General features: G+C 39.4%; 2 long non-coding RNA genes and 1 pseudogene across 2 annotated transcripts; 1 reads left to right on the forward strand and 2 right to left on the reverse strand.

The window, feature by feature from the left end:
- Positions 1 to 53,381: 53,381 nt before the first annotated feature.
- On the reverse strand, positions 53,382 to 75,104 carry LOC118152198 (uncharacterized). Its single transcript, XR_004740640.3, has 5 exons — positions 74,848 to 75,104; positions 73,371 to 73,610; positions 60,474 to 60,547; positions 55,014 to 55,165; positions 53,382 to 53,623 (listed from the first exon to the last, which is right to left on the reverse strand). It is a non-coding gene; the product is annotated as an uncharacterized LOC118152198 (long non-coding RNA).
- An 89-nt stretch (positions 75,105 to 75,193) lies between these two features.
- On the forward strand, positions 75,194 to 204,459 carry LOC118152199 (uncharacterized). The gene is made up of 5 exons (XR_013533375.1): positions 75,194 to 75,271; positions 77,540 to 77,610; positions 78,945 to 79,092; positions 202,538 to 202,636; positions 204,150 to 204,459. It is a non-coding gene; the product is annotated as an uncharacterized LOC118152199 (long non-coding RNA).
- A 20,566-nt stretch (positions 204,460 to 225,025) lies between these two features.
- LOC100393970 (keratin, type II cytoskeletal 8 pseudogene) lies at positions 225,026 to 226,758 on the reverse strand (annotated as a pseudogene).
- Between the last annotated feature and the right edge of the window lie 61,600 nt (positions 226,759 to 288,358).

Below are 288,358 nucleotides of genomic sequence, written 5' to 3' on the forward strand. Positions count from 1 at the left end.
GGAGGGTGAAGGATTACCTTGTAAAGACAAGCTCAGTTCCTATGGAAGCTCACAGGAGATACTCAGCTACTGTGATTGATGCTGTTAATACTGAAAGAAATGAAATAATGCCAAGTTGTAGTAGTAGTAGCATAGCAAAGAATCTTGTCAAATGAGCTGTAATTTGAGCAGGCACACATTTTACACTCATTAAGAAAAGTAAGGAACAACTAATTGGCTTATTATGTACACTCTAATTGGTTCAGCTAACTTTCAGTTACGGCATAAGGGAATAAATGAGGGAATCCTGTTTTGGGATTTGCCTAGGCCAGAGAGACCTCACAAAAACTTCCCTACATGATAAAAATGATTAGATGCACCACCATTTAGCAAACATAATAAGGAAATAACCCGTAATCTATTAAGAGCTGCCTAACCATCCTGGCTGTGTGGTCAATGAGCCGGCATGAACGTAAAAATCCCTGGGAATAGAGTGATCTGATGTGTAGGAGGGAATGACCTCCTTTAGGGCACCTAGTGGCCTGGAGAGTGATTTACCCTCTTGTCCTACAATAAGCCATTTACCTCACAGGGGTGACATCTTTCTTACCCATGAGTTTTCCCCTCAGCTGGTACTGTTATCTGCATATATACAGGGATGAGGAAATTTGAGAGAATTACCTAGGCCACATAAACGCCTAAAACATGTTTTCTTCAATTATCTGAATACTTCAGTCAAATGGTTTTTGGGCCTAAGTGATAATTTCCTTAATTTGCATTTCACTTTGGATGTGTGGCCTATACTATGTCACAGGAGAAAAAAGTATTAAAGTTGCCAAAGGAAAAGACTTCAAAAATGTTTTAGAGACAACCCATAATGCTATGTTAAAAGAAAACTTGCTTGTGATATGCAGCCCAGTGATACTTAATCTATTTTTATCCTTTAACATTTGTTATTTAAGCTCAGGCTTTAATATTTAAATCCATAACACACCTTATTATCTGAATGCTAAAAAAAAAGGCATTATTTTTAACATCAGAACCTGACTCCTTCTCACCAGCTTCATTACTAATACTTTGTCCAATGTACCATCATCTTACATCTGATTTATTGCAAGAGTCTCCATACTCATCTCCCACTTTCACCCTGTATCTGGATGCTGTGCTCCTATTTTCTGTGTAGTGGCCAGAGTTGTCCTGTCAAAACATAAGTTAATGTTACAATTTTCCTCCTAAAAACTCTTCAATGGCTTCCCATCTCACTCAGAGCAAAGTCCATGGTCCTCGCCATGGCTAAAGGTGCTGCAAGCTTGGCCCCCAGCAAGATCTCTGCCCTTTTCTTGAACCTTTGTCATTGCTGTAACCACATTGGCTTCCTGGTTCAGTTCCTCACCACATGGAGCACTCTCTCCCCTCCTGAGCTTGGTATTTGCTGTTTCTCCTGCCTGGAATGCTCTTGCCCTATTATCTGCATAGCTTGATTGATCAGTTCCTCCAGAATCTCTGCTCACATGGCCACTTATCAGAGAAGGCTTCTATGAGTACTCTGAAATAGATGGTACATTCAGCACCATCTGTATCCCTCCCCTTCCTTTCTCTAATTCTTCTTCATAGAAGTTATCATACCTGGTATTCCTCTCTTGGTTTATTTATTGCCAGGCTCTCCCAGCCACTAAACATATGTATGAGGGCAGATACTTGGTATAATATTTATATTTCTCATGGCAGATTGACATTTCTAAGATGAGCATGAGAAGATCTCCCATCCCACATTGTCTTATTAGAATGTGATAATGACACACTTCCCAGTGAGACACGTGAGGGGTCTATGCTTCTTTCCCTTGAATCTTAGCAGATCTATGACTGTTGGCAGTAGTGATGCTATGGGATTTCCAATGGTAAATCATAAAAGCAATGTAGTTTCCTCATGGTTCTCTTGGGATTCTCAGTCTGGGAACCCAGTCACCATGCTGTGAGGAAACCCAGGCTACACAAAGAGGCTATGTTTAATTGCCCCAGATGAGGTCCTAGTTGACAGGCAGCATCAATGGCTAAACATGTGATTGTAGAAAACTTTGCAAGGACTCCAGGCCCCTGTCATCCTCTGACTGCAACTACTTCAGACATCCTGACAGACGATTGCATAGATAAGCTTAGGCAGACAAAATATGAGTCACAATAATAAAATGATTGCTATCTTTTAAGCCACTATACTTTGGAATATTCATTTGGCAACAATCAATATTCAGAACGTGGCTATATTCTCTAGAGCCTAGAAGTGTGCCTGACACATACTGTGTTAGCCCATTTTTGCACTGCTATAAAGAAATACCCAAATAGCTTTGGAGAGGGATCCAAGATGGCCAAATAGGAACAGCTCTGGACTGCAGTTACCAGTGAAAACAATGCAGAGGGTGAGTGACCACTGCATTTCCAAATGAGTTATTACTGTCCACAGACCAGGAGATTCCTAGGCTGAAAAGCACCATGAGTTTCCAGCATGGCTGTTTCAGCTGGCACAGCAGTTCTCCGCACAAAAACTCACACAAATCTGGGTGGTCGTTTCAACTGGTGCCTGGAACTCCTGGGAGACAGAGCAACCCATTCAACTGAAAACAATGGGCTGAAACAGGGATCCAAATGAACTGGCTTGGCGGTTCTGCCCCACAAAGATCAGCAATCAGAAATGCTCTGGATTGAGAGTTTTGCAGCAAGCGCAGCTGGACCTGGGATGGTCCAGCTCTGTGGGAGGAAGAGTGTCCACCATTACCGAGGCAATCTGCCACTACTGAGGCAGTCCACCATTACCAAGGCAGTCCGCCATTACCGAGGCAGTCTGCCATTACTGAGTCAATCTGCTATTACTGAGGCAGTCTGCCATCACAGAAGCAGTCCGCCATTACTGAGGCAGTTCTAATTATACCTCTATAAACAAAACTGCAAGGAAGTTCTCACAGCAGCTTGGCTGAGCCCACAGCAGCTCAGCAATGCTTCTGCTGGCAGACTGTGACTGGGCTAACTCCTGGCTGGGTAGGGCATCTCTGAAAAAAGGCAGCAGCATGTCAGGAACTTCTAAATAAAGCTCCACCTTTCCAGGACAGAGCACCTGGGAAAAAAGGCAGTTATGAGTTCCACTGCAGCAGACTTAAATGTACCTGCCCAGCAGTTCTGAATGGAACAATGGAGCTCACAGATCAGCACTTGAGCTCCTATAAGGGACAGACAGTCTCCTCAAGCAGCTCGCTGACCCCTGTATATCCAAGGAGACACCTCATAAAGGAGAGCTCAGGCTAACATCTGGCAGGTATCCTTCTGGGACAAAGATAACAGAACAAGAAACTGGAAGCAACCCTTACTGTTCTGAAGCCTCTGCAGGTGATCCCCAGACAAGCAGGGTGTGGAGTGGACCTCCAGCAGTCCTACAGCAGAGGGGCCTGACTGTTAGAAGGAAAACTAAAACAGATAGAAATAACGTCACCCTCAGCAAAATGGAGATCCACTCAGAGACACCATCCTAAAGTTACCAACTACAAAGACCACAGGCAGATAAATCCACAAAGATGGGAAGAAACCAGCACAAAAAGGATGAAAATACCCAAAACCAGAATTCCTCTCCTCCTCCAAGGGAACAAAGATGGATGGAGAATGAATCTGATGAACTGACAGAAGCAGGCTTCAGAAGGTGGGTAATAATAAACTTCTCTGAGCTAAAGGAACATGTTATAACCCAGTACAAAGAAAGTAAGAACCTTGAAAAAAGGTTTGATGAAATGCTAATGAGAATAAACAGCTTAGAGAAGAATATAAATGACTTGATGGTGCTGAAAAACACAGCATGAAAACTTTGTGAAGCATAAACAAGTTTCAGCAGCTGAAGTGACCAAACAGAAGAATGGATATCAGAGATTGAAGATTAACTCAATGAAATGAAGTGAGAAGGCAAGATTAGAGAAAAAAGAGTGAAAAGAAATGAACAGAGCCTCCAGGAAATATTGGATTATGTGAAAAGACCTAATCTACATTTGATAGGTGTACCTGAATGTGATGGAGAGAATGAATCCAAGCTTGAAAACACTCTTCAGGACTATCCCAGAGAACTTCCCCAACCTAGCAAGGCAGGCCAACATTCAAGTCCAGGAAATACAGAGAACACCACAAAGATATTCCGCAAGAAGAGCAACCCCAAGGCACATAATTGTCAGATTCACCAGGGTTGAAATGAAGGAAAAAATGCTAAGGGCAGCCAGAGAGAAAGGTCGGGTTACCCACAAAGGGAAGCCCATCAGACTCACAGCAGATCTCTTGGCAGAAGATCCTACAAGCCAGAAAAGAGTGGGGGCCAATATTCAAGATCCTTAAAGAAAAGAACTTTCAACCTAGAATTTCATATCAAGCCAAACTAGGCTTCATAAGTGAAGAAGAAATAAAATCCTTTGCAAACAAGCAATTGCTGAGAGATTTCCTCACCACCAGGCCTGCCTTACAAGAGCTCCTGAAAGAAGCACGAAACATAGAAAGGAACAACCAGCACCAGCAACTCCAAAAATGTACCAAATGGTAAAAAGCATTGGCAAAATGAAGAAACTGCATCAACTAATGGGCAAAACAACCAGCTAGCCTCACAATGGCACAGTCAAATTCACACATAACAATATTAACCCTAAATGTAAATGGGCTAAATGTCCCAATCCAAAGACACAGACTGGCAAATTGGATAAAAAGTCAAAACCCATTGGTGTACTGTATCCAGGAAACCCATCTCATGTGCAAGGACACACATAGGCTCAAAATAAAGGGATGGAGGAAGATGTACCAAGCAAATGGAGAGCAAAAGAAGGAGGAGTTGCAATCCTAGTCTCTGATAAAATAGACTTTAAACCAACAAAGATCAAAAGAGACAAAGAAGGGCATTATATAATGGTAAAAGGATCAATGCAACAAGAAGAGCTAATGATCCTAAATATATATGCACCAAATACAGGAGCACCCAGATACATAGAGTAAGTTCTTAATGACCTACAAAGAGACTTAGATTCCCATGCAATAATAGTGGAAGACTTTAACACTCCACTGTCAAAATTAGACAAATCAAGGAGACAGAAAATTAATAAGGATATCCAGGACTTGAACTCAGATCTGAACCAAGCAGACCTAATAGACATCTACAAAACTCTCCACCCCCAAACCACAGAATATATATTATTCTCAGCATCACATCACACCTACTCTAAAACTGACACCTACTCTAAAATTGACCACATAATTGGAAGTAAATCACTCCTCAGCAAATGCAAAAGAACGGAAATCATAACGAACAGTCTCTCAGACCACAGTGCAATCAAATTAGAACCCAGGATTAAGAAACTAACTCAGAACCACACAACTTCATGGAAACTGAACAACTGGCTCTTGAATATTGACTGGATAAACAATGAAATGCAGGCAGAAATAAAGATGTTCTTTAAAACCAACGAGAACAAAGACACAATGTACCGGAATCTCTGACACACATTTAAAGCAGTGTCTAGGGGGAAATTCATACCAATAAGTGCCCACATGAGAAGCAAGGAAAGTTATAAAATCAACACCCTATCATCAAAATTGAAAGAGCTAGAGGAGCAAGATCAAAAAAACTCAAAACCTAGCAGAAGACAAGAAATAATTAAGATCAGAGCAGAACTGAACGAGATAGAGACACAAAAACCCTTCAAAAAATCAATAAGTCCAGGAGCTGGTTTTTTGAAAAGATCAACAAAATAGACCACCAGCCAGATTAATAAAAAAGAAAAGAGAGAAAAATAAAATAGATGCAATAAAGAAAAATAAAGGGGATATCACCACCAATTCCACAGAAATACAAACTGCCATCAGAGATTACTACAAACAACTCCATGCGCATAAACCAGTAAACCTGGAAGAAATGGATACATTCCTGGATGCTTGCACCCTCCCAAGCCTAGACCAGGAAGATATAGGAACCCTGAATAGACCAATAACAAGGGCTGAAGTTGAGGAAGCAATTAATAGCCTACCAACCAAAAAAAGTCCAGGTCCAGATGGGGGTTCACAGCTGAATTCTACCAGACATACAAAGATGACCTGGCACCATTCCTTCTGAAACTATTCAAAAAATCTAAAAAGAGGGAATCCTTCCCAAATCATTTTATGAGACCAACATCATCCTGATACCAAAACCCAGCAGAGACTCAACAAAAAAAGAAAACTTCAGGTCAGTATCCATTATGAACATAGATGCAAAAATCTTCAAACTGATTGCAACAGCACATCAAAAATCCATCACGATCAAGTAGGCTTCATCCTGGGGATGCAAGGCTGATTTAACATATGTGAGTCTATAAACATGATCCAGCACATAAACAGAACCAAGGGCAACAACCACATGATTATCTCAACAGATGCAGAGAAGGCCTTCAACAACATTCCACAGCACTTTAAGCTAAAAACTCTCAATAAACTAGGTATTGAAGGAACGTAACTCAAAATAATAAAAGCTATTTATGACAAACCCACAGCCAATATCATACTGAATGGGCAAGAACTGGAAGCATTCCCTTTGAAATCTGGCACTAAACAAGGATGTCCTCTCTCACCACTCCTATTCAATATAGTATTGGAAGTTCTAGCCAAAGTAATAAGGCAGGAAAAAGAAATAAAGAGTATTTGATTAGGAAAGGAGGAAGTCAAATTGTCTCTATTTGCAGATGACATGATTGTATATTTAGAAGACCCCATCATCTCAGCCCAAAATCTCCTGAAACTGATAAGCAACTTCAGCAAAGTCTCAGGTTACAAAATCAATGTGCAGAAATCACAAGCATTCCTATACACCAATAACAGACTTAAAGAGAGCCAAATCAAGAATGAACGAACTCCCATTCACAACTGCTACAAAGAGAATAAAATACCTAGGAATACAACTAACAAAGGATGTAAAGGACCTCTTCAAGAAGAACTACAGACCACTGCTCAAGGAAATAAGAGAGGACATAAACACATGGAAAGACATTCCATTCTCATGGTTAGAAAGAATCAATATTGTGAAAATGGCCACACTGCCCAAAGTAATTTATAGATTCAATGCTATCCCCATCAAGCTACCTATGACCCTCTTCATAGAACTGGAAAAAACCACCTTAAACTTCATGTGGAACCAAAAGAGAGCCTGCATAGCCAAAACAATCCTAAGCAGAAAGAACAAAGCTGGAGGCATCACACTACCTGACTTCAAACTATACCATAGGGCTACAGTAATCAAACCAGCATGGTACTGGTACCAAAACAGAGATATAGACTGATGGAACAGAACAGAGGCCTCAGAGGTGATGCCACACATCTACAACCATCTGATCTTTGGCAAACCTGAAAAAACAAGCAATGGGGAGCGGATTCCCTGTTTAGTAAATGGTGTTGGGAAAAGTAGTTAGCCACGTGGAGAAAGCAGAAACTGGACCCCTTTCTGACACTTTACACTAAAATCAACTTCAGATGGATTAAAGATTTAAATATAAGAACTAACACCATAAAATCCCCAGAAGAAAACTTAGGCAAAACCATTCAGGACATAGGCATAGGCAAGGACTTCATGACTAAAGCACCAAAAACATTGGCAATAAAAGCTGAAATAGACAAATGGGATCTAATTAAACTCCAGAGCTTCATGAACTGGCAACCAACAGAATAGGAAAAAATTTTTGCAGTCTACCCATCTGACAAAGGGTTAATATCCAGAATCTACAAAGAACTAAAACAGATTTACAAGAAAAAATAACCCCATCAAAAAGTAGGCAAAGGATATGAACAGACATTTTTCGAAAAGAAGAGAGATATATGAGGCCAACAAACATATGAAAAAATGCTCATCATCACTGGTCATTAGAGAAATGCAAATCAAAACCATATTGAGATACCATCTCAAACCAGTTAGAATTGTGATCATTAAAAAATCTGGAGACAACGGATGCTGGAGAGGATGTGGAGAAATAGGAACACTTTTAACGCTGTTGATGGGAGTGTAAGTTAGTCAACCATTGTGGAAGACAGTGTGGTGATTCCTCAAAGACCTAGAAATAGAAATTCCATTGGACTTAGCAATCTCATTACTGGGTATATACCCTAAGGATTATAAATCGTTCTATTATAAAGACACATGAACACGTATGTTCATTGTGGCACTGTTTACAATAGCAAAGACCTGGAACCAACTTGAATGCCCATATATGATAGACTGGACAAGGAAAATGTGGCAATTATACACCATGGAATACTATGCAGCCTTAAAAAATGGTAAGTTCATGTCCTTTGTAGGGACATGGATGAACCTGGAAACCATCATTCTCAGCAAACTGAAACAAGAACAGAAAATCAAACATTGCATGTTCTCACTCACAGGCAGAAGTTGAACAATGAGAACACATGGACACAGGGAGGGGAGCATCACACACTGGGGTCTGTTGGCGGGGAATAGGAGAGGGATGGCTGGGTAGGGAGGGATAACATGGGTAGAAATGCTAGATATAGGTGATAGGGGGATGGAGACAGCAAACCACCTTGCCATGTATGTACCCATGCAACAATCCTGCATGTTCTGCATAAGTACCCCAGAACCTAAAGTGCAATAATATATATATATATAATAATATATATATAATAATTATATATATAAATGCCCGAGGCTGGATAGTTTACAAAGAAAAGAGGTTTAATTAGCTGTGGTTCTGCAGTCTGTACAGAAAGCATGGTGTTGGCACCTGCTTCTGGTGAGTGCCTCAGGAAGCTTCCAGTCATGGCAGAAGGTGAAAGGGAGCAGGTGTATCACATGGGAGAGGGAGCAAGAGGGAAAATGAAGAGATCTCAGATTCTTTTGAACAACCAGATCTTGCATAAACTAACAGAGTGAGAGCTCACTTACCACTGAAGGGTTGGGATCCACTCCCATGACTCAGACACATCTTACCAGGCCTCACCTCCACCACTGGAGGTCACATTTCAACATGAGGTTTGGAGGGGACAGACATCCAATCACTATCACATACTTCCTCAATAAATGTTTTCTGAACAGTCAAATGATGCAATACCATGGAGGTAAAAAATATATTGGTTTCTGGATGGAAAAACATCTTCCTTTATTAAAAGGCAACACTTAATTTATGTACATATTATATGACACCTTGTGTATTTAAAATGTTCAAGTTAGCAATTCCCTTTGAATTTTTAAATACATATATGGATTACTCACAAGACATGAGTAAAGGAAGGTAAACTTAAGGCCTAAAACTTTTGTTTTTATTTTATATCATTCCATTATATATAACCATCTTCAACAGAGCAAATAATTTTAAGTCTAGAAAAAGGCTTTGATGTGGAAGCAGTTGAGTTTCTAGTATTAACTGTTGATTGCCTTTGTCCTTGCTGTATTTCTTCCCAGTAGTAATTGCTAATCAATCATGAATCACAGAGAATAGAAACGTTTTAGCCTTGTTTACATTTTACACTATTACTATAGCAGCATTTTAGACAAAGGCAAAAAGCAAAGCAAAGCAAAACAAAACAAAATCAACAACTAAAATCCAATTTTCAGTGTCACCATAAGTCATGTGAAGTAAAATTGTTTTAAAATGGGCTTTTTTTCTCTATAAGGAAGACCGATTACACCTGGAGCTGTACCGTTTTCCTCTTCACTACCTCATGTCAAAGCAGTGGGCTGTTCTAGGACCCAATCCGTAAAAATGTCATCTGTCTCCAACCTTAAAAGTCAACCAACCCAATTCAGTGACTTGGCTTTAGATACAGAGAAGCTGAATTTCCATCTTGGGCCAGTTTCCGAGAGGACTGAGGATGGGATTTTTTCTTCCTTTTTTGATTTAGAGCTGTTTGTCTCTTGGCAGGTCTCTGTATTGTGACAGGCAGCTTTGCTGTTGCCCATCCGGCTGTTCGAGCATGTAACTTAAGTCTTGTGGAGATGTTCAGGAGCAGGCCAGGCCTGGCTGACATCCTTTTTCTTTGAAAACATGCAGGAACAACATAGGAAATGCTGGCTCATTTAAGATGTCATCCTGAAATGTACACATTGTAGCTCCAAAAGAAAACCTGAGCATTGAAGGATACTCAGGGTAGGGAAACCATCTAAAAATGAATGCTTTTCAAATCCTCTGCCACTCTCTAGACTTCAGCCCTGGGGAGAGTGGAGTCCTTTCATGATAGGGCTCTATACCTGTTCGGTGGCCTCTGGTCTCTCTTTAATTTTGATGATTTTCTGTTATTTTTAGGGGCTGACAGCTAGTTTGCGAAACAGCATGCATGACTAAAGTCACATTAGAAATTTAGTGTGGGCTTGAGGCAGAACATAAGGAGCAGTCATTTGAGACCTGGCACGCAGAGACTGTGGTGCTATGGCACTGGACACTTCAAGCCCATGTCCATCTGGGCTGCGTATCATGTGAGCTCCAGTGGAGTTATCCTGGCTGTCTCTGTGTGGAGCAGGGACAAACTTTTCTCACCAAGCCCTGCATTGTTTTTGTTTGAAGTCTTGATTTTTTTTGTTTAAAATGACTGTATTAGTCAGGGTGCTGCAGAGGGTTAGAACCAAGAGGATATATGTATATTTAAAAGGGACTTTATGTGGTACAAAGCTGGCTGAATAAGAACAGCTCCGGTCTGCAGCTCCCAGCGAGATCAATGCAGAAGGTGGGTGATTTCTGCATTTCCAACTGAGGTACCTGGTTCGTCTCATTGGGACTGGTTTGACAGTGGGTGCAGCCCATGGAGGGCGAGCAGAAGCAGAGTGGGTTGTCACCTCACCCGGGAAGTGCAACAGGTTAGGGAACTCCCTCCTCTAGCCAAGGGAAGCCTTGAGGGACTGTGCTGTGAGGAACAGTGCATTCCAGCCCAGATACTGTGCTTTTACCATGGTCTTTGCAACCCACAAACCAGGAGATTCCCTTGGATGCCTACACTACCAGGGCCCTGGGTTTCAAGCACAAAACTGGTCAGCCATTTGGGAAGACACTGGACTAGCTGCAGAAGTTTTTTTTTGAGACAGAGTCTTGCCCTGTCTCCCAGGCTGGAGTGCATTGGTGTGATCTCAGCTCACTAGGAGTTTTTTTTTTTTAATGCCCCAGTGGTGCCTGGAACATCAGTGAGACAGAGCCGTTCACTCCCCTTGAAAGGGGCTGAAGCCAGGGAGCCAAATGGTCTAGCTCAGCGGATCCCACCTCCACAAAGCCCAGCAAGTTAAGATCTAATGGCTCGAAATTCTCACTGCCAGCACAGCAGTCTGAAGTTGACCTGGGATGCTGGAGCTTGGTGTGGGGAGAGGCATCCACCATTACTGAGGCTTGAGCAGGTGGTTTACCCCTCACAGTGTAAACAAAGCCTCTGGGAACTTCAAACTGGGCGGAGTCCACTGCATCTTGGCAAAGCCACTGTAGCCAGATTGCCTCTCTAGAGTCCTCCTCGCTGGCAGGACATCGCTGAAAGAAAGGTGGCAGCCCAGTCAGGGGTTTATATATATCAAATTGCCATTTCCATGGGACAGAGCACCTGGGGGAAGGGATGGCTGTGTGTGCAACTTCAGCAGACTTAAATGTTCCTGCCTGCTGGCTATGAAGAGAGTAGTGGATTTCTTAGCACAGTGCTCGAGCTGTGCTACGGGACAGACTGCCTCAAGTGGGTCCCTGACCCCTGTGCCTCCTGACTGTGAGACACCTCCCAGCAGGGATCAATAGACACCTCATATCCAAGAGCTCTGGCTGGCATCTGGTAGGTGCTCCTCTGGGACAGATCTTCCAGAGGAAGGAGCAGGCAGCAATCTTTGCTGTTTTCCAGCCTCCGCTGGTGATACCCAGGAAAACAGGGTCTGGAGTGGACCTCTAGCCTACTCTGGCAGACCTGAAGCAGAGGGGTCTGACTGTTAGAAAACTCACAAATGGAAAGGAATAGCATCAACATCAACAACAAGGACATCCATACAGAAGCCTCATCTGAAGTTCACCGACATCAAAGACCAAAGGTAGATAAATCCATGAAGATGAGAAAGAAACCAGCACTAAAAGGCTGAACGTTTCAAAAACCAGAATGCCTCTTTCCTCCAAAGGATCACAACTCCTAGGCAGCAAGAGAGCAAAACTGAACAGAGAATGAGTTTGACAAACTGACAGAAGTAGGCTTCAGAAGGTGGGTGATAACAAACTCCTCCGGGCGAAAGGAACATGTTCTAACCCATTGCAAGGAAGCTAAGAACCTTGAAAACAGGTTAGAGGAATTGCTAGCAAGAACAACTAGTTTAGAGAAGAACATAAATGATGTGATGGAGCTGAAAAACACAGCACAAGAACTTTGTGAAGCATACACAAATATCAATAGCAGAATCAATCAAGTGAAAGAAAGAATATCAGAGATTGTAGATCAACTTAATGAAATAATCTGGAAGATGAGATTAGAGAAAAACGTATGAAAAGGAACAAACAAACCTTCCAAGAAATATGGGACTATGTGAAAAGACCAAATCTATGTTTGATTGGTGTACCTGACAGTGATGGGGAGAATGGGACCAAGTTGGAAAACACTCTTCAGGATATCATCCTGGAGAACTTCTGCAACCTAACAAGACAGGCCAACATTCAAATTCAGGAAATACAGAGAACACCACAAAGATACTTCTTGAGAAGAGCAACCCCAAGACACATAATCATTAGATTCACCAAGGTTGAAATGAAGGACAAAATGTTAAGAGCAGCCAGAGAGAAAGATTGGGTTACCCACAAAGGGAGCGCATAGGACTAACAGTGGATCTCTCAGCAGAAACCCTACAAGCCAGAAGAGAGTGGGGGCCCATATTCAACATTCTTAAAGAAAAGAATTTTTAACTCAGAATTTGTATTCTGCCAAACTAAGCTTTATAAGTGAAGGAGAAATAAAATTCTTTACAGACAAGCATATGCTGAGAGATTTTGTCACCACCAGACCTGTCTTACAAGAGCTCTTGAAGGAAGCACTGATTATGGAAAGGAAAAACTGGTACCAGCCACTGCAAAAACATACCAAATTGTAAAGACCATCGACACTGTAAAGAAACTACATCAACTAATGACAAAATAACCAGCTAGCATCATAATGACAGGACCAAATTCACACATAACATTATTAACCTTAAATACAAATAGGCTACATGCCCCAATTAAAAGACACAGACTAGCAAATTGGATAGAGTCAAGAGCCATTGGTCTGCTGTGTTCAGGAGACCCATCTGCCATGTTGTCCCAAGTAATTTATAGATTCAATGCTATCCCCATCAAGCTACCATTAACTTTCTTCACAGAATTAGAAAAAAATACTTTAAATTTCATATGGAACAAAAAAAGAGCCTGTCTACTAAGACAATCATAAGCAAAAAGAACAAAGTTGGAGGCATCATGATACCTGAGTCCAAACTATACTACAAGGCTATAGTAAACAAAACAGCATGGTACTGGTACCAAAACAGATATATAGACTAATGGAACAGAACAGTGGCCTCAGAAATAACTCTACACATCTACATCCATCTGATCTTTGACAAGCCTAACAAAAACAAGTTTGGGGAAAGGATTGTCTATTTAATAAATGATGTTGGAAAAACTTGCTAGCCATGTGCAGAAAACTGAAACTGGATCCTTTCTTTTCACCTTATACAAAAATTAACCAAAGATGAATCAAAGACTTAAACGTAAGACCTAAAACCATAAAAACCCTAGAAGAAAACCTAGGCAATACCATTCAGGACATAGGCATGGGCAAAGACTTAATGACTAAAACACCAAAAGCAATGGCAACAAAAGCCAAAATAGACAAATAGGATCTAATTAAACTAAAGAGCTTCTGCACATAGAAAGAAACTATCATCAGAGTGAACAGGCAACCTACAGAATGGGAAGAAATTTTTGTAATTTATCAATCTGACAAAGGGCTAATATTCAGAATCTACAGGGAACTGAAACAAATTTACAAGAAAAAAACAACCCCATCAAAAAGCGGGTGAAGGATATGTACAGACACTTCTCAAAAGAAGACATTTATGTGGCCAACAAATATATGAAAAAAAGCTCATCATAACTGATAGTTAGAGAAATGCAAATCAAAACCACAATGAGATACCATCTCACACCAGTTAAAATGGAGATCATTCAAAAGTCAGGAAACAACAGATGCTGGGGAGGATGTGGAGAAATAGAAATGCCTTTACACTGTTGGTGGGAGGAAAAATTAGTTCAACCATGTGGAAGACAGTGTGGTGATTCCTCAAGGATCTAGAACCAGAAATACGATTTGACCCAGCAATCCCATTACTGGGTATATACCCAAGGGATTATAAATCATTCTACTATAAAGACAGATGCACACATATGTTTATTGCAGCACTTCTCAGTATAGCAAAGACTTGGAACCAACCCAAATGGCCACTGATGATAGAAAGGATAAAAAAAAATGTGGCCCATATACACCATGGAATTCTATGCAGCCATAAAAAGGATGAGCTCATGTCCTTTGCAGGGACATGGATGAAGCTAGAATCTGTTATTCTCAGCAAACTAATACAGGAACAGAAAACCAAACACTGCATGTTCTCACTCATAAGTGGGAGTTGAATAATGAGAACACAGGGAGGGGAACATCACACACCTGGGCCTTTTGCAGGGTAGGGGTGAGAGGAGGGATAGCAGTAGGAGAAATACCTAATGTAGATGATGGGTTAATGGGTGCAGCAAACCACCATGGCATGTGTATAACTATGTAACAAACCTGCATGTTCTGCACATGGAGTGGGGAGTTTATTAGGGAGAATTGACTCGCACAATTACAAGGTGAAGTCCCCCAATAGGCTGTCTGCAAGATGAGGAAAGAGAGAAGCCAGTGCCTCAGTCCAAGTCTGAAAGCCTCAAAACCAGAGAAGGTGACGGTGCAGCCTCAGTCTGTGGCCAAAGGCCTGAGAATCCCTGGGAAGCCGCTGGTGCAAGTCCCAGGGTCCAAAGACAGAAGAACCTGGAGTCTGATGCCCAAGGGCAGGAGGAGCGGAAGCAAGCATCTGGCATGGGAAGAAGAAAGAGTCAGAAGATTCAGGAAGCAAACTTATCTCACCTTCTTCTACCTGCTTTGTTCTAGCTGCACTGGCTGCTGATTGGATGGTGCCCACTCACATTAAGAGTGGGTCTTCCTCTCCCTGAGGCATTGATGGATACTTCAGGGTAGGGAAACCATCTCACAACTAATGCGTTTCCAGCAACTCAAATGTCAGTCTCCTCTGGCAACAATCTCACAGACACACTCAGAAACAATGCTTTACCAGCCATCCAGGCATCTTTCAATCCAATCAAGTTGATGTCTAATATTAACCATCACAGCTACTATGTTTGGGGACGGTTTGTATTGCAGCAATAAATATCACCATTCCCAGTGTTGCCTTTCAGAGGAAACCATATTTAACTATTTGTATTTTTGGTATCTTCTGATAAATACTGACAAATGTGAAGACATTTTCTATTTTGTGATTAATTGTAGACATTGACTATTGATTTGTGTCCCATGACAAGTAAATGCTGTTAAAAATTTATTTTAGGGGGCGCAGTGGCTCAAGCCTGTAATCCCAGCCCTTTGGGAGGACGAGGCGGGTGGATCACGAGGTCAAGAGATTGAGACCATTCTGGTCAACATAGTGAAACCCCGTCTCTACTAAAAATACAAAAATTAGCTGGGCGTGGTGGCGTGCACCTGTAGTCCCAGCTACTTGAGAGGCTGAGGCAGGAGAATTGCCTGAACCCAGGAGGTGGAGGTTGCGGTGAGCCGAGATTGTGCCATTGCACTCCAGCCTGGGTAACAAGAGCGAAACTCCGTCTCAAAAAAAAAAATTTATTTTAGGGTATGGGGTGGCTTATGCCTATAATCCCAGCACTTTGGGAGGCAAAGGCAGGCAGATCACCTGAGTCAGCCTGGCCAACGGGGAAACCCTGTCTCTAATAAAAACACAAAAACTAGCTGGACGTGGTGGTGTGCATCTGTAATACCAGCTACTTGGGAGGCTGAGGCAGGAGACCCACTTGAACTCAGGAGGTGGAAGTTACAGTGAGCCAAGATGGAACCACTGCACTCCAGCCTGGGCAACAGAGTGAGACTTCATTGCAAGAAAATGATAATAATAAAATTTTATTTGGATAAAAAATTTTTTGAGACAAGCAGAACAATACAGCTTATGGCAGAGCACTGCATGATGCCATTACTTCCTACCCTCAATTTCTGCTCCCCAGCATCGATTTCTTTCCATTCTTTTAGCTGTTATTCTGGAATTTACCTTTGCATTTGTCAATAATATACTTAGATTACAGGGTTTTGATCTTCATGTTTCAGACATTATCTACTGACTTCTCACTATAGAAGATAAATTTTAGCTTTCTTAAATTAACACACTCAACCCCCCACCCCGCCCTGCTACACATGCTTTAATTTCTTCAGCCTCAGTCGCATTATCACAATCTGGGGCTATATCACTGTCTGGTATCTCCATTACTATGATGATATAAATATTATTCACATATGGGCTAGATATGTTCTGTAGTTACCTTTCCTTTCTTGAACAACCTTTTTTTATTCTAGAGTTAATAATTGTTAGAACTTTTCTTTTGCTTAGCTTTTTGTGTAACCATTAACAAACACTTAAGTCTGAAACTGAAGTGTTGGTGAATGTAACTAAATGTATATTCACATTGAAGTAAGTGAATACAACTTCTCTCTACCATAAAATACACAAGATAATTTATCAGTTCTATTTTTTTTTTTTGAGACATCTTTCCTAGAGACATCTGTCTTTCTGCTCAAATCTAGACAGGATACTGACTGCTTCATGGCTGTTGCCCTGGGGCTTTCTTGTCTTGGAAATGTCTTTCTCTTCTCTTCTGTGTTAGATCCACTGTGTATTACTTGTCTATTGCTTTGCAACATATCACTTCAAAACGTAGCAGCTTCAACTGACAAACATTTGTTTTTTCACAGTTTCTGTGGGTCATATCCAGGAACAGCTTAGCTGGACGGTTCTGGTTCAGGTTTCTCACAAGTCTGAAATGATTTGAAGCTGGAGTGGCACTGGAGAATCGGTTTCTAAGCTCAGATTAGAAGCTCTAGGCAGGAGGATTCCATCCTCACCAAATGGACATCTCTGTAGCACTGCTCACATCATGGCCACTGGCTTTCCCTGGAGTGAGTGACTGGAGAGAGAGAAAGAGTGGAAGAGAGCAAGATGGAACCCAGTACCAGAAGGAATTGCCTGTTACTTCTGCTACCCTCTATTGTCCACACAGACCCTGTCCAATACTGGAGGGGACTGTACAAGGCTGTGAATCCCAGGAGGAGGGGTCATTTAGGGCCATCCTGAAGACTGACCACCACACCTTCTGTCTTGGATTCCATGTTTTCCCTCCTTGGTTTATTCTTTTCTTTCAATGGATTACGACTTCTAGGAGCATCTTGAAAAGGCTTTCCTGGGAAGTAATCTTTTTTAGATGCTGCCTTTGTGCATGTGTCTTTAATCAATCTTCATCCTTGAATGATGGCTTGAGTTTAGAATTCTAAGTGGAGAGCATTTTTCTTCAGCATTTTGAAAGCATTTCATTTCTCCATTATCATGTAATTCTCAGAGTTATTATTCTCAAATCTGATGCCATTCTCCATCTCCATCGTTTCTGTCTTCTTGAAGCTTTTAGGATCTTCCCTTTATCCCTTGTTTGCTGAAGTTTCATATCTATGTGTTTTTTTGCTTTTTATGTATTTATTTATTTTCCTGGGAACATGATAGGCTCTTTCAACTTGGAAACTCAGGCTCTTCAAGTCTGTGAAGATTAAATTTTTATTTATTCAATAACGTTCCTAGTTAACTCTTTCTGCGGTTGTATTTGTTACAAGTTTAACCAATATCAATTCTCTGATCTTCTAAGTATTATTTTTCTATTTTCTATTCATTTTTCTTTGATCTACTTTCTGAAAGACTTCCTCAGCTTTATCTTACAAAACTTTAATTAATTTTTAAATTTCTGCTTTTGCGTTTTTAATTTCCAAGAAGCCCTTTGTTGTTGATGAATGTTCTTTTTTTTTTTTTAAACACATTGTCCTTTCATTTGGTTTTTTATAATTTTGTCTGTTTTTTTCCCCATTGGATGCTTTCTGAGAATGTCTGCTTTAGTCATTCTGGACTGTCTGTTAGCGCACAAGAGTGCAATATCTGCAGCTATTGGAACTGTGTATGCAGAGACAGGGCTTGCCAAGATGTGGGCTTTAATTTTGGGTAATTGGTTTGGGCTGTTTCATTGACGGATCTCCCGACTCTCAGTATTTATAGTCCCTCCCCCCACCTGGCTTGGCTTCTTCTGTTTTCTCAGAGAATTACCCAGCCTCTGGCCTAGAGTATGTGTGTTGGGTCATGGGCAACAAACTAAGAGGCCAGAATCTAGGAGCTGAGTGGGGCAAGAGGGATGAGGGATCTCACTGAACCTTGTGCTAAATTCCACCCAGTTTCTTGTTTCAGTAGGGTGTTCCTCAGCTCTGCCAGCCTCCCTGAGTCTGGAGATTGTCAGGGTTCAGCCTCTTAGTAAGTTACCAGCACAGAGAAAGAGACAGTCACCTGACAGTGCCACTTGAAAGAGGACCTGGGGGAAGGGTTTCACTGCTTCATAGACAGGTTTTCTTCAAAGCTTCTCTGTCTCAGGGGCACCCTTCTTCTAGCCTTCATCACTGTCTTTGACAGTCTTTGTGCTGTCTTCTGTTGGCGAACATCGACCTTGTCTGTTCTGCATATAGAGAGACATTTATCAGAACAGCAGTTCTCAAAGTGTGGTCCAGGGATCTCAGAGGGATGGAAGGCCAAAATATTTCTATAAGAATACTAAGCTATTATTTGCTCTTTTCACTCTCATTCTCCTGTAAGTGTGCAGGGGAATTTTCCAGAGGCAACATGACATGTGATATCACAACAGATTGAACGCAGAAGCAGCTATGATAATCGAGCTGTCTTCCGTTCAGGCAGGCATTACAGAGATTTGTAAAAATGATCAACAAGGACACTCTTCTCATTATACTTTCTGGTTTTGGGAAAACATTATTTTTCATAAAATGTGTTATTCGTGTTAACATCTACTGGGTTTAGTAATAATAGTATTGAAATAAATAAATATTAAAAATGATCAGTTTTATAGTAGATATTTAAATACACAACCAACATGAACAAAAGCTCTCTGAGGTCTCCAATTATTTTTAATAGTGTAAAAGGGCCTTGAGACTAAGAAGTCTGAGAGCACTGTGTTGAAAACAATGCTCCTGGATTCTTTCTTCTCCGTCTTGACTCCTCCCCAGGTGACAGGGAGTGACTTACTTAATTGGGGAAAGCAGGGAAGGAACTGGACAGGCATAGCTTAGCCATTTCTGCTCACTTTTCTTTGAAGAGATGCTAAGATCTTAAACTGAAGATTTGCCTGTCTGAAGGAGAGCGTGTGCTCGCTTTAGCTCTCGGCCCTGCATCAGCTTAGAGCCTGGTGATTCTATTCTGTGGTAAGACTTGAAGTGGCCCAGTATTGCTTACAGTTATGATTAGGTAAATCTGCCCAATTCAGGTGTGAAGTGAGCAGATTTATCCAATTCAAGCAGAATAAGCTATGCTTTCTAACATTGGCTTTATCAGCAATCAAGGAGACATTTAACTTAAAAAATGTTTAATTTTGAAATAATTTTAGACCTACAATTTGCACGAATAGTACAGAGAATTTCTGTATATTCTTCACCCAGCTTTCTTTAATGTTAACTTTTTATGCAACCACAGGACAAAGATAGAAAGCAGGTGATTCATAATACAATTAGCTAATCCATGGAACCGTATCTGAATTTCATTACTTTTTCCACAATCTTTTTCTAGTCCAGTATCCAATGTAGGATTCCCGATTAAAGGTGACATTTGATCTCCTGTTGTCTGGTGTCTACGTCTATGGCTTAACTATTTGTGTACTCCTGAGGAAAAAGGAGGGCGTTATTTATCAGTCTCACTTGGCTCCCAGTACCTCCAAATCTTCAATCTTTCTGGGAGTCTCTGATGTGAAAGGGCTGGTTCCTATTGTCTTCTTGCCTCTCTCCTCCACTGTGATAGTTTCCAGCCTTCTCCCTTTGACTAACTCAGTTACCTCCTTTCCATCTTCCGGAAGTTTGCGGATTCTTCTCTTCTGTTGCTGTCTGCTGTCTTGTTTGCTGTGATTTGCTTTCTGAGAGACCTTTTTTTTTTTTTTGAGAGAGAGGATTACCCACGCTGGAGTGTAGTGGCATGATCTTGGCTCGGCTCACTGCAACCTCCACCTCCCAGGCTTGAGCTAGTCTCATGTCTCAGCCTCCTGAGTTGCTGGGATTGCAGGTGTGTATCAGCACACCTGGCTAAATTTTGTATTTTTAGTAGACGGGGGGTTTTATCATGTTGGCCAGGCTGGTCTGGAACTCCTGACCTCAGTGAGCTGCCTGCCTTGGCCCCAAAGTGCTGGGATTACAGGCATGAGCTACTGCACCCCGCTGAGACTTCCATTTTCTATCTCCAATCTAGGGTAAGTGATCAATCCCCATTCATACTCTGAGAACTCGAGAGTGAATGTGTTTTGTGTATTTTTTATTCCTTTAATATGAATATTGGATAAATTTCAGAAAGGAGCAGAGATAAATGAATAGCTTTAATCTCCTTTTTAATTGGAAATCTGGCTCCTGACGTATAATCCCCAATTTGTACATTATTTTTGCTTTTCAATTGGAAACCTTATTGAAATAGATTTAATGATTACTGTACTTAAATGAAGCTTTCTAATTACTCTTAAATCAAATAAAGGCTCTGAAAACATTGGGTAGCCATTTCACGAATTTTACAGATATGTTGATTTATTGTAATCAAACACATCTAGGCCTTGATTCGAATGCTTTTTATAGCTTACCTTGCACTTCTTAGCTTGGACTCAAAAGCCATGTCCAGGGATTTGCTTTATCCTTTGCTTGGCTGGTATCCGGGTGCCTCCAGCTACTCACTTCTCAGAGATCAACTGTGAGTCTCTCCTCCTCTCCTCTTCTTTCAGTTTCTAAAGGAAGAATTGCTGGAAGGAAGAAACACTATCTTATCTCTGGTTCCCAGCTCCCAACTTTCTTCTATCATTTTCTTACACTCAGCTGAAAAGGAAGAGTGTGGTTATAGCTGTGCAATACTTTTCTTAAAGTATTTGATTATCCTTGATTACTTTTCCTGGAATTAAATATGAATTAAAAAGGGTCTTAACAGTTTACAGTATTTAGAAGAGGAATAAAATGTTCTCTTTCCATCTCTTATTTTAAAAAATTACCTTAGTGTATATCTTTTCCTTGTCTTTATACTTTTGCTTTGTAGTAGTTTTACATCCATAAATAATGTGTTACATTATTTGTTGTGGATTTAAAAATGGCATCCATAATTTGCTCTTGGTTGGAGGGGAGGAGTGGGGATGGGAGTGGAGAAGGGACTCTAGGGGACAGAATCTTTGAGTTTAATCCTTTACTTCTTGTAAGATAAAGATCTGAAGCATATATAACAAGATGTTAATGTTTGTTCATTTTGGGTGGCAGGGAAGAATGTTTATGATATGATTTGTACTCTCTATTTTAAAAATAATTTTTCAAAATTGGAAGTTAGCATCTTTCAAAACTGGATATACGTTTCTTTTAGTGGGAATAACAGTGATTACTTGGTCTTTTGTCACCCAAGAAGAAATCATTTTTCATAAGCATAATGATTCTGTCCACCTGAAACTTAACTGTCAGGTATGTGAACTATATTTCCCAGGCCATGCCTTTGTTGGTATGGAAGAATATAATAACAGTTACAAAGCAACATTTCTGTATATCCATTCTCATTTGGTCTGAACAAGGTCCAGGACTCTCAAATTTGCCAAAATAGTCTGAAAGTCTCTAGTAAATGGATGTGTTATGTGAACTTTGAAAACATCTCTCCTGGATAGCTATAATAATAACCCTGGTTCCCACAGATGCCAGGTGCAGCTGCATTGCCAGTGTTCACTCATAAAACCACAACGGCAAATGTCCATGATGAGATAATTGATGTAAGTTACTTGATGACTGGCAATGAGGGCATGACTTCTGTGCCCTTGACACCTGGAATTGAAGCTATTACTACCCATGGTGACAATGTGCACAAAGCTGCTGCCACCATCACCCACCCACTGCTGGTACCAAAGTTGCTGATGTCTGAAGTCTAAAGTTTCCATGCAGGCTTCAGAGAAGAAAGCGTTTTGGCTCCCCTGGCTCAACCTGTCATGAGTGTGGGCTGGAGGAGAGTCTGAATGACAGTCCCCATGCTATGCTCTTGTTTACTTCTGTCTTCCAGTCTTCAAGAGGGCATTGACTCTTTTGTTTGGATGAGTTCTTTCCTAGGAAGAGCCTTGATCATAATTAAAAAGATTCCTGGTAAGCTTGCCCCACCAGTCCTTTTGCAATGTTCAAATACATTAAATTTGAGGTGAATACATGGTAGATTCAAGCTGGGTCTCTGCTACAGGTTCTAAAGAACTTACATTAAAAATATTATTTAGAAAGGAAATTTTCCTAATATGGATTATTTACTTTCCTTACTTCAGAAATTATTTTTATAATTACAGTGTAGACAACAGTGAAAACAAGGCACTCCTGGATTTCTGGTAATTATTTGTAAAATAAAAACATAATAATGAGTTGAGACAGATGCAAAAACATGACAAATATAAATGTTGCTAAGGTCCAGAAACAGGAAGTATAATATGCAACTGGCAATATTAGCATGTCAAAAAGCTATTATGAAGTGTGTTGAATTAATATTTAGTAAGAAAAATCATGTCAATGAAAAAAGGAAGTAGATGATTAGTGATGGAAGTTAGCAAGGTCATAGAGGCAGACTTGGCATTACGTCTCTGCTCTGATCAGGAGGAGCTCTCCTGTCCAGCAAACTTCATCTGTTTGGGGATAGGAATAACCTTTTTGTGGCGATGCAGCCATCAGGCCCCATACAGTTCAAACAATCCTATTTAAACATCAGCACCTTAAAGCCAAATGCTGTTGATCTGATTCCATGATCACTAAATCAACAGTTTACGACTGAGCTCCCAAAAAATATCTTTTCCCCTGGGCAGTTAATTTTTTTATTTTAAAGACATAATTTGCGCTTTGGTTTATATAGTGGTCTTTTGTAAGCAAGGTTAATGTGAGTGTATCTATAGAGAATGATCTACTCTCAGGTTGTCAAACAACATCAACTACAAGAGCTTGCAGTATTGAGAAAAAGATTTTAGAGCATTGTGAATTCACCCAAGTGTCAACAGGAGAATTCTTATTGGCCAAGCAATAGCTTACCTAGCTACAGAGACCACAACAAAATGAATGTAGCTACATCAGAACATTTGGAACACAGAAAAAGCCAGCCCTAATTCTACCCATGTTATAGTTTCTGTGTTACTCTTAACTTTTGGTGTATTTACATGTAATCATTTTCACATGTTGTATGTGTTTATGTGTGTGTGCATATATGTGTGTGTGTCTCAGTCCATTTGGCCACAACAAAATACCACAATATGTTGAGTAATTTATGAAGAACAGAAGTTTCTATCTCCTCACCGTTTTTGAGGCCAGGAAGTCCAAGGTCAGGGCACCAGCAGGTCAGTCTCTGGTGAGGGTTTGCTCTACTTCCTTCCTCACATGGTGAAAGGCTGAAGACAAGGGGCACTGAACTTTGTGTCCTCACATGGCAGAAGTACAGAAGAGAGAAAACCCACTCACTGTGGTTTTTAAAATAAGGGCCCTAACCCCATCCATGAGGCAACTTAATCACCTCTTAAAGGATCCACCTCTTAATACAACAGATAGTCCCAGACTTACAATAGTTCAACTTAGAATTTTTTGACTTTACAATGGGTTTATTAGGGTATTGAATGATTATTTATGATACTTTTTGACATGATATTTTTTACTCACAATGGGGTTGTGGGGATGTAACAGCATTGTAAATCGAGGAGCATCTGCATCACATTGGTGATTAAGTTTTAACATGAATTTTGGAGGGGACACCATCATTCAAACGATAGCTGTGTGTGTATGTGTATATGTGCACACACACATATATGTATTTACATGTATACACGCATTTTCTCATGTTGCTTATAGAATTTAGCTATTTATTTTTAAATGTAACTTTATTTTATGTGCATAGTCATTTAACGTATGTTGGTGGGTTTTTTTTTTTTTTGAGAGAGCGTCTCACTGTCACCCAGACTGGAGTGTAGTGGTGTGATCTTGGCTCACTGCAGCCTCTGCCTTCTGGGCTCAAGTAGTCTACTCGTCTCAGCCTCCTGAGTAGTTAGGACCACAAGTGCATGCCACCATGCCTGGCTAATTTTTTTTTTTTTGGAGAGACAAGTTCTCGCTATGTTGACCAGGTTGGTCTTGAACTGGGCTCAAGAGATTCTCCCATCTTTGCTTTCCAAAGTGCTGAGATTACAGGTGTGAGCCACCATGCCTGGCCTGATTTAATAAATATTTATTGAATTGCTACTATATTCTTGATGCTGCTCTAGGCTTAGAGTGAAAAAAAGCTTTTGTCCTCAAGGAGTGCACATTCTAAAATGAGGGACAGGAAATGAAAGCCTGAATGATGGCATGTCAGGTGACAGTCAGTGGCATGAAGAGTAAGTCAAGCAGCATTAAGGAAAGAGACATTGGTGTGTGTGCTCTGGGACAGGCTGGGGCAAGTCTTCTAGGAGGAAGTGACATTGAATACCAACTCAACCTTTTAGGATATGGTATTAAATAAAAAAGGGGAAAATCTAGATCAAATAAGATTTGAGATTTATTGATATCTATTACTGAAAATCAATTTCTTTAAAATGTAAGAATAGTATGTCCATGAAATCTTTACTAGCTCTGGCATTTTAGAATATTAGATATTTGTTTTCTTGGAATATAGATGTGTATATTTGCATGTACATTCATTGGAACAGAAATCAAAGAGTGATGTGTACGTGTGAATCCTTCTGTGTGGGAAAGAGTCCCCTGTCCTCCTGGAGGACTCTCTCTCTCCAAGAACCCCACTTTCTTTCTGCACATTAAATACTAAAATAACACAACCCACTTTAATGCCCTTAAGCGCTAGGTATATTCACATTTCACCTAAGGTTTTCCTATTATTTCTAAGATTTTTATTTTGTTTTTCCCAAATTACCATGTAAGTTTATGTCCTTTATAAGGTTCCCACAATCAGCTGATAAACATCTGAACCAAATTTACTATAAGGTGGTTTCTGACTACCCTATTTCTAGCTAGTCTATTTTTACTCAGTCAACACTTATCAAGCTCATATTATGTGCCAGGAATTGGGGAATTGAGCCCAGAGATGGAAGACAAAGTCACTCTCCTGACAGAGCCCTGGTTGGGGAAACAATCAAGGGAACAACGTGATGGGAACAACGTGGTGTCATGATGGAGGCAAGGGCAGGATGCAGAGAGCCCGGCCAGGTAAGGTTGCTGTAGGCAGTAGGGAGGTCTCCAGAGTCCTCATTTCCAAAGGAGACAGGAGATCAAGTGTTTGTATGTAATTCAATCACCAGTTCTCTGATTTGTTGTACATGATGGTTGCTTTTAATATTTCATCGACATAAAATAAATCAAAGCAATTCCACTTCTGGAAATATACTCCAAAGAATGGGAAGCAGGGACTCAGAACAGGTATTTGTGTGCTCCAGTTCACAGCAGCAGTATTCTCAATAGCCAGAAGGTGGAAATAACCCAGCCATCCATGGATGAATGAAATGTGTGAATGAGAAACAAAATGTTAAGTATAGTGGAATATTAGACTTAAAAAAGAAGGAAATTCTGAGGCATGCTATAACATGGATGAACCTTGAGGATGTATGCTAAGGGAAATGGACTAGCCACAAAGAATGCAAATACTGTATGATTCCACTTATAGGAGCTACCTGGAGCAGTGGAATTTATAGAAATGGAAAGTAGAATTGTAGTTACTGGAGGTGGGTCTGAGGGAGATAAGAATGGGGAGATTTGTTTAATGGGTACAGAGCTTTTGTTAAAGATGATTAAAAACTTTTGGACATGTATAGTGGTGATGGCCACATAATAATGTCAATACACTTAATGGCACTGAACTGCGTACACTTACATGTGGTTAAATGGTATATTTTATATGTGTATATTTTACAATAATTTTTTTTTTTGAGATGGAGTGTCGCTTTGTTGTCCAGGCTAGAGTGCAGTGGTGTGATCTCAAGTCACTGCAATCTCCACCTCCTGGGTTCAAGCAATTCTCATGCCTCAACCTCTTGGGTTGCTGGGATTATAGGTGCCTGCCACCACGCCTGGCTTATTTTTGTATTTTTAGTAGAGACGGGGTTTCACCATCTTGGCCAGACTGGTCTTGAACTCCTGATCTCATGATCCAGCTGCCTCGGCCTCCCAAAGTGCTGGGATTACAGGCGTGAGCCACCATGCCTGGCCAATAATTTTTAAAAAGATGGACTAAGATGACTTTCTAATGCAGTTAGACAACGAGACAATGTCCTGATGCATAAATCAGATTTCCCAGAATTTGGTTATTTCCTTGTTCTAGAAACTAGAAGAGATTTTACTGGATCAAAGTTCATCGTGTTTTCTGTTCTTCAATAAGTGTCACCAAATTATTTTGTGGAAACAATTGTGCAGTTTTACGGTTCTCCTAGGTACACCCAGAATACTAATCTCATTGTCCATATCTTGATCCTCATCCTTGAGTAATGGAAAGAAAATAATTTTAATAATTACAATGTTAGTGAAAAACTAAGCACTGAGCCTAGGACCCAATTAAATGATAAGAAAAAATGGTGATTTGTTTTAATATTCATTTTTATCATTACTAGTGAGGTTTATCCTCTTTTGCTATCTTTTTTTTTTTTAACTAGATGTATTTTCTACTGTGTGGATTCTCTGGTTTCTTAGAGTATTTTATTTTCCTTTTTTTATTTATTCTTTAGAGACAGGGTAGGGTCTTGCTCTGTCACCCAGGCTGGAGTGCAGTGGTGTGATCTTGGCTCGCTGCAGACTTGAACTCCTGGGCTCAAGTGATCTTCCTGTCTCAGTTTCTGGAGTAGCTGGGACTGCAGGTGTGTTTCACCACACCTGGCTAATTCTTGGAACATTTTAAAATTCATATCTCATTTTCTTTGCCACTGGTAGGATACATACACAGCAACAGGGTATTTTAAAAGTGAGGAAAATTGAAGCCAGGGGAAAATAATCATAGGAAAATAAAATGGAGACAGGGTACGTTATAGCATATGAAATTTTACAGGGGATCTGGCTAGAGGAAGGCAGCACATTTGTCTATGAGTCTTCTGGAAGCCAATAGAAAAGAGGAAAATAAGATTCACAGTTTCATGAGCTAAATTAACATTTTCTTAGTTGTAGCACATTAATTCCTGGTATAGAATCTGAGGCATATTCTTCCTGTGAGTTCATAGGGTAGACTCCACCAAAAATGGCAGGAGCAATATTTTCTATCTTATGTGACTTTCTAGAACATTGTCACACCCCCAACAAAATGTGGAGTTTGTTTTCCCCTCCCGTTGAACCTGTCCCGGTCTTATAAGTCCCGGGTCACCCACCCCTGGGCCTCGGCCTGTTAGAAACTAGGCTGTACAGCAGGAGGTGAGTGGTGGGTGAGCGAGCATTACCGCCTGAACTCAGCTTCCTGGCAGATCAGCAATGGCATTAGATTTTTATAGGAGCAGGAGGCCTATTGTGAACTGCACATACGAGGGATCTAGGATTTGTGTTTCATCCTAAAACCAACTCCCTCCAGAATTACCCTCTCCCTCACCCAGCCCCATGGAGAAGTTGTCTTCCGTGAAACCTGGCCTGGTACCACAGAGGTTGTTGGAGACCAGTGTTGAAACTGACTGCCTTGATTAATAGAATATGGCAGAAGTAAGGCTGTGTGATGTTTGAGACTAGGTCATTAAATGTAATACAGCTTCCCACATGCTCTTTCCTGGGACATGTGCCTTGGAAGCCCTGAACTGACATGTAAAAATCTGGCCACCTTGAAGCTGCCATACTGGAGAGGCCACGTGGTGGAGATACAGAGAAGTATCCAGCCTGACAAAGCCGAGTTGAGCGGAAATGACCTGTTCTTGTGGAGCACTGCCCACATTGCATATTTATGGGCCAAAATAAATTCTGTTTGTTGCTTTAAGTTCCTGTGTTTTAGGGTGATTTGTTAGGTAATGATAAATGCCTGGAAATGTTGATTTAAAGAGAACTTAAAAACTGCAGCAAACACTTCCCTATCCTATCCATGTGCTCACCACTTGGAGTTCAAGGGCTGTTTCATCCAGGGCTCTCAGGACAGGCTAAAGCCAGAAGGCACAGTGCCTATCAGTAAAGCAACTAGATAGGGCTCTTCAGCAAAGTACTGTGAATGTCACTGAACTTTCCTGTACTTTTTCAGAAATATATGTGTCGCTCTTAGCAGTACCTATGGAGTGTGTTCAGCTCATAAATTATCCTTAAGACAGACACATTTTCAGAGTTTCTTCTTAAAGGTCATTTAACTTTCACAGAGAACACTTTAAACAAAACTTAAATAGTTTCTGAGTGGAGGTTTACATTTCTTTAATGGTAAGCAATAGGATGTCCTAGGCTTTAAAAAAATTATTATTCTAATGAAAGATTTCAGTTAAACCAGAAATAAATTCCAGATATCTGCTAAGGACTCTAACTATATGTGCATTATTCAAATCTATTATTAGAAGAGTGGAGGAGTATTTGGGAAGTCTGATTTTTTTTCTCTTCCCCCTAATTAATGCCATTGTTAAATTCCCATAATTGGTAAGCTCTCCAGGGATGGGATTCAAACGAGGGCATGAAAATCTGGGCCAACCCAGGAAAATTGTGATTAACTGAAACTTGTCATGGGTCCCTCTCCTCCACATTTCTATTTACTGCTATTCCACAACTTCCCCTGGGTGACAAATTCCTTTAGGAACAGAAGCCAGGCCTTCCTACCTCTGTGGCAGCTGGCAGAGAGCAAGAACGTGGTAGGTTATTATCATAGTGAAGGATGTAAGCAGACTCTGGATCCAGAAAGACTGGGTCAAATGCTGTTCATGCATTCATAAGCTGAATGATTGCCAGAAAAATCTTTAGCTTCTCTGTGGCCCAGTTTCCTCATCTACAAGATAGGGATAATAGGAATAACTGACTCACAGGGCAGTAAGGGTTAAAAGATTTAAAAGTCCTTAGAACAATGTGTGGCATAGGATACGTGCTATGTAAGTGTTAGCTGCTGTTCCTGCTATTACTATATATATCATTAATGAAGACTCAGTGAAGTTTGTTGAATGAATAAATGAGTGAATAAATGCCACTCTACTATGCCCTAGATTTTTCCTTTTGTGCGTGTTCCTATAATTTTTCTACTTCTCAACTCCATTTACCTTGGTTTTTGAAGACTCCATCCTTTCCAGGGCTACTGAACTCTTTCATAGCACGAGGCAAAAGATTTATACATATAAATATTTCATTTGTTCACTATTTGGCCTTCCAGAGCTCCAGGGCTTATGTCTTCCTGTCCCTTCTGACCTTGGTTCTTTAAATGAAACTAGTTCATTCACAGTAAGAGTACAGTGTATTTAGAAGCACAACACACACACTTTTTTCTGCTGCTTATTCAGACTCTCCTCTGGCTTACATGCTGTTCCTTTTTCTCACATGGATCTCTGATAATTTGCTCCACGAGTGGGTCATTGGTACACATTTCTCCAGTTTACAGGCTTTGCTCTGCTTCGTGCAACTTTCAACTTGTATCTCTTGGGCCTTTTCTGCTCATCTCTACCTGCAAGATGTGGCTATTGTGGTTTCCTGCCCCACCCTTGGCAGCCCATGTCAGCCAGTATGCTCTGACAGATTCACCACAAAAAGACGTCAGGGCCACCCTCCCAACTCCTAGGCCCACCAGGTCTGAAGCTTCACCCCACCCCATCTTGAGAGCATTTATCTGAATCCTCCATTAGTTCGTAGATACAAAGGGAAAAACAAAGTTGTCTGGTCTTTCTATTATGACTTCTATTAACACTTCACTGTGTTTATTTAGCTATACATCTGTTTCACTTTTATATTGAAAGCATTTGGGATGGAAACAATTGCGCGGCATTGTGTTGCCTGTGATGGAAACTGGGCTGTCTGTCTAAGACTTATGTTCTAGGTTCTTGACATAACCTCTCCCATCTGTGTACTGAGGATCTGTTAATGGAAATGAGAAGAGAGTAGAGTTTGACCTCTGCGGTTGAGTTTTTGTCATGTCTTGGCCAGCTTTATATCAATCAATCTGCTCAGCACTTATTTGGGAGTTTCTTTGCTCTTAGGTTTCTGGTGTGTACTAGGCAATGCAATGGCTAGGCGTGAGAAGACCTTGACTCACGCTTCAATTTCTTGGAGAATTCACTTCAGTTATTTGAATCTTGACTTTTTAATTTGTAAGAGTGGAGCAATAATACCTTTGAGAATTGTCTGAGGATTTAATGCAATAAGTCTGAGCAGACTCAGTCCACAGGAAGGCTTTGTGTAAATTAGAAAAAGATGCTCCTACCTCTGGGCAGAAACAGCCCTGTGCCAGGACATGCTTCTTGTGAGTGGAGTGCAGGCTGGATTTCCCTGCTCATCGTCTTGGCTGGAGGGATGCCCTGGCTCAGGCCACACATGGTATGACTGTACACAGAGACTCCATGACATTTTTCTTCCATTTATAAATTGTATTTAAATACACATAACATAGAATTTTCCATCGGAACCATTTTTAAGTGTATAGTTCAGTGGTATTAACCACACTCAGTGTTGCATGATCATCACCACCATTCATCTCTATAACTCTGTTTCCTTGTACGACAAAAACTACCTGTTACACAAGAACTTACCAGTTCTGCCTCTTCCCCAGTGCCTAGCAACCACCATTCCACCATCTGTCTGGAGACCCCTAGTGACTTTTAAAGTTAAGTTTGTAATAATAAAACATTATATATGTATTAGAAATTCTTATTAATATATTCTGTTTATCATCTCTCTCTCTCCCCCCACATCTCTCCTTTAATCATTGATCATCTTCCGTTCAGTCATTCCACCTCCTTCCACAGACAGTAGGAGGTGGCATTGACTGGATTACAGAATCGCAGCTAGCATTTGCACAGTGCTCTTCCATTGATCTAAATTACTTAATTTAATCCTTATAATGGTCCAATGTGGTGAGTATTCTCTCTCTCATTTTACAGATGAGCTGAGTGAGTCTCGGACACACACTCTGAAGTGGTGAAACCAGGATGAAAACCCAGATTTTCTGACTTAAACCTCTGTTCTTTTACTAATATCATGCCATCCTATCAGCTTGTCACTATAATTAAATACAATGTGATAGAATTATTTTTTGTTTTATGTATTATATTTCAGAAATTGGAACCACTCTTCAGTGACAAACTAAACAAAATCAACACGGATTATTGTAAGCACAATGGAGAAATGCAGAGTTAGTCCTCTATCGGTTTTAACTGTTAAAATTTTTATTTAATTTGTCTGTGAGAGAAGTAGCACATTCAACCAAAAGAGTGTGTGTTCCATAGAAATGAGCTATGTTCAAAAGGGATGCAAATAGCTAGAAGAGAGACATGAGGACGACATTAATACCGAAGCTGAAGTAGTCACTCGTGATCATTTATTGTGCTGACTGCATATTGCCTCATCAATATCTACGTCTGATCTTACACAAAGGGGATTTCCATAGGCAGTGTTTTTGCCAAATACAGTTGCATTTTAGATAAATCTCATACATTCATTTCATATCAACTTTTGTTACAGGATTTCAAAATGTCTGTGAAACAGTGAAAAAAATGAAATGATATCTAGCTCTTATCAAAAGATCAAGAGTCTTGCATTGATGGTTATGAGAAATATGAGTGAAGAGGTATTTTAAAATTGCATGTGTGCCATTCAGAACCATGATCCTGGGCTTTGGCAATCACCCGTCCTTAGACATTTGTCTAGAAAAGATCCATTTCCACGATCCCTTTTATTGTCATTGTTTATGTACTTCCAATGTAATTGTTATTGTTCAGTGTAAGCTTTGCACTTTTTACTTCAGTGGTATCAGACTTAGGAAAGCTTTATAAAGTAGACTGGATGGATGTTCTTAATTCCAGGCCTTGAGGCATTTCTCTAGAAATATAAGGTCACAATGCCAGTCTTACCTGAAAAAGTGTCAAGGTCATGTGACCTTTAAAACAAAGGGGTCCCGGGCTTGTTGGGACTTATGTTGAACTATAAGAAAATGATTGACCCCTCCTTGTGGCTCTTGTCAGAGAACAGGACAAACTCCCACACTCTAGTCTAAATTTGTCAGCTGTGTCTTAGGAGACATAATTTGATTTATGGCATCACTGAGTCCAGATTACAGAGAGCAAGAGAGCCCATATGGTGCTTGGCATTTTGGCAAGAAATATGATTTATACAAGAACTTACTGGTTTTAAATTCGGAGTCATGGAATTATTTTAAGAATTGGAGGGAGCTTTAGGTTTGGCCCAACATAGTTTAGTCTAACATCTTTGTTTCCTGTGAAGAAATTTATCTCAGGGTGGAGTTAGATGACTTGTCCTGTGCTAACACCAAAACCAGGGCCTTCTGGATACCATGTCCTTCCTCACCACACCATTCTACCACTTCCTTTTTTTTTTTTCAAGATGAAGACAAACTGATTTATTTTTTTAAGTGGTAGATTTAGGTTGGGAACAGTGGCTCATGCCTATAATCCTGGAACTCTGGAAGGCTGAGTTGGGAGGATGACTTGAGGCAGAGTGTTAATGACCAGGCTGGGGAACACTGAGAGACCCTGTCCCTATAAAACTTAAAATTAACTGGGCATGGTAGCAAGTGCCTGTCATCTCTGCAACTTAGGAAGCTGAGGTGAGAGGAATGCTTGAACCCAGGAGTTCAAGGCTGCAATGAGTTATGATTGTGCCACTGTACTCCATACTGGGAAACAGAGTGAGACCCTGTCTCTAAAAATAAAAATAAAAGGCAGATTTATTTGGAACTTGTTCTGAATGTCACACTGTACTGTCTTCATTATTTAATCTTCTTGAAACCCTGTGGATCTAAGTATTATACGATTGTTACCCCATCTTAAGATGAGGTGCTGGGCTTCACAGATCTGAATCACAGGAGCCATGAGCCAAGAGTGTAAGAGCTGTGATTCTAACCCACTCTTATCTCAGAGACCATACTCTCAACCACCACCTGAAACTAACCCCCTCTGCTGCAGGCTCTTTGCTTTGGGTCCCTTTGTGGAGTCTCTGTTGAGCATTAACCCAAGTGATGGAGTAGAAGGAGAGACAACACTTCAATTTCTAACTCATCACCATCTCCTTTCTCTTTTTAAAATACTCTCTTTTTTTGTTCTGCTTTCTGAAGCAGCCTTTCCTTTTACATTCTTGAAATCTGAGACAGCCCACATACTGACTGAAACGTTCCACCTCCGAATCCCAAATCTACTCAGGGCTTCATCTGCAGTTTTCCTTCTTTTATTTATACTTTTGATTGTAAAGGTCCTTAGGGCAGAGACTTTACTGTTTGTTGGGCATAGCTTTATTTATTTTACAGGCTGTGCATACTTTTGACACACATATAAATATTAAAATAACAATATTACTCATTTTGACAGAAGGAGATTTATTTGTAGTCATTCTTTACACAGAGCAGGTAGTTAGTTCCATTGTTATTGTGAGAGGGGCTGTAAGTGGGTCCCTTAGCTTTTTTTTTTAAAAAATATATGTATGCACATTCTTTTTATTGAGGGTGAAGGAAGTATATTTTCCCTCTGATTTTATTGGAGTTTGGCAGCATGGAGAATACTTGTTGCATTAAGAGCATTTCCCTATTAAGTTGAATGGTTTGCTGCCTTTGGCTCTGTATTTAAGAAAACACACTGTTAGTGAAGAACAGAACAATGAGGTACTTTGTACCTGAAAGCATTTCTACAAAGTGCTAGAGCTTGATTTATAGTGTGAATATTGTTGGGGGGGATGATAAATATGCACTGTGGATTTGATTTTGATCCCAGCAATCCAAACCATACAATTTCTTTGCATGCAGGTTCACTCAGTAAGTGATGTTTGTATAAGCCCATGGCTGGGATACTGGTTTGCTTCTAAGCGTGGTTCAGCCATGTCAAACATAGCTAAAAAACCCAGGGACTGGACAAATTGTATTTTCGTGGGAGCTCAGTAGCTTCTTAGTAAGGAACACAACTACCAAAAAGTAGGACACAAACCCTGCTTCTTAGGGGCCTCTAAGGGAGTGTCCACAGAGGAAGCTGTCCATTCCCCTTCCGTCCTCACAGTAGACCACTGTCCAGCTTGGTTCTACTAAGCTGCTTGATTCTGTCATTCCTGAGGATTCAGGTAATTGATATCACATCTGTCTTTCCTGCTATGAGAGCTCTGCAAGAGCTGTGACAGTTTCTGTCTTGCTCCCTACAGTAGCACCAGAACTTAGCATAGTGCTTGCCTGACAGAGGAGCTCAATCATTGTGTTGTTCAATGAATGCAGACTGGCTGGAAGAAGGAAGTAATGCTCAAGGCCGAACTGGGCTGAGTTGAATTGTCGTGCCTAACTAGCCCTTCCCAGTCAGAAAGGAGAAGGTAAACTGATATGTGTTTGTGTGAGCAAGCGTACGTGTGTGTGTGTGTGCGTGTGCATATGTGTGTATTTCACATTTGGATTTAGTCTTCTTAGTTTCTGTCATGTAACTTCAAGTTTATGGCAGGCTCTGGGTATACAACAGCAGGGCCTTCCACCAGCTGGTGAAGTCAGTGCCACGTCATAGGCTCTGATGACCGAAATTGCTTATGCACCTGCCATTTGCTGCTCCTCCACATCCCAAGTTTCAGGCCCATCTCCAACTGTCTGTGCTGCCCATCTTCTAGCCTAGGGATCGGAAGGTACCCTTTTACCAGCCATTCCCATGTTCCTGTGTGTCATTTTGGTGCCCCTGGCTAAGTCCTGCCCTGCCCTTGTTTATTTTCTTTTTACTCTGCTCCTTTTTATCCACGGAGCACATGTCTCAGTGCTCCTGAAAACTTTGTAGCCAAGTCTAGTTTTAACACCTGCAGTAAGAACCAGTCATGGTTATAGATGAATCCTGTGACACTTGCCAATGAGAACTGGCCATGCACACATGGAAGGCTCATATTCACAGTGAGAGCATTGAGTCTCATTTCCATCAGACACTTGAAAACCCAGAGGGATCAGAAGTTACTGGTGATTTGTATGACAGAAAGGAATTGTTCTGGCCTTGGGGACATTGTTCTGGAGATTGGCAGACAGTTGAAAACCTGAACACTTGAGATGGCTTTTATGGATATTGCTAGAACAGTGAGGTCAGGGTTTGCTTGAAGCAGCACTCAGTGTCTTGCTGTTTTCCCAGACCCTCCTTGGCTCTGCCTTGATTCTGGGCCTTTATACATTCATGTCCCCATTTCCATCTGCAAACTCCTATCCATCCTTTAAGACTCAGCTCCTTAGTGAAGCTTTCACAAGTTCTCAGGCAGGGTGAGGCAGCCTCCACCCACTTGTGCTTCTCTAGCACCCTTCAGTACACATCTGTATTGTGATATTTACCAAGACAGATAGTAAACATTTTAGGTTTTTGTGACCATACGTTCTCTGTTGCAACTATTCAGCTTGGCTTTTGTAGGGTTTAAACAGTCACAGACAATATGTAAATGAATGAGCATGGCTGTGCTCCAGTACAATGTAATTATGGACCCTGAAATTTGGATTTCATGTACTCTTTGTGTATCATGAAATACTCTCTTTTATTTAATTTTTTCCCAAACATTTAAAAATGGTAAAACCATTTTTAGCTCATGGGCCATATAAAAATAGGCATGGATTTGGCATGTGGGTTTATTTCGCCCACCCCAATATAGAGCATGTATTTGACTACATGTCTGCCTATTCCATTTGATGACAAGCAAGTTGAACTCAGGGAGTGGAAGCCCCCAGGGCATAACATAGTTCCTGGCACCTAGTAAAACTCGAGAAATACTTGTTAAATAAATGCTTGTGTGGGAGTATCAAGCAACAATACTTCACACTTAGCAATTATTATGATGTCAGGCATTGTGATGAACATGTTATATGCATTTGCCCATTTAATTCTCATTTAATTGTGTTATCTAGGGACGTTAAAAGCAACAATTATCATTAGATACTGTGCTAAACACTGCCTACGTAGTCTCATTTAATCCTCTCAACAACCCCATGGTGGGTAGGTACTACTAACATCCACTTTTATGGCCCAGGGCAATTAAGCTTAGAGAGATAACCTGTCCAAGGTTACCCCACAAGAGAGTGGGGTGGGGTCAGGAAGGAGCTCAGGTTACTAGACTCAGTGGCCCTAACTCTTACCTCCCATCCTCTGGAGACATGTTCATGAGTATGAGGCAGGTCCTGGGACTATGGTGATGCTGAAACAGGCACTGGAGATGTTTCTCTTTTCAGCCATTTTGCTTGCAGCCATTTGGTATGTTTTTCTCTTTCCAGCCATTTGGGTATGTTTAAGAATGACCACAACTTTTTTTACTATCTGTGTAACGTTGGAATGTTGCTTAACTTTTCTGGGTCTAAGTCTTCTATTACTATAGCAAAGAGTTTGAATGACATGCTCTCAAAAGTCTCCTCGTGTGATAAGTTTCTGTAATTTTGTTCTCTGCTGTTTTCTACTTGTATGTTGCTATTACCTGTCTCTATTCTTCCCCCGACCCTTGGCTTCAGAAACTTCAGGCCTCATGGGGTTGCTTGAACTTGGAAGGGAGGAAAGGAGAAGGGAATCATAGAAAAGAAAAGTCCATCTAGCCACAAATGCATTTTTAAGTCCTTCAAATGGCTGATTTAAGTATATTTGCTTTTCTGCCTTTTTTTTTTTTGGATGCAAAGTTAGCTTTTCCAAGAAAAACAAGTAACACTATTGTCTATAACAAAATGACAATAGCAATAGCATCTTCTATTTCCATAGCGCCATTTAAAAGTAGCTTTGAAGGCATTATTTAATTCATCCTTCCCATATTCCTTTGAGACAGGTAAGAAGCTCTTTTATTAGGACATCCTTTTATATAGCTGCAGAATGAGCCTTTCTTTGTTGTAAACCAAAGACACCAAGTGGCCCAGAGAGATTTCAACAGCAGGCCACTGGGTGAGCAGTCATTTCCCAGACTGATGGTCACAATTCTTTAAAAAAAAAGCCAGGCTTCTGCCAGGGCTTTTATAAACTTAAAGATATATTTTCTACTTCATATAGATGTGGCCTTTGATGTTTAAAGATCCAACATTCTTATTTAGCTGGTGTATATTCGTTAGTTGAATTGGATGGGGTGGAGAGATCAAACTCATTCCAAATAAATGTTTGCTGAAAGAGTGAAGGAATGATTGAGACAATCCTCAGAACAGCAGAATGCTGTGTATGAGGAGTTTCCATGCAGTGTGGCCATGTCACCAGGCCCAGATGAACTGTACAAACAGGACCTTTGGTTTGTTTTAGATTTGTTTGTGCTTAAGCAACATCTCCTTGTTTCTCTATAGATATTAAACTATCACTAGAGGGATAGACCCATGAAAGCAAAATAAAACAATTTTTTTCCAGAATTCCCTACAAATAAACATGTCAGATGATCTACAACTTTTTTTTTTAATAAAATAATACCTCTAAGATGTCTTTGTAGTGAAGGCATTGGCTTTTAGCTTTGTTAGCCAGCTATTATCACAAATATACCCTGACTGCCGTAAAAGACCATTGATAACATGATGAAAAAACCAGAATTTGTTTAGAGGTCCATCCAACTTCCCTGTTGCTATACAGGTCTCCAGCTTCTTCACACTGCCCTTGACAGCTCCAAACTTGTTCCACCTATGTCAACTGCTGTAACCTTAATGTGTCTCCTCACATTAATGTGTTGGAAGTTTAATCCTCAATGCAACAGTGTTGGAAGGTAAAGACCTAATGGGAGGCAGTTAGGCCATGATGGCTGTGTCCTCATGAATGGATAAATGCTGCTTTATATAAAAAGGACTTGTAAGAGTGGTTTCTGTCTCTTGCTCTTCCAGCTTCTACCATGTAAGGATACAGAAGGCCCACACCAGATATCAGTGCCGTAATCTTGGACTTCCCAGTCTGCAAAACTTTGAGAAATAAATGTTGTTCTTCGTAAATTACCAGTCTCAGGTGTTTTGTTAAAGCAGAACAATAACTAAGATCAAAGTTTCTCAAATGTTAGAACATCTCTACTTCTCTCTGTTGCCTTCACTCTTTCTTCATTAGAGCATCTAGACTTCTGTAAGTAGGAAATCAAGTTGATAAACAAATTCACATCATAGTATAAACCAGTGCTAGGCTTTTAGATTTTATGAACAAGGACAATTTTTAAAATTTTGGATTATCATTTTTAATTCTTCTATCACCATAATTTTTTAAGATAAAGGACAGCTTAATACCTAAAAATTAGAATACATACAATCTTACAATAAAAGGTAGTTGAGTCTACTAGGAGACAGTTGGCAAATTTATACTGACATATTTTAAAAAAAGGAATACATTTTCAGAAGATTGATTTTAATAAAATGACAACATTCAGTTTTATTTTACAATTTTACGTGTAAAATTGTCAACTGAACAATCTACATCAAGAAGTCAAGATTGTCTAATGTGATCTGAAAACTTTTTTTTAGCATAGTCATTGTCAAATATCAAATTTCATATGTGGGTAACTTGACAAAAATATAAGTTATACTTTTTAACTTTTTCACTCAACCTGAAATGTTCTAGGTGAACTTAGAAGCCTATTTAAGTTATCTATTGCACACAATTGCTCTTTGTCAGACTGGTAAGAAACGTAAGAAATTAAGCTGTGAGCAAGGTATCTGGTTAGCAAATTTGCTGAACGAAGACTACAGAACGAGTGCCATGCAGCATCTGCAGACACATAAATCTGTGCAACCTGAGGGCCCTAATCACCTAACCTGGAGTTCATCAGAAAGATACCTAAGAGAAAGGCTTCAGGTTTTTTTTTTTTTAATGTACTTTAGATTCTGGGGTACACGTGTAGATCATGCAAGATTGCTGCATAGATACATTCATGGCAAGGTGGTTTGTTGCCACCATCCCCCCATCACCTATATCTGACATTTCTCCCCGTTATCCCTCCCCCACACTCCTCCCATTGACCCTCCCATAGCCCCCACCAACAGACCCCACTGTGTTATGCTCCCCTCTTTGTGTCCAAGTGTTCTCATTGTTCAACATTTGCCTGTGAGTGAGAACATGTGGTGTTTGATTTTCTGTTCTTGTGTCAGTTTGCTGAGAATGATGGTTTCCAGGTTTATCCATGTCCATATAAAGGACACAAACACATCATTTTTTATGGCTGCATAGTATTCCATGGTGTATATGTGCCACATTTTCTTTGTCCAGTCTATCATTGTTGGGCATTGGGTTGGTTCCAGGTCTTTGCTATTGTAAATAGTGCTGCAATGAACATGTGTGTGCATGTGGCTTTATAATAGAATGATTCGTAGTCCTTTGGGTATATACCCAGTAATGGGATTGCTGGGTCAAATGGAATTTCTATTTCTAGATCCTAAAGAATTGCCACACTGTCTTCCCCAATGGTTGAACTAATTTACACTCCCACCAATAGTGTAAACGTGTTCCTTTATCTCCACATCCTCTCCAGCATCTGTTGTCTCCAGATATTTTCATGATCGCCATTCTGACTGGCGTGAGATGGTATCTCAATGTGGTTTTGATTTGCATTTCTCTAATGACCAGTGATGTTGAGCATTTTTTCATATGTTTGTTGGCTTCATATGTGTCTTTTGAAAAGTGTCTGTTCATATCCTTCGTCCACTTTTTCATGGGTTTGTTTTTTCTTGGAAATCTGTTTTAGTTTTTTGTAGATTCTGGATATTAAACCTTTGTCGGATTGCAAAATTTTTTTCCCATTCTGTTGGTTGCCTGTTCACTCTAATGATTGTTTCTTTTGCTGTGCAGAAGCTCTAAAGTTTAATTAGATCCTATTTGTCTATTTTGGCTTTTGTTGCCATTGCTTCTGGTGTTTTAGTCATGAAGTCCTTGCCTATCCCTATGTCCTGAATGGTTTTGCCTAGGTTTTCTTCTAGGGTTTTTTATGGTGTTAGTTCTTATGTTTAAGTCTTTAATCTATCTGGAGTTAATTTTAGTGTAAGGTGTCAGAAAGGGGACCAGTTTCTGGTTTCGGCACATGGCTAGCCAGATTTCCCAACACCATTTATTAAACAGGGAATCCGTTCCCCATTGCTTGTTTTTGTTCAGTTTGTCAAAGATCAGATGGTTGTAGATGTGTGGTATTGCTCTGGAGGCCTCTGTTCTGTTCCATTGGTCTATGTCTCTGTTTTGATACCAGTACTATGCTGTTTTGATTACTGTTGCCTTGTAGTATAGCTTGAAGTCCAGCAGCGTGAAGCTGCCAGCTTTGTTCTTTTTGCTTAGGATCGTCTTGGCTATGTGGGCTCTTTTTTGGTTCCATATGAAGTTTAAAGTGGTTTTTTTCAGCTCTGAGAAGAAGGTCATTGGTAGCTTGATGGGGATGGAGTTAAATTTATAAATTACTTTGGGCAGTATGGCCATTTTCACAATATCGATTCTTCATAACCATGAGCATGGAATGTTTTTCCATCTGTTTGTGTCCTCTCTTATTTCCTTGAACAGTGGTGTGTAGTTCTCCTTGAAGAGGTCCTTTACCTCTTTGATAGTTGTATTCCTAGGTATTTTATTCTCTTTGTAGCAATTGTGAATGGGAGTTCACTCTTGATTTGGCTCTCTGTTTGTCTGTTATTTGTATATAGGAATGCTTGTGATTTCTGCACAATGATTTTTTATCCTGAGACTTTGCTGAATTTACTTATCAGTTTAAGGAGATTTTGGGCTGAAACAATGGGGTCTTCTAAATATACAATTATGTCATCTGCAAATAGAGACAATTTGACTCCCTCCTTTCCTAATTGAATACCCTTTATTTCCTTTTCTTGCCTGATTGCTCTGACTAGAACTTCCAATACTATATTGAATAAGAGTGGAGAGAGAGGCCATCCTTGTATAATGCCAGATTTCAAAGGGAATGCTTCCCTTTGCCCATTCAGTATGATATTGACAGTGGATTTGCCATAAATAGCTTTTATTATTTTGTGATACTTCCATCAATACCTCATTTATTGAGGATTTTTAGCATAAAGTGCTGTTGAATTTTGTTGAAGGCCTTCTCTGCATCTATTGAGATAATCATGTGGTTTTTGTCTTTGTTTCTGTTTATGTGGCGGATTACATTTATGGACTTGCATAAGTTAAACCAGTCTTGCATCCCTGAGATAAGGCCTACTTGATCATGATGTATAAGCTTTTTGATGTGCTGTTGCAGTTGGTTTGCCAGTATTTTATTGAAGATTTTTGCATCAATGTGCATCATGGAGATTGGCCTGAAGTTTTCTTTTTTTGTTGAGTCTCTGCTGGGTTTTTGTAAAAGGATGATGTTGGTCTCATAAAATGAGTTGGGGAGGATTCCTTCTTTTTGTATTGTTTGGAATAGTTTCAGAATGATTGGTACCAGCTCCTCTTTATATGTCTGGTAGGATTTGGCTGTGAACCCATCTGAACCTGGGCTTTTTTTGGTTGATAGGTTATTAATTGCTGCCTCGACTTCAGACCTTGCTATTGGTCTATTCAGGGTTTCAACTTCTTCCTTGTTTAGTTTTGGTGGGGCACAAGTGTTCACAAATTTATCCATTTCTTCCAGGTTTACTGGTTTATGTGCATAGAGTTGTTTGTAGTAATCTCTAATGGTAGCTTGTATTTCTGTGAAATCGGTGGTGATATCCCCTTATTGTTTTTTATTGCATCTGTTTGATTCTTCTCTCTTTTCTTTTTTATTAATCTAGCAAGTGGTCTGTCTATTTTGTTGATCTTTTCAAAAAACCAGCTCCTGGATTTATTGATTTTTTTGAATGGTTGTTTGTGTCTCTATCTCCTTCAGTTCTGCTCTGATCTTTGTTATTTCTTATCTTCTGCTTGCTTTTGAGTTTTCTTGATCTTGCTCCTTTAGCTCATTCAATTTTGATGATAGGGTGTTGATTTTAGATCTTTCCTCGCTTCTCATTTGGGCATTTATTGCTATAAATTTCTCTCTAGACACTGCTTTAAATGTGTCCCAGAGATTCTGGTATGTTGTGTCTTCATTCTCGTTGGTTTCAAAGAACATCTTTATTTCTGCTTTTATTTTTTTATCCAGTCAACATTCAGGCACCAGTTGTTCAGTTTCTATGAAGTTGTGTTGTTTTGAGTTAGTCTCTTAATGCTGAGATCTAATTTGATTGCAATGTGGTCTGACAGACTGTTATAATTTCTGTTTTTTTTTTTTTTGCATTTGCTGAGGAGTGATTTACTTCCAATTATGTGGTCAATTTTAGAGTACGTGTGATGTGGTGCCTAGAAGAATGTATATTCTGTGGCTGTGGGGTGGAGAGTTCTGTAGATGTCTATTAGGTCTGCTTGTTCCAGTTCTCTGTTCAAGTCCTGGATATCCTTGTTGATTTTCTGTCTACTTGATCTGTCTAATGTTGACAGTGGAGTGTTAAAGTCTCCCACTATTTGGAAGTCTAAGTCTCTTTGTCGATCATTAAGAACTTGCTTTATGTATCTGGGTACTCCTGTATTGGATGTATATATATTTAGGATCATTAGCTCTTCTTGTTGTATTGATCCTTTCACCATTATATAGTGTCCTTCTTTGTCTGTTTTGATCTTTGTTGGTTTAAAGTCAATTTTATCAGAGACTAAAATTGCAACCCCTGCTTTTTTTTGCTCTCCATTTGCTTGGTAGATCTTCTTCCATCCCTTTATTTTGAGTCTATGTGTTTCTTTGCATGTGAGATGGGTCTCCTGAATACAGCACACTGATGGGTTTTGACTTTTTACCCAGTTTACCAGTCTGTGTCTTTTGATTGGGGCATTTAGACCATTTACATTTAATGTTAATATTGTTATGTGTGAATTTAATACTGCCATTTTGTTACTGGTTGTTTGTTTTGCCCATTGGTCAACTCAGTTTCCTCATTGCGTTGTTGGTCTTTACCATTTGGTTCATTTTTGCAGTGGCTGGTACTGGATTTTTTTCTGTGTTTAGTGCTTCCTTCAGGAGCTCTTGTAGGGTAGATCTGGTCGCAATGAAATCTCTCAGTATTTGCTTCTCTGTAAAGGATTTTATTTCTCCTTCACTTATGCAGCTTAGTTTGGGTGGATATGAGATTCTGGTTGAAAGTTCTTTTCTTTAAGGATGTTGAATATTGGTTCCCACTCTCTTCTGGCTTGTAGGGTTTCTGCCAAAAGATCTGCTGTGAGTCTGATGGGCTTTCCTTTGTGGGTGACCCAAACTTTCTCTCTGCCTGCCCTTAGCATTTTTTCCTTCATTTCAACCCTGGATCTGACAATTATGTGCCTTGGGATTGCTCTTCTTGAGGAGTATCTCTATAGTGTTCTTTGTATTTCCTATATTTGAATGTTGGCCTGCTTTGCTAGGTTGGAGAAGTTATCCTGCATTGTATTTTGAAGAGTATTTTCCAACTTGGATTCATTCTCCCCATCCTCTTTCGGTATACCAATCAAGCGTAGATTAGGTCTTTTCACATAATCCCATATTTCTTGGAGGCTTTGTTCATTTCTTTTCATTCTTTTTTCTCTTTTTATTTCGTTGAGTTGATCCTTGATCTCTGATATTCTTTTTTCTGCTTGATTGTTTTGGCTATTGAAACTTGTGTATGCTTCACGAAGTTCTCGTGCTGTGTTTTTCAGCTCCATCAAGTCATTTATGTTCTTCTCTAGGCTGGTTATTCTAGTTAGCATTTCATCTAATCTTTTTTCAAGGTTCTTAATTTCTTTGCATTGGTTTAAAAACATTCTTTTAGCTCAGAGAAGTTTGTTATTACGCATCTTCTGAAGCCTGCTTCTGTCAGTTTGTCAAAATTATTTTGTGACCTGTTTTGTTGCCATGCTGGTGGGTCACTGTGATCTCTCTGGGGAAGAGAGGCATTCTGGACTTTGATACTTTTGTCCTTTTTGTGCTGGTTTCTTCCCATCTTCTCTGAATGGACCTGCTTTCTGTTAAAGTTGGGGTTATTTCTCCTGTATGAGGCTTTTTGTTTTTAAACACAGGGGTCAGTGTGCCATTTGAGACAGTCTGCCCATTGTCTGCCTGTGGAGGCACTGCTGGGCTGCCTCAGTCCTAGCCAGGCTACCGTTTATTCTTTACCTGGTTTCCATACTGGTGGGGTTAGCCCCGCCTTCCCAATGGTGGTCTCTTTCCCTCTGCTGAGCCCTCTGTTCCCAGGTGGATGATGCGTTAACTGCCAAACTCTCCCAGAAGAGGGACTCCGGTTGCTGGATCTTGTGGGAGAGGGGCCTATCTGGTGATATCCTCCTCCCCGCTTTCAACTCTCCCTTCTGTGGGATGGGCAGTTCTTTTTTGCAAGCTTTCTCGGTATTAGTCCAAATCTCTGCCCTGGTCTACACTAATAAGGCACCTATCTGGCCAGGGCTGCCGGCCTGGGCCGTCGCGCAGGTCTGCGACTTTGGGTTGTTCTCAGCAAGGTGGCGTTTTCCTGGTCTGTATGCTGCTGAAGTTTTGGAGTGAATTGCTGTATCCAATTCACAGAACCAAGGAGGTCATGCCCCTCCCATCCTCCATGCCTGATACACTTTCCAGGTGGGGCAGTGCCCTGCCTTGCCTTGGCTGAATGCCTTTCGGCTGCTTTTGCTGCCTCTTTTGGGGGTTATTCTCGCTGCTCAACCACTCCCTTTAAAACAAAACTGGTACCTTGCTTGGGGACGTGGATATTGCTCTGGTTCTGTCTCACTCAGTGGTAGCTGCACTCTGGAGAAGCTTCCTTTCGGCCATCTTTGAAATATATCTTTTTTAATTCTTTCAATAAATCAAAGAATTGCTGAGTTATAGCAAAATAGTGTCATTTTATGCTTTTCACAGAAAAATGTAGAAGGAATTATTGCCTTTTGCTCTTTGAACCATCTTGGAGTTTAACCATTCAAACTAAGGCATCCTACTTTGATATTCATGAAGAATTTATGCTCCAATATAATGCAGGAATGCTGCTGGCATTATAGAATCTGCTAAATTCTTCTATCTTATAACTGTGTTGTTAGGGAAGTACAGTTGGAAATCGTAGCCACAACAATCAGGGAAGAGATAGAAATAAAAGGTATCTAAATAGGAAAAGATGAAGTCAAACTATCTCCCTTGCTGACAATATGATTCTATATTTAGAAAACCCCAAAGACACCACCAAAAGGCTACTAGAACTCATAAATGATTTTAGTAAGTTTTAGGATACAAAATTGATGTATAAAAGTCAGTAGAATTTCTATACACCAATAATGTCCAGGCTTAGAGTCTAATCAAGAGCATTATCTATTTACAATAGCCACAAAGAAAATAAAATATCTAGGAATACAGCTATCTAAGAAGAAAAAATATCTCTGTAAGGAGAACTACAAAACACTGCTGAAAGAAATCAGAGATGACAAAAATAAATGGAAAAATATTCCACACTCATGAATTGGAAAAATTAATATTATTAAAATGGTAATACCACCCAAAGCAATTTATAGATTCAACACTATTCCTATCAAACTACCACCATCATTCTTCATAAAATTATAAAAAGCTATCTTAAAATATATATGGAACAAAAAAAAAAAGCCCAAATAGCCGAAGCTATCCCAAACAAAAGGAACAAATCCAGAGGCATCACACTATTGAACTTCGAACTATACTATAAAGCTACAGTAACTAAAACAGTATGGCACTGGTACAAATACAGACACATAGAGCAATGGAATAGAACAGAAAACTCAGAAATAAAGCCATACACTTACAACTATCTTATTTTTGAGAAGGCTGACAAAAACAAGCAATCGGAAAAGGACTCCCTATTTAATAAATGGTGCTGGGACAACTGGTTAGCCATATGCAGAGGAATGAAATTGGATCCTTACCTTTCACCATGTACAAAAGTTAACTCAAGATAGATTAAAGACTTAAATGTAAGACCTGAAAGTATAAAAGTATTAGAAGAAAACATAGGAAATACCCTTCTCAACACTGGCCTTGGTTTATACACTGCTTATAGGAATGTAAATTAGTTTGGCCCCTGTGGAAATCAGTTTGGAGATTTGTCAAAGAACTTAAAACAGAGATACCATTTGACTCAGCAATCCCATTACTGCATATATATCCAAAGGAAAATAAATCATTATACCAAAAAGACACATGCACTTGTGTTCATCACCATACTATTCACAATAGCAAATACATGAAATCAACCTAGATGCCCATCAGTGGTAGATTGAATAAAGAAAATGTAGTACATATACACCATAGAATACTTTACAACAATAAAAAGAATGAGATTATATTCATTCTTTTGCAGCAACATGGATGGAACTGGAGGCCATAATCCTAAGCTAACTAACACAGGAACTAGAAAACCAAATACCACATGTTGTCACTTACAAGTGGGAGTTAAAGATTGAGCACACATGGACATAAACATAGGAATAATAGTCACTATAGGCTACTGGGGTAGAGGAGGAAGGAAGGGGGATATTGACTGAAAAACTACCTCTTGGGTATTATGCTCACTACCTGGGTGCAATGTACCCAGGTAACAAACCTGTACATGTAACGTTTGTGTATTTGTCGGTCCTCACTGCTATAAAGAACTAGCTGAGACTGGGTAATTTATGAAGAAAAGTTTAATTGGCTCACAGTTCCACAGGCTATACAGGAAGAATGGCTGAGAGACCTCAGGAAACTTACAATCACTGTGGAAGGCAAAAAGGAAGCAGGCACATCTTACCATGGAGGAGCAGGAGAGAGAGAGAGTGAAGAGGGAAGTGTTACACATTTTTAAACAACCAGATCTTGGCTGGGTGGTGGCACACACCTGTAATTTCAGCACTTAGGGAAGCTGGGGAAGATGGAGGGTTGAGCCCAGGGGGTTGAGACCAGCCTGGGCAACATAGAGAGACCCTATCTCAACACACACACACACACACACACACACACACACACACACACATATACACACGCCCCACTTGTAAGAACTCACCCACTATCACAAGAACTGTGAGGGAGAAATCTGCCCCCATGATCTAGTCGCCTCCCACCAGGTCTCTCCCATGACACTGGGGATTATAATTCAACATCAGATTTGGGTGGGGACACAGAGCCAAACCATGTTACCCTATATCTAAAATAAAAGTTGATTTTTTTTTAAAGAAGAAGACAGTGCAGGCACAGTTAATACTTTCATATACCCTTGACCTCAAATTCTCCATATGGAGCAAAATATGTGCTTCTTAAGTCTTAAGAGTTTTGTCTCTGATATTTCTCTTGGTGGAAGAGAATGTTAACAATTAGAGAGAGATGCATTGCTCAATACTGCATTCATTATTCATGATGCAGGAGCATGATTCCCTTTCCCTTGCTGTGCTAGTGTAGACCAGCCATAAGGTGGAGTGGTTATATATAGGCCCTTCTTTTTTATACCAATCTGTTCAGTATTATCAGACAGGACACACACACACACCCCAGACCCATCATTACTTTTTTTGCTTTGAATGTTTCTATTGTAAGCATATAAAAAGACATAGCATGATACTTTCACACTTTTCCCCCCCACTCACTAATATGAAAATTCTAGATGTTTTGAATCTCTTGAAAGCATCTGGACTGAAATGACAACCCATCAGCTAACAAAGCAGTTTAATTTGGATTAGTCATCTAATTATTCTTCTGCTGGTAGCCTTCCCTCACCCTGCATCCTTTTACCCTCCTCCACCCTACTTCCAGATCTACAGGAGTCTCTGCTACAGACAAGAGAAACTTTGGACCCAGAATACAAATAGTGTTTACCTTTCTTATAAATAGAGGTCAATTTTTATTTTGGCTTTGCTAAACATTTTTGGACACTATAAGCATAAAAGTTTTGCTTCAGTGGTAGGCTTCTAATACAACTCCACCTCATCAAGCCTGAATGAAGAAATACTGAATCAAACTGACTTCAGCTTCCTAAGATGACAGCATGCTTATCTTTATCTAAAGATGGTGATGCTGGTTAGGCCTAATTGTAACTAGCTGAAGGTAGTGCATTGAGAACTTGATGTAACTTAATTCAAGCTACTAACTTGATCCTTTAGAAAACTAGTATTTGTAAATCATTGTCAAACTACTGACTTGAGAGCTGGTATTACCTGTATTTTAGTTTCTGTTAGAAACTTATTCATCGTGTAATCTTTATTTAAGAAAGTTCTTCATCTACAAGGAGAGCAACTAGAATGATAGCATTCTTCTGTCAGAGACTGGCTAGATATTTATCAGTCCTATTTCCTTTCCCTGGACATAGAAAGACCTTATTTCCCAGCCGTTGCTTTCAGTTAGGTTGTGGTCATTTGACTAGTTTGTGGTCAATGAGCCATGATGGGAAGTGATGAATGCCATTTTTGCTTCTGAACATAAAACCCCTTTACAATTGTCCATATACCTTCTTTCTTCTTCTTCTGAGGTAAGTTGGAGATGACAGTTTGTACTGTTTGAATGAGAGTTATATAGGAAATCTGCTCTATACTTACACAAGAGTGTCGCAAGAGTGAAAAACAAACATTTATCACATGAAGCCATTGAGATTTCGAGTTTGTTAGTTACAGTAGCTAGGGTTACATATTAAAATTATAAATTCACATTACTTTTGACATGATATTATTAGCTTATGAGTGAGCAGTGTAAAATGGTTCTTTAAAATATGCCCTTTATGCAATTTTTTATTTTGAAAAACTATCGAAACATATAGAAAAGTTGAAAGAATTGAGTCATTAGCGTCCACATATCCTTCATCTAGATTAACTCATTGTTAGTATCTTGCCACAATGTCTGTATCTTATTTTTTTAATCCATGTTTTTTCTCCCATGATAATAAGTCATGGACATTGAGAACCTTAACATTTTGATCCAGATTTTATGGTTGAGATGATTTTGGTAGAATGCCAAGATCTTTTTTCCCTCCAAAATCATTTAAAAAAAATTCTGGCGCTTATTTTGAAAATGTGTTTCTGAACACAGAGTTTGTATAATTTCTGTTATTACATATCCTTAAAGTTTATAGAACTGATCATATAACTAAAGATATTTGAGGAAAATGTCACATTTCTTTTTTATGTTTATAAATAAACCCTTACTGAATGCATACCATGTAAGCAAGGCGTTTGTGAGAGGCAGCTTCTGACATCAGGGCTCAGTGATCTGGACTCCTGGTATTCATGCTCTTGTGTAATAACAGCCTCCCCTTGAGTGTGGGCTTGACCTGGTGACTCACTTCTAACAAATAGAATATGGCAAAAGTGTTGAGTTGTCACTACCAGGACGAAAGACTGCAACTTCAGCTGGCACTCTTTCTCTTGCTGGCATTTCATTTCCTTCTCACTTGCTTGCTCTGATGAAAATAGCTACCCTGTTGTGAGCTGCCCTGTGGAGATGCTTATATGGGAAGGAATGAGGGAGATAATAGTTTGTGGGGAGCTGGATCCGGCTGACAACTTCAAGAGGGAGCTTGGAAGCAGGTCAACTCCCAGTTGAGCTTTCAGATGAGAATACAACCTCTGCCAACACCTTGGCTATACCCTTGAAAGATCAAGAGCTGGAAGACCTAGACCTAGCTAAACCATGCCTGTATTCCTGACTCACAGAAACTGTGAAAGAATCAATGATGCTTTAAGCCACGAAGTTTTGGGATAATTTGCTTTGTAGCAATAGATAACTACTACAGTGCTCGTTTAAATAATCAGGGTAGAATGATGGCTAAAGAGTGATTGCTGTCTTTAAAGAGCACTTGATTTTGTGGTGATTGATAAAGTAGCTATATAAACAAAGTCTTTGGGGATGGGTGTGTGCTGTTCATTCTGCTAGGTGTTGTTCAAGGAAATCGTGTTGAATAACTGGTACTGGGTCTAATTAGGGTTTTACTACATTATGGAGTGGGAAGGGGATGCTTTGGGTGTGGAGAACAGTATATGGGAATATCTGAGAGTCTGGCATGTTTCGAAAACATCAAGTGGTCTAGTAAGGCCATGTCACAGGTGACTTAGGAGGGATTTGTAAGGGTATATGTGGGACATGAGGCTGCAGACATTAGATAATAGGATTTATTCTCTAACCAATGAAAAAATGTGGACCATGGGTTGAGAATTTGTCTGTTGAAATTGGTATCAACCAAGGAGCAAAGAGCACAGAGCCAAACTTTTGGGTAAGAAAAAAACATTCCTTTGACATTATATCATCCACCCAGTCTGTGCCTAGATAATACCGGTCTGACTCTTTAAAAAGCCATCATATTATTTGGTTTGGTATTAAAAATTGTTTCCTCTTATTTTTTGCTGAGTTTTTTTTTAAGTGGGACAAATATAATCAAAACCTGTTTCAAGGCATTTTATCCCTTTTTCAAGGGGCCTCAGGGGCCTTTTGACAAAAAGCACAGTTCTTCCCTAGGAACAATGATGGAGATATCCTTCTTTCACTGAGCCTCCAACTCTGGTTGGTTTGCTATTGCTATGTTTTTGAACATGGAGGTGGTGATAGGGATTGGGCTCTGTATTTATACTTAAGCTCACCTATGGAAAGAATCAGACTGCCAGAAATTATTACAACACTAAATTTCTAAAAACTATAGTAAACAACAGAATCTGATATTTCACAAGTTGATAACTATATAGCATCAAAAAGCCCCATATCTCACAATTACAGGTATGATTAAAGAGAGGACAGTAATTCAGCCTGAAGCTAACACAGTGTTTTGTTTTTCTTTTCCTTTCTTTTTTTTTGTATTCTGTATATTTAACCAAAAAGGTTAAAATTCTGTGCTGCTACTCATTTTGTTGGGAAAAAAATGAACCTTTTGAATCATAAGTATACCACTTTTCAAATTTTATGAATCTTGCATTCAATGCTTTCCTAGTTAAATGATCATATGGTCTAACATTACCCGCTCCACTCATGTTTCTTCTTAAGTGTTACATTTGTCTTTCCCTGGATTTCTTTGCTTTGCTCTTGGCCCTTTCCCCTACTAGCAGCCAAGAATAATGGCCTTCTTCGATAACTGATAGTTACTTTATTAGCTGCCCAGCCAGCATTAATATTAGAGAGCCTATTTTCATAAGAATCAGCGGGGCTTTGGCAGGGAAACCTCCATTTGTTGCTGCACAGAGTGGGACTGATGAAGTCCTGGGCCCCACAGGGCCAGCCTGGCTTGGTTCAGTCACTAGAGCGCAGGGATGTTGAATCTGATGATAACTCTAGCTTGTTAGAATCACTTTTTGCACTTCTTTCTCAGTTGGGGACATTTATTCAAGAATCACAGCTATGGCAGCCTGAGTGAATGGGGTCACCTTGGTGTATATGAAATAGCAGCACACATCTATCAATCCTAGATCTGGGCATGTTTAAGCCTGCTGCTTGAGAAGGGACAGACTCATTCCCTTGGTTGAGATTTATCTGATGGCTGATATCAATTGCACTTAAATCTCACTCCCCCACCTGGAGTTCCTGCTGATATCTAAGTCCTCTTTTGCACACTTCAAGTATGGTGGTTGCAGTTCCAGAAGGAAGAAAGGTTGAGTGGAGGTCAGGTTTATAAAAATATCGGGGGAAAGCTTTGGAAGGTCTAAGAATCACTGTAAATTTTTACCAGCTTCCTCTATGTCCTGCTGTCTTACAAAAATCACATTTCTCAAAACTAGCTCTAAATACAAATAAAAAATAAAACAAAACTATTTCTTTTATTCCGAGTCACATTCTGCATAATGTCTATGTATTTGATTGTACCAGTCTTACACACTATAAAAGAATTACAGAACAGCTGGGTTTTTTGGAGTTATGTTTTCTCCAGTGTTGTCACTTACAACAAAGATATCCCAGTGCACAGGGCTTAAGGGTATTAAAAGGAAAGAAAATCCCAAACAAACTCTTTCCCACTCTTTTACTGGGCTTTTCCCTATTTGCTGCCCTGTGTTCCACAGGCTATGTGTGATTTTGCTCAAGAAAGTCAGGAGGTTTTGAAGGTTTGGCTGCTGTTTTCATTTCCCAGCATCCCAGAACCAAAAGCTTTGCGTTTGGTTTAATATTCCTTATGTTCACTTTGTTGGTGAACATTTCTCCTTAGGCTGCAGTAAAGCAGTGAGTTGGTATCTCCTCCCCTTTGGTACAGACAGACACTATTTTAATGTTAGTCATGGCTCATGGATTGCATTATCAGGACATGCTTTGATAATGATCAACTGCAAACATTTCAGTGTCTTAAAATTGGGGTGTTTCTTACTCATGCTATGTCCCTCATTAGGTGGCTATGGGATTGCTTCACATGCACTTTCCTCTTCCTTAGAGGTACATATCCATTAGGCACATTTTCTGCCTTCTGAGTTTTCACAGGTAATCATTTTACCACATATTGTATCACTATGTAATAGATATTGTCATCGTTGTAGCTTCTGATTGTGGTTTCCTTTCTGTCCACTGCCTGACCTCACATTTTATTTTTCTTCTGGTAGAGCAGAATTCCACTTGTTAGTATCAATTTCTGAATCAGTAAGGAATGGCTAGGTTATGGCTAGGTTACCACAGTAGAAAACAACTTCAAAATCTCAGTGGCTTAAATGACCTAGGGTTCTTCCTTCCTTTTTTTTTTTTTTTTTTTTTTTTTTGAGATGGAGTCTTGCTCTGATGGTCTGTCACACAGGTTGGAGTGCAGTGGCATGATCTCAGCTCACTGGAACCTCTGCCTCCAGGGTTCAAGCAATTCTCTTGCCTCAATCTCCTAAGTAGCTGGGATTACAGGCACCCAGCTACTTATTTTGTATTTTTAGTAGAGATGGGTTTCGTGATCCCCCCACCTCAACCTTCCAAAGTGCTAGGACTACAGGCATGAGCCAGTGTGCCTGGATGACACAGGATTCTTTCTTACTCTTACTACACAATCATAATGGACTGAAGGACTCTGGTGTGTCATCCTCACTTGAAAATTCAGGTTGCTGAAGCTCCATTTACAGTTCCCTGGGCTGATATCTGTTACCTGTTGTTATGTAACAAATAACTCTAAAACTTAGTGATTTACAAAAACAACCATTTATTTGCTTACTATTTTGCAGCTTGGGTTGGTCTTTGCTGGGCAGTTCTGCCATTCTTTCCTGGAGCTCATGCAGCTACAGTCAGTTGGTGAATTGGCTGGAGACTGGCTGGTGCTGGCTGGCTTCACTCATGTGTCTGGGCTCAGCTGAGATTGCTGGGACAGCTGGGATGGCTGGATCTCTCAAACCATCTGGTCTGTCATCGTCAAGGAGATTAGCCTGGGCTTGTGTACATGGAGTACGAAGAAAGAGTAAGAGGTGAAGTTTTGAGACTTCTTGAGGAAAAAGCAAGTCAGAATGCCAACTCAGAGGCAAAAGGAGGGGAAACAGAGTCTACTTCTTGACTCTGAAGTGATAGAGAATTTAAAGCCATATTTAATCCACCAGAGCAGGAAAATGGGCTTGTGGCAAATTGTTTACTTGCTCTTAAAGATTTTGCCTGGACATGACAATTGTCATTTCCAGTCACACTTTCTAAACCAGAGCAAGTCACATGGCTATGTCAAACTTCAAAGAGATGGGAGAAATGAACTCCCTGTGTGAAGAAGGTAGATAGTGGAAAGTACTTGGTAAATGGAAATATGACATAAATAAGTTTTTCCAATTGTTGAGCATAAAATGGCTTTTATTATTAGGGATTGATGGGTTTCCCAGATTGGTCTCCCATAGTGTGTTGTTCAAGTAGCAGAATTAATCATTCAGTTAGATTCATCCATCATATTTAGGATGTTTGCCAGACATCGATGGCACTAGTGTGTACTGGCCCAAGCTTTTCCTAATGTTTAATCATTTTGTAGGCCTGCATTGATTAGAATAATCTTTACGATGTCTGTCATCAGTTTTTTTTTTCAGTGTAGCATCAACCCATTGGACTGTGAACACTGTTCTTAAAGGATTCTCATAACATTTATCACTTATTGATAAGATGGGTCATCCATATCTTTTTATTTGCTTAGTTCAAGGCAAAAAATCCAATTAATATGTGCATGAAGATGACTAAACAGAAATCATACAAATAATTGGAGTGTCATGTGTCACAAATTTACATTTAGTATAGTAGCAGTATTTGATATGAGCTCTGAAGAGAGTAATACGGAATCTCTTTGGAGGTTGTACTGTTTCAGTCAGAGATGGTCCCTGTGCATAAGTCAAAGGCTGGTGAGAGATGGAGGTGGGTCAGTACAAGTTATACGGTGTTCTTAACTATTTTCTAGATGAGATACAATAAGCCATGTCAAGAAAATAGTTATATACAACTAGGTATATATAAAACTTGTTTTTTAAATTTCACAAGTACAACTTTAGATAGAGTGAGTTCACCTTACAATCTGTTGAGAAGTCAGATGGCAGAGCAATGCAGGGAAATCTGAAAGGCTAATGCAGATATGAATAGTGTGGTGGGTACCAGGAAGGGCTTTGGAGCCTGGTGGATCTGGTTCAGGTCTTGGCTCTGCTGTTTTCTAGTAGTATAGCTTGGAGACTGCACATATGAACACCTAGGAGGACCACGATTCCACATCTGCCTTGCAGTTTGGGTCATGTGATTACATTCTGGCTACTAAAACGAGCAAAGGAACAGTGTATGCCACCATCGGGCCTGGGCCAGAAAAATACCTTTGCATATGTAATCCTCACTCAGCTGGCTGAAGGGAGAAGACTGGAGTGAACTTGAAAATGGACCCAGAAGACAGAAGGAGTCTGCGTCCTTGAATGACTTCAGGTAGCACAGCTCACTCACCCTCCCGCTCTTACTGTCCTGCATCAGGCTGGGACAGGAGCAAGAAAGTTTTACTTTGATAAGCCACTGAGATTTGGGGTTTGCTGTTATAGTAGCTGGTGTTACTCTATTACATGTGTGAAATTAGTCAGGATAGTAGTCCTTATCAGTTTCACTTTCCTCATCTATAAACAGGGGCAACTAACACCCACTTCATAAGATTTTTCTAAGGATTAAGAGAGAAAGTTTCTAAGTGCTTAACATAATGCCTAGCATACAGTAAATACTCAATAAAGGTTTGGTATCCTTATTATGAAGAACAGGATTACACATTGGAAGGTTAGAATTTTCCTTGTTGAAAGTAGAACAAACTATCTTTAAAAATCATTTGTCCTATTGGACCCTAAAGTTAATTATGGTAAACAGCTTGGAAAGACTGAGGCACAATGAACAGTTTATTGTGTCCTTGGTTGTATACCTTAGGCTAAATGGAAAAATAATAAATAGAAGAATGCTCTACTCAATTTATTTCTTTGGAGATGTGGATCAAGTAGAACAGGCCGGATAAGGGATATGAAACGATAAGTTGCTAATTCACCCTATTTATTAGTGGACACCAGCCCGTGCCAGGGAAGACATAGCTGATACTTATCAAGGCCAGTGTACACCAGGCACTGTTGAGGTGCATCTCCTGTGTTAACTCCTTAATCCGCATAGGATTTATAAGAAGTGGGTGCTACTGTTATCTCAGTTTTATAAGTGAGGAGATTGATGGACAGGATTTTTAATTATTCATTTGTCCAAGTCCAAGGCTAACTCAGCCGGCAAATGGCAGAGTCAGGGTTTGAATCAGGCAGCCTGATTCCAGGGCCCACACTTTTGGCCACTGAACCACACACTCTCACATATATATGCAGAGTAGGTGCTCCATAAATACTTATTCAATAAATGAAACATGCAACCTGACATGTTTCCAGAGGCCTATATCACACACATGGGAATTGGAACCTCCTTGAGAGCAATCAAATCCCTGACCCTTTTAAGATATTAAAATACGATGAAAGTGGTGAGGGAGAAGGACTGAAGAGCCATGTTGACGCTGTGTAAAACTAAAATTAACCCAGCATTCAAGTCGAGTTCCTGAGATGGCCACAGCCTCTGCTTGTTTGGCAGCTGCTTTCTGGCCTATGGCTACTTGGCCTCCACACATATCACAGGCAAGCCTAACAAGGGGTGAATTGGCAAATATGCGCAAATGCCCAACTTCAGCTATTTGAGAAGCTTCTGGCCTGGGCTTCCACAGAGGAACTGACTGCCATTGCACCTTCTCTAGCACTGGTCTGTGGTTGTGAGGAAGAGAAATGTCACTGAAAATGGAAGCACAATTTATACTTAACATTCACCAAATCACTCTTCAAAGCTTATCTGCTTTCCCAGCAATTTTGTGATAGATATCACTGCTTATGCTGTGTTACGAGCTACCCACAACTGATAATTTTTTTTACAAGGGATCATAAGGTGAGTGACAGTATACCCACCGCTAGCTGTCTCCAAAGGTGATCGCACATGAATATCTATATATAGATCTATACGAGGAAAGGAAATAGGCCAAGTTGACCTATGATTCCTTTCTTCCTAAAATTTCCCTGTGTCTGTGTCATAACTGTGATCTTAAATCTTATTTGGCGAGTCACAGAATGTGCTAGTTTATCAAAGACATAAAAAATGGACGTTTTTTGCCTTCTGAATTTCAATGAAAGAAGAGTGTTTGTCTTCACTATTGATCTATTCCATTGAGTAGTTCTTGTGATGATTACCCCTTTTCTATATTTATAGAGAATCAGCACTTCATAAATGTCAAAAGCCACTTTGCTTTACATAAGTGTCAGTGTTCTAACATTTCACAAAGTCAGCAATTATCATGAGAACCACATGTGGAAACGGGAAAATAAATAATTACTAAGGGAAGTAATTTTTTTCTTGATAAAATTGGGAAACGAGGAAGAGTTCTTTATCATCCGTCTTATTATTTGCACTGCTTGTCCTTGACCATGGAATATGTGTTACATGCCACTGTGGTATGTAAGCTTTCTGATCTCATTTTTCCACTTGGTTCTCTGTATCAAACATCCTCTCTCATGGGGCTTGAATATCAAGTGGGTTATAAAAGTCTCTTGCAATGTGGGACACTTGCACTGGGACAAAGAAAAATTACATTTTGATCATAGGAATCAGAAGGGGCAACCTTTCGGGGCCCTATGTAATTATCATATTAGGTTTATAAAGAAACTTTTATATACTTTCATGACAATGTAAGTGAAGATTTCAGACAATTTTTTAAATTGGGGGTGGAAGGTTTCTAAATAATGTTTAAGAGCTGTCTTGACCATTTACCCTCCACCGCATTGACCATCTCTTTCATGTCCTGTAGACATAATCTGTGCCTGTAGCGTTTTTTACTCTGGTCCCCAATAAGGCTACTTTGAAAAGTTGTCATAGCAACACCAGCGGCAGATAATATAACAGGGTGAGGAGGTGGCCTCCACTGGACTCCAGGCTTTGTTAGTTCATGCTGTTGTGTGCTAGAATGGCTTGTTCCAAGATAACATTTCATTGCAGCAAAAATACTCTGTGTTGGAGGCTCCTAAGAAAGCCATATCTTGTTCTCAAAATGGACTGATCATGTAAACCTCTCCCAGTGCCTTCTGGACCCCACTGCCTCTACTATTTAGTGGAGCCTATGTTCAATCTCTTGGCACATAGATTGTCATTCTCCACTGAATCATTCCTGATCATGTGGTTATTGAATGATGCTAAGTTGGGGCTTATAGTCTCTTCTGAATAGCTTTAGATAGAAAGGCAGCTTTTCACAGTATGTGGGAGCCTTGTACAGTTTTCTTTGTTGAGTCTGCTCGTAAAGTTTGAGATGTCCTGAGTATTTTTCAGCAGACTGCTGTCACCTTCACATGGTTGTTATACATGTCATGGCTCTCACATTTAATGACTGTGTTAAATGATGTTACTCCCATAGTTCAGAGGGATCGTTTGTAAAGCCCTGTATTTCAGGATATTGCAATGGAGTGATGAATTCCATCTGTCTTCCTGGCATAGGTTTTTGCTTCAGGTTTTTTGTGTTAAGGGTCCCAGGGTGTCACATTTTGTTGATTGAGTTGTTGTATCTTCTCAATGGATGAAAAAATTCTGCTTTCATTTTTTTGTACCTGTTTGATTTCTGTGGTTTGATTTTTGGTATTTAAAAAAAAATACCAGATTTTTAAGATTTCTTTCAGAGTTGCATTTTCTCTAGTCTATCTGCCCTTCTTACTTGCCTCTGTCTCTTTCATACTTTTTCTGGCCTCTCACTCTGACCTTATTGGAGCATGATGGACATCCAATAAATTTTGATTGTATTGACTTTTAGGAGGGACAGAAAGAAAGCATGATTTAAATCAATGCTATTTTAGTAGACCATCTTTATACTGAAGTCTTTCAAAGGGTTATGGCCTTATGTCAGGAAGTGGAATAGAGCTGAACTTCTCCTGCTGATAACCGACCATTCCCTGTTTGAAATAAAGAGCAGATTTGTTGGCTGAAGGCAGAGTGTGTGGACTGACACAATTTTCCAAGCCAATCTGATGACTGAGAATATTCATATATTGGAAAGACGTCTGTAACTGTCATGGGAAGCTAGCAAAAGAAGAAAGTAATTTTTGCTCCAGAATAAGCCACTTCTATGTTTGCGTATTTCCATCAGATTTATTGCCATGATTATTTTAAATACTCTTATGTAGAGTGAACAAAGAATGTATTTTGCCTTTCATCCCAATAACTCTGGTGATTTGCGATCCCTGATTTTGATCAGCTGAGGTAGTGCCATGTGAGGAAGCAGTGTGATAATAAATGAGAAGGCAGCAAAGATAAACTGCCCTGTCCTGCCTACTCACCTCCATCCTTTAAACACAGATTGACTCCAGGACATGAACGGACTGCCAAGTAGTTAACCTGCACAACAGCAGTAGAGCTGCAGCGGATAAACTGTTCTTTGATGAAAGCATCCCAGTGCCTCCTTAATTACATCCCTGAGGATTCACGTGTCTTAACTACCAGAATGCCACATTGTTGGGGTCACATGGAAAAGGAGTTAGAAGAATCAGACATGGGCAGATTAAATCACTCAGGGACTGTGGTTCTCAGAACTCTAACACAAGTGCAGAGGAAGTCCGATCATGATAGGGAGTAAATCACAGAGCATCTTGATATTGTTTCAGATTCCCCACTCTTCCTCCAAGCCTGCAATGCCCCACATAACTGAAGAATTAAATTTTCGTAATTGAAAAGATTCTAGGATAAAATGTTCATATTTCCAGTTTCCCAATGGGGGAAAAAGTAATACAGAAGGTAGACTTGTCTACAATACTGACTTGTAGCTCTAAATAGCAAAGTTAAAAAAATATTAAATACCATTCTATCTCATGTTATGAGGGTCCATAGTAAAATGACAAACAATGAGTTCTTGTTTTCTATTTTAAAAATGTCGGAGGAAAAGCAAATAGCATGGATTGTACTAGGAAATACAGCATCACCTGGCACACAGTGCTCAATAGTTATTTAAATAAAAAATAGTGCTACCTGGTCTCATAATTCAAGTTAATTCAATTCAGTTCAATATATTTCAGTTTGATTCAGCAATCATATACTACCCGTTATATGCAAGGCACTGTGTTAGTGGCTGCAGAGAATAACAAGACACAATCTGTTGTTGTTGGTGGTGGTGGCGGTGTTGGAGATAATTCAACACCAGACCAGTCAACAAATGTAGAATCTACAAAACAGGCAATGTTAGCTTCACAGGAGAGCTATCTAAAAAGTACTCACAAAGGTCATGACAGATGTATGAATATTACTTTCAGAGTACAGATTACAGAAGCAACCAAGCTGTAATCACTGGCAGCATTTATTCACTTAGGCATAACAAGTCATCTCAAACAGTGCATATTTGTAGCCCAGAATAAATGCATGGTGGTTTTATCGAACCTTTCTCTTATAAAGAATGTTGCATGGTCTAGTGGTGGGGGTAAGCACAGCAATTTTTAGCTCAATGGACCTGTGTTCAGATCCTACTTGTGCACACTGTTAGCTTTGTGAAAACTGGTAAATCTCTCTGATTCTCAATTCTTTTATCTCTCAAATAGAAATAATATTTCTATTAATACTAATTTCCAAGGTCGTGGTAGGATTTAAAGAGGATTCAAAATATCCTTAGTATAGCATTTGGCACATGGAAGACCTGTACCAAAGATTCCTTCCCTGTCCTCTCTTCTCTCACAAAGCAAACTTACACAAGTTAATCTACTCACCTGATACGTTTACCTTCCGGGTGCCGTGGAGAAGGGCAGTAATTTTTTTCTGGGCTGTTTACTTTTTAGTAGCACTAAGGAAACAAAGGGGAAAAATTTAAGAACATGCAACCAATGAAATGAACATTTCCCAAGATAAAGGGAACTCAGTGTGCTAAGTGGTGTATTGTCTGTGTTTTCAAAAACTAGCATTGATATTCAGAGTATTATTCCAAGCCTCTTTTACATACATGATCTAAAATTCATCTGAGTTGTGTTATATTTGAAAAGTAGTCAGCTTATTATGAATGTTTGACTGATAAATAGTTTATTAATATTATAGTTCAGCTCTATTTTCATTTCCTTCAATATTTGCATTTTTTGTTGCTAAAATTGAATAACACTGTACATATGACTGAAAGTAGTGGTGGATTACATTGCTGTGAATATTTTCCTCCCTTGAATTCAAGGTTATTTTCAGGTGTTAAATTCATTACGATTCATTGTTTCTCCCTCTTACCCTGTTTCTCTTTCTTTCTGGAAGGTTTTCTTGAAACACAGATTCCTCTTTATTTCCATAGTTTTCCTTTTTTCCTCCTAAGATTGTTATTGAAGATACCAGATTGGAAGTCCTCTGGAGTCTTTATGTCTTAAATCTCTTCCTCAATAAATATTTACTCATATGCCAAAAAAATCCCAGAAAAGTCTCTATTCAATAAAATTCCCCATTTGTAACATTCAAATCTTTATTTTAGTGACTAAAGCATTACTCATCATGGAACATTGTTTCTAATTTTCCTGATGAGTCAGAAAGACACAAAACACTATATATGGAAAAGTCACAGCAAATGGATATTTTAATTTATTTCATACAGGGTATATTAATTTGTAGAAAATCTTAAAAATCTGATAGTCAACTCAATTGATAATACTTAGATATAACATTTTCTTATGTTCTTCTTTTTCTTTTTCCCTCGCATACTTTCTCCCTTTCTTCTGTTCCTTATTTTTTCTCACCTAGATCATTTCATAAGCAGGGGCAATATACGGTGGCGGTGGCAGATTTTCCAAGGCTTACTGTGTTGCTTGCTCCGAATATTGTCCCTCCAAATCATTCACTTCTTTAGCTATATCTCATATTTAAGTGGAATCACAAACAAGTAGAAAATATATGGCAATCTGTCTTATTTTTAAACCATCCTCTCTTTTTAGAGATATGCTCTTAGTGGATCTACTTCACTTCATTATATAACACATATTTAGTGAGCATTTTTTCCCCAGACACTATATTCGTTGCTAGAAACACAGTGGTGAATAAGTGAGACCTATGAATGAGAGTCAGTGGCTATAAAGCCAAGGTTTCTTATGTCCAGTGCAGTTCACATTCCGTCAGGGTGTTTGATAAAGTACATCCAGCTTCTCAGAAGACTAGAGGTTATGAGTTCTGCTGGTTAAATAAATCCCAGGCACAGAGAAAACCTTCAATAAGAAGTCAATATCAATCAATAAAATATCAATATCAAGAAGAAAATATCAGCAATGAAGAGAAAACCTTGTTTCTTGAAGTTCCAGCCTGAACTAGAGAAATCATTTTACTCATTTAAGCTTAAAACGTTTTTAAGCATTTCAACTCCTGTCATTCAGACAAGCTTTCCTCATTTGTTAGAAAAAATGACCAAGCTGACTGACAGTTACTCAATACAACCTGGAGAGGTGCATTAAGAACTATACTAGACTCTGTTCAGAGGCTGGGAAGGTGGTGGTAATAGTTCTCTAACAGCCATTTTTAATAGATGATAAAAATAACCTTTTTGATACTTAAATCATTTTGCTTCGAAGGGCATTTAATCAGGCCCATTGCCAAATGCTAATTAATGATACAAGCAGAGAATTTTATTTAAATTTGTTAAACTAATATGTTGAAATATAAATAGAAACTGCCAGTTGAGAGGAACTTGTCAAAGGGTGGAATGTGTGAGGTGAAGGAACAAACACCAAACTTTAAAACAATAGAACTGCTGTGTTACAGAAGGTAATTGAAATAGAAACCTTGTAAAGAAGATAAGTTATTTGTAAAAATCTCTTCATGAGATTTAAAAACACTCAAACTACTTAAAACTATATACAATCATGAGAATTATTTTAGGCTAACACATTAAATGGGATGAATTTAACTCAGGTGTGAGAGAAATTATTACGAGATGTGTAGTATAAAGTATCTCTTTTTTGGAGCATATTTGCTTATTCCAAAGTTTATGTCTTCTCTTGGTGTTAGTCCTGAGTTTATTTCCCAACTCCAGATGCTGGTGATGTCAGACTTTGGGTTTTGATTTGCAAAGGAAGTTTGTTGCAGGGATATGATACCACCTATGGCTAATGGCTAACAAGATTAATAACATGCTCAGTGGAGCAATGATATACTGTTAAATCCAGATATGTCTGGGGTATTATGAAGCATGTCTTCCACTGGGAAGTCCAATGATTTGGCTCTTTGCCACTCATGTTTCTGACTGTCCCAGTGGCTTTACTGTGGATTAAAACTACTGGGTTAGCCAAAGGCATAAGACATACCGAACGCTAAGAGAGGAGTGGGAGGCCCACACTCTTCCATTCTCATTAGATGTAAGCATAAATGGGAAGGCCTATTTTGTTTTTCCATGTTAGTAGAAAGACTGGATCTATAGACCTCTAAACTGTGGTCCAGCAGCTCACCACTGAATATAATGAACTGAGTAATTCTGGTTAAAGAAACAAGCACTTTGGGTTAAGGAGCTGTCTATAAGAATAGGTTTGATGGGATCCGCTTCATAAGGTATAGAACTACTGTGTAGGGACCTGCAGGTTATTGACACATTAAGCAACGGTATAAGATATCATCTGCTCTATTCTAATTGCTCTGAGATTTCTCAACTTAGTGCCTTTGTTTGTGCTAATTTTCCTCCCTAGAGTAAACCCCCTCCAGTTCGTTCCTTCCTATATATTCATCCATTATATGCCAATCAAATTCCACTTTCACTGGAAAAACCTTGGAGAACCCCATCTAGAATTAGTATCTTACCCTGCTGAAAAAAGACCTTGAATAAATTTAAAATCCACAGGATTAATGGCACTTAGTGCCTCAAGTTATGTGATACGTCATATAATATCTTGTTTTGCAATTGCTTGGATACTTATCTTTTCAAATTAGATTTCACATTCAGAGAAGGCAGGAATGACACCTTGGAATTTCCTAAGTCTTTGTGCAGTCTCCGGCTTGGGAAAGTTGCACAGTAAATATTTGTTGATGATCAAATAAATGAACACAGTGGGCTGAACTCAAATGATCAATGTCATCAACAAGCTGGTGACAACAGTGTGTTGTTCACTCTGTCAAGACAAGCTGTCCTGTTTCTCTACTCTTCACTGTGGCTCTAATGACTGAAAGGGACCTCACTGCATCTCATTAAGTGAAACATTAAACATGGTATAAACATCTGGGTATGCTCAAGATAGACACATTCAAATCTGTGTTACCAAATGACTACAAAATGCCTGACAAGGCTTTTCAGTGTTTCTTTTTGCTTACAGAAGATCTCAGTCAACATTTGGATTCTCGTAAGTACCGGGTGATGTAACTCCCTTGGCATCACAAGGGGATCATATTTTTAGTTGCTCTTCTCAAGACCTGATGTCTTCTACCTGAAACCTTAGGAATGAAATAGACTTTACCCACTTCTTCCCTTTACAGAGGAAGAAAGAGAGAGACTCATAGAGTTTAAAGGACTTACTCAAGGTCATTCAGCTTGTTATTGACAGAGCAACCCAGGTTTCTGTACTCTTACTGCCATCCGTCTGAATACAATATAATTCACAGATGGTTGCACTATTTGACCCTAAGAAACAGACCAAACTCTTAATTTCTTGACTGTTTTGTATCATCTTTCTATATCATCTGGAGCTATTTTGATCTTCATGTATCAAACCTTGAAAGCCTCTGTCAACTAGGCTATTTCACAGATGAGGAGACTGTATCATATATAAGTTAAAATAGTTCACTTGAGGTCAGCGACAACTGAGCCCATGTAGAAATGATAGTTACCACCATTTGAGCTTCTATTGTGAGATGCCATTCTGGCAAAGAAAAAGCATTTATTTTTCTTTGTTCTTGCTTGGTTGGTTTTTCCTGGGACCAATAACAGGCATTTATAATGAAAATTGTTACTATGAATACTCGTCCACTGGTGGATGCAAAGCAAGGCATGGTGAAATTGAGAACTGAGACCCTGCCCCGTTCCTGATCTGCTCCTGCAAGGTATTGAGCTTTCCTGCAAAGACCTCTGCAGGTGTGAGGGTTCCCAATGACGCCTGGCATGTACTGACAACTCAATTTTCAGCTTTAAAGATTAAGTAGCATTAGACTACGTTCCTTCCTTTCTGTGGTGACCTCCTTTTCTCCCAGCCCCCAATGCGACTTGAGTGTCTTTCCATTGCCATTTATAATGGTGGTACCGTGAGGCCACTGGTATTTATTTGAAATTCCATCTTTTGATTCTTCCAGTGATGCCCATTTTTAGATTTCTCATTGATGATAGGTTCCACACAGAAACAGAGAGTGGCTCTCTCCCCATTTCTTTGCCTCACTTTCTTACTTGGGCCCTAAAACCACTACTGGGGTATATAGTCTCAAGCAGTCTCTTTAGAAAACAGATCCTGCAGACTCTGGCCCTAATTCCTCCCTGTTTTTGGGATACAATATGAGTTCAAGTGGCAGGGAAGAGATGGGTCCCATTATATCCTCTTGTCTTAGTCATCTGGGGCTTGATATGATTTGGGTGTATCCCCACCCAAAATCTCATCTTGAATTATAATCTCCATAATCCCCACGTGTCAAGGGAAAGACCAGGGGGAGGTAATTGAATCATGGGGGCAGTTTTCCCCTGCTGTTCTCATGATAGGGAGTGACTTCTCATGAGATCTGATGGTTTTCTAAGTGTCTGGCAGTTCCTCCTGTGTTCATTCTCCTTCCTACTGCCTTGTGAAAAAAGTACCTTGCTTCCCCTTCACCTTCTGCCATGATTGTAAGTTTCCTGAGGCCTCCCCAGCCATGCAGAACTGTGAGTTGATTAAGCCTCTTTCCTTTATAAATTACCCAGTCTCAGGCAGTTCTTCAAAGCAGTGTGAAAATGGACTAATACAGGACTGCTATGACAAATTATCGCAGTCTGGGTAGCTTAAACAACAAACATTTCTCTCTCACAGTTCTGCGGGTTGGAAGTCCAAGATTGGTGTGGCAGCATGGCAGGGTTCTGGTGAGGGCCTTCTTCCAGGCTGCAGACAGCCGACTTATGAGATGCTCACATGACAGAAAGGGTGTGCATTTTTCTCTGAGTTCTTCTTATAAGGGCACTCGTACCATTTGTGAGGGCTCCTCTCATGACTTAATTACTTTCCAGGCCCCACCTCCAAAAACCATTACTGAGGGTTAGGATTTCATCACAGGAATTTGGGAGGACACAAACATTCAGTCCATAACACCTATTTTCTTAAGTTTTCCCTCCTCTTTCCTAAACCTCTCTCATAGTTTTCTAAAGCAAAAACATGAATATTCCTTATTCTCCTTCTGCAAAAATCCAAAAGAGCATTGCATATCAACTGATGTAAAGAGTTGGTGGAAGAGGTCACAGTCTCTGTTCCTTGGACAGTGGGCAAAACACAAACAGGAAGCCCCTCACTCCTATTGTTTTCACATCCGTACTCCAAGCAACATATTTTGACATATATTGTCATATTTAATTCTTACAACTTTTTTATGTTAAGTGTTCTTTTTAATTTTAGTTTTTAAGTTGGCAAATAATAATTGTACATATTCATGGGATACATAGTTATGTTTCAGTACATACAATATATCATGATAGATTAGGATGATTAGCATACCCATCATCTCATTTATCATTTCTTTATGTTGGGAATATTTAATATCCTCCTTTGAGCTATTTGAAACTATATTTTTGGTTAACTCAAGTCAGTGCTCAGTGATGTAGAACACTGAAAATTATTCCTCCCATCCAGCTGTAATTTTGTATCCTTTAACAAATCTCTCCCTGTGGACTTCTTCCTTTTACTTTCCCCAAGTTTTCCTCTCTTCTACTTTTTACTTCGATGAAATCAACTTTTTGAAGGTTCAACGTGAGTGAGAACATGTGGTGTCTAACTTTCTGTGCCTGACTTATTTCACTTAACATGATGTCCTCTAGTTCCATCCATGTTGTCACAAATGACAGGATTATGTTTCTTTTATGGCTAAATAGTATTCCATGGTGAATATGTACCACATTTTTTAATCTATTCATCTGTTGTAGGACACTATATGTTGACTATTGTAAATAATGCTGAAATAAACCTGGGGGTACAGATATCTCTCTGAAAATACTTATTTTCTTTCCTTTAGATAAATGCCCAGTAGTAAGATTGCTGGATCATATGGTAGTTCTATTTGTAGTTTTCTGAGAGACCCCTATACTGTTTCACATAGGGACTGTACTAGTTTGAATTCCTATCAACAGTGTATAAGGGTTTCCTTTTCTCCATATCCTTACTTGTATTTATTGTTTTTCATTTCGATAATAGTCATCCTGATTAGAGTGGAATGACACCTTATTGTGGTTTTGATTTGAAGTTCTCTGATGATTAGTGATGTTGAACCTTTTTTTCATATATTTGTTGGCCATTTGTATATCTTCCTTTTAAAAATTTCCATTCAGATCATTTTCCCATTTTTAAATCAGATGTTTAAACATTTTGCTGTTGAGATGTTTCAGTTCCTTGTATATTCTAGATATTAATTCCTGTTGAAGAGTAGTTTGCAAATGTCATCTTCCATTCTGTTAGGCTGTCTTTTCATCATGTTAATTGTTTCTTTTGCTGTGCAGAAGGTTTTTAGTTTAAATATAATACCATTTGTTTATTTTTGCTTTTGTTGACTATGCTTTTGAGGTCTTGGTCATATAATCTTTTCTCAGATCAATGTTCTGAAGCATTTCCCCTTTTTCTTCTTCTGGTGCTTTCATCATTTCAGGTCTTACATTTAGGTCATTGATCCATTTTGAGTTGATTTTTGTATAAGGTGAGAGAGAGAGCAGTCTATTTTCATTCATCTGCAGATGGAGTATTCTCAGCATCATTTATTGAAGAGAGATGGTTCTTTCCCAAATGAATATTCCTGGCACCTTTGTCAAAAATCAATTGTCTATAGATATTTGGATTAATTTCTGGGTTCCCTATTGAGTTCCATTGGTTTATATGTCTGTTTTTATGCCAGTAAGGTGCTGTTTTGGTTACTACAGCTTTGTTACACAATTTGAGATCTGGTGGTATGATACCTCCAGCTCTGTTCTTTGTTCTCAGGATTGCTCTGGTTATCTGAGGCCTTTCATGGTTCTATGCAATTTTTTGAATTTTAAAACATATTTCTGTGAAGAATGCCATTGGTATTTTGATAGGGGTTACATTGAATCTGTAGATTGCTTTCGGTAGTATTATTATTTTAGCAATGTTAATTTTTCCAACCAATGGATTTTTTTTGTTTGTTTGTATCCTCTTTAATTTCTTCTATCAGTGTTTTATAATTTTGCTTGTAGAGGTCTTTCACCTCTTTGGTTAAATTTATTCAGCAGTAACTTTTTTCTGTATCTATTGTAAACATAATTGATTTCTTTTTGGCTATTTTATAGCAGTGTGTAAAAATACCTTCTTGATTTCTTTTTGGCTATTTTATAGCAGTGTGTAAAAATGTTACTGGTTTTTGTATATTAATTTTGTATCCTGCAACTTTACAAAATTGGTTGATCAGTTCTAAGCATTTTTTTGTACAGTTTTTCTATGTATACCATTATGTCATCTGTAAACAGAGATAATTTGACTTTCTTCTTTCCAATTTGATGCTCTTTATTTCTTCCTTTTTCTAATTGCTCTGGCTAGGACTTCCAGTATTATGTTGAATAAGAAAGTCACGAGAAAGTGGAAATCCTTGTCTTGTTCCAGTTCTTAGAGGAAAAGTTATCAACCTTTCCCTGTTCAGTAAGATGTTAGTTGTGGACATCTCACAATATTTTGAAGGGTAATACTATTACTCCAAATTTAAAGTTGAGAGAAATAAAGCTCAGAGAGATTAAGAGACTTCGTCGTCCTTTGTAGGGACTTGGATGAATCTGGAAACCATCATTCTCAGCAAGCTGACACAAGAACAGAAAATCAAACACCCAATGTTCTCACTCATAGGTGGGTGTTGAACAATAAGAACACGTGGACTCAGGGAGAGGAGGATCACACACTGGGGACAGTTGGTGGGAGGTAGGGGAGAGACAGCGGGGGGAGGAGGGGAGGGAGGGGAAGGTGGGGAGGGATAACATGGGGGGAAATGCCAGCTATAGCTTGCATGAAAAGTAAAATAAATAAATTAATTAATTAAAAAAAAGGAGACTTCCTTAAGGTTAAGAAACTTAGTCAAATCAGACAATTACAGATGAAAAAATTTGGATTCCAGCCCAGGTCTGGCTGACTCTCCAGCTGATATTCTTTCACTGGGTATATACCTGCTTTGGTGGTACCTAACAGCTTATCAAACTGCTATTTCAATTATATCAAATTATATTTGTTAGCTGAGCTGTGCCTACCTGTTCAAATCAATGCTACAGGTAGGGAAGCAATATAATACTATGAGAAATATACAAAGTCAGCACATTTTAAATTATTTTTTTCCCCTAGGTAAATGCATAAGAGTCACCTGGGGTTCTTGTTAAACAAGCAAATCCCTGGGCCCTGTCCCAGTGATTGTCATCACCCCAGGCTATGTAAACTTCAGGTGACCATGGAAACCCTGGTGTGAAAGATATCTGTCTGGCTGGGGAGCAGAGCAGTGTTTATTAATATAAATGAAATGAGGTCTTTACACCATACTTGACCTACAGGACCATTTCTGCTCGAGCTATCTCATCTTGGGCAAAGGTTATTCAGATTGTTAACATCTGTGCTAAAGAGCATGCATGCATTTCCTGAGGTCCTTGGACTATCTGCTTAAGAAGAAGGTGTTTATTAAAAAACTGAGATATACCAATACCTTCCCAGATCTACTAATCTGTAGGCTTTGAGCCCAGAAACCTGCATTTTTAACATGCTCCTAGCTGAGCATTATGCACAATCAACACTAGATCCAAACACAAACACACACACAAACAAAAACAGGAATGAATTCAGAAATAGCTCTTTCCATCCTGCGTCCAAAATTAGTCTGTGTTGGAATGGTAAACAAATGAAAAAATATGACCAAAAGGCATCTCTAGGCATTGTTTCAATTATATTTGTCAGCTGGACTGTGCCTATCTGTTCAAATCAATAAAATAAAGAGGACAGCAATGATAATGATAAAATAAATAAACAAAATTAGAGCATACTAGAGTAATTCTTTTCTCCCCCTAGGTTAGTGAAGTATATACCTCCTAGTTGCTTTTCCCCATAGACTTTCAAAGGAGATAGTGGGGACTGAGGTCCTGTGAGATTGCAAGTGATTGAAACCACAAGAACGTTGGAGCATAAGGGTTAGAATTAATTAGCATCCTTAAAACAGCAGCACTAGGCCCTTGAATTTCTGGAACATATGAATGGTAACTGTTGATTTCTCAACCCAAAGCAGAACATCTGTTCTTTTGCAGAGAGTTAGCAAAGATTGAAATGCAGAGTCAGGTGGGGGTAGAGTTGTAAGGAAATGCAGTTTGTATCATAGCTGTCCATTTGGTTTATTATTAGATAGCACTCAGTGTAATTGCTTTCTCAAGAATTTTTAGATGTCTGACACATACACTGTACATCGTGTGGGATTTTATTGGACCTTAATCCTCTGTAAAGTTATTCCAATCAGAAGTGCATATAAGAAGTATCTATAAAATGTGAACAATCTGTATTCAGAATCAATTTTGAATTAAACACAATTCATTAATTCCCATTAAATCATAGTCTTTGTCATCTTATCTGCCTGAATCTTTGGGAGATATAAATCTGATAGTGAAGGAAGGAAAGGATGAAGACGAAGCAAGGGGAAGGAATTGTTTCTGAAGTAAATGACTATATCTTAGATAACCATAAGATAATGGCAAAGAGAAGTTGAAACAAAAATAAACAGAATTATTAAAACTAGCAAGGATAGACCCTCATATAATCTTTAATTATCATAAAGTGTCATAATTTTTATCATTTATTCATTTTCACTTTAACATAAGGAGTCATAGAGACATTGGATTCCATCCCAGCGTTGCTACATACTTGTTCTGTGATCTTTGGGAAGTCATTTAAATTTTCTATGTAAAGAGAGTTTATGTAAAATAGAAATAATAATTCCATCCTTGTGAGGGTCTTGTAAGGATGAAAGTAAAAGAGTGGGTGCCTAGCAAAATGCCTGCCATAGAAGGTATTTAGAGATGCTAGTTACTTCTCTTCCTCCTCCTCTGATTTCTACTAAGTGTTATGCAGCTGACATTTTCATGTTCTGACTTGATAGAATTGGATTATTCGGTTGCTGCTTCACTAAATTAATTGGAAAGTGAATGGCTGACTACATTAATTTTCTGTCTGTTGCTCTACAAACAAATATGGTTGCTTGTTATAAGTGGAAATGGGTGGAGAGTGGTTCAGTTGGGAGTGAAGAGATAGGTGATGTTTGAAAAGCAGATTCGTTTTTATTTCTACAGAATTGTTAGTTACATCTATTCTTCCACTGGGATAGAAACAAATCAAAATATTGTGGCACTCACTTTTGTTTCATTTTCCGCCATACTTCTGGATATCTGAAGCATCCTTGAAAGCCCGCTGCATGAGGAGAGGGTTTGGGAATAGAAGGCGACCTGGGGGAGCAGGCACTGAGACAGATGGAGCTTTCTGCTCCCTTTTTCTTGGGAATGACTCAGTTTTTCCTTCAAGGGCTGATATTTTGGTAGGCTTTAAAAATATTAAAAATGCTGCTCCATTAGCATTTTCTAGTATAGAGTTTATTATAAGGTACAAAGGGGCTTATTGAGTGGGAAATGAAAGAAGCAAGATCAACAACCAGATTTAGATCATTAGTGTCATTAGGAACTTGGCTCTTTCCAATTTATACTTTAATGCTTTGATTTCTAGAGTTACATTTAGTTGGCTTGATGGTGAGTGATTAACTCTGTGTGGGTATAGCTAGCATCTCCGACTTCTCTAATGAGCTTCCGAATTATGCCTTTTATTAATTAAATTAATTCAGCCAGATGATTTGATTTCTATGGCCTCCTTAGTGGTGAGTACCATCTCTGTGGTAAGGAAAGCTCATAAGAGTTCAGATTTTACCTGGCAATTGGTAGCTGTATTGCCCTTCACCATTTTGCCCTTATGGCTAGGGATCAGAATTCCTATGTCAGGAAGAGAGAAGATGAAATCTAAAAGTAAAAGATTACATTTTATGTTTTCAGCTTTCACAGAAGATTCTCAAAACAGTTTTCAAGCATTCCTCATGCCTTATTTAATCTAAGTAAAAGTAATCTAGGTAAAAGAGGGAAATCTTTTTTATAAGACAAACAATAAGCTGTAGACTTTTTTTTTTTTTTTTTGAAATGGAGTTTTGCTCTTGTTACCCAGGCTGGAGTGCAATGGCGCGATCTCGGCTCACCGCAATCTCCGCCTCCTAGGTTCAGGCAATTCTCCTGCCTCAGCCTCCTTAAGTTGTAGACTTTTAACAGTCACTTTTGGCCTTATTTCCCATCTATAAGGGTAAAATGTCCTTCTATAAGGACACTGTAAGCAATGGCCCTTTGGGACTAAGAAATAGAAATGAAATTGACAGTAGGATTAGGAACTGACACACTTGTTTCTTACAGAAAATAGACTAAGTTTACTTCCATAAGGATATGGAAATGATCAAATCTGGGGTTTCCTATAGCGGTTCTTATTTAGTAATTTTTCAGAAATCCAAGATTTTGGTTAAGCCTATGATGATTGTTAGTGAAGTCATAACAAATACAGGACTAATATTGGACATAGAAGAAATAGAATAATAACCTAAATTTAAAAAGGAAGCATGTAATAAATCCACTGGCCCACATTACCTAGCAATAAAAACAAATTCATTCTCTTGGTTCCTTTTATTTTACACCTTGCATAAGGTATATCATCCTTTTTTGGATTTCTTTCTTTTTTTTTTTTTGAGTCAGTGCCAGAAGGAAGACACACAGGTGTCACAAGTGTATTTTTTTCTGGAGCCTTAAAAGGAAATTTCAGGCAGATTTCGTTAGGAAATAGTATTCATTGCTGAACTGCAAATTAGATTGCAAGTGCTTTGGGCATTCTTAGTAAATTATATAGCTAAAACCTGAAGCTATACTAAACCCTTTGAATTTAATTTGACTGCTGGCAGCCATCAATGGTTAAAAGATTTTAGAAATCCTGAACGCTAATGCTTGAATGTGCTGGTAGGGGATGTTGTAGAAAAGACAGGTGGCTCAGAGAGCTAAATAAAACACCGGGCTTTTACAGACTATTAAAAAACTAATACAATAAAAATGAATATACTGTTTAATATCGCAAGTAGTGCTAACGTAATCAAGGCACACACAGCCTTATGAGGTGCAAGTTCATTTTTCTACCTTCTGAATTATTACTAGTACAATTTACCTCTCTACTCTGCAGTCTTCATTCTGGGAAAACTTGTCTTTCCCTGTATTGCTGGCCTGTGTCCTTTTGCATGCTAATGCAATATTCTGTTCTAACCTGATGGTAACAGATCAGCAAGTATCTCTGGCTCCCTTTCTTACCTAATTCAATTCCGGTTGAGCGGGAACACAACGTTTGTCTTAAACAGTCCTAAGATATTTCATATGAGATTCAATTAAACTATTTCCTAGTCTAAGTATCCATTCAGTTTCTTACCTTTCGGCAGGAATGGAATTTTTTCTTCCTGTGAAAAAAACAGTACTTAAAAGCAAGCAATTGAAAGAATAGGGATGAGAGGGAGAGGTGTGGGCCGGAGGAGGCGAACCATGCTGTTTGGCACAGTCAGCTAATTGTTTCAGCCTTTGTTTTGCTGTTCCCTCTGAAGATGAGCTGTATTTTAATTACCACATGAAAGATTTGTCTTGATTAGATGGCTAGGAGGAGGTGTCGGTGCTTCTGAAAGAGAAGAAAATGCACAGAGAAGGGGAAAGAGGCAGGAAACATGGATTTATTTCAGAATTTTTTTAAGTTTCTGCCACCCTCCATCTCCCCTTGCTACCACACACCCTACTTCTGCTCAGATTCCATTTAAGGTACAAAAGAAGCGTTGGGATGTTTGATGACAAAAGACACAGTGTTTTGAAATAGAATCCTTTTTGCTTGGGATGAGGAATGCATGCAGGAAAACTTTGCTGAAGTGTGCCTCGAAAGAAATTAGGCAAAACTCTGTCTTAATGCCATGAAGAATAACTACTATGCAGTGCTGCCAGGGTTTTCTGTATTACTTTCTGAAATTGAAAAAATGGCATCATTTGCCAGCCAGGTCTAGACACTGGTTAGACAATGTGGGTAGAAAGATAAATAAGATTAAAACTCTCTGCACTTGGATTGCTCACAGGGAGGGAGACAAACAAATGGGTACCTTTCTGCATAGTAAGTGCTCTCATAGAACATGTAAAGGTGCTCCTGGAGAATGGTGGATGAGATGCCTAAGATCACCCACCAGCTGGGATGTGGGTTGGTAAGGCTTCATGGGAGAGGTCATCCTTCTGTATCTTGAGGGATGAGTGATAGGGAAAAGGGTCTGCATATGGAAGTAGGATGAGGACTGAAAGGTCTTCACAAGGTTTAGCAATTAGGTGGCCCCTGGTAACATTAATGAGGGGAGTTGAAGAGAGTGGTAGGGGTGGAAGCCAGGTTGTCAAGCACGTAAGATTGAAAGGGCAGCAGAGAAAATTCTTTGGATTTTTCTTTTGAGAAGATTACTTGTGGAGGAAAGAAGAAAGATAAATTCTTAAGGTGTTTCAGTCAGTCTTGCATGTAAAGCAAAGCAGAATGTCGTTATTTAGATAGCTCAGGCTTCAAAGTTTGGCTGTTAAAGGAAAACCAGATTCTACTTGGTTTGCATTTTCCAAATGGTGAATGCAAACGAAGTTAGCAGACCATTTCTCTGCCTCTATGACACAGCCTTTAAAGGGAAATATTTCTTATAGTCTATGAAATTCTCTTTACTCTGGACATTTTTTGATTTTTTAAAAACAGCAGATAAAGAACAGTTTAGTTTAATGCTTTGGTTTTAAATAAGACTATGCAATATAAATGAGTTTAGCTTTACATAACAGCTAGAGAAGCAGTAGATGTTTAACCTAAGGTAATGTTTAGTTGCATAAATAGACTTTTTAGAAAAACTCACAAAACGCATTTGATTCATTCATTCTTTAAAATGATAATTCTTAACTTCTTCATAAAAATCAGTATGAGACGCACAAATACCAGATTTTCAGTTTGTTTTCTTTTTTTTTTTTTTTTTTTTTTGAGACGGAGTTTCGCTCTTGTTACCCAGGCTGGAGTGCAATGGCGCGATCTCGGCTCACCGCAATCTCCGCCTCCTGGGTTCAGGCAATTCTCCTGCCTCAGCCTCCCGAGTAGCTGGGATTACAGGCTCGAGCCACCGCGCCCGGCCTTCTTTTTGTTTTTAAACTGCCTAACATTGCGGTGCCCTCATTGTTAATGACTTCACAAATGTTGGTTGTTAGGCGAATCAACATAGTTCTCCATCCTGGCCCCTCTTTCACATGATGGAGAAAAAGCAATCGGAAGTTAATTTTTGGAACAAGGTAAAAAAGGAATGCCTGTGTGTGAGACAGAGAATCAATCCTTAGCTTAGCACTAAGTTCAGGTTGATTCTGGCGTAGGTATATGTGTTCCCTTTGGAGTTAAACCTTTCACTGTCCAAGACTACTGCCAACAAGTTGAAATGAGGTAGAAGAGTAAGGGAAGTGTTAAAAAATAAAAGTGAAAAAAGAACATTGCCAATTCTGGAAAAATTTGCGTCATAAAATGGCATCATATTTTTATCATAGAAGGCATAATTTTCCCTATCATTACCACTAGAATTTGTTTTACTTAAAGTAAGCGATTATTGAATGCCTGATGAATATGTGGTCTATATATAGCACCTTCGTTCATATTTAGGTGGATGGTATTTTTTTTTTTACTCCACTTCTTGAAATGTTTAGTTTTGAAAAATAACAGGAACATTTTGAGGTCTTGAAAGATCAAGAAATGTTTAAACTGAATTTATGGCAAATGGCAGTAAGTCTAATTGGATTGTTTCTAGGTAGGAATTTGACATTTTTTATAAATGTAATAAAATGTGGGGAAAAATTACCTTCAGATCTGGAAGTGAATGTTAGAAATCTTACGTAATGTTTTAGTGTGTGGGTTCTCCTATCTTGTGCCTTCTGAGGGAAGACACTGAAGATGTGAATATGAGGTTGAATTTGAAACAATCATATACACAGAAGAAAGCCACTATCCCTTCAGACTCTGGGGAAAACGCCCAATTATTTAAAGCAAAAAAACCTGTGTCAGAGAGCAAACATATAGGCCAAAAAAGATTTACTTTTGCAAACTTGTTAATTCCTTCTCCTGCTATGAATTTGAGAAGTTTTCCTGAACTTAAAACAATAGAGTCACTAAGGATGATAACTTGGGTTTGTCTTTTAACTCAGTGACAGTGACTTGCAAAATTCACAATAAAGAGATAGTTATATTGTTGAAAGCTAGCAAATCATGAATCAGCTTCTTTTCAGAAAATAGCTAATATTTTCTTAGGTTGTGGTGAAAATGGAAAGTTTTCTCAGAGGAAAACATGAATCGTATACAAAGTAGGCAGAGAAAGTCTTATCACTTTGCAAAAGGAAAGACCAAAAAGTTCTTGTCGAAAAGTCTAGAAGAGGCAATTTGAATCTCCTAGTAAAGGGACCGATTTTAATCTGCTATCCAGTGCAATAGAAGATATTTAAAGCTATGCCATGCATCTGATATTAGAGTCTGCTGTCTGAGCTTGTCTTATTACTGGCTGTTATTCAATAAAGCATAAAAGAGTTTTACTACGATTTATCTTATTCATATTTGTTGTGAGGGGAAAAGCCATTTGAACCACCAACCTAAATTTATAGTTATTTCACAAAAGACAGAGGCTTGAAAGAATCTTAAAAAGTTAATGCAGTTAACATCCCTCTTGGTCAATTTATGATACTTCACTGAAGAAAAGCAGTTTTAGAGAAACGATATTTCTCATAAGGTCCGAAAAGCCCTATCTTCACTTTCTTAGTTTCAAATTTCAAATGAGATATGTGGACATATGGAGTGGCAAAGGCATCTGTTAAATTAGATTATGGGCATTGCTAGGGTTTATGTATGTGTGTAAATATGTGGGAGTGTAGCATTTTTGTAGGTTTTACTGATGAAAGAAAGGTTACAGAAGGATGCATTTTCCTTCCAAGTTTCAGAACCGTCATAATTTTAGGCTATGGAATTTTAGGTTAATCACATATTGCCAAAATAGATTGATCTGATATATGGAATTGCCATTTTCATAAATAACACATATTTAGAAATTTAAATTTGATATCTTGGTAGGATAGTATGACAAAGAGAAATGGGTTCACCATTCATTCTGTGTATGAACAGTTCAGGTAGGGCAGAAATGGGGTGTGACAGTGTTTGTGCTTCATAGGCAAAATAAACTCTGGTAAACATGTTGTTAAAGTAAGGGAAATTTTTTAGACAATGAATATTTAAAGAATGTTTAGGCTATTTATTGGGAGACAGTTGTATGTCCGTGCTTCAACATAGCCAAATCTTGATTAATCAGAAACCAATTCTCCTGACTAGGAATTACCCAGGGGTGCCTCTGCTGCTGGTCATTTAACTTATTAGCATAATCCTCAAGCATATGGAAGGGAGTTAGGAGATAAAACTCAAATCAGCTTTGTTCCTTGCTAACAACTCTGGCAAACTGTTGACACTTCTGGCTAAAATGAAGTTTGGGCATTCTCTATGGATTTTTATTATTTATACTGTCCTTGTCTCCACAGATAATCAACAGTTCACTGCATAATATATAGCAGATGCAACCTGGCTCACTCTTTTGAATGAGTAATCAGAGGTAATGCAAATTAACACCTTCACCTTGAAAAAAAATAACTTTAGAATTCATTCAGTTTGGTAAACAGAAGCAGCAATCTTAATCATAGGGTTTTAACGATAAAGAATTCAGAGAAAAAGCAAGGCATCTCCCCGTGTTTTTTCAGTAAAAAATATACATTCTAATATCTTCTATATCTACCAAAAGGGAACAATTTAAGTTGATCCTACATTTAAACAAAATTGAATAAAAAATGATATGCAAAAACAATTCATGTTAATTCTTTTCTCCCTTCCTTCTTTTTTCCCCCAATAGTTCTGCTGATAATTAATACTGAGGAATATTTAATTGCTTGAAATTTAAAAGTAGTAATTTAAAACTTTGTTTTCTTATTTTAGATAGCACATATTCACTGTACAAACTTTAGACGCCACATCAAAACGTTAACAGGGTGACAAAGATCTTGATTTTCATAATGTTGCTTATTTACATTTTTATGATACCTTCCCCAAAGGGAATATACTGTAACATACTGTTCAGATTGTTTTATAATCTTTCTTTTTAGTTAACATATAATGTCATTATTATTATTATTACTATTATTATTGTTTTTTGAGACAGTGTCCAGCTCTGTCACTTAGGCTGGGGTGCAGTGGCACCATCTAGGCTCACTGCAACCTCCACATCCCGTGTTCAAGCTATTTTCATATCTCAGCCTCTTGAGTAGCTGGGATTACAAGTGCATGCCAACACACTCAGCTAATTTTTGTATTTTTTAGTAGAATTGGGGGTTTTACCATGTTAGCCAGGCTGGTCTTGAACTCCTGGCCTCGAGTGATCTGCGTGCCTCGGTCTCCCAAAGTGCTGGGATTACAGGCATGAGCCAGTGTCATTAAATAAACTTCCATAGTACTAGTTTTCGATGGTGCATAGCATTTCATACCAATATACTGGAATTTATTTATTCAGTCCCCTGGTGCTGGACATCTGGTTGTTCCCAGTTTTACTTACTATAAACAAATATAGAATGAACATCTTTGTAGCTAAATCTTTATATAAATTAATGATTTTAATTTTTAGGAGTAATTCCTAGTTGGGAACTTGCTGAGTCCAAGAATATATACCCATACTTCAAAGGCTTATGAAAGGTATTACTACATTGTCCTCCAGAAAGGTAATACCGATTGATGTTTATATTCATGATAATTTAAAGACCGACCTAAGCCCTGGGGCAAGGTTTCCAGAATATGCTATATTGGCTATGTTTGAACTCAACAAGTAAAAAACAAAGCTGTCTGTGTGTGTACACAACTCTGATGGTTGCGGTACTGAGTGACATTAGCCTTGTCTCCTAGAATCTTGCATAACATTTTGACACCTTGAAAATATGGCTGTTTTTTTCCTGGAGCTTGGATGAATCTGGTCTTCAGGAAGTATCGTAGTCTCCCTTTGGAAATGGGCTACTCTAGGTCTGCAATCTGTTCTTTATTTCCTCACCCTAAGGTGAGTAGTGTATTTTCATTTCTTTGAAATTATGAGATCATTGATTGTATGTGGGTTAAGTGTGCAAGACTCTGCACCTGCTATGGTTTGAATGTATGTGTTCTCTCATAATTCCTGTGTTGGACTCTAAGACCCAATGTGATAGTATTAAGTGGTGAACACTTTAGGACAGCTCCAGCTCATGAATGGGATTAGTACCCTTATAAAAAGACTTGAAGAAACTAGCTGAAGCCTTTTGCCCTTCCATGTCTTCTGCAATATGAGGATGTAGCAAGAAGGTAGCATCTTGGAGGCAGAGAGCAACCCTCCACAGACATGGGATCTGTCAGTGCCTCGATCCTGGACTTTCCAACCTCCAGAAATGTCAGAAATAATTTACTGTCCTTATAAATGACCCAGTCCCAGGAATTTTGAGATAGCAGCCAGAACAGACTAAGATTGTGGCAGGCCAGGTCTCACTAGCAGCTGTTTCAGTACTGACTGAATGATTAAATATTAAAAGCCAGTGCCCTTATACAAAGGCTGGGATGTAACAGAAGTCCATCAAGAGTTTTGCCTAGCTCTTTTCTGAGCCTTAAAGCATGACAAAATAACAAAGTAATTCTTAACAGGACTCATTTAGGATCAAACAGGTTTTACTGTGGGACGGAAGAAACTCCCCAGGCCTCCACAAACAAGTTTATTGGGGGTCTGAAGGAACTCCTCCAACCTCTGTGATTTAGCAAGAGACAAGATAAGGGTCATCACCCCAGCATCTGGACCCAGTTAGAGTAAGTAAATTTACTGAGGCCCCAGAGGAAGGTCGTCAGGACTCAGACCTTAGTTACAGATTAAAAGAAGTTAATCATTTACGTCTTTAGGTGAATGTACACTTACACGTAGACATATAACTTAGAAGGTATATAAGCTCTGGAAAACCGTCATTTTGAGTTGGTCTGGTGATAATTTCTAGGCCTTCTCCCTGTAACCGGTTGCAGAAAGTAAAACTCTTCCTCCCCAGTTCATCTGCGTCTCATTATTGGGCCGTGAGAAAATAGCAGCTCAACCCTCAGTTTGGTCCAGGAACAAGATGGTACCCAAACACTGACCATGGAATTCTAGATGTCCACCAGGGCTGTGGATGTGGGAGCCCTGCTGCTGGGTTTACCCTCTCCTTAGGAAAAGCCCATCACCCCTGAGGGTAGCATTCAGAAAGAAACATGTTAAAGGTCATGCAGGTATGGTTTTTACCTACCGCAAAAGCCTGTTACAGTGGTTCAGGAATCCCCTTTTGGCTGCCCAGAAAGAGAGCCTTTTCCACATCATGGTTGCCCTTTAAGTGAGAAAAAATTTCTGCTACATATGAGGGAGCCATAAGGTACAGAAAATCTTTATTTAAAAGAAAAACTTTTAAGCATAAATTGTACTTTGGAGACATAAAAGCATCATGGTTTGATCAATAACATTAGTAGATACCAGAAACTTCATCTCATATTCAGAAACACGAGCGGAAAAGTTGTGTTCAGAACTCTGTTTGCTTCTAGCTTCACAGCTTGCCCCATTAACTGTAATGGCTTCTAGGCATTCATTCTAAGGGTGAAACAGACCACTGTCAAGACCACAAGACTATAAAACTGCTATTTTAGGGGCTTTGTTTTTAGCGTCTCTCTATAACAATCTACTCCTATTCCTCCCTGTCACAAGGTGAGAAAATGTATACTCTAGACACTGTCCACAACTCCCAAAAGGCTTTACATTCAATACTTATTTTAGGGTGCAGTTTAAAAGTCTATTAGAGAGCTATGTTATGGACCAAAAATTCCTCTTCTAGACCACATACCATATTTACAAAAACAGATAGTTGGTGGTTTGCCAACTTAATTAAGATGAAATATACATTCTGATATTACCTCTTTTGCCCTTATTCCTTCTATATTTAATAACTTAGGACTTTAAAACATCCTTTTATCAAATTTAAAATAGACTGTTCTCTATGTGACTCTATAGCTATAGAGACCAATATCTTGGATTTTTCAGTCCTACTTTCAAAGATATTTTTCTCCTGGCCTCCATTTTATTGACTATTAAAATGTTCTTCAGACCATAAATCACATTTTTTTTTGTTTCAGAAAATGTGTTCACCATGTTCATGCTTAAATACTGCTCATATCACTTTTTCACAATCCTTCTGTCTTCACTCTGAGAATATACTGACTACTTCCCGACTTTCTGGAACATAGGCTTGAGCAAGCTCCCCAAAAGAACAATAAATACTTGGATTCATCAAGATGAACACTCTAACATAAAACTTATTCTCAGGTTTCAAGTTTTGTTTTTCTGAGTTTTGGTGGCACATTATAAACCCAGGTGAACAACATGAAGAGAAGACAACACATACATGTCCCAAATGGGAGAATTCATCAATAAACGGGGTGAGTTGGTTTTCAACTTATGCCCATCGGCCTCCGGACTCAGTGGGAAGTCATGTGTGAAGGATGCTCTCCAGCCCCATAGCTGCCCATGGGAATCATCGTAAAGCAGTCTGCCAGAAGGAATGTGTGAGCAAATGACAAACGGTACCTGACTCCAGGGGAAAATAGACTTGGGGAAGCTTTTAATGCCAAGCTTTATAATGTTTAGGATGAAATACTGCATCAGATTTCTCATGAGGATGGAAATGACCTCAGATCAGTTTAACAAAGCATTCTCCAGCAGAAGAGAACATGCTTGAATAGAAAAAGAAAATAACGTAGTACTTAAAGCGTAAAGAGGGCTTCCTTTTCTACCTATTGCCTGACTCTCCCCACTCTTTCATCCTGACTCCCATTCTATAACTCCCAGTCATGCTCACTTTTAAAAAGTCCCTCTAAGTGGATTTTCTGAGTTGGTCCTGAGGGCAAGTATCCTGCCCCATTGAACTCAGAAGTACCTTCATGATTGTCAGGCCATGTATCCCACTTGGTTTTGGTTCAGAAAACATGGGCATCATGTTTACATCTAGTCAGTCATCAGTTCCTGCCTTTCCTATTTTTTAGGCATAGCTCATCTCTACCCATCCTCTTTGTTCTCTTTGCCACCATCTTAGCCGAGCTCATTTTCAGACTCAATTAATGCCGTGATTTTCTTACTATTTCTATCTGGATTGATGGAAATAGAAAGGGTGAGACGAATGCAAGAGGTATTTTCCAGGCAAAATTTAGATGACCCTGGAATATGATACAGAGATGAGTGAAGGCATCAGTGATTATTCTTAAGGGGGTGGCCTGCCTAGAAGAACCTGAGCATTTAGCCCCATGTGACATTTCCCACCCTATGTCCAGTTCCCAAATAAAAACAAATACACAAACAAAGAACCTGAGTGACTGCATCAGGCTGGCCGCCTTCCATCAGGATGTAGAAAGGAATCCTACTTTCGATGACTAAAGGCACAATACTGGCATTTTAGTTGCTTAATTTAATTTAATCCCTTAATTTGATCCAAGACTCTGATTCTAAGGATCTCCCCACTATTGCAGCTTGCCTTGACATCCACATACGGTGTCCTCTATAGCATTCCTCTTTATTTTGACATGAAAGCCTATACAAAATAAAGTAGGACTAGTTAAATTTAAAGTAACTTCCAGTTCCTAAAGTCTGTGAATTTTTGTCTTAAATTTTTAGGAAATAATGATTCTCTATCTAATCTATCTTTTTGTATTTCCTCTTTATTTGATTGATTTCAGAATTGAGATCTTTTGATGTCTTTTGTTTTTTCTTATGTTTCATGAATTGGTATGATAAGGGAACAGAGGAATACTCAATAAATATTATCGATGAGACTTTTAATAATGAGGAAAGACAGATGCTGAATATTCATTACTTATTGATTTTTAAAGTTACCTAGGTAAATGAGTGGACTTGATGTTACTTCTCCCTGTTTGTGATTTTCTTTTGCTATGTAGAGAAGATGCTGTTTCATATATTCAGTTAAAAAATGTGCATAGGGAAAGGAGAAAAATCATGTCTTAAGGCTTAAGTGTATTCCAGAATCCATCTTCCCCTGGTTGTTTATGTGGCTGAGGTTGATGACCCTGAAATTAGAACAGATTAGGTTTCCTTGGCTTCAATCATCTTTTATATGAGGAGAGTGTTTTCAAAATAGCTCAATCAGGAGAAAACATGACTGAGAAGCCAGCTCATTTTACTGCCTCACTATACAGCGATGCACTTTAAGAAAAGTGAATCATTTTTCTATGGAGTTTACTTTTTCCATTGTAGAAGTAATACACACTCATTACAAAAAGTTCAGAAATATAAAATAGAAGGAGTGAAAATTTTTCCCATATTACAGATACTCAAAGGTAACTAAGGTCACCCTTTCAGTTGGTAACTATCCAGCCCCCTTTAATATACGATTTTGAGTACCTGTTTTTTAGCAACTTTTTAATGGCTTCATAATACTACATTTAATTGCTACAATGTAACCTCTGCAACATAAATTATTTATTGGGCATCCAGGTGATATTCAATTTTTCATTTTCTTAGAATATGCTATAATGAGCATCTTTGAGCTTTTCCAGTAATTAGGATTAATTTCTTAGAATAGATTATGCAAAGTGAATGTTTTTAAGGCTCATAATTTTGCCAAATTAATTTAAAAAACTTTTATCAGTGTATGAGTGTCTTTTTCATCTCCCATTTATCAGTGCAGAATCTCCTTAATTAAAAAGAGACTAATTTTATAGGCAAAAATTGGGTTTAATTTAGTTTTCTTTGATTTCTAGTGAGGCTAACAATTTTCTAATGCTCATTATTGTTCACTTGTTGAGTGTTCTCTTTGTGAATTATTTGTGTGTGTCTTTGGTCACTTATCTATTGCAATTTCAGTGTTTTTATTTTTTTTTAACAGAATTAATTTGGTAGATTCTTCACATCTTGAACATTAATCTTTGTTACATGTATTTTGAATTTTTCCTCTTATTTCCTTTTTTATTGGGGCTATTTTTAATTAACATGAAATATTTTAAACTTTCATAGAGCAAAATCACAATTCCCCAACTTTCTTGGTAATTAAAAATTCTAGGCTCTACTTAAAAATTTGCATTTCTATGTAAACACTGCCCTCCATACCTCTGCTCTGATTCCCTGGAGAGTTAAAAAAGAGTATGATTAACACTGTTATGGGAAATACAAACCTTGAGGAAACTTTTAGAAAAATATTTATCCATATTTTGTTATATAATTAAAGTTAAATCATCTAGAAAATAATTTGTGATTTAACTTTTTATTTCTCCCACTGAGTCTTGGTTTCACAATGTTTTATATATAGAAATTATGTTTAGAGCAGTGGTCTTTAATCTGGGGGATTTGCCTCCAATGGATGTTTGGCAGTGTCTTGAGACATTTGTGATGGCTACAGCTGAGTGGGCAGTGGTGGCGGGGGATGCTACCGGTGTCCGGCAGGTAGAAAACAGGATGCTGCTAAACATCCTACAGGGCATAGGAGCATCCGCAACAAGTCATTAACCAGCCAAACATGTCAACAGTGCTGCTGTGGGGGAAGTCCCGCTACAGTGTTAGTGCCAGCCAGAAGGATGATTTCTACTATATAAATGGAAGAGAAACTTAATGTCAAATAAAGTTCCTTTTTATTTCTCTCTCTTTTTTTTTTTTTCTGAGAGTCCATTATTTTTCACTGTATTTTCTTCAAGTATTTTAATGGTTTACTTTTACTCTTCCCCAGGAAATTGTCCAGACTATGGGAAGTGTGAGCATACATAGTAAGGGTGGCTGACCCTCCCTCCTATGTTAATGTTCCTGCCATGGGGACCCAACCCTGGATCAGCTCCAGCGTTTGCATGGTCATTATGGTCCCATTTTCTATCCCACTCCTCTTTGGAGTTGATAACCTGGATGTCATTGTATTAAAAACTGTGAATATGACATATTTGCATAAAACTTAAAGACATGGCATTGCATTTGGGCTGAATTAGTTCATTCAGGCTGCCCTAAATCAGGATGCATGAAAGGAAAGGGGTAAAAAAGGTTTGTCTTTGTCAAGTTCCTCAAGGGAAACCTATAATCAAGTGTAGTGAGTCAGTGCCAATACAAAATCCAGAGATAGAAATGAAATAAACAGTAAACTGTAAATAGAATCAGAAATGAGGAGCTAAATGGAAGCAGAATACAGGAGTTGCCACGCAAACTAAATTGGAACATCTAGGCTAGTTCTTCACTCAGAAAACAGGGCAACAGGCTTTATTTAAGTACATTCCTACTATGCAGGATTCTCATTCATAGTATGTAAAAACCAACCACCCAGTCACCAAACAAGCAAATCAACAAAACAAGTTCTCTTTGCAGGCAATTACATTTGGAGCACAGATTTAAGTACATCTAAACAAATATAAATAAAATTACATTTGACTTTTTTGCTGTAGGACTTCCAGTCTTTACTGTGACCATTTCTACTGTGAATCAAAAAGAGGGGTTAAAGACCAGCACCTTCTAAAATTCTTCTGCTTGAGAACCCTTGGTTTTTCATGGGGTATCTTGCAGAGCTGGTGTTGCACCAGTGGCTGTCATTTATGGCTGCAGATTTGCATTAAAACGATGGTGTGGGTGGGCATTGGCTTATGTAAGAAGCTTCCTAAATTACTCCACTGTACAGCCAGGGTAAGAACCCCTACCTTAATGAAACACGCTTTGAGAAGAGCCAACTGAGATAATGTGGGTCAGTGTTTTCAAACTTGTAAGATGATAAGTATCATCCAAGTGCTCATTAAAAATTTATTCCCTGATTGCTTGAGCTCAAGGGTTCAAGACCAGCCTGGGCAACATGGCAAAACCCTGTCTCTACCAAAAATTAGCTGGGCATGGTGGCATGTGCTTGCAGTCCTAGGTACCTGGGAGACTGAGGTGGGAGGATCACTTGAGCCCAGGAGATTGAGGTTGCAATGAGCTGAGACCACATCACTGCACTCCAGCTTTTCCTCACTCTTGGAGATTCTGTTTCAGTCCGTGAGGTAAGCTCCAGAAATATGCATATTCATCAAGTTCTTTGGGTGATGCTGATGCCAGTCTGAGGAATAATCTGATATTCTGCAGGCTTCAATGGCTGGGGCTGAAGGACAAAGGGAATGTGGCTGGTTGGTGAGAGCTGCCCAACACTGGAGCACTACAGTCTCACTTTCAGTGCCTGTGAAGTCTACTTGTGGTTTTTTTCAGGTTAATAGACCTCTAAGTATTATTATTATTATTTACAAATGAGCATATCCATTCATAAAGGCATTCTTCTTTAGTTGAAGATAAGTTTTGGAAATAAAATAGATGGCTGGTCTTAAATATTGAAAGACAAATACTGGGAAGAGAGAGAGGGAGGGAAAGAGAGAGAGCATTCTCAAATCAAAATAAGTAGAGAAAACCCTGATTGTACTAAAAAGATCTGACTTAAGATAGAGCTTTTCATGCCTGCCCTAAGTCAGAAACTATGCTTGGTGCCCTGTGGACTCTGTGGCTTATGGTTCTGCTGAGTCTAGAGGTGAACTGCAAATTGGGCAGGATCTTGAGGCACTTCTTATTACACTGATGTAAAATATTGCATTAATCCTCTTTATACTTTTAATCTGATTTCCTTCTAGACTTTTAAAGCCCAATTCAGCAATTATTTTAAGCAGAGGTCAAATAAGCAGGCTGAAGCTACAAAAGATTATTGCTGTTTTGGTTAAAGCATCTAGAAGCTGTTATCAGTTAAGTGATAGGTTCGACTCTAAGTGAAGAGTCAGAAAACATTTATTATCCAGGCAACTCCCTTTAAGAAAAAACAGCTATTTTCTTGTTAAATGGGGATCAAGAACTTGCTTACCCTGCCTGGTTTGATGGAAAAATAAGATCTCTAAATGGGTCTTCTAGAATAGAGAGTTCTGAAAATGTTGGTTCAGCCATTGCTCAGCACATTTCCTTGTGCCTGACCTTTTGCTAGGCAATAAGTACATAACAATAAAAGGCTTGGTCACCTGTTAGAGGACATAATGTAGCAGTGTCTCCCGGTGTCTCTAAGGCTCCTGTTATTTATGACTCTACCCCAAAGCTCTGCTAAGGGTGTGTATTAGTCTGTTTTCACATACTATAAAGAACTACCTGAGGCTGGGTAATTTATAACAAAAAGAGGTTTAATTGACTTACAGTTCTGCATGGCTGGGGAGGCCTCAGAAAACTTACAATCATGGTGGAAGAGGAAACCAGCACATCTTAATGGTGGAAGAGGAAACCAGCACATCTTAATGGTAGCAGGTGGCAGGTGGAGAGGGAATAGGAGAGGGAAACCGCCACTTATAAAATCACCAACTCTCCTGATAACTCACTATCACAAGAACCAAGAACAGCATGGAGGAAACCGCCCCCGTGATCCAATCACCTCCCACCAGGTCCCTCCCCTGATACGTGGGGATTACAATTCAGATTACAAATTCGAGATGAATTTGGATGGGGACACAGCCAAACCATATTAGTGAGCACAGCTGTGTTCTATACCATAACCCCCACCTTTCTCGTGTAAAGCTGATTAGACCCGAGTCAAAGCAGACCTCTTTAGACTGGCCAGGAAACAAGACACAAGTGGTGGAACACCATGAGATGAGAGGGACCAATCAAACTCATCCTTCAGGAACTTGGAATCCGGAAGCTGAGACATTATACCTGTTGGCACCAGAGGCAGAAGATAAAAGGTGACCTTGAGAACTGGGTAATATAATGCAGGCTGGGATAGCCTCGTGGACTAAGCGGAAGTAGGGAAATCTGGCAGAGAGAGAGAAAGGATGGAGTGATGTACAGACAGGCGCAATGATGCTGTGACCTTAGGTCTCTGAGGTGGGAGATGGAAAGAAGGGCCTCCATTTCTGATGGCTTTTATGTTCCTGCTCCTGTGAAGCTCATTTTCTCAGGTGCTTGTGAGGCCCTCTGCATCCTTACAATAAATCTCTCTCTGCTTGGTCTGGCTTGCAGGCATCTCTACTCTTTGCAGAAAAGTAGAATACCAAGCAGAAAACAGGCAGTTACTAAGTTGTGTTAAGTGCTGTGATGGGGGAGGTACCATAGGAGGATGAGCGGGACATGTAGTCGGAATTGGGGCAGGCAGAGAAGGATTCCTGGCAAGTGAAGGACAGGGAAGAGTTAGCTGGGCTAAGAAAGCTGGACAAGAATTAGGGAAGAGCATAGGCAAGGTCTGGTGGTAAGAAGAAGCAGGACGCTCTAGAGGAAATCTGTGAAGTTCAGAATGCTGGCAGAGATAATTAATGGGTCTGGAGAGAGAGACGATGAAGGGCCTAGTGAATCTTGTTAAGGAATGGATATTTATCTCAGGAGAGAGGCGAAAATATGGAAAGATATTAAAAGGAGGACTTTAATCTGATTTGCTTTTAAGAAGGATCACCCCGGCTGCAGTAAAGGGAGACTAGGTTGGAAGCAGGAAGACCAGTTGGGAAGCATTGCAGGTAGCTGGGTGAGAAGTGTTGGAGTTCTGAATTGGCGCATGGCATTGTGGGTGGAGAGAAGTGGATAGCCTCCGGCTGTGTGGAACATAGCACTGCCACAGTCCGATCATTCCTTAGAGATGAGGGTAAGCGTTCCAGTTTGGGGTATTTTCATGAAGATAGATTTAAAGTGTGCCCTGGGAATTAGAGAGATTGGCTGTACTGGAGTAATGGGGTAAAGATGGTAGAACATAGAGGGTTGAGGAATGAAGGGAGGGGAAGAAGTGAGAACCCAGAAGGGAAGTTTGGCTGTGAAGGAAAAGGGAAGATGCTAGGGTAGGGTTGGGGGATGGTGACACCTGAAGAGAGGAGCAGCAAGGAGTTGGTAAAAATTACAGGAGCCCAGCCCTCAGGATACTCACAGCTTTGGGACTGTGACACTGGGGGACAAAGACAAGAGTTCCACGGAAGCATGCAGGAAGAACTAGGGGAGCTCAAGCAGTTTCCAGGAGGAGGGGACATGGAGTTGGGGCTAAGAATTAGTGAAAGTGTTAGATGGAGAAAGAGAAGAAAAGGGGAAGATGCATCACAGAGAGAAAATGGAACATGAAAGGATTTTGAGGAGGGCAGGGTGTGGGCTCCTGGAATGGAAACTGGGAGTACCTGGAGTGCAGGGTGCAAGGAACCAGGGTGGACGAGTCATTGCAAATACCTTTATTCACTACGTTCCATCTGTAAGGATCTTAGGAAATGTAAAAACAGCCAACATACTGGAAAATGGCCTAAAAGGGCTTGCAATGATGCAGGCTTTCATGAACCACTCTGCGAGAGTAGTTTTCCTTAATATTTGATCTGTTCTGGGCCTTGAAGAAAGTGATGTGTATATACAATGTGATTTCCCCTCTCACCTACTCTCACCCGGCCCCACTGCTTCCTCTGTGCTTTAGCCTGTGGGTGGAAACTGAGTGCACAGGCTTGTATATCTCTTCTTGGGCTGATGCTACAGTGATTTATTATTTAGTTTAGGTACCTAATGCTTTGCGTACATCCTTGCCCTCTTACCGTTGTCAGTGAGTCAGTTTTTTTTTTGAGGCTGCAGACAATTTACAGTAATTAATGTGCTAAGGACAGCAGCTGTAGCAGTCATTAATTCCTTAATCTTGGAGTAGAGAGAGAAATGGATTAGAGATAAATATAGCTTATGGCATTTTCTCCTGAGAACAAACCCTTTAAAAACAGCACATTTCTGCTGCAGTGTGGGGGTGGAAGGAAGATGAGAGCCTTTTTCCTTTTCCTCGGGGAATTATTCTTGCAAGAAGGAAGGAGTGGGGGTGAGGTGAAATGGAGGTTCACAGTTAAAGATGAGAGAAAAAGGCTGACCCTGCACACCAGCAGAGGCTTCTGCCTTCACTCCCAGGACCTTGCGACCTCTGGGTGAAGATTCGCCATTTGAGCTTCTACTAGGACGAGTGTTTCGTGTTTTGTGCACACATCAAATCTCTGCTTAGGAAGCCAAGCGGGGGGAGGAGGACACACAACAAACAAACCAGATTCTCTTCTGTTGAGTGAGCCATTTGTTTCAAAATGAGATGAGAGTTTGCTCAAAGATGTTAATGGAAATCTTTGCAAACACAGGCTTAAAGTTTCTTCAATCCAAAGAGTCACTCAGCCATAAATATGTGTGGGTTATTTAGATGCTTCCAAAGGTTACTTGAAAATTGCCTATTTTTCTCCAAAGAAGTGTTTATTGCTTCAAAAATGTGCCTCACAGAAGGGAAAAATACCGAAATTGATGTAATGCTGGGAAAAAAAGTTTGCCTGGAGAGCAGGGAGGTGTCTGGAGCTAGGAGTTGTGGATGGTTGCAGAAAGTATGCTTCCTCTACACCTTTGAAATAGCAAAAAGCTGGGTGCGGTGGCTCATGCCTATAATCCCAGCACTTCGGGAGGCTGAGACGGGTGGATCACGAGGTCAAGAGATCGAGATCATCCTGGTCAACATGGTGAAACCCCGTCTCTACTAAAAATATAAAAATTAGCTGGGCATGGTGGTGCACGCCTGTAGTCCCAGCTACTGGGGAGGCTGAAGCAGGGGAATTGCTTGAACCCAGGAGGATGGAGGTTGCAGTGAGCTGAGATGGCGCCATTGCACTCCAGCCTGGGTAACAAGAGCGGAACTCCGCCTCAAAAAAAAAAAAGAAAAAAAAGAAATAGCAGAAAAAGCAGGCAATATTGTCTTCATGCGGCATGAACAAGTGTTGGTATCTTGGTGTATCAGATAAAAGGCTACAGCGAGGTGGGCTGAGGAATGGAGCAGGGGATTTCTGTGGGGAGTTGGCTTTAACAGGAAACCTTTGGAACCTGAAGAATAATGCCTCTTTGAGCACTTCCTAACTGCTACTTGACAGAAAGGAGAGCTTCGCAAGATTCTTGATGGAATCTCATTAATTCACAGCTGGCTCTAATGCATGATCATTAAGTAATAGGGCCCAGTTTTTATTCTTTGGGAGCTCCTATATTAGAGAATATTTTCCAGTCACTTAGTTACTGAGTCCCCAGTAACATGGATGCTGATGTAATGCTGGGAAAAACGTTTGACTAAAGAGCAGGGAGTGTAGTTCAGATACATCTATTTGTGGACTATTCGTATAGCCCTAATAGGGATTGAATTTATGTCAGAATCAGGGTTGGGCCCAGGGCCTATTAAGTGCAATTGTAATTTTTGTACTTGTAATGGGGGGAGTGTGGGAAATCACCTTTCCATGACGTCCTTTTCATGGGGAAATTAAGGGAGATTGGGCGATGACATTTGCTGAGGACCAACTATTGCAGTGCTGTGCTAGGCATTTTTCCTATGGTATTTTAATTAAACCTCAAAATAATCCTGAAAGGTATTTCCTCATTTTTACATATGGGTGAAGAGATTTGCCCAAGGTTAAAAAGAGAAAGAGAGATTCAGATATACAGGAGTGTTGCACCTCTTCACACTGGCCCTCAGAGCCACACAGGTGAACGCAACTGAGTAGCCCAGTTCCTGCAGTAGCCCTGACATGTGGAAAGTCAACTGGAGTTATCTGGCTAAATGCTATCTGCTGCTTTGGTGATGCAGCTAAGGATTTCTAACTGTGCACATCGCCCTTCCTCTACCCTCTTCCAGGACTTCCCAGCAGGCTGTAGAAATCATGGTCCACACTGTTGATCAAGATGAAGAGTTTTCTTCTCTCCCAAAGCTCCGAGGACTGAGACCAAATAGAATCACGTTGTGTTATTATTTGTACACTAACTGAAAAATTTATGACTCTTCATAAAAATATAGACAAATATGTTGTCTGCTGAGAACTGAAGATAAGAAATAAACCAAGTTATTGGCAATATTTCCCATGGGTTCCACTTGAGCAAGAATGAATCATTCATTGGATGCTCATGGCAACCACAACCAACAACCTTGCTTCTTTTAGAAACTTTAAAAAGAAATTAGATTTTTGTGGCACTGCAGCGAGAGGAAATAATAAAACAAATTAATTTTGAATTCATACAATGTCAAAGTCCTTGTTCAGTGCGGCTTAGATTCATGCATCTGTTTGAGGAGAGGCCTTTCTTGTTTGCTTGGCTGTTTTGAACCTTTTGCAGTATACTCCTGGTTAGGCAGGCTGCTGTCAGGTCGTACATTTAATCAAGTTTTTTACCCTAAAGACTGACTCAGTTAGTAGGGCTTTATACATAGTAGTTTGTTTACAATGCATTTAATAAAGCTGGTACTAAATTTGGCCCATTTTTCCCAGGTCAACAGGCAGTAAAGAATAGTACAATACTAGGCCGGGCGCGGTGGCTCAAGCCTGTAATCCCAGCACTTTGGGAGGCCAAGGTGGGTGGATCACGAGGTCAAGAGATCGAGACCATCCTGGTCAACATGGTGAAACCCCGTCTCTACTAAAAATACAAAAAATTAGCTGGGCATGGTGGTGCATGCCTGTAATTCCCAGCTACTCAGGAGGCTGAGGCAGGAGAATTACCCAAACCCAGGAGGCGGAGGTTGCGGTGAGCTGAGATCGCGCCATTGCACTCCAGCCTGGGTAACAAAATCGAAGCTCCGTCTCAAAAAAAAAAAAAAAGAATAGTACAATACTAACAGTACAAGGCTTTCATTGGAATTCAGTTTTGATCGTTAAAATGGATAGAAGATAAACTGCTTAGCAGCTCCTCACAACAACGTAAATTGGATGTCCAACAGTGCAAAACTCCAAAATGCATCTTTTAAACCTGTGAAAAGAAGCATTAGAAGCAGAATTTAGAATTTGTTTCAATTGAGTTGACGGTAATCCCAGATTCAAGGGAGTGTCCTAGGTAGTATTCATTTCTTTGAAAATTGATATGGCTAAAACCAGCCAATAGTGCTGGAAAGAAAACCTATCATATTCATGAACTGTCTTTGATTTTTTGTGCCTTAATTTAAAATTGTTAGAGTCATGCTTGACTCCACAATGACAGTGGTGACTGACTAACTTTGGCTATGTAGTAAAACTTCATAAAGTTACATGTAAGTTATAAACACTACTAATGCTAATTAACGACACTAATGTGTGGTTAAAAAGGAAGCAATTGGTTTCTTACTTGATGTGTAAATACATTGTATAAATTTGCTATTGCTGCTTCTTTGTTCAAGGTAGAATTTTCCTTTGTGATAAGAGAAAAATTTCTAAGTTATTTCTTGCTCCCAAATCTATAATAGCTAAATATACTTAAACTACAGGAAAATATCCAAATTCCTGAGCTGGCATTCAAGGACCTGCCTTGCCAACCTCATCAGCAGGACAGTTTGAAGGCAATACTTCCTGTTGCTTGTGTGGACCCAAATTCTTATAGCCTAGAAGATTATTGCCTTTCGTCTCTAATTTTATACCTATCTCTCTGATCCTCTCTCACACCAAATATGTGCCATCTTTTCTGACACTAAGTGATTCTTCAATTCTCAGGCACTAAGTGGGTATCTAATCCAGTTCAATTCTGATGCTAATGCCTGGAGCCAAGTCTAACTGTATTTTCAATCTAAAATGACCAACATTTTAGGTTGAAAATACAATTACACTTGGCCATCAGACAGATGAAATCTGTCATATTTCCCCATAGGACCTGCAGAGGCCCCACAGGTTTACGGTTCAGTTCCACAAGACTGCCCTCACTAACTCTTCTGTACTTTGGTTGCAGGGGTGAGGGGTGATAACCCCCAAGTGCAACTTCTTGTGAAGCATATGGTCTCTAGTAAGGTCCTGCCCTTTGCCAGGTTTTCTTCTCCTCTTGAGGGGAGGCCAGTAGGAATCAGTTTTCTGACCTAACTTCTTCTTTCACCTTTTATGGGGTTTACAGTCCATCTTTTGGGGCACTAATGAAGGTTCTGCCAGCCTTATGCATACCTGCATCTTTCAAAGTCCTCTTGTTCTCCAGTCCATTACCTAGTGGTGAGGGCTAGGAGGTGTCATCCTCGTCATGTTCACAGAACTTTCTTTCACATGCCTGACTCAGTTTATGGGTTTTCTATGAATGTTCTCCAAATTTCTCTCACAGTGGACACAGAAGGATTAGGAAACGTGTTCATGTATGCATGAATATAGCCTCTTCACCCATGTATTTCAGCTAGGTTTGTTCCATTGTCTCATTGTTCCATTGTCTCAGCCACCCATGTGCTCATATAAAAATAATCCCAGGGCATCAGTGTGGTCTTTGGAAGCGAACCCACTTGAGACAGAATTCTGATTCAATTACCTACCAGATATGTCCTCTTAGCAAGTTCTTTAAGCTCTCCTCTCTTTGGTTCTTACTCTATAAAGTGGGGATTATGACAGTAGCCACCCAAAAAATTTGTTATGAAGATTGGATGAGATCGGGCATATTATGGTTTATGTCCATATTTTCTTTTTCTGTTTTTTTTTTTTTTTTGAGAAAGAGTCTTGCACAGTCACCCTGGCTGGAGTGCAGTGGCGTAATCCTGGCTCACTGCAACCTCTGCCTCCTGGGTTCAAGTGATTCTCCTGCTTCAGCCTCCTGAGTAACTGGGATTACAGGTGCCCGCCACCATGCCTAGCTAATTATTTGTATTTTTAGTAGAGCTGGAGTTTCGCTATATTGGCCAAGCTGGTCTCGAACTCCTGACCTCATGATTCACCCGCCTCGGCCTCCCAAAGTGTTGGGATTACAAGCATGAGCCACCGCACCTGGCCATGTCTGTATTTTCTTTAATCCAGGTGTGTGTAACAATTCCTGCTGATACCCATAACAGCTGAGGGCCATCACTTACTGGTATGAATTAGTCATTTGACGAATATTCATCAAATGCTTACTATGTGCTCTCTGTTCTAGGCCCTGGAACAAAAGTGAACAAAATTAGAAACCTCTCTCCCCAACCAGACTATAGGCTCCATGAGTCTCTGTTCTCATGGAGCTTATTGTCTGGCTGGGGAAAGAGACATTAACCAAGTGATCACAAAAATTTGTACAACTGAAAACTATGATGTGTGATAAGAAAAAACTATGATACTATGAGAGTATTTGATTCGCAAGATGGTTAAGAGTAAATTAATTGAAGGCAGAAGGACTAGTATGTGCAAAGGTCCTGTTGCAGAGGTAACTTTGGTTTATTTGAGGATTTAATCAGTGGGGCTGGAATGTATAGAAAAGTAGGGGGTAATTTATGAAATAAGACTGGCAAGGTAGGTGTAGTAGACAGAAGAATGCACCCCTACACCCCCAATTTTCTGTATGCTAATCCCTGAAAACTGTGAAAATGTTACCTTACATGGCAAAAGGGACTTTGTAGAAGTGATTAAAGCTAAACATCTTGAGATGGGGAGACAATCCTGGATTATCTGGGTGGAGGCAGATAATCACAAAGGTCTTGAGAGAGAAAGAGTAGGGAGGGGAGGGAGGGAGAAATAACAACTAGAAGATGCTTTTTGATTTTTAAGATGCAGGCCTTCCCAGAAGTACTGGCTATAATTTTAGTGACAACCATTGCGGGAAGTATTTGACTTTTGGCTTGGAAGTTTCATGGTCCAGATGAATCAATAATATATGACACATCTTTTAAATTCCCCCCAATCATGTCTATAAAAGGCACTCTTTAAAAAGGCCCACCCACATTCAGGCAGAATCAGATGGTCTATTAATTCAGATTTGAATTAAAAACTCTCACCTCTCTTGCTTTAGCTGTTCAGGATGCAGCCTGTGTCTAGTTATTAAAATGAACACTTACAGTGACCACAGCCCTGTATCTAATACTCCATATGGCACCAGAGTGAAGACTCTCGACATGTGCACTTTTGTCTTTGGTCATTTTAGACTGAAAATACAATTAGACTTGGCTGTCAGACAGATGAAATCTGTCATATTTCCCCTATAGGACCTGCACTCCATCCAGATCAATAAATACAAAACCACTTGCACATAAATTGCAAACTAAGCTTGCAGCTTCAATACATGTGGGCTTAAATTCACTTGTATCTGGCATACACTGCTTCCTGGCCAAACAGTCTGTTTCTGTGATTAGTACAATTTCATAGCTGGACCAGGAAAACAAGGCTGAACACCATCACTATAAAGCAGCAGATGGCTTTGCCACACCTTCCCTGTAAGGGCAGTTCCCTAGAAAATGGGGTTTTAGCTGCTTGCTGTATAGAATGGAACTTTAAAATTGGGATGAGTTCAAGTCATTTCCTGAGCATAGCTCCATAAAGCTGTTATTTTTTTCCTATTCCTTGTTGAGATTTCAAACTGAATTTGTAATAAGCTTTGCCTGGACACGACTTGTCACAGGGAAGAGATGTGATTTATATACGGAGATACAAGCTTCTCCGTAGATGCTTCACAGCCAGCTTTTACTTGATGATACATACATGTTGGATTGGCTTCATGAAGAGGAGAGTGAGATGTGCTAACGCTTTTTCTCTAGAGACTGCTAATCAAGGTGACATTTATTTGAGGGAGAGGTGAATGCTAACTCCTACTTCTCCCCTGCCTCAGCCTAACTTAAAGACCCAATTTCACACAAAGGGATTTTTTTTTTCTAGTGAAACATTGAATTAGACTGTAGAACTTGCTGCTGTAGGATATTAAGCGAGGCAATTAACCTAGACTATTTAGAGGTAGGAATTAGACATTTCCTGTATCTGAATAAGATGAACATCTCTATTTTCAGGAGCTACTGTGGAATAGAAACCCCAGACTTCCAAATATGGTGCTTGTTAAGCAAAGCGATTACAAAATCAGGTCAAGAAAAAAAAATCCCTTGTACCACGCAATATAAAAAGACATGTCAGGTAGGTGGTGCGACTTCCTCGAAGGCCACTTCTACTGGAGTTAGAATATATGAAATGGATGGCTAGATCCAGCTGGCTCCATGCCCTTTCCTTGCTTAGTCTGGCCATTCCTTTTGTGGGAATTCAAGGAGGTCAAGTAACATTGCCTAATGCTGTCTGCTTTGAGGTACTCATGTTATAATAGATGCTTCTCACGAGTGGTAAATGGATGTCTTTTCTTTGAGGGCTATTTAAAATAAATTAATTTGAAATAGGTGAAATAGACAATATATATTGTTTTTGCAGGACATGTATTTTGGAGAGAGTAATATGATTTGGGTAAATTAGTCCTAAATTCATGTGTTTAGATTTGGTTTTAATTATAGTAAATAAAATCTGACCAAGGTGTAGATTGGTACAGACCAAGGATCACGGTCTTTCAGAATTTATAGGGAGGTAAAGGGAATGAATAGGCCAAGGGCCAAGAATAAACCTTAGCTTTATAAAAACAAAGTAAAACTGTTTTATCAACCAATGGTAAACAAACATTTAACGATGTTCACTCATTTGACGAACTAGAGATTAATTTACTGAACAAGCAAGTTTTAAAATACTCTCTCCCTCCAAAAAACCCAGCAGTGTCTCTCTGTGGCTATCAGGGTCTTAACAGAAAACAAATGAATGCAAAGTAGGATAATTCAAGAAAAATCTAAGGAACCTTATGTACAAAGGTGTGGGTAGATGGAAACTGGGAGAGACAATTCAGGAAGCTGGAGTCACAACTGAGCTCTTTAGTGCTCCTGAGATGAAAGCGGGTAGGGAGCAAGAGGCTACTGAACCAGGTTACCAAACCCAGTTACCGAACTGTAAAAGGAGAGCATGGTACAGCATGGTTCCTGGGAGCAGGCAGTTACCTTTCATAGAGGAACCAGTCAGCTCCAGGAAGCCTCACAAGAAAGCAGCCAGGGAATACGTGTCCCAAACTTGTTTTCCTTTTTCCCTTCCTCTGATTTCCTGTCTTGCTTCCCATTGGCCAGAGGGTAGAGGAGGTCTGAGTAAAGGGTAGAGAGTGCATGCGGAGGGGCAAATGGAGGACATATTGCACACGCTAGCCCAATTTACTGGATGAGAAATAGAGTCCATTAAATAATCTGTTACTTTCCTTATTATGCTCAGCTGAGACCGGCTTTGCTGCAGGAATGAAGGTTTGAAGCAAATGGGCATTTCTACAAGGACGAGCTTATGTGCAAGAATTAGGTACAGCCAGAGTGTAGCATTAGGGATCTGAAGGACTTGATAGCTAGGGGAAAATCTTTGCATAGATGGGTAAAGGATAAGCCTTCAGATGGGGGAGCAGTAAGGATGCTTTGTACATTTCAAGGTTGGAAAAGTACCACAGTGCCCACTCCCCTATTTTTACTACGGTAGTGGCTGACGCCCAGAGAGGTGGTGGGGTTAGCTCAGGGTCTTCAGTTAGTCACTGCAGAGTTAGAGCTCAAATCTTGTTCTCTTAACTTGCTGCCACTCAACTTTTCTCTGTTCCACACTGCCTCCTGAAGAAACAAACCAACATAACATTCTACCAAGGCTTCTACTAATAGCATCCACTCTGTGTGCTGTGATTTGGATGTCATTTCCTGTGCTTTAGACAGAAAAATAGGGCTGTGTGTGGTGGCTCATGTCTGTAATCCCAGCACTTTGGGAGGCCGAGGTGCGAAGATTACTTGAGGCCAGGAACTCGAGACCAGTCTGGGCAATGTAATGAAACCCTGTCTCTACAAAAATTTTCTATATATGTATTACCTATCCATCTATTTATCTAGGATGGATAGGCCTACCTATCCAGCTAGTTATCTAGTACTGTGCTAGGTGTTAGAATAATTATAAGGGAAATACCAGTCGTAGAGTCTGTCCCTCAAATAGTTTACCAGCTAACCTGTCCAACACATGGCCACTGAGTGTCACCCCGTCTGTTTTCTGTGGGTTCTCCCTTGTTTTGGTGAGAGTCCACTCTTTATTCTTCTTGTGGTCCTCCAGCATGTCTTCCTCACGGAAACGTCCTCTTTGACTCTTTTTGGTTTTTGTTTTTTGGCTTCTATGATGTTCTTTTCTTTATGTCCTGTTTTGCTTTCACTGCTTCTTTTCATTTTCTTAGTGGGTTTGAATATTGGTGCTTCCTGAGTTCTGTGCCTAGATCTTTGGTCTGTAAGCTTATTGCCTGAGAGGAGTCATTTTCCTGAAAGAAACAGGACATGAAGCCTCCAGTTTGCCGAATGTATGTTGGCTGATTCAGAGGAACCCTGAATGCAGGAGAGTGAGACATCTACAAGTGATGTGTGTGCTTCTGGGATGTAAACAGAAACCACAGTAACATCACAAAGCAAGGGCTATGTTGGGAATCTCCTTAATCTGATTATTACTGCATTGAAGGCATTGCTGTTAAAATTGTTCTTTGGAGCTGAAATGCCCTTCTAAAGAATCATTATGGCTACAAAATCTTGGAACTCATGAACATTTGTAAATAAAAACTAGAAATGTTGAAGAAATGATATGGGGCAGAAAAACTAGAACCTTAGACAAAACCATAAGTGATACATTATACTAAGTTAAACATAAAATGGAAGCTCCACTGTATTCTACACTGAACTGTGAGCGTATACCAATATGTTCAGTAATCAATAGGGATGTGTTTCTGGCACGTAGTTTCTGTCACAGAGGTACAGATGCACTTATCAGTAAGTTACTGAATGAATAAGTTAAGGCAGAGATTAGGCCATAATCAGTTCCACTATTTTGCTTTTTATTTACATGGAAAAATTTTTATTTTTTTTCATTTTAATGTTTCAGAGCACACAAATGATGTGAATTCCAAGATATCTGACAGCAGCAAGTTGATGCTGAGGCTTACACAAAGAATAGAGCTTTGTGAAACCGAAATCTCACAATAGACCTTTATTGTCATTATAACATAAGCAGATCTTCAGTAAGTGTTCCCTGTGGAAATATACAATGATATGAACAGATTGGGACCAGCACAGCAGACAGTGCCTCCTGGAGTCATCACCTAATGCTTGTCTAGCTGGAACCTCACTCTTGTATCACCCTTTTTGGGAACCACAATTTTACTTGATTTTACTTCCAAGAAACGGGCTCTCTTTACCAAGCCACGAGGCTTTATAGAAGATTATGAAGCTTAGCTACTGTTTGAAGATTCAGACATTCGCTTTATGCTCTAGTACCTAGAGAGAGGGGGAGAAATGAGACAGACTTTTCACGTCCATAAAGTACAACAGGCATTAAAGCTAATGTGCAGAGGAGAGATTTGGGCTGTGTACTTGGCTCCTACGGGTCAGGCGCCACACCTTTCAGTTGTGCCTTTGCTAATGGAGAGGCAGGGACCAGCTAAATGCTCCCGTGAGAGGGGGTAGACTTACCACCCAATGGCCTTATCTGGGGGTCAACATATAAAAGTGGGTGCTTAGGAGAGTCAGCAGGTCTGATTAATGCCCTCTAGGCAGTACTTACGAGGCAGTTTTGGGCCCATCAAATGGCTAATAATAAAGTACAATGGTGCAATTTGTATTTTTACTGCAGGCAATTAAGAAGGGGGAGAGAGAGTAGTAAGTAAAATGACATGTCCTTGCAAAGCAGAAACAATAGTCACAGCAGCAGGAGGGGGAGAGAGGTCCATGGAAAAGCAACAGCCAGCTACTTACAGCAGTTAAAAGGGCCAGAGCTCTCATGTCTTACTGCCCACCCCCTGCCAGAAATTTCCCTTTTCCTGCTGGTTTGTATGGCAGTGGATATTTTCAAAGGGGAATAATCTGTGTGGTAACACATGTTCATTCAGACAGAGATGGGTGAGTTTAAAATCAAATAGTATTTTTTTAAAGTGCTGTTTGAAGAAAAAGTGGCGTTTCATGACATTCTGATCAGAATTCTGTAAAGCTTGCATTCTTGGGTTTTGTGATTTAGCCTTCCTAACTTGCATTTCTAGTCTGCCTTTATAAAACCAAAAAAAAAAAAAAAAAAAAAAAGATTTTGGAAAACTTTATCGTTTGGTTATTATTTTTTCCAGTCTTCATTGAAGGAAAGTTTTTTATAAAACATGGGTTTATAAAAACATGCCCTTTCACGTTGGGACGTACTAATCACTCTATAAAATTCTCTCAGGACATCTCACCAAGCTGTTTCTTAAGTTACTATTGTTTTCTCTGGGCACCTGAATTGCTAGAGAATAGGAATAAGAAGACACAGATGTAGGAAGGAGAAGAATGCAACAGAGAGGGAAGTAGAAAAGGGGGCATAGGGAAATAAATCAGGGACAACTTTATATAGTGGAAAAGAAAGAGAAGAAGGAAGAAAGCATTGGGAATCAATGTAAAATGAACGTAATTTGAATAACCAAAAGTAACATCTTCCTACTTAAAACAGATGGTAGGAAGTAAACTCAATACAGCTGACTGCCTTTGGGGAGAGGAGAAGAGAACTGGGTAGGGTAGATAGTTCAAAATTTGTGCCTATTCAAACACATTTCGTCACTTATGACATGATGATGAACTCTGGCGGAGTGAAAAAAAAGTAGAAGCAATTTTCTAGGTAATTTAGGTCTCAAGTCCTACTGTTGGGGAAGAAAAAAGATGCACCAAAGGCAAGAATAGGGGTGAAATATCAATTCCCAGCTGGCAGTTTACGTTGATGGAATTCCCCGGATATTTTCTCACACATCTCTTCTTCCTCCCGTTCTATTTTCACTTTCCTTTTTAAAAGACAAATTTTAGCTTTATTTTTTTTCCTGATTATAAAAATATAACCAAAATAATCAGCTTTTTCCTTTCCTGCCTCAAGATCCTCATCCTCTAGAATACTCGGGGAAGATGGTGTTTGTCTTACATCTGTTTTTGAGTCATCTCCCTCGCAGCTTGAGTCATGCGCAACCCTTGCTTGGTTCTAGGTTAAAAGGAGTAGTCTTGGGAGGCCGAGGCGGGCGAATTACAAGGTCAGGAAATCGAGACCGTCCTGGCCAACATGGTGAAATTCCATGTCTACTTAAAAAAAAAATGTATGATTTGATTTTAAACTCACCCATCTCTGTCTGAATGAATATGTGTTACCACACAGTTTATTCCTCTTTGAAAATACCCACTGCCGTACAAACCAGCAGGAAAAGGGAAATTTCTGGCAGGGGGTGGGCAGTAAGACCAGGGTATGGTGCCTGTGGTCCCAGCTACTACTCAGGAGGCTGAGGCAGGACAGTTGCTTGAAGCCGGAACATGGAGGTTGCAGTGAGCCGAGATCGTGCCACTGCACTCCAGCCTGGGCAATGAGAGTGAAACTCCGTCTCAAATAAATAAATAAATAAACAAACAAACAAACAAACAAATAAATAAAACTAGTCACGTGAAAAGAGAGGGGGTGAGTGTTATCTGCTTCTCACGATCTTACTTGCAGGTTATAATGACAGTGGTTCTCAGAACTAACTCTACCACGTAGGCAGATATTCAATAAAGAAACAGCTATTAGCAAAACCGTATATTTAACCTGTTCCATAAATTCCATGTTGAGGTCCTGTAAGTTTTCCTCTTGGGGGCTGTAACCGTAACTTTATTGAAAGGTTCACTTGGGGCAAACCCTATAGCTCAAATAAGATTCGCTTACCCTTAGAGCTGGCAATAGGCAACCGGAAGTCTTTAAACTGACGGCTGAATGCAGGACTCTTCAGGGATCAACCTTAAAAATGCAGGCCTCAGGCCACTCTAAACACTTTCATTTTTTAAATCATGTTCATGCAAGAGGAGAAGTGTCTCCTAAACATTTTAGCTAATTTACAGATCTTGAATTCCGCAAGTTTCACCAATGATTGCCCATTTCTAATATCCATTATGTTCATTAACAACCATTAATTTCTCCTATGAAAACCCATTTCTGATATTCAGTATGGTAATTAGCAAAACCTTTCTTGCTGATTAGAGATGTGGATTACAGAGGGGCTTTTAGTAATTGTTTCTGGAGTGTGGCCTTTTTGATAAAATGCTAGCTGACTGCCCCAGGGTGTGGAGTTCTGATTAGAACAATTGTCTCCTCCTAGGGTGTAGCCTAAACTGTAAGGAAAAAGGCACAACAACCACATGATCTCCATCACACTACATTTGCTAAAGTATTTAGTCAATTACAGATACCACAGCACATATGAATACAAAGCTTTATTCTGTAGGTTAAAGTGGCCATATAACATTAATTGTGAATGTACTGGAATAACTAACTCCCGTTTGTTGGCACTTCAGGTTGTTTCGAGCTTTTTGTTATAATAATTAATGACACGAGCATCCTGATTTTTACTCACCTGTATAGTTCCTTTCTTATGGAATTGCTTGGTCAAAGTTATGTATGTTTAAATTGTGATACATGTGGCTAACTGCTTTCCAGAAAGGTTATTCTGCTTCAGATGGAAAGCACATGAGAATGTGCATTTTCTTGTATACCTATCAATATTTGATATTGTCAATATTCTTTAAAAATATATATATTATATTAAAAGACGGGGTCTCACTCTGTTGCTCAGGCTGGCCTCAAACTCCTGGGCTCAAGCAATCCTCCTGCCTCCGTTTCCCAACGTGCTAGGATCACAGGCGTGAACCATCATGCCCGGCCCTCAGTATCCTTAATGTTGGCCAGTCCCGTGGTCATCTCATTCAGTCTCATGGCTTTAAATTCCTGTGTTCTCAGGATTTGTAAATGTACATCTCCAGCTCACAGATGGAAAAGTGCTTTGGAAATTTGCCTTGCTGCTCTTGCTATCTGCCATCTTAACTTGGATTCCTAGTGAGTATCTTAAAGCCGAGGTGTCCAAAACAAGACCCCTCAACCTCTCCTCCACCTTCCCCTTCCCCCAAATCTACTTCACTTGCAGCCTTTCCTTCACAGTTAGTGGCTACTCTGTCCTTCCAGTTGCCCAGGCTGAAGATCTTGATGCCATCCTTGAGTCTTATCTTTTTCACAGGTGTCACTCACTTCCAATTCCCTGCTACCACAGAGCTATGTTACCTGCATCTCTCACCTGGATTATTGCACTAATCCTCTCACACTGACCTACTTCTAGAAGAATCTATTCTCAGCAGGGAACCCAGAATGATTCTAATAATTTGTAAGATAATATCTGTAGTCAAGACCCTCCAGAGCCACCCCATGTCACTTGGAGGAAGAGCCTGGATCCTTACAATGGCCCACAGGCCATAGCAGATGGTCTAGGTGACTACTCCTCCACTTATTACTACTTGCTTATTGCCCTAACCTATTTCCACACTTACTCTTATTTCCCACACCCCTCTGGCCACATGGGGCTCCTCACTGTTCCTATAGCATACCAAGCAGTTCTGCCTAGATCACTGTCTCCCAGATATCAGCGTGGCTGACTCAACTAGACCTGTTCTGATCCTGCTGTTTAAATTGCCACCTGTCCCACCCTCCAGCATTCCTATTCCTTTCTGGCTTTATTTCACTTCATAGCACTTGTTCCTTAATACATTATACAGTTTACTTATTCATCTTATTGCTTATCTTGATCCAATAGAATGTAAATGTCACAAGGGCAGAGATATTTTTTCTTTCTGTTTTCTGTAATCCTGTATTCCCAGTTCTTAGTACAATGCTTGTCACATAAAGGACACTTGAAAAATGTTTTCTAAAGAAATGAAGGAATGGATTTGATAGGTATAAAATTAAATCTCATTTTATTTGCATTTTTAATTACCAGTGGTGAGATTTTAATAATCTTGGTGTATAGAAGGCCTTTCTGAGCTTCATAAAAAATTCACAAAGCATGAAGGAAAAAATGGATAGTTTTGACTTTTTACAAATTAAAAATCCTGCACAGAAAAATAATGCCTACCACAAACAAGACTGACAGATAGGAACTCTACTTGTAATACATACTTCAGAAACAAAGTATAGCCCTAATACACAAAGAGTGCTTACAAATCAATAAAAAGATAAACACTATAATAGAAAAATGAATAAAGGATAACTGTTCATTAACAAAACAAGACCTCCATTGAGGTATCTGAAAAATGTTTACTGTTCATTCACAAAACAAGACCTCCATCGAGGTATCTGAAAAATGTTTACCATCACTTCACTTTTTCTGAAATGTGCTTTCTTTAAACTAAAGAGACTTTTCATTTCCTCTTGCTTTCAATTTCATCTTCCCTAAATTTAATTTCTAAGAAACTTTCTTATTTTCTATAATAACCACAGTATATTTCCAGCTGTTTTTCCCTCAGCAAATGGAGCTCCAAATCCTGTCTCCCTCAGTTTTACAATTGCTTTCCCCTCCTTCTCCCTCTTTCCCCTCCAAAATACTCTATCATCATGGGCAAAACTCCCCAGAGCTATACTGCTGGGTATAATCCTTTCCTTCACTACTCAGAAAAAATTGTGATGTGAGGACCAACGCCATGCTTATATATTTAGTAGCAGTTTTATTACAAATATTTTGAATCACACAAAATGTGCAGATTTGCTATTTCAACAACGATAAAGACCTGCTTGACTTGCATAGCATTTAATGAGCAAACGTGCCAGGAATGCTGATTGACAATTTTTGGCTGTAGAGTTTCCTAAGCTTATTTTACACAAAGTTTGTAAACTTATGCTCTGAAATTAGTTTTCTTTTATGCATGCCAAATGCAGTGCACTTGTCTCATTTAGGAATGAGCATTGTGCCTTATCCAGAACTGTGTATCTGCAAAGACAAGGAAAGATGAAATAGGAGAGGAACATTACCAGGAAATGCAGAAGGGGAAATAAGTAGCCAGGAGAATGAGCAGACTACCAAAGCCAAAGATGTTTTTGAGACTTTGATCATGAGCGACTCCTCTGGCAAACGTCTGCTGTCTAACTGGATAGACATAAATTATCCGAGACTTGGTAATTTATAAACAAAAGAGGTTTAATTGACTCGTGGGTTTGCAGTCTAGCTTCTGCTTTGCTTCTGGGGAGGCCTCAGGAAGCTTTTACTCATGGTGAAAGGTGGAGGGGAAGCAGGCAGTCTTAATGGCTGGAGAAGGAGGAAGAGAGAGCAGCGGGGAGGTGCCATACACTTTGAAACAACAGATCTTGTGAGAACTCACGACTCTGTACCAAGTGAGAATGGGGATGGTGCTAAACCATTCATGAGAACTCCGCCCCCACGATCTGGTCACCCCTCACCAGGCCCCACTTCCAGCACTGGGGATTACAATTTGACATGAGATTTAGATGGAACACAGATCCAAACCATATCAAACCCCAACATTCCTAGAAGAGGAGTGTGGTAAGTAGAGTAATACCCTTTACCCCCAAAACATGTCTATGTCTAACCCCCGGAGCCAGTGAATATGATACCTTACACAGCAAAAGGGGCTTTGCCGTTGTGATTAGGCTGAGGCTCTTTAGATGAGGGAGATAATTCTGGATTATCCTGGTGGGCCCAATCCCATGTAATCACAAGGGTCCTTAGAGGTGAAAGAGGGAGGGAGGAGAAGATGGAATGATGTGACTGCCAGCTGGAGGCCACAGGGCAAAGCATGCAGGTGGCTTCTAGAAGCTGAAGATGGAACAGGCAAGAAAACAGATTCCCCTCTAGAGTCTCTTAGAGCTGACACCTTGGTTTTAGTCCCCTGAGACTGGATTCCAAACTTCTGATCTCCAGAACAGTAAGATAATAGATTTGTGTTGTTTTAAGCTACTAAATTTATGGTAATTGATTACAATAGAAAGAGGAAATGACTACAAAGAGGATGAGTCCTGTTTATTTCTCTCACCACTGTTGCTCATGTCTAATATTGACTTGGAGTATCTGGAAGGTAGGAGATGTAGGAAGCAGGGCTCCTCTCAGGACTCTCTGACTCTCCTAACCACACCGTGAAATCCGGTCTCAAGTCTGGGAGCACAGCAGAAACCCCTGGGGAACTTTTAAAGCAACTGCAGATGCTCAGTTCTACCCCACACCTACGGCATCTTATTTTCCAGCATTGGGGGCATAGTCACGAGTATTTTATTTTTAGGTTCCAGAGGTGACAGTGAGACTCCAAGACTTCAGAGGTGACAGAGGGACTAAGAAACAGGTTTGCATTAGTTAGCTGCAGTTGCTGCTGCTGGTGGCAGACACCAGCACAAACAAGACTGACAGGAACTGTTTTACCTACAGGTGGGCCTTCCCAAAGGAGCACACGTCCTCCAAGTGAACAGGAAACCCCCTGTCCTTGCCCTGATCACTATCACAGAACAGTCCATGTGAACCAGAGAAGGACTTCACACCAAAGCTGCTCCCCAAACACACTCTGTGTCATGTGGTTAGTTTTTCCCTCCCCCCACTTCATCTCCCCCTCCCATTTTTAAATTAGGAAGAGAAGAAAATAGTGTAACAGTATAAATTAGAATTCTTTGAAGAAGAAACCCAACCACTGCTCTTATTTTAAAAGAAGTGAGAGTTCTCTTGAGGGTTGTCACTAGTTAGGCTCAGGCCAGGACATGGGACCACAGAATGAATGGTTTAAGATGTTGGCTACAGAGGTAATTGTATGGAGTCATGCTAAAAAAATAAGTCGTAGGGAAGAAAAATAAAGTGTTGGACAGATTATTAAATTAAGTCCTACATAGTTGACCCCTCACTATTTCAAAGATGCTGAGGTAAGGTCTGCAAGTGGAGTGTCCCAAGTGTTGGCAAGCTACTCTGTGGCTTCCACAAGCCCTGGGGAGATGAGGAGCCTCTGCTTCCAGTGGGGAATCCAAGAAGGCAGACCCTGAGACAACAGTCAGTGCCTGCTACGGAGAAAGCCAGGAGAAGGGACCTCAGAATGAGTTAAGTGTGATGGGGTTCTTGATATTTGGCCAGGGGCCAAAGTTTCTAGATTTATGAAATTCACCCAATCAGCAGATATGTTTAAAAGTGGCTTATAATCCAGGCACTGGGAAATTTAATCTTAACATTTTCTTTGGTGCAGGAAAAAGGCTGACTGAAGTCCTTCTAGATTTGTATTCCATTTCTTGATTACACTGAGCTTTTCTACACTTCTTGATCCATGTATTAGTTCCTTCTTATGCTGCTGCAAAGAAATACCCAAGACTAGGTAATTTATAAAGAAAAGAGGTTTAGTTGGCTCCCAGTTCTGCAGTCTAGCTTCTGCTTTGCTTCTGGGGAGGTCTCAGGAAGCTTTTACTCATGGTGAAAGGTGGAGGGGAAGGAGGAAGAGAGAGCGGCGGGGAGTGGGGGCAGGTGCCACACACTTTTAAACAACAGATCTTGTGAGAACTCACTCACTATACAGTACCAAGGGGGGTGGGGATGGTGCTAAACCATTCATGAGAACCCCGCCCTCATGATCTGGTCACCTCTCACCAGGCCCCACCTCTAACACTGGGAATTACAATTTGAAGTGAGATTTGTGTGGGAACACATCCAAACTGTATCAATCCAGAGTTTCAATTCTTGGATAAGTTGTTGGAGAATGAGAGAATCGGGAAAAAAAGCATGGATTTTATTGGAAACTCCCCAGGATGTGTTGTTACTTATCAAAGTGGATAAGTGTGTCATTAATGTTTTCTTCCTTGAAGAAAATGTTTTTTATTTGCAAGAGAGAAGGACACATTTGTTGGTTGATGGTTCTGTTACCATGGAAACATAGAGATTAAGAAATAAGAAAAAGGTTCTAATATATTAACTTTTTAGATATCCTACCCTAGCCTACCTTTACCCTTGAGGCAGAATGAAAAAACAGTCCTGATCCGGGTCATGATCCAAGCAGTTCTGTCATGAGAGGCAAGCTCAAATTTTTTCTCTCTTTTCTGCCTTGCAGATTGGCTGAATATGCACTTTAAATTCATGCTTTCAGTGTGAATAGGTACCTTTGGTGCATATAGAAAAACCTTTAGGCTCTGAGTAAGTTTTACAAAGCAAAGCACGTTGCTTATAGGAGTTGGCTAAATAGACATGGGAAGACAAGTCATTTGGAATGGAATTGGTGACCATACCACAGCCAACGTCTTAGTTATTTCTGGCTGTTATAACAAAATATCTTTGACTGGATAATTTATAAACAATGGCGTTTATTGCTCATAGTTCTGGAGGCTGGTAAGTCCAAGATCAAAGTGCCAGCAGATTCAGTGTCTGATAAGGGATGTGTTATCATCCCTTATCATAGATCCCTTATCACAGATGGTGCCTTTTACATGTGCTTACGTGGTACAAGGGCTGTGACAGTTAACTTGATTAGATTGAAGGATACAAAGTATTGATCCTGGGTGTATCTGTGAGGGTGTTGCCAAAGGAGATTAACATTTGAGTCAGTGGGCTGGGGAAGGCACACCCACCCTCAATCTGGGTGGGCACCATCTAATCAGCTGCCAGTGTGGCTGGAATATAAGCAGGCAGAAAAATGTGAGAAGAGAGACTGCGTAGCCTCCCAGCCTGCATCTTTCTCCTGTTCTGGACTACAGGGTCTTTAGTTTTGGGACCCAGACTGGCTGTCCTTATTCCTCAGCTTGTAGACAGCCTATTGAGGGAACTTGTGATTTCGTGAGTTAATACTTAACTCTCTTTGTGTATATATATATATATATATACACACACACACACATTGATCAGGGTGGAGCCCTCATGACCTAATCACCCCTCAATGGCTCCACCTCTTAATACTGTCACACTGGGGATTAAGTTCCAACACATGAATTTTGTGGGGACACAAATTTTAGACCAGAACCGTCAAGATTTCCAAGTGAATGCTTTATTCAACCATATAGTTGTAATTAGCATTGTCTGTCATTTTTGTATGTGTGACATGGCAGAAACTGGGATGGGGTCAGTTATTTAAAAGTTTAATTAAAATAATACTTCATAAGCATTACTTGCATGCTCATATTTAAATATCCCACTTAATTCATTTGTTTGGAGAGACTGTATCATATAGAGAGGGAGCCTGGCATGGTGCTTAAGATGAGCACCAGTTTTGGAGTCAGGTGTGCCTGGTTTTCGATTCTTGCACTACCTCTAACTAGTTTGGTAACCTGGGGCAGGTGACTTAATCACCTGAAAATGGGGATAATAATTCAGAGTGATTCTATAAAAATGTAAGAAGATAATATCGCCTACATGATATACTCAGCTTGTTGCTGGGCTCCAAGTCTTTGGTAGTACCGCTGTAATTGCTGAAATATACCAAATGGATCAGTTACCTCCTAAGTCTTCAAATGGAAGGGAAGGACCCTTCTGCTACTAACGCAGGGTTCATTGTGCTTCCCTATTCCTATGAGGGCCCCCAAGATCCCCACACTTTTGTTTATAGTTCTGTTCGAAGCCAGTTTAACACCATCCTATTTCACTTTAATGCTAGTGCAAATTTGAAAATATTTCACTGAATTCTTTTAAATAAATGCACTTCTCTCTTTTATTTATTCAACAAATATTTATTGAATACCTATTATATGCCAGGCCCTGTGCTAGGTGCTGGGGATAAAACAATAAGATAGAAATGGCTTCTGCTCTCATGCATGTTGGAGTGTAGTGGGGCAAAGCCATCAGTGAGCAGTGCTCATAAAGCTTTGCTTATTCAATGCTGTGGCAAAAGTACAGTGAGATGTAAACATCTTGCTGGAGCTCCTAACCCAGGTTTGGTTGGGAGGATTGTCTCTGGAGGTGAAATTGTTTTTAGAGCTATCTCAGAGCTGGGAATCTATTCTGGGGTACTCTTACTCTGCTAGAGCTTCCCTGAAGTGTTAAGAATTCATTCTTTCACTCCTTCATTTAATTCATTCATTCACTGATTGTGCCAAGCACTGGGAAAACTGGGAAAACAGACATGGTCCCTTTCTTTATAGAGTTTATAGGCGTGTGTGTGTGTGTGGGGGGGGGTGTATGTGTGTATAGAAATATAGAGGAATTGGATAAGTGAGGGGAGCTCAGAGATCAGATTCTGATTGACAAGGCCATCCCTGTTGCAAGAGTAGAGTCATTGACAAGCTCTCACCATGACATGCCATTAACCTGGATCTAACAAGAACATGTATTCTGATTTCATGTTCACAAACTCCACTTCTGACTTCTCCCACAGGTCAGCCTAATGAAAGAATAAGGTGGATAATCTTCCATTATGGTTCATGTGGCACATCTAATTTTCATGGGAAATTAATACTTTGGGATTCTGGGCATAGACCTCACTGTTATTCCTTTTCTACCTCTGAGATGGACCTGGGTTCCCTCTTAGTGTAACGGAGAAATGAGTTCTGTGGCTCGAAGAATGTGTCTCTTTTGGAGACAGCCAGTTGATCTTTCTCTGAAAGCAACACACTAACATTCCTGTGCTCTGAATAAGCTGGTTTCTTTGAAAAGATTTTCGACTTTTATTTTAGCTTCAGAGGGTACAAGTGCAGGTTTGTTACCTGGGCATATTGTGTGACCCTGAGGCTGGGGCATGAATGATCCTGTCGCCTAGGTGGTGAGCATAGTAGCCAACAAGTAGCTTTTCAGCCCTGGCTGCTCCCTGCCTCTCTCCTGCAGCAGCCCCCACACCCATCTTTATGCCTTTGTGTGTATCCAGTGTTTACATCATACTTATAATGAGTGCAAGCAGTATTTGGTTTTCTGTCCTGCATTAATTCACTTGAAGAAGCTTTTTCTTCCCCATTTAGAAGTCTGTACCCATGCATCTTGGGTCTGTTTGGACTGATCTAACCTTTGCATTCTGGGCTTGAAAATCATCTCCCTGGCTTTTATTAAATACATATATATTAAATGTATTTTAAGTATTGTTTATATTTAGAGGATGCGGCTGCCGTAATCAAATGGGCCTTTTCTAATTTTATTTTATTTGTCCAAAAGCAGTTTAGAGCATGCAGCCCATCAGAGTGGTGGTGAGGGAGGTGTCGGGGGTCAGCCGAGCTGGGTTTCAGTTCCAGAGCTGCTGATGAGTAGCTGTGTGGCTGCTCCCTGCTCTGTGCTTTAACCTCCTCCTCAGGCAGTTGGAGATGGTGTAAGTAGAGTGCTCAGAATCATGCCTGCCACGCGGACGCACTCAGCAGGTGAAAGCTTATTATTTAAAAAGGCCTGATAATCACCGGTATTGTGGCCAGTTCCACTGTGCTCCAGAAGCTTTGCATCAGGGGTCTTGTACGCTTGTTAAACGTTAAAATAAATAAAACTTTGAAGCTCTTATTTCAAATAGATTTTCAATTTCTCTTACTGCAAAAGCAGTGAAATAGATTCCTTAATCCGTCCCTGTGTCTGAGAGTCAGGCCTGACTGAGGGGCTGGAGCGTTATCGTGTGCGCGGTGCATCCACGCCAGCAGCTGGGAGAACTCTCCCGCAAATGTGCAAACGTGGTAAGTTTGTGGCATGTCATATCGTTCTCCCTCTCCATCTCTTCCCAATTGCATTTTTAAAAGTAATGCAGTTAATTTTCATGAGTATTTTAAGCCCAAATTAGATCTCATATTGTAAACACTGAAGAAGCTGAGAAAGATCTCGTTAACAAAAGCAAATTACTGAACTCTTGCAATTCTGATTCAGACCCACAGAATTCAAACTTAGATGAAGGGCATGCCTACAGAATTCATCCCGGCTCCATTTCTGCAGGATTAAAGTGAATGCAGGCATGCTAAGCTACCAGCAGATCTGTGACCGTGGCACCTAATTGCAGCTGCCTTTAAACCTTGAGCAGGTCAATGGAGGCATGATGATCTCAGGGATAATTTGTCTTTTATGTATTTCTATGGTGTGATATATAATCCCTTGCTGAAAGGGTCCTTGTGGATGTCGGCTTCTGCTCCTGGCTGAAATGGAATAAAGAACTGGTAAATAGGTGATTCTTTATTCATCCCTCTTTTGTCCTACATACTGTGGGCCAAGGGCTGGAGCTACCCCTCTTAAGGCTGTGATGGGGGCATTCAACCCATAAATGATTCTGGATTTGCTTTATTCCATGATTGGACTCAATTGCATGCTTCTGAAATCTTGATACACTATTATGATAGCCTTGAATAGCCAGAGAGCTGTTTTCCACTTTGCATCTTAAGTCTTACTTTCTCTGCTCACTCTTAAGATAGCTGAGCACCTCAAATAGGGTGGAGTAAAGAGATCTGAAGAAGCAATCATGCTCTCTTGAGATGCAGAAGCCAGGGAGGTGAAGAACTCATTTTGTCTGTGTCTGGACACATTAGAAGCCCTCTGCTTAAGTGCGAACAGTCAGGCAGTCAGCAGGGGTTTATGGGAAAACACAGAGCAGGTTATAGGGCAAAACCTCGCTGTAAACATTTCAAGTATGCATTAAACAATGAACAGGGTTTCTTGACCTTGCAGTCTGTTGCCTTTTCTGCCCCCTCACTATTTGCAGATTTGAAGTACTGAGGGATTGGGATGCTCCCAATAGGAAAATGAGGGAAACTTACAGGTGCCATGGCTGAGGGTAGAATAGGGGAAAAGCTATCCTTCAGCCAGGCATTTCACTCCATTTTCCTGCTTGGTACTGAGGGTTGTGGCACTGTAGGACACTTGTGACGGTTCCATGCTAAACGCTGCAGAGCTAAGCAGAACTGTGGCCCGTGGTCTCGAACATCTTGGCTCCTCCTCCCAGTAGGCAGGACACACTCCCTGGGCCTCCCTGTCTTGTCTCCATCAGCTTTCTTTCTTTTTCTTTTTCTTTTGAGACAGAGTCTCACTCTGTCACCCAGGCTGGAGTGCAGTGGTGCAATCTCAGTTCACTGCAGGGTTCAAGCAATTCTCCTGCCTCAGCCTCCTGAGTAGCTGGGACTGCAGGCGTGTACCACCACACCCAGCATATTTTTGCATTTTTAGTAGAGATGGGGTGTCACTATATAGTTCAGGCTGGTCTTGAACTCCTGACCTCAGGTGATCCCCTCTCCTTGGTCACCCAAAGTGTTGGGATTACAGGTGTAAACCACGGTGCCCAGCCTCCATCAGTTTTCTTTGTGTCTTCAAAGATGCATGGCACAAATACCTCCTCCTGTTCTGAAATCTATTTACCTCCATCTTCTCTTCCTGACCTCCCTCCCTCCAGGTTCCTTTCTTTTCTAATCATTACATAACTAAGGTAGAAAAATAGCCTGCATGCAAGCTATTATGTAAGTAAATATGAGAGTCCACAGAAAAGGTTAGCGATTGTGGAGAAAATAATAGGCAAAACTTCAAGGAGGAGGTGGACCTTGAGCATCTGTGAATAAAGTGGGAGGGAAAAGGTTGGCGGGTGCAAGGAGGAACATCACGCCGTGTTGACGTGCATTGGCCAGGGACGAAGGGGCACGCTTGTGTTTTGGGATCCTATCCTGCCTTCCACAGTTATGAAGCTCCATGGCCTTAGAAACATCACTCCAGTTCTCTTGGACTCAGCGTTCTCATTTGTAAAGTAGGGATAATCATACCTGGTTTCCACTGTTGTCATAAGGATTCTGGTTAATGAATTAGCACATGAATTGGATAGATATTGATTGTCAGGTGCTGTGCACTGTGGTAGGCATGGAACGAATCAGACCTCTGAGGCTTCTAGGAGCTAACAGGAGAGAGAGACTAATAAGTTTATAAGCCTGTAAGGAAAACTAACCTGTGCCGTGAAGGATGCAAACATAATAGAGGCAGGAGTTTTCACAGGGTGGTCAGTGAAGGTTCCCGGAGAATGTGATAATGTCGGTGTGGCACTGTCACAGCTCCTGGCACAGGGTAAAACCAGCTCCTTGTAGTTCTTTTTATCCCAGGGACACTTGCCTGAGGACAGAATTCCGGGAAGGGCTGTGTGAGAAAGGAGAATGTGGTAGCAACAGGGATTGCTGTACTGTAGACTTTCCTGCTCTCTCTTTACGCCCCTTTTTCTTTTTAAAGGGGCAGGTTCACATGCAAGCCTCAGGAGGAGGAGGGGTTTGCTCTGCAGTTTGCTGGTTTGTCATATGTCCTTGGCGTGCTGAACACCATTGTGGCGAGGTGAAGAGGATGCCTGTAAATCATCTCAAGCCTTAGCAAGAATGCGGCCATGGCAGTGGAAATATTAATAACGTGGCTGCTGGGCTTTGAATTCATGGAATGTTTTTCTCTGAAGAGAGACAGTAATTGCGTTTGGCATTATGTTCTCTCGGGAGAGAACAAGGAGTGCAAAGGCATTGATGGCATTTGCTAGAAATTTCATGGGTAGAATCAGCCAGGCCTTCCACGTAGGCTCCTGCTGCCAGTTCAGTGCGGTAACTGCCAGGTGGTTTGCTTTAGGGGACATTTGGATGGCACCCTCCTTCTCCTCTGGCTACGTCCTCCCCGTGCCTTCCAGGCTTAGTGAGTGTGCGCCCCAGGAATCCTGTCTGGGCTTGTCGCTTCCCCAGCGGAGGCAGGCAGGGCTGCACCTCCCATGTTACAGTCAGAAGACTGGGGAGCAAAATGGAGATTTTTTTTGTTTGGCAGTTACAGCCAATTCATTATAAAAAGCAGGTCAGACATCACATATTTTCAAAAACTTGTCTCTGATTTAGACCAGGCTATCACCAAAGGACAACAGAAAAAGTATTTAAAAAAAAATTATACTTTATGTTCTGGGGTACATGTGCAGAACATGCAGGTTTGTTACATAGGTATGCACATGCCATGGTGGTTTGCTGCATCCATCCCCCATCATCTACATTAGGTATTTCTTCTAATGTTAGCCCTCCCCAGTTTCCCCACCCCCTGCTATCCCTCCCATAGACCCCATACCATTTGACCCAGCAATCCCATTACTGGGTATATACCCAAAGGATTATAAAACATTCAATTTTAACACAGGCACACGTATGTTTATTGCAGCACTGTTTACAATAGCAAAAACTTGGAACCAACCTAAATGCCCATCAATGTTAGACTAGATAAAGAAAAAGTATTTTCTTTTCTTTCGAAGATTTCGGAGACCAGGAGAGGAAAGGGTGAACAGCCAGGATTTTCCACTGGATCTTCTGAGAGCCCTTGTAGGAGGTGGATGAATTCCTTGGTCAAAAGTGGGTGTGGCAAATGTTGAAAGGCCAAGTGGGGGTGCTTCTGGGCCTTGGGGGCATCAGGTGAAAGGTGGCAGGGCAGACCAAAAGCTCGTGCAGGGGGTTATTATTATTTTTACATTTGGTTAAAAATTGACAAACTAATTGCTGAGCCCATTGTCAGAAAACTGGCAACCCATCAGAGATGATTGTACGCAATTTCTCTCTATTATTCCTAATGAGACTGTCGCAGCCTCATCTTCTGTACTTACTGCTCAGAGAGAAATGAGGGTTTTATCTGTTTCTCTAACTCAGCCAGAGAGCATCTGCTGCACGGAACCTGCTCAGGGCTGCTGTGCAGGACACAGGACTTTTCCAGTATTCCTGACCTGAGCCAGGAAGATGGATGATCTGTTTGTCTGATTGCCTGAGTGAGTCTCTTGCCGCCTCTTCATTTCCCACCTTCTCTTCCTTCCAAAAACCCTTCGTACTCCTGGCCAGCTCTCAAGATGCAGTTAATCTAAAAAGCAGGAAAACAAAACTGAATAGAAAAACAAAACCAAACTCTTTTAGAAGTGAAACTTTAAATATTAAAAGCTGAAGCTTCTTGATTTGGGTATTTTAGTGGGGTTTGGAAAAGACCAAAATGTTCCTTCAAAAACACTTAGAATATTTTCTACTTTCAAATATTGGAATAAACATGTATTAGTAGATTCTCCAGGGTCTTTATTAGAAAAGAGAAAGGTATCCAATATCCCTTCAATCTGGGATATTGTGTCTCAGCTCATTTTTCCTGAGCTAGCCCAGATAGAGTCAGTACTTCTAAGTTCAGTTCAAAGGCAGGGTTTCCTATGGTGAGTCAGACACCCTCATTTTCCCCCTTGGTGAAGGCCTGAACGTTGTCTTCTGTCTGTGAGAGGAAGGTTTGTGTTCTGTGATCCCTTCCTCACACCCTCACCCTTCTCATGGTCTTCTATGACTAGGATGCACTTCTCTCTTCCATTTTTTAGCAACAAGATGAGTTCTGGTTCATCTGGTAGATATGTAGATGAGGAAGTCCATTTTAGTGGATTTTCTGTCTCATTTAAAAACCCATTTCTGTGTCAATTGCCTACTATTTACAAAAATCATGAGTTTCAGAAGAAATCATAAACAATTAAAGTGGTTGCCAAGCCAGTTAACATGAGCATATTGTATCATTCTAATGTACTCTGTGATGAATCCTTAATAATCTTTCCTTTAAAAAATGTTCAGTAGTCTCAGTTATTTCACTAGTGGCTGGCACCCATAGCTATAAAGTATGTGTCAGATTCTAATGACACCCAAGAGTATCACTAACGTTGAGTGTCTGGCTACTGCTGTATTGTTAGTTTTTGAAAAAGAAAAATGACAGTCATAATTTTTTTCAGAAAGGATTTGGAGACTGGATTAGTTTTCTCTTGCTGCTATAACAAACAGAGTGGTTTAAAACAACATAAATTTATAGTCTTATGGGTTTGGAGATCCAAAGTCCACAGTGGAACTTAACTTGCTAAAATCAAGCTGTCAACAGGGCTGTTCCTTCTGAGGCTCTAGAGGGGAATCTGTTTCTTTGCCACCCCCACCTTCTAGTGGCTGTCCAGATCCCTCAAGGGAGGCCACTTCTATCTTGAAAGCCAGCAATAGCACTGTTCCTACTTCTGCTCCAGTCACAGCCTCTCCTTCTCTGATTGAAGGACCCTTGTGATTACTATTAAACTCACGTATATAATCCAGGACCTCCTCATCTCGAGGTCCTTATCTTCATCACACTTACAAAGCCCTGATGCCATGTAAGGCAACATAGTCACAGGCTCCAGGGGTTAGGATGTAGACATCTTCAGGGAGGCTGTGGTTCTCCCTACGACAGGAACAAACAAGAGTAGACCAGAAGATCGGTCTTTATGAATAAGCATAACAGTTGTTTTCAGTTCCATACAGGCTTGAAAATGGCAAAAACATTAATTGAATTCCTGTTCAACTGTACTGTTTGTGATTTATTTCACGCGTATGGAAGTATGGTAGCTTTGTTAGGATGAAAAATTTACTTTCTAATCTTCTTTTAAAGGTCAAGTGGCAAAGAGGACTGGTTTTAAATGCAAGTTACCCACATGAAGCAATTAAGGAGAGAGAGAAAGTGATATGGATTTTAAGGTGTGACATGGGCCAAATACAAGCGGAGGAGAATTGACTAAGATACGAACTGGTCTAGGAAAATTTAAATCCTACCTTTGGGAGCACACTTGGATTAATGTATATTTATTGTAATTCATTAAAAAATCCTTCTCTTCTCAGCTATTTTATTACGTTTGCAATTTGCTTCTCTTTGCAGCCACAGATAAACACCTAGAGCCAATCTCAGAGGTAAATTCTTGCCTAGGCCTCCTTTTTGCTGTCAGTGGGCTGTGTTGACTTAGAGCCCACTTTCAGAGATGTATTGAAATTCCATATTAAGTTAAAGGATGCTTTGTAATGTTCGATCTCTCTCCCAGAACAAACAGACCTGACACGGTCCAGGTATCCCTCCCTCTTTTTCCTGATGTCATTTGTGCTTTCAGATCTTCCCCTGCAGCGATTGCTGTTGGTCATCAGCTTGACTACTGGGGCATTTCTAGATTTCCACTGTAGCCTGATTCTTGTGTGGTGTAGGAGGGAGGGAGATTTCAAGACCCGGTCTTGGGATAGCCTGGCTGGTGGAGCGGAGGTGCTGCCCTCCCTGTGCGTAGCTTGTGAAACACTCAGGATCTGCTTCTCTTGCTCTTTCTGCTGGTGACTGAGGGATGCTGGGTGGATCAAGAAGAGCAGGCAGCCCCTCTTTAAGCCGCATACCAATTTCTTTAGGCAGAAACACAAGCCTTTCTCCATCCCGTGCCCTCTCCTCCTGTGGCACATTCAGGCAATAAAGGGGAGCGATGGGCAACCTGTTGGTACTGGCACCTGCTCAAAGGCTGTAGCCTGAGTGGAGGCAGCTGACTGTGCTGGCACCTCCGCCTGGGCTTGGCAAGACCAGAGCGCATTCCATTCTCACCACGGCCTGGAACGGGACCTGATCGAAAGTGGCTATAAAATGATGACAGGGAGAGGTAGGAACCATGGCCCAGCAGAGGAAGGGGAGCAGGAGGAAGCACCGAGAACAGCCATGCAGTTTAGAAAGGGTGAAAGACAGGGAAATGTTAGGTGCTGGCATTTCCTTTTGTTTGCTTCTTTTTTTCCTTTCTCTCTTTTGCTTGTTTCAGTCAGGTTGTTCTTGTGGGGGCAGAAAGCTGTGTAGTCATCTTAGAGCTATCTTATCCTCTGATTTAGTGGATGCTTCTGCTTAACGAATCATTTCATGCTACTTGCTGATGGGGCTTTCAAAGGCATGGCTTTGGGGTAACAAGCAAAATTAGAAATGATCAGCAGTTATGAGTGCTACTCATGATTTTAATTGGCTATGATCATTGTTGGCTGGGGAGGGCCTTTCATGATCTGAGATATCCTTTTAATTTTGGAGAAAATCAAGGAAAAGCATTCATTGATATGTTTTTTTTTGTAGCTTTATAACATTTGAGAAGTTCTGAATAGGAAATATCAATGGAAATTTACAATTTTATTGTTACTCAATGGTTCTCAAAGTTCAGTGTGCACAAAATTACCCAGGGAGTCTGGAAAATGCAGAATTCTGGGTCCTATCCCCAGAGTTTTGAATCCAATAGATTTGGGTGGGGTCTCCAAATTCAATTTTTAACAAACTCCCAAGTTACCCTGATGCAGGTGGTAGGGATCATGGTCTGAGGAAAACTAGATATATGCCCAGACTTCTTAGCGAATTATGTCCTGATTAGCTCGAGGGCCAACCAACCCCTCCCCATGTGTTCTCATTTGATATAATTTTCTCCAAGCCAGCAGTTGTGTTTTCATGCAGCCCAGGAAGGAGGCTTCTGATAGTGCAGTGTATCACCTGCATTGTTCTTTTCAGAGCTTTTGGTCTTAGGTTTATTCCCAGTACAAAGATTGAAGGATGATCTGAAATCAAATACATTTGTTTGGGAGTGGAATGTCTGTTAGATCCAGGTGTTGATTTCCTTGAGCTTGAGTTCTCAGTAAATGTCTTTCCAGTGAGAATTCCAATCAAGATTCTAAAGGTTATATGAAATAGGCTTGATTTCTGGGCTTCCTCCAGGGAGATAGCTTAATTTTTATAAGCAAAATTAACTCACCACCACGGCTTGTTTTGTAATCAGCACACGGTTCATATTTTAGGATAAAATGCTATGTTGATTAGTGTGTGAAACAGGTGATCCAGAAAATATCTCTGTGCTGAGAATCTTTAAGGAAGAAATATTTGCACTCTGGAGGATGAAAAGATAGCAAAACAAAATCTAGGCAGAACTGAAGGGAAGGAAGCTCCGCTAGGAGAGTTGCTCGATTTCTACGAGTGCGCTCACGTTATTCGAACACCAGGGGGAAGCATTGCACTTTGTTTGGAAAACAGTCTCTGTGGCACGCAGCCCTTTAAAGGAAAAGAACTTCTAAGTGAGCAAAGCTAAAAACCAGAACATTAGCAAGAACCAGAAAACCAACAACACAGAACCCAAACTCTCTTTGTTATAATGTGCCTGCTAAGTCAGACACATTATTTTCTTGGTACACAGGTTTTAATATTGTAGTATTAAGACTCTCCAGGGCATACTTTCTCGGTCCATTAATGCATACTTAGGGGTGGCGGATGATCAGTGATATTGTTTTTCATTTTTCTTACTTTTTGTTTGTCTCTCTCATCTCATCTCACGTGTCCTTGTCTTTCTATCAAACAACTACTGTCCTATATCTACTTCTTTCAGGGAAGAGGCAGGCTCGGCAGCTGGCTGCGCCTTGCTATTGGCTGGTCATTTTGTGGAGCAGGGTGGACGTGCATAGAGCTTGGCTGAAAGGCTCTCTCCTTGGTATAAAATCAGGTTTACAACATGCATGGTTCTGGGAAGTGCCTGGGGATTATAGTTTTTTTCTTTTCGACAGAGTCTCATTCTGTCGCCAGGCTGGAGTGCAGTAGTGTGATCTCTGCTCACCGCAACCTCTGCCTCCTGGGTTCAAGTGATCTCCTCCCTCACCTTCCCGAGTAGTTGGGACTATAGACACAAGCCATCATGCCCAGCTAGTGTTTGTATTTTTAGTAGAGACGGGGTTTCACCATGTTGGCAAGGCTGGTCTCAAACTCCTGACCTCAAGCGATCTGGCTGCCTCGGCCACTCAAAGTGCTTGGGATTACAGGCCTGAGCCACCATGCTGGGCGATTATAGTTATTTTTAATGTACCCTCATACACACGCTTTTATAGGAGTCAAACCATCATTTTATAGAAAGTGATGTAAAATAAATAGATGCTAAAATTTTGTTTTTCAAATTGATTCATATGATTAATGGATGAAGTGTGGTTGAATGAAAAACAAATCCAATCGCGGCTGTTAAGAATGTAATTTCCACCAGTACGGGGATCATGTCTGTTTGTTCACAGATGATACATCAAGCTCCTAGAACCGTGCCTGGCATGGCAGGTGCTCAATAAATGTGTGTTGAGTGAATGAATGAATTTAAACACACATTATGACCGGCTCCCGGTCCCCTAACTTGGCTTTGCCTTTGAGCAATGATTAACCTGGGAACTGAGGAAAGGCTGGTACATTTATGTGGCTTCCTTCCCTGTCTCAGTCATTGTCTCTTTTATTTGTGGGCTTGTGGAAGTACAATGTCTGAGAGTTTCTTGAAGAAAAGTCCTAAAATCTAGTCTTTTATTTTATTTTTTTTAGACGGAGTCTCACTCTGTCGCCCAGGCTGGAGTGCAGTGGGGTCACCTGGGCTCACTGCAACTTCTGCCTCCTAGGTTCAAGTGATTCTCCTGCTTCAGCCTTCCAAGTAGTTGGGACTAGAGGTGCCCGCCACCAACCCTGGCTAATTTTTGTATTTTTAGTAGAGACAGGGTTTCATCATATTGGCCAGGCTGGTCTCAAACTCCAGACCTTGTGATTCACTGGCCTCAGCCTCCCAAAGTGCTGGGATTACAGGTGTGAGCTACTGTGCCCTGTCCAAATCTAATTTTTAAGAACAAATATAAACCCCAAATATTTTTGTTTCTCTGAAATTTGCAGGTAACATTGCATACAATTATAGCATTCATGCTGCCTTTTTTGAGGCATTTCATTTAGACTAGACTTGAAGATTTCTCTGTATTAATACTCTTCTATGAGGAAGACCTCCTATTTTGCTTCCTCCTCCCTTTTCTTCTCTTGTAAGAAACAGTCAGGCTGAGAAACTTGACTTTGAACAGGAGCAGGGCAGGGAATAACAGGCACATGAAGATTAATTACCCTCCTTGGAATCCAGCTTGACTGGGCAAGGTGAGACAGTTCAATTATTTAATCATGTTGGTGCTTTTGGCTTTCAAATCCTTGAGTGCCAGGATAGCCCTTCCTTTCCATTTAATTCACATGAGGAATTACTCCTCAACTTGCTGCTTTCAGCTGAGCCCACTGGCAGAGGGAGAGGAGCAGTTGATTTTGGAAGGAGATGACCCCATCTCTGTATCCTCTCGGGCTGCATTTGTGAAGAATTCCCAGTGCTTATTTTGGAAGCCGCTAGACTACCTGTGTCTCTCCTGTCTCTGGTAGGCTGCTCTGTTGTGTGTGTAATGGAAGCTTTCTCCTTTGCACATGACTTTTTAAGGCTTTCTTTTGGCTCAAGAATGGCTACCCATGGAAGCTACAGGTCGGAGCATGTCATTAGACCAGAACATGCAGGAGCAGTGCAGTCCACTAGAACCTTCTGTGATGACAGATGTTCCAAAGCTGCCCTGTCCAGTGTGGCGGGCAGTAACCAAATGTGGCTGTTAGCACTAGAAATGTGGCTGGTGCAATGAAGAAAATGAAACTTTAATTTACATGAATTTAAAGTTAAAATTACCTATGGCCAGTGGAAACTATACTGAGCAGTGAAAGACTGGATTGTACCCGTGATGCCCAACAGAGATGTGATTTTTGTTTGTTTGTCTGTTTGTTTTGGGGGGTTGACTGTCGCACTGTCACCCAGCAGGGCTGTCTGTCATCCTAGACCCTCTGGTATTAACATGGCCTTTTCATTATATCCCTCTAAGGCGTCTTGTTTCTCACCACGCCCCTCTGCTACTGCATCTTGGCCAAGTCACTCCTCGTTAGCATCTGCGAAGGGACAGGAGAAGAAAAGTTTGCCTAGTCCTTGTCCCACGCACTCCTAACACACAGGTGGTCAGAGATCTTAATCCCAGTGAAAACTGCATTCTCTCAAAATAAAGTGACTTAGTTGGGTGGACCTTCACCAGATGTTTCAGTTTCATGACCCGTGGACCTGGCAGGGACAGGCTCTGTTCACCATAGATTTTCAAAGTTGTTCAGCGATTTAATGCTCAATAAGACCCATTGATAGTTTATCTATCAAAATGAGCTTGTAAAGAAATGGCCTCATGAACCAAATATCCATGGTTCAAACTAGATACAAGAAAGGGATCACAGCATGAGGTATCACACTAAGGATGAAGGACAATGCCTGAGATTCCACGAATCTTACCCATTCAGATCAAGCGATGGAGGCATAATCAATGACTTCCAATCTCCCTCATCCTCCACCCTCACCTTGCCTCCAAGCTGATCAACTCATCATTCCCCTGCTGTTTCCACCACACTGACTCTGGGTCCTGCACACTCATGCCCTAGTTGCTAAAATTATACAAATAGAGTGGAGAAAAAAATAAGTCTGTGAAATCATTCTCTTGGTTCCTGTGGTTTACACTTGCTAGTTAATTTGAGCCTTAATGTTGGTCTTTCAGAGTGACAGAAACAGCAGCCAATCTGCTGTTGTACAAGCCAGTGCATATAGCCTCATTGCTAACACCCTTGAAAAATGTCCCCAGAAATGCAGCTCACAAAGAGAGTTCTTTAAATTCAGCTAGATTTGTAAAGAGCCCATTTACTGCCTGACTTAGAGCTAAATCCTGTGGCAGAATGGAATTCGAGGCTAGCTGCCAGGGAACAGAAAACAGCTTGGGTACCAAACCGTGAGCCTGTGAGTGTCAGGGAAGGAGTGAAGTTAGAACAGAAGGCATCTCAAGTCTGCAAGGAAAGGGAAAAATATGAAAACAGAAAGGAAGTCTCTAGAGACAGTACAGACAGGTTGTCCAGGAAAGTTGGGCAAGAGAATGAAGAATAAGAGAACAGGAATGAGAAGGAGACGTCACAGGAGAAAAGAAGGATCTAGAGGTAGAAAAAGAGAATTTACCTAGTTTGTTCTTCTGCTTTATCTCATTCAAGAGACATGACTGAAAATCAAGTCATTTCAGCAAACAACTGGACAGCAGCAGGTCACCAGACGAAACTCCTTCCCTGCCTGGATGTTAAGTTCTGATTTCATGCGAACAAGTGAGCAAGCCAAGCCTCCCCTTATATGCTGCTCTTTCTAGGTTAATAATTTACCTTTAATAGGAGGAAATGTTTTCAGAATCCCAATGTAGTTGATTTCAAATCCCTTGGAGTAGAATTTGAACAGCAATGTGAAAGTGGGTTCTCCTGTAGCATCTCATCCAAATGCAGTCCCTCTCTATTTCCTCTGCAAATAAAGAGAACATGAGGCTGGGCGCGGTGGCTCACACCTGTAATTCCAGCACTTTGGGAGGCCGAGGTGGGTGGAAACCTGTCAGGAGTTTGAGACCATCCTGGCCAACATGGTGAAAACCCGTTTCTACTAGAAATACAAAAATTAGGCTGGGTGCAGTGGCTCACGCCTGTAATCCCAGCACTTTGGGAGGCCGAGGCGGGCGGATCACAAGGTCAAGAGATCAAGATCATCCTGGCCAACATAGTGAAACCCCATCTCTACTAAAATATAAAAAATTAGCTGGGCGTGGTGGCGTGCGTCTGTAGTTCCAGTTGCTTGGGAGGCTGAGGCAGGAGAATTGCCTGAACCTGGGAGGCGGAGGTTGCAGTGAGCGGAGATCATGCCACTGCACTCCAGCCTGGCACCTGGTGACAGAACGAGACTCTGTCTCAAAAACAAACAAACAAACAAAGAAAAAAAAAAACAAACAAAAATTAGCCAGGTGTAGTGGCGCACACCTGTAGTCCCAGCTACTCGGGAGGCTAAGGCAGGAGAATCACTTGAACTCAAGAGGCAGAGGTTGCAATGAACTGAGATTGTGCCACTGCACTCCAGACTGGGTGACAAGAGGGACACTCCATCTCAAAAAAAAAAAAAAAAAAAAAAAGCACATGACTGGTTGATATCCAACTGCAGAATATTAACTTGCTTTCTCTTTTTTAGGGACTCTGCCTTTGGTGGGCTTCAAAATCCCCGGGGAGAGGGTTGCTTATTAAGAACATTGTTGTCTGGGTTCTAGACCCCAGACATATTCTCAATGGACGACAGCATCTCTGAAAGAAACCCAGGCTGGGAAATTTTGGGAAATGGGGAAAAACTGTAAAATGTGAAAATTTTCAGGCTTAGAGGATGCAGCAATTTGATGCTAGTTAAAAAAAAAATTTCCCAAAAGAGTTTTATGAAATAATTTCTGTATACTTGGTCGGAAGTTAAGGATAAAGAATAAAGTTTATTTTTCCTTCACATTAAGTTGTTGAATAGTAAAGTCCCCCTTTTTCTTCGTTTAATTATGGAAGAAAGCACAGACTCCAATTTTAGGAGTTGCTCATTCATTTTACGGATGGCCCAGATGGGGAGCATATTTGTGTTCAGAAATCTCTTTACTTTAGAATATGGTATGCAGGTTCCATCTTTCATCCAAGCTGGGGCCATTACTGAGCCTCCAAAGGCCCTTTCTATTCCTGCCACATTCAGTGCCCCTGGAGGGCCAGCCTCCTGCTCAGGGCACCAGAGAAGGCAGAAGAGGGGAGGTATCACAGAGTTTCACAGATGGAGGTCTCGGTCCTGCCCAGCCACTTACTGTGCAATGTTGAAACATTACTCTCCAAGCTTCGCTTTCTTCCATTTATGAAACAGGTGTAAGTGTTATCCCTCACTGTGTTGCAATTATTAAATGAGATACGATAGAAAACATGCTTGGCAGAGGAAGTGGTCACTAAACATGGCCATCCCTTGGAGTCTTCTCCCCTGTTATCCAGCAGAGAGTGGTCTGTCCTCCGTAATGCTCAAGTTTGCTCTATACTGTCAAGTATATTCTTAGAAATAAGCCTCATCTGAAACCCCATCTCAGGTGAAATTGTTGTCCATGTTTATAAGACTCCATAGCCTTCAGCGACTCCCAAGAGGCCTTGTGAAACAGGCAAGTGCTACGTTTACCTGCTGAGGCTGGGTGGCTGCAGGTCAGCGTGGTTGTCAGGACCTGCCAAGTTTTATACACCTGTGCATTGGAAGAACCTTAGGAATTCACTGGCTTGCTTTATTGTGAAGCACAATTACTTATTTGCAGAGAAGCATGTGTGCTGTAATTTGAAGGACTGACATGTAGAATTTCCAGCCGAGCCTTGTCCTTGATCTCTCCTGGGCAATATACAAGATGGAGCGTCTAACATCCTTGTGGGAATTCAGACCTGTCATACTCACTGACAGGCAATCATGATTCTAATGAGGGCAGAAGAATTTAATTCAATAAAAAACCTATTAGAATTGACAGTACAAATGTAAACAGGTCCCTGATGGATAATTTTGCAGGGTCTTCTCTGCTGCTGTGTTTGTTGACATATACCATAACCAGACGTGGAAGGCAGATGTTCACGTCTGTTCCGACAGGACGGAAGGGATGCGCTCCGCTTTCTTTCACCTGTGGGGCAATACACCACTGGCTTTGAAACCACAGACCTGGTCACTGGGGGTAGTCTTGTAAAAATTACATTTTTATCTCATTTTTTGGGGAGGAAGGATCCTTCGATGACTGGAGATAGGTATTTCTGGGGATCATTTTTTGGTCATTTTTCAAGAGAGTCAGGCAGTAAAAAGTGTCTTTAATCAGCTGCTTGTCGTCCCCCCCCACTGCCCCAGGTGAGATTCTTAGCATATCCTGCAGAATGATTTTATGAATGTCTGGAGTTTTATCCTTCTGTTTTAGCCACTAGATTTTAAAGACTTTTCATTAGACTCGTTTATGAGTTGCTACCTGTTTTCACAAATGTAAATTTTACCCAACAATTCAGAGTTCCATTTTTTTGTAAACAGATATAATTGACAAGAAAAATTACTCGGCATTATTGCTTGATAGACTCTGAGACATAGCTATGTCACTGTACCAATAATTCTTCATAAAAACAGTGGTTCTTTTTACCTGGGCACTTGTTCTGTTAAAAAACAAAGCAAAACAAAAGAAAACAAACAAACCAATAGTTCTTCCTCATAATTGTTTTCTAGAGCTTCAGAGTAGAGATGATGGAATGTATGTTCTCTTTAGACTCAGTCTACACATTGGCCTTACAAAAAAATATATTTGGTTTGTTAATAACATTAGGAATAACTTTATTCTCAGTATGTGGATGTTCTCTCCATTTTCCTATTTTTAAACCTTTGCTTCAAAATTGACCAAATCATTACTCATCTTGAAGTTTTGAGATTTATATAAAAAAGCAAGAGAACCATTTCCCAGCCTAGGGGTTTTCCCTCTGTGGGCTTTGTCCCTCCTGGAGGGAGAGTGTCTGCAATATTGTTGTAATGGATCTGGAAAGCTGTATTTGCACGAAGCATCCTCTATCGGTAGGAAAAATAGTATCTTACAGACAAATGTCATGGTACTTTTTCTAATATATGTAGACACTCTGAGGTTAAGTATAATACAAATTCAGTCATTTTGTGATTACGAATTTTCTCAATGAATAGACACTGAAGGACAGCTCATATCATGTGGGGGAGAAGAGGTACCGTGACATTTTTGACACTGCAAAAGGGCTTAGTCTTATATTTCTGAATATGGGGAGTCCTGGCCCTAAGCCAAAGTCAGATGACCAAGTGAATGTTCTGAGTCTAAACCTTCACTGAAATCATGAACACCCTGGTTATTAAGATGTTGTCCTGGGTGGGGAAGGGACAGATGCTTCCTGCAGCAATTCATCATTGTTGCAAGGGCCTCCTTAGCAGGCTGTTGATGTATTTGCATTTGCTCTGCCTGCTGTGAGCAAACAGAACTGAATGTTTATTACATTTTTTTTTTTAGTGACAGAGAATTTTCATTTTCCAGGATTGCTTTCCTTTTGCCTCATTTTTTACTTATTAGTTCACTTCTGCATTCTTGCTCATGACTGCTTTGCCTCCACAAATTGAAGTTCAGGACCTCATAAAGAGAATCCAGTGTTACTTATCCAAAGCCATTCGGAAGGAAGAAAGAAGAATCTCACACCTCCTGAGTGACTGCTACATGCTAGGTTTAAACCTTTATCTCTTATAGAGTATCATAGTCTCCATTATCATAGAGAGAACTCTGGGACTTTAGGGGAGTGACCTTGCTGGTAGTTGCTGCAGAGCACGTAGGGAGCCCAGTCTGAAGATTTCTAAAACCCATGTTTTTCCTTCCCACCCTTTCTTCATCTCTTCCTCCCTCTCTTCCTCTTTTACTTTTTCCTCCCTCCCTCCCTCCTGTTAGGTGCATTGTTTGCATAAAGAGACCACCAAGTGGGCTTTGTGTGGGCAATGAGGCCATATCATTTAGTGCTTGGTTGCAAGTGGGCCAAATCTGAGACAGGAGTTAGGTGAAGGGCATAGGAATGGGGACTGGTTATATAGGTTGGGGCAAATGGTCAGTTAAAGGTGGCTATCTATTTTAGGGATGGGGAGGGCATCATGGGATGCATGGTCACAAGGGGAGGAGTTATCTATTACAAACAAGCATGGTCATAAGGGTGGGGGTTATTGGTTGCAAGCAGAGAGAAGGGTATGGTTACAGGGGTGGGGGTCTTGAGAAACCTAATGTCTGGGGGGAATTTCACAAGGCTGAGCAGGAACAATGGTGGAATGTTGCAGAGGGAGAGCAATCAGTTGAGGCAGGAACCAGTCGTTTCACTTCTCTTTGTGGCCATCCAGTTACTTCAGACTTTCTGGCTCCTGGAGACCATTAGGAGGTGTATAAGCAGGTTACCAGGGCTATAATGGCCAGGCTTGAACTTGGAGGCCTGACATTTTCCTCCCTCCCTCCCTCCCTCCTTCTCTTCCTTCCTTGCTTCTTTTCTCCTATCTCCACAATACCTCAGGACTATTCACCACTCTGGACTTTTAAATGAATTTATGTTCACTGTGGATATGTAAGCTTTATTTTCCACTCAAGATTTTGCCTATATTGTCAAATAGATGCCAGTCTGTTGTTTTTGAGAATTATTTTTGATGCCTAGGAAAATTCTAACTTGAGATCTGATATATTTTGGGTTTATATTTTTGGAAACCTACTGATGAACAGTTCTAAATATATTGGAAAGTGAAGTTCCATGCTTTCTGTTGCTGGAGAAAACGTGCTGTAGGAACAACAGAAACAAATCCCAAATGTAGATTCTTTTAACCAACAACGATCCTTTTGCTAATAATGTTTACCTCTGTTTTAACATTATTGTCCCAAGTGATTGAAGTATTTGGATGCATTGACCTCAGTGCCTCTTCTGTGCTCTGATCCTTTTTGCAGCCCTCTGTATTGAGAGTCGATGAACAATATATTTAAACATATTGTCAAACCATGCTTCTTTGCCATTTCCCTTTTGATCTACATCTGTTTCATCAAAATTAATTCTGTAATTTTCCCATGTCTCGTCAAGACTTTGAGCCAGGAACGGTAATGGACAGCTCACAATCCTGACCTTCGCCGCCTCTCACATTCTTTTGCAGAAGTGCTTAAAATAGTAAACAGCGAGTTGAGAATTCCCCTTGGTGGAGGAGCTCTGTTGCTTGCTTCCATTCGCATGCCTGTGGGGCCTGTTCCCTGGTAATTCAGTCATATGTGCCTGTGCGAGTGCATGCCCCTCACTGAGCCCCCTGGCACATTGCAACAAAGTCAGGGGGCTTCTTTTTGAGCATGAAATGAACTTGGGCTTTTCTGTGTGTGTGGAGGATTTCTTGTGATCTGACCTCCTTAGCCACCGTGAGGAAGGGCAAAATTTTGTCCTTCGAAGGACAAAATCCAGTGCCTTCCAAAGACAAGAAGTGCACCAAACAGGAAGGAAATCTTGTGGAGGTCAAAGTTGGGAACATAAATGTCTCTTGGATCTCTTTGCAAGAATCAGCAAAGTCTCTGAGGGCTGAGTTTCATTCTGAATAAACACTCAGAAATGTAGAATGGCTGACCCCAAGTTCCTAAGAACCTCTGGCCTGGAAACTCTTACAGGTCTGTTTTCCTTCTCCCTGACCCCAAAGAACACACAGTGTTCCCCTGATGTGCTAGTGGTCTGTTGACACTTTCTACAGAGTTGCTTTCTGTTTTGTTGTGCCAGTGGCTAGAAGAAATTAGACCTTTGGTCTCTCACAATCAGTCTAGTGCTCCAGGAAAGGGATAAACAGAAGCAAACTGGATGCTGTCCTTCGGGAATGACGATCTTCCCCAAGTGCTGCAGCCTCAGAGATGTGGCTGGCTGGGTGGTGGGGAGAGAGTGACGAGCATGTGGGAACCCAGGCAGGCTCGCAGGTATCTTGTACTAATTAGCCAGTCATGATCTCCATTCTTGCAGGGTCATTACCCTGGACTTGGCACTACAGGGTCCTGTTCTCTTTGCTTTTGGCCTCTTTTCCAGTTCCTTAAGGCTTTGTAAGAACAAAGTAACAAGAGGAAAGAGAAACATGATGTGAATGTCAGGAAGAACAAATACTGGAGACCACCTTGAAGGGGAGCTTCCAGTCCTTTATTCACTACTCATTCATTCATTCACTTATCAGATATTTTTAGGGCATGTTCAGTGTGCCTAGAACCAGGCTAATTGCTAAAATCAAATATGATTTAATGACATGAAAAGTTTTCAGCCTCCCAGAATAACTCTCTGTTCTGTGGACTGCAGGAAATTCAGTCACTCTTTCTAAGGATTATGTGAGAAGGCACCTGCCTGCTGATGTCACCTCTTTCGGTGCCACTGCTCTGGCTTGGGCTCCTGTCATCACTGCTTTTCTTCACTCTCTCCTGCTGCTCAGGCTGTTGGTGCTCTAATTTACCCTGAAGCATAAACAGATTTTCTTCCTTATTTGCCTAAGGCTGCTACTATGGGGTGGGGATGAACAGAACACAGTGATACCTTAGAACTACTGTGAGGAATGGATAACAGAAAAGCAAAGCTCAGTGGGATATTTGCTATCATTGCTCCAAAGGCATCTCTCTTAGCCCTGGCCATTGGCTATCTTGCTGGTGGGGCCCACTCCTATCCATCCATGTTTTCCCCATCCCTGGCCTCAGGCTCCTCACTAGGGAAGAGCCAGATAATGCGTCCTTAGAGGTATACCAGGCCCCCAAGGGCTTACTTTTAACACCATTTGGCTTCTCATTATTTAAGTCTCTCTTTTCATATTAAACTTTGGGCACTTTCTTTGATTTCAAAGCACACCACATTGTTTTCCCAAATTTAAACAAAATGTTTCCCCAAAGATAATTTAATTCTGTTGCACAACCTAGAATGGAGAAATAGCCACGCACCGCTTTTAGAGGAGTGTTCTGCTTCATAATTAAGACGACAAGGGCCCTGCCCACCAGGCAAGCATGGTAGGTGACCCAGCTTCGCAGCACGATATTACCAGTGACATAACAGAGGTGTGTGTGGGCTGCTATGCGACCACCCGGGAAGGGAACATTTAATTCTGCCCTCTAGTCCTCCTGCAGGCTTGGCAGACTTATTGAATTAGGAATTTTCCAGAAGGATAATGGGGAGAGAGCTTTCCAAGCAGCCAGGACAGTATGTGAGAATCACAGGCATGAAAGACTGGCAGCTTGGAGGAACAACAAGGTTTGGTATGAGGAGAGCATAGGATGGAAAGGTAGGCATGGACCACGTCTTGCGCTCAGGAGCTGAGAAATAGCCTTTCTGTCAAGCTGTGCAATGGTCATATCTGAGCATTAAAGACCGTGCTGTGGCAGTGTGGAGGAGAGACTGCAGAGAAGGCAGACGGAGGCACTAGTGTGGAGGCTGGGGTGCAGTCAAGTCCACACATGAAGCACAGAGAATGGGGGATGGAGAGCAGATGTATGGGAAGCCGAGCAACTTCACCTACACAGCAGGAGAGGCAGGGCTGCCAGTGACCTCACTGCGCTCAAGGTGCCTAGAACAGTGTCTACATTCAGCATAGGGAAGTCAACCAAAAAATGAATATTGGTTGAGAGAACGAATGATAGAGTTGGACACTGGTGTCCAAAGATCTTCATAGTAACTGTCTTTGCATGCATGTAAGTAGCTGAGGAGTCTTCATTAGACTTATATGCACAGTATGAATTTTCTAATGAAGGAAGCATCTCTTTTCTGACATTTTTAAAGGATAATTTGAGGCTGGTTTAATAAAGAGGCAAGTCACAAAGTTGTGGCTGGGGTGTAGGAAAACTTCAAATGAAGACGAGGAGAAGGGGGGTAACTGCCCTCCCCAAGGCTTAGGAGATCAGGGGAAGGAGTGGTCCTGGAGCCTGGCTGGAGAAAGTTACTGAGGGTAGGCTGTCTTGACAGGGCCTGTAATCTTAGGTAGAGGTTTGCAAATAGCTAGAAAAGGCTGCAGGGGGTGGCGGGTCAGGGGATCCCTTGCTTTCATTCTTCTCTCTCTCTCTTCAGTCTTCTACCAGTCCTCCCTGTTGGCCAAATTCTACCAGAAGCTGAAGGGTGAGGGGGCCTGTGGCTGCTCCCAGGCAGAGATTGTGGTTTGCCTGCTACTTCTGGTGTATCTGTGCCTTTTTAAGACTCAAGGTCAGAATTCATGTGGAAGCAAACGGAAGTGCTCCTCCAAGCTCTGTAGCCTGCCTCAATCTTCTGCTTTGTCAGTTAAGCTCCCAGATGCCCAGGTTTCAAATCAGACTTGAAGCAATGAGGTTCCTCTTTGCAGAATTGCAGCCCCTTTTCTGTTCTCTACATCACTGACTGGTGGCCATGTGCTGACAGCCCAGCCCGGGAGCCAAGACACAGTGAATTCAGTGGGGTGCTTTATTCATACAGCAGCAAAGCCAAAGGATCTCCTTACAGGTTTGACATTTGGGCTGAAAATGTAAAGTCTCAGATATAATTAAGGACTTAATTTTTTGGGGGTATAATTGAATACACACCCACACATGTGTTCAACTTGAATAAAAAGGGAAGTGGTATTTGTTGGAGGTCTGTCGTGATCCGGTACTACGTCAGGTGCTCTATAAGACTGATGCTCTCAAGTGATTGAACTTGGAGGTCCACATTAGTCACCACCAGTTGGTGGTAGCTCTATTAAAAACAACCTTGCTAAAACATCCCATCTCTGTGTATTACTTCTGTTACACTGAAGAATTTTTGCAAAGCTTCGAAAAATTAAAATAATGTAAAATCTCTGTGGGGAATTGTTACCACAGCTGGGTGGAATGCATCAACTATTAAATAACAACTCTTCACGAGGCAGCCAAGCATAGAGCAGAGTGTCCCACTGAAGCCACAGAGAAATCTAAATGGACAGAATGCAGAAGCTCGGTAGGAATTTGACTAGGCTAATAATATTTCATGGGTATATAAACCTGTAATTTAGCCTCAGGATTTCTGCTCTTTGTTACCCTTTCCTACTTCAATTTTCTCATGTAGTTTTTGACAAGGAAAATAAAGTTGTCATAAACCTTCCACCTTGGATAGTGGATTCATTGCAAGCAGCCCAGGATTTTGCTACAAACCACAATTAAGAGTCAGCGGGGCTCAATGGAACGATAGGATTTTAGCATTGAACTTGGCAGCTATTTGGTTTGTTGAACGTCTCTTGATGCTCAAGTGCCCTCTCCTCTGAGAATTTTGTTTTTTTAAATGTAGCCAGCTAAAGAAGTTCTATGATCACGCTTCTTCATTGAAGTGACATTGGTGGGTGAAACCGAGGTGGATGAAATACACATCTCCTTGTAGGATTTCCTAACACCCAATTCCATTGCCTGAATGAAGATGACAGTTTACAAGTGTTCAAAGAGACAGGCGTGTGCACTTTAACATGGGGTTACCAGAGGAAATGTACTGACCTGATGCTAACATTAAATTATAGCCTTTCAGACTTAACTAAAGCCAAATGGAAATTTATTGCACTCAATTAGGGGCTCTTTTGAAAATCTCAGTTTTCTAGAAATCCTATCTTTAACTGTGACTTTGGTAGCCCTAGTTATTCACTTAGGCCCAAGAAACCATTATTTTAAAAGGCAATTTGCACTTTCTTAACTCTTGCTTTTACCTGCTACAATACTCTAGCTCCTTGCAAACTCACTCCTTTCCACCCCTGTTAATTTCTGAGCTTCTCCATGACATGACTTAGGCATCTCCATGACATGACTAGGGCACTCACCTACTACCACGTGGTAACTGGCCACCACACGACCTGCTACTGCTTTTCCTAGGCATTCCTACAGCCGCCAGACATTACCACTTCTGTCTCATCTAACTGATGTGCCAGAGCCCTTGATCCTCAGAGCTTCTCTGAGTTCTCCAAGCTATTAGTGTACTTAGCTGTGCTGTTTTAGGTGGGAGAATAAGGATAATGTTGTTCCCTACTGGCCAGGTACCAAGCAGCATCACTTTATGCTACTAAAGCTAAACACATTTAAAAAAATAAAAACAATTCCTCTGTTTTAATTTGAGGTCTATTTCTCTCCCCCAAGGAATAAACATTTATAGGGGTTGGAAGAAATATCCAGGTGAGAGAGACCATGCTCTTCCTCTCTGGCTACTGGCCACCTGTCTGTCAGCCCTCTTTTGGGTCATTTACTCCTAGAGGTTCCTTGGTCTCTTAGGTAATGTCTTAGTCCATTTTTGTGTTGCTATAAAGAAATACCCAAGACTGGGTAATTTATGAAGAAAAGAGGTTTAATTGTCTCATGGTTCTTCAGGCTTTAGAAACTGCATCTGCTTAGCTTCTTCCAGTGAGGACTCAGGAAGCTTACAATCATGGTGGGAAGTGAAGGGAGAGCAGCCGTTTTGTGTGGCCAGAGCAGGAGCAAGAGAGCGGGGGCAGGTGTCATGCTCTTTTAAACAGCCAGCGCTTGTGTGAACTCACTGAGAGCTCACACTTCACCAGCGGGGTGGTGCTAAGCCATTCATGAGAGATCCGCTTCCATGACCAAAACACCTCCCACTGGGCCTCACCTCCAACACTGGGGATTACATTTCAACATGAAAGTTGGAGAAGACAAACATCCAAACAATATTGGGTAAAGATGAGCTCTTGGCAGGCTTCCTCATCAGACTGCAAGACACCCCTATTTGATGCCAGGCAGTGAACATTTTAGATGTAAACTGGAGTCCTCTCATTATACGTGTGAGATGGATTTGAAAATCACTGCTTTGACATCCTCAAAAGCTCAGACCTACATAGGGCATGGGATGAAGAACAGTGCTGGGAGGGCAGCTGTCATGGGCTGAAATGTGTCCCTCCAAATTCACATGCTGAAGTCCCAACCCCTAGTAACTCCAAATGTGACTGTATTTGGTGAGAGGGTCTTTGCTGAGGTAAGTCCATTAAAATTGATTTATTATAGTGGGCTCTAATTCAGTGTGTTCTCATAAGAAATGGGAACAGAGAGGGAAGATGATGTAAAGATATACAGGGGTCAGACAGCCATTAGAAGCCGAGGCAAGAGGCCTGCAACAGATCTCCCTCACATCCCTCAGAAGAAACCAACCCTGCCAATACCTCGATCTCGGATTTCCTGCCTTATCTAGGGCCGTGAGACAATCCCTTTCTTTTGTTTAAGCAACCCAGTCTTTGGTACGTTGTTTTGGTAGTCCTGAAAAAAAGATAAAGCCATGTCTTAGGAAGAGTCTACACCCTTGTGGCAGGGCAGGCCCCGAGAGGCCGACCCTGGTTGCAGCGATGAGAGCAGGCTGCCCTGCATGTTTTGTGTGGCATCTGAAAAATGTGGTGGCTGCTGGAGAAGTGCCAGTGTCAGGGCAGGCGAGCACGAGGCGACAGGTGGTGCTTGTGCAGGGAGGGAAAGTGTGGTGGCGGGGGGCCTGGCAAAAGGCAAGTTGCTCAGACTCAGGAAGGCATGCGTCATTGTCAGGGAGGCTGCCAGATTGAAAGACCAGACAAACCACAGGGCTCTGGTTTTGAAGAAAGTGAAGATGAGGCTGTTTGTTGAAGGTGGGGGCAAGGTTGGGATGTAGTGGTTGTAAACTGGGGAGAAACGTAGGCCTCGGTCAAAGGAGGAAGGTCATGTTCAGTTACTAGAATACAATCATCAAGTCAGACTGGAACTACCAAGGTCATATTCCATCCCAAACACTTGTATTTCTGACTTGTATGTCCCTAAATCACCCCTGATTGGGGATATATGGGGTCCTGGTGTCTGAAGCAAGGCTCAACCTTTAAGAACGAATGTCAGATGGCTTCAGCAGTCAGTAGCAGTCGTCCAGGGAGACAGGTAGGTCATTACACTGACAATACAATTCTGCTGAATGAACAAGAGGGTACAGCTTCCACAGGAGCCATTTGCCTGGTACGCTGATTAATTTCCAATGTGCCATTCTGGGATCTTTCCCAGAAATGTCATCCATGACTCCTGGGAGGAATTTTTCCAAGCAGGTGTCACTGCTTTGCTGTGAATAGACGGAGCTTCTGAAAGCAACAGGAGTTACCTTTCATGTACCAGGTATCCCAGGCAGAAGCAAAAATGCCCAGCATTTGAGAGGTTGTAGAAAATGTAACCAGGGTTTCACTTCAGTTTTGCCTGTAAATGGAAGCTGACTTAAGCGGTTGTTTTATTGTTTTGTGAAAGTAATCTGAGCTACCAGCAGGGGACACAGACTCAAATTTGCTGGGCCTCATACTTTAAAACAACCCCTTTTGAACACTTTGCTGCTATAGGATCTTTGTTCAAATGGATTTTTAAGGGGAACTCATGAAATGAAAACAGATGGAAGAGGAGCAGCTTTAGTTGGAGTAGGGTGGGAGGCTCATATCCTACTCAGGCTCATCCTTCACCCAAAGAGATTTTTTGGTGTGGTTTAAACACCACACACGGCTTGTAATTCACTCAAAAAGAGGAGCTTGTTCATCAACTGGCCAAATTGAAAAATTCTGAATGTTGAAAAATCTGGGAAATTTTTTTTAGATGTTTAAAATGTGGGATTTATCTTAATGGACACAAAGGAAGTCAACTAAGTGTCTGTCCCAGTTATTAAATGCTTTTAAATAAATCTAAGACTTAATGGCTTGAAATCACAACACTCATTGGATTTGCTCATGAATTGCCTTGAGTAGGGTTTGGGAGGGATGGCTTGTCTGCTCTCATGGTGTCAGGCTAGGGTGGTCCATCTGGGGCTGGAGAAGCCACTTCCAACAGGACTGACACATATGATTGGCAAACTGTTGCTGGCTGTTAACTGGAGATACAGTTGGGGCTGTTGGATTCAAGCCTTGATTCACTTCCAGGTAGGCCTCTTCTCGGGCTACTTGAGCTTCCACACTGTGGAGACTGGGTTCCAAGAATGAGTGTTCAAGAGGCAGGCAGTGGAAGCTACCATTGTTGTAAGACCTCGGGTTGGAAGGTGGCACGGCGTTACTTCCACCTCACTTCATTGGTCAAGGCAGTTCCAGAGCCCACTCATACTCAAGAAAAGGGCACGGAGAGCCCACCTCTTCATGGGAAGACTGTAAAAAAATTTGTGGCCATCTTTAAACCATCACATGGGTCACCTCTTTCCTTCCCCCCTTTTCATATCATCATCCTCTTCCTCCTCCTCCCTCAAAATTGCAAAAATATAAGGAATTATTACTACATACCAAATAGTCTTCAGAGTATTAGCAGCATTCAAGAGAGAAGACACAATCACATATTCACAAGAGAAGCTTCACTTCCTCTATAATCTCACTGAAGAAAAGTCATTTATGATCACTTATATTTAACACATGCTTCAATATTGCCTATTACATAAGCTAGACACTAGATGGAAAACCAGGATCGTTGAGACCCAGGCCTGTTAGGAGTTTATAGTCAACAGCTTTGACGTAAGACAAATGTGGCCAATTTTACTGTAGATCTGTAAGCAGGGTGTTAGGAGAGCACAAATGAGGGGAAGGCAGGTTTTGTCTGGGAAGAAGTGGGGAAAAATTTATGGGAGAGGCAGCAATTGAAAGAGCCTCAAATGAGAATGAAGGACATTCTAAGAGAGAGGACTTGGAGAGCAGAAGCTTGGAGGTTGGAAAGTGCCAGATTTGCTTAGGTAAAGATGCTCCAGTGTTTTGTTAGGAATCTGCCATGCATGAAGGAGCACTGTGGACGTTATGTTGGAAAGACAGGCTGAGACTTTGTCAAAAGATCACACAATTACATTTTGAAAGCTGTGATTTGGAATACTTTAGTTCCTCTTATTTTATTTGAGAATAAAAAATTTGTTCTGTGCCCATGATGGTATGAGTTTCCAAAATGCCATCCACAGCTGCTGTGAAAGGAAATTTTGCTTCACAGTGGAGGGTGGCTGGAGGTATGGGGGCAGTTCTTCCTGCTGTCTTTGTCCGACCACATTGTGGCTTCATGGTTTTGGAGACATCTCGTTTCCTGCTGAAAACTGTGAGTGAGGATTTTTGCCTTTTCCGACGCTTTCCTTTTATAGTCTCAAAGGCTTGCCTGCTGGTGTGGAAAAGGTTTCCAAAATAGCTATTGCTCACTTTGGGTAAGATGCCTATGGTCAGCTGGAGGGAAACTGAGCAGGATCCGGAACTGAGGCTGTGAATAGCCTGCTGCTGTTCCTGGGTCTGCTGCCAATTGACAGCCACATCTTGGAGAAGAAAAAAGAGAAGCAGCTATAAATAATATGGGATGGGGATGAAATAGGAAAGTATTTTTCAAATTAGGGGTCAGGATACTGGGATATCATTTGCAGTTTAGGGGTTGAGGATAAAGGAAGTGTTAGAGTGGTTATTCCAATTAAAAGATAATGTCATACCAGAGGAATTGCAATAAAGAATATAGGAAATCCCTCTAGAGGAAAATAAGGGTCTAAGATATTAGGTCATTAGTAGGTGATAGCAAGGCTTGCTAATGTTTTGAGGCAAAAGATAAAATACTTTGAGAGCTATAAAGACATGGAAAACGTAAAAAAAAAAAAAAGGAACAACCTTCAGAAATGTTATTTTTATATTCTTAAAGTCTGGTAGAAACATTGGGGAAAGTCTTTACGAAAGAGGATGGAGTCATGGAAATAGGATAAATAATGCATTTTTCATCCTTATTACTTTCTTAGCTTATATACTTGTGCATGAACAAAACTATAATTAAAATGAAAACAACATATTAAACCCTACTTCCTGGCATTCAGATATGAAGACACAGGTTTCTTCACTGCCAGGTGATGCCTCACCCACTGGGTAATGTAATCACAAGCAGGACATTCCCCTGCCCATTCAAAAGGAACCCACATGAAATCACTTTTTGAGGACTGCAGTTTCCCAGGTCAATTGCAGTTTGACAGGGAATTTATTATGTGTGCATTGCTGTTTCCCCCTCCCCAGAGTTGTGACCTGTTTGGGGCTTGTATCAGAATTCTACATAAAGGTCTCACCACAATGTGTGGTTATCTGGTTTATTTTCACTTCTTTTTCTTTTCTTTTTTTTTTTTTGAGACAGGGTCTTGCTCTTGTTGCTCAGGCTGGAGTGTAGTGGCATGATATCGGCTCATTGCAGTTTCCGCCTCCGGGGTCCAAGCAATTCTCCTGCCTCAACCTCCCGAGTAGCTGGGATTACAGGTGCCCACCACCATGCCCGGCTAAGTTTTTTGTATTTTTAGTGGAGACAGGGTTTCACCATGTTGACCAGGCTGGTCTTGAATTCCTGACCTTGTGATCCTCCTGCCTAGGCCTCCCAAAGTGTTGGGATTACAGGTGTGAGCCACCACGCCCGGCCTGTTTTCTTTTCTATTTTCTATTTCTCTCTTGTCCTTCCCTCAAATTAAGATATAAGTTTCATAAGAGCAGGGACCTTGTCTGTGCTGTTCACTGCTGAATTCAATTGCCTAATAGCATAGTGGTGGGCTCACAGTACCCACTTCATAAAGAGTGGTTTAATGAATGAATGACACTGCACTCAATTAGAGCTGATCTTTCTATAACTTTTAGAAGAAAAACTTTCCTCCTTACCAGGTAACTGTCCAGAAATTGTCTTCATTTAGAAATGTACCAATGGGCAGAGAATAAAAAGGAAGAGAAGTGAGGTTGTAGACGGTGGTAGCACCTCCAGCACTGAGAAAGAAATGGTAGTTGGGCACCAAGGTGCAATGTATTGTCATTGTGAGGGTGGCAAGGCCGAGTGGACAAAAGGATTATAAACACCACACATTGCATAATGCCGCACACCTTTCACAGGAATGTCTCTTGCATTTCACTCATTTAAAGTCCTCAAGGACAAAGCAGGAGGACAGGGTAGGCTCACTGCAGCCTCCACCTCCTGGGTCTAAGCAAGTCTCCTGCCTCGGCCTCCCAAGTAGCTGGGATTACAGGTGCCTGCCACCATGTCTGGCTAAGTTTTTTGTATTTTTATAGGAGATGGGGTTTCACCATGTTGGATAGACTGGTCTTGAACTCCTGACCTCATGATCTGCCTGATCAGCCCCAGGGTACACAGGAGAAATTATCACTGAGGAGTCAGGAGAGCACAGTGCTGGTGGAGCTAGCATCACAATCCAGGTCTTCTCATGCTTTTGAGGTCAGGGCTCCTCTCACTAGTTATAGGGGATGCAAGAGGTTGACATTCTTTCAAAGGATACAACAACCTCATGTCTACAAAATGAACACAGTGAAAATTTGAAAGAAGAACTTTATGGAAGATGGGAAGATACTTTGTGTAAGGGGACAATAAGGCATCACCAATGTGAATAACAAGGTTTTAGGCAATGCTTAGCTTTCAGGTTTCTGGATTCAATTCAGACAGGTGAGTTGAGGCCCTGAAGAAAATATAAACCACTTCCATTTGCTTTTTTGCATTTTTGTTTAATCTTTAAAAAACATGGCCAAGGGTCAAAGGTGTTCAAACAAGAGTGACTCTGTCTTAAGTGAGGCCTGGGAAATATGAGGCTAGGGCTTGCTAGGCCACATTCCCAGAAAGGTAGGTATTCCTAGCCTCTAGATGTTTACAGTTAAGGGAGCAGATTGATTGACAATGTTTACTAAACAGACCCAGACTTAGGAGCGTACTGATATCCCAGTATCTTGAGAACAGAAGAAGTCCTAATTTTGCTTTAAGGATAATGTTGATTCTTGCAAAATATAGTAATAAAGAAAATTAATCCTTCATCACAAACCTTTGTGGCAGAGCACACCTCCCCATGATCTTTTTTTTTTTTTAATCCTATATACAAACAAGTATTCTACCTAAGGTGGATGCGTCCTTCCTCTTACTTTTGGGAATGTGCTACTCTGTCTATAGAATAGCTGTCTTTCAACACTTTTTCTTAACAAACTTGCTTTTGCTTCATGTTGTGGACTCGCCCTGCATTCTTTCTTGCATGAGATCGAAGGACTCTTTGCTGGGGTCTATCTAGATTGGGACCCCTTTCTGGTAACATGAGGAGCTGAACTCCTGGAAGGCATGAGCCCATTTGGTTGGTTGTCATTTGAGGCCATTTCCTTTATAAACCTGAACCAAGGCACGTAATGAATCCTTCATATTTCTCTTTCTTTTATTTTTAAAATTTTATTATTTAAAAAAATATGTTTTTTTTTTTTTTTTAAAGATGGGGTTTAAAGACCCCATGGTTCAAGACCATGATGGCCAGGCTGGTCTTGAACTCCTGACCTCAGGTGATCCACCCACCTCAGCCTTCCAAAGTGCTAGGATTACAGACGTGAACCACTGCGCCCAGCCCATCCCTCATATTTCTCATCCGAAGCTGTTAAAGTTTCCCTGGGACTGAGACCCCACGGTTTATTTGCATCACCTGTACAGGGTAGAAGAGTCCTTTCTCCAGGCTCCATAGTGTGACTGTGCCTGGTGCAAGCAGTAGAATGGCTCTCTGTGTCTCTGGTAGGCCATGCAAAGGCCACACCTCTTGCAAGAGCCCACTCGTAGAAGGCATTGTAAACGTAAACTGATACACAGTGATGCCACAGTAATTTTGTGACTAAAGGTCATAATGTTTGGGGAGGTGGGAAAAGTGTTTCTCTTGGTTCAGGCAAAAAGTACATCCAGATAATGTGCATAAAGTTTGTTTCTCTTCCCCATCACTAAAAGCCTAGATAGATCCTTAGCAGGAGCTTGGAGATATGTAATTTACATGAAGAAACTGTATAATGGCGCTACACTAACACGCTGAATCCCAGTTGAGATAAGTTATTTTGATTTTCCATTGATTTGCATGGTTCCTTTTTTGCCATATCCTCATATGAAGCACGGTAGGGCATTTTCTGCTTCACATTTTAATTATTCTTTCAACTCTACTTATCTTTTAGAGAGCAGAGATTGTCAATTGCTTTAAAGAGAAGACAACATTAAAACCCAGAGTAGGTCAGAAGAATCCTGGATAAATGACTGTTTCATTTTGAATAGGATTGTTTGGAATTTTAAAGTCCTCTATCTTCTCATCCTTAAATACCTTTTGAAGATGAATTACAGGCATGCCAGAGTAGAGTACTAGGTCAGTTTCCAACTGTCTGTGGGTGATTGACATCCACAGACAACAACAGTATCTTCTCTCCATCCAGCAGTTTTCATCCTTCCGCCCACCCACTCCTTACCTAATATTTGTTGGAACTCTTAACAGGAAGTAAGACATTTATTCACGTTTCATCATTAGATTTGTTTTCTGATGTGAAACAAAATGGACAAAAAGGCAAGTGATGGAAGGGAGAAGAGGAAAAGGGGACAGTGGGGCATTAAATGGCTGGTTGGACTGTGTTTGCTGCCCAGTCACAACAGCGTTCAACCCTGATTGGAGCTACCCAGACTCCAGGGCTTTTCCCGCATGGCCCGCAGCAGCTCTGGTCAGCCAAGAGGAGATGTCTGCTTGTCCCAGCAAGAGGAACCCTCTGGTGCTTCAAACTGGCTGCTCATTTGTCAAATGGCTTCAAATGCAAATGTTCTTTGGTATTCTGGAGGCTCTCAGCTAGCGTTTTTCTGGGGCCCTTTGTGGAATCTGATGAATCAATACACCTTCTTTTTGATGCCTGCTGAGTCACCCTCTTGCTGCTCCTTTCTGTGGTGGGAAAGGTAAAGGAAAATCCCATTATTCAGCCATGCTATTGTGATGGCAGCTTCCTTTGAGCCTCTTGGCAAAACCCTGCTTGCTTGAGAACTGTACATCATATTGGATCCATTGAGAGCCATTATTTATCTGACAGGATATTTATAAAAGCCGTCATTAGCTGCAGCTCCAAGTCAATATGTTTCTCTCTTGCTGACACATATCACACCAACAGGCTTGAAATATTTAAATACAATAGTCCCTTCTAGAAATCATTAATTTTTCTATCACTGCTAGAAGTGATAATTTGATGGAAATGGATTTAGTTGAAATAGCTGAGCTGACTGGAGCGGATACTTGAAAGTGCCCGACTTCAGAGTAGTCGGCCTAGGACACAGTGAAGGTTCACTGAGGACCAGCACCCAGAGTTCCTGGGGCAGCAGTGCTGCCGCAGTCCGCTCACCTCCGGTGCCACCTCACCCACTTCAGTGGGGAAGACGGCGTGCTCTGGAGGAAAACGTTTAACTCTCAAGGAGAGGAAATGAAACAGGGACGAACCACCTCATTACTGGTCGCGTCCCTGTCTCTTTCTGTCCCCGCCTGTCTCCCTCCTGCTTCTCTTCTCCCTCACACTCCTTTGCCCTCCTCTCTCTTTTATCCCCCTCTATTTTTCTCAGCTTCTTCCCTGGTTCATCTCTTGCGCTTTGATCTTCCTCCTCCCTTATTCACATTCCCCGCTGTGTGTGGCTGCACTGAAATTGAGGACAGTCTCAAGTGTCTCCCTCAGGGTCTCTGCTCCTTCGAGGCGAGGGGTCGGGACAGTGTTTCTGCATCTGGTCATTGGCTCAATCCCTCCCTCTCCAGGGTTCCTCATACGTAATTAATGCAGATAGTTTCTGTGACCCTTCACAATACAGGACAGGGAGTCAAGCTGCGAGAGTTTCTGGAAGGATAAAGGACTTGGACCTTGTCTGGAATGCACGGTACATTCTGTTCCTCAGTGTATTTCCCAACCGGAGGAAAGAGGTCTGTGCAATTGTGTGATCTCCAAGCTGGCATTCTGTTCCTTCACAAAAGCAGCATCGGAGCTTTTTCTGTACCAGAAATGGTTCATCTGCTTTGAAGGTGGGGCAAGAAGTAAGAGAGAAGATATGTTTTCTTGTATATTTCTTAATGGCAATTCTTAGTGAGACAGGAAGAAGAAAGAAAATTCAGTGTAGAGCTGAATTGTCATGTTGGCATTTTTCTCTCAGTCAGATTCGTTGTTGAGGAAATTAGAAGCTTAGAGGAGCCACTGGCAGGGTGCTGAGGAGGGTTCCCTCAGCTGCCTCCTGCAGTGCTGTCCACCCATTAGTCCAGCTAGCTACCAGGACACTCTGCCTCATTCCTCCCCTCCTGCTCCATGATCAGAAAACCCAAAAATCTCCTAATGCATTTCTTCTGTTTCTTGTCTGACTTATCATCAATTTTTGGTTATTATTGGCTCCAATTTCTGGGGCCATGAGAGAAAGGGAAAGAGAGAGAAACAGAGAAATAAACGCTTTCTGAGTTCAAAATTCTACATATTTGGATTTAGCAAGGGAGAGAGAAAGTTGTTAACAACTACAAGCAATTTATGGTTAAAAGAGTAAAGAGTAAGCAAGGAGGAGGGAAGCACTCTAAGTTGGAGTAGAAAAGTTTCCAGGAGGAGGCGGGCACCTGAGTTTCTTACACTGGCCATGCACTCTTGAAGGTTTGTGAGTTATCCTCAAGAGTTTTTACATTTTGAGTTTTTATTTGAATAATAACAAAAAAATCTGGTTATATTCTAAATGACCACCCTGTCTCTAGATCCTGCTCTTTCAGTGTCTGATGATGTTGAGAATGAAATTGGCAGTAAGTATTACTTTAGCTATACTGGCTGGTGAAGAACAGATGTGGTCTTCATATGCAAAAGATGCATGTGGATCACTTGAAGGTCAGATGGTATCACTAAACCACACGTAAACAAAGACTTAAATAAATTTGAATATAAATGATTCCCCTCCCCCAATATCTTAAGGTAAAATTTGGAGATAACTGTGGCTTCCCTTGTTATATAGATAAGATTAGTCATCTGGGTGAGGTAGGAGGAGATGCTAAATGAAGGGTTGCATTGGAGAGGGCTCAGATTGGTCCAAGTAAGAACAGAGAGAGGGCAGAGGGAGCAGGGAGAAAATAAGTAAATGTTTGGAGTCTCCCAGAGAGTTTGGGTGGGAAATTGAGAATGAGAAAGAAAGAAAAGATTTAGATCAATTTTGGTCTGAAAAATCCAGAAAATAAGAGGAATAAAGAAAATGGGATTTTTAAAAAAGTTGCTCAGAGTTATAAACTGGATCTTGTATACTTCTTCTTGGACCTCAGAAGAATTAAAACTCGTAGCTAGAAGCACAGGTCCAGTAGGAATTGCATGGCGATTAAAGAAAGCTTTGAGTTGGTTGACATATTTTCCTCATACTAGTTATATAAAATTTTAAAAAAGGCTGAGTGTTTAAAGCCTCTAAGCATTCTCAGAGCAAACCAAGGGTTGGGCTGCTTGTTCTCATGGTCCAATAACAAGATGCAGACGAACTGGGGAAGAAGACGAGTTCATTTCTGTAACTGGGTATAGGGAAAAGGCCAGGGATAATTCACCAGACCAACTCCAAGTTAAAGCTTTTCCAGTGCTGATACACTTTCTAAGCGATGAGTCTATGTTGACAAAAGAAAAACTTTAGCCAAATTAAATTTAAAGGAGGTTACTTGAGGAATGAACGATTCGTGAATCAGGCAACCCTTAGAATCACAGCAGGTTCACAGAGACTCCAGCGCAGCTATGAGGCGGAAGAAGATTTATGGACATTAAAAGGGAAATGACATACAGAAATTGGCAGTGAGGTATAGAACGGCTGGATTGGTTATAGCTCAGTGTTTGCCTTATTTGAACACAGTTTGAACACTCAGCAGTGTATGAGTGGTTGAGGTATGGCCGCTGGGATTCGCCAAGACTTAGCTATTGTTACAGGTACCTACTCCTAAGTTAAGTTTTCAATCTTGTCTACCTATTAATCTGGGTTGCAGTTTGTCCACAAGGACTCAAATATATAAGTACGGTGTCCTTCAAAGGCCATATTTAGTTTGCTTTAGCAACATGCAAGTGTGCATTCATCTAAAGACACAAGTGATTGATTCAGTCTAATCTATAACGAAGGTCTGGGTCCGGACCAACTTTCTTTGGAGCTCAGTAAATTTACTTAATTTAGGTGGCCTTGGTACAAAAAGACCCTTATCTTGTCTCCAGCTAAGGTAAGGGGGTCAATAAAACTTGTTTAATCCTAGATGGCTGCTGGTATGAGGAGTGGAAGAATTCCTTCACCATCTTGATATGCTACAAAGCCCAGGAAAGACTTGAGCAAGACTCTTGGTGGGCTTCCGTTACTTTCCAGCCTTTGTGTAAGGCTCTTTCAACCTTTAATATTTAACCTAACCATTCAGTCAGTGCTGAAACAGTTGTCATGGACGCCTGCCTGTTCAACTGTTAGTGACACCTGGCCTGCCGCTTTGGTAATTTCCTTATATGGCATAAAAATTAGGAGGTGGGATGAGGAAGCATGAGGTGGAGGCAGCTGGATGCCAGTAAAATGCATGGCAGGGAACAACTCAAGAATATTTGTTCAAGGAAACATGAAGATGTAGCTCAAATAGAAAGAAAAGTCTGATTGACTTGGGGAGATTTGAATGTGAGTTAGGGCTCTTAAGTAGATGACCCTTAGATGGAAAAATCTGCCATTTCAGGTTTATTTTGAAGCCTGGCACTTGTCATGTTCCCACTGCTGGTGGCTAGTACTTCATATAATGGCATTTTTCTTTTTTGGGGGTTTTGAATAGAAAAGCAGCATGTTCAAAAACCATTAAAGCTGCTCCAGGAAGCCATAGAGCATTCAAAGAATTGCATTATTTGAAATCAAGGATTAAAAGGAAGCCCTTCTTCTAGATTTAAAAGATTGGAGCCACTGTGCTTTGTACTTTTGGAGACTCCGTAACTGTCCATTGTTATAGGATTGTTTAGTAATCCAGGCAGGATTACAGGGATAGTTTGATTCCACAAGGTATCTTGGTCAGGGTGATAAAACACTTGGCACAGATACCTGTACCAGTCTGTTTACCATGGAGTGGAAAGATGCTTTAAAACTGGGCAAGAACTCAGCAACAACACAATGACATATTTTTTGGACAGCATGATGGAAGCTCATCAAATTTCTCAGCCAGTTCTGAAGTGACTTTAAAGTTGGTAATTTTTTTTTATTATTAGTATAGTTGATAGTTCCATTGAGTGCTTTTTTCAGCAGCCATGAGACTATATTAAAAAGCTGCAGAAGAAACTAGCTTTTGCTAGACACTATAATATACATATGCCCAGTTTTTCTTTCCTTTCTATTTTAAAGCTTCTGTTTTTTTATGCTTTTGGAACAGCAACGTACACATTTGTTAATGAAATGCCTAAATTAGAGGGCCAGTTGCTCTAAATGCATGGCTCTTCTGACTACCTAGATTCCAAACACCAGAAGCAATAAGAAAACTGTTCCAAATACCTCTTTGTCATTGTCTGGAAGTGTTTATTTGTAGGAGATTGGCCAAAAGCAAAGTCTTGTCTAATTATTTTATAGACTACTTTATCTACTTTTTCCAACACTACAGCATGCCATGATGTCATTTGATCTTAACTTTGTCCAAGCACATCGTTTATATATTGTCTGCCTCTTTTTTTTTGTTTCTTTTCTCATTAGTCCATGACAATTAAAGTAATGGTCTTTGGCATCAATTGTATCATAAATATAGATTTAAGCAGAGACAATGAAATCAGAAAGCATTTCTGGTTTGTATGACTGTAAGATGGCCATCTTGCTCCATATTTGAATTACATGGATAAGTTATCATCTCCTTGTAAGGAACCTGTATATGATGCCTGGAAATGCAGTAGTCGTCTTGCAATCATGAGACAACAGGTATAACAAAGACTCGCATGCTGAGATGGTGGAATGGAAAGATGGAAGAGCTTAGTCCTTGAGGAAGTCATTGAGCTACTTGATCAACCTTGGATTATTCATTCTTGGGCTTGAGTTGTTGAGACATCTATCAGTTAAAGTTGCTATAGCAGGGTTTTTTGCTGATTGTGTGAGAATACAATCCTAAGTGCTATTCCTAGATTGTTCAAATCTATTTGACGGTGTTCTTTGTTCAGTAAGGTGAGGAAGTAATTGATGAGCAGCTTCTGTATATGATCTTCCATATAATTGTGTGTACTGTTATTAGCTGCCCTCAGCTTCATTTCTCCTAGTGAACTAAGCCCACTATCATTCTAATTTTCTGCTCTATGGCCCAGCACCATCTGAAGTCTTTATACTACACAAAACAAGAGTTAGGGCTCAGGTTGGGAGCTGTCTATGGCTGGGCATAATGGATGGTTGTAGTTTTCAACATGTGAATGGACATGTTGAAATGTCCTAATTAGACACCTGGAGTCATTGTTATTTCATGAAAAGAATCATTTTGTGGCTGATTGGATATAGTCAGCTAAATTTTTTTATGGCGTATTCAAATGTCATGCTTCATTTAATTTGCATATTATATTTTTTTCTCCCTCAGTACATACATTAATTACACTTTTAATATTTTATTAATGTGTCCTCAAAATAACCTGGATGGGCATAAATACTGATAGGATTTAAAAATCGAGATTTAATAATGGATTTAACACCAAAATTGTTCCTTTTCGAATTAGCTATTATGTTGCTTTGATTGTGATTATTATTAGGCATATTAACCACCATTGTATTTATTACATGTTAATTATCTTTTCTGTTTTGAATAAAAAAATTGACATAAACTTACTGGAAATACATGCCTTGAAAATACAACAACCGTCTTTCATTTGAATATGAAATTTTGTTATTGAGTTAAAAAAAAACTTCCAAAACTTTGAAGTGAATCTGACTGTAGGCATTTCCTCTCTGGGGCATATTAGTGACTGTTGGGAGTGTAAAGCAGGGTGAGTTCCAGCAGAATGGTCATTTTGTTAGCGGAACACACAGAGGAAGAGAAGCTGGAACTGAGGTAGGGAGCAAAAACTAGAGAAAGTGGATTTGTTCTTCATAATAAAGTGACGAGAATTATCTTTCCACTGCCATGGGGGAAGAAAAGGGAAAAAATGAGGATTGAGCAAATTAGTGTATGTCTGGAGTGTAGCCTTTGGAAATGTCTGAAAATATTTTAGTAACAGCTTTATTGAGATATAACTCATATACCATAAAATTCACCCTTTAAAAAACGTACAATTCAGTGTTTTTAGTATATTTACAGTTTGATGCATTTTCATTACTCTCAAAGGAAGCCATATACCCAATTACCAGTCAATTCCCCAATCTCCATACAGTCCATACAATGGAATATTGTTCCCCCTGCTCCTGGCAGTCCAATCACTCATTTAGCTTCTGTCTCAATGGGTTTGCCTATTCCCTTTATCTCATATAAATGGATTCATAAAATATGTGGTCTTTTATGATTGGCTTCTTTTACTTAGCATATTGTTTGCAAGGCTCACTCATTTTGCAGGATGGACCAGAACATTTTACTGTGGAACAATATTCCATTGTATGGTTAAATCACATTTTGTTTGCCTATTTATCAGTTAATATACATTTGGGTTGTTTCTGCTTTTTGGCTATTATAGATAATGCTGCTGTGAACATTCTTATGTAAGTTGCTGTGTGGACTGACAAAGATTCTCTCTTTGACCAAGGCCTAGTCAGGCTCCTCTGAGCCCTCTCCTCAGCTAGTCCTTGACCATGGCCCCATCCCTGCCAGGTCTGCATACCCCAGTTTGAGCTAGAATCCTGCTGAATCAGTTTAGCAGTAATCCTCCTGCCTTTTATATCTGATCATTCTTGATAATTGATAAAGTTCCTCATCTCTTCCCTTTGATGTATAAGTCCTTGATCTGCTGTATCAGTCCTTTCTCACACTGTTATAAAGAAATACCGGAGAGTGGGTAATTTATAAAGAAAAGAGGTTTAATTGGCTCACGGTCCCACAGGCTATATAGGAAGCATGGTGCTGGCATCTGGTCAGCTTCTGGGGTGGCCTCAGGAAAATTACAATCATGGTGGAAGGCAAAGGGGAAGCTAGCAGTTCACATGGGGAAGGTACTATCCATTTTTAAACAACCAGATCCTGTGAGAACTCACTCACTATTCAGTACCAAGGAGGGATGGTGCTAAACCATTCATGAGAACTCCACCCCACTTCCCACTAGGCCCCATCTCCAGCTTTGGGGATTACATTTCAACATGAGATTTGGGTGGAGACAAGGATTTATACCATGTCACCTGCCTTTAGCAAGAATCTTGTTAAGTTGGTTTAGCAAGAACCCCCTATGCTTGATGTCTTCTCTTAGTAATTTTCCATCCATTGACCCTCTCACTCTTTTTGTTGGCTAGAGATTCCCAGTTGTCTTTGCTGTATTTGTGTTTGAGTCCTACCTATATCTTGATACCTATTGTAATAATCCTGAATAAAATCTTCCTTACCTATTGCAGTAATCCTGAATAAAATCTTCCTTACCATTTTAACAACTGTCAGAAATAATTTTTTCTTTAACTGGACATATGTTTTCACTTCTCTTGGGTATATTCCTAGGAGTGGAATTGTGGAGTTATATGTTAACCCTATATTTAACATTGTGGGAAACTGCCAAACTGTTTTTCAAAGTGGCTGCACCATTTTACGTTCCCACCTTCTACGGATGGAAGTTTTAACTTCTCTATAACCTCACCAACACTTGTTATTATCTGCTGAGAAAATGTTTTAATAACAGAAAAGCCAAATGTTAATTTTTTGTTTTGTTGCTGTTCTGTAGTTCGAGTTCCTTTGGGAGAGTCTTCTGTGTCATGAGTGGGGTATGCGGTGAGCTTAGGGGAAGGAGTAAGTGACTGACACCATGTCTGCTGAGATCTGGCCCTGGGCGAAGAAAATAGGAATGACAGTGAGGCTTGGGCAAGACTTACATCAGGATAGGCACTCTGAAACAGAACCCTCAGGAAAGAGTGCACAGAAACCAAGGGAGAATGTAGGATGGGCTGTTTTAGTTGGTATCTGGGTGATATTTTAAAGACATGTGTAATATGCCTAGAATTGCTGGCACAGCCTAACTGCCTAGTAATTGTTGTTTCCTTTCTCTTGACTTTCTTTCACAAAAACTCTCATCTAATATTTTACTTATTAAAAAATTACATTCGCAACTATCCTTGAACCAAAGACCTGCTTCCTGGCAAAGGCAAATAACATCTGTGATACTGTGAAATATATATTTGGTCTTCATCCCACTTCCTGTCACACAGCTCCTAAAAATCAGGATCTCTGGTTAGATAAGAGTGTCTTTTGTATGGTAATGAGATGACTGGTGTCTGGGGACCCCTAGATGACTTCAGGATGGGGGCTGATTGCCAGAAATGACAAGGCATGATTAAAGGTTTTGGACTTTCATCTTTATTCCCTACCTTCTGGGGAGGGGAGAAGGGGTAAAGGCTGAACAGATTACCAATGGCCAATGATGTAATCAACCGCAGAGTTTCAAGAGCTTTCAGGTGGCTAAACATGGGGAGGTTCCTGGAGGGTGGCCTGCCGAGAAGCTCTACTCCCCTTCCCACATACTTTGCCCTATGCATCTCTTCCATGTGGGTGTTCGTCTCTATTTTGTGTAATAGCCTCTAAATATCACATGTTTCAAACAAAATAATTTAAATTTTGCTTTGATAATGTTTGGCATATTTTGTTATATTATTGACATTAAACTTACTTTAGAAGGTAGCAAAACCAAGATTAAGAATGACTGTTTGGCACAGGATTTAGACACAACCTGCCTTCAACTCTGTTCACCATATACTCTCCAGTTGCCAGTTCTGTTCTCAAAGGACAAGGAAGGAAATAAGAGAAAAGAACAAACACTCAGATGAGTAGGACCCCTTCCACACATATTAGTGCTTTACTAAATGTGCTCCTGTGTGTATACACATATGAGCAGACACTGGAACTTTTTCTTTAAGCACCGTGAGTGCAAGATTATGAGAACTCTTTTCTCATATCCACAACCCCACTGTGTGCTCTGCCACTGTGGGATGAGCACACAGCAAACATGTTGATTGATTCTCCCAACTTCTGCTCACTTGGTTGTTAAAGGTCTTGATAACTAAGCAGCTTTCTCTGTAACATGTACTTTTTCTTAAGTCAGATATGGCATGTTTATTTTCTTTTGAAACAAGCTATTTTACAGGCAAAATGTTGTAGATCAATTACTTCATTTAAAACTGTTTCTTTCCAGAAGTTGAAGAAGAACAACAAAGAACCCATAATCTTATTGATTGGGATGTGCTGAAAATTTTAACTGAAGTATATTTTTTATAGCACTGAAATTCAATGCCTTTGAAGTAGGAAGTAGATGCTTTTCCATGAAGACAGAAAGCTTTTAATTAATATTCATAAGAATTGATACATATAATTTTGGTCACTGGAGGACCACTATAGTTTCCCATTGATGCAATAGAAATATATTGAGGACAATGAAAAAGTAATTAACAACTGAATATGAGGGTCATAAAGTTAAATTATTCCCTAGTTCATAGTACACTCTTCATGCATACAGAATTATTTTCTGAAAGTAAGACAGTACTGAATGCCATGTTTTTCTTTATCTCTAAATTGTTTATTTAATGTTTTTCTTGAACAAAGACTACTTTGGGTGCAATAAGGACAATTAAATGCCGAATATTCAAGCTTGAATGCTGTGAGGAATTTAGGAATAATGGTAACAGATAATAGACAAGACATAAATTCCATTCTATTTAAATTTCTTATTTCTGAAATGTGTAAAGTCTTATCTAAGCTTAGATACTTGGAGTATTATAGTGATTGAAATTGTCATGTGGACATCTGTGTTCTGATCTTGTTTCTATCACTGGCTCAACAGGTGAAAATCAATAAGCTATTTATGTGTTCGTAGGCCAGCAAATAAATATGTATTCAATTCAGTTTAGTTCAGTTCAACATAGTTATAGAGTGCTGCTGCTTTTTTCTTTTTCTTCAAGGTAACTGGTAGTGCTGAAAGATTCAGTTCCTTTCCTCAAGAAGCTTAAGAACAAACGCATGTATGCGATCGCAGAAAGCTATGGTGTACTGTGCCAATAAGCATTCGACATCTTGTCTCCCTTTGTTTGTTTTTCATTATTTAAATATGCATTCCAAAATAGTTCTCTGGGTACCAATAATGCTGGTAGGTAAAATATAACTTGTGGCATATGACAATGCTTATTTGGGACTATGTTCCCTTTTTAGATGCAGTCTAAAACTTTCCTGTCTTTATGATTTGCTAATTACATAATAAAAAATGTGAAAAGGCATAGTTTTCCTAGGCACCAGATGCCACATCAGAGGCTGGTTATACAGGGTTGTTGTTACACAGATCCTAGCATGTTTAAGTCGCACTGTCGCTATTGAAGCATAACATCTAAGAGAACTTACCAGTATGGGAATTTGCGTTTTGTGATGTGATTTTCTATGTTCCTAACTTTTCCCTCTAATAGATGATCTTCTGCATTTACTAAATTCCTTGTTTACTGCCAAGGTGAACAGTGACATGGGCTTTGAGTGGGAAGGGGAAGAGGAGGTATGGTATGGAAAGGCATCTGTGTATTTTATCCTGGAACCCCATTTGTGCTTTTTGGGGCATGGGATGAGAAGCAAGGAGGGAGGTAGTGAGATGAAGTAAAAGAGTGAAATGCACCCAAAGGCCTAACTCCTCACTTTCACCCTGCCGGCTGCATGTTCTATTACTTAGAGTGTCATTCAGTTATCTAACTTCTCTAGCATACCATTTCTTCTTTGAGGCCTAAAGCCAGTCATATGAATCCATTTTCACACTGCTATAAAGAAATACCAGAGACTGGGTAATTTAGAAAGGAAAGATTTAATTGACTTGCAGTTCTGCATGGCTAGGAAGGCCTCAGGAAAACTTACAATCATGGAGGAAGGTGAAGGGGAAACAAGGACCTTCTTCACATGGCAGCAGGAGGGAGAAGAGTGAGTGAAGGAGGAACTTATCAAACACGTAAAAAACCGTAAGATCTCATGAGAACTCACTCACTATCATGAGAACAGCAAGGGGAAAACTGACTCTATGATCCAGTCTCCTCCTACCAGGTTACTCAGTCAACATCTAGGGATTACAATTCAAGATGAGATTTGGGTGGGGACAGAAAGCCTAATCATATCATCAGTTATTCCAACAATCAGATCATCAAGGGAGGGAGTTAAGAGACATGCAGAACATGAATTTGGGTAATGACAGGGAGGTGAAAGGGGTGATCTGGGTGTGCAAGTGGATGGTGAGGACATGGGAGGAAGCAGAGGGTGTTGGGTTGAATGCCCTGTAGGTGTTAAGGGCTGAATTGTGTCCTCCCACAATTCACATGCTGAAGTCCAAACCCCAGTACCTCAGAAAGTGACTGTTTTTGGAGACAGCGTCTTTACAGAGGTAGTTAAGGTAAAATGGGGTTATTGGGGTGGGCCCTGATCTAATATAACTGGTACATTAGTAAGGAGAAAAGATTAGGATGCAGACAACACACAGACCCAGGGACAGCCATGTGAGGACAGAGGGAGAAGATGGACATTTAGGAGCCAAGGAGAGAAGCCTTAGAAGAAAGAACATTGCTGATATCTCAATATTGGATTTCCAACATCCAGAATTATGAGAAAATAAATGTTTAAGCCAGTCTGTGGCACTTTGTTATGGCAACCCAAGAAAATTAATGTAGTAGGGGACCAAGGAAGCGAGACTGATTCCTAAGGAAATGGGAGGGGGCACTTCTCCCACAGCTGGGGATATGTGGCTGAACGCCACTGGGAGGTGGTTGAGGTCTGAATGCAGAGAGTGTCAGACTCCTTTGCAAGGCTGTGGAAGCTTGTTTCTGACCTGTCAGGCCAGGCTACTCCAGCTGTGCTCTCCAGGAGAGTCACGTTTTTTCCAGGTCCTACTCCTGCTCTGGATTTTTTGGAAGGAAGTAAGGAGTCATAATGCAGTAGAGGAAGGGGAGAGATGGTCATTCTTGTGGTCTTCCTGGGAGCAGGCAGTAAGGAGATGCACTGCTTATAGAGATTTTAAAACCAGTTATAAAACTGCCTATGAGTTCATGGGCTCTTTATGGTCACCCCGCTCCACCAATTTCAAACAATTTCAGAGGTGAAATACTGCAAAGGAAATACTTTGTTGGCCTAAGTGCTAAATAATTGCTATGGTTACTGTTGAATTTTATGAATGTATATCAATGCTTCCGATTGAACATGTTTTTATTACCTTGCTCTTTAATGAAAATTTCAATCTACATGGAAGTTAATTTGGAGTGTACAGGAGACCCTGCCGTAGGCCAAGTCAGCTACAGGCGTTGGTTTTGAGAGTGATTCATTAGGGCTCAGGATTGTGTGAGCTGCTAGGAGTGCAGTTTATGTCCCCTGCCCTGTGGTACTTCACGTTACTGCTTTAAACAGTAGGTTACAAATTAACATTGATCGCACATGATCATAAAGATGAAGAAAGGTAAAAGGGACTTCAATTCCGTTATTTTCTGTGACCAGTTGAGTTTTGGCTTTTGTCTAATATTTAAAAAAGTCAAATCAAATGTGAATGGTGAGGTGTAATATTTTTGTGTAGTAAGTGCACATAATTGTCCAGCCATGAAATATTTTGCTAAATTTGAATGCTATCATGAAAATTAAAATTAATATTAAAAATTCCTTTAAATTAGTACCTTTTAAAAACCCAGAACACCTCAAGAGAATAATGGCGCTTACAGAATAAGAACATTTGTGGTCTGGAGGAGAGAAGTATTAAAAAATAGTCTTTTTTGAGTGTTAGCTATATTAGCTTCATCACTGGGTACCCCCTGCTTGTGCTCCTCTCTATTATCTTTAAGGAGGGTAGAGCATTGATCTGATTTCTATTTTTGAGATGATGTTTAGACCTCATGCCCTGTGAGCTTAGATATTAACCAACTAGGGGAATGCAAATTATATTTTCTCACATTAGCGTTACAGACATTCAAACATAAGGTGTAACAAGGCCCAGATTAATGTTAGATTAATTCACTCTTTACTGGTTCATTCAATAAACTCTCCTTGAGGGCTGACTGTGTGTCGGACATCTTGCTAGATACTAATTCCTGCTCTTGAGAAAACATAGTTTGATTGGAGTGAGGAGTGACAAGCAGATAGCTGCAGCACAGAGTAGAATTGCTCCTGCTTCTCAGACTTCCAACTCATGCCCTGTGCCAAGCCCCTGCCTCACTCGTTCCTCCTGAGATAACTGCTGGCTAGAGTTCTGGAGTTTGAATTGACTTGTGTCTCTAGGCACTTGAGAGCTTTCTCAAGAGTCTGGTTCCTCGGTCAGCTTTTCATCTTCCAAATATGTGTTGATATTGCTCATCCCCTGCTGTCTCTTTGTGTTTGTGCTTTGTGGATTTGTACCTGTTAAGCATTGATAATTCTTAGTGCGGTATGATTTGGGGAGTAAAGAAAAGTGCATGTGCTGATTTCACTGCGGTGAACTGGAAATCACTGAAAAGCAAATTGCATAATAACAACCACCGTGACAATGAATTATTGTTTTAAACTATTGAATGTACTTTCACATAGTTAATTTCATGTAATATTTAGAAATCCCTGATGAAGACAGTAGGAAGGGGCTTGTATGCCTGTTTTATGAACAAAGAAACAAGTACAAAAAAGTAAAGTAACTGGTTCAATTTCATAGAATGAGTTAATTAAAGAATTAGGATATGCCCAGTTTTCTGATTCCTAGCCAAGGCTCCTTTCTGGGAGGTTTTCTAGAGGTTAATATTTTGAATAAAATCCTTTTATCTCTTTTTGACATAAACTGCAGATAATTTTAACAAGAAATAGGTCAGTTCTTCTCCTCCGTGACTATTACAACTTTACATCATTGCATATTTCTAAAGATAAGCATCTTTTCAGCATTTGCAATACATGCTTGCTGAATAGATCCTAAAAGCACAAATTCTCCCTGTGGGCTTATGATCTAATGAGACATATAAGCCCATAAAGGCAGAAAATGAATAAGGAGAAGTTGGGTAATTCTCCTTGGATAGACATATTTGGCATCTGGCTGCGTGTTCAGAGGCATTTTTCTTTCTTGAATCTTGGGGCCCTCCCCCACAGCCACTTAGTTATGAGAGATACCTTTAAAGGGAAAGAAGAAAGGACTTCTGAGGATACATTTAAAAGAGAGAAAAAAGGAATTGCTGTAGATTTGGATATAGAATTCTTAGGCTATGTGAAATAGAACACAAACACTCCTTGGCTTACACAAAACAAAATAACCCACCTAGAAATGAAAGCTCGAGTAATATAGGGCAAACATAAATGTTTGCTCACAAGCATTTCTTCCTTCTCTCTTTGTCATCTCAAGAGTGTTATTCTGAAGAAATCTCCTATATAAAGGACCGAAACATTTTCAGAGAAAGGTGAAAAAATGTATGGAGCTGGTTGCCACTTTGAGAGACTCACGTAATAATGACACTAATTGTTACTAAATGACCTATGTCTCTCCAGTCCTTAATGTATACTTTCATGTGAGAAAAGAAAAAACTGATAAAAATGAATAGAGGCTCCAGTGACATTTTTAGGGCAGTTTTCAAGATTTGTCAAATAGGGACTGGGGGAAGGGCAGCTTAAACGAGGAAGCAATCCATGGGAAGGGCTCGATTTCATCACACCACCTACTCCAAACCCTAAGTTCACACATTGCGAGGATTTTCTTGAGCTACCAAATACCTGGTGACCTAACTGCTGTCCCGTCATTCTCCTCCTGCGTTACTCCATGTTTCTAATCAACGTGCAACCTTTTCCTTGGGACATCCTGAGGCATACCCTGTATCATCTGTCTGCTCCAGTCCAGCTCTCTTCTCAGGGTCCTTGCTTAGTCTTCATAATCCTCTTTCTAACACAGTTAATGAGGACACAGTGGGACAGAGTTGAAGAACATGGGTTGTAGTATCAGATAAATTTGTCTGTGCTGCCTGGCAGTTCCACATGTCTGTATGACCTGGAGCTAATTACTTCTCTGGGATTCAGTTTCTTTATTTGCAAAATGGGGATAAATCAGTACTTATTGCAGAAATTTTCTTTTTTAATAAAGTTACATGGTATAATAAATGCATGATGCTAAATCAGTGCTTGGCATTAGCAGATATTCAATCAAAGACAACTATTATTGTTAAATATGAGTTTCAAAGAGCGAAATTCATGAACAAAATTCTGTTCTGCTCCATTTTCCCTCAAATTTAAAACCAAATTTAAAAACACATGTAAGCCTTTTAGCTGTAATACTTTTGTGTAAAGTTTGAAAACTAAAGAAATTGAAATAGAACATAATACTAAGTTAATATAAGATACTGGCTGGGTGTGGTGGTTCACGCCTGTAATCCCAGCACTTTGGGAAGCTGAGGCGGGTGTATCACCTGAAGTTGGGACTTTGAGACCAGCCTGATCAACATGGAGAACCCCCCCACTACTAAAAATACAAAATTAGCAGGGCATGGTGGTGCATACCTGTAAGCTCAGCTACTCAGGAGGCTGAGACAGTAGAATAGCTTGAACCCAGGAGGCAGAGGTTGTGGTGAGCTGAGATCGCACCATTGCACTTCAGCCTGGGCAACAAGAGCAAAACTCCGTCTCAAATTAAAAAATCAGATACTAATTTCAATGTTGATATGAGTAATTCTATAATTCTCATTAAATAAATGTTTACTCAACAACTAGTATATGCTGCATATTACATATGTGGAAATAATACAAACATTAATAAAAGTAGCCTATGACTTCCAAAATCTCATAATCTTGAGGAATGTAACACTCTATATGTAATTGTGACACAGCATGGTAAGTATAATATCGGAGGCAGATGAGACCATTGCAGTGAAAAGAAGGAATGGCGAATTCTAATGAGTGGCTTGAGTGAAGCTTCACAGGTGATGGGTGCGATTTGGATGAGTAAGGTATGGATTTAGCCGGACATGGAGGGGGGAGGGAATCCCAGGTCTCGGAAGAAGCACTAACAAAGAATGAAGGGCAGAAGCTCCTGTTCAAAGAAGAAGTCTGGTATGGCTACAGTGAATTTTTGTGGAGAAAGATGAATGGAGATGAAAAGACTAGAAAAGGATATTGGGGTCATATTCTCAAGGCTTTACATACCATGTAAGACGCTCCTACTTTAGTTGGTAGATAATGGGAAGCCACTGAAGGTGTTTGAGGCTGACAATGGCATGATCCAATTAAAGTTTTAGAAGAGATGGCTTTGTGGAAGGAGAATTGTAAAGTGCTGAATACAGAGGCAAGAAGTTCAATCAAGATCCTGTGACTGATCTGTTAATATCTGAAGAGGTACTGAACATGGGCAGGAGTGAGGGAAAGGTTAGAGCCGGAGGGAAAGGTTAGATATCATTTCAGAAGTAGAATCCATAGCACTGGATGAGTAATTGGATATAGTGAAAAGTTATTGGCATTCAAAAAATTCCTATTGTTTTTCTTAAAAAAGTAATACATCCTGGATATAAGAACCCACATATCATCAAGTCTAAAATGAGGGAGATTAAAATTTCTCAGAGACAACATCTGAGTCTTTAGGACTATTGGCAGGGAAAAATCCTGGAAAAGATTTGGATTATGGGCCTATGTATTGTGTGAGGGTTGCTCTAAGATGCATTCCCAGGAATTGAATTGTTGGGCTAAAGGGTTACTTTTATTTTATAAAGAAATAGGGTGACAACAAGCAAAAGAAGAGGCTCTCACAGAAACAGAATATGGAAAAAAATAATGGGCTGACTGATGGTGCATTATCCTGCGTGAACCAGGAAGGGCTAGGATAGTGATACACAGTTCAGGGTTTTCTGGAGAAGGACCACTGCCTCATTTAAGTCAAATGAGAAGAAACAAATGAGGGATGAAGAACAGGGGGCATCTTGAAGAGGAGGGGCTGGAAGGTGAGAAAATCTCATAATTATTTCCATGAATTAGTGACAGCGTTCTTGGATACAAATCAGAAGGGTGCCTTGTATGGTGGCTACAAATCCCAGCACTTTGGGGGCTGAGGTTGGTGGATCTCATGAACCCCGGAGTTCAAGACAAGCCTGGGCAGCATGGCAAAACCCCATCTCTACAAAAGATACAAAAATTAGCCAGGTGTGTTGGTGCATGCCTCTAGTCCCAGCTACTTGGGAGGCTGCGGTGGGAGGGTCCCTTGAGCCCATGAGGTTGAGGCTGTAGTGATCCTTGATTGTGCCATTGCACTCCAGCCTGGGTGACAGAGTAAGACATTGTTTCAAAAACAAAAAACAAAAAAACAGGCAAACAAACAAACAAAAACTTGGAAAACCTCATTCTGAAGGATAGAAAGATAATCAATTGGGGATAAAGTAGGTATTTTTAAGCACCAGCTACTTGGGACCCAACTGAGCTTGAATTTCTAGAACATCTAATACACACATAAAATCTGAATAAATATGCAGGGAAGAAATAGTATCATGTACTATTTCTACCACAAAGGATGAGTATTTCACTCAGTGGAAGCTCAGTTCCTAAGACAGCACTACCAGATGAAGCATCCTAAGTGTGGTAGAATAATAGTCATTTGTCTTGTATGTTATTTGCATATATGTAGAAAACCTGTGGTACAAGCATCATTTTAGCTGCTGAGATGAGCAGAGTTTCCTAGTACCTGGGGTAAACAAGGGTAGGAGCAGTTTATTATTCACTGTTGCAAATTTTAGCATGTAGCACAGGACTCTGTAGAGTATGCATTCAATAAATTGTTTGGTGGATTAATGAACAAGTACATCTCTTTTTTTTAATTATTATTTTTTTATTGCGTTTTAGGTTTTGGGGTACATGTGCAGAATGTGCAAAATAGTTGCATAGGTACACACATGGCAGTGTGTTTTGCTGCCTTCCTGCCCTTCACCCACATTTGGCATTTCTCCCCAGGCTATCCCTCCCCAGCTCCTCCTCCCCACTCTCCCTCCCCATTCCCCCCAATAGACCTCGATGTGTAGTACTCCCTTCCCTGTGTCTATGTGTTCTCATTTTTCCTCACCCACCTATGAGTGAGAATATGTGCTATTTCATTTTCTGTTCTTGTGTCAGTTTGCTGAGGATGATGTTCTCCAGATTTATCCATGTCCCTACAAAGGACACAAACTCATCACAAGTACATCTCTTTAAGTCAGTTAGCTTTATATGTGGAAAAGCTGTTGTCTGGCCCCTGGCTATTCCTCTTATTCCAGCCAGCCATTTTAGAAATGTGCCCCATTATTTACAAGGGAAGTTGGGTTAGATTGTCCTTAAAACCTACTACCCACTGACTGCCATGTGAGAAAAAAAAACAAAACTCCAAATCACGGATGATAAGTCTGTAGCAGTGTCTTTGTACGAGAAGACAACATATTTTTAGAACAGGAATTTGAAATAATATAAACCTAGTGTTTCTTTTTCATAGATGGCACCATTTACTTTTTTAATCTTTAGGAGAAACAGAGTTTAAGAAATGAAATGACTAAAGAAAATTAGTGATGAATTGAGATAGGACCTGAGAATCTAGTTTTTCAGTAGCTATCCAGGTCTCTCTCCATGGTAAGTGGAACAGAATGAGTCACTTATCCACAGGCTTGATTCAAATAGAAGGATAAATTGTGGTACACGTAATAGCTAATGTAATGCCAGACCTCTCTCAGGAACTGTAGAGATTTCAGATCAATATGTAGTCAAAGAGTACAGAGTGATGACTTTATGAAAACTTGATCAATAAGTATACATCACCAAGATCAGAATTTATTTAAAATTATGAATAGCCTGGAAGGCTGCCAATGACTGAGTAATAACTCCAGACAGTCCAAATTTATGCCAGCTTCCTCCATTTATATAAATTGCTGGAATCTCTCATGCCTGACCCCTCTGATGTGTCAACTTTGTTATGTCAGTTTAGATATAGGTAAATTTCCTTTGGGCATTTATTAGCTTTATTAAAAAAGAGGCAATTGTCCAAAGGCCTCTGGGCATGTGCACCCAAAACATAAAATAAAAGAATGAAATTAAATACTCAGCCTGCCAAACACCTTATAAAAAAGCCAGGCCAGTTCAGCCTACTGAGTCATGCCAGATTGGCAAGCTAGATCTTGTGGCATTTTTTTCCCTGAAGGTTTACAAAACCATTATACTCTCTGGTTGGATAAAGAAATGAATTTGTAAAGGCAAACAGCCTCAGTGACCTCATTTTTGGGATCCATACCTAGAACCCTTTATTAGAGGTAGTACGTTGATCTTAATATATTTGAATGAACCAGTGGATGGGAGAAACCCTCCAAGGAAATATCTTCCTTTATTACACTGTATCTACACAACATTCTCTGACTTCATGTATTATTTGGCTCTGATTGATGGCTTTCACTCCTGGAATTCTTCACGTTGTCACTTCCATGAAGCCCAACGCTATTCTCTGCCTGCCTTCTAACTGAAACGTATGCTCAGATACCATATTGCTTTAAATTAGTTATTTTTAAACCAGAGTGATTCTGTTTCCCCAGGGAGCATTTGGAAAAGTCTGAAGACATTTTTGTGTCATAACATGGGGATAAAGGTGCTTTTGGCATCTAATGGGTAGAGGCTAAGGATGCTGATAAACTTCCATAATGCACAGGACAGCCTCTGCAACATTTATCCAGCCCCTGTGGCAAGAGTTGGGAGAGGGTGAAATCTTGCTCCCAATCTCTAGGCATTGCAGCTCTTCCTACACCTTGGTTATTCATCTTCTGCTTTCACTATTTTTGCCAGATGCATTTGCTTCCTGTATTGTTTTTCACCTAACAGTTTTTTCCTAGAATGAACCTACTTCTCCTTCAAATTTAATATATTTAAGGGGAAACTTTATTGCTGTCATATATAGAAAAACAGTTGTAGATTTCATAAAAGTTATTGTGAAAGTCTATACAGTAAAGACCAAACAATATTATTTAATTACAGGTTGATACTTGACGCTGCTATCTTTCTGATAAAAGGAGAGATTGGCAAATTTTAGAGACTTATATTAAAGAGAAACACCAAACAGATTTTCTTTTGGTCTTATAAGGTAGCTTGATAGACTGAACAGAAATAACTTTCTCATACATTGATTCATTGGTATTAACGTTTATATCTTACATCTATTTGATAGCCAAAACCATCGCCTGCACTAGTTAAGGTTGTCATGAATATATGTTCCACATTTACAAGACACTGAATTATTAGCGTGGCTCAATGTATACGCTTCTGCCTGGATTCATGTTCTTCTGCCAGGTTGCCATAGATTTGAGTGACTGCTTCATAACTATCTTTAGGATGTGTTTTTTACAAGGATGCATCCAGATAATGGCCACCTGTAACCAGGGCTATTTCTTTGCATCTAGGAAAGTCAGAGAAATCTTAGATTGTAAAATAAAAACCTAGAGTCTATTACTGCCAACCAATGGCAAATGCTCTCTTGGAGATTTTATTGCCCACTTCTACCCCATTAAAAAGGCCATCTAAAGTGTACTCGTAATCCTTTTTGTGGAATTAAAATGACTCAGCCTCAGAATGCTTATCAGAGATTCTGGGTCATGATATTTTAAAGAGAAAAACTAAATTCTTTGATATTAACTGAATTGCACCTTAAATGTACCAAAGCATAGTGAATGGATCAGTATCATCATGTACAATATCTACTTTTGGGTCTATGTTATAATATTATGAACTGATTTACAGTAACATTATTTATATAAAATGTGGTATACACTGAAAGGTCTGATACTTTGACTGACTATTGGTTCTCTGGAGAACCCAAAATAAGATATGCCATAGCGTACCTACCTTGGCAAGAGGATAGGAAGTTGCAACAGACGCTTGAGGCTTCTTTTAAGTTCCCACTTGAGGCTTCTTTTAAGTTCCCACTTGCTGCTTGGTGCCCTAGGCCTGAGGCTCAGTCCAGGAGTCTGAGATTGCAAGAATTTTCCCCCCTTGGGGAAAATCAATTAATGTTTCACATTAAAAGAGAGCTATGCTGTATTATGAAAACAGTCTGGGCTTGGCTGAATTTATTTTCACTCTGGAATTGGTTTCTATATCTATAATTATGTTCAAGTACCACCATAAAAGCCCTCCAATCTTTATCTCATGTCATTCTTCCTTTGGGGCACTGATTCTGGACCCATCCAACTTTTCCACCAAGCCACAATTAGTAGAATTATATTTAATAATCCCCCATCCTACTAAAGGGAGCAGAGGCGGCATGAAGTGAGTACAGCAGCAGATAATGAGGGCTGCAGAGGTTCTCCCTGAATTGTATCATCACATCCAGCAAGCAATACGCTGCCACTGTCAGCCAGCATCTGCCTCAGCGGTGTGGTGGCCTCTGCCTCGGTGACAGTTAGAAACAAGGGAGACACATACTATCTGTGCTTTTCCTCTCCTCTTAACGGAAAAAGTCATACCCTTAAAAGGACATGCACAGTGCTGCTCTGTTCGGCAGCTGCAAGGCTTTTCTAGGTGTGGAACAAGATATTTCCAAATTTCCTTCAGTGCAGGACCAGGTGTTACGTTATTGATTTATTTTACCAATGGGATTCAGGCCCAATAAAAGATACGAGGTTTTAGCGTTAGATGTACTAACCAAGATCTCACTCAGTTGAGATTTCATTATTTCACTCTTAATGGTAACCATCATGTGTTACTCTGAATGCTTATTAGAATCTATTCTGTAATGAAATAAAGCATATCAAGTAATGTTTCTAACAGTAAAAATGATTGATTTAAGGGCACAAAGACTCCCTTTCTCCATTCTTACAAAGCAAAGAAAAAAGAACAAAAACTAAAAAACAAAAGTTATATTCCAGCTACTTGTTTTGTTTGTTCTAAAAGGATCCTAAATAAAATGGTTTTGCTTTTAGATTTAGAGGATGCCCCACCTGACATAAGCTCAGATAAAAGAAAAGCATTTATGTGTAATCTGTGGCGGATAGTGAAACTGGTTCTTACACAGAGTCGTAAATTTTACTGCTGGAAAGGACCTTCAGGAACATTTAGGTTAGCCCCTTGTGGGTAGTAAATGGAGGTAACTGTGTGGTATCCTCAAGATTGAAGTTAAAGTTACTTTCTGAGAAGGAAGTTAGGGAAAAAAACCCACAGAAACAAAAAAACAAGCAGAACACGTAATGAATACGATCAGTCATTTATAGAAGCAGTTGAACTGAAAGAGAATCTGTAAATGGGCAGCTGAAGACCAGCCTGAAATTCCAGTTCTGAAGAATTGACGTTATATTCTATATTGAAATGTTAAAAATGAACAAGTTGTATTGTGCCTGTGGGGTAACACATGGGATATAGGCAGGATGCAATGGAGATAAAGAGAAGTTGAAAAGTGAATGCATCCCAGTTATAGCTGAAGTAAATTGGTCAGCCTCATGAGAAGACATAATCTCTCACTTCTATGCACCAAGTAAAGGATCTAGAGGCAGGGAAGGTCCCAGGGACAGTACCTCAGGCTCCAGATTGCTTTCCCTATCTTCTCACATTGCTTCATCCTGGGGCTGGAAGCAAGAAGGTGGCAGCTGCCCCACAGGGCTATCTTACGGGATATTTTTTGTTTTCTGTGAAAACTGAGAAAAAGTTAACCATGATCCGTTATGGCTGATGACCACCTCACCAATAAATTAACGACAAAATTAAAATCTTAGAGCCAAAGGTTGCTATTAAATGTATACCCCCTGAGAATTTGCAGCTATCATGGGAAGGCCCTGGAATTTCCTCTGGAGAAGTTGTGAAGGCTTGAGGCTAGCTTATCTTTTTTTATGCTTGTCTATGGGGCCATGTGGTCCTAAATGACATCTGGGATACAAGGGAAAAGCTGTACATTGGCTCTTTGGGGGATTAAGAAAACTCCTTTTACTATACTGTGAACATCAGTATAAACTTGTACTTTTCTGTCTCAAGATCAGATGTACACAATGCTTTGTAACAGTGAAGATACAAAGAATTTACAGGATATGAAGTACAGTTCAGGGTCAAGGAGGGGCTCTAAGTTTAGATGGAGGAAATGACCTAGAACAAGTTGTTTAGAACATGATTTTCTCCAGATTCCCAGGTCAGGCACCTGCCTGTGAAATTCTGCTGGGCTTGTGTCGGAGCAGATTTTCAGCATGTGCTAATACTTGCAGGAAGTGAAATTTGTAGTAGTTGAGAAAACTGGTAGAGGAAGGTGCTTGATACATACATGTTTGTTAATGACACCATTTTAGGCTTATCAAAAAGTGTGAATGAAATCTTCTGGAGTCTTAGAAATACAGACTGACAGACACAGAGCTGGAAGGGAGTGTAAGATAGATCCTTTTTTTTTAAAGGGACAGGACAAAAGGTGAAAGGAGGGTTAATTAACCAAAGACCTAAAGGAAAAGAATGCTGCAAATTTGCAAATGTAGTGTTGGGAAGCTGAAGTTCAGAAGGACATGGAACAATTCTAAGTTTATAGAACAGGTCGAAATGAGGAAGCGGCTGTAGCCTGATCCAAAATGTTTGGTTAATTTAGATGCACCTGCTAACAGACATCTGCTTTGCCTGGTGCAAGGACAATGCCTTCGGTCAAATGCCTGGGGCAAGTGGCTTCAGGTTGATCTGATGACCAAAAGAATGTACTGCTTGCAGGTTTGATTTTCTTCCTGTTCCCCCCTCCTCCCCCGGTCAAGGTAATTAGTTTTGAAATAGGAAAAGGTAGGAAAATGCTGGTAAAGAAGAAACTGAAGAGACAGAGAATCTCTGTTTGTGTTAATGAGTTTTAAGGTTTCTGGCCTGGAGGAATTACATCCCACAATACTGCAATTTCTTGAAGAAAGGATTGCAAAACACACTTGGTGATTTAGCAGGACAGATGCCAAGAGATGGAAAATGTGCTAGATTTTAGAAAGTGGAAAGATGTGGGTCCTGAATGTATCAACATGTGAACTTGATGTTTGTTGATAAACAGTTTTAGAGATGAAGCAGGGTAATGAACACGTGGAAGCAAAAACAAGTCATGTTAAACTAACCTCACATGCCATTTGATAGCATTAAGTGACTTAGATAAACGTTAATGATACAGGCAAATCACGTTGTAGAGTTTTTCAGGATACCTCATCAAGAATACTGAGAGTAGGCTGTAACCTCTAATTAAATAATCTTACCACAAGAATGAGGATTAGTAAATTAGTAAATCTGGAGGCAATGATTTAGTGGCATGCTTCAAGTTTCTGTTCCAAGTTTTTTTTCTTTTCTTCACAACTTGGGGAGAGAGATATATATCACTTACCTAATACGCAAATGTCTTAAACTGAGATTAGTAATAATATACTGAATGACAGATTCGGGATTCAAAACGGTGTTGTAAAGATAAAACAATGGAACTAAAATAATAAGGTTTACTAATGAAGTAAAATGAATGTATTGAACTTAGAAAACAGGCAAATAAATGGAAGAGTAAAAAAAATTGCTATATATAATTTCATTACAACAAAACCTTCCAAACCAAAAAAAAAAAAAAAAAAAAAAAAAAATCCCCCAAACCAAATCAAAGCAAAGAAAACCTGACATAAGATTAAATATACATTAGCCTTTTGCTGTGGCTTCTAAATATTGACCTGCAAAGGGGCAACTAATGTCACTGGTTGGACTATCTTTAAAATGTTATGTCAATATATATCTTTAAAATGTTATGTCAATATAAAATAATATCTCAGCACATTTTCATATGAAGATTACATACATTCCAGTGGGCTACAGGCAAGGGAAAGCAAGATTCTGCAAGCCACATCCATGAAGAGGGGTATATTTATTTATTCATTATCTCAGCAAGCACTTATGGAGTGCTGATAAGTGCTAGTGACTGTGCTAGGCATTAATTAATAATGCATTTTGTCTGTTGGCTAACAAAGGAGACTGTTCAGGGAGGTTGACAAGCAGGCCAGTGACAAAGTACACAGGCCCACTGGGAGAGGACAGCATGGGGAAGAGTTTAACCTTTGGGTACATCCTTGGCAGCCTGTAGTAATGAACCAGGTGGAGACAGGAGAGGAATGGTTTTTCATGTGAATGGAAAAGCATATGGGAAAACACAGTGGCATAAAAGATCTTGGTGCAATTGGGAGTAGGAAGTAGTTTGGTGTTGCTGGAGTGTGGGTTGCATGTGAGAATGGCATGAGCTAAGGCTAGAAGTAGACTGGGGTCACTACTGGACAAACTAAGAAGTGTGACTTCATCCTGAGGGCTTGGAGAGGCAGTAAAGGGTTTTCAGCTGGTGACATGAAGAATAATGTAATTTAGACCAATCATTCTGATTTCTATTTTGGATTTCTAGATTGGAAAGTGACCAGGAAATGACTGGAACATTTGTCCAGATGAAAAGTTGTAAGGGCCTGATCTCAGGGGTGGCACTAAAGATGGAAAGGTAGATACCTATTTTAGAGTTATGAAGGAATTAGCATCCACACAGCTTTGGGGGGGGAGGGAAGGAGTCTAGACTGTAGAATTTTAACCAGTGTGACTTGATGGATAACAATGTGATGAGACAGGAAATTTAAGAGAAGCAGCAGGTTTGAGGAACATGTTTACTTTGAGGTTTCTCAAGAAGATCTCCAGCAATGGCCAACTAGCAATTGGATATATGAGTCTGGAGCTTCAGGAGAGGCCTGTGATGCAGCTCCAAGTTTGGAGGCAGTTCTGTGTAGGACAGCCTGGGATGGCATCTGGAGGTCAGGAAAAAAGTGGGTATGGACAGAGGTATTAGGAATACCAACATTGATGTGATACACACAGGGTAGCAATAGTAGTCTCTGCAAAGCTGACTAAGGAGTAGCCAAAGAAAAGGGAAGCAGATTTCAAGACAGTGTGTATGAGAAATACAAGAAATACAAGGATAGAAATATGCCATAGAATTTCACAACCTAGAGGTCATTGGGGGCTGCATTGAGAACAGATTGATTGGTGTGCTCCGGGCATAAGTCTCCTCAGAGAGTTGAGTGTGCATGAGAGCTGAAGAGATGGTGGTACTGGAGGCAAACTTCCCTGAAGCTAAACATTGGTGCAGAGTGAGGATGCTGAGATTAGCTGGGACTTTGCCTATACTTTTTCTTCAATAGAAATCCTGCCCTTCACCTGGTCATTTCTGCCTGCTTAACTCCTGTTAAAACTTCAAAGCTCTGCTATAATCGATAAGTAGATATAGGCTGCAGAGTTGCCCATTTCAAGGACTCTTGCCCACCATAGTGGACGGTTTCATTTGCTTTGTGTGTCACATCCTGAGAAGGTCGCTGGCAAACTCACAGTGAGGTAGGTGATCCTGAGCTCCATGCCTTCCGCTGGGCTCTCTCAGTACTGTGTGCTGTTATTACCCACCTTGTGTTGCATCCTCATCATGTCTCACAACCTTTTTTCTTGAGGCCCCTGTGAATGTCTTGGGAATAAGGACCATGTTTTTCTTCTCTTTTTTTGAGACAGAGACTCGCACTGTTGCCTGGGCTGGAGTGTAGTGGTGTGATCTCGGCTAACTGCAACCTCCACCTCCTGAGTTCAATCGATTCTCCTGTCTCAGCCTCCCAAGTAGCTGGGATTACAGGCACCCGCCACCATGCCCAGATAATTTTTTTTTATTTTTAGTAGAGATGGTGTTTTATTATGTTGGTCATGCTGGTCTCAAACTCCTGATCTCATGATCTGCCTGCCTCAGCCTTCCAAAGTGCTGGGATTACAGGCGTGAACCACCACACACGACCTTCTCTTTCTTTTCCATCTTCCTTCCTGCCCTCAATAGACTTACTATCCAGGATCTATCAACAATTCTCAGACAATAACATCAAATAAGACAAAGGCTGTGAGCCAAGGCACCATCTACTCGCTTGGTAGAAAGGTGGTGCCTTCGTATAATTTTCTATATGTACCTCACCACTTATTTCACCTCATAAGCTAAAAAAAGTATTACTTTGGGAGGATGTGTACATGGCATAAAACTGCATGTGTTTGGATCATCCAGAATAACTATTTCTTGTTTTTTCCTATAATTCTTCATATCACATGGGTTAAAGATACATTCTTGCATATGACAATATTGGGGCTGAATACAATGTGCTCAAAATGAGAAAAAGAAGGAAGGAAAAAGGAAGGAGGGAAGGAATTAATTTGGATGAACTTGCAGCTTCAGTTTGTTTATCATTAAATGGGTTGATAACTATACCTATCTCTAGGTATGAAGATTAATTGACGTAATACATTTACTATCACAGCTGTAACATAGAGTAACCACTTAAGTAACAGCTGCTATTGTTATTGTGAAGGAATGTGGAGGAATCTGCCTTAGTTTGCATGTCTACATTAGGCTGAGAGAAGGATCTGATATATATCAGGCACAAGTGGTGGGAGTCTGATTTGCAAAGACGATTTCTGATGAATGCATTTCCAAGCTGTGTTGCCTCCATCCATGTCTGTCTTACATTCCATCTGCCCTTGCCTTGTCATATGTGCGTTCATGACTCTACCTAGGCCCTCCTAACTTCCTGCTCTTGGAGAGATTTTTGTAACTGCGCTTCCTTTCAGTCACTTTTCACTGCCAGAGGACTCTTATGCAAATACAGATCCTGTGTTAGCACTCCTTCCTTAAAAACCTCCTATGGCTTTCCATTATCCATCTAATCTGCGTAAATGGCCTCTTGAGGCCTTCAGGGCTCCTACCTCTGTGACTTATTGAAACAAACTTGGGCTATTACATAGGCTCTTGTTTAAATATGGCTATGGCATGAGTATTTGACTTTGGTCCTTATTTAAATTACCTGAGCCTCTGTTTTTCATTTATAAAATGAGGATTATGATATTTGTCTTGGGGGTTGATGTAAGGCTTAGAGATGATGGAAATAAAGTTGTTAATGCATGCTCAAAAAATGAGAGCTATTATCCTACTAAACTGCTTTTCTCTTTATTTTCTCACCCTGGTGTCTCCTCTCATATCTAAACTACAGAACATCCTACTTCCCACTCCTGCCTAATTTAATGAATTGAACAACATTATCCTTGAAGATTTCTACCCAGACTGATATCAAATGTAAACATTGCATAATCAGAAAATCATATTCTTAGTTTTAGTGCAACCGACAGCAAGATTCAGTTTTTTTATTTACCTTGACTTTAATGTATATCGTTCCTTGTATCAGAGTTCCATAATACATATGAAAATTGAGAAGCATGAAATATGGAATTTAGGAAAAGCAAACTTAGAGTCCTGACTGTGGTAATTGTCAAGAGGACAATGGAGGATTAATTTTTCATGTCTCTTTGGCTTGACTTTTCAGCCTTGTGGTGTTCCTTCAACTTAGTAAATATTAATATTTACTGATTCCACTGCACATTTGATCTCTCTCTGGATCATATGCACAATATACCTTAAGTGAATACATTGTGGGCACGAATGATGGATTTTACAGAATACCTGAGCTGTAACAAATAAGTCTTGGGAAGAAAACAGTCTTAATTTTAAAAGTTTCAAATTGTTTGTTCTGATAACTAGAGAAGGCATGAATTTAATTTGGAATTGAATGTCCTCAACTCTCATACATTCTTTTCAATTCTTGAGGAGTTGAACTGTGTTTGTTGAAGAAGGTGGAGGAATGCGCATGTTTAAACAGGTTTCTTTCCAAGAGGTGAGGCCTTTATGAGACCAATATATTGACAGTTAGGTAGGCAGTATTTCCGTATATTTGTAGAAAGGGAGCAATAATTTGAGTCTTTCAGAAACATAGTAAGAAATTAAAATCTAATACAATTAAAGAAAATAAGAAACCCAGAGAACAGATAATTAGTTTCATTTGACAACTGGATCATCCTATGATCATCCACATGCAATGCTTGAGCCAAGATGTATTGATAATTCTTAACTTGCTTTAGCTCCAATATTGGGTCAAGACCTGTCACATCGCAGATTATGTGGGACTGAAGATCAGAATGAAGATGAGAGTTAGTTCTGTTTTTATTCGAAGCTGACACTTTGTGGAAGAATACAGATCTTCTCAGATTTATATGATACATTAGCCTCCTATCATCTAGGCATTCTCTCTATTTTCAACCTGAGAATAAGAATAATATGGCAATCTCATATTCAGTGGAATTTCAATCAATGAAAAATTTCTACTCATCATGAACTTTCCTCCTCAACTCACATGCAGATCAGTTCTGTGATGCTGCAAAATGTTTGTCTTAAATGTTCGGATAATTCAGTGAGGTTTTGCTCTGCTAACGCAGGGCCCAAGTGTTGAGTGTTATCTAATTATTTTGAAAATTGACAAGTTGCCCTTGAAGAGCAAATATGAGGTAGCTGTACTGGATAATGTTAGTAATGCATCTGAGGAGTTTTCAAAGGAGATTTAAAGAGAGTTTATTTTAAACTAGTATTTTTTTAAAGGTACACTTGTTACTGGTACTCTGCTCATCTGAATGCTCACAAAGGAGCTACCCATACAGTATTCTCAGATTGTGAGTCGAATGGGTAAATCGCTGAGTCAAATCCAAGCGGTTCTAGAAAGGAACTAAAGCCCTTTAGTCTATGCTGGGTGCCAGAGAGATTATGCTTTTTATGTTCTTGGGGTTAATTTGGGAGCTGCAGCTCAGTGGTCTAATCTTCTTTTCAAATTTATTCACCTCTTGCACTTGACCTCAGAATCCTTCCCTCCAATTTAACATCCTCTGTTGTCTGGTTGCACTAGCCAGAATTAACAGTAATATGAATTCACGTAATGGACAAATCATTCTCCCTTTGCCATTTCTTATTGCTTGCAACTGAAGTTAAGATTTTAGAATTCACTCCCTTGTCCTACCTCAGCTTCTCTTCAAACAAATTCAGATACATCTCATACCTCCACTCCAGCTTTGCTCTAATCCAGAACACATCTAGTTTCTTTTGCTGGTTCATTTCCTACCCTTGCCCTCACTCCCTGCTTACGCAATTTTAGAAAGAATGATTACATCTTAGATCATAAAATAGGAAGAAAGCAAACTGTAGCTAAATGAAACATGGGTCCTGCTTTTGAATATGCACTAGTTTAGCTTCTTTGTTAGTGATACTTCACCCATGCACAGAACCAACTTTCCTCAAAATATAATTTGACAAAAATCTTTGAGTAAACTAAGCCATATTCAACAATCTACTATAATGAAACAATCTAATTGAGCTATCTGTTACTTCCTTATGAGAGAAATAGTGGAAAAGAAAACAAAATGAACTGAAAACATTTTCCCTTAAAGTTACCGTTGTTGGCATTGGTCTTCATACATAACAACCATTTATTTGGAGGAAAGGTGGGAGTCACTGAAGCAAACATGGCTTTATATACACTATGATACGAGATCAATAATGTGGCTGGTGCGCCAGGCAAAAAGAGCTCAAGATTATGTTGCTGTTTTCTTTTACTGTTCAGTCAACAGAAAAAAGAGCAGAAAGAAAAGAAATAAAATACAAAGAGAGACATTTTCATCTCCCAGTTTCAGCTTCTATTCTTGAACCCCTGGTGAAATAGTGTAATTACCATGATAAGAGGTAGTTCTAAAATGTAGAAAAAGAAGCATCTAGGATATCAGGCTTTTGTACATACAAATAACAAAAGCTTCTTGATGAAGATTCAGTTAGCCTATTAATGATATTTGACTAGTATAGCTTTGCACATATTTTCCAATTATTTTAACCTATGTGTATTCTTATTTTTAAAGTGAGTTTCTTATAACAATCATATAATTGGGTTTTGCATTTTTAAAAATACAGTTTGAGCATTTCTGCCTTTTAATTGGGGTGTTTAAACCATTTACATTTAATATGATTATTGATATGGTTGACTTAAAATTGTAATGGCCCAGTGGGTTCTTCTTGCCTGCTGCCTAGACAGGGGATTTATCAAGACAGGGGAATTGCAATAGAGAAAGAGTTTAATTCACATATAACTGGCTGTATGGGAGACTGGAGTTTTATTATTACTCAAATCAGACTCCGGAAAACTCAGGGATCAGGGTTTTTAAGGGTAATTTGGTACGTAAGGGGTTGGAAAGTGGGGAGTGCTCATTAGTCGGGTCAGAGATGAAATCATAGGGAATCAAAGGTGCCCTCTTGCACTGAATCATTTCCTGGGTAAAGGCCATAAGACCAGATGAGCCAGTTTATTGATCTGGGTGGTGCTAGCTAATCCATGGAGTACAAGGTCTGGAAAATATCTCAGGCACCAATCTTAGGTTTTACAATAGTGATATTATTTCCAGAAGCGATTTGGGGAAGTTTAGAATCTAGCAGCCTCCAGCTGCATGACTCCTAAACCATCATTTTTAATCTTGTGGCTAATTTGTTAGTCCTGCAAAGGCAGTCTAGTACACAGACAGGAAGAGGGTTTGTTTTGAGAAAGTGTTGTTATCATCTTTGTTTCAAAGTTAAACTGTATACTAAGTTTCTCCCAAAATTCGACCTAGGTCCAGGAATGAACAAGGTCAACTTGATGGTTAGAAGCAAGATAGAGTTAGATCTTTTTCACTACCATGATTTTCCATGTTATAATTTTTGCAAAGGTGGTTTCAAAATCTATCTTGCTATTTATTTTTCTGTTCCATTTTCTCTTTGTTCTTTTCTGCCTTCTTTTGGATTGTATGTTTCTAATGAATCCACTTTAGGTCTAACTCTAAAGTGGAGTTAGAGTAACTCTAAAGAGTTACTAGCTCTAACTCTTAGTTTTATATTTTTAATGGTTGCTAGATAGTTTATAGTATACCTCTCAAGCTTGTCTCAGTCTACCCTCAAGTGTCATCATTATTACTGCATGTATGTATAAGAAACTTTCTTACAACAATATTCTTTCCTTTCCAGGCTCCTGGCCTTTGTGTTATCACTGTCATTTATTTTACTTCTGCATATGTTATAAACTCCACAAAACGTTGTAATTATTTTTGTTTTAATTTGTCAATTATTTTAAGATTTTTAAAAAACAGAAAGAGAGATCTTCATGTTTACTGTCACTCCTCATTCTGTTGTGTAGATCCAGATTTCCTATTTGGTGTCCCTTTCCTTCTGCTTGAATGGCTTTCTTTAATATTCATTGTAGTGAAGACCTTTTGGTGATGAATTCCTTCAGATTTTGTTGGTCAAAAAATTTTTCATTTTGCCTTTATTGTCGCATATAGATTTCTGGGTTGACTTTATTTTTCTTTCAGTACTTTAAGTATATTGTTGCTTTATATTCTGCCTTGCATTGTTTCTGAAGAGAAGCTCACTCTCATTTTTTTTTTTTGTTTCCATAATGATACTTTCTACTCTGGTTGCTTTTAAGATTGTTTTCTTTTTCACAGTTTTGAAGAAATTTAATTATGGCATACCTTAGTGTAATTTTTTTCATGTTATTAGGCTGGGTGTCCATGAAGCTCCTAGGATCTGTGGGTTTACAGTTTTCATCAGTCATGACATAAATTCAGCCATTATTTTAAAGGACAGTTTTCCAATTCCTCAGTCTCACCTCTTCTGGGGACTCAGTTGAATGTAGTTCTTTCACAACTCACTATTGTTTTGTTCATTTAGAAAAAAAAATTTCTTTTGTTCATGCTTTATTTCTAATAATTTTTCTTGCTATGTCACCAAGTTCAGTCGTTTTTTTCTTTGCAATGTCTAAACTGCTCTTAGTCACATTTTAATATATATTTTTTACCTCAGTCACTATTTTTTATATCTAGAAGTTTGATTTGGTTTTTTAGAATTTCTCACATACCTTTATTTACACATGCAAGTTTTTATCTAGCTTTTTGAAAATATGGAATAGACATAATAATTTAATGTACTTGTCTATATTGTACCAACTGTGTCATTTCTGGGTCAGTTTCACTTACCCTTTTTTTTTTCCTCGTTGTGAATCACGTTGTTCTGCCTCTTTTCATGTCTGATAATTTTTGATTAGATGCCGGACACTGTGGTTTTCCCTTGTTGAATGCTGAATAGTTTTGAAAAGTTAATACACATTTTTGAGCTTTCTTTTGGAATGCAATTAAAAAATTTTAAAATAGTTTGATCCATCTAGGCTTGTTTTTAAACTTTTTAAGGCAGGACCAGAGCTGCATTTAGTCTGCGGCTGTTTTTGGCCCACTGTTGAGGCAATATCTTACGATACTCTAAAGTATCTCATGGATTAAGTGAGTTTCCACTCTGACTGGGGAACAGAGACTATTTCTGATCTGTGTGATCTCCAGAAATGGTTCCTTCTGTTTCTTTTGGGTTTTGCTTTTTTCTTTAGCCTCAAACTGTTTTCTTATACTTATAGACTAACCAATACTGCCGTGAAAATCCAAATGGGATCCTCTGCAGATTTCTATAGTTGTCTGTTTTCTGGTATTCTGCTTCACAAACTGTAGTAGTCTTGGCCTCCTTGGATTTCAAGAATTATTTCTTCATTCCTCCTCCATGTGGTATATCCTGGAATCTCTCTCTAGTCTGTTGGTTGGAATAGCTAGGGTATACCTCTTTTGTTTTTCTTCTCTCAGGAATCATTGTCTCATATTGTCTGATGCTCAATGTCTTAAAATTTTTGTTTCACATGTTTTGTCTGTTTGTTTTATTGTTTCAGGTAGGAGGGTAAGTCACTTCTCTAATACTCTTACATAATTGATAGCCAAAATCTCTGTTAATCATGTTTTATTTGAAACTTGTCAGCCTACCAAAGTACATTTCTAGAACCAAAAAAGTTTTGCCTGTCTTTGCAAGCAAGAAGTATGTTGAATCTGAGTAAAATTTCCCATTATCTGGGCTCCCATCTGTTAATCTGTCATCTGTTAAGAATATGGCAGGAAGTTCTCCACCAATTTCTTACTCAGTTTGCTATAGAAAAATTGGCACAATAATATTAGTCTTCAGTTTTTATAGACATATTCTAAATATACATAAGCAACATTAAGCAATGGTTTAAAATATTTGTAAACAGAACTCTGTAAATGCAAGCTATATTGGTATACATTTTAATGGCTAAAAACCAAAGTAAAGCTAGATCCTTCTATTTCTGGAATTCTAAAATTTAGTTTTTATGATTTTATCATGGTGGGACAATCTGATTTAGAATTATTTAAAAATATTTGTTTAGGAGAACTCTAAAAGTAGCCTACTGTGACAGTATAAATGGAATATCAAAGGTTTTTGCTAAAATGAAAGATTTAGGGTTGCAAGTATTAGTGAGCAATTAGTTTGGGAATAAAGTGCCAAGAACAGTAACAAAAAATGAATTCTTTAATTGTGTTTTTCTCAAAGACAACATTATTTTCTGAAAGTTCTTTCTCTTTCTCTATCTGCATGTATGTTTATGTATGTATGTATCTATGCTTATATGTGCATAGTTGTGTATGCAGTAACATTAACACTGGAAGAACTATATGGATATCATCTACTGCCAATGTAATTGTGTTAGATGAATCTCTATTTTATGTCAGGAAGCAAATTCCTGGTATATCAGGATTAGAATACACATCTTATAATTACAAGTCTGTTAAATTTCCAGTTTGTTTGTTTCTGTATTTTTTCTTCTGTTTAAAGTGGAGAGAAAGTTGAAAAAGTGTGAAAAGATTTTCATTATTCCACCTCACAACCCACTTTATGTACTTGAAATAAGTTTATTCTTTTAAAAAGCTATGTGATGTCATTTGGCAGTTGGATCTAGTTAACTAGTGCATGGGTTCATCATGTCATGCAATCAATGTTGAAACAAAACCATTTTATCTTAGATGTTAGTATTGGCATTATATTTGCTAATCCATGAACTTAACAATAGTCATTAAAATTAGAGGTAACAGTTTATTATAGCTTTTGGAACTTACTAGAATAATTTATCCAAATGGTTACATCATATATATCTGGCATTCCATCCATCTTTCTGCACTTCCTATCCTTAACAAAATACAATAGTTCATCAAGTTATCATAAACTACATTTACTCACTTATCACTCTTTAGCATTCAGGTCAATAGTCTTAATAAAGTGCATTTTCTTTTCCACTTAAAAAAAATTTTGCCTTGCATGTAGTACAGTTTTATGAAATAGTATCTTTTTTAGATAAAAACAGCCACAAATGATTTGCAATTCCTCTGTGAAAAGGTAGAGTTTATTTCCCTACTGCAGGCTGGCTTTGTGGCTTCCTTTGATCAACATAATACAGTGGAAGCAACATTATATGAGATCTGAGCTGAGGCCTTAAGAGACCTTGAAGGTTTTATTTTAGTCTTCTTGGAGCCCTGTCTATGAAGGAATGAGAGAGACCATGTAGAGAGAGACCCAGACAGTTCAGTCAACTCAATCATTCAAATTGTCCCAGCTGAGGGCTCATAAGTTGACACCACATAGAGCATGGATGAAACTGTTCCAGGTGAATGTAGCCCAAAGTACTGACCCACAGAAGCACAAGCAAATTGTTACTTTAAGCCACTAAATTTTGTGTTAGTTTCTTGCATAGCAATAAGCAACTGGTCACAGTCTGGATTAATACTCCCTTGTCTACCCTTGCCTCTGGAAAGAGTCTGTTTAAAAACTCTGTTTATTTAATTCTCCTAGAACTTTTAAAATAGATGGCAACGATATTTCATTTTAAGATGGTGAAGCAATGCTTTGCATTATTGTAATATTTTTCTTTAGAGAGGCTCACTTTGCTTTGTAGACATGATCTCACCATTCCTCTAATTGTGCAATCAGATAGATAAAATGTGATGAGCAAACCTAATAACTTCATGAAATTTCTGGCTCTGCTTAGACCTTGCTAGTTTTCTTCTCTTTTGCAGAATTATTAAATATGATATAATAGGCAATTGATGTAGAATTAGTCACTAATACATAGCAGAATGCTTTACTTTGTTTACACAGTACCAAGGAATCAACAAAATTAGAGATTTTGGGGTTTATTTCAGAAATATAAAATATCAAATACAAAAACTCATCCCTTTTCTATCCCATCCTTAACAGTTTCCTTCTTAAATTCTTGTACATTTGGATTTAAAATGATCTGCTCTAGCTCTTCTATGGATTGCAGGAAATGATTAGCTGCTAAATTTATTTTACATCAGAAAGCGTGGAAGTGGCATGTTGGTTAACAAGTGCCTTTTATGTTTCTTGGAACTGTAAGACCTGCCTCATGTTTCCTGAAGCTTCCATGATACATTTAGTTGTAGCCACACCGTATGACAGAACATATTGCCTTCATATTCCTAAACGCAAATAAAACTTTGTCTTTAACTTTGTGACCTATGAACACATTAGATTAGGATAGAAATCTCTAGTCTGAGGTCTGTGAACCTACTGAAATGGTGTAAAATTTGTGTGAATGTGCTTTTTGTTTTTCTTGGAAAAGGGCACATAGCTTTTATCAGCTCCTCAATTAACCTGTTGCCTGCACCACCACCACCCTCACTCCCCACCAATTTTATGGGATTTTTCTATTCCTGCTTCAGTTTTGTCAAGAATTATGGCTGCACAGTATCATTTAGATAATCCAAATATGTGATTTCCTCAAAAGAGCAGTCCATTGAAAGGCACATAGGGATCAACAGTCAAACTTAGGAAATTACTAATGAAATTAAAACGGGAGAGTTCCCTGACCCTGTAGTGGGAGTTGCTATAGCCGTGTGGCTTGTTAGCTGGGCTGCTGCATGCTCGTACCCCACATGGTAGGGGAAGCATGAAGATGGGCAGGTACAGGAGCCAGAGTGAGCACTGTTGGGCTCCAGCCCCACGGTAGCATCTAGGGATGTGTTAATGCTCTTTTAGCAGTTGCTGCCAACAAATGGCTATTCCAGCGAAGTGGAGAGTCAGGGTGACAGCCTTTTATACCCTTTCCTCTTGGTACCCGGGTCCCTGTCCAGCATCAGGTCACACAAACTTGAAGGGTGGTGAATGTGGGGATTTTATTGAGTGATGAGGGTGGCTCTCAGTGGGATGGCTGGGGACCTAGAAAGGGGATGGAATGGGAAGATGATCTTTCCCTGGAGTTTGGTCATCCTGCAGCTGATCTCCTCTCTGACCATCCCCAGCTAAAATCCTCCCAGTGTTCAGATACACCTTCTCTTCTCTCCTTCTCTGTTATGCTATTCTGTCACTTTGCCAGCGGAGTTTGGAGTTTATATGGACACAGGATACAGGCTTGGCAGGCCAAGTGATCTTGAAAAAGGCAATATTTGGGTGCAAAAACAGATATGCCTTTTCCCATTTAGGGCTATGGGCTTCCAGGCTTCAGGGTGGGGCCTTTGCTGGGGAACTTCTCTCTTTTACCCAGCATTTCTCTGCCTCCTATTCATATCAAAATTAAGTCACAGAGGGAATTCTTACATATAGTATTAAGTCACATTATATTTCATTAGAATAATGTGTATATTTTCATGAAAACTAACATGAGTAATTAAAATTAGAATGTAGTATTTCTAAAACCATAGTTTAAGTAAATCAGAATTACCTGGACCTTATACTAGAAAAAGTAAGCAGGAATTTTGAGGAACAGTGCCAAGGAATCTGTATTTAGTTAAATTTCTTTGCAATTGTTACATACACTGAACCACCAATAGACCATATATTGGAAAACTACAATATTTTTTCTTTTAATGACAAATGAAATGAAACACACTTTTTGAAAATACAGCAAGAGTTATAACCAGCCAGTCAATATAATCAAGTAAATGTAATTAATTTTATGATGGATTTGGTAATGGTCATTTTTTTTTCCTGAAAAGTGATTTTGTACATGCACATAAAGGAAAAACTGACATCCTTTTGTTGAAACTGTTTATGAAATGTTATCTTTTGAGAGAACATTTAGATGGCACTGTGTCTGGTGGGAAAAGGTTTTCAGCTCTTGTCTGTTGATCTTGAGGTTTTGTTGCACTAGGGAATGAAACACTGTGTGTTTATATCCACAGAAGCAGAAAGTGCTTTCTTTTCCCCAGTCCCTTCTTCCTAAGATGTCATATCTTGAAGAAAAACAAAACAGAAAAGGAACAAATTTATTCTCAGAGAGCTCAGAGAAGCATGAATTATTTATTCTTAGAAATCCTCTACTATCTTTGAATGAAAGAGAACCCTATTATTAAAAGTGAGTGTTTCTTTTTCTGCATGTCAATAACTGGGAGATCAGAATGGACTGGCTGTTAGATAGCTTCCTCCTTGGAGACTGAGCTCCCTAAGGCAGCCTCTGCAGCAGCTAAGTTATTTTTAAGACAATAAAATCATTGGAACTGATATATTAACACCCACAATTGATGTGACAGAGGTCTGCCACTGAGGCAGTCTAAGAGGAAGAAAAGGCCATTAAAATGATCCCAATTACCTTTTAATTATGAATTAACACATTTGCATAAATCACAGCACAGAGAATTTCTGGATGCATGTGCATGTGTGCTTAAATTGCCTGGGTTTATTAGGCTCCTTATTTTCTTCCAGCTAGGTTGTGCAGTAAATTCTCAACTACCTTCATCCTGGAGCAGAGGAAGTCAATTCTTCTTGCCTGGGGAAAAATTTAAATTTCCCCTTGATGCTAGTAATCTCATTTTCTTTCCAAGCAGTTGTGCAAATGAGAACAATCGTTTTTTGTCTTTTCCAGTTCATAGTGGGCTTTTCTAGACCTGAAAGAACATGGTGCTTCCTTGATAAAATAAATTTTGGTTAGGAAGAAGCAGCTAGGCATTTCAATCCTGGAGGGATGAAAAATAAGGGAGAATTACAAATTGGGCTTGTCATTCTGCTGGGCAGTGCTTTGGGAGTCACAGCCTCCTGTGGCCCACCGAGTAAGTGGTTTGCTTTGCTTTGGGGTAAATGTGAAGCTGGAAACTGTTAGCATTTCATCCCTGGAAATAAAATACTAGCTGTTTGGAATCAACTCTTCTTGTCTTTATCACAGTTGAGGAAGACCACTGTTAGAATCATTGTTATATGAATTCCTGTATGTCCGATGTATGCATACTATCCAGCCTCTTTGGAGAAAAGGCAGTGTGTATTGACTTCCTTTTGTTAATGTAGGTAACCTTAAAAAAAAAAAAGTCAAATGTCAAGGCTGGTGGAGGGCAAAATTTAAAGGAAAAGTAGTTGATCTTTGGTGTCACAGCTACCCATCCCAATCTGAGGCATTCCCTACCCCCACAAGTGCTCAGGCCTTTGTGCCACTGACAACCCATTCTTACTCCCAATTTCCATCTCTCTTTCTCCTCTCCTTTCCTTTCTTTTTCTTATTATTATCTAGGAGCTCAATATATTTTTGTGGAGCAAAAGATTAGAAACAACCCAAATGCCCATCAATAGAGAGGGCTGGTTAAATAAAGTGTGGCACATCCATTTAGTGAAATACAATGGAGCTGTAATAAAGAATGGAGGAGCTCCATGTACTGATAAGAAGATATCTCCAAGATTCATTGTTAAGGGAAAAATAAAAGGCACAGAACACTGTGTATGTTGTATCTGTCATGCTATTTTTTGTGCCAGAAAGTGCTGAGGGAATCGGAATCTGTGTTCTTATTTCCTTACATATCCTTTAAAGAAGTCTGGAATGATAAATAAAAATACCTAATAACAGTGGCTAATGCTGAGGTGGGAAGTCATTAGATGGGGGGAGATAGTTCTCCAGATACCTTTTGATGTTTTGTATGTTTATATATTTATTTAAAAATGAGCTTTTCGTTGAAGTACAACATATATTCAGAAAATTGCAGAGTCTCACTCTATAGCTCAAAGTGTTCATCTGTGTAATCAGCACCTATATCTAGGAGTAGAATGTTACCTGTACCTCAGCAGTCTGCTCCGGTGTGCTCTGGTCACTACTTGCTCCCCAGTGACTGATAACCACATGCATAACTGCCCATTTCTGCTAAAAATTAATCACTAAAAAAGGCAAAATCAACATTTTTATGCAAATATAAAATACACATGTGTCAAAGATTTGATTTAACTCATTAATTAATGAGGACACTGGTGAGAGATTGTGATGGTTAAATTTTATGTGTCAATTTCACTGGCCCAGATTAAAGATCATTTCTAAGTATGTCTGTGAGGGTGTTTCTGGATGAGATTAGCATTTGAATCAGTGGATTGAGAAAGCAAATTGTCATTCCCAACTGCCTGGGCATCATTCAATCTGTTGAGGGCCTGCATAGAAGGAAAAGCAGAGGAAGAAGAAATTTGTTCCTTTTTTTTTTTCCTACCTAACTGCTTGAACTGGGACATCTCCTCTCCTCTCCTCTCCTCTCCTCTGGCCCTCTAATTGAGATTTGCATCATTGACTCACTTGGTTCTCAGGCCTTCAGAATAAACACTGAATTACACTGCCAGCTTTCCTGGCTTTGCAGCTTGCAGACATCAGATTACGGGACTTTCTGGAATCATATATATATATATATACATCATATATATATATATATACATCATATATATGTATATGATACATATATATATGTAATCTCCTATTGGTTCCAATTCTCTGCAGAACCATGACTAAATACAAATATATATTTTAAAAAAACACTTCAAACAGAATCCAAGAACAGACATATATATATATATGTATAGGCAATTAGGAATGCTGAAATGAATTAGCTAATAGATGTAAAATTAACCAATATCTACAGGGCAATAATCAATTATATCTTCAGCTGACAAATTCATTTATGTATCTACAGACAAGAGTAATTTGCATTACTTTTCATTGTCTACAACTTTTAAAGTTGTAAAGTAGAGCAAAGATAATGAAAGGCACAGGCTGCCAGTAGAATCAGATAACAGAGAAGGCTGTGTTGTAGGAAAGCAACACAGTCTATATGTAATGAAAGCAACAATATAGTCTATATGTAATGAAAGAATTTGGCAGTGTTACAAACGTTATTTACAAAACAGGTTGGGGACTGGATTTGACCCATAGACTGTAGTTTGCTGACCTCTGCCCTAAACCTTCTACAAATTTACTATTTATTTTAATGTAAATATTTCAGGAAACCTTTGACCAGGTACATACAAGTTGCAGAAAACTTTATTATTTAAGACACTTACAAAAATCCCATTTAAAAAAACACCAGGCTGTTCCACTTTTACATAGATGGCACCAGAGGATGGTGTACTTTCTAAGAATCTTGGAAAATTCCCTCAAAGTACTTGCCTTACTATGTCCGTCAATCCTAAACCTTGATATCTTTATATTACCAAACCCTAATCACACATTTCTTATTGAGCTGGGACATCTCATTTCCTCTCATCTCTGGTCCTCAGGTTGGGATTTACATCATTGGCTCACCTGGTTCTTAGGCCTTCAGAATGAATACTGAATTATACCATCAAGCATCCTACAGTTTACAAATTAATCTGCAGAAGGTTTGGGTCAGAGGTCAACAAGCCAAACCCAAATCTTCATAATTTTCCTCCCCGACCCCACACTGAAATGCTACTAAAACTCTGGAAGATAATGCTCTCCTTTACTGGGGTAAGCAGTAAACTCAACTTTATCTTCTGAACAGATAATTTGGTGATATATTCCAGAAGCCAGCATTTGGCAGAGCTATTATGAAAATAGTACTGTGATGGACATTCTCATATGTGTCTTTTGGTAATGTAGGTATACATTCCCATTGGGTGTGTATCTGTCAGAGGAATTTCTGGGTCACAGGATATGTAGATGTTCTGTTTAGTTTTCTAAAACAATTACTTTTGGACTTTTTGATGTTTGAATGTATCATCTATTAAAAAGATAAATAAAATGTAAAAAGCAAAAATAAAAAAGCAAAGTCAATATAGGCAAAATATGCCATTATCTAACAAACAATAAAGAAAAACTGTGTTTCATGGACAAAAATATCCTGTTTTTTAAAAAGTTGTGTGTTATGCTAAAGCACATCTAATTTTTCAAGGTTGATTGCAATTAGGACCAAATGTACCTCAAGACTGTTCGTTTCTTTCTGCTCTAATTCCTTGTTTGTTAAGCACACCTCTTGTTATAAATCAAGTTTCCTGAGATATCTTGTATACCAGATACCCCTTTTACTTTACATTACATCCTCTTGGACTTACTTCTTTTTTTTTTTTTTTTTCTCTATTGCCAGGCTGGAGTGCAATGGCGCGATCTTGGCTCCCTGCAACCTCCGTTTTCCGGTTTCAAGCAATTCTCCTGCCTCAGCCTCCCAAGTAGTTGGGACTATAGGCACACACTACCATGCCCGGCTAATTTTTTGTATTTTTAGTAGAGACAGGGTTTCACCATGTTGGCCAGGATGGTCTTGATCTCTCAACCTCATGATCCGCCCACCTCGGCCTCCCAAAGTGCTGGAATTACAGATGTGAGCCACTGCACCTGGCTGGACTTATTTCTGATTTGAGCTATAGTTAGAGGAACTAGCTAGATTTGGGCAGTCTTTGACTCACATTGTGCTGACAGTAACATGCCTCAAGCATGCATTGTGTGACTTTTGCTTTTGGCTCTAGGGCCTTCCAATGACACAATATAGGACACAGAGGGAGCCCAGAAGTGGGGGTTTTGGGTTGGTAATGTTCCTTGAGGCAATGTGTAACCAATGGCAAATGATGGATAACTGCACCTCCAAAGTTATGGAGCAGCTCCTGAATTAATTCCAACCCTTGAATCAATTCCAGAAGGCTTTGTCTTAAACAATATAAAAGTTGGATTCTTTTAATCATTTAACCATAGCACAAATGTTATGTGTGTGATTCACACTGAGTTGAATGCACTTAAATTCTGTTACAATGCTGTAAATTCTTTGTGAAGTTTAGAGCCAGAGGGCTGGTCTAATGAGGAAGATTGGTTCCATTGTCATCTGATGATTTCATCTGTGAGTAGTGACTGCAAGTCCTGTCTAGAATTTGGAAGGTCCTATGTGAATGCTCCAGTTCCAAGCCCACATATTGTCTCTGTACACTAGCCCCTGGCCAGTAGTCATGAACAGTGCCCAAACTGTACACTAACACCACAACTCAGATATTCTACTTTTATTTTCATCTTAACCAGGCTATTGACCTTCGTGAGACTACATCTTTTTTTTTTTTTCTGAGACAGGGTCTTGCTCTGTTGCTCAGGATGGAGTGCAGTGGTGTGATCTGTGTTCATTGCAACCTCTGTCTTCCAGGCTCGAGCCATCCTCCCACCTCAGCCTCCTAAGTATCTGAGACCACAGGTGTGCACACCACCCCAGGCTATTTTTTTTTTTTTGTGTGTGTGTTTTTGGTAGAGACAGGGTTTTGTCATATTCCTCAGGCTGGTTTTGAACTACTGAGCTCAAATGATCCTCTCAAAGTGCTGGGATTTCAGGTTTGAGCCACCATGCCTGGCCAAGACTAAATCTTATACCAGCTATTTCTTAAACTTTCACACAAAACAAATCCCTCACATAATTACACACAGCTCCATGCTGCTTGTGAACATTTTATCCCACTAGCAGACCTGACCTTGAGATTTCCACTGTGCAGAGAGGATCTGGTGCCCAAAGTGTGAACAAAGGCAGGCACAGCTGTAAAGCTATGGCTTTGAGGCACCACACTTGAGGAAAAGGGACCCAGGTCCAAGACTGGGTTTGGGTCTTCTTTTGACACATCCATAGTCTTTGAACCTAAAAGTAGATAAGTTCCTCAACCCTTCTCAAGTATTTCAGTCATAAACCAGGAAGTAGCCCTTCTCTTGCTCCCTCTTCCAAGTGTGTATTAACCTGTCTGGATCCTGCCTTGTACTCCACATTCAGCATGACGCTTAAGGCTTACAAAGGATACAGAATCTAGAGGACAAGATTTCTGTGCACCAGTAGACAACACCTTGAAGCCCATGCTTTACCTTAAAGCATACAACTACTATATAGAAGCCTTTCTCCAGCCAAACCCAGAGAATCCCTGGGTTTAGAAAGTGATTCCTGTTATAATCCTATTAGAAAGCCCAAATTCTATGTGCTGTGTTTTTTTTTTCATCTCTTTTTCTTTGTAGTTCTCTGTGTTTTTCTCTCTCTCTATAAAATATCTCCTTTTCTGTTTCCCTCTTATTTTTCTCCTGTAGTTGTTAATTACTATTTGAATCTTATTGAATAGAGTTCTATGTTTAAAATGCTTAATTTAAATATAAAGGCAGCAGCTTTGATACCAATATAACTTACAACTTCCACTATAGTCATGTGTGTGCTCCTGGTTATGAAGCTCTGTGATCCCTGGCAAAGCTAGGTCTGTTCTAGATCTGGGAGCAATCTCATTCAGTAGTGAGCTTCTGATCCCAGCCCTGCTACTCCTACTACTGTAATGCTGTTTCTCATAGTGTAACAGGTGTGAACTGTTCCATCACATTGGGGTTGTATCTGTCAAGGTCCCAGCAGGAAACAGGTGGTGTGTTTGAAACAGGCTAATCCAATGAGGGTTTCTTCATCCATTTGAAATGCTCTGTTTAAGAAGGTATGGTATAGGGGAAGCAGGGCATAGTGTCATAGCCTGGAGCTAGCAGCAGAGTGTTACCACCCTCAGGCATGCAGTACTTAGAGATACTGGTGGAGCTTTAGCCACCTTAAGAAAAGCAGTAATCTTTGGATGGTGGGGCATCTCCAGCTTGAGATGATCATGCATGGAGAGAGCCCTTACTCTTCTTCACAGAATCATCTGGGGTCCCCATTAACCAAACTCAACTGAAACTCAGAGGACTTGGGAGCCTACTGATGTCATCCATAAATAAGCTTCCCTGGAGCAGTGACCAAAATGGAAAAAGAGGAGAGTGGCTCTAGAGGGGCAAATAGAAGAGGGGCAAAAAGAGGGGCAAATAGAAGAGGAGGGGCAAATAGAAGCCGTCTGGCACAGGGATAGGCTAGCTCTGTATTCATCCAAGGCACAATTAAAGATCCAGCCTCACTGCTGTGGGTGGGAAGCCCAGTGCTAGTTGGTTTTCATAGCTCCTTATTTTGGGTTACATAAAGCAACTTCTGCAGTCCTGAAGGCTGTCTTTTGGCCATCACTCCTAGCTCCATGTAATGCCTTGTGGAAGGATGGTTTTCTAATGCCTCTCTGGAATTGCTGCTCAGGGCAGGCTGCTGGAAAGTCCGCTGGCAGTGTCCCTTCCCACAGCTCACAGGTCTGTCTCTTTGGAAACCATGAACTCTTTCCCGTTCCTCAGGGTGACTCTTTCAGCTACACTCAAAACAGAAGTTCTCCTTTACTTTCCCCTTTAGACAATCTGGTTACATCTCTTAGTGGATTTAGATCAGCATCACAACCTATTCATAACCTACAGGGACCAGACAGGAATCCAATGAGTGTGTGTGGTAGTAAATATAGGGTAGTGCTCCAAGTCCAAGAAATAATTCACATTCCTCTTACTCTATAGTTGGGTAAGTCACAGGGTTAGCATCATGTTACATGACAGTCACAGCTTAAATTCAAGAAACAGTCGACCACTGGCTTTTGCGATCTAGATGTTTGCTGCCATTTGGGAATGTAGGCTGTTTTAAGACACATTGGAAATCCAGATTTTCATATGGAATCTCTCAAGTTTTAAACGCAGGTCATGAGGAGGCATGACAAGGTAAACGAAGATAAATGCTACAGTGTTGGATGAAGGTGGTTAAGAAACAAACTTTTTCATGGAGTGGGTAGTTTATGTAGTTGAAGATTATGAAAAATAGTCATAAAGTTTCCTGTTCTTTCATCACCCCAGGAGAGCAGGCTGGAGCCAGGTGAGGCTTCTGGATACATAGGAGTTATGTTCCTGGGGATGAACTATGCAACGTGCTACTTTACCTTCTCATAATGCAAGTATAACAAAAGATCTGGGTGCAGGAAATAAAGAATTGAGTTTGGGTACCAAGCAGTCTGGAGTAAAACAGCAGCTATACAGGAAGTTGTTTGGAAATGGTAGCTGGGAAAAGTAGCTGCTGCCCAGCAAAGTCATGAGATATTGAATTTGCCCTCTTAAGGGAAGGAACTCCTGGTTCCATGGGAGGTAGGGCTCCCTGGGTGCTGTCAGCTCCTTAACGAGAACTTGAGCTCTTGTTTCCTGTGCCTTTGGTGTCATGTCCAAAATAACATTGCCTAGATCAATGCTGAGAAAGGAACTTTTTCCTTATGTTTTCTTCTAGGAATTTTATGGCTTCAGGTTTTACGTTTAAGTCTTTAAATTCATTTTTGTGCATGGTATAAGACAATGGTACAAATTCTTTTACATGTAGCTAACCAGTTTTTGCAACTGATACATGCAAACCTGCCCCTGATGGTTAAGGGAGCTGAGAGGCCAAAGAAAGAGGCTAACACATCTCATTTCTCAGAAAGAAATATTTAATAGAGACTTACACACAGAAAATATCCTTTATATAGTAGGCTCTTTTGACAAAACATGTACGGTTGATCGCATTTCAGACTTTTTTGTGAAACTTGTGACCACTGAGAAGTTTAGATAAGCGTCTTTATGAGCATTTGTCTATGCTACAGGCATGTTTAAATATCTTGCTGCAGAATACCTTGGTATGGATGAGTCAAACATTGATCATCATGGTGGTTTTGCTTCAAGATACCATCACTTTGCCATTCAACAGACTGTTTTCCTACAAAGAGACTACCCTTTCTTCATTGTGTATTCTTGGCACCTTTGTTGAAAATTAGTTGATCATCTATGCCTGGATTCATTTCTGGGATCTGTATTCCGTTAATCTGGCCATACCATCATGTTTTAATTATTATAACTTTGTAATATAATTTCAAATCAGGAAGTGTGATGCCTTATATTTTGTTCTCCTTTCTTAAGATTACTTTGGCTATTTGGGGTCATTTGTGGTTCCATGCAAATTTTATTGGATTGCTTTTATTCTATTTCTGTGAAGAATGCTACTGGAATTGCAATAAGAATTGCATTGAATCTAAAGGTCACTTTGGGTTGTATAGATACTTAAACAATATTAAGTCTTCTGATCCATGAACACAAGATAACTCTCCATGCATTTGTTTCTTCAATTTTTTTAATCAAAATTTTATAGTTTTTAGCATTCAATTATTGCATCTCCTTGGTTAATTTATTCCTAAGTATTTTATTCTTTTAGATGCTATCATAACAGGGACCGTTTCCTTGATTCCCCTTTTTGGATAATTTTCTTGTTGGTTTAAAGATATGCTACTGACTTTTGATGTTGATTTTTGTATCCTGTGACTTTACTAAATTTATTAGTTCTAATAGTTTCTAATGGAATTTTAGGATTTTCAATATATAGGAATGAACAGAGGCAGGCAACAAAAGTGAAAATAAACAAGTGGGACTACATTAAAGTAGAAAGCTCTGTACAGTCAAGGAAATAATCAACAAAATGAAAAGACACCCCATGGGTTGGGAGAAAAATATTTGCAAACCATTTATTTGATAAGGGGTTAGTATCTAAAATGTATAAGGAACTCATACAGCTCAGTAGCAGAAAACCAAATAAGCTTGTTGAAAAAAATGGGCAGAAGACTTGGATAGACATTTTTCTAAAGAAGACATATAGATAGCCAACAGGTATACAAAAAGGTGCTTAACATCATAAATCATCAGGGAAATGCAAATTAAAAGCCCAACAAGATATCACCTCACATCTGTTAGAATGACTGCTATTAGAAAGACAAAAGACAACAAGTATTGGCAGGGATGTGGTAAAAAGGGAACCCTTATTCATCGTTGGTAGTATTATAAATTGTTACAGGCATTCTGGAAGAACAGTATGGAGGTTCCTCAAAAAATTAAAAATAGAACTACCCTATGATTCAGCAATACCATTTCTGGGTGTATGGCTCAGGGAATGAAATTAATATCTCAAAGAAGTATCTGCAGTCCCATGTTCATTGCAGCATTAGTCACGGTAGCCAAGATATGAAAACAATCTAAGTGTTCATTGTCACATGAATGGATGAAGACAATGTGATATTCTTGGTTTTTTAAAAAAAGAAAATCTTGCCATTTGGAACAAGGATAAACTTGGAGGACATCATGCTAAGTGAAATGAACCAGACAGAGAAAAAAAAAATACTGCATGATCTCACTTATATGTGGAATATAAAAAAGTTAAATTCTTAGAAGCAGAGAGGAGAAGGGTAGTTACCAGGGTCAGGGAAAGGGGGAAATGGGAGATGTTGGTTAAATGGTGGTTTCGTTCATGTAGGGTGAATAAGTTCTAGAGATTTAATGTGCAGCATGAGGACTGTAGTTACTAATAATGTATTGTATCCTGCAAATTTCCTAAGAAAGTAGATCTTAAGTATTCTCTCTCACACACAAAATGGTAACTATGAAGAAATGTATATGTTAATTAGCTTGACTATAATATTCAATTAACTATATATGTATATGAAAACCAAACCTCATGTTGTACACCTTAAATAGGTTTTTTTTATTACAAAAAAACCCCTGACCTCCATTTCCCTCGTTGGACTATTCTATTGTTTTCTCTCCACTGCAGCTAATTCACAACTTTTAGAACACTGAACACATGTCAAACAAACAAAACAAAATATGTCTTTGGTCCACCAGTTAGAGAACTCTAGAGTAACCATTGGAAACCAAATGCCTATTTAAGGATTGTCTACAAAGGTGAACCTATCCCTGATATCTCCTTTTTGATACTTATACTGAAACGGTATCCTCCTATTAATGTCCAGGAAAACCCAGACACTGGGAGGATAAATTAAATGCTGGACTATTCTTCTGAGGAGGGGGGGACACATTTCATTTAGTTTTGATGAATCTGCAGCACATAAAAGAAAACAGTGGTATTTTTTCCAATACACTGACATGGTAAATAATGAGTGACTTTCCTATATTAGTAGAGAAATTAGAATCTTTAAAATTGATCAAAGAAGAATGTTCTGGTGGAAGAAATGACTGGACTACAGCATTCTCATCTTTTCTCCATGAATTTATCTACTTTTGGGAGTACATTGCTCCTGACTGCTGTGCTGGTCACCCTAACTGGTTTCAGGGCTGTGGTGTGAGAGGCAGATACTGCTGTTCCTTAATGCTCTAGAGCAAAATTGAGTTTGAATTCTTTTTCTTTGTCTCCATGGCACAACCAGACAAGGTTATCCTGCTTAAATAAGATTTGAGTGATGCTATGAGAAAAAATTCTTTCACTCATCATTTAACAAAGATTTATGGGGTGCTTCTTATGCCAGGCATTGAGTTAAGATTAGAGGTTTATTGGTGAGTGAAATAGCCACAGCCTTTTCCTTCGTGGTACTACTCCAATGCTTATCAATGTGAGATCATACAAATTGAATAATCTTAATTACAACATATGACTTTCCCACTGTCCTGTGTTCTATTATACATATCATTCTTAGTTCCTGACCCTCCTCCAGTAGAGGGACATCTGTTCCCTTCAAATTCCAGGATCGGCCGGGTGCAGTGGTTTATGCCTATAATCTCAGCACTCTGGGAGGCCAAGGCAGGAGGATTACTTGAGGTCAGGAGGTCGAGACCAGCCTGGTCAATCTGGTAAAACCCCATCTCTACTAAAAATAAAAAAATTATCTGGGCATGGTGGCAGGCTCCTGTAATCCCAGCTACTTGTGAGGCTAAGGCAGGAGAATTGCTCAAGCCCAGAAGGTGAAGGTTGCAGTGAACCGAGATTGTGCCACTGCACTCCAACCTGGGTGACAGAGCAAGACACCATCTCAAAAAATAAAAATAAAAATAAAAAATAAAGGAAATTCCAGGACCAAGAGTGGAGGCACCAGGATTGGTCTTTCCCCAGTCCCCATGAGTCAGCCTCACCAGACTGTAATAAGAATTGCATTGAATCACCAGATACAAGTGCTTTCAACCACCAGTTACCTGTGCATGTCTTCAGAAATGTCTCTTTGAAGACATTTTTCTTCTGTAGGGAGACTCCTAATCACAGGTATCTGGCATTTTTCTAATCTATATCCAAAAGATAAACATAGTAGAATGCAGCATAATTGCCACCTTCATCAATTATCTTAGCTAAATTTTCTGGACAATTGTTGCAGCTTCTACATAAGCATTTGCTGTTTCATCTTGCAATTTCATTGTTATAAAGATGGCTTCTTTCCACAATGCAGATGTATGACACAGAGATGGGGTTGTGGTGGAATGTCAATAAGCAGTTAATTATATTCAGGCATACCTTGAAGACAGTATGGGTTTGGTTACAGACCAAACACAATAAAGTGATCATTGCCATAAAGTGAGGCACGGAAATTTTTTTGTTTCCCAATGCATATGAAAGTCACGTTTACACTATTCTGTACTCTATTAAGTGTGCAATAGCATTATGTCTAAAAAGTGTACATACCTTAATTTAAGAATATTTTGCTGCTAAAAATGTTAATAATCCTTTGAGCCTTCAGGGAGTCATAATCTTTCTGCTGGTGGAGGGTTTGGCCTTGATGTGGATGGCTGCTTCTTGCTCAGGGTAGTTGTTTCTGAGGACTGGGGTGGCTGTGACAATTTCTTAAAATAAGACAATAAAGTTTGTAACATCAATGGACTTTTCCTTTTATGAAAGATTTCTCTGTAGTATGCAGTGATGTTTGATGGCATAATGTTCATAATAGAACTTCTTTCAAAACTGGAGTCAGTCCTCCAAAACACTGCTACTGCTTTTCAATTCTGTTTATGTAATATTCTAAATCCTTGGTTGTTATTTCAACAATGTTCAGAGCATCTTCATCGGGAAGAGATTTCACCTCAAGAAACTGCTTTCTTTGCTCATTCATAAGAGGAAATTCTTCCTACATTAAAGTTTTATCATAAGATTGTAGCAATTCAGTCACATCTTTAGACTTAACTTCTAAAGTTATTTTGCTATTCCCATGACATCTATAGTTACACCCTTCACTGACGTCTTGAACCCCTCAAATTATCCACAAGGGTCGAAATCGACTTCTAAACTCTTGATATTGTTGACATTTTGACCTCCTCCTATGAATCTGAATATTCTTAATGACATCTAGAATGGTGAATGCTTTCCAGAAGGTTTTCAATTTGCTCTGTTCAGATCCATCAGAGGAATCACTACCTATGGAAGCTATAGTCTTACAAAATGTATTTCTTAAATAATAAGACTTGAAAGTTGAAATCACTGCTTGATCCATCATGGACTGCAGAATATATGATGTGCTAACAGGCATCACGATAACACTAACCTCCTTCTACATCTCCATCAGAGCTCTTGGGTGACAAGGTACACTGTCAATGAGTAGAAATATTTTGAAAGCAATCTTCTTCCTTTTTTCCCTGAGCTATAGGTCTCAACAGTAGGCTTAAAACATTTAGTAAGCGATGTGATACACAGATATGCTATAATCAAGGCTTTGTTGTTTCATTTATAGAGCCAAGGCAGAGTCAATTTTGCATAATTCTTCAGAGCCCTAAGATTTTCAAAATGGTAAATGAGCATTGGCTTCAACTTCAAGTCAGCAGCTGTGTCACTTCCTAACAAGAGAGTCAGCCTGTCCTTTGAAGCCAGGCATTGACATCTTGCTAGCTATGAAAGTCCTAGATGATACCTTCTTCCAATAGAAGGCTGTTTTGTCTGCATTGAAAACATGCTGTTGAGTTGCCACCTTCATCAATTATCTTAGCTAAATTTTCTGGACAATTGTTGCAGCTTCTACATCAGCATTTGCTGTTTCATCTTGCGATTTCATGTTATAAAGATGGCTTCTTACCTAAAGCCTTCTGAGGCAGCCTGTACTAGCTCCACATTTTCCTTCTGTTGCCCAGCCTGTGGTGTAGTGGCATGGTCTCAGCTGACTGCAACCTCTGCCTTCCAAGTTTGAGAGATTCTCCCACCTCAGCCTCCCAAGTAGCTATGATTACAGGCACCTGCCACCATGCTCAGCTAATTTTGTATTTTTAGTAGAGATGGGGTTTCACCCTATTGGCCAGCCTGGTCTCAAACTCCTGACTTCAGGTGATCCACCCGACTCGGACCTCCCAAAGTTCTGGGGTTACAGGCATGAGCCACCATGCCCGGCCATCCTTCTGCATCCTCACCTCTATCAGCCTTCACAGAACTGACGAGAGTTAGGGTCTTGCTCTGAACTGGACTTTGGCTTATGATAATGCTGTGGCTTCTATCCAGAGCACTTAAACATTCTGCCTATCAGCAATAAAAACTATTTCGTTTTCTTATCATTCATGTGTTCACTGGAGTAGCACTTTCAATTTTCTTCAAGAACTTTTCTTTTGCATTCATAACTTAGCTTACCATTTGGTGCAAAAGGCCAAGCTTTCAGCCTGTCTTGGCTTTCGACATGTCTTCCTCTTAAGTTAAATCATTTCTAGCTTTTCATTTAAAATGAGAGACAGAGGACTCTTCCTTCCACTTGACCTCTTGGTTACCATTGTAGGGTTACGAATGGGACTCATTTCAAAATTGTTGTGTCTCAGGAAGTAAGAAGGCTGGAAGAGAAATGGGGGAATGGCCAGTTTAGTCTGTGGAACAGTCAACACACACACAACATTTATCGATTAAGTTTGCTTCTAATATGGGCATGGTTTGTGGTACCCCAAAACAGTTAAAGTAGCAGCATCAAAGATCACTGATCACAGGTCACCATAACAGTTATAAGAGTGATGAGAAAGTATGAAATATTGCAAAACAACTAAAATGTGACACAGAGACGTGAGTACATGCTGTTGGAAAAGTGGCGCCAGATTTGCTTGACACAGAGCTGCCACAAACCTTTAATTTACAAAAAATGCATTATCTGTGAAGTGCAGTAAAGTGAAGCATAACGCAGTGAGGTATGCCTATACTTGAAAGTTCCTAGTTTTAGGGAGAAGAGAAAGGAGCTGACATGATACTGCAGAAAAGTTGAGCAGGTCTGGAGTACACTGTCTCTGAATATTACTTTTAATAAGCTCATTATATATATAATCATAAATCTAAATTTGAAAATTATACTTTTAAGAGCTCTTTGATGTTGGCATAATTTGCCAGAATTACTGAACATTGACTTCCATTTAGTAGAATAGTGTTTTTTCCATGATCTAGCTATGAAATATTTATTGGATGCAAAATGAATGGCTAGCTGTGAAAGTCCTGGATGATACCTTCTTCCAATAGAAGGCTGTTTTGTCTACATTGAAAACATGCTGTTTAGTTGCCACCTTCATCAATTATCTTAGCTAAACTTTCTGGACAATCGTTGCAGCTTCTACATCAGCATTTGCTGTTTCATCTTGCGATTTCATGTTATAAAGATGGCTTCTTACCTAAAGCCTTCTGAGGCAGCCTGTACTAGCTCCACATTTTCCTTCTGTTGCCCAGCCTGTGGTGTAGTGGCATGATCTCAGCTGACTGCAACCTCTGCCTTCCAGTTTCAACATCTAGCCATTCATTTTGCATCCAATAAGTATTACACATACATTTTATATCAGATATTATGCTAGGTATTGAGGATATAGCAAATAACTTAGGAACCTATTTATAAGAACCATGTAGTATATAAGGAATTTGATAAAGAATTATATAGCATATATGTAGATATATGCATGTGTGCATGTATGTATGTAACGGATGTAATATGTGTAACTGTATTGGTCAAAATTCATTTGGAAATGCAGAGCCACTATGCATATTATGGAATAAATAAATTATAAAACTTAGTCCTTTCACAGCTGTGAGAGGGACTGGGGAAGTGAAGGTCTCAAAGTGAAAGTCAGAGGATCAGGAAAGAGTCCTTAGTCTGTCTGAGGCCCTGGCATGGGTGGACAAATCAGAGTTTCCATGTCCAGCTCTCACAATAGGGAAGTGCATGCAGAGGCCTCTGTGGGTCCATGGCTTAGCATCTGGTTGTGGTCCTGGGGCACTGTGGACTACCTTTACCATTAGTCAGGAAGGCTCTAACACCTAACCTGGAGTCACAGAGATGATATTTCGGATTGTATAGTTTCCATCTTTAATTAATGCGGCATTCACAATACAGCAAAAAAAAAAAAAAAAAAAAAAAAAATAAGGAAACACACACACACACACACACACACACAATTGTCTGTTATTATCTAGTATAAAACTTTGCTGGGCCAGGCGCAGTGGCTCATGTCTATAATCCTAGCACTTTGGAGGCCAAGACGAGTGAATCACAAGGTCAGGAGTTCAAGACCAGCCTGGTTAATATGGTAAACCCTGTCTCTACTAAAAATACGTAAATTAGTTTGGCATAGTGGTGGTGCCTGTAGTTCCAGCTACTCAGGAGGCTGAGACAGAAGAATCACTTGAACCTGGGAGCAGAGGTTGCAGTGAGCTGAGATCGCACCACTGTACTCCAGCCTGAGTGACAGAGTGAGACTCTGTCTCAAAAAACAAAACAAAACAAAACAAAACCACAAAACAAAACAAAACAAAAACCAAAAACTTCTCTGCAATGGCTTCATAAATAGGTTTACACATATGCTATGATTTCTAAGTTATTATTTCTCTTTTCAGTAGTAACTTATTTTAAAGTAATCCTAAATAGGATTTTTTAGAGCAATCAAAAAGTTTAATAGTTTTTGTCTCTCTTGGGTGCATCCTATTTGGTAGAAAATCTTCCTCGTCACAAGTGCTTAAAATAGCATGTGGAACCCTGTGACAGACATTGTACAATTTCCTCTGGTTCAGAGCCTGTGTGGATGTCAACAGACGTCCCATCAGTTAGAAACTATTATACATCACAACTTCTTGCTGTCTTGTTAGATGTTCAGTGATTATTGAGGAAAATCCATTTGGAGAACACACTCATACAACTCTTTTTAACTCTAATGCCCTCCAGAGAACTGGGAACAAATGTTGGTGTTCTCAGATGACATAAGTTCCACTTGGCAAGGGCTACAGAATGTGAAGCAAAAGAAATCATCTGGGATTTTCCTTAATGATTGCTGTAAATTTGTGACCACAAAATCCTCAAAATTCTCGGGTAAAGAATTCTGAAATTAACACAATTATAACAATAGAAATTTCATATTTCCTTATTCAAGATTTATTTTCTTGTGCTGAAAGAAGAAGGTCACCTCATATCCTCAAAAGCTTATTTGAATGCTCCTTTTGCATTGTTTGATGAGAAAAATCTCTAAGTAATGCAGGGGTATAAATTTGGGGAAGAAGAGACCTGGCTTTCTATCATAGCTTTTCTTATTTGTAGACTGGGGCTATTAACCATAGTAGACTTGTTTTCTTTTCTATTTGTTTCCTTTTCTTTTTTTCCTTTTTTTTTTCTTTTGCCTGATGGGCACCTGAAAGGACTTTTGTAAGGACTAAGTAAATAATTCAAGTACTTAACAAATCGTAAGTACTCAATAAATGTTAATTTCTTTACTATGCTATTTACTACAAAGTTATTTCATCATGGTCATAATGCACTTTTCTTTCCTAAAACTAGCACTAAGAACCTCTTGTGGGCATTGATTTTCTTCGTAAATAAAGACAGATTCTTCCTGTTGAGATAATAACAGATCTGTCACAAGGCTGATCAGTGGCTTCCCTTCTGCTTTTTACATAGGATTGAGAAGTGAGCATGGCTCAATATAATCTCTCTGTCCAATTGTGTTTTGGTAGATGTTTGACATTTTAATGGGATGATTGAAGTATTATTTTGCTGGACAGAAGGAAGAAAGAGAATAATCAACAACTGATTGTCTTGATTTCTCACCTGGCCTGTGTTTGCTTTTTTGTTTGCTCTAGATAACAACATCTTGATGTTCTCCTCTTAGTCTCAAAACCCAGAAAGATGTTTCTTGTCTGAAAAATCTCATATTCCTATTAAAAACAAGGAAACCTAGCACTCAAAAATACTTGAGTGCTATAGTACCTCAAATAAAATATTTTCCTTATGTTTATGCAGATGAATGAAAGTTTCTAGTTGGATATTTCATTGTCAGACTATTGCTCACAATTCCAGGGGGAGCTCAGATGTGAGCCAAGCTCCAGGCTTAAGTTGTTTCTCTAGAAATTATTTAAATAGGACATAACATAATGTACCACCGAGGCCATAATTTACTTCAGTGTTGTGTATTTGTCGTAAAAGAGTTAAACACTTTCTTGGTATAACTTATGAGTTAGGAGAAGTTGTCTCTATAGATAATCATTAAATGTTATATGAATTTATATGTAAAATTATAAGCACAAATCACACACGTTAGTATATCAAATGTATCTATTTTAATTTTTACTAGGACTAGAATTTTCTAGGAGTTCCTTAATTGAGATGATAATCTATATTAAAATGATTTGAACAGCAGTTTGGATAAAGGATCTTTGGATAGGAGTCAGAAGACCTGGGTATATCATGTCACCTTTCTGGATCACAGTAGCCTTTTCTGTAAAATGAGAGGGGCTCTTCTGATGGCCTCTCAGGTCTTTTATGGTTTTATAGTCATAGAATCTCTTTATACACAAGTGACTAGAAGATCTTCTTGTTGATTAGGTTTTATCAAATTAGAAATGCAATTATTCCTTCCTTCAAAAACATGCATTTCCTCCCTTTATATTATTTGATTTTACTATACAAAATCTATATAAAATTTTTATCTGGGCTTTTTTTCTCCTTCATAATAATGGTTCACTTATTAGCCCTTGTGATAGGTACTAGGACGAAAATAAAAAATCACAAAATAAATGGAGTTGGAAGGGACCGTGACAGATCATCTGGCCCAGCCATCTGCAATTGCAGCATGTTTTAGTGTTCACTTGCTCTATAAATAACCAGGAGTATCCAGCCAAGTCCATATCACTTTACCACGGCCAAAAGTGCTGGTCAAACTTAGGAACTTTCCCTTTATTTATCCTTGGAACTCTTTTGCTTTACTTGGTTGGGGTTTCCGGAAAACCATCTGATTCCAGCATGGAATCTGCAACAAATGGCTGTAGGAAATTGGATTCTATAGGCAAGGTAACATCCAGATAATTTTCAGCTAGACCTTCTTCATTTCTACTTCTGCCTCTTATCTTGAGGGCAGATTCATCCCTCTCTCTTACCTCTTGTTTCATCTCCATTTCTGTGGGGTATAAAGAAATAATGTATACAAAGAGCCTAGCACAGAACGCAGCAAGGAGAGGGACACAGGAGGGACCACACGAAACTTCTGGGGTGTGAGTTCCCTGTATCTTGCTTATCTCTATTTTCTGCATGATCTGAATAGTACCTGGCATACAATAAATACTTAGTTTGGTAAATAGTGAACTTACTCACTCATGTATTCTCCTTTTCTGTCTCTCTCTGTCCTTCCATCCTCCATCTCTCTCTATCCTGTGTCTCTCTTTTACCTGAAGAAACCTAAACTATAAGAGAATAAGGAGGATGGTGCAGGGGCCCTTCAGTCACTGCTCCTTGACCAGAAAAATGAAAAAATTTGGGTGTGTCGACTGGATAGGATGAAGAAACTTTTGGGAGAAATATTTCTCTAGCCATTCATATATTTATTTGTGAGCAAGAATTCCTAGAGAAACATGGCTTACATAAGCTACATTACCCCAACTACAAATTCCACCTTGAAATGTTTCAGAGAGGAATGGCTGAGCGGCTCTGGTAAGAAGCAGCTGGGGTTTAGCAGTTAACTCTTATTTTTAAGCTCCCCCCAAAAGACCCAGTCACCTGGAGTGCATTCAGTTCCCTGAAGAAGAGGCCCACACATTCCTCTGATGCATGACAAGGCTAATCCTTGCAATGGAACCCTTTCTCCTGCTCAGTCCATGTCCCCAGGGCAGTTTCTAATGCTCAGTGATGCACCAGGGTGCTCAGGCAGTGGTGCTATCTTGGACATTTCTCCTTTAGATTGCAAACCTTTTATATTGTAGGTGCTTCTTACCTCTCCAGCTTTCTTTCCCTCCACTCCTAACTTGCAACCAACACCCAAGCCATATTAAACTCTCTGCTCTCCCCAGATCCCCTAACTCTCTCTGACATTTCTGAGCCTTTGCACACACCTCATGTACTCATTTACTTCCTAGAATGCCCCTCCTCTGTCTCTTCTGTGGTAGGTAGAAAAGTGACCCCCCCACCCCAAATAACCATGTTCTAATTCCTGAACAAATGATGTGACCTTACATAGAAAAGAAGTTAAGAATCTTTTTACATATGATTTAGTTAGCATCTTGAAGTGGAGAGATTATCCTGGATTATCTGGGATACTAAGTGTAATCCTAAATGTCCTTTAATGAGGGAGGTAGAGGGAGACATGACCCACACAGAGGAGAGGGCAATGTGAAGTTGGAGGCAAACCCTGGAGTGACATGAGAATAAGCCAAGAAATGCCAGTGGCCCCAGAAGCTGAAAGAGGCAAGGTGAAAGAGGCAAGGAAGAGACATCCTGAAAACCTCTAGAGGGAACACAGACCTGACATCTTGGGCCTGATGATACCGATTTCCGACTTTAGCCTTCACAACCTGGAAAGGAGTTCCTATTGCTTTAATTCACCAAGCTTGTGGTAATTTGCTGCAGCAGCCCCAAGAAGTGACCCTCCTCTTATATTAGGCCAGCACCTGCTTAATCATGGTATCTCAGCTCAGATGTCACTTCCTCCAGGCAGTCCTCCTGCGTCTCCCTTGGGTCCCAGTTTCATGGACTCCTTATATGTTCCCACAGTAGCCTATGCTCACTTTTACTGGGGAGCCTGTTATAGTTTCCTGTAAAAGTCTCTTGAATAGTTAACTTCTAGGTCTTGGCAATTGGAGGGCATGGCCTGTGGCTTCCAATTCTTCCTCCATGCTGCCTTAGGGACCAGCATGCAGCAGGTTTTTCATAAACATGCAATTACATGTAGCTTATGGTGTTCTGTTAGCCACCAGCAATCCCAAATGGAAAACAATATTACCATATTATATTTTCTTTTCAACTTCTGATTGGGTAAATAAATCACACATGTTGTTTTCAAGACGTTTAGGCAAGTTTGCACTGCATCCTGCTGGAGGGTAGAGGCTGCTGAAACCTCCAGCTCTCAGCTAAGGCAGCTGCGGTCTCACCTGCTTGCGTGGTGGTCTCCAGCACAGGCCTCTTCTGTATGCCTTCACAGTACTCATTGATAAGAACTCTTGTTCCCACTCCCCTTCTTGCTTGTCTCACAGGATTGATATGTGCGAAGTCTATTCCTAGTCTATACTCTCACACAAAGGTCTCAGCCCAGGTTATCGGTTAATTCTTTCATACTCTTTAAGGCCTGTGTTTTCCTGCCTCTTGTCACTAGCATCATCATTGATAACCCAAGGTGTGGAATTTTGTGCCATTGCCTATGATTGTGTGGGTGGAAAAATCCTATGATGAAGTCAATGTTTTGTGAAGATTAACATCATGGTGTTGTTAAGTCCGTATGTCAGGGAGAGTAATTGGGTTTCTGAATTCTAGGTTGTTGCAGGAATCTGGCCATCAGGCAGTGAGGAGCTGGACCAGAGTGATGGTGCTGGGATGCAGTGGGAAGGAATTAACTGAAAAGACATTGTATTGGTAAGTGCATTTCCAGCCCATATCAGTCTGAATTTTCTACTTAACTATAAATGATAATTGAGGTTGGGTTTGCAACTGCTTAGAGTTTTAGAATGTTAGGCTCTCACCCAGCCTGCCCGCCTCACCTTTTTGTTCCTCCTGAGAGCCCTGTCTTCAGTATGTTTGGTGGTATATTTCTCACTAGCTCTTCTGCTGCAGGCTCCTTGTCAAACAGCTCCACCAAGGCCTCTCTATTACCTCTTGAAGCTCCAGTCAACTCTTACAGCCTGAAACAAAGGTTTCATCGTTCTGGCCTGCTTTGTCTTTCATCACCTCATTCCTAATTAGGTTAGGAAGTTCACTTAGCCTCCTGTACAGAGTTGAGACCAAACCATGTATTTTATTAGGACTTCATTGAAGTTCAGGGAAAACACCATGGAACTTAATTTATAACCAGCTATGAGATTTGACTATTCTTTCACATCTCACCGTCCCAGTTTGACCTTTGGCCTAAACCCCCCAGCTTGACATCCTCCCAGTCTGCAAGTTACTTTGGAGCCTAAGCCCAATTACCATGCAGCTCAGAGAGAGAGAGGAATTTCTTAGACTATTTTCTGGTTCAAGATGCTGGGAACAGGAATGTCCTCTCCCTTCAGAGGACTACACAAGGTCTTGTAGGATAGTGCCCAGCAGGCCCACATCTGTGTATTCTGGCTTAATTGCCTTTTGAAAAATCACAGCATGAGAACCTGTGGAGGACAGCCACATCTTTCCTCCAACGTGAATTGAACTATTTTCTGGCAATTTTTTTCAATGTCAGATCTCCACTTACTGTAATAAAAGGCAGTGAAACAAAACAAAATGAAAACAAATACACAACCCCAAATTCCTCCACAATAGCAAGGAATAATTTGAAATACAGTATATTGCCTCGATCAGATATAACCTGACCTAATGCCCTGTCTCTCACAAACCTCCCTTTCTTCTCTCCTCTACTCTCCAAACAAGGCTGGCTCATAGCATAGACTGCTACTGCATTTTTGAACAGCACACTCAACTGTCTAAAACATCTTTTCGAAAGCATAAAAGCAGCTAATGGTGATGTCAATGTTTTCCTCAACATCAAGGAATCAATCGTTTACATTGTGTAATGAAAGAATTCATTGATTTCCCACAAAGAAATTATGTGTTCCACAGATGAATTTCTGCTTCAACCTTTCGGGAGGCTTAATAAAAGGCCTTGAGGCTTTGAAATGACAGTTTTTCTAGCTTCTACTCATTAAGGTTTCAAAAACCCTGGTTTCTAGTCCGCAGTGATAAAATGAACCCCTTCTTTTACATAATTCTGGCAGAACATGTGGCTGCCTGATGTAACAGTAATAAGAGGAAGAAATGTGAAGGTTTTTCAAATATGGGTGATAGAATAGTGTGTATTATTGATAGGTATGCAGTGCTAAGAATTCTGGGAGAATGATTTTAGGCAGTGAGATAAAAACTTCGTTAATCAGTAACTCCCATGTGTGTGTTTGTTCAGCTAACTCCAATTCCCAGATGTAGAACTTGGATGGATCTTTGGCTTTGATTGTATCCAAATCTAGCAGCAAACATGAATAGCCATCCAGTGTTTTCCTGTCATGAGGAAACATTAAAGCAGCCTTTTCATTTTAGGATATGGAGGTAAGACATTTGTTCAATTTTTGTGGTTCAGGGTTCCCCTGAACATAGGGGTCATTCTGTAACACTGTTTTTTCAAAAACAGACTTCTTATTTAAAATAGCTTTTCAGAACATTCAATTTTTAGAGTAGTTCAGATTAGACAAGTTAGCTGATGATTTTAGTATAACTTTAAAAACTATGCTCACATTCCCATTAATACAAGGGGAAGACATCTGTTACAAATCATTATCTTTATTGCTCAGTGTTTTTCTAGAAGTAGATAATATGAAGCAAGGTCTCGCCAATAACACTCTATTCCATTTTCATCATTATGCTTAATTATATTACTGTTTTATCTGCATAGGTACAGAATCTAATCCATTAATTATAATTTTATTTTAATTACTAAAATGCTGTATTTTTGAAGCTACCCCGGAGGATTATTTTTTTTCCTCAGGTAATAAGCAAATATCCATTTCTCTACCATTATTAAACAGATTTACTTTTTCTTATCAGGTTTTAAAAATAGTGGTAGTGATAATTATTCTTGATATTTAGTTAGTATATTACACAATGTTTGGTTTTTGTTTGCTAGTAAAATCCTTTTCTTTCACTTAGTTTTTAAAAAATTCTAGACCTTTCTTTCATTTAGAGGTAAATACTTAGCACATTATCAGTACCATTTAATCTTTCTGAAATGCATTCCTTAATGTCTTTCTTAATCTTTAAATAAGCTTCTCTTTCAATTTCAGTACACTGGAAATAAGTCCCATTAGCTTATTAATGAGTTATTTATTGACACCTATTTTCTTGTTGGATTAAAAAAATAATTATATTGGCATATGCTTGATAAACTTCTTAGTAAATCACTTCAATGTTCTTATCCCCCTGTCTTTAATTTAAGATAATGAGAATAAATCAATCTGGTGTAGGTGCACTAAAATGTAACTTTCCCCCATGGATCTCAATAACCTTCTTGCCTCTGCTACCTAAAATGTAATACTAATTTCTTATTGTTTCACAAAAACTTGGGATATGACTGTCGTTTATAGTCTTTTAAGGTATTCCTTATTTTTCAACATTTTCTTTCAAACTCATTTAAATTTGTGAGATCTTCAGCTGTTCTTTAAAATACTGTTTTATGGATTAACAGTAAGAACACCAGGAAAAAAATGTCTGTAAGACCACATATCCAATGAAGAACTTGTATCTAGATTAGAATATATGAAAAAACTCTCAAGACTCAAGAGTAAAGAAACAATCTAATTAGAAAACGAGCAAAAGACATGAAGAAACATTGCATCAAAGAGGACCTATGAAAGGCAAATAAACATGAAAAGTTGTTAGACATCATTAGCCATTAGGAAAATGCAAATTGAAATCACAATGAGACATCATCACTCACCTATTAGATCAGCTAAAATTAAAAATATTGACAATATCAAATGCTGTGGAGAAAGCAGAATGGAGAAACTAGATCAGTCTTACATTACTGGTGGGAATGTATATTGGTACAGCCACTCTGAAAATTGTCTGGCAATTTCTTATAAAATTAAATATGCATTTTTCATATGCCCTAGAAACTGTACTTTTGGCATTTATCCCAGAGAAATAAAAACCTATGTTCATGCAAAAACCTGCATGTGAATGTTCACGGCAGCATTATTTGTAATAGCCAAAAATTGGAAACAATCCAAATGTTCCTCAGTGTGTAAATGATTAAACAAGTTCTGGTGCACTCATCCAGTGGAATGAACTCAACAATGAGACCTGCAAACTTAAACTACTGAGACCTGCAAATCTTGGATGGACTTGAAGAGCATCATGCTCAGTGAAAAAAAGCCAGTACCAAAAACTTACACCTGGTATAATTGCATTTACATAACATTCTTGAAATTATAAAACTATAGAGATGGAGACAGTGGCTATTAGGAAACAGGGTAGGGTTGGGGAAAGTAACCCTACTTGGGTGAGTCTTTTTTGGTGATGGAGCAGTTCTGTTTACTGATGGTGGTTCTAATGAAGTTTTACATGGGATCCAATTGCATAGAACTATCTACATACCTATCCACACACACACACACACACACACACACACATTCACGCATGCACATGCATACACATGAAAATGCTAATGAAAACTGAGTAAGGTTCATTAAGAATATATGGTCAATTATTATCGCAAACTTTCTACTGACAGTGAATTTTCTTTCATATAAATGGAAAGTCTTATTGATAGAATAATATATGTCAGAAGATTTTTAAAAATATAATCTAACCTTAGAGCATTACCAGTATTATTTTATAGTCAGTAGTCACCTGGCGACCATCTCCTGATCCTCTTGCCCACTACGAGTACATCTGAATAGAAATTTAGTTAGGAAGGACTTAAAGTTCCTGTAGATCAAACTCCCCAGGTAGTGTTTAATGTTTTGCCTAATGTCTGAGAGGCCAACCGGAACCTAGGTCTGTTGCTTCTAAGTCCAGTATCACTTCATTACTCACACGGTCTTGCAAACAGTGCAATGCAGGTGGATGAGTACAAAAAGCCCAGAAATCTACATTCTCCTCTGAAAGTTAGATAATATAGACAGCTAACAGTGGGGACAGAGTTAGGCTGGAGTAAGCCTAAAAGTTTTCCATCATTCTCGGAGTCTTCTCCGAATCTACTGGTCCTGGTAATTCAGGGAAACCTCTGGGAGACTAGGAATTCTGAAGCTTTTTGTGGCCCATGAAAGGAGCTGAGAAGAGACTGACTGATGCCTCTCTGCTTTTTTCTGTTGCCACTCTTTGGATTATTGCTGTCCCAAAAGTGAGTGAGAGAAAAAGAAAATTAGTGATGTACTTAAGGAAATACAGTCAGTAGGTAGAGAAAGAACACACAGTACTGGCAGAAATTCTCCACAGATTGGCTCTGTTTAGTGAAGGCAGTGGTGAGCTGCTAAATATTTAACAAATGGCTTCTTGAAAAAAAATACACTTGCATGTACATTTATTACATGTATTATAATGTATAAATGTATAAAATGTATTATATACATTTTACTGATAGTCAATTGGTTCTTACAGAATGCTTTCATTGATCTTTGACAGAATTCTTGTATTTGTAGCTGAATTACGGTTGCAACTGATGAACAAACATAGTTCTAGCAGGAATGTTGGTTGCTATTTTTATGTACTTTAATGAGTAACATGAAAGTGAAACAATGGAGATGTGTATTGGAGCTTTACTCATTTGTCAACGACACTATGACTTCTTTGCTAAATCAGATGAAGCTTCTGAATACTGGAATATTTCCTCAACTCACAGTGTATTATAATAGACACAGTTATATACCTTTTTTTTTTTTGAGATGGAGTTTCGCTCTTGTTACCCAGGCTGGAGTGCAATGGCACGATCTCGGCTCACCGCAGTTCTCCTGCCTCAGCCTCCTCAGTAGCTGGGATTACAGGCACACGCCACCATGCCCAGCTAATTTTTTTTTGTATTTTTAGTAGAGACAGGGTTTCACCATGTTGACCAGGATGGTCTCAATCTCTTGACCTCATGATCCACCCGCCTCACCCTCCCAAAGTGCTGGGATTACAGGCGTGAGCCACCGCGCCTGACCATATACGTTTACATTTAATCTATAACATTAACATTTTTTCTTTCACTTTCTTACCTCTAGGCAAGCAACCAAACAATAAAACAAGCTCTTATTTTTTAGCATTTTCTAATTTCTGTGGTGTAAATACTCCAATCATGGCTGATTTCAAACTACTAGTGTTATGTCACTGAATGCACAGTTGAGAAGAGATGCATAATAGCACACTGTTATATAGTATTTACACCACACAGAAATAATAGTTATTAGTAACCTCAAGAACATCAATGTGGCAAAATGCAGTAAACTAATCAGTGTTGAGTATTTACTATTGTTGCTTTTAATATAAAGTATTTAATTGAAAATATGTGTAATTTAATTTTTACTAATGGCTGTGTTAACAACTGGCTCAAAGAATTCTTGGAAATTTAATGCTTAACTTTGAGCCGGTATAGGTCAGCTCCAGTACTCCACTGGCATATGGCAACTCTATCTTTTCCAGTGTTCACAACAAAAATTTGGGAGTCATCCTTCACTCCTCCTTTTGTGTGCATATTCCACACTTAGTCTACCAGTAAATCCTGTTGACTTAATGCCTTGCTTCCTGCTTTATAGAGAAAGTAAAAGAAGTTAGAAGAAAACTTTTACACATTTCCACCACCACATTAATTCACTACCAGTGTCTATGCCACACATGCTTCTGTCCTGCCTGTTAAAATAGAATCATCGATGAACAATTCATATGTCTATGTGAAGTCAATTCCTTCACTTGTGGAATACATTGCATCCCCTCTCAGTTACTCAAGGGCATTGCTCCAGCAATTCTTCCCATTTCCTACATCATCAATTTTTTATTTTCTGATGAATTATTCCATCCAACACACAAACATGCTGCTATTTCTTCCATTGTAAACATTCATTCTCTTGATCTCACTCCCCTACCAGCTTCTGCCCCATTTCTTTCCTCAACTTTGGAGAAATACTTCTTGAAAGAGTTGTCTACATTCACTGTTTTCAATTCCATTCCTCCTGTTATTTTGTGACTCTGCTTTCTACTTTGCCACTTGCTGTGTCTCAGTCTCCACTGATGATTGGTCTTCTTTCCATTTCTTTAATGTTAGAGTGCCCCAGGGCTCAGTGCTTGGTACTTTCTTCTGTGGACACTCAGTCCCTTGATTTTCTCAGTCTCAGCACTTTCAATACCATCTGTATTCTCATGATTCCACATTTCTATCTCTAGCACAGACCTCTACCCTGATCTCTAGATGAAGCACTACCCCACATACACTTGGATGTCTAACAGACAACCCCATGTCCAAAGCAGAACTCTCATCTTCCTCTCTGGACTTACTTATTAATTTTTATCCTTCTAGTTTCTCAGCAACTTCATTCTTTCAGTTTCTCAGGCTAAGACTTTAGGGCCATTCTCGACTCCTCTATCTCACACCACATGTTCAATCCTGTAGGAAATTCTGATGTTCTATGTGCAACGTATGTCAAAAGTCTGACCACTTTTTACCACTTCTTCCGCTATCAACTTGATCAGAACTACTATCATTTTTCATCTGGATTATTGCACTGTTTTCAAATTGGTTTGATCCTTGCTCTTCTATAGTTGATTTTTCTATACAGCTATAATCCTTTTAAACATAATCAGATGGGAGTCCTCTGCTCAGATCCCTTCAATAGCTCCTCATTTCATTCAGTAAATGTCAAAGTGCTTCAATGGCTACAAGGCCCTATGGTACTTTCCCACTCTGCTTTGTTCCTCTTCATCTCCTACTTTCTCCCTTGCTTACACTAGTCTTGAAACATAGTGAGAATACTCCCATAATAGAGTCTTTTGCTGGCTGTTCTTATGTAGTCTCATTTCCGAGGTATTCTCTTTATCAGTTCTATCATGTTAATTAAGTATCTTCAGACAACTCACCTTCTCAAGGAGGCCTAGCCTGACCATTCCATTTAATCATATAACTTGAGGTCTATATCTTTCTTCAAGTCTTTTTGCCAGCTTCTGCTTTTTTCTTCATAGCACGAATCACCTTCAAATATACTAATTAATTGGCTTATTATTATGTTTATTGTCCATTATCAGCTTCACAGTATAAATCCCATGAGAATATAATTTTTCTGTTTTGTTCCTTGATGTAATGTCAGATCCTGTTTTCAGTAGTGAATGATCAACAAATATTTGCTGCATACAGGACTGAAAATTTGCTACATAATTTGTGGGTTCAGTGCAAAGTGAAAATTCAGGTCTTCTTATTCACAATGTATCAAGAATTTAAAGATGACCACAGTAGAGCATTGATTCACACACGGGGCCCCTCTAAGCACAGGGCCCTGGGCTCCTACACAGGTTGCATGCCCATGAAGCCAGCCCTAGATGGATGGCCAGGTAACTTTACTTTCAAAACACAAGCAGAATATGACCACTCTTCATCGCATTTGCTACTAGAAACTTGGTGCCAGCTGTCATCATTTCTTACCTAGATATTGCAGTAGCTTCCTAACTGGCCTCTTTGTGTCCATACTTACTTATACTGTAGGGCTTCTCATTCACATAGACTCTAATATAAACATTTCTCCTAAAATGTGATGGCTCTGAGACTGGCTTACAGGATCTGATCCCTGCTACACTCTCCAACCGCATTTCCTACTCCCACCCGCTTCTCCCACTCTGCTTTTAATTACACTTGACCTTAGGTTCCCTTACTTGGAGCACACGTCTCCTAAGACTTTCACTTTGTATAAGTCTTTGCTCTATGTTTACTTTCTTAGTGAAGACTTCCTTGGCTACATATATAAAATAACAACCTATCCGACCCTGACTCCCTTAGTCTACTTCCTTTCTTTATTTCCTCTGAGTAATTTATCATTCTGACACATGATGTATTTTATCAATTTTATTTCTCCATGAGGGAAGAGCCCTTTTTCTGTCTTTTTTACTGCTCTATCCTCAGCATCTATAAAAGTGTCTTAACACATAGTGGGCACACAACACATGTTAGCTGAAAATGTGTAAAAAAATGAAGAAACAGAAGAGAAATCTCCTAATGGAACACAGATGCTGGAGGAGATAGATGATGGCATAAACTTAAAGTTATTAGAGCACTAGGAAAGTTTAGTTATTGAGTAAAAAGACACATTTGATTGAAGGAAAACAAACCAACCACAATTTCTCAGTCTAAAATTTGGTAGAAAATTTGAAAGGGAAATTGGTGAGGCCAGAATTTCAGGTTTGGAAGAAGTACTCAACAGCAGAGTAAAACTAAAATGAATTGGGAATCCTGAGGAAAAATATAATTGATTTGGTTGTCACATTTGTGTTTTTCAGCAAACAATTTATAGGGCCCCAGGTGGAGGAAAATCCAAAAAACAACAGATAGAAGAAAGACAAATAATAGATTAATGTTTCTCTGATCTGAAAAAAGATGGAGTCTGCAGATTAAAGGAGCTCACAAAGTTTAACATAAAACTGATAGTCAATATCCTGGGCACATTCCTAAACTCCAAGAATAAAGATAATATTTTATAATCTTACAGGCACAAAGACCAGGTTACCTCTAAGATAAGAAAGAATCACACTGTCATCAGACTTTTCATCTACAAACTAGAAGTGAAAAAATGTGAGACTCCTGAGGAAAGGACTGGAATTCATCTTGCAGGCTGAAAGTAATGTATTTATATATGTGGAAGGATTTAAAAAATGTGTTATTCACCTGTCCTGCCTGACAAAAGGACTAGAGGAAGAACACTGTCCAGACAACAAATCAGAAGAGAAACTTTAATGCAGGGAAAAATGAACAGGCAAGTGGTAGTCAATGAAACTTGCAGCATATATAGCTAAATTTAATGTGATAGAATACTTGAAAATGTGATAGGAATACAAACCAAAATTATTGCAATGGAGGAGTCATGTTGCAAATTGTCTAAGCAAAGCCTAGGAATTTGTGTGTAGGGTATGGTGAGAGGCATGAAATAATCCTTCTAAAGATTTCATCTGGTTGGAGGAATACAGAAATCAAAGTATTGGAAAGCTATAATATAATTGGGTCAGGGGGCAAGCAGTTGGAATATACAATGTTTCACTGGCAAAGAAAATTGGCATATTATGAGTTTCGGGAAGGAAAGTTTCCACTGACAGAAGTGAAGAGCACAGTAGAATGTCCAAATGAAAAGAAAAATAATGAATAAATACCAATCTCTTAAACCAGCCTAAAATTAGAGAAAGAAAAAAGGAAACAATCAAGTTAAATAATTAACAAACATGGAAAATATAAAACCTAGTACATTAAATGTAAAAAGTCTGAATTCTTCTTTCAAAAGACAAAGATAGTTGTATTAGATTAAAAACCAAAATCCAACAATATATTGGTTACAAGAAACACTTAAAGCAGAGTAATAGAAAAAAATGTGTAAAAATATATTAGATGTAAGGAAATACAAACAGAATGTAATAGTGGCAATAGTCATATAAGACCATAATTAATACAATTAAAGTTAAAAACACTAAACAAGATAGAGCTGTTAAGATAAAAATGATATGATGCAATTATGGGAAGCAAAATTTATGAGTACATTATACACCTGTATGCACTAAACATCAGGTTTTTAAATAAAGCAGAAGCTTTTAGAAATACAAGGAAGAACTAATAAATGTACAATTATAACAGGACATTTTCATATACATTATCTAAATGGGTATCATTTCATGTTAAAATCTATTTGCAGTTCCTGAATGCCATCACTATTAAAGATACAAAATAAATTGATAAACAAATTTAGAAAATAGAAAAAAGACCAATACAATCACTCAGAAGATATTGAGAAAAAACATAAAGATAGAAACTGAAATTAATGAAGGAGAAACAACCACAAAAAAAGTGAAAAAAAAAATCCAGTTGCTTATTCTTTGGAGAGACTAATAAAATGGACAAAATTCTCCATGAGTCTGATGAAGAGTAAAAGGAAAAACATAAAATGGATATAAAACAGATGTGGAAGCACTTTAAAATTATAAAATAATATATAGTGATGCTTTTTGATAATAAATTGGAAAATCTAGACAGAATGAATGATTTTGATCAAAGGTATGCTATGCCAATGAATAAACTTTGAATAGATGCATTGCTATAGAAGGGACTGGAAGGGCAATTAAAGATCTATCATTAAAATAGGCACCCAAGTCCAGATGGTTTCATAGCTGAGTTTTATGCAACTTTTAAAGAACAGATGATCCTAGTGTTATTTATTTATTTTTATTTTTTGACTATCTTAACAATGTATCTTTTTTTTTTAAATTTTTTATTGGATTTTAGGTTTTGGGGTACATGATCAGAGCATGCAAGACAGTTGCGTAGATACACTCATGGCAGTGTGCTTTGCTTTTCTTCTCCCCTTCACCCACATTTGGCATTTCTCCCCAGGCTATCCCTCCCCACCTCCCCCTCCCACTGGCCCTCCCCTTTTCCCCCCAATAGACCCCAGTGTTTAGTACTCCCCTTTCTGTGTCCATGTGTTCTCATTTTTCATCACCCACCTATGAGTGAGGATATGCGGTATTTCATTTTCTGTTCTTGTGTCAGTTTGCTGAGGATGACGTTCTCCAGATTCATCCATGTCCCTACAAATGACACAAACTCATCATTTCTGATTGCTGCATAATATTCCATGGTGTATATGTGCCACATTTTTCCAATCCAGTCTATTATCAATGGGCATTTGGGTTGATTCCAGGTTTTTGCTATTGTAAACAGTGCTGCAATGAACATTCGTGTACATGTGTCCTTATAGTAGAACGATTTATAGTCTTTTGGATATATACCCAGTAATGGGATTGCTGGGTCAAATGGAATTTCTATTTCTAAGGCCTTGAGGAATCGCCACACTGTCTTCCACAATGGTTGAACTAATTTACACTCCCACCAACAGTGTAAAAGTGTTCCTTTTTCTCCACATCCTCTCCAGCATCTGTTGTCTCCAGATTTTTTAATGATCGCCATTCTAACTGGCGTGAGATGGTATCTCAATGTAGTTTTGATTTGCATCTCTCTGATGACCAGTGATGATGAGCATTTTTTCATATGATTGTTGGCCTCATATATGTCTTCTTTCGTAAAGTATCTGTTCATATCCTTTGCCCACTTTTGAATGGGCTTGTTTGTTTTTTTCCTGTAAATCCGTTTGAGTTCTTTGTAAATTCTGGATATCAGCCCTTTGTCAGATGGGTAGACTGTGAAAATTTTTTCCCATTCTGTTGGTTGCCGATCCACTCTAGTGACTGTTTCTTTTGCCGTGCAGAAGCTGTGGAGTTTGATTAGGTCCCATTTTTCTATTTTGGCTTTTGTTGCCAATGCTTTTGGTGTTTTGTTCATGAAGTCCTTGCCTACTCCTATGTCCTGGATAGTTTTGCCTAGATTTCCTTCTAGGGTTTTTATGGTGCCAGGTCTTATGTTTAAGTCTTTAATCCATCTGGAGTTAATTTTAGTGTAAGGTGTCAGGAAGGGGTCCAGTTTCTGCTTTCTGCACATGGCTAGCCAGTTTTCCCAACACCATTTGTTAAACATGGAATCCTTTCCCCATTGCTTGTTTTTGTCGGGTTTATCAAAGATTGTATAGTTGTATGTATGTTGTGTTGCCTCTGGTGCCTCTGTTTTGTTCCATTGGTCTATATCTCTGTTTTGGTACCAGTACCATGCTGTTTTGATGACTGTAGCCTTGTAGTATAGTTTGAAATCCGGTAGTGTGATGCCCCCCGCTGTGTTCTTTTTGCTTAGAATTGACTTGGCTATGCGGGCTCTCTTTTGGTTCCATATGAAGTTCATGGTGGTTTTTTCCAGTTCTGTGAAGAAAGTCAGTGGTAGCTTGATGGGGATAACATTGATTCTGTAAATTACTTTGGGCAGTATAGCCATTTTCACGATATTAATTCTTCCTAACCATGAACATGGAATGTTTTTCCATCTGTTTGTGTCCTCTCTGATTTCGTTGAGCAGTGCTTTGTACTTCTCCTTGAAGAGGTCCCTTACGTTCCTTGTGAGTTGTATTCCAAGGTATTTTATTCTTTTTGTAGCAATTGCGAATGGCAGTTCGTTCTTGATTTGGCTTTCTTTAAGTCTGTTATTCGTGTATAGGAATGCTTGTGATTTTTGCACATTGATTTTATATCCTGAGACTTTGCTGAAGTTGCTTATCAGTTTCAGGAGTTTTTGGGCTGAGGCAATGGGGTCTTCTAGGTATACTATCATGTCGTCTACAAATAGAGACAATTTGGCTTCCACCTTTCCTATTTGAATACGCTTTATTTCTTTTTCTTGCCTGATTGCTCTGGCTAGAACTTCCAGTACTATATTGAATAGGAGTGGTGAAAGAGGGCATCCTTGTCTAGTGCCTGATTTCAAAGGGAATGCTTCTAGTTTTTGCCCATTCAGTATGATATTGGCTGTTGGTTTGTCATAAATAGCTTTTATTACTTTGAGATACGTTCCATCGATACCGAGTTTATTGAGGGTTTTTAGCATAAAGGGCTGTTGAATTTTGTCAAATGCCTTCTCTGCGTCAATTGAGATAATCATGTGGTTTTTGTTTTTGGTTCTGTTTATGTGGTGAATTACGTTGATAGACTTGCGTATGTTAAACCAGCCTTGCATCCCCGGGATGAAACCTACTTGATCATGATGAATAAGTTTTTTGATTTGCTGTTGCAATCGGCTTGCCAATATTTTATTGAAGATTTTTGCATCTATGTTCATCATGGATATTGGCCTGAAGTTTTCTTTTCTCGTTGGGTCTCTGCCGGGTTTTTGTATCAGGATGATGTTGGTCTCATAAAATGATTTGGGAAGGATTCCCTCTTTTTGGATTGTTTGAAATAGTTTTAGAAGGAATGGTACCAGCTCCTCCTTGTGTGTCTGGTAGAATTCGGCTGTGAACCCGTCTGGACCTGGGCTTTTTTTGTGTGGCAGGCTCTTAATTGCTGCCTCAACTTCAAACCTTGTTATTGGTCTATTCATAGTTTCAGCTTCCTCCTGGTTTAGGCTTGGGAGGACACAGGAGTCCAGGAATTTATTCATTTCTTCCAGGTTTACTAGTTTATGCGCATAGAGTTGTTTGTAATATTCTCTGATGATGGTTTGAATTTCTGTGGAATCTGTGGTGATTTCCCCTTTATCATTTTTTATTGCATCTATTTGGTTGTTCTCTCTTTTCTTTTTAGTCAATCTGGCTAGTGGTCTGTCTATTTTGTTGATCTTTTCAAAAAACCAGCTCTTGGATTTATTGATTTTTTGAAGGGTTTTTCATGTCTCAATCTCCTTCAGCTCAGCTCTGATCTTAGTTATTTCTTGTCTTCTGCTGGGTTTTGCGTTTTTTTGATCTTGCTCCTCTAGCTCTTTCAATTTTGATGATAGGGTGTCAATTTTGGATTTCTCCATTCTCCTCATATGGGCACTTATTGCTCTATACTTTCCTCTAGAGACTGCTTTAAATGTGTCCCAGAGGTTCTGGCATGTTGTGTCTTCGTTCTCATTGGTTTCGAAGAACTTCTTTATTTCTGCCTTCGTTTCATTGTTTACCCAGTCAACATTCAAGAGCCAGTTGTTCAGTTTCCATGAAGCTGTGCGGTTCTGGGTCGGTTTCTGTATTCTGAGTTCTAACTTGATTGCACGATGGTCTGAGAGGCTGTTTGTTATGATTTCAGTTGTTTTGCATTTGTTGAGCAGTGCTTTACTTCCAATTATGTGGTCAATTTTAGAGTAGGTGTGATGTGGTGCTGAGAAGAATGTGTATTCTGTGGATTTGGGGTGGAGAGTTCTGTAAATGTCTATCAGGTTTGCTTGCTCCAGGTCTGAGTTCAAGCCCTGGATATCCTTGTTGATTTTCTGTCTGGTTGATCTGTCTAGTATTGACAGTGGAGTGTTAAAGTCTCCCACTATTATTGTGTGGGAGTCTAAGTCCTTTTGTAAGTCATTAAGAACTTGCCTTATGTATCTGGGTGCTCCTGCATTGGGTCCATATATGTTTAGGATCGTTAGCTCTTCTTGTTGTATCGATCTTTTTACCATTATGTAATGGCCTTCTTTGTCTCTTTTGATCTTTGTTGCTTTAAAGTCTATTTTATCAGAGATGAGAATTGCAACTCCTGCTTTTTTTTGCTCTCTATTTGCTTGGTAAATCTTCCTCCATCCCTTTATTTTGAGCCTTTGTGTATCCTTGCATGTGAGATGGGTTTCCTGTATACAGCACACTGATGGGTTTTGGATTTTTATCCAATTTGCCAGTCTGTGTCTTTTGATTGGTGCATTTAGTCCATTTACATTTAGGGTTAATATTGTTATGTGTGAATTTGATATTGCCATTTTGATGCTAAGTGGCTGTTTTGCCTGTTAGTTGTTGTAGATTCTTCATTATGTTGATGCTCTTTAGCATTCAGTGTGATTTTGGAATGGCTGGTACTGGTTGATCCTTTCTATGTGTAGTGCCTCTTTTAGGAACTCTTGTAAAGCAGGCCTGGTGGTGACAAAATCTCCGAGTACTTGCTTGTTTGCAAAGGATTTTATTTTTCCTTCATTTCTGAAGCTCAGTTTGGCTGGATATGAAATTCTGGGTTGAAAGTTCTTTTCTTTAAGAGTGTTGAATATTGGCCTCCACTCTCTTCTGGCTTGTAGTGTTTCTGCTGAGAGATCTGCTGTGAGTCTGATGGGCTTTCCTTTGTGGGTGACCCGACCTTTCTCTCTGGCTGCCCTTAGTATTCTCTCCTTTATTTCAACCCTGTTGAATCTGACGATTATGTGCCTTGCGGTTGCTCTTCTTGTGGAATATCTTTGTGGTGTTCTCTGTATTTCCTGCAATTGAGTGTTGGCCTGTCTTGCTAGGTGGGGGAAATTTTCCTGGATGATGTCCTGAAGAGTATTTTCCAGCTGGGATTCATTCTCTTCGTCCCCTTCTGGTACACCTATCAAATGTAGGTTAGGTCTCTTCACATAGTTCCACATTTCTTGGAGACTTTGTTCATTCCTTTTTGCGCTTTTTTCTCTAATCTTGGTTTCACGTTTAATTTCATTGAGTTGGTCTTCGACTTCAGATATTCTTTCTTCTGCTTGGTCAATTCGCCTATTGAAACTTGTGCATGCTTCGTGAAGTTCTCGTATTGTGTTTTTCAGCTCCTTTAATTCATTCATATTCCTCTCTAAGTTATCCATTCTTGTTATCATTTCCTCATATCTTTTTTTTAAGTTCCTTAGTTTCTTTGCATTGATTTAATGCATGTTCTTTTAGCTCACAAAAGTTTCTCATTATCCACCTTCTGAAGTCTAATTCCGTCATTTCATCACAGTCATTCTCCGTCCAGCTTTGTTCCTTTGCTGGTCAGGAGTTTTGGTCCCTTCTAGGAGGCGAGGTGTTCTGGTTTCGGGTGTTTTCCTCCTTTTTTCGCTGGTTTCTTCCCATCTTTATGGATTTGTCCGCTTGTCGTCTGCATAGTTGCTGACTTTTCGATTGGGTCTCTGAGTGGACACCCAGAATGTTGATGATGAATTATTTCTGTTGCTTGTTTTTTCTTCTACCATTCTAGCTGTATGACTGCTGAGACCCTGCTTGTCTGGGGTGCACCTCTAGCAGCTGTGGCCCAGCGAGGGATGCTACCAGTTTCTTTTTCTGCTATCTTTGTCCCAGGATGATGCCTGCCTAATGTCAGTCTTTTGGATATAGAGGGGTCAGGGAGCTGCTTGAGGAGACAGTTTGTACTTTATAGGAGCTCAATTGCTGAGCTGTGAGCTCTGTTGTTCATTCCGGGCTGTTAGGCTGCTACGATTGATTCTGCTGCAACAGAGCTCATTAAAAATCCCTTTTTTTTCTCAAATGCTCTGTGTTGAGGGGTTTGGGCTTTATTTTCGGATGTCCGTTGAGGTCCTGCCCAGCTAGGACGCAGACTAGCCACTGTTTGCCTGCCGAGGCTCTGCCCTCCTGTTGTGAGGCTCGCCCTGGCTCTGCTGTTCTGCTGTGTTCTCCGCCATGCCCTGCGGCAGAGTCTCTCTGTTGTAGCAGGTTGCCTCGGCAACGGCAGGCTGCGTCAGCTGTGGGCATGTATCTCAGTAGGGATGGGTTGCCTCGGCAACGGCAGGCTGCGTCAGCAGTGGGCGTGTATCTCAGTAGGGACGGGTTGCCTCGGCAACAGCTGGCTGCGTCAGCAATGGGCGTGTATCTCAGTTGGGGCGGGTTGCCTCGGTAATGGTGGATGCCCCTCCCCCACAGAGCGTCTCGGGCCGTCTGCACGGGGCTTGTTTGAAATCGTGGTTTTGTTCGTCCCACTAGGCCACCCCTAACGCTCTGTCCCTGCAATCCCCTGGGCTGGCCCGCTGTCCAAGTCTAGCTCAGTCTCAAGTCCAGCCCTCTCACGTCTCTGGTTGCTGGTTCAACAGGGCACCCGGACAAGCGCGCCCTGTGGGGAGCGCTGGGCAGGGCCGGCCGCCACCACCCCGGCTGCCGGCTTCGCCAGGCAGAGGTTCTGCCTGGCATCCCGCGTCTCCTCTTCACTTGGGAATTTCCCTGTACCGTGTGCAACAAAGATCAGTCTGGAAATGCAGCTCCGACTCACCTATCCACAGACTCAATGCGAGCTCCAATCCTGGGTTGTTCTCACAGCGCCATCTTGAGTACTCCTCCCCCAGTGTTATTTAAACTATTGCAGACCTCAGAAATAGGCTGACTGAAAGTTCTCCAATAATTTTATGTAAACAACTTTACCTTAATAGCAAAACTTGATCAGTATAATACAAAAATACCACCCCCAAAGTGATAACACTTATGAATATGGATGCAAAAATTCTAGCTTAAATAGGTAAATTCAATTTAGCTGTGTATCAAAGTAATATACCTTCTTACTAATTAGGCTGGATTCCATAATAAAATATAGTTGAATATTAGGAAATCTATTAACATAATCACATTATAGACTAGATGTTAAGTTACATGCAGGTAAGAATTTTGCATGCTTTTTTCTTCACTGCTGTATCCCCAGTCCACATGTAGTGTCTGTTCAGTAGGTACTTGTTAAATAGATAAGTCATGTTAATTAAATCAATGAGGAAAAATTATATGATTATGTCCAGTGACTGCTGTAAATGGCTATAAATATTAAGACAAGCCCTCAAAAAAAGAAAATTGATTTGTTGTATTTGCTGATATTCATGGTGTAAATATTTCCACCATAACCATTTAAAAACAGTTCAACCAATTGGCCAATATGATGCCGCTGAATGGAACTGGGAAGAGGGTGAGCTGGCTCCGACACACCACTGACATATAGACAGATGCTGAAATGGCATTTGACAAATTAGCTACTGTATTAATCTGGGTTCTCTAGAAGGACAGACTAATAGGATAGATATCTATATAAAGGGGAGTTTATTAAGTATTAACTCCCACAATCACAAGGTCCCACAATAGACCACTTGTAAGCTGAGGAGCAAAGAGAGCCAGTCTGAGCCCCAAAACTGAAGAGTCTGATGTTCAAGGGCAGGAAGCATCCAGCATGGGAGAAATATGTAGGCTGGGAGAAAGCATGGGAGAAAGATATAGGCCAGTCTAGTAGCTTTTTCATGTTTTCTTGCCAGCTTTTACATCCTGGCTGAGCTGGCAGCTGATTAATGGTGCCCACTCAGATTAAGGGTGGGTCTGCCTTTCCAAGCCCACTAACTCATCTGTTAATCTCCTTTGCCAATACTCTCACAGACATACCCAGGTTCAATACTTGCATCCTTCAATCCAGTCAGGTTGACACTTAGTATGAACTATCACAGCAGCTATTTTTACATAACTAATGGAGGGTTATTACTTAAATATGATGAATTATATTTGCTAAAACCCACTTAAATACAACTTTAACTATGGAACCACTAAAGCCATTTCAGTTAAAATCAAGAACTAAGTAGGGGCTGTTGCTATGAGCAACATTAAACAGTGTTTTATAGAGGCACTAAACAACTAGAGATGGAAATGACAAAAGTAGTTCATATTTTAGTGGAAGCCCTAGCCAGAGCAATTGGGCGAGAGAAAGAAATAAAGATATCCCAATTGAAAAAAAAATCAAAGTATTATTCACAGATGACATAATATCAGATTTAGGAAAATCTGAAGACCCTACCACTAAAAAGCTGTTACAGTTGATAAACCAATTCAGTAAAGTTTTAGGATGCAAAATTAATACACAGTAGGATTTATATATTTAAACAGCAAACAATCTTTAAAAAAATCAAGAAAGCAATCCCATTTACAATAGTTACAAAAAATTTAAGATACCTAAGGAAAACTTTAACCTGGGAGGTAATAATATACAGATAAAAGAAACTGAAAGGATACACACCAAAAACTGGAAGGACATCCAGGCTCCTGGATTGGAAGAATTAATATTGTTAAAATGTCAAAACTATTCAAAGCAATCTTTATAATCAGTGCAATTCCTATTGAAATACAAATGACATTCCTCACAGAATTGGAAAAAAGTAATCCTAAAATTTGTATGGAGCACAAAAAAGCATGAATAGCCAAAGCAACTCTAAACAAAATGAACAAAACTAAAGGCATTACACTATCCAACTTCAAAATATACTACAAAGCCATAGTAACCAAAACAGCATGGAACTGAAATAAAAACAGAAATATAGACTAATAGAAGAGAATAGTGATCCCCAAAATAAATTAATGTCTTGACTGCCAATGATTTTTGACAATGATGTCAAGAACACACATTAGGAAAAGGATGGTCTCTTTAATAAATAGTGCTGGGAAAACTAGACAACCATGTGCAAAATAATGATACCAGATCCCTATAAAAAATAAAATGGGTTAAAGACTTAAATCTAAGACATGAAACTATGAAACTACTAGAACAAAACACTGGGGCTGGGCACAGTAGCTCATGCCTGTAATCCAAACACTTAGGAAGGGTGAGGTGGGTGGATCACTTGAAGCTGGTCTGAGACCAGCCTGGCCAACATTGTGAAACCCCGTCTCTACTCAAAATACAAAAATTAGACAGGTGTGGTGGCATGCACCTGTAATTCCAGCTACCTGGAAGGCCAAGGCATGAGAATCACTTGAACCTGGGAGGCGGAGGTTGCAGTGAGCTGAAATTGCCTCCCCAGCAATTTAAAAAGTCAATTAAAACCTCTTTTTCTTCTCAGTCTCACGTATGTCTTTATCGGCAACATGAAAACTGACTAAAACAGTAAATTTGACTTTGTTGAGAATTGTTTTGTGGCTTAACATATGGGCTATCTTAGAGAATGTTCCATGTACTGATAAGAAAAATGTGTTTTTCAGCAGTTTGATGAAATGTCATATAACTCTGATGTTTCTTTGTTAATTTTCTGGCTGAATGATCTATCCATTATGGAGAATGAAGTACTGAAGTCCCCTATTATTATTGTGTTGCAGTCTATCTCTCCCTTGGATCTATTAATGTTTGCTTCATATATTTGTGTACTCTGGTGTTGGGTGCATACATATTAACAATTGTTATATCTTTTGGTGAATTGACTTCTTTATTATTATATAGTATTGCATTTGCTAATGCTCATGGTGTAAAAGTTCCATTATACAGTAACTATCTTTGACTCTTTTGACAGTCTTTGAGTTGAAGTCCATTTTATTTTATTTTTACCCTTGCTCTTTTTTGGGTTCAATTTGCATGGAATATCTTTTTCCATTGCTCATATTTAGTCTATGTGTATCTTTTGAGGTGAAGTGAGTTTCTTGTAGGCAGCATATTAGTGGGTCTTATTATTATTTTTTAATTCATTCAGCCACTCTATGTATTTTAATTGGATAATTTAGTTTATTTACATTCAATGCTATTATTCATAGAGAAGAAGTTATTGTCATTTTGTTACTTATTTTTGATTGTTTTGTAACCCTTCCTTTCTTACTTTCTTTAAGTGATTTTTCTCTGATAGTATGTTTTAATTCATTGCCTTTTATTTTTAGTTTATTTATTATAGGTTTTTGCTTTGTGGTTATCATAAGGCTTAAAGAATTTTATAGATATAACAAGTTACTTTAAACACATGATAACTTTGACCACAAGAAAGAAATAAAACCAACAAACAAAGGAAAAACTAAAAAAACTCTACAATTTAACTCTGTTCTCTTCACATTTTGATTTTTGGTTGTCTAAATTATCATCTGTTTATATTGTCTATCTCTTAACAAGTTGCTATAGTTGTTACCATTTTTGGTAAAGTTGTCTTTTAGTTTTCATACTAGAGATATGAGTGGATTACACACATAATTACTGTATTAGATTATTCTAAATTTGTCTGTATACTTTTACTAGAGAGTTCAACATTTTCAAATGTTTTTTTTTTTTTTGCACATTAGCATTCTTAGTTTTTCAGATTGAGAAATTCTCTTCAGCATTTCTTGTAAGATGAATTTACTGGTGATGAATTATCTCAAATATAATTTGGGAAAGAGTTTTATCTCTTCTTCATTTTGAAGAAAAACTTTTTTTCTGGGAATAGTATTCTCTGTTGGCATTTTTTTTCCCTTCAGTATTTTGAATATGCCATTCTACTTTTTCTGGGTCTACATGACAAGTGTGTTGCCAGATAAATCAGAACTCCTTTACATGCTATTTGCTTCTTTTCTCTTGCTGCTTTTAGTATTCTCTCTTTGTCCTTGACCTTTGAGAGTTTGATTATCATATACCTTGGTGTGGTCTTACTTTGATGAATCTGTATTGTAATCTGTGACCTTCCCAATACATTTTGGCTGTGTCCCCACCCAAATGTCATCTTGAATTGTAGCTCCCACAATTACCAAGTGTTGTAGGAGGGACCTAGTGGGAGATAGTTGAATCATGAGGGCATGTCTTTCTCATGCTGTTCTCATGATAGTAAATAAGTCTCATGAGATTGGGTAGTTTTATAAAGGTGAGCTTTCCTGCACAAGTTCTATTTTCTTGTCTGCCACCATGTGAGATACACCTTTCACCTTCTGCCATGATTGCGAGGGCTCCCAGCCCTGTGGAAATGTGAGTCAGTTAAACCTCTTTCTTTGTAAATTGCCCATTCTCAGGGATGTCTTTATCAGCAGTGTAAAAAGGGACTAATACACTTCCTTTACCTATTTTACATCTTTCCCTAGGTTTGAAAAGTTTTCTGTTATTATTTCTTTGAATAAGCTTTCTACACCTTGCTCTTTCTCAACTCTTTGAAGGCCTATCACTCTTAAATTGGCTCCTTTGAAGTTTTTCTCTAACTCCAGTAGTTATACTTCATATATTTTCACTCTTTTTTTTCCTCCTCTGACCATGTATTTACAAATAGGCTCTTAGAGCTCACTGATTTTTTCTTCTGCTTCATCTAGTCTGCTGTTGGGAGCTTCTAATTAATTTTTCAGTTCAGCGAAAACATTTCTTAGTTCCAGGATTTCTGTTTGACTTTTAAAAAATTATTTTAATCTATTTGCTAAATTTTTCTGATGAATTTATGAATTGATTTTTCTGTTATCTTGGAGTATTCTTAGACCTTCTATTTTGAATTCTTGAGTTGACAGCTCACATATCACCATTTTATTAGGGTCAGTCATTGACTCCTTGTTTTTCCCACTTTGGGATGTTATGGTTCCCTGTTTGCTGTTGTTCCTTGTGGTTGTATGCCTATGGCTTTGCATTGAAGAATCGGTTATTTATTCAGGCTTTACTCTCTGGCTTCTTTGGTCTTCCTAAGGTATGTTTGCTTGATACCCGTTGCAGTTCCCTATTGAGGCCATTTTTGTCGTTGATCACTGCCTCCTTTTCATCACTAGATGGTGCCTTAAGCCCAGCTTTGCTCAGCTTTTGCAAAGATTTGGAGCACTGTCTGTCTCAAATGGGAGAGGAGGTCTTAAAGGAGACACCCCAACTATATTGAAAATCTGGGTCGGACTTCATGCTTAGAAGACCTATGGACCTGCTTCCTACAGCATGGTGCTGCTGAATAGCCACTCTGATTTTCCATTGCCATAGCTGAGAAAAGAGTAGAATTTAACATGCTGGGGTCTGTCTCTCCACTTTGTCTTTGGCTACCTTCAGGGGTTTTTATTTTTTTTTTCTTATTTTTTTTTTTTTGTCCGAGCTAGCTGAGATTTTATTTTGGACCAAAAAAAAAAAAAGGCAATTGAATTGTTTTGCAACTGGAGGCATGGGCAAGGGGGGTCCCCAGGCAGTAAACTCCCCGCCGGTGGGCTGAGGGCTAGGGCTGAGCACTAGGGCTGAGCGTCAGGTGGGTCTCCTGTTCCCTGCGCTCCCCTGCACAGCAACCTCCCTCCTGGGCTCTGGGGCAGCCTCAGGAGGGGCAGGCTGGGAGGGGCAGGCTGGGAGGGGCTGTTGCAGCTGTTCACTTGGGCAGGATGTCAGAGGACTCAGACACCAGCCTCCCATCGCGGGTCTCAATCTTCTTCACAACCACAGCCTTGGTGGAGCTGGTGAGGCTGATGGAGCTGGAGCCCGAGACAGAGCCAAAGCTGGAGCCCAGGCCATATCTGAGGCCGGGGCTTGTGAGGCCCCCATAGGCAGAGCTCAGACCACCTGCATAGCCGCTGGTGGTCTTCGTGTGGATACTCATGTTCTGCATCCCGGACTCCAGCCGGCTCTCCTCGCCCTCCAGTAGCTTGCGGTAGGTGGCGATCTCGATGTCCAGGGCCAGTTTGACATTCATCAGCTCCTGGTACTCACGCAGCTGCTTTGCCATGTCCTGCTTGGCCCGCTGCAGGGCGGCCTCCAGCTCCTTCTGCTTGTCATGAGCATCCTTGAGTGCCCGCTTCCCGCGATCCTCGGCATCTCTAATGGCAGCCTCCAGGGAAGCCCTCTGGCCTTTGAGGCCCTCGATCTCAGCCTGGAGCCGGCTGATGTTCCGGTTCATCTCAGAGATCTCAGTCTTCGTACGCCGCAGGTCATCCCCGTGCTTCCCAGCCAGCATCTGCAACTCCTCATACTTGATCTGGTATATGCTCTCCACCTCAGCCCGGCTGCGGTTGGCGATCTCCTCGTACTGCGCCTTGACCTCGGCAATGATGCCATCCATGTCCAGAGAGCGGCTGTTGTCCATGGACAGCAACACAGACATGTCGGAGATCTGGGACTGCAGCTCCCGGATCTCCTCTTCATACAGCTGCCTGAGGAAGTTGATCTCGTCAGTCAGTCCTTCCAGGCGAGACTCCAGCTCTACCTCGTTCATGTAAGCTTCATCCACATCCTTCTTGATGAGGACAAATTCATTCTCCATCTCTGTACGCTTATTGATCTCTTCCTCATACTTGTTCTTGAAGTCCTCCACCAGCCCCTGCATGTTGCCAAGCTCCGCCTCCAGCTTCAGCTTCTCCTGGCCCAGAGTCTCCAGCTGCCGCCTCAGGTTGTTGATGTAGCTCTCAAACATGTTGTCCATGTTGCTCATAGCCGTTTTCTGCTGCTGCAGGAGGCTCCACTTGGTCTCCACAATCTTGTTCTGCTGCTCCAGGAACCGCACCTTGTCGATGAAGGAAGCAAACTTGTTGTTGAGGGTCTTGATCTGCTCCTTCTCCTGGGTACGCACGGCCTGGATGTTGGGGTCCACATCCACCTTAATGGAGTTCAGCAGGCTCTGGTTGATGGTGATGGCGGTGATGCCTCCCATGCCTATGCCGCTGGCCCCAAAATAGCCTGCACCCAGGCCACTCCAGAAGCCACTACTGCTCACTCGTGAGAAGCTCAAGCGGGCACTGGGCCCACTCGTTAAGGAGCGGCTGCTGAAGGCCCCGGGGCCAGAGGTGGACACCTTGTAGGACTTATGGGTCACCCTGGTGGACATGGTGGAGGCAGGAGTGGAGGCAGGCGGGCTGAACTAGGGAGAGATTCCAGAAGGAGCAGAGAAGCTGCTTCTTCAGGGGTTTTTATTTTTACAGGCACTCACAGTGCTTCCTGTTGGTTGAGGTAGAAAAGGATTCCCTGTAAAAGAACTCAAGATGGTGAGAAAACTGGCTGTCTGCCTTGATCTCACTTTGTCATGTGAGTATATGGAGATTCTTCCATTTTCAATGCTGTTACCATCTGCTTAGAGTTTTTTATTTTTCTGTGGCCCCAGAAATTTCTCAGCCTCAGCTTTGAGTCCTGGGGTATTGCTAGTGATAATTGTTATGCTAGATATTTGTTTTGGTTTCTAGGGAAGGAGGGTGAGAGTGAAGCCAGATTGTTCCCCAAAGAGACCTACTATTGACCACAGTCACACCCAGTCAAATTTCTTCTATTCAAAAGCAGCATCATGATTTAGGATAGCCAAAAGAAAAATAATCTATGAAAAATGAAGTGGAGGTCAATGACATGTAACTGAGGTGAGGGGGACAAGCATGTATTGAAGATGTTTGTGGCACTCATTACTTGGCGATATAAAAAAAAGTTAATGGTTTTTTTAGGGTCATAAATCAGGAGCAAATCTTTTGTCTTTTCTGCTATTGCCAAATAGGCTGGTTATACTTATTTATTCATGCCTGGATCCTCTTGTTGACATAGTTATTCCAGCCCTTTAAGGTTATGTGTAGCGTAGAGACGACATAGGCTGGTCTGGCTAATAGACTCTTAAGACAGTTCCTTGGCCTCATTATAGCTGGTGTGCGGAGCAAACATAATCCACCATGCTCCAGTTTTGTCTCAAAGAAAAAAAACCCTCAGATTTCATACTTCTATTTTACTTTCTCTCATCATCATTATCTGCCATATGCCAAAATACTTGAGGGAGGAGGAATACCTTAGTATTTGTATTGCTGGATCTCCGCCTTTTTTTTCTGACATCCATAGTCTATAATACTTTTAATGAACAAGTTATACATTTCCAGTGATTCCATACTCCCTAGTGAACCGATAATATAGGTTTTTGTTGTATATAAAAAGTCTTCGATGTCATAGATTTCAGGCAACAAACATTAGGAAACGAAGTCTTTATCCAGAGAGCCATAAAAAATAGAGAAGTTTGGGATGAGGTCATTGGTAAAGGGAAAATATTCTAAAGCACTTGTTTCTACACTCAGGTATGCTTTTGTGAAAATATAATTAGAATTAAAATGAAGTTTGGGCACTTAAAGCAATAAGTTTTAGTAATTTGGATGATTTCCTTACATAGGATATCTTATGTATGGTGTATTTACATACTGAAATACATAACACTGGTTCTCAAAGCTAGTGTTTTAACCTTCTATTGGTAAGGGTCAGTGGAAGGTAAAGAGGTGATTTCACAGCTTGTTTGCACAGATTACAAACCACAGGCATAATAATCTAAGTAGTTTCAAATGTGAATGTCATCGAGTGTATCTTCATGAAGAAAATATTTGGAAATGCTGAGATATAAGATTGTACCAATACACCTTTAATCAGTTGTACAGATAAATGAACATATGACTCTGAGATTGCACTTGGCTCCTGGCTATTTTTTTAAATCAATCCCTTTTTAAAATGACTTTAAAATTGTTTAGGTATTTGGGTTAGTTTTGTTTGATATTGACTTAAGAGAGCCTTTTATAAATTCAGAATCCTAAGAACATAACTATAGGCAAATATAATGAAAACAACATGGAGACTGTGTCTGTGTTGCTTGGAGTATAGCCAAGTACTGTATTCTGGCGAGTAATCTGATAGTAGTTAGATTAAAACATGTGAATACTATGCTTCAGTGTAGACCCCAGAGAATGTCACATAAGCCATGTGACCTAGCTCACCTGGGCAGGTTAAGTATTAGTACCACTAATCTCTCTCAGAAGTATTCTGGATTGGATGGTCTGTCATCTAACCTGTAAGTATACATGTATGAAGGTACTCATTGCAGTATAGAGAGGGTCCTTCATGGGAAGAGGGAAGAGGGAAAACATGCTGTAAATATACACAGAGGAAGTTCTATATAGTAGTTAAAATCAAATAATTAGATGTTCTTTAAGTAGATTAATCTTAAAAAACTATTGCTTATTCAAAAATGAAATAACCAGGCTGGGTACAGTGGCTCACGCCTATAATCCCAGCACTGGGAGGCTGAGGTGGGTGGATCACAAGGTCAAGAGATTGAGACCATTCTGGCCAACATGATGAAAACCCATCTCTACTAAAATATAAAAAATTAGCTCGGTGTGGTGGTGTGTGCCTCTAGTCCCAGCTACTTGGGAGGCTGAGGCAGGAGGATCACTTGAATCTGGGAGGTGAAGGTTGCAGTGAGCTGAGATTGCGCCACTGCACTCCAGTCTGGTGACAGAGCAAGACTCCATCTTAAAACAAAAAACAAAAATAAAAACAAACAAAAAAAACAAAAAACAAAAATGAAATAACCAGACTAGGATAAGATAATACATGAAAATAAGTAATATACATGTAAAAATCATGCAAACAGAGAGCAAACACGTTACAATAGTTGTCTAAGAGGAAAGAAAACAATGTGAATGTGTTGCAGAATCAAAAGAAAGTGATTTTACTGCTAGGTGCAGTGGCTCACTGTGGAAGGCTGAGGTGGGCAGATCGTTTGACCCCTGGAGTTCAAGACCAGCCTGTGCAGCATGGCAAACCCTGTCTCTGCAAAAAATATGAAAAAATTAGCAGGGCATAGTGGCACCCACCTGTAGTCCATTACCTAGGAGGCTGAGGTGGGAGGGTCACCTGAGCTCGGGAGGTCAAGGCTGTAGTGAGCCAGTGAGCCATGGTCATGCCACTGTATACCAACCTGAGCTACAGAGTGAGACCCACTAAAAATAAAACAAAAAAGACAAAAAGAAAAAAAATCAGAGTCAAATTAAACAAGATAATGCCTTGTATAGACCAGTAATAATAATTATCTGTGAACTGAATAGTATGATTAAGAGAATATTCTATACGTGATGTTAAAAAAAAAAGAACCCTGTAGACTATAATTATACATGATACAAGTATAAAGAATGTGTCTTTTGAAATATTTTTTACAAGCCAGGATTAAAACATTAAAAACATTATGTGTAACTACCCCAGGTATGAGAAACTGAACATAAAATGAATATTAATGAATCTTTGCCAAAATAGATGCTTCTGTTTTAAGACTCCCTAATTCGAGAATTTATAAAGCTATGAGGCTGAAAGAATTAAAATAGCCTCTGGGTAGGAAAAACTCATCCTAGTTTCTCATCCATACTCCTGACCAGTCTCTGAATGATGGCAATTTTCTGCAACTTATGTAATTATAAATATAGCCTTTCATCCTCAGTACTCAGGCACCTCCCACCTAAACTCTTTTAAGAAAATAAATACCCTAAGTTTGAATATTCCCTCTGGAACTTTAATGGTACACTTGGATGGTTTCACAAAGAGAAACTGTATCAATGTTTCCTACAGAATTTCTGGGATTCCCTGAAGGTAGGCTTTGGCTGACAGTTCTAGCTAGCTTTGGGGATGACTCAGGCATGCCTGACAGTTGTTGCCCATAAATGTTGATGCAGCTCAATAGCTGAGAGTCCCCTCCATTTTCCTGTGTGTGTCTCTCCTGATTCTGAATTTGACTTTCTTGAAGAAGAAGAAGAAGAAGGACTGGCTTTCACTATAGAGAATAGATGTCCTTGAACCTGCTGGAAACTTGGAACACATTCTCAATTCCAGTTGGCTCAAGCATGCATAGTTATGAGAAAAATGATCCCCCTTAAGCTGTTGATAACTATGTCCTAAGAGGAAGTTTGAGATCTCACTGAGTGCTGCGGGAGACTTTTAAAGAAGGCAGTTCTCTCTGAAACCTATTTTTTACAACACGGGGAAGTAATCTATTTAGTAATTTTTTCAGAATGCTGCAGTTCATTATACTACTGGCCCTACAGAGCAATCATGATAGTAAAAATAGGAATGCCAGGCACTGTTTTAAGCTTTTTTAAAATGGCATACCTCATTCAATCCCCTCAACAACCCTCTGAGATAGATAATATATAATCTTTGGTTGATGGGTGAGGAAACAGGGCCACAGTGACATAACATAACTCTCCCTAGGGTACTCAGCTAGTGTAGGCAGAAGGAAGCTTGGCAGAAGGAAGATGAGAACTTGGGTATTCTGGTGGTAGAGGTGCATCTTTGGGATACTGACTATCACCACCTTGCAGAAACCACCCAAGACTCATTCTTGGGTGCACTGTTTGTAAGGTAGGAAGGAAAGAGCATGTACTTTACAGTCAGATGGACTTGAGATTCTATTGATTTTACCACTTTCTATTTGTGTGATTCTAGGACAGGCAATGTGATCTCCTGAACTTCAATACAGTTATGTGCTGTATAAAGTTATTTCTGTCAATGGTAGACTGCATAAATAATGCTGGTCCCATAAGATTATAATGGAGGTGAAAAATTTGTATTGCCTAATGATGTCATACCCATTGTAATGTTGTGGCACAATGCATCACTCATGTGTTTGTGGTGATGCTGGTGTAAACAAACCTATGCTTCCAGTCATATGAAAGTACATCACATACAATTACATACAGTACATACTTGATAATATACTCTAAAATAACATAGTATAGTATAGTAACGATATAAACCAGTAACATAGTAACATATGTTACATATGTCAGACCTTTGTAGGAGTCCCTCCCATCATAGATGTTAACATATGTTACTGGTTTATATCTTTACTATACTATTAATTGTTATTTAGGGCATACTTCTTCTACTTATGAAAAATGGTTAACTGTCAAATAGCCTTACAGAGGTCCTTTAGGAGGTATTCCAGGAGACAGCATTGTTGTCATAGGCGATGACAGCTCCATGCATGTTATTTACCATAAAGGCCTTTCACTGGCACAAGATGTGCCAACAGAAGACAGTGATATTGACGATCCTTACCCTGTGTAGATCTAGGTTAATGTGTCTTAGTTTTTAACTAAAAAGTTTAAAAATAAAATAAAAGAATTAAATATTAAAAAAATAGAAAAAGGATATGAAGAAAGGAAATATTTTTGTACAGCTGTATAATGTGTTTGTGTTTTAAGCTAAGTGTTATTACAGAAGAATAAAAAAGTTAAAAAAATTTTTAAAGTTTATAAGGTGAAACAGTTATGATAAGCTAACTTATTGTCGAAGGATGAAAATATGTTTTTTTTTTTGAGACGGAGTTTTGCTCTCGTTACCCAGGCTGGAGTGCAACGGCACAATCTCGGCTCACCGCAACCTCCGCCTCCTGGGTTCAGGCAATTCTCCTGCCTCAGCCTCCTGAGTAGCTGGGATTACAGGCATGCACTACCATGTCCAGCTAATTTTTTGTAATTTTAGTAGAGACGGAGTTTCACCATGTTGACCAGGATGGTCTCGATCTCTTGACCTCGTGATCCACCCGCCTTGGCCTCCCCAAGTGCTGGGATTACAGGCTTGAGCCACTGCGCCTGGCTGAAAATATGTTTTAAAATAAATTTAGTGTAGCTTAAGTGTACAGTATTTATAAAGTCTACAGTAGTGTACAGTAATGGCCTAGGCTTTCACATTCACTCACTCATTGACTCACCCAGCAAATTCCAGCCCTGCTAGCTCCACTTGTAAGTGCCCTACACAGGTACATCTTTTATACCTTCCCCTTTCTATGTTTAGATATGTTTAGATACACAAACCCTTAGCATTGTTTTATAATTGCATACAGTATTCAGTGCAGAAACATGCTGTATAGGTTTGTAGTCTGGGAGTAATAAGCTACACCACATAGCCTAGGTGTGTTGTAAGCTACACCATGTAGATACACCACATAGCCTAGGTGTGTGAGTACAATTTGATGTTAGCATGACAATGAAATTGACTAACAGTGCATTTCCCAGAGCATATTCCCACCATTAAATGATGTATGACTGCAGTCTCATTCATAAAATGTGAATAATTATACTGGTTCTGATTTTAGAAAGGAGAGAGTTTAAAATAACTAATACTAAATCTTAATGTGCTGATAATTATTGACCCTGAATTGTTACTTTTATAAACTGCGATGTCACAAATTTTATTTAAGAACCCTTCCTTAGTGTGATTAAGTATCATGTTGCTCATTTTATAAAAGAGTAAACAGGCATAGAGAAGTCAATAACTAGTCCAAGTTCGTATAGCTAGCAAGCTGAGTTAGGATTTAAACTCATGTCTCCAAATCCAACCTCTGTGCTCTTGATTCTTATGCAGACTGCCTCTACATGCAAGCTAACTGTAAGGACAATTCTTAAGGGTATAAATCAGCCAGTAAAAACCTAAAAATGGAAACAAATCTGTTTCTTTGAATTTCCTAAGGAAGTATTTTTGTTAATTAAGATAATTATTTGCTTAGATATATATCATGTGATATCTGATTTGTAAATTTAACATTATTTAGTGCTTTTAGAACCGAGAGGTATGTTTGCATGCAGACTGATTTTTGAAAAACATGCATAGGGTTAAAAAGAAATTGATACTAAAGAGAACTGTGAACTAAACCAAATAGCTTGTATTTTTCAAGGGTATGGAGAATTGAAACAATGAAATGAATATCTTATTTTTCACTTAAAATATTATTTCTTATATTTAAATGAGTGAAATAAAATTTATATCTAAATTAGTAGTGAATTATCCCCTAGCCTTTGGTTCTCCCTAAATTTTATTTGATTTTTGACTGTAATAGTAGTAAAATCAATATTTCTAGTATTTTAAAATGTATTACAAATAATTTATTAATTATGGTTTAAATATTTAATTTAGCAAAATTCCTTACTTAATAAGGAAATTAGATTACATTTTGGGTTATCTCTATGAATTAATGTGACTTGAATTCTGTTACACTTTTTTTTTGAGTGGGAGAGAAATGAGTGGTGTTATAAATAACCATCCAGAACTGAGTATAACCCTGGGATACTTCTTCAAGTGTTCTGCCTATGTGTTAAGGGGTAAAATATGTTACCAGCATTCCTGTAAAAGAGTAATATTTATGACACTGCAGCATGTGTGGGGAAGGGGTGTGTGTGTGTGTGTGTGTGTGTGTGTGTATTCTTGAGGTCTTTGAAGTATACAGAAGATATTTTAAATTTAGTGTTTCATTTGGATTACAACCTACAAATGGGTGTCTGGTTGAACTGAATTTCATATAGTTTTGATGCTTTTGTGTATATTTATGATTTTTTCGTATATGTGAAGGCTAATTAGTGTGTTAGCACATTACACACATGGAGAATTTCAACAGTTGTTCAAATACAAGAGAACAGTGACCTAATGATTACAATATGGAATGCTTCAGAACAGGTATGCAAAATTCAAAAGCATCCGTGCTATAAAAATTAGTGATGTATTATGATTTGGTGTGAAGGTATTATGAGGATCACACCTTTGTTCACACCATTCTGCAACAATTTGCTAGCAATCAAGTGTGTCTGTGTGTGTATATATATATATATATATACACACACACACACCCCCACACCCACACACACATATACATATACATATACATATATATATATACACAATTTTATGTCAGAAATATACAATATATATAATGTATAAATAGATAATATATACATATATTTATAAGAAATTTTCTTTTCCAAGTTTCTTCTGTAATTAATCAGATACCAATTTTAATTAAGGATTTAATAATGCTACAGTGTAATCACATATTCAAGGAAACATAGTTATAGAGAATTATCAAGAGAAACATTTTTTCTTATTTGTTGATTTGGGTAAATGTAAGATCTGATTGTCCTGAGATAGAGCACGAAGATTTTAGGGTATTAGTAGCTTTTCTGAAAAACATATTTATGTAAAAGTCATCCTTTGTATTATAATTAAAACTAATTTGTAAACATAATGAATATGAAACTAGACCTAAAATATATTTTTTTCATTAAACTTAAAAAGTGCTATTTGGTTTCAACAAAACATCATTTGTCATTTGAAATTAATGTGATTGTCTGGGTGTGGTGGCTCAGCCTGTAATCCCAGCATTTTGTGAGGTCGAGGTGGGAGGATCATAAGGTCAGGAGAGCAAGACTATCCTGGCCAACATGGTGAAACACCGTCCCTACTAAAAATACAAAAATTAGCTGGGTGTGGTGGCACGCGCCTGTAGTTCCAGCTACTTGGGAAGCTGAGGCAGGAGAATTGCTTGAACCCGAGAGGTGGTAGTTGCAGTGAGCTGAGATAGTGCCACTGCACTCCAACCTGGGTGACAGGGTGGGACTCCATCTCAAACAAACAAACAAACAAACAAATAACAGAAATTAATGTGATCTTAATAATACTTAATTTTATTATTTAATTTTCAGGTGCACATATTAAAGTGACATTGAAATAAAATTAAGTTCATATTGTGAGTCCATGAGAATCTTTTTCATTAAAAGAAGTGCATATATGACTTATTGAAACATCCACTTACCAAAAACATGACCGTTAAACGATTTTACTATTATTTAGATAATAAACATGCAAGAATTTGTAGCTAAACAATTTAGTTTTTTAATTATATAAGTCCTTCCAATTTAGTTCTGTAAAATATTACCATGGGATAGTATTCACAAAAATATATTTTTGGCATCTTTAGAAAAACATCTGTCTCCTGTATTTATGCATGTATTAATGCTTACACATGCATGGGGAGGTAAGAAATTTGTGCATTTTTGAAAATTTTATCCAGTAAAAATCTGAAAGCAATCATAGTAAAATCAGTAGATAATACCTTCAAGTTTCCATAGCATTGTAGTTGTTTTTTTACCCAAATTTTATGTTATCCAATGAGGGCTAATTTATGATCTGCTGTTTCCTAAAAAGGAACTCCTGAAACCCATGTCCAGTCATGCTGTGATTTTTTTTCATTTTAAACCTAGGCTACCTTTTTGACTGTCTTACACAAAGGCATGAAAGAAGAATGATGGACATAGGGATTCTGCGGTGATTATACATAATTCTTTGCTTAATCTGTTTCACAACTTTAAACTATTCTGCTGTTCGAGGTATTGTCTCCTCTTTCATAGGTATATATCTAATCTGGGGATAAAAATTGGGAAATAAATGAGGTAAAAATAAAGCATTGTTCAAAGTAGTCTTTTTATGGCCTTGGAATTTGGGAATCATTGCTCTCTACATTGGCATTTGAGAGAAAAATTTGGCTATTATGGGTTTTCTTGTTATTTTTATTAAGTGAATGAAAAGGGATGGCAGCAGTTCAGCCACTGGGGTGCTGGAATAGCAAATTGAGGGGCCCCCAAGGACCGTGATACCCATTTTTGAAGTTCAATTCCATCTCTAAGATTAGAGCAGCCCTTCCAAAATAAGGGTCACAAATGCATTTGTGATTTAGACTATTTGTCTGGATGCTGTCAGGGAAACAATTGGCTATTATTGAACAGAACTGCTGATTTTCTCTTTGTACCATTTTTTCCTTTTGTTTTGGTCATTTCTAAATGGTAAAATCTGACAGCGAGTAAAAAAAAATACTAGTTACATGGAAGAGAAAGGAACATGGAAACAGAAAGAGAACAAACAGAGAGGGAGAAAGAGACAGATTTTCAATTTCACATGACATTGATTTAGTCTTGAGTAATTTAGTTCAATTGAAAATATATTTATCGAGCATGTACTATGTAAAAGACATTGTTAATTGATGTGGGGGTACAAATAAGACAAGATAAAAATCATGTCATGAAGAGCTCACTCCCTAGTATGGGAGATGAGATTGAATAGAGGAAATGTGACATTTTTTCACAGGGCCTGCTTCATCCACAACCCCTCCAAGGATTACCCCTCATGCTGCCTCTGGTCTCTGATCATAGCTGGTTGGTTGGGAGTAAACACAGAGCTCAGAAGAAGCCAATCATCGACTAAGCAGAGCCTCAAGATGTATTAGGCCTGATCTTGAATGAGTGAGCCTATTATGTCAGAATCTCTTCAATCTATCAGCCGTGTTCTTCATTTTCTCTCAAAAATACATCTTGCCTCTACTCATTTCTCTCTGTTACTCTCCTGTCACTACCGATGTATTGCCATCACTTCCTACTTGTTTTCTTCATTTGTAGCATGTCATCTGTGAAGCCCATTCTGCAGTTGGAGTAATTAAAAAAATATATTATCAGATCATGTCATTCCTCTACTTTAAAAATTTCAGTGTTTTCCCATTGCACTGAATGTATAATCCAAACAACACAAATGGGCCTCCATGACCATGCTGCTCCTTTATTCCTCCTCACTCTTCTCTCTTGCTCGCTGTCTCCTTAGATCCCCTGTCCTCAGTGGCTCCAGCATTGATGCGTTCCTCCAATATGCTGAGGCAATTCCACATTACGACCTCTGCACGTGATGTCCTCTGCATGTATTACTCTGCCTTTTGTTCCTGACATGTTGGCTTTTTTAAACACTTTAAAAGTCTCACCCTAAATTTTATCTTCTGGCAGATGCCTTTTTATAACACTCTTGTAAAAGGAGGTTTAACTTGTCACCCTGTTACTGCATCCTGTGATATTTTTCACAATATTCTCAATTTTAAACACACACACACACACACACACTCACACACTCTCTTACTTAGGATAGGTACTGTCTGATCATCTCACTAGATTGCAAGCAGCATGACTCCCTACTGTAGACCCCATGCCTTATGCGGTGCTTAGACTTATATTAGAAACAAGATAAGTTCAGTAAATAAGTGAATTTAAGACACAGAAAAATCATTGCCTATCAGTGGTGAATCCTGGAGTTGGCAGATAAAGTTGAGGGTGATCATTTTGGGGTCACGAGTAGTTTTATCAGTACATTATCGTGTAGAGGTTGACTACATAAGTCTCAGAGTGAAAGAGATCTGGCTTCATGCTCAAGCTCCACTACTCACTAGCAATATTACCTCAGGCATATTACTTAACCTCCATGAACTGTTTCCCAATATGTAACATAGAGGTAATCATATTTTTTTTTTTTTACAAAATGGTTGCAAGGATGTATGATAATGTGTGCAAGGTAATTACTAAGAATAATAACAAATAACATTTATTTATTACTTTTCTGTGCCAGGTCCTAGGCAGAGAGCTTTATGGTGCTATGTCATCAGATCTCTTCATCAATCCTGCTAGATACAAACTATTATGCTTATTTTACAAATGAGTAATTTGAAAAAGAGGCTAAGTTAAAGGTCATACAACCAGTAAGTGGAAGAATCAAGATAAATTCAGAAATTTTAATTACAGAGTCCAATGTGACAATACTAAGCTATACTGGCTTCCATATGGCTTATGGAAGAATACATTCAAATAGAAGTAAGGAGCAAGGAGTTACTATTATTTTTTGAGATAACAGTAATAATAGTTGCCCAGGCTAGAGTACAGTGGTGCAATCTTGGTTCACTGCAACCGCTGCCTCCTGGGTTCAGTTGATACCCTTGCCTCAGTCTCCCGAGTAGCGGGATTACAGGTGCACGCCACCATGTCTGGCTAATGTTTTGTATTTTAATAAAGATGAGGTTTCACCATGTTGGCCAGGATGGTCTTGATCTCTTGACATCATGATTCGCCTCCCAAAGTGCTGGGATTACAGGTGTGAGCCATGGTGCCTAGCTAAGTTATTATTTTTAAGTAGATAAAGATAATCTGAAGGGAGCAGAGAATTAAAGAAATGTACACAGGAAGTCACACCAAGGTAGCACATGGCCCCTAAAAGAGACAGCTTTTCAAAGAATGATTGCCTTTGGTTTGGTAGTTTTTGGTTTCTGAGACTAGTCACATGAGACTCAATTGAACTCTATATTCTTTCCGTTTATCACATTGTTCTACTACCTCTAGTTTTTGGTGAACTACTTTCTCAATTGTTGCATCTTCCTTGGCTCATGGTAGATTGCTTTTTCCTAGGGTTTGTAATTTTTTATTGGAAATATCATCTTCTGTGAGAGTGTGTTTTTTTCTCTGAAAATGTCCGTGAGCATTGAATTGTAGACATGTCCTCACTGAATAGCTTTCTATTTGCTTTTGCCTGGCCTCTGTGGATTTCACAGCCTAGATCAATGTTTATTTTGGGGTTTCTCTACAATACAGGCAATGCAAATTTAGAACCAAACCCATTCTGGCATGGGCCTGAGGTTTTGATCTCGAACTGGAGCCTTCACTCTCCCAGTGGCCTGATCAAATGGCAGCCTTCCCTACAGCTTTCTCTGGGCTAATGGTTAGAATTTTTGTAGTTTCATCTTCACAGATAGAACAGACCTTAGAGATTGTTGGACTCATTATTGTTTTAGATCCATTTTCCTTTCACATGGGCCAAAGTCTACATATTTTCTCCACATGTAGTGTGTAGAAGCTCAGCCCTTCTCCTCTACAGCTTTTATCTAGGGCTGAAACCCTTTTATAGGACTGGACAGCATCCTCTGCTTACTGTACAGGCTTTACCATTCCTTACTGTTTCCTTTACCCAGCTCTTACTGTTCTTTCTTTTGAGGTGAGATATATATTTGGATTTTTTAATCAGCATTTCCGTGTGTTCCTTGTAGGAAATGAGCCCATTTGTATTAATATTATGTCAGTCCCTGTTACCAGAAGTCCTAAAGCACGGAAGCACCAAGTGATTGATTTCTTGTGTGTTGATGGAATGTATTTGCAAAGTGGTAGAAAGCTGTGTAAAGAGATGGGCTTTATTCTGTGGATCACGGGGAATCTCAGAAGAATTTTGAGTAAGTATAGATAAACAATTCTATATTTTAAATAAACTAACTCAGAGCACCATAAAGAATGGATGGAAAATGGAGAGATCAATGACATGGAAACACGTTAGAATACTATTTGAAGTGTCTAAATCAAATATAGTTGAGAGACTGACCCAAGCAGTAGAAACAGAAGACAGGATAGATCTGTGAGAAAAGGAAAAGTCACACTTACAAAACATGAAGACTTATTATTTAAAAGAGAGGTCCTAGACTTCTGACCTCAGCAGTGAGGATATTTGATTGGATTTATAATATAGATGTTCCTTGACTTTCCATGGGGTTACATCTCAATCAGTCCATCGTAAGTTGAAAATACTGTTGAGTCAAAATACATTTAAAACACCTAACCTACCGAATATCTTAGTTCAGCCTAGCCTACCTTAAATGTGCTTGCATTAGTTTACAGTTGGGCAAATTATCTATCACAAAGCCCATTTCCTAATAAAATGTTGAATATCTCATGTGACTGGTTGACTACTGTACTGAAAGCATAAAACAAAATGGTTGTAGGTACTGACCATTCATGTACACAGCTGAAAGTACCATCACAGAGTCAAAATATTCCAGGGTAAGCCATTGTAAGTCAAACCATTGTAGGTCGAGGACTGCCTGTACTCTTTTGGAAATACAGATTATCACTGACTACAGGCATGTAGCCATTCCTCTGCTACAAATATCCCAACTTATGATGGTTTCTGGGAAAACCCAAGATTGTGATGTGGCTGAGTGAGTAGGTATTGGAATTGGCTGGTGGACTGACTTCTGGCTGAAAGATGATGCTTAACAATCCTATTTAGTGTGTTACCTTAAGTGTACCCAAGCTAGTAGAAATATTCTGCTGTTGTGAATTCCACACTTATTCAACTGTTAAGAAGTGGGGTTTGGTTTCTTTAACTACACTCATGTTAACTGCATTCTCTGGTCTCTGGATTCTTATCTGATGGGAGGATAGTGGGTTTCCTAGGTGAGTAGCTTTTTCTTTTCTCTGTCTGGGAATAAAATATGTGGTCTATAGGTGGAAAAACATGAAATTAAATGATACTGTACAAAATGACTGAAAAAAATATCACTGTATGTTAGCAGTTGGTGAACATTTTCTGCTGACAAAGCTTAGCAAGCCTGGACAGAAATACTTGCACAAATCTGATTATAAGGTTTCTCTCACTGAAGCAGGAACTGGCTCAGCAGAGGGAATCAAAAGAATAAACTGATATAATTTATCCTTTTCACTGTTTCTCTTGAGCAGAGATGCTTGGTAGGAAATACACAAAGATTTCGTCATAAGATTCCAGTGCAAACATGTAGGGTTTCTTTGTTTGATAGAACTGCTTCTTTATTCAGAGACAGGGAAAGTATAATGCTTCAGTCAAGCTGTTTGAGTCTTCATCAGAAATTATCTTCATCAACGAAGGCTCTTTACACTCTTTACTTGCTTGCCCCACTTCTTTCTTCCAACTGCTTTTATTTCCTTTAGGGATGAAACCCATTAACTCTAGCAAATATTAAAAGGCTTGACTTTTTGACTTGAAAAGAATGATGATTAAAAGCCAGTATATGTATTTTCCAAGACCAGGTCTCCAGCCTAGCTCTGTGCTCAGATGACAGTCACAATTGCATTGCAGTGCTCCCTGGAAGCTTTGGGGTCAAAATCAACAGCATTTTAAGTTGAGAAAACTATAAAGAACAATACATATACATTTTTAAAAGCAATCTTACTGAAGGGTATCCCTTTATGAATTGTGATCAAAGAAGGCTGGGCTGGGAGTCAGAAGACCCAAATTCCAATCTCTCTGTCATTACCTATCAATGTGGCCTTAAGCAAGTTCCTTAACCTCTTGGGGTCTCAATTTCTTCAATTGTAAAATGAGGGACGCAGATTAGTGGATCCCAAATGCTGGTCAGTAGAGGAGATGCATTCAAACCCCTGAGAAACTTTGAAAACTTTCTGGTCAGAATTCTCAGAGATTTTGATTTGTCCATCTGGGGTGTATGTCACAAATCATTAGTTTATACAAAGCACCCCTGGGAATTCAGAGATATCACTAGGATTGGGAAGCATGATAGAGGTGATTTTCATTTTGCTTTGCTATTTTATTGTTGAAATTTTTATTTTGGAAAAAATTTCAAGGCTAAAAAAGTTCTAAAAGAGCAAAAGGAATCTCTATATATTCTTTATTAAGGCTCATTAATTGTTCACACTGGCAAACTTGTGCTCTCACTGTCCCTTTCTCTCTCTCCACACACACATACATATTATATATATGAATGTGTATGCATTACTATTATAAATTTTTTTTCTGAAACATTTGAGATTAAACTGTATACATCATAATACTTTACCTTAAAATGTGTCCATATGCATCTCCTTAGAACAAGGATATTCTTTTTTTATAATTGTGGTACAAAGATCAAATTCAGGAAATTTAACATTGATACAATGTTAGTATCTGGTATATTGTTTCCCACAAAGACTGTCCTACATAAACATAGTATAAGCATCAAATAGAGAAAATTAGTATTTATACCTCACCACTATTCAATTTTCTGACTCCATTCAAGTTTTGTCAATTGCCTCAAAAATATTCTTTATAAAGAACCATCCAGGTCAGAATTATGTGTTTTATCTAGTTGTCATATGTCTTTAGGCTTCTTGGTCTGGAAGAGTTTCTCAGACTTTCCTTGACTTTCATGACCTCGATATTTTTGAAGATTGCAGGCTGTTTACTTAGTAGAATGTCCTTCAGTCTTGGTTTGTTTGATGTTTTCTCATGATACAGGTTAGACATGTTGGTCAGGTTTATGCCCCAGCCCTATATTCAGACAGGGCTCCAAATGGTCCCATGGCTTTTTTTTTTTTTTTTGTAGAGAATAGTATTCAGGAACCCAGATTTGGGCCAGGGGCATACTTGTTGCTGTTGTTATATACCTCCCAGCCTTACAGAATGAATGTGTGTGTGTGTGTGTGTGTGTGTGTGTGTGTATTGTATATAATATACAGTCACAGATACCATCTCATTGACCCCCTCCCACATATTCAAATGCATATTTCCATTATATTTATTTCTTTTTTCTCTCTCTATAGAAAAAGATGAGTTCACATGGATACCACCAATCTTCACCCAACATGACAAAGGTCATTCTAGTTTTCTTATTTTCCATATTTGAAACCCTCTTATTTTCCATAATTGAAACTTCTCCAATAACGAGAAACCTGGAACTCATCATCCTTATCTATTTATTTACACATTTGATCACCCTTTGTATGTAATCCATTTCCCATCTCCACTGACATTTCCTTCCCCACATTCAAACCTTCTTTCACCCTGCTTAGGCTCCTACACCTCAATACCACTCCCGCTTTCCTCCATCAGCTGAAAATGCTTATACCCTACTCATATCCTCCTGATACCTTGTACCAGGCCACTCTTGTGAATGCCCTCCTGCCCTTGCATATTACACAGTTCTCAGCCTCTGACTTCATGTTGTGGGCTGGTCCTCCCCCTGCTAGAGCTCTGATACTCCATTCAGGCCTCCCCATCATGGGAACACTCTTTTACCCTGCTTGTCCTGTAACAACCCTGGGCCCAGGGGGCCATTCCTACTCTCTTTTTTTTTTGGGGCCTGCTACAAGAAGATATATATTTTTTCCATATAAACCAGTGATTTACAAGACTGGCTAGTAATCAGAATCACCTTTTAACAATTATAGCTTGCCAACCCACCAGCCAAAGTTAATCTCTTAGATGGGTCCAAGTGATCATACTGAAAACCACTGACTTAAGTTGTTCCCTGTTTCCTCAAGGAATGTGCATTTAGATAAGTTATTTGGGATGGTGAAATAAAAGTGATCTTCATGACAGCAGAGAACAAATGTAAATGGTACAGAGGCAGATAAATGGGACCTGCTATTTAACAGAGGGCTAAAAAATTTAACATATCAGATAGATATTGAAATGAAAATACAAAGTAAGATGAACTTTTTGGGATTATTGATTATTTTAGATGATGAACAACAGCATTCCATTAGTCCACAGTGTAGAAAGACTATACTTGAAAATAATATTCCACCAGTTCCCATTTCCAGGGGAAACAAAATGGGAAACTCGTTACATACAAAGCGTGCCCACTTGTTCCGCCAAAAAGAAAGGAGTGTACTCATTCCACTCCCTGCAGTTTAACATTGGGGTAAACTAGGAAGTACAGACTTCCTTCTTCATTCACCCCAAATCTAGGATTGTGGGGGAGCACTAGAGGCTGTTTAATTAAAAAGTATCGTAGACTGTTAAATAACCTGGAGAAAGAAATGCTTGGTGGACAAAGTCTCATTATATTTGAGCACTTAGTTTATTGTTACTCTGGAAAGGCTGCCTCTGATTTAGGATTTTAGAGAACACATTGCCAAACAGTGGTCTGGGAAACTTATTTGGGGCAGGAGGTGTGGCACAATAGCATATTTCTTTAACAAGGACTTAACATTTAGAAGTGTGAACTACTTTATACTAACAAGAAGAGCTGTCTTTGTCTTCGTTAAGGATTTATCTTCAGAAAGTGCCGTTAGTGGTAAAAGAATGGATTTGATTATAAAACAGGAAGAAACTGTGACCCTGAGAAGAATGACATTAGCATGGGTAACTATAGAAGGTGATGATATTCTGTGGAGACTTTTGAAAAGAGAGAGAACTCAGAGGGATAAGCTGGAGACTGGATGAATCCTCTGGTGCTTTGTACTACTTACACCCATATCAGGTGGATGCTTATAAACAAAAAAACTGGTTTGTTTTAAACACTGGAAGCCTCATATAGGTTCTCCTTTAGATTATTTGCTGTATAGATAAATAATACACTTTGATAAAGATAGTAATTGCAAAACCATAGTTACTGTAGTTGCAAGTTATTTGCTTGTTTTTAAGGTATGGTATTTTATTAGTCAGGATACTGTCACATAACCTCAATGCATGCTTTAGTTGATAAAGAATATATGTGATCCTGCCTTAATTCCAGGTACCAGGCAGGGCTGCCATTTATGGTCTCACAAATAGTGCCTGTGTAACTCCAGGGGGGGCACTGTTCACACAGAATATGATGGGAATAGCACCCCTTGGAGTTGTGCAGTGAAGCAGCTCTGAAACTGATACATCATCTGCCGTCACTGGTCTGCTTCCTGCATGCTTGAGTGGCAGAGGAAAAGGGCTCAGACCCAGGAAAGGGAGACAAATTATTGCCATTGGCTGTAGATGGTGCATATTGACTGGTTCCTTCTGAAGCCCAAATCTAGAGCTCTTTGAATAGACACAGATGCACTGCCGCTGAATATGTATGTGTGTGAGCACCCTGGCATTTAAGCAATTTAAATTGCAAGAACTTTGTACATCCGTAAAAGGAACAAAAAAGAATCAGCTCTTTGCAGTGTAATTACATTTTACTGAATTAGCAAAGTAGCATGACCTTCAAGTTAGTCTTTGGGATACCAGGAGAATTGCATCTTTGCCAACCAGCCCGCCTGCCCTGCTGATGCAGCATCTGTAGAACTCTGGGGAGTCCATTTTGAGCGTGTTAAGAAGGAATTCTGCAAGATTATATCCCTCCTTCCGTTAACCAAAATGGGAACACTTTCTGTAAAGCCAGTCTCCACCAGCAGAGGCGATTTGAAACATTTGGCAAGATCATTTCTGAAAAATAGACTGAGTTTCAGTCTTGCCCTGTGGAGGCCTTTGCTAGCCATAGGTGATGGCTACCCTGGATTTCACAGGGGCACTGCTCTAGTTGGACTGTAAATGGGTTTCTTGCTTCAGTTGTTCTATTTTAAGTGGCTTTCTTGCTTCATTTTGAGGCTTGCATTTGGTGCATGGGTTAAGAGAATTAAGTAACTATCATGTTTCTCTGTTTAGTGACAACTAGATATTGAGTCAGAAATGATAGTACTTGTTGAGTGCTTGCCATGTGGGATCTACTGCTATAGGCGCTCTCATGCGTGATCTTATTTACTCCTCACGTCTACCCCCGAGAGAGTTCTTCACACCTAAAAGTCTTCAGTTGTAAGATGCACTGTTATTTTATATACCGTGAAGAAAGAAAAATCATTTAAGATAGGAGAACTTTCTATAAATCTAGGACAACAAAGGGCTATCTCTACCCTCAGAATAAGGGTAAATGAAAATAAATCCATCATCCAGAAGGGTAAAGCAAGAGTACTTGCGTGGCGCAATCTTTTCCCTAGATTCAGGAAGGATAGAAAATTCTAGGCAAGAGCACAAGAAAATCCTCTTGGGCAAAACCCAACTTCAGGTTAGCCTGATCACAATTGTAAGACACATTCTGATTTCAGAAAAGTTAAAATGTGAAAACTTTTGTCTTTAAAATTTTGAAATATGTATTTTTATAAGCTCCCTTTTACAAACAAGAGAAGTGAGGCACAGAGAGGTGAAGCCACTTATCTCTTTTTAAAAAATATTTATTATACCTTAAGTTCTGGGGTATAGATCATGCAGGTTTGTTACATAGGTATACATGTGCCATAGTGGAGGTTTGCTGCATCCATCACCCTGTCATCTACATTAGGTATTTCTCCTAATGCCATCCTTCCACAATTCCCCCACCCCCTGCTATTCTTCCTGTAGCCCCCCAACCCCCAGACCCCAGTGTGTGATGTTCCCCTCCCTGTGTCCATGTGTTCTCATTGTTCAACGTCCACTTATGAGTGAGAACATGTTTTCTGTTCTTGTTTCAGTTTGCTGAAAATGATGGTTTTCAGCTTCATCCATGTCCCTGCAAAGGACGTAAACTCATCCTTTTTTATGGTGGCATAGTATTCCATGGTGTAAAAGTGCCACATTTCCCCTGTCTAGTCTATCACTCATGGACATTTGGGTTGGTTCTAGGACTTTGCTATTGTGAACAGTGCTGCAATAAACATATGTGTGCATGTGTCTTTATAATAGAACAATTTATAATCCTTTGGGTATATACCCAGTAATGGGATCGCTGGGTCAAATGGAATTTCTATTTCTAGATCCTTGAGGAATCGCCACATTGTCTTTCACAATAGTTGAGTTAATTTACACTCTCACCAAGAGCATAAAAGCGTTTCTGTTTCTCCACATACTCTCCAGCATCTGTTTCCTGATTTTTTAATGATTGCCATTCTAACTGGCATGAGGTGGTATCTCAATGTGGTTTTGATTTGCATTTCTCTAATGACCAGTGATGATGAGTTTTTTTTAATATGTTTGTTGGCTGTGTAGTTTTCTTCTTTTGAAAATTGTCTGTTCGTATCCTTTGCCTACTTTTTGATGAAGTTGTTTGTTTTTTTTCTTGTAAATTTGTTTAAGGTCTCTGTAGATTCTGGATATTAGCCCTTTGTCAGATGGGTAGATTGTAAAAATTTTTGCCCATGCTGTTGGTTGCTGGTTCACTCTATTGATAGTTTCTTTGGCTGTGCAGAAGCTCTTAAGTTTAATTAGATTCCAATTGTCTATTTTGGCTTTGGTTGCCATTGTTTTTGGTGTTTTAGTCATGAAGTCCTTGCCTATGCCTATGTCCTGAATGGTATTGCCCAGGCTTTCTTCTAGGGTTTTTATGGTGTTAGGCCTCATGTTTAAATCTGTAATCCATCTAGAGTTAAATTTTGTGTAAGATGTAAGGAAGGGATCCAGTTTCAGCTTTCTGTATATGGCTAGTCAGTTTTCCCAACACCATTTATTAAATGGGGAATCCTTTCCTCATTGCTTATTTTTGTCAGATTTGTCAAAGATCAGATGGTTGTAGTTGTGTGGTGTTCTTTCTGAGGCCTCTGTTTTGTTCCATTGGTCTATATCTATCTCTGTTTTGGTACCATTACCATGCTGTTTTGATTACAGTAGTCTTGTAATATAGTTTGAAGTCAGGGAATGTGATGCCTCCAGCTTTGTGTGTATATATATATATATATATATATATATATATATATATATATATATATATATATACTTGCTTAGGATCGTCTTGGCTATGTGGGAAGCCACTTATCTCAATTTACTAAGTGGGAAAGCTGGGATACAGAGCCAATACTATATACTTGAGCCCTATAGTTTCCCACTTGTAGAAGATGATGATAGCTCAGTGGATAAATATTGTGTGTTATGAGGAAACAGTTGTATATACTAGTTATGTGTGCCATAAAACAAATGAAAGAACTTCATACATAAGGATGGAGAATCAGACTGGATTTCTTAGGTGTAATATAAAAGGAATGAAAAGGCCAGAAATTTGGCATCCAATGTTCGGTCCTTCTAATCATGCTTTTGTCAGAGTCATTTTCAAATTTTCCAGACTCCTATTTTTTTCCCTAAAAAGGAAAGAGCATCTTTGATGCTATTGTGGCTAATTAGAAAGTAAAGCACATAAATGGGAATAAAATTTCCATCCGTTTTTCTTTATTCCTGTTTGGCAACAGACATTCTGCATATTTCTGAGGCCGAAAATATTCACTCTGTCATGTACTGTGACTATGTGAAGAAGATCTTCAGTACTAAAACTCAGAGTTAGATAACACAGTACATGTTTTTCTCAGAGGAAGTATTGGAAATAAAAATAGTTAAGAGAATGGTTATTTTTAAATGTGACATTTATCTCCTCAAGGTATTTTTCTTTCTTTAAAAATTTTTTATGATTAATTTATTTTGCTTTAAGTTCTGGGATACATGTGCAGGACCTGCAGGTTTGTTACATAGGTATGACTACATAATGCCCTTCTTTGTCTTTTTTGCTCTTTGTTGGTTTAAAGTCTGTTCTGTCAGAGACTAGGATTGCAACCATTGATCTTTTTTTTTTTTTTTTTTTTTTTTTGCTTTCCATTTGCTTGATAAATCTTCCTGCATCTCTTTATTTTCAGCCTATGTGTGTCTTTGCACATGAGATAGGTCTCCTGAATACAGCACATCAATGGGTCTTAACTCTTTATCCAATTTTCCAGACTGTGTCTTTTAATTTGAGCATATGGCCCATTTACATTTTAGGTTAATATCATTATGTGTAAATTTGTTCCTGTCATCATGATGCTATCTGGTTATTTTGCACACTAGTTGATGTAACTTCTTCATAATGTCATTGGTCTTTATATTTTGGTGTATTTTTTGCAGTGGTTGCTACTGTTTTTTTCTTTCCGTATTTAGTTCTTCAGGAACTCTTGCAATGTAGGCCTGGTGATGATGAATTCTCAGAGTATTTGCTTGTCTGTAATGGATTTTATTTCTCTTGTGTTTATGAAGCTTAGTTTGGCTGGATATGAAATTCTGGGTTGAAAATTATTTTCTTTAAGAATGTTGAATATTAGCCCCGCTCTCTTCTGGCTTGTAGGGTTTCTGCTGAGAGTTCCACTGTTAGTCTGATGGGCTTCCCTTGTAGGTGACTTGGCCTTTATCTCTGGCTGCCTTTAATATTTTTCCTTCATTTCAACCTTTGAGAATCTGATGATTATGTGTCTTGGAGTTGATCTTCTCGTGGAGTATCTCAGTGATGTTCTCTGTATTTTCTGAATTTGCATGTTGGCTTGCTAGGTTGGGGAAGTTCTCCTGGATAACATCCTGAAATGTGTTTTCCAGCTTGTTTCTATTCTTCCTGTCTCTTTCAGGTACTGCAATCAATTGTAGGTTTGGTCTTTGTATGTAGTCCCATATTTCTTGGAGACTTTGTTCATTCTGTTTCATTCTTTTTTATCTAATCTTGTTTGCATAACTTATTTCAGCAAAGTGGTCTTCAAACTCTGATATCTATTCTTTCTTCCACTTGGTTGATTCAGCTATTGATACTTGTGTATGTTTCATGAAGTTCTTGTGCTGTGTTTTTCAGCTCCATTAGGTCATTTATGTTCCTCTCTAAACTTGTTATTCTAGTTAGCATCTCCTCTAATCTTTCATCAAGGTTCTTTGCTTCTTTGCATTGGGTTAGAACATGTTCTTTAGCTAAGTGGAGTTCTTTATTACCTATCATCTGAAGCCTACTTCTGTCAGTGTGTCCATCTCATCCTCTGTCCAGTTCTGCACCCTTGCTGGAGAGACATTGCAATTGTTTGAAGGTGAAGAGACATTCTGGCCTTATGGGTTTTCACCATATTTTTGTTGATTCTTTCTCATCTTCATGAGTTTGTCTAGGTTTGATCTCTGAGGCTGCAGACTCTTGGTTGGGGTTTTTGTGGGGACTTTTTTTTTTGTTGTTGTTGCTTTGTTTTTCTTTCAATGGTCAGATCCCTTTTCTTTAGGGCTGTTGTGGTTTGCTTGGGCTTCAATTCAGTCCCTATTCATCTGGTTTGCTCCTGTGCTCGGAGATGTCAATCAAGGAGGCTGGAGAATAACAAAGATGGGTGTCTTCTCCTTCTTCTGGGATCTCTGACCTTGAGGGGCACCAACCTGATGCCAGTAGGATTGCTTCTATATAGAGTGTCTGACAACCTTGTTGCAAGGCCTTGCCCATTTGGGTGGCAAGGGGATCAGGACCTGTTTACCAAAACACTTTATCGGTTTGTGGAGGGAGTGTGCTTCACCTGGGGGATACCCACTCATCTGGGCTGTCTTGATTCCTCAGAACTACCAAGAGGAAAGGGTAAGTCTGCTGGTCCACAGAGACTGTGATCACTCCTCCTCCTAGGGGCTCAGGCCCAGGGAGCTCAAAGTTCTTTTCCTGAGCCTCTGGCTAGAGTTGTTGGAGTTCCTGCAGGGAGGCCCCTCCCAGTGAAGGAGGATGAGTCAGGGTCAGGCCTGAAGAGGCGCTCTGGCTGCAGTCTGCCACAGCTGGGTTGTTGGACTGTGGGAAACACCTCTTGGGACCAAGCTGTCCAGCCTCCCTGGCTCCAGCAGGGGAAAGGCATGGCCTGGAGCTATAGAGGTGGATGCTGCCCTTCCCCAACTCAGGGAGCTTAGCGTTTTAGGTAGTTATGAGTCTCAGTGCTGTTTGCTGCCTCTCTCACAAAGAGCTCCAAAGGGTTAGACATCAGGCAGCCAGAGCTGTGGTGCTAGTCCCCCCTCCCCCAGGAACTCAACAGGCTTAAGCAGATTCTAGCTGAGAGGCTGTTGAGAATCTGTATGGCTCCAAGGTTGGATGCTAGGCCTCAGTGGCATGGGTTCACGAGTTGGATCTTCTGATCTGTGGGTTGCACAGTTCCATGGAGAAAGTGTGGTTTCCCTGGCTGGGTAACATGCTCACTCACCACCTCCCTTGGCTACTGTGTAGGGGCTCCCTTGTCCTTTGTGGCTCTCAGGTGGGGCACCATGCCATACTGCTCTTCCTTCCTCCATGGATCATGCAAGCTGCCTAGTCAGTTCTAATGAGAGAACCTGGATACCTTGGTTGTGGTACAGGATTCACAGCTATTATGGTTCTTTTCTATGGGAGCCTCTGATGGCTACTGCTTCTAGTCAGCCACCTTGGCCCTTCCCTGCTCAAGGTATTTTTCTAGACCCTCACTTTATTTGTTAAAAAAATTTTTTTTTACTGTGTTACTAACTTGCAAATATAAAATTATATCATTTTTGGTTTGCTTTGGGATGCTCTCATATTAGTATTTAAGCAGCTTTTTCAGAAAAATAATATGATTATGGGACTATACAATGAAATTGGCTTATGTAAAGACTGAGATGCCTCTCAGTCATTCAGATTAATAGGATTATTGTTTCTAGTTTAGACAAACAGAATTCATTAACTCCTGCCAAATAGGAGCAATTTCTGTAGTTTTATTTTTAAACTGCTCAAAGGTGAGTGACCTAAGTTTCGTATGTTTGTGTTATTATGCTGTTATTACAGGATACATTTTTATACTTATGTTATTAATAGAAGTTTTTTTCAAATTGTGAAGGCATATTAGTGGGTCTTTAATGTTTCCTAAAATATCTCTAATTTTAGGCATATCCTAGTGATTATTTTTTGTTTTCTTGTTTATTCAGTGTCAAGTACTTACTTAAATGGGCACTGGCTATGCAGTTCCAACTAACTAAATACTTCTAGGATTCCATTTGCATCTTGTTCGTGAACACCTATTACATGCCAGTCACTGCTTTCTGGCAGTAGAGCTATAATGGTAGAGAAGATTCAGTTGCTTCTTATTAGGTTGCCACTGTCTATGTGGCTTGATCTGTACAGAGTGACAGAGTAGTAAATGACACCCTACTACTCTTCTCACTAGAATAATTTAAAAATATTCTGCATTTTAGGGTAAAGACATATGTAAATAATTACCAAAAATGTGATACATACTAAACTAGGGTTTATATAAATTTATACATTGCTTGCAGGATAGAAAATGACCTGTGGTTTAAGTAGGGTTGGTAGAAGTCATTTGAGCAAAGCTGTCACAGAAGAGTGGATAGTTACCCAGTAGAGTGGAAGATCCAACTGTGAACAGCTCTAGTGTGTCTTTGTACGGATGCATAGCCAGCATAGGATGCAGTGCATGGGCTGGGATATGGGGACTGCTTGTGGTAAGTGTGCAAGGCAAGGATCAGAGTAGCAGGAGCTTCATATCCTACACCAAATATGATGGTAATTATAATTTTAGTAAACCTTTCCAGCTTGTTTTCATTTTTATGTACCTTATCTCAGTTGTGTGAGCTTTTGAGTTTTTGCTTATGTTCTTGCCTTATGAGAGAAAACCCCCACAGTGAGGAATTTTCTAGTGAAGGGTTTAAATGTCCTGGGGCAAGCTGAAGTGGGCACAGCTCATTGAGCTTGTGGTTTTCAAAGTGCACACATGATTTAATAATTAGGAAATGTGCCTAGGAATGGGAAGCACCAAAATACTGAGGGATGGATGGTGAAGTTTCTGTCTGTACTTGCAAGACACTTTCTGTCTTGGGAAGTGGGAGAAAGTACTAATGAAGGATGCTGGCAGAATTCTCTGTTTCAGATTGTCATCCTGAGGAGTGTAATAAAGCATACGATCACGTTGTTAGAGTTTGAAGGGATCACTATTTGTGCTTCTTGGATACCGGAATAAGCAATATGCAAGTCAAAGACAAAGAAGCAATTAGTTCTCTGCACTGGTGAAAGGCTGCCCAGCTACGGAGTGGATGGCGAAGTCCATGAATTCTTTTCCTTTGGGGTTGAACTGAGTCACAGACTCAGGCCAGTGGAGACTGAACAGAGTCACAAAGACTTAAGCCAGTGGTGAATAAATCTTGTCAGCCTGTCAGCAGCATTTACTGGGTTTCTACCATTTGCTTATCATATAATTAGGTCTAAACAAGCCCTCAAACGTTTAGAATATATGTTTTATGATGTCAGTAGTAGCTTGGAGTCAGTGGCCTAACCAAAGTGTACTGTGCTTTTGTTGAGACTTAGATTTGGAGTACACTATACATCTTACAAAACAATACTTTTGACCAGTAGCAACAAAACTACAAGGGTAGATAAATTCCTGTTGCCTATACCAATATGTCTCTTTCGAGTTGTTGAAATGTTTATATATTTCGCCAATGATTTTGGTGCTTCTAGGATTCCAATTGCATTTTATTTGTCAATATCTATTATATGCCAGTCACTGCTTTCTGGCAGTAGAGACATAATGATAGAGAAGAGCTAGTTGGTTCTTTTCAGAATGTTACTGTCTATGGGACTTGCCCTGGACAGAGTGACAGAGTGTTAAATCATACCCTGCTACTCTTCTCACTAGAGAAAACACAGGAGACATATCTCTGTAAGATTCACCACCAAATCTGTAGAGAACAATGTCTTAAGGCATGGCAGACTCAGAATCCTAGGAGTAGTGGGGCTAGATGGGAGCTCCTCCGTACAGTTCTTGACCTTGTAAAACCTACTTTTCTACCTTTAAAGTATATATAAATCACTGTGGGACCTTGTGAAAATGAAGATTTTTATTCTGCAGATCTGGGATGAATCCTGAGGTTGTGCATTTTTTCTAGGTGATACTGATGGTTCTGCTCTGTAGACCAAACTCAAAGAACTCCTATTGCATGGAAATATTCTTAGACAAAGACTTGACCATACTATAAATTACTTCAAATCAGTTTTTTTTAATTGATAAGACATAATGCCATAAAGTAATAAGGAAAAAAAATATCCTGGCAGGGTAGAAAGATGTAGTCTCAGAAATACAGTAATGTGGAAGTGACCTTTCTGAGAAAATAAATCTTGGGGAGGAAACTACAATGAAAGAATCAAGCAATATTTTCAGTCAGCATTAAAATATGAATGCAGATGAGGCATGTAGCCTGAAGATGACAGTAGATAAATAGTATTTTTTACTCTGGAATTATAAATTATCTTTCATGCCAGCAAATGTCTGTGTTTTCCTGGGTTTCTTGGTTAATATAGCTTACTGAAAGGGAAGCATAGAACTTGTAAGCTTTTAAAAGGTAGCAGAAATCATGAGAGCTGCAAGGTCTTCACTAATATTTGTGTTACTCAGCAAATTTATTATTTGATTCACCTATCCCAAGTTGACACCCTTGGGGGAGGGGAAAGTAGAATTTTTGCAGAGGTAAGTTTCTTAAAGACTTTAAAAAATGGCTTTACCTTTGGGACTGTTAGGCCTAATTGTAATAAACTCTTGCTGCATTCACATCAGCAGTCCTGGATTAGTTAAGAGCTTTACTTGTGTGTGCCAACAAACATTTTTCAAAAATGGCTGAAACTATGTAATCAGCAACTTTGAGTTTGATAGAAAATTACACAGGAATCAGGACCCATTTCTCCTTGTCCTAGCACCCTGCACTCAACTAAACGACGACTCTTCCTCCTAAGAAAATATTCGTTATATCTCCTAAATGCTTACAGATTATTACCATGCTTGCATTTGGCACACTGAACAAATTTTGCTCCTTTTTTCTCATATTTCATTTTTTATTGGCATTTTAAATCAGAGATCAAGACTTCTAGTTCCTGTGATTTGTTTTAACTTTCGAAGTTACAGCAGCTACTGTTTTTGAAGACAAAGTACAAGAAAGTTTTTTTTTCCCTTTTGAATGAAATCTAGAACTTGCTAAAAATACGTCCTTGTACAATGATTTCAACTTGACTGACTACAACACTGGTGTCCACTGAGGCTTGATGCTTTTAGAACTGAATATGAACTCAACTCCCTAAAGACATCTGAGAAAGGTCTAAAACCAAGTCTTGCTTTAAAATATAGATCGTATCTGTGTGTAGTTGTGTTTCTGTACCTTTTAAAAACATTTCCTTTAGGAGCAGACATCAGTAAACACCAGTGACCAGACCAACAGAGAAGTTAAAGTATTCTTCAGACACTTAGGGCAAATACATGTCATTGAAAAAAATCACAACACAGAAAACATGGGTCTAAAAAATATACCATTATTCTATTTTTTCCAACTTTCATAAGGGCAAGAGCCTCTTGTAAATATATGAAATTTATGCTACTCACTCTATAGTAATGTTTCTCAAAGTGTGGTCCACTAACTTCAAATATTTGTTAAAATTGCTAATTCTTGGGCCCAACCCCAGACCTTCAGAATGAAACTCATTGGATTCTGTATTTTCCATAATCATGCCTAAATAAATCTTATGTAACAAAAGTTTGAAAACTATTAGCAAACTAGGTAAGAAAGAAAAGTCTACTTGAAGCTTTCCCTGGGAATAGCATGGAAGTTCTTTAAAGGAGTCTAAGTATTAATTAGTTAAAAGTGCCATAGAGCTACTCATTTCACCCTAAACTTTTTCCTTTTATTTTTAGTTGACATGTAAACATTTTGCATGTTTATGGAATACAGTGCATACAATGTGTAATGATCAAATCAGGGTAATTATCATACCCATCACTTAGAACACTGATCATTTGTTTTGAATTGTGAACATTCAGTAGACTCTCTTCTAGCTTTTTGAAACTATACACTAAATTATTGTTAATCATATTCACCCTAGAGTGCTAAATAATGCTAGAAGTTATTTCTCCCATATAGCTTTAATTTTGTATATGTTAAGTAGTCTCTCCCTATCTTCATCTCCTGCCACCCTTCCCCCTCCTCTAATGATCATATTCTATACTCTACTTCTATGAGCTGTTTTTTTAGCTCCCATCTATGAGTGAGAACACATGGTATTTATTTTTTTGTTCCTTTCTCATTTCACTTACCATAATGTCACCCAGGTTCATCTGTGTTGCCCCAAATGACAGGGTTTCATTATTTTAATGGTTGGATAGTTTTCCATTGTGAATATATACCACATTTTCTTTATCCATTCATGCACTGATGGACATTTAGATTGATTCCATATCTTTGCTATTGTGAATAGTGTGCAATAAACATGGGGGTATAGGTATCCCTTTGACACATTGAGTTCCTTTTCTTTGATGAATAACCAGTAGTGGGATTCCTAGATCACATGGTATTTTTAGTTTTTGGAGAAACCTTCATATCATGGTCCCTAATGACTGTACTGGTTTAATTGGTGCCAATAATGTTTAAGAGATTTCTTTTCTCTGCATCCTTACCAGGAATTCTTATTTTTTGTTTTTTTGATAAAAGCCTGTCTATCTGGGGTGATGTGATGTTATTTACATATATGCTTATATATAAATATACTGGTAAATGTAAGTAAGTGTGTCCCTGAGTTTTATGAGCTACTCTAACAAATAAATCAAACCCAAAGAGGGGGTCATGGGAATTCCAACTTAAACCTGGTTTGAGAGAAATCCTAGAGGACAAATAAATAAATAAATAAATAAATTTTTATCCATGGTTATATATTTATCCATATATATGTCCATGGTTCTTGGCTTATAACTCCCAAGTCCCTTGTTACAATTTTCTTGTTGTAATAAAGCAGAATCTTAGAATCATATTTAATTGTGGATAATAAGGATGATAAGACCCTCATTTAAGACAGGGTCCTGCCCTAAATGCTGGAGTAAAAAATGCTGCACAGAGAGGTCAAGAAGAATCTGTAAAGACAGGCCTTGCTGGGTTTAGATCATACCTCTTATGTCCAGTCACATTTCTACATGGTTGTCAATCATGCCTATCCAATGAAGTCTCCATGAAAGGTGCAAAAAGACAGGATTTGGAGGGCTTCCTGATAACTGAATACATAGAGATTTCCACAGGGTGGTGCATCCAGGGACAGCATGGGATTGCCGTGCTTCTTCCCACATACCTTGCCTTATAATATCTGTATCAGTCTATTCTTGCACTGCTGTAAAGACATACCCAAGACTGGGTAATTTATAAAGGAAAGAGGTTTAATTGGCTCTTGATTCCATGGGCTCCTACAAGTTTCTACTTCTGGGGAGCTCAGAAAACTTACAATTATGGCAGAAGGGAAAAGGGAAGCAGGCACATATTCACATGACCAGTAGGAGGAGAAATAACAAAGGGAGAAGTGCTACACACTTTCAAACAACCAGATCCCATGAGAACAATACTAAGAAAACAGCAAGGGGGAAGTCTGCCCCCATGATTCAATCACCTTCCACCAGGCCTTTCTTCCAACACTGGGAATTACAATTTGACTTGAGATTTGGTGGGGACACAGAGCCAAGTCATATCGATATCCTTTATAATAAACTGTTAAATGTAATTGTTTCCCTGAGTTTTGTGAGCCACTCTAGCAAATTAATAAACCCCAAAGAGGGGGGGTCACAGGAACCCCAATCTAAACCTGGTTCATCAGAAGTTTTGGAGGCCTGGACTTAGGACTGGTTTCTGAAGGAGACAGGACAGTTTTTGGGACTGAGTCTTCAACCTGTGGGATCTGACATTATCTCCAGGTAGATAGTGTTGGAATTGAATTGCAGGACACCCAGCTGTAGTCTGCACAGAACTGATTGTGCACTTGGTGAATTCCTCTGCTCCCTACCCCCCACACATTTGGTCACAGAAATCTTCCTTTGTGTTATGATTGTTGTGGTGTGAAAGCAGAGGAAAAATGTATATTTTTCGAAAGAGATGAGATGGTCTCTCACTGTGGTTTTGACTTGCATTTCCCTGTTGGTTAGTAATGTTGAGCTTTAAAAAGTATATTTGTGGGCTATTTATATGTCTTCTTTGAGAAATGTCCATTCAAGTCCTTTGCCCATTTTTAAATTAAATCATCATTATTATTATTATTTACAGTTGAGTTTTAAAAAATATATTCTGGGTATTAGCTCCTTGTTAAATATTTGCAGATATTTTCTCTCATTCTAACAAATTGTGTGTTTGCTTTTTTTGTTTTCTTTTGCTGTGCAGAAGCTTTTTAGTTTGTTGTTGTCCCATTTGTTTATTTTTGATTTTGTCGCCTGTGCTTTTGAGGTCTTAGCCATAAAATCTTTGCCTAGACCAATGTCCTGAAGTGTTTACTATATGCCTTTCTCTACTAGTTTTATAGTTTGGGGTCTTATATGTAAGCCTTTAGTCCATTTTAAAGATGAGGAGTAGGGATGGAGTTTTCTTCTTCTTCATATGGATATTCTTTTTCCCAACACCATTTATTGAAGAGACTGTCCTTTCCCCAAGGTATGTTCTTGGACTCTTTGTAAAAAATTAGCTGACTGTAAATACATAAATTCTGTTTCATTGATCTATACATCTGCTTTTACATGTTTTATCATGCTATTTTGGTTAACATGATTTTGTAAGGTAGTTTCACACTTTGTCAGGTGGTATGTTTTCAGTTTTGTTCTTTTTGTTTAGCATTGCTTTGTCTATTCATGGTTTTGTGTGTGTGTGTGTGTGTGTGTGTTTGTGGTTCTATGCCAATATTATGATTGCTTTTTCTATTTCTGACACTGATGTTTTGATAGGAATTGCACTAAAGTTGCATATTGCTTTGGGTAGTGTAATCATTTTAACAATATTAATTATTCATGAGCATGGAATTTTTGTGTGTGTCTTCTTTAATTTCCTAAATCAGTGTAGTTTTCAGTGTAGATATCTTTTATCTTTTTAGTTAAATTTATTCCTAGGTATATTAATTTTTGTAGCTATTATAAATGGAATTGCTTTTTTGATTTCTCTTTCAACTAGTTTAACATTGGTGTATAAAAATGCTACTGAATTTTGTGTGTTGTTTTTGTATTATACAATTTCACTGACTTTATTAGTTTTAAGAGTTTTTCCATGAAGTCTAAGTTTTTCTACATATAAGATTATATTGTGTGCAAAGAAGAACAATTTGACTCTCTTTTTATCTGTTTGGATCCCCTTAATTTTATTCTCTTGCCTAATTGCTTTGGTTAAGACTTCCCGTACTATGATAAATAAAAGTGGTGAAAGTGGACATTCTTGTTTTTTTCCAGGTCTTAGAGAAGAGTCTTTCACCTTTTCCTCATTCAGTATGATGTTATCTCTGGGTTTGTTGCATATAATCTTTATTGTGTTGAGGTATATTTCTTCTATGCTTAATTTGTTGAGAGTTTTTATCATGAAATGTTGTTGAATTTTATCAAATGCTTTTTCTTCATTTATTGAGATGATTATATGGTTTATTTCCATTTCATTTATGTAATATATCACATTTACTGATTTGCATATTTGAACTATCCTTGCATTTCCTGGGATAAATCTCACTTGACTATGGTATACTTTGTTTTTGATATGCTGTTGGATTTGGCTTGCTAGTATTTATTGAAGAGTTTTGAAACTATATTCACGGGGGATATTGGTCTGTTTTCTTTTTTTATTGTGTTTTTGTCTGATTTTGGTATCCAGGTAATGCTGGCCTCAGATAATGAGTTAGTAGGAATTCCTTTCTCTTCAATTTTTTGGAATAGTTCAAGGAGAATTGGTATTAGTTCATCATTATAAATTCATTAGAATTTAGCAGTAATGCCATCTGATCATGGGCTTTTTTTGTTGGGCGACTTATTACAACTATTTCAATCTCTTTACTCATTATTGGTCTATTCAGGTTTTGTATTTCTTCCTGGTTCAATATTGGCAGGTTATATGTGTCAAGAATTTATCCTTTTATTTATTTATTTTTTTTGGTTTTCTACGTGGTTGGTGTATAGTTGTTCATAATAATTTCTAATGATCTTGGTATTTCTCTAGTATCAGTTGAAAAGTTTCCTTTTTTCTGATTTTATTTGTTTGGGTCTTCTCCCTTTCTTTTTCTTAGTTTCATTAATGATTTGTTGATTGTGTTTATCTTTTCAAGAAACCAACTTTTCATTTCATTGAACTTTTGTGCTGCTTTTAAAGTCTCCATTCTGCTTAGCTTTGCTCTGATCTTTATTATTTATTTTTCTCTACTAATTTGGGGTTTGAGTTCATCTTTTTCAAGTTTTTTTGAGGTACAATGCATCATTAGGTTGTTTATTTGACATTTTTCTGCAGCTGTTGGATGAAAATTTTTATAATGGCTGTTAGGTCCATTTGATCTATAGCATGTAGAGAAAAAAACAACAAAGAATCTTTGAACTCAAACTGTGCTATAGACCAAATGGACCTAACAGCTATTTACAACATTTTTCATCCAACAACAGCAGAATACACATTCTTCTCATCAGTACATGGTATATTCTCCAGGGTATGTTAGGTCACAAAACAAATTTCAACAAATACAAAATTTGAAATCTCAAGTATCTTCATAGTATTCCACAGTGGAATAAAACTAGAAATCAATAACAAAATGAACACTGGGAATCATACAAATACCTGAAAATTAAACAATATGCTCCTGAATGACCATTAGGTCATGAAGAAGAAAAAGTCTTGAAGCAGGTAAAAATGAAAATATACCATATCAAAACCTATGGAATATAGTAAAAGCATTACTAAGAGGGAATTGTATAGCAGTAAATGTCTACATCAAAAAAGTAGAAAGATTTCAAATAACCTAATGATCTTCTGTACTTCAAAAAAAAAAAACTGGAAAAATAAGAACTCATACCCCAAATTAGCAGCAGGAAATAATTAATAAAGGTCAGATCAAAACTAAGTAGAATGAAGACTTCCCTATTCCCCGGGGCAGCCTCCCTGGGGGTATTAGACTATCTGCTCCCTGGGGTGTAGGGAGCTGCGTGGTTTCAGGTTCTAGGGATGTAGTCACATTGCTGGGTTCAGTACATATCACAACACTGAAGTCCTCTGAACAGCTGTGGGAAGATATCAGCATGGCCCACCAGGGATGTGGGGGAATGCAATAGTTACTGGATCCCAGAGCAGAAAGTAGTCTGTTGTTTGCTCAGACCTCAAAATGGTGTCATTATACAGCTGCTTAGGTCCCAGGGGATATGGGTGGCACATAGAATGAATTCTCTCTCTAGGAAAATGTAGTTGAGGACTTCAAGAAGCTGCCTGGACTAGCTCAGGGCAAATGACTGCTGAGGTGCTCTCCTGTAGGTAGTACTGCAGGCATTGGTGGTGGAAATGTGACTGTTGGGGATCTCTTGCTTATCTTTTCCCTGCACTATAGAGTCACTCCTGGCTCTGAGCCAATACTGGTCCCTGCTTTTCTTTCTTCTTTATACTGTCATTTTGAGTTTTTATGCCTCAGAGGGTTCCTGTCACTTCCTTGCTAAATTGTAGCATTTTCCTTTGGGGACTTTATTCAATGTATTGTTATCTTCTTGCTGTTTTGATCCTTCTTTGTTGGGGAGGCAAATGTTGGGGGCCTTTAGTCAGCCATCTTGATGACATCTCTCCCACCCTAAATTTTCAGAAACCTTCCCCACACTCAGGTGCCCCATGAAAGTTTGTTTCTAAATTCATCAATTGTTTAATCAAGTTAACAAAAGCCCTGAAACTTCTTTTCAAGTACATTCTATCTTGAATCTTGACTTATATTTTGAAAAACATAGTAGAAATTAGTTGATAGTAATACCATTATAATAAACACATATATTTTATAATAAAAGTTTGCTGAACTAGTTTTCATAGTTTTATTTATGTGTTTTTCAGTTGTATAATAGAACTAATTATTCCCAAACAAAACCTCACATGGAAATTAAATATGTAAAAGAGATAAATATAAATTGTATTTAGTTGAAGAGTATGTGTGTATGTGTGTGTGTGGTGTATTGGGGATGATGAATTCCAGAGCCTATTCACTCAGTTACCATTTTATTCTTCTGGAGTGAATATTGGCAAACAATAGCCAGTGGACCAAGCCCTAGTACTTATTGTTTTTATAAACAAAGTTTTATTGAACATGGCCATGGCTATTTATCTGTGTATTTGTATAGAGCTGCTTTCATGCTAAAACATTAAAGTTGAATAGTTGAGACAGAGCTTTTTAGAACAAACTTAAAATATTAACTCTCTGCTCCAAAAAATGTTTGCTGACCACTTTTCTAGAGAGAATAGTATTTGACATGGACACTTCATTGGCCTTGGAATTTCTTGAACTTCTGCAGGTCATTTGTATGCACCATAAGTATTTACTACTCTTTCCAGATTTATTATTTTCTATGTGTTCCATGCCTTAGAAGTATAAGAAAACCCTTCATTAGGAGAATGATTCAGCTACTGAAGAGCTGGCTTGCATCACCTAATGTATTAAGTGACAATAACGATACAATGCCTTATGGGATACTTGGGAGTTTTTCTTTCCTGTATTTCTCAGTTGGTTTGGATTTATCTTTTGGTTTTATATTTTTCAAACAAAGATTTTGATTTGGTTGATTCTTCCCCAATGAAGATTTTCCTGACTGTATTTTATACTTAAATAACATCAATTCTTTCCTTTTTTTCTTGTCTTTAACTACTTGGAGGTGGATTGTCTCCATCCATCTCCAGCCAATGACTGGAGTAATCTGAGATTTTGAGATAAAGGTGATTAAAACTCTTCTCTCTTTCATATTTATTTTCCTATGTTAAGAACAGGCAGATGAAAATATGTGAATAGCTTCATCAGTAATGGGTCCTAGTGACAAAAAGCTAAAACTTAGTCATTTATATCTCAGAAGGTTTGTTTAAACCAACCCACATTATATTGCTTTCTTTTAAAATTTTCAGCTTTTAATTTTGATATAAGGGATACATGTGCAGGATTGTCATGTGGGTATATTGCACCTAGGTACTAATTATAGTACCCAACAGATAGTTTTTCAACCCATCCTCTTTTAATAGTTCACAGGGTCTATTGTTCCCATGTTTATCCATGTGTTTGCTCATTGTGTAGGTCCTACTTATAAGTGAGAACATGAAGTATTTGATTTTTTGTTCCTGCACAAATTCACTTAGGATTATGGCCCCCAGCTCCCTCTATGTTGCTGCAAAGGACATGATTTCATTCTTTTTTATAGCTGTGTAGTATTCTAAGGTATATATGTATCAGTTTTTTTTTAAATTCAGTCCACTATTGATAGGCATCTAGGTTGAGTTCATGTCTTTCCTGTTGTGAATAGTGTGCAATGAACACATGAGTTCATGCATCTTTTTGATATAATGATCTATTTTCCTTTGGGTATACACCCAGTAATGGGATTACTGGGTCCAATGGTAGTTCTGTTTTAAGTTCTTTGAGAAATCTGCAAACAGCTTTCCATAGTGACTGAACTAGTTTTCATATCCCCCAATGGTGTATAAGCATTTCCCTTTCTCTGCAGCCTCACCAACATCTGTTGTTTTTTAATCTAAATAATAGCCGTTCTGACTGGTATAAGATGATATCTCATTATGGTTTTGGCTTGCATCTAATGATTAGTGACAATGAGTATTTTTTATATGTTTGTTGGCTGCTTGTGTATGTCATCTTTTGACAAGGGTCTGTTCATGTCCTTTGCCCATTTTTAAAATGAGGTTGTTTGCTTTTTGCTTGTTGATTTGTTTAAATTCCTTATAGATTCTGGATACTAGACCTCTGTTGGATGCATAGTTTAAAATATTTTCTTCCATTGTGTATGTTGTCTGTTTACTATGTTGATGGTTTCTTTTTCTGTGCAGAAGCTCTTTAGTTTAGGCCTCATTTGCCAATTTTTGATTTTGTTGTACTTGTTTTTAGGGACTTAAAACAGTTTAGAGATTTTGTTCTAGGAACTGTCTAATGCTGTCAATGGGGTATTGAAGTACCCCACTATTACTGTATGCTTGTCTAAGTCTTTTCCTAGGTTAAGAAGAACTTGTTTTATGAATCTAGATGCCCCAATGTTAGGTGTATTTAGAATAGTTAAACTATATATTTAGAATAGTTAAGTTTCTTGTTGGCTTGTACCCATTGTCATTATGTAGTATCCTTCATTGCTTTTCTTAATTTTTATTGGTTTAATGTCTTTTTTATCTGATATAAAAATAGTGACTCCTGTTATTTTTTGTTTAGTGTTTGCATGGTAGATCTTTCTCCATCCTTTTACTTTGAGCCTGTGGGTGTCACTGCATGTAAGATGGCTGTCTTAAAGACAACAGATTGTTGGGTCTTGTATTTTTTATCCAGTTTGCCACTTGGTGATACATACATATATATATATATATATATATATATATTTTTTTTTTTTTTTTTTTTTTTTTTTTTTTTTTTGAGACGGAGTCTCGGTCTGTATGTAGCCAGGCTGGAGTGCAGTGGCATGATCTCAGCTCACTGCAACCTCTGCCTCCCAGGTTCAAGCAATTCTCCTGCCCCAGCCTCCTGAGTAGCTGAGACTACAGGCTTGTGCCACCGCGCCCAGGTAATTTTTGTATTTTTAGTAGAGATGCTGTTTCACCATGTTGGCCAGGATGGTCTTGATCTCTTGTCCTGATCCACCTGGCTCGGCCTCCCAAAGTGCTGGGATTACAGGATTGAGCCACTGCACTCAGCCCACTCTGTGTGTGACTTTTAAGTGGGGTGTTTAGTCCATTTACATTCATGGTTAGTATTGATACGTGTGATTTTGATCCTGTCATTTCATTGTTAGCTAGTCGTTATACAGACTTGATTATGTAGGTGCTTTAAAATGCCTGTAGGCTGTGTGCTTAAGCATGTTTTATGATAACAAATATCATTCTTTTGATTCCATATTTAGCAATCCCTTAGGACCTTTTTGTAAGGCTGGTCTAGTCAAAATGTATTCCCTCGGCATTTGCTCATCTGAGAAAGGTTCTTACTTCTCCTTCACTTACGAAGTTTAGGAGAAATTCTTGGTTAGAATTTCTTTTCTTTAAGGATGCTGAAAATAGACCCCTATCTCTTCTGACTTACACAACTTCTGCTTAGAGGTCTGCTGCTAGCTTGATGAGTTACCTCTGTATGTGACTTGACCCTCCTGTCTAGGTGCCTTTAAGCTTTTTCTTTTGTATCAACCTTGGTGAATCTTATGAATATATGCCTTAGGGCTGGTCATCTTGCACAGTATCTAGATGGGGTTCTCTGTATTTCTTGGATTTGCATGTCAGCGTGCCTAGTGAGATTAGGGAAAATTTCATGGACTATATCCTTAAATATAGTTTCTAAGTTGCTTTTTCTTTTTTCTCTCTCAGGAATGCCAATGAATTGTAGATTTGTTCGCTTTACATAATCTCATATTTCTTGGAGGTTTTATTCATTTTTTAAAAATTCTTTTTTCTTTATTTTTATCTGACTGAGTTGATTTAAATAACCAGTCTTCAAACTCTGAGATTCTTACCTCAGCTTGGTCTATTCTGCTGTTAATACTTCCAATTGTATTATGAAATTCTTGCAGTGAAGTTTTCAGTCTAGAAGTTTACTTTGGTTCTTTCTTAAAACAGCTATTTCTTTTTTTCCCGCATACATACATATACATAAATATCAGTAAACTGTGTGTGTATTACACACACACACACACACACACACACATATTATACATATATATGTATAATCATTCATTGGTATCAATGGGAGACTGGTTCTAGGACTTCTGCAAATAACTCAAATTCCATATATAAAATGACATCGTATTTGCATATAACCTATGCATATCCCCCACATAGTTTAAATCATGTCTAGATTAGTTTTAATAACTAATACAATGTAAGGAATATATATATCGTTATTATATTGTATTTGAAATTTTGTATTTTTATTGTATTGTTTTGTTTTATTATACTTTAAGTTCTGGGGTACATGTGCAGATTGTGGAGAATTGTTACCTAAGTATACACATGCCATGGTGATTTGCTGCATCCATCCCCTATCATCTACATTAGATATTTCTCCTAATGTTGTCCATCCCCAATCCCCCCACACCTTGCTATCCCTCCCCTAACTCCTCCACTCCCCAGCAGTTCCCAGTGTGTGATGCTCCCCTCCCTGTGTCCATGTGTTCTCATTGTTCAACAACCACTTATGATTGAGAACATGTGGAAACAGCCATTTCTTTGTTCAGCTCTTGGACCATTTTACTGGATTCCTTGGATTGGGTTTTAACTTCCTTGCCATTGAGTCTGAACTTTATCTCAGTCATTTCAGTCTTTTCCAATTGGTTAAGAACTATTGCTGGGGAGCTAGTGTACTCATTTGGAAGTAAGGGGACATTCTGGCTTTTTGAATTGCCAGAACACTTTTCTTCTCATCTGGGTGTGTTGGTGTTATTTTAATTGTGGTGAAAGTTGAATGTAGTTAGTTTGCTTCATATCTGAATGCTTTCAGAGGGCCAGGGCTCTGTGCAGTATCTTAATGTGTGGGTGAGATCTTGAACTTGGTTTCACAGATGTAGATATTAGCAGGATAATTTCTGTTGTAGTTTGGGCTGTGATCCAGTAGGTGGCAGTTAAGTGTAATGGCTGCTAGCTAGGTTAATAACACAGCCATGGGGCTCTTTTGTATTTCCTTGTATTTGCAGGGATGCTCTGGTGTGGTTGTTGGGGAGGGAGAGATGGTTCCCTCACCAGATCCACTCCTGGGCCTTGGTGGAGCTCCCTCCAAAGACTTGCACTGCATGTGCACTTGTTTTGTTAGATCTTCTGGGCTGTGGGGCCCTGTCAGGTAGAAGCTGTGGCAGGGAGATATGCCATAACCTTTCTAAACTGGCCCTATAGAGGAGGTACCCCCCACTCTGCTCTGGGCTGAGAACCTGCACATCTACCCTGTCTCAGTAGTCTGAGGGTGCAGCCTTCTCCACAGCTTGAGTGCTGGCCACAGATCTTGGCTTCATACTTCCAAGCTGTGTGCTGCAGTCCTGGAGACACCAGGATGTCTTGCGGCTTGCAGTCAGGCTCTGACTGCACTGGGAGATCTAATGTGCTCCTAGGTCACTGGGAAAGTACTTAGGTGCAGCATTGCACTCTGGCTGGAATTCAGGGGCTGTGCTGTGCACCCACTCCTGCAGAGCAGCTAGGCATGGGCCTTGGGAGGAGCTGCCAGGCAGAAGACGTCACCAAGCAGACATGTCCAAGTCCCCCAGGGAAGCTGGCTCCACTCTCTCCTGGCTTGGAGGACAATTAGGGCATGTGCCTCCTAGAGGGGGATGAGGAGCCCTGGGTGATGGGTGTCTATGACCACTCTCTTCTGGAGCTGCCCAATGCACAGAAGCTCCCAGGCTTCACTCTCTGAAGACCTATCTCTGCCTATACTCCAAGGAGATTCCCCCTGCCAGCTCATGCATCCATAGGGGATGTGGGGTCCCCTTATAGCTAGGATCCCAGAGGTCCATGGTAAGGGTGAGCTGTCCCTCAGTTCCCTCACTCACCCCTTTCCCAGGAGCCATTCAGGGCCAGAAACTTGCCCTGGTATTCATGTTCCCCATGCAGGGTTCCCACCTTCCTCCCACTTTAGCCTCAGCTTCAGCATTGCTTCTGTATCCACTCTTGGCATTTTCTTTCCAAAGATCTGCTAAAATGTGGTGGTTTATTTGTTAATTTGGTTTATTTTGGTGGGAGCAACACTTTTTGGCTGTGTCTAGTCGGCTCTCTTGTCTGCCCCCTTTCCCAACTGCACTTTTTCTTTTCTTTTCTTTTCTTTTTTTTTAAGAGATAGGGGCTCATTCTGTCACCCAGCCTATAGTGCATTGGTATGATCATAGCTCACTGCAACCTCAAATTTTTGGGCACAAGTAATCCTCCTGCTTCAGCCTCTTAAGTAGCTGGAAGTACAGTAACTTAAGAGGCTGGAAGTAGCCGCTTAAGTAGCTGGAATTAATATAAAAGAATTCTGCAATTGTTTTATATTAAATATATTTCTTTTAGTTTCATGATATACATTTGTTTAATCAATGATATGACAGGACTTATCTGTGATTCTCCACTGTGTCTCGTATATGAGGACAGCAAACCTGCCTTTGAAAACTTGTTCCTCAGAGGTAGCAATTTTGATCGCTCTTACAGTAGATGGAAGGCAAAATGTATATATTTTCTAATTGAATGTATTATTTCTCCATAAAAAAGTCACACAAAGCATGACCATTTGATGGAAATATACCACCAAACTGTAGAATTTTGTTTTCTATTTTATTTATTTATTTTCAATAGAGATGGGGTTTTGCCATGTTGCCCAGGCTGGTCTTGAACTCTTGTACTCAAGCAATATGCCTACCTTGGCCTCCCAAAATGTTGGAATTAGGCATAAGCCACTCCACCAGCCAATTTTTACATTCTTAAAGGAAATCTATTCCATTCCATTTTATTTAACAAGTACTTTTGAATTAACAACTATAAAACACTAGGCTTGTTGCTATAAGTAAAATAAAATCATATATGACTGTTATTCATGGTCCAAAATAACATCATGGCATAAGATTAGGTAGTTTCTGGCTGGTAGTACCTTAGGCTTAGTAAAAAATCTTTCTAGTATAAACTACGAGAGACACTGTGGAAGACTTTATGTACAATACTTTTAACAAACCCAATTCAAGTCTGAATTCCAAGTACTATGCCCTAGTACTGATGTCCTGAATGTCATAGCCTGTTGCTGTTCATAATTGCTTTCGATAGAGCTTGAAACAGCATGACCTTTTCCTCCCTGGGTCTTCTCACCACAGTTTCATCCTTAAATCTTGTACTGGATTCATAAGAAGACCCATAATAGTAGCAGAAATAGCTCACGACTGTGCCTCAACTGTCAGGAGAGAAAATGGCATTAATTACTCCTGATAGTGCTTACAGTTTTAAAACAGAGACTGATCTACTTATTGGGTATATGAAGGACCAAGATTAAAGTAGAGGTACCAACCACTTATTCCCTTAATATTCACCTCTAGACTGAAGGTAAAATAAATACACTGTCTAGGAATACTTCTTTAATGAAACTGGCTACCAACAGGTGCCATATTAGTCAAGCCTTTTGGACTGCAGCTTATCTGCTTCTGTGCTTCTATTCAGAAACCAAAGAGTTGAGTTAGTTTTCAGAGCATCATCCAAAGAAGACAAGCGTGCTAGTCAGAGTCCAGTTTCTGGTTGTCCAGTGATTTCTCAGTCCCTTTGTACCAGAGGAGAGAGGCTGATCCTCACTAATCCACTTCCTCAAACTGGCCACATCAGAAAAAAACTACCTCCAAATCAGCCTGTTTCCTTTGCTTGAGAATGTTCTAGAAACAGTGATACTTCTTATTGAACCCTTTGTACTTTTTTTAAAGCAGAGCAAAATATAGTAAATCTCAAATAAAATTAGAAAAGATCTGTTGCTATTCATTTTCTTCTCTCAAATAAATATAAACCTAAATGTTTTCAAAAATTTCAGGTACTTATTTCCCTTTTTCCTAAGGTAAGATAGTCAAAACAGTATTTTTTTCAAGAAATCCCCTTGTTCTTTAGCAGTTTATAGTCTGTTAAGGGACATAATACTGCAATAATCAATGGTAGATGAATAGTGCTGTCAGGAAATGACAAGTATTTCACCAGTTGGCAGCTTCTCTTTTGGAAGGGAATAGGATGTTTTCTCTCCCACAGAGATGCACAATCCCAGCCAAGAGGAGATGTTTGGAGTCTCACAAGATATTGGAAGGGTTAAAACATACCAAGTAGTTGTTAATTTCCACATTTCATTAAAATGGAATTTCACTGGGAAATTATAAAGAGAAATGAAAGCTATAATTTTAGCATATATTTATCAAAATAGAAAAATAAAAAGTTTCTTTTCAATCAGAAATTTCCCAGCTCACCTTCTACTTTTCACAATATACCCGCTCCTTCACTGATGAATTTACTTCCCTTAGCCATTGTTACTTGTGTAGCAATTTACAAGCGAAGGCTTTCATAGTGAAACAGATTATTTTTTCTATTAAAAAATCCTATAGCCTTAAAGTAGGAGCATCTTTCCCTTCTCCTTCAAACCTTTCTCCATCCTTGATGGTAATTTTCTAATTGCGCCCATTCTTTATATGTTCCTCTGTGCCTTCTTAGCAGTTCCCCAGGTGGTTAGAAATGTTATTTGAAAGACTCAGATACAGATGCATGTTATGCAATTAATAGGCCTTCACTAAGTGGAACCAATAGACCATTGAAACGAATCTGCTGTCCATGCTATCTGTCTTCATCTTTCTCTCTCCAGCAATAACCTGACCTAATGGCTAAAGAGATATGAAAACCTGTCTCTTTATTCCACTCTGTTTTAAGTGCCAAAGAAGAACAGGGCACAGATAATAAATTTCTACTTTCAGCAACAAATGTGCAAATACTTCCATTCCAAGTACGCTTCCTGTCGAGGCTGAATCAGGAGTTGCACCATTTACAATAGGAAATGGAATAATTTTCCTGCTTCAACCCAGGGAGAGGCTGTATCCTGCAATAAATGGTCTGGCCATATAAATAATAAAATAAAAATGGGCCTAAACCTGCCTGGATTTTTGTTTGCAGGAAATAGGATAACTCTAAGCAATTTACGGTACTGCTTCCCAGCTAGAGTCCAAGGGCTATTTAGTTAGTAATGGCAATAACAAGAACAGCTTCATGTCAAGATAGAGCCACAAGTACTAGGCAGAAAGAGAGCAACAAATATTAAAAGATGTCAACTGCCAGCACGAGTTGATTGCTACTTGTGGCACTGGGGAAAATGGAGCACGCCAGAAGCATTAGCAGTGAGAGAACCAGCCATCGAAAAACCTCTGAGGCCAATAACAACTCAAATCCCTTGGACCATGAGTTGCTGAGGAAAGAGCCAAAGAATAATTTATGAGCACTGGAGGCCTGATCTGTTAACACATTATTATCTTTGTCAGTCAGAGTAATTACTGACCTCAAAATATTATGGATATGCATGAAAAGCAATATTCCTGGAGTGACTGCATGAGTACAAATGCAGCAACAAATCCTCAATCTTCCCTAATATCAGATTCCACTCTCAGTATTATTAGTAGCTTGCATTTCCTGAGCACTTACTATATGTGAGTGTTACAAAAGATTTGTACGTTTTATCTCATTCAGTGTTCACCATGACCTTATGAGGTAGGCACTGTTATTAGCTACATTTTGCAGTGAGTAAGTAAAAATAAGGCAGAAGAGACTATACCACTTAGCCAAGGAAACAAAATTGGTAACTGTAGATTCAGGAGTCAGACCCAATCCTGTCTGACCTCAGAGCTTGAGCATGACTTACTATCTCATATTGTTTCATGAAATAAAAATAAATAATTACAGCATCCTCATGTGACATGTTTTGCATACTTAGTATACTCTAAACTTTGGGCTAATTGTTTGTTTCATTTTTGTTTTGTGTTTTCTGTTTTTGAGATGGAGTCTTGCTCTGTCACCCAGGCTGGAGTGCAGTGGCATGATCTTGGCTCACTGTAAGCCATTCTCCTTCCTCATCCTCCTGAGTGGCTGGGATTACAGGCATCTGCCACAACACCTGGCTATTTGTATTTTAGGTAGAGATGGAGTTTCACCATGTTGGCCAGTCTAGTCTCAAACTCCTGACCTCAAATGATCCACCTGCCTCAGCCTCCCAAAATGCTAGGATTACAGGCATGAGCCAATGTGCCCTGCCTTCTTAAATATTTGAATAAACCAGGATAGGATAACCCCTGTAACAAGCAACCCCAAATCCTTTGTGCCTTTTAATATAAGTTTTTTTTCTTTTTTTTCCTCTTGCTTTGCTGCCACATGTCACAGACCAATGAGGTAAGTAGAAGGTAGGTGTGGGTAGTGCAAAGGGGCTCTGCTCCATACAGTCATTCAGAGACCCAGGCTTCTTCCTAGTGAATATTCAACATGTGAACTCCAAAATTACCATAAAAAGAGTGAGAGATTATGAGAAGGGCACAGCTAATCTTAATTGTTTTAGCCCAGAACTGACCCAACCCTTGGGCTCATATCGTATTGTTGATAACTAGTTACTTGGCCCACCTAGATATATGGTTGCTGCAAAACAGAGTTTAACTGTGCCTAAGAGGGGTAACACATTTGGTGAGTGTCTAGTTAGTTCCTGGCACAATATTTTATCTGCATTAGCTCATACTTGACACTTTATGAAATTATTCTTTTCATGATATAAATGAGGAAACTGAGATACAAGGGGGTTTCATTTTCTCAAGATCAAACAAGTTAGAGGTAGGATTATGATGGAGGGGAATGACAAAGATTCTCACACATGACTAAAATAAAAATTTGTAAACATTCTGTATCTGTTGATAATTTCATGGTATTATCACCAACATCTTCCTCCGTAGTCATTTCCTATATCCAATGACTAGTCTCCAGCTGTACTCACTTATTGCATGCAATTCCCTGAAATAACTTTTTCTGTTATCTCAGGGCCTTTGTATCAACTGCTGTTCCATTGTGTTTTGACTTGAGCCACTTTGATGCATCCCTTAGGTCAGAGCTTAGATATCACTTCTTTAGACAGTCCGCTTTGATTTCAAAGCCTGAGTTAGGGATTTTGCCATGAGCTACCTTAGCATCCTGGGTTTCGCTGATCATCATACTTGTCACACTGTATTTTGACTTTTGATTAATGAATCTGTCTTTCTTGCTATAGGCTAAGTTACACCATAGCAGAGATTTAGTCTAGCTCATATATGTCTGCATCCTAGCATCCAAGGTGTCTGGTACACAGTAAGAGCCAAATAAATAATTATTATCTAAGTGAATGTATGAATTAATTCCTGTATATTTTCCTGCAGTATTTGGAAGCCATACTCAACAATCCCTGGCTTTCAATCTTGATAATTCACTATTCCATCTCTTAGCTTCTAACTCTAAATTATTCAAGTATTTAGGTAAGACTGAGTAATTAAATATGCTAGATATTGTAGTAAGCCCTGGGAAAACTCAAAGGAGAAAATTACTCACCTTGTGCTCTCAAGGAGCTCACTATCTAGAGAAGGATAGGGATATGTAACGTTGAATTATGATGCAATCTGGTAAGGACCATTACAAAGAAATGTGGAAAGCAGGTGTCGTGAGGGCCCAGAGAAAGTAGTCACTGGGGAGGGGGGCAAGCCTCCAGTGAGAAGGAGACCTGTGAGCCAGACTTTAAAAAAATATGTCAGATAGAGGCAGAGAGGATGGTCATCCAACACACAGGGAATCACATAAAACAAATGAGGAGTATGTAAATATTTTATTTTTGAAGGGTATAAAAGATAACCCAATAAAAATAGGCAAATTATTTGAAAGGATATTTCAAGAAAGAAGATAAAAGAATGGCCAATGATGTGTGAAAAGTTGTTCAACATCATTAGACATGAGAAAAACTCAAGTTAAAATTATATTGAGGTACCTCTGTATACCCACTTGAATAGCTAAAATTAGAGAGAACTAAATACCAAGTACTGACTGGCAAGGGAGTAGAGCAACTAGAACTCTCATTCAGTGCTGGTGGGAATATAAAATGGTATAGCCATTTTGGAAAACTGCTTGGCAGTTTCTTATAGGGTTAATTATACACTTTCCTGAAGACCAAGCCATGCCACTCTTAATTACCCAAGAAAAATATATCCACACAAAGATTTGCACATACAGTTTCCTAGAAGCTTTATTCATAATAGACAAAACCTATGAATAACTAAAATGTTCCTCAGTAGGAAAATGGATAAACAAATCATGGTATATCCATAAAATGGAATATTCTTCATGAATAAAAGGAAACAAGCTACTGATGTACCCAACAGCGTGGGTGAATCTCAGAAACATTAGGCTGAGTGAAAGATACTAGACACAAGAGTATATGCTGTATAAAAATGTATACAATTTATATAAAACTCAAGAATGGACAAAATCAATGAACAGAAAGCTGGTATGTTGTGGTCTGAGGCCAGAGTTTGGAGGGTAAATGACTGCAAATGAGCGTGAGTAAGCATTTTGGGGTGATCGAAATAGACTATATCTGGGTTGTGCCTGCCTGTGTTAGTTCAAACTTACCGTGTTGTATACTTAAAATGGGTACATTTTATTGTGTATAATTTTTTCCTCAACAAAATTCATTTATAAAGTAAAACAAAACAAGGAGATGTAGGAATGTACCTTTGAGACATGGCAAGAAGTCCAATGCCATCATTGTGCAGATTTTTTTCTTGAATGACTATCTTGAAAGGCTGGAGAGGTTAGTTGGGAGAAGACATGCTGAGGTGAGTGGACTCCACTCCATAGGCCAAAGAGTTTCAATGTGTTTACTGTGACCACAGTATGACATTGTATATTGTGACCCAGTGTCTGTCTCTCATGCACACACCCATGCAATTTCATGTGCTTGCACACACCAGCCTGAAGAAAAGTGATCCCTCAAACTGTTCCAGTCAACCACATGAGCCATACTCTGATACCATCTTTTCTTTTCAAGTAGACGGTATGGTGGCTGGACAAAGTAAATTAATTCTACAGTTTTCCAGTGTGTTGTGTATATGTAGCTTGAAGAAACAAACTAGAAGAATCACCAAAATTTTTTTCAGATGAGTGACATATTTAGAGAACTCTGAAATCATTTGGAGGATAAAAAATAATAAGGGTTTGGAGGAAGAAAGATTAATTAGAAGATTACCAGAGTAAGAATAATAGTACTTATTGTTGCTTACTATGTGTCATGTACTCTTATAAGCTTTTTACATATAATTTTACATAATCCTAACTGCAATACTATCATGTAGGAGTAATTACTATCCTCATTTTACATAAGAGCAAACTGAGGTTAGAGATACCAAGGAACTTGTTAAAGATACCGGAATTACTAAGGACCAGACTAGGAATGTGAATCCTGATGTATCTGACAGCAGAGAATAAATTCTTGATCTCCAGACTCAGTGGCCTACGGGGAGACATGGAGGCAGGAGTGTAGGGATGGAGAGGGAGAATAAAAAGTTATTACGAAGGTGGACTCCTCAGGGGTTGGCGATCCAGAGTAATGTAGAATTTACAGAGCAGGAGGAATTGTGGCTGACTCTCAACTTTTTAATTTGGATAACTGGGTGTATGGTTGATACATACACCGTATGTCTGGTTGATCCACCAAAACAAATTATTTTGTGTTCTCTACATTTATCCACACCATTGATAAATGTAGAGAACACAAAATAATTTGTTTTGGTGTATGGGTGAGGGAACTATAATGGGGAGATAATGAGTTTGGTGTAGGACACTGAGTTTGAAATGCCCTTGGAGCATCCATGCAGGACACACCTATCTGGAGTTACAGTAGAAGGATCTGACTTTTCTCCTGCCATCTCTTGGTCCACTTCATTGTTGGTTCATTATCATTACAAAATGATTTCCGGTAGATCCAGGAGTCACAGACTTCCTGGTTCATTAGCAGAAGACAATAGCAATTGTCTTCTCTGTTAGCTCTGATAATGCTGATTGGATAGATTAGGTTACCTACCCACTCCTCCAGCAGTCATTGCAATTAAGTGTACTATGAAAATCTCATTTCTCTCTTTGGAGCTGCAAATAGGGTCACTTAGACCCTATGGACCATGGAAGGGAGAAGGATGGTAAGAAAAATATGGCTGTTCCTAGAAATTAAATAAATGAATCCTGGATAGCAGTAACAACAGAAGTCCACTCAGAGGCTATTTTTGACTCAAGCACACTGGACTATTTGTTGACCCCCCAAACATCATATGCTTTGTTGGATTAGGATCTTTGATAATGTTGTGTCCATTGCCAGGGATGCCTAGCCCTTTGGTGGATGAAGTTCTACCAACCTTACGTTGCATTCAATCATGCCAATCTAGCTAATTAAATGATCTTGAATTGCCCTGCCTCTGAACCTTGTAACAATGTTTATCTTTCTTTCAGGCCTTTATCTTATCCTGCCTTTGTGTTACAGTTATTTGTGCCCCTTGCTTGTCTTGTTTTCCCATGATCTATAAGCTGCCTGAGGGCATCGGCTGTGTACCTCCAAAAGCACATTGTCCAACAATGCACGTTACAGTGAGTGTTCATTACAGGTTTGCTGACATGAATTAATTTCAAGGAACTGTTTTATAGGCCTGACCTGAGAGATATATGAAAGAACTTGTTTTCACATGGAGACACGTTTGAAAGAGACCCTATATTTTTCACTGTTATTACCAGGTGTTCACAGTGGAATGAGAAGGATTTGCTCTTTGATTAGATTTTAAAATTGCAACAGCTGCATGTGAGTTCAGCTCAGAAGAATATATGACAGTTTTATAGAGACAGTTGGCAGTTGGGTCATGAAATGAAAAGTGTTGCCACTGTAAAACTATTATTTGTCCTGGGGAAGTTCTAAAACAAAGGAAAAATAATTTTGCTTTTGTAATACATAAAGGCTGATAGATGGTAATTATTTTCTGCTTGGCTGCAATTATGACTTCCTAACATAATATAGTATATTAATGACTGTGCCGTGTTAATTAGAGAAACAGGTATATTACAAATATGAGATTTTAACACTGGTAATGTATTTGAATCCTTAACTTTATGGAAAATGGTGTGAAACATTATTTTTCACTGTTGTGGCTTTTGACTCTCAAAGCTAAAAATTTGAGGAATGAATATATAGCCTTATCAACACAGAGAATCAACTAGTTGACATATTTTTGCACAGTTTGTTCCAAGAAATGTTAAATCTGAGATGGGAAAGATGCAAATTCTATAACCTATGATTATAGAGGAAAACAAACAAACAAAAAAAACTAATCTTATTGCTCTCTTCAAGAGATCCCTGGCGCTTATTCTCTTGGTTGTTAGGTTATTAAAAGGTGTGGGGAGGGGAACATCACACACTGGGGCCTGTTGGGTGGTTGGGAGCTAGGGCAGGGATAGCAGGGGGTGGGGAGACTGGGGATGGATAGCATCAGGAGAAATACCTAATGTAGATGACGGGGGGATGGATGCAGCAAGCCACCACGGCATGTGTATACCTGTGTAACAAACCTGCATGTTCTGCATATGTACCCCAGAACTTGAAGTATGATAAAATAAAAATAAAAGGTGTTTTTCTGCATACTAATTAGATGTAGATGCAGACCTAAATTTTGGAGTGTATGGTTTAAGTCTGGTCAAAACAAGACTTCTGCAGGGATTATCAGGCCTTTGTGCTGTTCTCAGGGTCTTGTGTCTTTCTCAGGTGTGTTTAGAGACAGCCTCAGTTAATGACAGAGCACAGTTAATGATAGCTCTCCTACCTTCTCTCTTTTACAGATTATGTTCACTTTTCCCCCCGGTATACTGGCGAGGGTTCTGAGGGACTAGTCATGATGAAAATAGCCGACAATTATTGAGTCCCAATGATATGCTAAACACTTTACATACAATCCTATTAGTTAGGTATGATTATCATCCCCGTTTTACAGTGAGCAAATTGAGACTTGGGTTAAGTAAATTTGCCCAAGGTTACGTAACTAGAAAATGTTGGGATTTGAACCATAAATATTAGCTTATTTTTGGGTCACTCTTACAAATGTACTTTTTCATTGCCGTGGTCTTCATTTCTAAAATGAGATTAGAAAAAGCTGAATGTATTATCACAAATTAATCAAACAGTGTTTATAAACATATGCACTGATCTGAATTGATATGTGCTCAGGGTGGGCAAAGTGAATCCAAATGTGGCCAAAGTGACAACAGTGGCACTGCTCTTTTTTTCTGTCTTGAAATTAAAGTTTGAGGCTGCATAAATCTACAAATATAATCAAGGTATTTGCCCTTTTAGTCTTTGAGATTGAAAACTCAGTTTTAACAAAAACCTGTCAATGCATAGTTAATAGATTTAACGTATATGCATTCATCTCCAGAATATATAAGGTTATGATTTTACATATTTGTCATAAATGGCTGCAGCATCCATATATTATTAGACTGATCTTTTATAATAGGGATAAATGTGCCGCACTGTGGACTCTCAAGATGGCAAGATACACGACTCATGCTTAGTGAAGCAGGGGGAAATATATTATCCCTCTGCCATGCTGTGACATGCATATATTCCATTCAAGCTTCATGAGGGCATTAAATCCAGAGAGAGATCAAAAGAAAATACAGAGACCGACTTCCCCATGCTGACTTTTACAAAAGTTTCTGTTGGCTCAATACTATTTGCATAATGTGCAAAAAGAGAAATTTTGTTAAAACATTACATTTTGTAAGTTATTTTTCTCTTGGAAGTTACATTTCTCTAACTTGCCTGAAAATCCAAGGAGACTTTTAATAAATGATAGGGAAAGGATTCTAGCCCGATTTCATAATAATGCAATGTGGAACAATTTTTAGCCAAGAGCAGTGGCTCACACCTGTAATCCCAGCACTTTGGGAGGCTGTGGTGGGTGGATCACCTGAGGTCAGGAGTTTGAGATCAGCCTGGCCAACATGGTGAAACCCTGTCTCTACTGAAAACAAAAAAATTAGCTGGTTGTGGTGGTGGGTACCTGTAATCCCAGCTGAGACAGGAGAATCACTTGAACCCAGGAGGCAGAGGTTGCAGTGAGCCAAGTGCAACTGCACTCCGGCCTGGGCAACAAAGAGCAAAACTGTCTCAAAAAAAAATTTTTTTTTTCTTTACACTGTTACTCACAAATTATCAAAAGAATGTAAGTTCAATATTTTAATATTTTATTTCCTAAAGATCATAGCTTTTACCAAACTTGTTTTGAATAATTGTTTTTATCTGGCATGTGTTTTTTTTTTTGTACTTTTGTGATAGAATTTTAGAACTAAAAATGAAGGTATTCTCCTTAGTTAATAAAATTTATGAGCAGATACTGATCATTTTATTCACAATGGCCAAAGAAAGGATGATTTTGGTAGCAAATTTTTACAAGAAGTATTATTTTCAATTTTTGTTTTCTGCATAGGGTAATACACTAGTCAAACTAGTGGAATTGCTGGGTGGAAGGTATTCTAGTAGCTCACAGAAAATACCCCACAATGCCTTTTTGCACTAAATGTCAAACCAAGTCTATGTTGCTGAACCTCAGATATCAAACATTATGATCATTAACTCTGTGGAAATAAACATGTGAAGAGAGGACTTAAAATTCTGGGCATCAACTTCCTTGGCAACACTAAATAGATTTCAGGAGGGCATTAAACATATGATCAAAGCCAAAAATCTTGGGTTCTAGCTACTGTGGATTCTACTTGGATCTCTGAAACATAAATGGCATTGTAAATAAGAATTTTACATGTGCACAGCTAACTTGACAATAGCTTTAGCTTAAGGAAAACTATGACTTAAGACAAAGCATATCAATCATGATTAAGTTCAGTTGGCTTGATGGAGATAGCATTTTCTCTCACGTTGTTGAAGGCTGGTTTGTATTCCAGGGTCGACATGGCTCTAGAAAACTGTTAGTGACTCAGACTCTCACTGGCTCCCTGCTTTGCCATGCTTAGGATGGTCCAGGATGATGACTAGAACTCTAGCCATCCTGTCTAGAGTCGGAGGAAGGGATTAAAAGGTAGGTAAGGAGAACATGTCATGTTCTTAAAGGAAGCTTTCTAGAAGCTGGCTCATACTACTTTTCTTTATGTTTCATTGGTCCAAATTTAGTTCCATGGAGACACCTAGCTGCAAAAGGAGTTGGGAAATGTAGTTTTGATTCTTGGAGCCATCTGCTCTGCTAAGAAGTTGAGCATTCTTTCTAAGAGAAAGGCTAACAAGACACTGAGGTGCTAACCTACTATCTCTACTGCAGTGAGATTAAATAATTGCTTAGGATCTTACAGTTTTCTAGTGGCAGAGATTAGAAGTATATCCCTCGATGGTACAGTACTCTTTAAATCAAAGAAAATGACCCTCTAATCATATATGGGGCAAACATATGTATAGAGGGAAATGAGAATAAAGATCATTATGATTTTAAAGTTAGGTTAGAAAGTTTGGTTTTAAGCATCTTCCATTCATGCACAGTTGCCTATTATAACATGACTTCTATTCTATTTTTATCCCCCAGTTTAAAATAGACTTGAAAATCTTCTTAGAATATAAAGATTATATCCAAATTTCTCATCCATGAACATTGCTGAAACGATGAAAATGAGAGGACTGTCTCGCTTCTGACCATAAATCTCAAGTGGGCAGTTAGTGTTCCCCAGTCAGCTCACTCCAGCACCCTCTGGGACAGTGCTTCACACCTTCTCTTGCTCCTAGAACATCTGACACCCTTTCCCTTCACATTTAGTTGATAGTCTTGTCTCATTTCACTGAGAGAAGAAAGACAAACACAGGATAATTTCTGCTATTTCCTACCACTACCTTATGAGTCCACCTGTCCCTGTATCCATATACTTGGCCTTTCCTTTTGTTATAATGCGGGAAAAATTTTGTTTCTTTTGAAGCCCAATTCCACGTTTATATGCTAGGTCCCATTCTTCTTGCCTGCTCAAGGATTTTGCTCCTGCAATTATATTCTCTTTCTCTGTCATCATTTTCTTCTTCCCTAAATAATTATTTCTGTCAACATCCAAAGACATTCTAAAATCTTCCTTGACAAAATCCTCTACTCCAGACCAGATGACACATCCCCTTTCAGATGTGATTTCCTTGAAAGAATGATTTAATATTCATTCCTTTGCCCATTCCACTAAGGCTTTCATCCTCAACACACCACTGAAATCCTAGTCAAAGTTACCAATAATTCTCCTCTTGCCAAATCTTGCGAACATTTCTCAGTCTTAATCTTACTTGACGTATCAGTAGCACTGAAGCCTGTTGCACATTTCCACCCTCCGTAAGCGTATTTTTTTTTATTGGCTTGGGTAATTCTATTGGTCCCTTGTTTTATTCCTATGCAGAGGTTGTACCTTTCCATTCTTTGCTGGTTCCTCTTCTCCCTGACATAAAGATTTTGGGATGCTTTCTCTTCTTTTCCTATGATTTCTTCCTAGGTATGTTCATTCAGTACCATAGCTTTAAATATCATCTGTTTTTTTGTGGTTCTGGAATTTATAACTTCTGCCATTTCTTTGCATCTGGACTCTGGACTTTTATGCCTAACTCCCTCCTCAACATCTCCAGTTGGATGTTTAATGAGGATGTTCAAATTTAACATGTTCAAAATAGGGCTCTTCATTCTCTTTTCCTAACCATTTATTTCTTCCATTTTAGAGAATGGCACCACCATTTTCCAGGCGATTTCCTTAAAAAAAGAAAAAAAAAAAAAGATAGATGCCTCTATCTTGCAAGCCTCCCATATAATATATTAGAAAATCTTCACTTTCAACCTCAAAATGTATCCAGTATTTGATCAGTTTCACCATTTTCACAATTCTTTTCCAAGTAAAAGACCCCATCTAGATTCCAAACTGGTTTCTCTGCTTTTAATCGTACCCACAGGACTTCTCTCCCAACTTGAGAATTACAGAGTTAGCTGAGTAAAATGTAAACCAGTGGCCAGGTGCCGTGGCTCACGCTAGTAATCCTAGCACTTTGGGAGGTCAAGGCGGGCAGATCACGAGGTGAGTAGATCAAGACCATCCTGGCTAACACAGTGAAATCCTGTCTCTACTAAAGATACAAAAAATTAGCCAGGCATGGTGTCATGCGCCTGTAATCCCAGCTCCATGGGAGACTGAGGCAGAAGAGAGTAGGGGCCAATATTCAACATTCTTAAAGAAAAGAATTTCAACCCAGAATTTCATATCTAGCCAAACAAAGCTTCATAACTGAAGGAGAAATAAAATCCTTTACAGACAAGCAAATGCTGAGGAATTCTGTCACCACCAGGTCTGCCTTACAGGAGTTCCTGAAAGAAGCACTAAATATGGAAAGGAAAAATGTGCAGCAGCCACTCAAAAACCATACCAAAATGTAAAGACCATTGACACTATGAAGAAACTGCATCAACTATCAGGCAAAATAACCAGCTAGCATCATAATGATGGGATCAAAGTCGCACATAACAGTGTTAACCTTAAATGTAAATGGACTAAATGCCCCAATTAAAAGACATAGTCTGGCAAATTGGATAGAGTCAAGATCAGTTGGTGTACTATATCTAGGAGGCCCATATCATGTGCAAAGACACACATAGACTCAAAATTAAGGGATGGAGAAAGAGTTAACAAGCAAATAGAAAGCAAAGAAAAGCAGGTGTTGTAATCCTAGTCTCTGTTAAAACAGACTTTAAACCAACAAAGATAACAAAAGACAAAGAAAGGCATTACATAAAGGGATCAATGCAACAAGAAGAGCTAACTATCTTAAATATATATGCACCCAATACAGGAGCACCCAGATTCACAAAACAAGTTCTTACAGACCTACAAAGAGACTTGACTCCCACACAATAATAGTGGGAGACTCTAACACCCCACTGTCAATATTAAACAGATCAACAAGACAGAAAATTAACAAGGATATTCAGGACTTGACCTCAGCCCTGGACCAAGTGGAACCAGTAGACATCCACAGAACTCCCAAAGAACATACATTCTTCTTAGCACTATATCACACTTATTTCTAAATTTGACCTCATAATTGGAAGTAAAACACTCCTCAGCAGATGCAAAAGGAAATCATAACAAACAGTCTGTTAGACCACAGTGCAATTAAATTATAACTCAGGATTAAGAAACTCACCCCAAACCACACCAATACGTGGAAACTGAACAACCTGCTCCTGAATGACTACTGGGTAAATAATGAAATTAAGGTAGAAATAAAGATGTCCTATGAAACCAATGAAAACAAAGACACAATGTACCAGAATCTCTGGGACACATTTAAAGCAGTTCCTGGAAGGACATTTATAGCACCAAATGCCCACATGAGAAGCAAGGAAAGATGTAAAATTGACACCCTAACATCATGATTAAAAGAACTAGAGGAGCAAACTCAAAAGCTAGCAGAAGACAAGAAATAACTAAGTTCAGAGCAGAACTAAAGGAGGTAGAGACACAAAAAAGTCCTCAAAAAAATCAGTGAATTCAGGATCTGTTTTTTTTAAAAAAAATATTAACAAAATAGATCCCTAGCCCCACTAATAAAGAAGAAAAGAAGAATAAAATGACAGTAAAAAACGATAAAGGGGATATTATCACTGATGCCACAGAAATATGCACTACCATCAGAGAATACTTTAAACACCTCTAGGCAAATAAACTAGAAAATCTAGAAGAAATGGATGAATTCCTGGACATGTACACCCTCCCAAGACTAAACCAGGAAGAAGTCAAGTCCCTAAATAGACCAATAACAAGTTCTGAAAATAAAGCAGTAATTGATAGCCTACCAACCAACAAAAGCCCAGAACCAGATGGATTTACAGCTGAATTCTACCACAGGTAAAAAGAAGAGTCCTTCTCAAACTATTCCAAACAATAGAAAAAGATCATTTTGATACCAAAACCTGGCAGAGACACAACAAAAAAGACAAGTTTAGGCAATATCCTTGATGAACATCAATGTGAATATCCTCAGTAAAATAACTAGCAAACTGAATCCAGCAGCACATTGAAAATCGTATCCCCCACAATCAACTTGGCTTTATCCCTAGGATGCAAGGCTGGTTCAACATACTCAAATCAATAAACGTAATCCATCACATAAACAGAACCAATGACAAAAACCACATGATTGTCTCAATAGATGCAGTAGAGGCTTTTGATAAAATTTAACACCCCTTCATGCTAAAAGCACTCAATAAACTAAGTATTGATGGAATGTATCTCAAAATAATAAGAGCTATTTATGACAAACCCATAGCCAACATCATACTGAATAGGGAAAAACTGGAAGCATTCCCTTTGAAAAACAGCATAAGGCAAGAATACTCTCTCTCACCACTCCTATTCAACACAGTATTGGAAATTCTGTCCAGGGCAATCAGACAATGGAAAGAAATACAGGATATTAAAATAGGAAGAAAGAAATTCTTAATTATCTATTTGTAGATGACATGATTGTATATTTAGAAAACCCCCTCGTCTCAGCCCCAAAACTCCTTAAGCTGATGAGCAACTTCAGCAAAGTTTTAGGAAACAAAATCAATGTGCAAAAATCACAAGCATTCCTATACACCAATAATAGCCAAATCATGAGTGAACTCCTATCCACAATTGCTACAAAGACAATAAAATACCTAGGAATACAACTTGCAAGGGATGTTAAGGACCTCCTCAAGAAGAACTACAAACCACTGCTCAAGGAAATAAGAGAAGACACAAACAAATGGAAACACATTCCATGCTCATGGATAGGAAGAATCAATATCGTAAAAATGGCCATACTGCCCAAAACAATTTATAGATTCAATACTGTTCCCATGAATCTGCCATTGACTTTCTTCACAGAATTAGAAAAAAAGACTTTAAATTTCATATGAAACCAAAAAATAGCCCATATAGCCAAGACAATTCTAAGCCCAAAGAACAAAGCTAAAGGCAACATGCTACCTGACTTCAAACTATACTACCAGCCTACAGTAATCAAAACAGCATGATACTGGTACTAAAACAGATATATAGACCAATGGAACAGAACAGAGGCCTCAGAAATAATACCACACATCTACAACCATCTGATCTTTGACAAACAGACAAAAAAACAAGCAATGGGGAAAGGATTCCCTATTTAATAAATGGTGCTGGGAAAACTGGCTAGCCATATGCTGAAAACTGAAACTGAATCCCTTCCTTACACCTTAAACAAAAATCAACTCAAGATGGATTAAAGATTTAAATGTTAGACCTAAAACTATAAAAACCCTAGAAGAAAACCTAGCCAATACCATTCAGGACATAGGCATGGGCAAGGACTTCATGATTAAAGCACCAAAAGCAATTGCAACAAAAGCCAAAATAGACAAATGGGATCTAATTAAACGAAAGAGCTTCTGAACAGCAAAAGAAACTATCATCAGAGTGAAAAGGCAACCTACAGAATGGGAAAATATTTTTGCAATCTACCCATCTGGCAAAGGTCTGATATCCAGAATCTATAAGGAACTTTAACAAATTTACAAGAAAAAAAGTGCAATCCCATCAAAAAGTAGGCAAAGTATATGAACAGAAGAAGACATTTATACCGCCAACAAACATATGAAAACAAAAAACTCATCACTGGTCATTAGAGAAATGCAAATCAAAATCACAGAGATATCATCACATGCTAGTTAGAATGGTGATCATTAAAAATATCAAGAAACAATAGAGGCTAGTGAGGCTGTGGAGAAATAGGAACACTTTTATACTGTCGGTGGGAGTGTAAATTAGTTCAACCATTGTGGAAGACAGTGTGGCAATTCCTCAGTGATCTAGAACTAGAAATACTATATGACCCAGCAATCGCGTTACTGGGTATATACCCAAAGGATTATAAATCATTCTACTATAAAGATACATGTACATGTATATTTATTGCAGAGCTATTTACAATAGCAAAGATGTGGAACCAACCCAAATGCTCATCAGTGATAGACTGGATAAAGAAAATGTGGCACATGTGCACCATGGAATGCTATGCGGCCATAAAAAAGAATGAGTTCATGTCCTTTGCAGTGACATGGATGAAGCTGAAAACCATCATTCTTAGCATACTAACACAAAAACAGAAAACCAAACACCACATGTTCTCACTCATAAGTGGGAGTTGAACAATGAGAACCTTTGGGCACAGAGAGGGGAACATCACACAACCGGGCCTGTTGGGGGTTGGGGGCAAGTGGAGCAATAGCAATAGGAGAAATACCTAATAATGTAGATGATGGGTTGATGGGTGCAGCAAACCACCATGGCACTTGTATATCTATGTAACAAACCTGCAAATTCTGCAGGTGTATCCCAGAAGTTAAAGTATAATGAAAAAGAAGAAAAAATAATTAAGAACTATAAAAAAAATGAAATAAAGAAAGTAAAATCAAAAAAGAAAAGAAAGAAAGTTAAGTTCCTACCTTCACAAAGAGACAGGGAGACATGGACCCTATTTTTCTTGATCATTACATTACAAAGGAATGGCTTCCAGAATGTTGAGCAAGTCAGTCCTGGGTCATAGAAGATACATATTAAAAGAAGAGAGAAATTATTTACAATTGCAAGTTTTCCAAAGTACATGCTATAGGGAAAGGTAGTCAGGGCCTGTAGTCAAGTTTTGGTCTGAACAAATAGTACATTATTTTGGCAGCATTCAACTGTCTCAGGAAGGCATTTTAAGGGGGGGTGGGATTGTCATCCTGGGGAAATGGCTTTGAGCTGATAGAAACTATGCTAGTGTTTATTCAAGTCTCTTAGTGTGTGTATGTGTCAGGGGGCAGGTGGATGAAATTGTGCTGAAAGTCGCAGTTCTTATAGGCCAAAGTTGGGGCCTTGTTGAGAAGTGGCCTCAGGGAAGCCTGACTAAAGTTTGATCATGAAGGGAGCCTTTGTCAATGGTGATCAGCTAAAATCCACAAAACATCACTGCTTTTTCCTATACCATCCTTTTGTCAAGGGGCAACTTTTGATGATTAAATATAAAGTTGAAGCTCCAAAAAAAAAAAAATGCTGGTTGCAAAGAAACATGCAAATTTTATTTTTGCTTTCAAGCTCATCTCTCTATTTCGCAGAAGCATTCATTCCACCATTGTAGAAATGTATTAGGTTTGAAAATCATTATCAGGATGTTGAGAGTTGCCTCAGGGACAGCTGAGGGGGAGAACAATGTAGTTAAGTAGAAGAAGGAGATGCAGAGGACCAGAAGAATTTGTCTCTGGCATCTGTTCAAAGTCTTTTTGGTATGACAGCATTACCTGTGGCACCCATTTCCTCACACTTTGACTATCCATTTACATAAAAAGCAACATGTGTAGTTTTCTGCCTCAAGTTACTCCTGACAGAGTTTAGCTAGATCACTTGAACAGGGGTAAATCAAAGCCATTTGTTATGGGGAGGTGGAAGCAGCTGTTTACTACCAGAAATGCTCTCCTGCCAGAGGAAGAAAACATGTTTCCGAAGTGAATATAAGTGATCCAGGTTAGGAAGAGCTTTGTTTCCTGTCTATTTGGAATACCTCAACTACAGGTAAAGCAGAGAAAATTCAATAAGGTGTGTTTTGCCCAAATTTTGTCAAACAATCTCAATACTTTTATTGTATTTCTGATGAACAAGAGCTACTTTTTGTGTTCCACAAGGTTTAGCTTGAGGTATGGGGCACCAGCTGTGCCTGTTGCTCATGTTCTGTGATTGCTGTGATTGCCACTGTAGGCAGAAATGTAAAGAATATCATGTTTGCCTTTGGTAATGGTCTGATTCTGTGTTCAAGCACCAGATAACTGAGTACCCTTATAATCACCCCTAGATGGCTTCCTAATCAGCCCTGCATTGACTCTGGACATATCTTTTGCTCCTCCTAGTACTCTTTTCATTTAAAAAAAAATGTGTTAGAATAGTGATTCAGATGGTGGATAGGTGGTAGGACAAGCTTTCAGCTCCCACTCTGGCAGACAGAGCAGTGTGTGAAGACTCACATCATGAGCTCTGGCTTCAAAAACTACTGTAGGAACACATTAGGAAAGCCGAGAGAATCCACAGACCCTTTGAAGGAATTGGATCACCACTCTGGGTTCCCTGAGATGCTGAAAACTTATGTATGAGTCAGCTTGCTTTCTCAGTGGAAAGGCTCATGGTCTGGGGCAAGTTCTCAGCCCTGGCCATCAGATGCCTGGAAATAGATTCAGTGCTGTTATAGGGGGCATGGTGGGAGTGAGGCAGGCCTTTAGGACTGTGGGCTATATGGGAGCTGGGTGAGGCCTGTTACTGCTGGCTTTCCCCAACTTCCCTGGCAACCTGTATGACTCAGCAGAGGCAGCCTTAATCTCCCTGGGAATATATTTCCATTGGAATGGGAACCACACCTTCATCCTCCACAGCAGCCACAACAAGCCCTGCCTAAGCAGAGGCTAAGCTCAGACACACCTATCCCTGCCCCAACCTGGTGGTCTTTATCCATTTGCCTTGGTAGCCAAAGACAAAAGTCTGTTGGAAGCTCCATGACACTTGCCACTGCCTGAGAAACCTGCATACTTAACCAGGTATCCCTAGGGCAAGTTTCCATCCTACCTATGGAAGCACATATAAGAGCACAGCTGATGTGCTCTTGAAAGTACCACCTCCTGGCTGGCGGCCAACAGACACAAAACCAGCTCATAAACAAAAACCCAACCAAGAACCCTCACAGAGTCTACTTCATTCCCCTGTTACCTCCACCAAAGCAGGTGCTGGGATCCATGCTGCAAGATGTGAAGATGGATCACATCACAGGACTCTTTGCAGATACTTCTCAGCCTGGAGACTGGTAGCTCCACTGGATGGCTAGACCCAGAAGAGCAAAAACAATATGGCAGTTTGGCTCTTAAGAAGCCCCATTCCTATGGGAAGGGGATACCACATCAAGGGAGCCCCCCTCATGAGAAAAAAGAATCTGAATAGCAGCCCTTGAGCCTCAAATTATCCCTCTGCCATAGTCTACCCAAATGAGAAGAAACCAGAAAAAAAATTCTGGTAATATGACAAAACAAGGTTTTTTAACACCCTCAAAAGATCATACCAGCTTACCAGCACTGGATCCAAACCAAGAAAAAAATCTCTGAATTGGCAGAAAAAGAATTTAGGCTGATTATTAAGTGAATCAAGGAGGTATCAGAGAAATGTAAAGTCCAACAGAAAGAAATGCAAAACATGATACAGGATATGAGTAAAAAATTCTTCAGTGAAATAGCATAAATTAAA

The sequence above is a fragment of the Callithrix jacchus genome, chromosome 3 (genome assembly GCF_049354715.1).
Source record: "Callithrix jacchus isolate 240 chromosome 3, calJac240_pri, whole genome shotgun sequence".
Lineage (NCBI taxonomy): Eukaryota > Metazoa > Chordata > Mammalia > Primates > Cebidae > Callithrix > Callithrix jacchus.